The 279,584-nt window shown below is 40.6% G+C and overlaps 2 protein-coding genes across 2 annotated transcripts; one reads left to right on the forward strand and one right to left on the reverse strand.

The window, feature by feature from the left end:
* Window positions 1-9,602: 9,602 nt before the first annotated feature.
* Window positions 9,603-92,324, reverse strand: SEC24D (SEC24 homolog D, COPII coat complex component). Its single transcript, XM_065405121.1, has 22 exons — window positions 92,174-92,324; window positions 87,512-87,638; window positions 81,114-81,262; window positions 77,249-77,524; window positions 76,484-76,605; window positions 72,081-72,192; window positions 68,775-68,902; window positions 43,896-44,034; window positions 41,399-41,514; window positions 30,849-30,973; window positions 25,650-25,841; window positions 24,844-24,937; window positions 21,909-22,025; window positions 20,546-20,716; window positions 19,564-19,660; window positions 18,622-18,767; window positions 15,536-15,674; window positions 15,046-15,164; window positions 13,002-13,181; window positions 11,320-11,511; window positions 10,600-10,689; window positions 9,603-9,743 (listed from the first exon to the last, which is right to left on the reverse strand). The coding sequence occupies exons 1-22, from the start codon at window positions 92,322-92,324 to the stop codon at window positions 9,603-9,605; spliced, it is 3,123 nt and encodes a 1,040-aa protein (XP_065261193.1).
* A 33,544-nt stretch (window positions 92,325-125,868) lies between these two features.
* On the forward strand, window positions 125,869-242,512 carry SYNPO2 (synaptopodin 2). Its single transcript, XM_065405358.1, has 5 exons — window positions 125,869-125,973; window positions 208,211-208,362; window positions 214,448-215,259; window positions 218,618-220,812; window positions 241,940-242,512. The coding sequence occupies exons 1-5, from the start codon at window positions 125,869-125,871 to the stop codon at window positions 242,510-242,512; spliced, it is 3,837 nt and encodes a 1,278-aa protein (XP_065261430.1).
* The last annotated feature ends 37,072 nt before the right edge of the window (window positions 242,513-279,584 follow it).

The following is a 279,584-nucleotide window of genomic DNA, read 5'->3' on the forward strand; positions in this document are numbered from 1 at the left end:
AGAGATTAGTAAGGCTGGGACTTTTCAGCTTGGAAAAGAGACGACTAAGGGGGGATATGATAGAGGTCTATAAAATCGTGACTGGTGTGGAGGAAGTAAATAAGGAAGTGTTATTTATGCCTCGTAACACAAGAACTAGGGGTCACTAAATTAAATTAATAGGCAGCAGGTTTAAAACAAACAAAAGAAAGTATTTTTTCACACAACGCAAAGTCAACCAGTGGAACTCCTTGCCAGAGGATGTTGTGAAGGCCAAGACTATAACAGGGTTAAAAAAAGAACTAAAGTTCATAGAGGATAGATCCATCAATGGCTGTTAGCCAGGATGGACAGGGATGGTGTCCCTAGCCTCTGTTCGCCAGAAGCTGGGAATGAGCGACGGGATGGATCACTTGATGATTACCTGTTCTGTTCATTCCCTCTGGGGCACCTGGCATTGGCCCCTCTTAGAAGCCAGGATACTGGGCTAGATGGACCTTTGATCTGACCCAGTATGGCCATTCTTATGTATGTAAGGGACTGCGTGGGCAAGGGCTGTTCTATGCGATATCCTAGACTTTTCTTCAGCTCTGGACAGGTTCATTAGGAGGTAAAAACAAGAGCTCCTTAGCATTTAGATTTATGCCACTTCAATCACCAGGGACCTTACTAAATGGGCTATCTATCCGTAATTCATACAGTGGGTATGCAGAGGCCACTTAAAATCTTATTTTTGACTTCAGCTGTCTTGGGTTGCTGATCTGACCATTAACTACAGTCTCTTTAGGGGTGGGGTTTTGTTCACCCCAGTAGTCTATCCCAGCTCAACACTGCTTTGCTTTCTTCATCCACTTTGCCTGAGAAGACTAGTGTTCTAGTTGACGTGACTCAGGTTCTTTCTACAGTGGAAGCTGTACTGTGCAAGATACAGGTGAGTTAAAAGCATAGGTGTGACTTGGAAGGTTCTAGCGCTTTGAAAACCACTTTGGACCTGCTGATAAAGCCATGGTATAGTAGACTAATGTTTGTTATAGGGGTTGGTCCATAGCATCTTTTGTTCACAACTTACGGGGTTTTGCTTTTTTCTTACCCAGGAGAAAAATCCACATCTTAGCAAAATAGATCTTCTGTCAAAGGTTTCTTCCATGTTTTGTTTCACATTAAAACTGCATTTGTCTTTAGTGGTTGTATGCTTGCTTGGCAGAAGAATGTTTTGACCATTAAGTTTAAAGGTAAGTAAATCTTATACTTATCTGCTACTATGTCAACATTATATAATAGGCTTCTTTTGTAATTATTAGGATAGGGGAAGTGTTATATACAAAAGAAAACTTCTTCCCAGTAATTCAGTTCCTCCACAGCCATCTTTTTCATTCTACCTTCTTGTCCACTTCCCTGAGTTATGGCGTGCATAAATGTTTGCTCTGAAAATGTTTGCGCTGGTGAGAAGGTTCATAAAAATTTGGCTGATGGAAAGTGTCTGGCTAGCACAGCATATGTAATAAGATGAGGTACAGTTTTTAATAGGAAGAGTCTATTCTCCATCATTCCTTACATTGTCAACAAGTCTTTCCCATGATGGGTGTGGAGGACGGGAGACAAGTATAGACATGTATGCTCTATGATGAAACATGAAATGTTTTTTCTTGTACATTCTTTAATGAAAGGCTTGAATACCCATATAATGCTGTCACTTCCGATTGAGAGAATTCCACTTGAATTCTGAGTAATGCTTCGCATTAACAAAATACTTTACAAAGATTAATTGAATTGATACTGCAGGCACAGAAAACAAGGTATTCAGAATGTTTTGGGCAGTATTTAGCATACTCAAGCTTCATTTCCTGAGGAGTATTATAACCAGTACACTGGCTGCTTTTATGAACACCAAATTGTGGCATAGACAAGTTTAGCTACAGCATGTGTGTGTCTTTCTTTGGGCTTGAATCTGCAGGATGCTGAGCAATCAGCCACGTGCTTAACCTGAAGTACATGAACAGTCCCATTGACTTCAATGGAATTATGCATGTGGTTAAGTGCTTTGCTGGATCAGGGCCAGAGTGCTGAATATCTTGCCAGATCAAGTCCTGTATCAGCATCACATCCTTGTTCTTTTACTGTGCAAGATAGTGATGAGAGGTGTATTACTGGTCCAATGAGAGCCCCGCCCTATTTTGAAATATATTAGGATTTTATGAGACATATTGTGAAACGTTGCTTTCATATGGAGAAAGTATGATCTCATGTCTCCTACGCTGGGAACAGTCCCTGTCCTCGTCCACCACACGTGCCCTTTCTCCTCCTTCACAGCTTCTCTTCAAGCAATCCCACCTCCCTCTTCTACTTATAATCCCACACCTTCACTTCTATGAGCTGTTAACCAGTCTTGTTTTGTTTAGATTCTAAACTTATTTGGGGATCAGAACATGTCTTACTCTATTTGTAAAGGGGTGTGTAGACTTAGTGCTATGTAAATTATTTTAAACTTAGGCCTGGTCTATACAGTTTTTGTACCAGTATTAACTGTTGGGTGTGGGTTTTTTTTTTTACCTGATATAGTTATGTATCCACCATAGAGGTTGAAGTCGTAAAAAGGTACATTGATATATCGCCTTATTCCCCTTCCCCTGTGAAAATCAGCTATACAGATATAAGCACTTTTAAATCAATACAACTGTGTCCACTCTAGGAGGTATTGTATTACTTTACCTATACTGGTGCAGTTAAAGCAGTACAACTTCTGTCTGTAGACAAGGGCTGAGAGGTGACTGAGGCCTGATCTACACTACACAGTTAGGTTGACGTAAGGCAGCTTACATCAACCTAATTGTCAGTGTCTACAGTACAGCCTTGCTCCTGCCGATGTAAGTGCCTTACTACTAGACCTCCACGAGAGGCGTAGGGCTTATGTTGGTGTAGTTAGGATGACACAGTGTCTATGTAGACACTGCGCTACTTGGGCTGTTGGCTGTCTTGTCAATCTCACAGCAGGAGCTGTGAGATTGACAAGAAAGCCTAGCAGCTAGAGCCCAGCTGCCCCCCACTTCCCTGAAGAGCTGGGCAGCTGGACCCTGCTCCTGGCTGGGAGCAGGGAGGAGAAGCCCAGGCAGCTTCTCTCCCCTTCACTCTCCTGCTCCCAGCTGGGAACCTTGGCTGTCTTGTCAATTTTATGACTCTGTCTTGAAGCTGTGAAACTGACAAGGCTGCATGGCTCCTGGCAGGGATCAGGCAGGAGAGCCCGCTGGGAGCCTGTGGGGAGCCAGGGCTCTCAGCTCCCCATACTGTCCCTTTTAGGTTAGTGGCAGTGCTCCTAGTGAGGATGCGCACCACTGATCCAAGGACAGTGTGTGGACATGCACCACTGCAGCAATTACTGTGGTGGCTGTAAGTTGACCTACTATAGGTTGACTTATGTTTCTAGTATAGACATGCCCTACATAAGTACTGTTCAAAAAAGAGTGGAATTAATAACTGGGGCATGTAATGCAATGACATGTAAACACGCCCCTCCCCCCCTTAAAGATCGCTTCCTATTTAAAATGTATTTCTGCTTGTCTTTCCTATTTTGCTCTGTCAAATCTTAAGTCATTCTTAGATGATTTGTCTGTTCTCTCTTTACTTACCAAACGAGCCAGAACCCAGCTCCCACATAGAAATGATAGACTCTCATGGGCAAAAAAGTTTGTGCACATAAATCAGACAAATGCTGGATCCAATTCTGCTTCTCTTGAACTCACTTGCAAACCTCCCACTGCCTTTCAATAAGAGAAGCAGGCTATGGCTATGGCTATGACTACAGCTACTTTTGCCTATGCAAATATTTTATTTTACAAATGATTGTTGCACAAGTGCAAACTACAATGGCCATATAGCCCCTAATGTCAAGTAAAAAGTTCTGTAGAGTTTGCTTTTATTAGACAATAATTGAGGCTCCTTCATGCATTGAACTGAAGAATATTGGCCTTGTAGCTGCTGTTGTGGTGGTGATGGTGGCAGGCCAGACAGATACACCCACTGAACTGCCATTTCAGACTAATTCACAGAAGCCGGTGGCTTTATCTATATAAAACCTAAACAATTTATGTATTAGCCATCTGAAATATCCTTGGTGCAAATGAGCTCCCAATATTGAATTTTTTAAAAAAAAATCAAGATTTAACTTGGGGAAAACGTGAAGGTTTGTCTAAGTAAGTAGTTAGTGTACTGAAAGCAATTGCATGGAACTTGTCAATGTATTAGATTAGGATAGACTAGGCTACATGCCTTTTTGTTTCATAAATAGAGAAGTGTTTGAATGAAATAGCCCAGTGTACAGCCTTTTAGTAGCTTTCATTAAGGTAAAACAAACCAAATGTCTTGTCTAGAGAGCAATTCTGTATAAAGTAATAAAACCTATAATTGAAACGTGATTCTTGAAATGGTAAGGCAGCTAAGGAAACTGTTTCTCTTTTTTTATCTTGTGAGCTTTGCACAGTAGATTAGGCAGTAACACCACCTAGTGGAATAGAAGTGAAACTTCAGTTACACTTTATCACTTTTGAGTTGTCCTCACCTTTACAGATAACTTTGGTGCATTAAGTGGCACCAAATGGTCAAAATAAGATTGGGAGCACATTATGCTAGATGCTGTAAACAGCTCCTGTGTCAAAGTTTATTCAATCTTCATAGACAAAACAAAAGGTAGGAAGGGCTGAGGCAAAGGTGTGGTGACTTTCCCAATGTCACATAACAAAGCGAGTATTAGAACGTCACTGTTCTGTTCCACATGTGTGATACTGATATTGTATATGCACAGCATGAGGATTTACTACCTTAGTCTAGTTACAGGGACTATAAATGAGAGCACTTTATAAATGAAGGTTACGTTTCAAAGCTGCCTCTCTCTCAAGGCCTTTTGGCAGAGACAAATCATCCCTAATGATACCATATGAAGATCTGAGCCCATTTAACAGTATGTGTTAGTGAATTTAGTCTAGGGTCCTGTCCATTAGCCATTGCTCTGTCTCAGTTCAGTTGATTGACTAGTTATAGCTAAAACCGGAACCCACAGAACTTGACTCTATATTTCTGGTAGTGTCTATGACTAAGGATAAACACTTTTTGGGGATGTGGGGTTATCAATCTTAACATAGGACAGAGGGATTCTCAAACTTGTTTTCATATGGTGAACCATCCTAAAAGATAGGAATTGGGCTTGTACTCTTTTATATAAAAAACTAAACAAATTTGCTGGTCTTCTTTAAACTCAGGTCTTGTTCAGTCTGAAATACTCTATGGGGACTACAGAACTAGTGAAATGATATCACAAGAGAATGAAAGTTAAGCAAATGAGATGGGAAGAGGGTAATCAATGTTTACATTGGTTAGCTCCAGTTTTTGAATTAAATAGATGTTCTCTGTCTGTACACAGCATCTAATGACCACTTTGGATAAAGGACTCATTCAGTATCCCAGCACCTTCAGTTAAAGTGAGATCTCACAATACACCGAAACTGACCTGCAGCAAAGTCTGGAAAGACTAGACTTGATATGTCCAAGGTAAGTGTGTGGGTTCTCCCCCTCTCGCTTTAAAATATCTTCAGGCTGCCTTTACACAAAGGAATTTTTTAAAAAGTCTACAACACTAACTCTTCAAAAAAATCCTTGTGGGTCCTCTTTGATAGAGAACTGTGTGGCCCAGCTCCCCTATCCTGCCTGATCACATAGTATGCCTGAGCTACCAGCAGCAATTGTTTATTAGGGAAAAGAACACGAGGAAAATAATGCATTTTTAGGTGCCTTCATGCAGTTTATCAGCTAAGAATAAGGAGACTCAGCAGTCCACCATCAACTGGTCTGCAACTGCCTATGTTAATATACTATATTGTGAATTCATGGCAGAGCTGAGGGACTTGTTCACCACTCTAGGTGACTTCAGTAAAATGAACTTTTTACAAGCAAGATGGTATTGAAGATGCTACTTCTAATACAATGTGACTGATCTGTTCCAAATGCGTTATTGATATTGTGTATGCACAGCGTCTGGATTTACTACCTCAGACTAGTTAGAGACTATAAATAACTTTCTCCATTTATAAAGTGCTCTTTCATCTCAAAGCTTCCCCCCCCCTCCCCCACGCCATCCCTAATGATATTATATGAACATCTTAGCACTTTTGGCAGTAGTTTTTTCTTCCTCTGTCTGCAGACAGCCTGAAATCATGGACCTGAGGAGTGAACCAGCATAGTCTATGTAAGTATATGGCTCTTGTTGCTGTAGGATCTGAGTCTCCCAATACATCTGCTGAAATGGGAAAGATTTTTATTCACTTGACAGAGGAGGGAAACTTGATGTGTAATAGAGTAAGTGACACAGGTCACAAAGAAGTCTGTGGCTGAGCCAGGAATTGAACCCAGCTCTTTGACTCTTTCTCCAATGCCATAGCCACTAAACTGTGCCCCCTACATCCTTTATAGTGGCAAATTCATCTTAATGGATATTAACCCAAATATGAAGCCAACAATTTAAATGTCAGTATTAACTTTCACTGAGCGTTTGCAGAAACATTCCACAGTCAAACTGCTGCTCTCCTGGGTTCCCAGCTGCCAGATTCTCCAGCTTCCCTACCCAGAAAACTTGATGCACATACATCTTCAATATGCCAAACTGTTAATGTAACACTTAAATTTAGTACCAAAAGAGAAGCATTACTGTTATGATTGTATTTTTTTTTTTTTTTTTTTTTTTTTTTTTTAGAACTCCCTGAAGTTCCCACAAGACTTCCAGTGTGCTGCAGAAGACTGCCCCAGAATCCAGGGACTTAAATCCAGCTTGCTGCAGAGTACACCACGGCTGCTTTTGTTTACTTACATGCAAAATTCAGGTACTTGCAGTGGGTCTCCTTGTTATGACAAAAAGGATCTGCTACACTTTGGTGCTGCTAGAAATAAAGTTCAAATTCTGCCCAGTGTAAGCATTTGCAAAGTCAGGAAACTACTGTTGCCAGAGTATGTGAGAAGGCAATAAAATAAGTGTGTATCAGGAAAACCCCTAACATTTGGAACGATTTATTAGAACCAAAACATTAAGTCTGTCTTTACTGACTTTAATGGGAACAGTATTAGACCATGGCTTGAGTGCCTTTGCAATTTCTGCAATGCAGTATAAATACCTAGATAGTGCTATACAGCAACATGAATGGAGGCCGCCAGCAGCTGACAGTAATTTTCAGTCACTGCTTCCCTAGAACTAGACTGAAACTGGTACCAGAGATGAAAGACTCATCACAACCAAATTTCCGGTGTCTTTACAAAACTCTTCCATACTTGAAACTAATAACCAGTGACAGTGAGCCCAGTTTAGTTCCCTCTCCCATCACACCTAAAGTCCAGTTCAGGTACTGGCATACAAAAACTTCCACACCTCCAGTCCCTTGTACTGTCAATAGCTGTATGAGACGGTTTGCACACTACCAGTGGAACAAAGCCCCTTAATTGTGTTTTCAGCCCACATGCTGAACCAAATCCTTAACTGAGCATATGACAAAGAATGAACATTAACACACAGATAGTAATGATATTTAATAAACATTTGTTTACATTTTTAAAAAAGTTGCTGGTGTAATTCATAATGTACACTGAATTGGAATGGCAACTAATTGTTCTCATATAAATTCCCATCTAGCTCTGTGAAGAAATATCAGATCTAGTTCCCAGTTGAATTTAGTCTAGGAGTGTCCTTTTTGTAGTACCCCCACTTGATCAAGGGAGCTTTCAACTCTTTGCAACCACTTTAAACAACAACATTACGTGATCTTCAAATTCACGTGACATGCTAAAACATTTCTTAAAAGGCACATAATTTTTTGCAGGTTTCTGAAGTTTCTCCTCTACACTTTGAGGACTAGTTGCTTTCCTTTCACAGTGTTTGGGAAGAGAGAGTTCCAAAATTCTCCTAAATTGTCAGGATAAGCTCTGCAGGTGAGATTTATCATCATGTTCTCATCTTGTGTGACTGCATTAACAATCTAATCAACAGAACACTTAAAGCAAATTGCCTTTTAATCTTCCAAACGCTGCCTTTAATATCAATCGGTGATCTAGCTTTTTTAAAGCAATAACTGTCTTAATATATTTGAGTTAGATGGTCACAGAAATACACAACTAATATGTAAATAAATAATGTTGCTTCCAGCATCATATGTGACCTTTGATTAAAAACAGTCCTTGGAGTTTCAAAAAGATAAATACTCAGACCACAGTTGTGTTGCAAATTTTTCTTAAGTTAAAAGTTATGAATATTCCAGTTGGTAAATAAGGATTGTAATATTCAGACTATACTGAATTTGATTTCTGATTAATATAGTTAAGGTTTCAGAATTAGAAACTTTTTTTTATAGTAAGTAGACCAAATTTTCTATTGTATTGAAGACACACTAGTAAATATAAAGTGAGTCATTTACTAAAGAAAAGACTGACAGTAGCAGCCACATCCAGGGTAATTTTTGTTGTACTTATTACTACTCTTCCCTTCTTTCACTGTAGTTTCTATGGGCCAAATTCTGTCACCTAGATCTCCTGATCATGATGGAAAGCCAAAGAGATGGGACCAGTTGTAGATAGACTTCTGTATCCTTGATTAGCCACACATGGATGTAAGTCAATGGAGGCAGACCATTGCACTCTGCCTCACTTACATACAGAGCCAGTTCATCTCCACAAACTATCAAGACTTCAGTAGTGACCCTGTGTAATTGCTGAAGCCTTCCCCTCCTCACCCCAATCATGTGCAAAGTTAGCCTAGCTCACCATTACTATTGCACTCCCATGGTAAACATTTTAGTGAAGTGTCTTAAGAGGGCTGCAGTCTTGCATATAGGCTGTTCGAGATCAGGACTGGCATGTGTACACATGCTTATAGCTCTGCAGCTGGTTAAACAGAAGTAGTTCAGCATGTAACACTTCTTTTCTTTAACAGTGCCATGATGTGTGAGATAGGGATGAATGCATTTCATCATGGGCACTTTTCCAGAGATGGACCAGCTGCCTGTACAACATGCTTCATTGTGGTACAGGTAGAAGGTGAGCCAACATTAGCCCTAGATAGTTTGCCTCTGCAGCAGTAGATATTCAGATTTACACAAGGGACCATATAATGATCCCAACTGCTCGACACAACATATGGTGACAACCAGAAAAGGAACAGGCCCCCACGCAAGCCCACTTGAACAATGTTATTGCAAACTGGATATTTACTTGCAAATTTTTCGATGTTTAATGGAGTTGATTAAACATCACAATGTAAAACTAGTTTTTTCCTCCGTTATAGTATACTTTACATGAATAGCAAAAAGAATAGATTAGATAATTGAGAACATTGGAATGTTCTGTGAATTTTATATTTAAGAAATGTAACCCATATGTCAATTAGAAACAGGCACTCTTTAAAGCCCCTCCCAAAAGATTTATACCTGAGTGCAGAATTTCCTACATATTACTAGGTAAACTAGATACTCTGAAAGTGAGCGCTAATATGTGAAGTTAGAAACTGTACACAAATAGCATAGGAAAAGCTTAGTTAAACACTATGTGGAGTTAGTCACCAAATGGAAGGAATATCTGATGAAGTATATGTCAAGCTTCCTTTAGTTGAGCAACTGACAGATCTCTTTATGGACACAGCATAGGAAATCAACATAAGAAGCTCCTCCATAAAGACTTTTGTCTTCCACCAGGTATTGTCGGAAAAGCATTTCTGCTTGTTCTCGTTGCTTTGCTATTAGCAGCTGGAATGAGAAATACTGATTATTCAGGATACAGCAAGGCTTTGTTGATAAAACTATTTCTCTGAAAATACAGTATGTGCTTTAGCTGAGCACTGCCACGTATACTACTTCACTTCAGCAGTGTCTGTAACTCATGGAGATCTAGCTAGCAGCAGCACAAGCACATATGTACACTGGGAAGTCAGGCTGCCATGGTGCAGCCCATACTGCTATTTTAAGTGAGCTAACTAGATCAGTTAGCATGGGTATGTCTACATGAGCTTCAGTTTGGATGTAACTAACAAAGAACCCTCATAGTGACTGGGTATGACAGTACTGCAGACACTCTGGGTGCATGTGTAAATATTTTGGAACAGCTTAAGCCCTTGTCTTTGAAAATCTTGCCCTAAATAACCAGCATCTATGTTCAATTCAAAAGCAAGCCCATAATCAAACATCACCCTGATTTAATTTCTGTAAGGGAACTGTGCTACGTACCTTGAAGCTTTCACTACTTTATGGTGGTATAAAATAAGTGTGCAGTATTTGCCTTACTCTGCTCCTATTTAAATCAATAGCCAGGGACTTCTGTGGAAGCAGAGTTAAGCCTGCCCTTTGGGAGATGGCTACACTTTCTTATCCAGCAAGAAAAAATAAATTGAACATATCTGGGCCCTGATTCGACAAAGGGATCTGCTTGGCTAGGCCTTTCCACTGATACAGAGCCTGCTGAAGTCAAAAGCCCATGCAGCAATAAAGGTTTCTGAACAGGTTATACGTTTCCAATCAAAGCCAGCATTGCACAAATATTTTTTATGGACAAGAGGAATCTGACTTAATGAATTAGTTTTTCCAAGTAACTCATCTTCTCTCCTACCTTCATGGAGTAAGGTCTGTTGCTCTGGAAGTAATCCATTATTGATCTGAGCTTCTTAGAATAGGGATTGTCCACTTCAGGGAGTAGTGTCTAATAACAGAATTAAGAGGTGATGAAATGGTTACATGGCTATACATGATTCTATACACATCTATCATTAGTAGAGTCAATGCTAACATTAGTGACTAAACATTAAGAGGGCTGTGTATATTTTGTGTAGGAGAGGCTTTCCAAGACCCCACAAAATTATACTGGCAGATTGTGAAAGGCATAACCAGTTCCCATTTCAAACAGGAAGATGTACCAGTGGCCAGAGATAAACAGATGAATAACTGTATGCCTGCAATGAAGTATCAGTTTTCCAATGGGAAAAACCAACAGGTGCCCATAAGACAAAGCAACTGAATTAGAGCCTTACTCACTATTTGGTTAGAAATCAATTTTATCAAATGTATTCATAAGTATTTGCTCATTTTCAGCCCTTTGTTTGAACTCTCCAGTGGCTGCTGGTCACCTAAAATCCTAAAAGAAAACCATAGTATTCTTTCTGTGCCCTCAGTGGGTGACCAGCACAGAGAGAGAGAGAATCTTAAACTACCTACGCTCTTCTTTCAATCCAAAGTTGTGGCCTCAGTTGTGTAACTGTTTGGAATGGCTTCCCACTTATATAGAAATCAAGTTTTCTGCAGCCCAGTCCCCTCTCGCCCACAATATACTCACAGCCTCGGTGCTGAGATGTGCAAAGGATGGCACATTAAAGATCCCTTGAATAAGCTCTGGTGGGGCACTGACTCCCAGCCACAAGAACATATTTAGCCCGTTTGCCAAGAAGAATACCCCTCCTTCAGACAGACGTTCCTCTGAGCAACGGACCGCAGTGGGGAAAGCATCACTCTTTACATCCATAGTGTGCTGCATGACAAGGGGAAAAAAGAGTAGTAAATTCAGTTACACTAAAGAAAAAAAAAATGTCTTAAGGAAGCTTCAAGGTCTATTGCTAATGAGGAGTTACACTCTGAAAAAGTGTAAAAAGGGCATTTTAGGGTCATAACACATTTATTACATCTCAATTACTCCTTTCCAAATTTGCTCAATTCATAAGTTTTTGAAGTCAGGCTGTGTTCTTTCTAGCTCACACATCACCTCCCCTAAGATTCTGCATGCCAGAGGGTTTGCTAAATTATACCTGTACTACATTGATGCGCATTAGTGTAACTGACTGTCTAACCAGACACAATTGGGTTAACAATCCTGTGAATGATTTGCAAGCAAGAAGAGTACCCAGCTCACTCTCTCATAGTTGTACTGCCTCTGCAGGGCTGACAGTGGTAAAAACTTATTGTCGTCACTGATGCAAGCAGGCACTACTTTGAATGCACATAGTAAGCAAATCTTGCTGGGTAAGAAGTCACCTTTTCTAATGCAACAGACCTGCATCTGAAGAAGTGAGGTTCTTACCCACGAAAGCTTATGCTCCCAATACTTCTGTTAGTCTTAAAGGTGCCACAGGACCCTCTGTTGCTTTTTACAGATTCAGACTAACACGGCTACCCCTCTGATACTTTTCTAATGCAGTCACTTTTCAGAGTAGAGCTGCCCCTTACATAAAAATAATCTAGTCAATTTCAGCTTAGGCAGGGGTAGGTAGTACAGCTTCTATTCTTATGGTTTTGAAATGCATCTTTAAAGAGAGATTCTCTCCTCTTGCTGTTTCAGGGACACAATAGGGGGACACTGACTGAGTTTCTATTAAGATGACTACACAAAGTGCTTTCAAATTCAAAGTGAAAAGAGAGAGAAAACTTCTTATAAATTGTTACTATAATTATTTTCTATTAAGCCACTGAGCTACCCTTACTAATAATTAATTCTTTCTGAAAGACAACTACCTGTCCTGTGCATAAGTGGAATGATAGTCATCTTTCACTGCCTCTAATTCAGGATTTTTTTAAAATTCCAATTAAGCTGTTAATCAACCATGACATTTAGAAGAAATAAATAGCATGAAGGAAACAATCTATTGAGCAGAGTAAGAGCATCTACTCTATCTAAACATTTGGGCCAAAGTGATTGTATCTGTGCATATACAGATAGCTATAAACTCCAGTCTCACTTCCTCAGTGCTATGTAGTTATTTCTTCTGGTCAGTAACTTTCTCAAGACATTTTCATCTGACTGACTGAAATTTCAATCTGCTTGATCAGCTGAAGACTAGACAAAGGCAAGAAAGTACCTCTACAACATGGGATCACTCAATATATAAAGAACCCTCTGCATGTGTGCACATATGCATGGTCAGACAATTTAATTCAGCATGTCTGAGCCACTTATCACTTCTACTGAAAAACCTGTAAAAATAGTGTTTCCCCACTAGAAAAGACTCACTTCAAATGTATACTTACAATTGGCAGAAGCTGTGGATAGAAAAACAACTGGGTGTCTGCAACATCCATAGACATGACCAACTGCCTATGATAAGCTCTTTCATCTGTTGGAATTTCTGGTCTGCCAACTAGCACGCAACTTTTTAATAAACAGTTAATATAAACTGGTAGCACCTTCATCGCATCGGGAAGGATAAGCTGAAAGACAAATCTTGTTATTTAATATACTCAATCTACTATTGGATTTATAAGCTTCTTCTACATATACTATCTTTTACCATTTATTTTTTAAGATGTCATTTATGAAATATAATTTTTGTGCTATTCTAGCTGACTTAGGACTATTTGAAGCAGCTGCTTGCAAAGAAGTATTTGGGATCGGTAAATAAGCACTAACAAAATGCAGAAGTAGTTACTTCAGCTTCCTCCCCCCCCCATAATTTTGTAAGTGAAGGATGTAGAACAGTATTACATTAATCAAACAGGCCAGAAGGTGAGTGGGTAATATGAGCAGGATGTTATTCTAATGTGCACTTGGTCACAGAATGCAGTATTCGGTATACTTGTATGAAAATGTGATGCTCAGAATAAAACATCAGCCTGTTGTAAATCAGTTTAAAAAATTTAAAATGCCAGTATGGTTACAAACACTCTTAATGTATAAATGGGCACTGAGTTACCTAACCTGAATAAATGCTTTAAATAAACCAACAATTATAATCTTATTACTGAGTGTAATCAGCAGTCAGTTAAATTGCTAGGTTCCACCTCAAGGAAGGAAACAAATATATGTTAATTATGTAACCCTGAGATGAAGTATAATATAATACCCAGTTTTAGATGGGAAAACTGAGGCACAGACCTATTAAGTGACTTGTCTTACACACACACACACACACACACACAGCATGAAGGGGTGGGAGTTGTCTTACCAACTCTGAGAGGCCAATTAAGTAAGAGGAAAAAAAACTTTTGAAGTGATAATCAAGATAGCTCAGTACAGACAGTTTGATAAGAAGTGTGAGAATACTTACAAGGGGAGATAGATTCAATGTTTGTAATGGCTCAGCCATTCCCAGTCCTTATTCAATCCTAACTGTCAGAGTGGTTAAGCACTGGAATAACTTGCCTAGGGAGACTGTGGAATTGGCATCATTGGGGAATTTTAAGAGCAAGTTGGTCAAACACCTGTCAGGGATGGTCTAGATAATACTTAGTCCTGCCATGAGTGCAGGGGACTAGACTAGACCTCTGGAGGTCCCTTCCAATCCTATGATTCTACTTTACTTTCAGAGTAGAACACCACACAGTATTGTGAAAAGTATGACCCTTCTCTTTACAAGTTAAAGTAGCTTTTCATTTAACCTGGATTGAACTCCAGAGTGTGGTTGGTTACTGCACTGGTACTAAAATCCTGCTGGCAACTATAAACAAGCAGTGTGTTATCAGTGTTTTATTGGTATAAGGTGTTGGGGAAAACCTTTTTTAGACTAGCTTCTCTTTGGCTGGCAACACTGAAGAACTCCCAAGCTAGGGAATGCACTTCCCTTCTCATCTATATATTGCTCTGTGGTTAGCATTACCATTTGCTAAATACATGACGACATGGTAAGAGAGAGGCTTTTGAGCTACATGGAGCTGTTCTTCAGGTCTGGGGAAGGTACTTACAAGGTCAAACAGTTAGTTTTGCATAAGCAGTTAGCACATATTCTAAGGAACCATTCAAGGTGAAGTGGCCTGTTAACACCTCTTAGTCATAGGACAAAAAGAGGGGTTAGTGGGTTACATATTGTTGTAATAAGTTATAAATATCTGATATGAGAAATACCATGCACGGTCAGAACTCTTATTTAAAGCCCATCACTTTCAAATGTAACCAATCACTGCTTTTCTTTATAAAAAAAAAAAAAAAAGTAAAGAGAAAAAACTCCCTATGGAGAATGAAAGGAAATTAAACCTTGCTCTGAAATTTTCATTTGTGGCATCACTGCTTTTGCAATGCTAGTTATTTATCTTAGGTACAAACTCCAATATGGAGCATTTCCCTTGGGATGGATCTTACCTGGCTTACTGCAGATGGACTGGCACAATTCTTTCTGTAACATGCCAACATACGAGCAGTCTGACTCACCAGGATCTCTCTGATTGTCTTTAAGGGCTGGCTTAGAATGGCTTTGAAAGCTACAATTACAGAATAAAGAAAAGATCATCCTAAAGTTAATTAGACATAAAAAACTTTGTTTCAGAGACCCATATTTAACCTGCATATAATATTAAAGAAAATAAACTTATTTCTGAAGCTATTTTAAGTCAGTATCTGTTTCAGCTGCCTGACTTACAAATAATTCAGCAATATTTAAGAACTTTGTCTAGGTATATTCAAGATACAAACAGCTGTGTCTGCTGCTTAGAAAATATATGGTCCTGAACCTCTTCTCTGTTTTACACTGGTGTAACTCCAGATTTGCACCAGTGTAAGTTAGAGGAGAATCATGCTCTGTATGTATATATATTTTTCTAAAACAAAAATAAGTGGCAGTTCATAAATTTACCTGATTTAGCAAAGAAGTTTATAAGTGCATCAGTTTCACAACTCTTGTAGAGATCTGCTAACTGGGAACTACAGTTTAAACCAATATTGTGTACGCGGAGTCGTCTTTGCCCACTTATCGAAGTGTAAAGTACAGCACACTGCAATGATAAGAGAAGTTCTTGTTTTCACCACAGTTAACTTTATTTTAATATAAAACAAAAAAACCCACCACCGACTGGTCTTTGGCACTTTCAACATACGACAGCAATAATAGATGCTTTATGCGAGGCTGGACTAGCAACACTCATCAAATGTTAATGAGCTATAGAAGCAATTTCCTCAGCATTCATAATGTAAATACACTGATGTGTAAACCCATCATAGAAGCAACTAATCTTAAAATTTACACAACAACAACATGAGTGATTAAAAAGCTTGCTGCTCTCATGGCGCCACAGACAGATGACATCATTGGAAAACAGGAAGAACTGGCAGCAACTTTGTTTTAGAAAGTCACAAGGTTTTAACTGTTTAATTTTTGAAAAACTTTATTAAAGAAAACATTTCAGCAAGTAACTGTAAATGAATACATGTGTTGAATAGTTGTCAGATAGCTTCTGCCTATTTCGTGGCATCACATTATTGCTGTCATCACATGATAAAAGGGGATGAAGGAAAAGAATATGAGGAAAAGATTAAGAAGACAGTCTCAGAAAGTTAAGCTGTTCTCTAACACTTGAGAGATTTTTATCATTCTGATTTACTGCACTGGAATCTGATTCTGTTTTGTTTAAATATGGTATTTAGGGGAACTGGTATGGAATAAGAAAGGAACTGAGAACAGGATTTTTTTTTTTGGCAAACACGTTTCCTGCATCATATTAATCAGGATATTGTACCTTGTAATGCTTTTCACAATGCACCAATATGAATGAAATTCTCACCGTTTTGTTCTTTATGGGCCTGATCCAAAGCTTCAGTGTGCTTGGATCAGACCCTTTATGAACAGCTCCCATTTGAAATGGAGATGTAAAATTAAAGTCTACAAGGAATGTACATCCAATGTCAATATTGTACCATAGCCCTAGGAAATTACTTCACACAAGGCCTGTTATGTTTTATGGAACTGTATTTACCCAAAGATTAACTACTGAGTCATACATTATATTTCTAGGAGCATGACAAAAGGAAAACCGCAAAAAAAACAGTTTAGGTAATTTTGTGGTTTAGCTTTGAAGATCATAAGTGATCACATTTTCTGGGGGTTAAAAAAGAGAAGTCACGAATAAGCAGCTATAATAATTGGTGACAGTTTCTCATTGATAACACTGGGGGATACATCCATCTAAGGAACGTAACTATCACAGGCATCGCCAATAAGTTTAAAGGCAGAAAATTCTGAAACCCAATCAGCTTTTAAATCTAAACTTCCAAGAATACCCCCATTGATAGATTATTGGGAACAGATACTAACTTTAGTGCTAAAGCGTATGCAGCGATGGCATCAGCCTTGGGTAGCAGAGCACTCACAACTATTTAATTTCACATGCGTTAGATGTGCATCCATTGGCTCCTGACAGGGATCCCCATCCTCCTCCACTTCCATGAATGCCTGCAGATCCAGGCAGGGAGGAAGTCCTACATCTCCAGAACATGCTTCCCAATTACCCCCAATCTGACAGCCCTTCTGTCATGGGAGGCTCCACAGGGCTCCTCTGAGACTAGGTCAGGCAGGGTCTTGCAAGGGGATGGAATTGAACAGGAGGGCTAGACTACACACACAGAGACACAACAAAAAAAACCCAACCCAACTTGCAATATAACCTTGTACAACTTCCACCACTGTGCTGTAGAACCACTCTGTGAGCAGGAGAGGGGGCACTATATGCAATTTCATGGTGGGCAGAGTCCCTGGTAAACATGGTTACCACAGGAGTTGCGATGCAGGCAGTTGGAAGCTTGGGCAAAAGGTTTCCACGTGGATGCCCGATGCTTGTGGCTACTGGGGGATCCCAGGCATTGGAGAGACGCTCTAAGCTTCTTCTCTAGGGAAAAGGTACCCTTGCCAATGGAGAAATAACAAAGAAAATCAGTTTCTTGAGTGAAGTTGACCCAATGTTTGTGTGTGTTTACAAATAGTTCCTGATTTTTAATAATGTTTCCACATAATTTATTTTAAATCGAGTTTGGGAGATGATACTCTCCTAGTCCAAGTGTAGTTTATTTCTGTAACGGTTTCTTTAAGGATGAGAAATATTTAAAAAAATCTGGAAGTTATTTTATAATTAAAAACAATTTTTAAATAATGTTTATAATTGTTTTTATAATTAAAAACCAAGCTTTTAAACAAAGTAATCTGAATCTATGAAAAAGTTTACCTCTTAATATTAAAATGAGAAACAAATGTAGAAGTGAGTACGGTGTTGGCACAGTAATGGGTTCATATGCTAAGATTCACCTTTGGAGTCAAACACAGGCTGAAGTCAAACATGAAATGGATTTTAGAAGTTTCAGCTGAGTCCCCATTCGTGCCCACCACAACTACTAGGCAAGTTGACATGTTGGGAAGTGTTTGCTAAGAGTCCATGGATGGTGCACTGGCAGAAGTTTATGGGGAACTTAATTCCCTGGCCTCATGTGAGGAAATGACTTGACAGATGGCTGCAAGAACTTTGAGCTTTATGGGCCAGCCAATTATGGTGTCCTGCAACAAGATGCCAGGTGGCTGTGAGTCTGACTGAAAGACCGTAGTTTCCTAATAGGGGGTCATACTTACATGCAGATGATGGCTACAGCAGAGGTCTAGGACTCAGATGTGGGTTTGCCATAGACTACTTGCATGACCTTAGGCCAATCACTTACAGCCAGATTCTACCTTCTCTACTTAAGGTGTATAGGAATAGCATTACTACTACTTTGTTGTTCATTAAAACATGCCTCTGAACCTTAATTGGCAGCAAGTCACTGGCAAGACTGCGCTGAGTTTGTATAAATTATGCCTGGCTCAGGTCATATTCCACCCCATGAGTGGGAGGTATTTTATTATTACTGAAAAATAAATCTTGCACATTATTTAATGAATGACGCAGATCTAACGTTTGTCACCTGAATTAAGGCTCCACTGTCTTCATTCAGTTTGTCATCATGCTTGAACTCCACTGTTATTGCTTTGTCACAGTCTACTGCTGCCATCTCTACATCTGTGGTGTTGTTCATGTAAATGGCACCAAAGAAGTCAGTGGCCCTGAAACCTGGAGGCAGATAACAAATCAAAGTAAATTATTTTTTTATTTGTAATTTTTTTTTTTTTTTTTAAAGTGACCCATTTTTATTGATGTTCAATATGCTTTGCAGGATGAGAGTGGAACTAGAGTGACCTCAATATCTGGGAGGCCCCAGGTACTCTGGTAGCCAGGCATTTCTGGTTTCACTGCCAAAAAGAGGCATGGTAACAGAAGACTCTCTCCCCATCTGGCAGCTGAGCCAGAGTAAAGGAAGGACTGTTGCAGAGTTGGTGCTGGGCTGCAATATCCACAGAAGAGTTGGTGCCCCTCGGAGCACCTGCTCTATTTAAAGCTGGTCCTGGAATACCTACAGTTGTAGGTAGAATAGTTGTCTGAAAAAAACAAGTTTTCACTACAACAGAGGATTTTACAAAACCTGGGAACAAGTGGGTGCACAACAGTTGATAGAAGTGGTTTACATAAAAACCTAGCTCCTAAGGTGTGTGTAATATGAGCAGAATCTGCGTTTGTATATGCAGATTAATTTCATGCACAAGCAGAACTCTGCATATTCAAATGTAAAGGCATGTACATTTTTTGCAGGTAGACCTCAACCTCTACTTTCTAGCAAAGTGCCCCGAAGGTGTAAAATAATATGAGGCATCAGAGAAACAACATGTACAAAATTTCCAACATGTAATTATTTAAAATAATATGATTTGTTAGTGCTCAACAATTCTCTTCTCCAGGAAACTATGAATATGGTGACATAAAACTGAAACGTGCACTCAAGTTAATTCTCATTCCAAAAGGGTACTGTTACCTGTACTTGTGCGAACCCTCATGATTGCATCAAATCCTGTTCTTTTTTCTATATCCTTCCTGAGGTCACTCAGGAATTGGGGACCGTCAGAATGTACCTAAAAACACAAATCAAAACCAAAGCTGACATCCACCACTGGAAGGCAGCAAACAGCAAAAAATGCCACAGTTTGTTTTTAAATGGATGTGTATATAAAACATCATCCTCTTTACTTGTAGTCTTTAAACATGAGCCATCTGCAGTGTTCTGCATGTCCCTTTGAACAGAAACAAGGATGTGCAAGCATAATCCAGTTCAACAGTAAACATTCCTACAATCTCGGACATTTAGAATTCCTCTACTCCCAAAAGGGATACCCTGATTCACAGGGTACATTCCATTGACTACTACTGAGTTGCTGCACTGACATTCCCTGCCTGGAGGATGGATTTTAAGGCCCCAGCCAGGACTGTGTACATTGTGTGTGTTTCTTGCTTGGTCAGCAAGAAAATGCATGTGCAGATCAGTTTTGAGCAGAGAGGTTCTCAAATATGAGTCCCCTCTACACTGGGATGAATTTCACCCTATAAACTGCTTTACTTGAAGGACATGAATCCTGAGCACGTTGGTCTTGTCATGGCTGGGAAACACCCACAACTTTTTGAGTAAATGATTAGATTCTCGTTTTTCTCCAAAGGATGTTCATTTCCTTTTGGATATAAGCATTTTTATTTGTGATGTTCAACAATAATTGCTGTACCTTCTCAGAAGTCAATGAATTCAAATGTCTTAATGTATTTAAGTGAGACTGAAGATGTTTTTGAAAGTCTTTAAACTTGAGCTTGACTTGTCATTTCCAAGTTTTGCGAGACACACAAACTCTCCGTAGCTTCACTCATTTTTTATGCTAGACTAGACTAGACTAGACATTGCTTTATAATGGAAAGAAAACAGTAAATTCCTAGCAACTAATCTGACAGATAGGGAATTTGTTAGCACTTACCTGAAAATTGTTGTATTTGTAAAGAGTTCCTCCAGTGTACATTGTGACAAGACCCATGGAGGCTACATCCACATACTGGTTTGGGAAGAGGAACAGATTCACACAGCAGCCATTAGCCACACAATCTCTGGCCAGAGACTCATAAATATTCACCTGCGGCTGGAAAAGTATCTGCAGAGAATTAAAAAAAAAGTCATGGTAGTTTCTCTTTGGACATCACCTAAGATACTGTTGATAATGTGTCAAAATTCAACCATCTACTTGAAAAATTAAAAATGACACAGCTAATACAATTAAACTAACTGCTTGAAAGCCACTGAAGTCAGTGGCAGCTGCATGCATGTAGCAGAGCAGAATTTGGTCCTCCATTTTTAGCTAAGTGTAGGCCCTGCTCACAAATGGAGTGAGAGAGGGATGATCCATACTAACCAGCATAGGAGCATTTTTGCAACAGTATCTGGTGCCACAACCAAAACTTGTGTGGAGACCAGGGTTTGTTGGAAGGTGTGGAAGTGTGAGAGAGTTGGATGGGGTGGGAGTGGAAAGGATACGCAGTTGGGTGTAGGTGCATATATCACTGTGAAAGGGGAGCATGACTGTGGTCTGGTCATAGGAGGGTGCAAGAAGCAGGCAAGGTGTCCGAGTTCCAGCTTCATTCCTCCGCTTCTTGATGCCCTCTTTTTGCAGCCAAGAAGACTGAAACAATGCCCCTTCCTTGCCTGTCTCAAATGACAGGGGCCTAATACTGAGCACATTCCTTTTGTGTTGCTGGGAAGCCTGGCTCACAATGGAGGGTGGAACCCTTTGAATCCCAGAGCCTACCAAATTGTGGAAGCTAGGACTTGTGGTGCCTCAGACCCCAGTGCGCACACAGCCATTTAGAAAGGAGGTGTCACGCAGGGGCCCAGGACAGGTACAGACAGCACCGAAGTTCAACTTTTAAGGTAGAGAACTAGGCCAGGGATCCTAAAACCTATGCCAATCACTATCTGGTCATCTTTGCTCTAGAAACAGCCTCAGAATGCTGTGATTCCACATAAGTTTTTGGGGAACAAAAGCACTGAGCTAACAGTAACCAAAATTCCTTGTTAAGTGAATGGCTTTTTTACTTGTGCAGGCTTCATTTATGGTGGAGAGGGGTGATTTAGGGCAGTATCACTTTGTTGTTGATTTAGGATTGACATTGTGTGTTAACTAGATAAATAGTGCTCATGCACCAGGATGATGGAAACATAATACATTTTATCAAAGTAAGTAAGTAATATGCAGCTATTGAAATTTACTCCATTCTTTGAAGAAACCTAACAACAAAAATCATCGCAATTTTCTTCTCAATTCATTGTAAGTTCTAAATAGAAAATACCTTCTCTTTATCCGTATTGATCAGTTTTTTGTCATCTCTATTTTTCAGCTTCCCTGGTGCTTCAGCAGTCGGCAATGAAGAATGGAAGATAAACAACTTTCCAGCACATTCTGCTGCCTGTCACAAAGAGACCATAACAACCTTTTATTCTGCTGCTGGTATAAACAAATGAACCTAATTTTCAAGCATTTGTGTAAACAAAAGTGTAAACTTTTCCTAAATCCTCGTAAGCTAAATTGTCCATTTCTTTCAAGACTTAACTCTTCATGGCACCGAAATCCCAAAAGAATATCACTGGGAATTTAATATCCATAAATAGCTTAATCTAACATAGACATGTCTGGTCATATGTGGGGTTACAGTAATTTCTACATAGGAATCTAGTCTTGACGGACAAAATTAACAATACATATCCCAGACTGCTGTCAATTTAATTTTTTTTAATGCCCATGAGTTAAATAGAAAGTGCTACTGCAATATAAATGTTAAATAACGATGCAATAAAGGATAAACAGACAGTGAATTCTGTATTTCTTATGCACGAGTGAGTCCCACTGCAGTCAGAGTTGTGTGTGAACAAGGACAGAAGAAGCTGGCCCCCTCTCAATTCTTTTTTCTCCACTTGAATAATATCAATTAAAGTTATGCATATGTATCTGGAGATTTTTTTTTTTTTTAAATAATTAACTTCAAATTTAAATCATGTTGCAGGGAATGAGAGACTTTTTTCTTCTTGGATCACTGGGGGTATATGAATACAGGCTGAAGTCAAGGAATCTTTAAAGGGTGTGAAGACAATAGACTAACTTTGCTCATGGGATACCTTAATATATGAGCAAAACTTAACAGTTAGGCTAAAAGAAGGGTTGCTATGGTGTTCCAGATTTTTAAAGATTCTTTGTATTCATCCTGTAAATTTATATACCTTGCTAGCCAGAAAAAACCTTGTGCTGTCCAGGCATCACACAAAGCTATCACCCTGACGGAAGTCTCAGCAGAGAATACAAAGACTGAATGGATGCTGAAATTGAAAAAAACAAAAACCTTTTTAGGTGGTCCTTCCAACTCAGGCCAGATGCACATAGGTTGTAGGGAAGTCAATATGGGCTGTCTGTGTACACAGAAGAAATTGTGCCAGATCCTTGGCTGGTGAAAGATAGCAAAGCTATGCTGAGTTCAGTGGAGCTATGCTGATTTACACCAGCTGAGGATCTGGCCCTCTTTCGCTAAGTCCATTAATTCAGCATCTAGCATAGGTGGTACATTTTAAGAAAATGACCTCATACCATACTGAGGAATTTAGGAGTTTTCTATATTCTTCAACTAACTCACCACCAGCACCACCATAAATCTTCTGCCAAAATTTTACCTAAGCTTCCATTTCACCTGTTTATGAAGATAGTCAGTATGATCATTTTAATAATTGCTAACAGCTGGCAGGACAACAGCAGTTAGATTCTAATAGGAATGTTCTGCACTGAAGTGAACAGAATGTCAAAAGTGTGGGATGTTACAGATATAGGAACACAAAGAAAAACAGTCTACATGGCTAATAGGATGACTTGCTGAATAAATGTACACAAGAAGTTTCCAGATGGGTCCAGATTGATCTCTGTTATAAAGTGAATTCATTACTAGGTTTCTAATTCTTGTGCCTGTACCTAGTTTATTTTTGTTTATTTCTTTCACTTGTGACATCCCTCGGCCCGTGCCTCTTCCTGCCGCCCCATTGGCCTCAAGCGGCGAACCGCGGCCAGTGGGAGCTGCGATCAGCCGAACCTGCGGACGCGGCAGGTAAACAAACTGGCCCGACCCTCTAGGGGGCTTACCCTGGCGAGCCGCGTGCCAGAGATTGCTGACCCCTGGTATAGTGGCTTGAATGTGCTGCTAGAATACCGCTTTTAGCAGGGGGAGGTCTTTACACTGGCCAGCAGGGAATGAGAGAAGTTCAACACACGTGTGGTAGGGAAGGAGGCAGGGGCTGCTGCCTCCCTCAAGCCCCACTTTGGTTCTCTGCTAAGCCAGTGGCTGGGCAAAAGAGGCAAGGCCAGCTGACTGGCTGCTATGTTCCCTGCAACCACCTATTTAAGCTAAGCCTGGCTTTTCTAAAGCCTCTTATTCAAAACTCTCCAGTTAGCTGCCCAGCCCTCCCTCCCTCCCTCCCCTTATAGCTGTGCCGCTTATGATGCTGCGGGGATCTGACTGACCCCTTGTTTTTAGGGGCCAGGAAGGAATTTTTTCCATTGGGCCAAACTGGCTTGTAGTCCAGTGGGTTGTTTTTGTTCACTTTTCTGGCAGCCTCCTGGAGGTACATCTGGGTTAGAAACAGTGGGATACAAGGTTCATATCACACTGTTATGACTATTGACTCATCACAACTTGCAGCCGTTGTCCAATGTGAGTAAAGGCTAACAGGGCCAGCGCCCAGAGGTAAATGAGCCTTGAGAATGCACAATTGGACCTAGTGCTCAGAGTGGAGGAGTCGTCTGAAGATTTTGTGGACAGAGGTTCCCCCACCCAGCCCTGTGGGTTACTCCACCACCCTTATGTGGGAGGTGTGATGGGCGGAAGAGTTTCACAACTGAGCCGAGTTCCTGAGATAGACTGGGGAGGGTCTACCTGGTTTGTGGTAAAAGCCCAGTAATTCTTACTGGACTCAATTAAATACCTGGTACATGAGAACCAGGGGTGGGCAATGTAGTGCCCGTCCCCAAGATATAATTAATAAAGCTGTGCTGAAACCCATCCCAGGTGTCTGTCAATCATTCACCTGCTTGTCCTGGTCAATGGAATCTAAGTTCTGGAAACTATCCGTGGTTTCTTTTGATTTCCCACTGCAATTTGTGGGAGAATTTGGCAAAGTCATTAGCAAAGTGAATTTTTGTAGCTTATCCTAATAAAGACTTTGTTCTCACACATGGAGGAACATTCTAACCTTTAGTGCTTCCATGCCAGCCTGGATAACAGGAGCAAAGACAGTCTCACTCTCATTAGTGTCTGCAAACATCTCTGGAATCTGGTCCAACAAGCTATGAAAGGGAAAAAGGATCAGTGTTTCAGCTAGTTAGAATACTTGTGTTAATACCTAAAAATCTGTAACATATCAAGCCTTTTTACACAATAACTTGCTTTCCATTAAAATAAAATTCAAAGAAATTTTTAAAAGAACGAGGAGTACTTGTCCAGCCACTATAAAACTCTCTGGATTTTAAATTTTACAAAATGTACACTTTTAAATTTAATTATAAAATAATGTCAAGTCACACATGATACTGAAATATTAAAAAACTGAGTAGCTTAAATTTGGGGAGTAACTGTACTAGGACGACTTCAGGAATTTAAGATCATGGTTAGCTTGTAGCATGCATATCAGTGGAGTGAAATACATGCAGTATACTACACAATGCTCCAACCCCTTTTCCAGTGTTCTGTAAGCAATGTCCAGTACATTGTGTTCTCTCTCACACATGGGGTAAATTTTGCCTTCTATCTCAGCTTTGAAAAGGCCAGCTTTTTTCTGTGTTTCAGAACTGGAAAATTAGGGTACAAGCTTTCTAAATGCTTGCTTGCCTCTAAGACTTTCAGATAAAAACAAATACAGAATAATCCAGTTTATTTCAAGGTAGTGATCTCTCCAGTGATTTCTGGCTGACTTTTTGGAAGGATCATTATTTGTTTTAAGCCATAATGAAGAAAATTCATATTCAATTCATAATCAAATATAAAACATTATTTCTTTACTTGTTCACAACAGATCGTGATTCCTGAAAGTTGACAAGGAAACCATCCAGCAAAGGAACAAAGACTTCTCCAACGTCCGATACTACCATCATCTGAGGCTGAGCTAGGTTGCTCTTTACATTAAAGAAATGAAGAACTTTGTTATAGGTGACAAAGCCAACTCGAATAGCTGAGGTCTCTTCTTGGTCCTCTCTGTGAGAAAAATATAAAACGGAACAACTGGAAATAATTTTGAAATATTTACTTTGCAATAAGAAGAGTTCTTTGAAATGCCAGGGTGCTGGCAGATAACGTCTGTGTGGTAGAACAAACAACATCAAGATGAAATGTCCCAATCATAGTGTTAGTGCTAGTTAATATAATCTAATTAAATTAATTGATATAAACTTTCTTTTTGGTTGGTTTTTTAAATCTATCCTATCAAATGTGCCTCCTGTCCAAAGGGCAAGTCGCGAATATGGAATCAATTAAGGAAAAATCACATATAATTTAAAAAGGAGACCCAGTTAGTTGAAAAATCTGCTTTATCGGAAACAGATTAAAGTTCAATGATACTTACTGCTAATGACTGATGACTAATGGAACAGTAATTACTCTTATTGGGAACATCTTCTGGTGATCTAATGGTACTTCGAGACTTGTGAGAGTCAATCTCATGTTACTTCTTTCTCTTTAACAGCCACTTTCATTCTCTCCATAGTTGTGTTATGTACCGTATAAGTTGTTCAATCAATACTGTTTGTTTCTGACTATATGTTTGCTCCTATCAGGTCAACAATGGATATGGGGCTGCCATACTGCGTATCTCACAGCTGTCCCTCTTGCAGGAATTTTGCAAACAGCAGATTCAGCCCTTATTCTTATGAAGATAGTGCCTCTACAGCTCCCTGGGCAGCAACATTACTACTAGTGCTAGTCAGAACATTCATCTGATTCTTTCCCCCCATTAAAACACAACAACATTGCTTAAAAAAAGAAAAAGAAAAAACAAAACGTGGGCTATCCAGGTTCAATTCCTGATTCTGTCATCCACTTCCTGTGTCACCTTGGACAAATCATTTAATCTCTCTGTGCCTCAGTTCCTGTAAACTGGGGATAACAACATTTCCCCACCTCACAGGGCTGTACGACTATATATTCTTTAGCGGTCACAAGACACTCAGAAGCTGCAGTGACAGGACTCAGATGTATTTAGATTGATTTTCCTGTTTCCCTTAATCTACAACAGAAGTCATTCAGAGTGAAAGTGTATGATTGCTGTTTGTTCATGGAACAAAATAACATGATAGAAAGTCACTAATCCACAAACCAGATACTATAATTCTCACAAACAAACTCTCAGAGGTTTCACTCATATGCTCCGCAAAAATTTAATAGCCCAATGCTGCGCAAAGTCTCATGTTACAAGGAACTTAAGTGTATAAAATATATTACAGTACGTATACCAGTATGCTAAAAAGTTCTATCATACGATGTAACAGTTTTGCAAAATTGTTTTTAAAAAATCTACCAGCGTAGGAACAACATCATTACCCACCCTTTCCTATGATAAGAATGATGATAAAAACCACAGGTATTTTATTCACCCACCCAAATAAATTACTTATCTCAGAAGAGAAGAACTCTGTCAGCTAGTCATAAAATTAAAATGCATTTGTTAAGGTAAATGAAGATTGCCCTGGGTTTACCCTTCAAATATTAGGTGTTAGCTGGACACCATCTTTGTCCAGAAAAGACTGGCCACATTCTCTCTGTGGCAGTCTGCAATAGTTTATGAGTTGATCTGTGATGTACTGAGGCCCCTCAAAAGCACATTGATAGGATGGAAACCACCATCACGAGGACCCGAGTGATGAACTGGCTTTGTGCTGCTCCTCTATACCAGGGTAAAATTTACTCTCTGTGACCTAGTGGAAATCACAAACAACCAATGTGCCACTCTCTAGAAAATCAGGTCTCAGCTTTCTCCACCCAAACATTACAACAGAAAAAAAGGTTTTGGAAAAGGAGACCTCTAGACCTGTTCACAATGCCCAGATAGAGAACCCATGCTCTGAAAAATGTGTGTCCTTCAATGACAGTAAAATCCTGTACCCAATTAAGTCAATGGCAAAACTCCCCTTGACTTCAGAGGAGTCAGGATTTGGTCCTGATTGTTTGCAGTTGAATATTTTTAAAAACGCTGAGGAAATATTTCTTCCGTTGTTTAAAATAGATCAGATTTTTATTTTATTTCTACCGTAGCACAGTTGTGGACACAATCCTGCCCATGGACATGTATATGCTCCCACTAATTGGCCCTGTATGTTTTGTTCTCTTGGTCCCTGCTGTATATACAGTCATAAAATAACAACAGTGTAAATTAACACTAAGTGGAACAACAACTATAAAGATAACAGTGTTTAAATAAAAAGCCCTCTTATCTTACTACAGAAATATTTTCTCTACAAATCAGCCGCTAGTCAAAGTGTATCATTATGCATTTTTGAGGCCAACTTTTCTGCTTGCATAACTCCACTGATTTCAGTGGTGTCATCCCAGCAGAGATTCTAACCTGGAGTCTCAAAGTCCCAGCCCGTGGGCCATCTGCGGCCCGAGAACTTCCCCACTGCGGCCCACGGAGGAGAGACGCATGCAGACACGTTGCCAGCAATGTCTGCTGCAGGCACTGCCCCCCGCAGCTCCCATTAGCTGAGGGAGAGGGACAGAGATACCATCACTAGTCCCTGGGCAGAGTCAGCCATGGAGGCAGCGTCACTTTTTTCCACAATGAATATAAACAAGTCAAAATACTGAACACAACTGTCTGATGCCCACCTTGCTGCAATCCTGAAGGTTTCAACTGCTCAGTCACTGAGGCCAAATATCAACAAACTGACAGAACTGAAGCGTTGCCAGGTGCCTGGCAAACACTAAAAACTGTCTGGCAGGCGAAGAATTGTATAAAGTTGTATGACAGTTTTATTATTTCTAAGAAATTTGAAATAAAAAATACAATATAAACATTTTCTTTTCTGAACACCATCTTCAGTGACATTATTGGCCTGCTAGGAGGATTTGAGGACTGGCACTGGCCCTAAGGTAAATTGAGTTTGAGACCCCTACTCTAGCCCATGATCTGGCCTTTGGATGAGCCCATGGTTATGCTCTGGACATCCAGTACGCACAAGCAGTGGGAGAAGGTGAAATAAACACAGTGTTTTATTACAATTCCTACTTTGTTGAGGGTCAAGCAATAAAGAGAAAATATTACATGAAAGAATCCTGACATGGTATTTCCTATCAGATCTAGCTGTTTTCAAGATATGTTAAAAATGAATTGCCTATGACGATTCACAAAGTTAATTTAAAATGTAAAAATTCTCATTTTTCTTTTCTCCAATCTGTAATTCTTATGTCAGTGTAGAATGTTAATCTGCCATTCTTGGCTCATGGGAACACAGCCTGATCATAAAAGGATTACTTTGATCAAAAATGAATCAATGGTCTATACTTCCTGGGCTACATTATGACATATTTGAAATAACTTCGCAAACTGCACCTAGATAGATGAATCATTTCTGAAGGGAAGGTTCTAATTCTCCCCTGCCACTCAGACACTGTTACTGGGTTACTGATGTAACCACCAAGAAGGCTATTCCAACGTACAGTATCTTGACAAAGCCAAAGGATTAATAATACTCTGCACTTATATATTCCTTTATTGTGTGGAAAAGAGGTGCACACATTAGCTAGTTAACCAAAACACCCTTAAGCAACATGCATCTGGGCAGTTCTGTAAGAGGATACTCTTCACGTATCACCTCAATAGTGAATTTTGCAGTTTCCTCTCTCACGAGTCTAAAGATTAGTCATGGATGTGGAAGCAGACAGCATTAACTAACATGGCTCAAACACATCACAGTTCTCTTTAGAGCCTTCCTGATAGGGGTTTAACTCCTAATATTCAGAGCCTGATTTTTAGAGGTGCTGAGCACCCACAAGTTCCAGAGACTTCAGTGCCTAAATATATATTTGGGGGACTGGTTTTAAGCACCCGAATTTGAACATTTTAACCTTACAGTTTTAAGCAAGTATGGGAAAAACAGAGGCCCTGATAAGGCGATAGAAAACTCTAATCCCTTTTAACTTGGTATGGGAGTTGCCTTTCCTGAGACTCTTGGGGTAACCTAGCCCCAGACCCTTCCAGTCAGTTAGGTGCCTAAATACTTTTGAGGATCTGGGTTTACTCCTTACCCACTTCACTTGCCCTTTCTCCTGCCTATCAGTGATCCATTTCCATAGAACTGCCTGGCATAAACCCTTAGCTCCAATTGCCCTGAGCAGATATACTTCCTTATTACTATAAGCCTTGCCCCCATGGGATACGGTTGCCAGAGGCATGGGCACGGAGTAAATTGCCTGTCTGCTGGACCCAGCTTAGGCCATTCACACGTCATCACAGGATAACAGCAATTCATTCTCCTTACAATAAAGACAAAGAGCAATACCTTTAGCATCTCAGAAATGCGTATAATAATAAAAATAATTTTAACAAAAGGGGGTGATATCTATTGTAATTTCATCTCATCTTCTTGCAAAAGATTTTATCTACAGCAGCCGAGTGCAAAGATACATTGAAATCTCTGCCATGGCATGTGGGGGAAAAAAAAATCAGCAAATTTTGTTAGACTGCCTTATATGGATAATGTTAATACTATTTCCCTTAAAGGAATTAAAAACTATATGAAAGCAAAAAAACAATTCTTGAAGAAAATGTGGGTTTTTTTAAATCTAATTACAGTATTTAGGATCTGATCCTGCACTGAGATTAGCTAAGACAGGCCTTTATACCTATTCAGAATCCTGTTAGCAATAGGAATTGTGTGTTTTCTCTTTGTACTCTACATGTACTTTATATTAATGTTTTCAAGATAGATCATTTTTCTTAACTGTCTTTATTCAAGTTTCTAAAACCATAAAAACCAACCAAATCTTCAACTTCCATAACTGCTCTTTACCTTTCACAAGTTAAGCAAGTCTCGATGCCAGTCAAACTATTTTAGAACTGTCAACCATCTAGTATGATCTGTCAATTATTGTCCTAAAATTCTTTTATCATAATTTTGATATTTTCTGAAGCTTTTTTTGTTTTCTCTGTTCAGCAAGTGAGTTGTTGAGATGTGGAAAATTGTATAAAACACACTGTGATCTCTTTACCTTGGAAGTTTATCCAGCACAGTCTTCAGCTCATTACATATGAGTTTAACAAGGCCACTCTTTATGTTACTATATGACACGTCGATCATGAAGATATAGGCTGGTGAGTTTGGAGGCTTGTTGTTCTACAGAAAAGAAACAATCATCATCCACATACACAAAGCAAAACTAGGAAGAGTGACACATTAAGGCCAACAAAAATCTACAGACTGCTCAATCAGGCAATCCAAATAATTATTTGATGGTTGACACCTATACTAAATAAATAAATAATAATTAAAATGATGATCTAATCTTTGAAAAGCACCATCTCTGGAATAAAAGATTACAGGATAATAGTTTCCTGCTAGTCTAAAACATCAAGGTGAAGGTGTTTATTGGGAGTGGACAAATATTACAGGAAGTTTTCTGTAAACTTTCAAATGTTTAAATAACATCTCTTTGGCTCTTTGCACACCTTTTATTTTTCCTTTCCATGTACATTTGTATAATAGCATTTCACTAGCATAAATTCTTCAATTCAATTTTCATCAGCATTTGCACCAAAACACTGATAAGCTATAGGAGACCAATCAAAATTAAACAAAACAACTCAGTCACTTTAGGATCTGAGATTAGCTACGACAGGCCTTTATGCCTATTCAGAGTCCTGTTGTCGATAGGAATTGTGTGTGTTTTCTTTGTACTCGACATGTACTTTATATTAATGTTTTCATGATAGATCATCTTTCTTAACTGTCTTTATTCAAGTCTCCTCAGGATGCCTGCTGTGTTAAGTGCTTTTTATTCTGACATGCATGCTCTTCAACATTTTCAGGGCCAAGACCAGGCCTGATAAAAAGCTTTCACCAGAAGCATTACAACTGATACCAAACTTTTCTGTCTACAATATTCTTTTTAACAACATATAAAATCTTTTTCTTTTTGCAGCCTGGGAGAAGGTTTTCTCCTCAGAAGTGCAACTCCTGCACTTTGACTGGCTATGAATAAGTATGTTTTGTGCTCCAGCAAATCTTGACAACAGCTGAATTTCGAACCACTGAAAGGTCCCCTGTACTTTGAGAAAAAGCTGATTTTATACAAGATAAATAAAGCATGAGCTCATATCATTTATATGTAAACAGAGCTAGCACCCAGCAACATATTGGGTTGGTACTGATTCTTCTGGGTAAAACTTCTTGCATGTTATTTCTTGTTCGTACTGTAAGTAATGTATAAATGATGAACATACTGTACTAAGCTACACCAAGTTTCTATGTATAATGTTTATTTATAAAGTTGTTAAAAAGTGGGTGAGGTAATTTCTTTTATTGAGCCAACTTCTGATGGTGAGAGAGACAAGCTTTCAAGCTTACACAGAGCTTTTCTTCAGGTCTGGGAAACATACTCAGACTCAAGGCTTGTCTACACAGGCAATTTACAGCGCTGCAACTTTCTCGCTCAGAGGTGTGAAAAAAACACCCCCCTGAGCACAGCAAGTTTCAGCGCTGCAAAGCGCCAGTGTAGACAGTGCACCAGCACTGGGAGCTACGCCCCTCATGGAGGTGGTTTTTAGTAGGGAAACTAAAGACTGACTAGTTAAAGACTGACTGTGCTGTGACCACACAAGGCATGTTAAAGCGCTGCCACAGCAGCGCTTTAGCGTTGCCAGTGTAGACTAACCCTCAGAGTAGAACAGATTGTTTAGCACAGGGGTCGGCAACCTTTCAGAAGTGGTGTGCCGAGTTCTTCATTTATTCACTTTAATTTAAGGTTTCGTGTGCCGGTAATAAATTTTAATGTTTTTTAGAAGGTCTCTCTCTACAAGTCTATATATTATATAACTAAACTATTGTTGTATTGTAAAATAAACAAGGTTTTCAAAATGTTTAAGAAGCTTCATTTAAAATTTAATCTTGGGCCGCCGGCCCACTCAGCCCGCTGCTGGTCTGGGGTTCTGTTCACCTAGGCCGGCAGCGGGCTGAGCGGGGCCTGCGGCTGGGACCCCGGCTGGCAAGGGTCCGGCAGCCAGAACCCCAGACCGGCAGTGGGCTGTGCGGGGCAGGCGGCCAGGACCCCAGACCGGCAGTGGCGTGGGCTGAGCAGCTCAGGCCACTGCCGCTCAGGGGTTCCATTAGGGTTACCATATTTCCACAATCAAAAAAGAGGACACTGGGGGGGAAGTCCCGCTCTAGCCCCGCCCCCATCCACTCCCTCCCACTTCCCACCCCCTGACTGCCCCCCTCAGAACCGCCAACCCCCCCACACTCCTTGTCCCCTGACTGCCCCCTCCTGGGACCTCCACCCCCTATCTAAGCCTCCCTGCTTCTTGTCCCCTGACTGCCCCCTCCTGAGAACCCCCCACCCTAACTGCCCCCCTAGGACCCTACCTGTCCCCTGACTGCCCCGACCCTTAACCACACCCCTGCCTCATATTCACACCCCCAGACAGACCCCCGGGACTCCCACGCCCTATCCAACCGCTCCCCGCCCCCTGAGAGGACCCCCAGAACTCCCGACCCATCCAACCCCCTCTGCTCCTTGCCTGCCTCGACCCCTCTCCACACCCCTACCCCATATCCACACCCCCTCCCCCAGACAGACCCCCGGGACTCCCACGCCCTATCCAACCACTCCCCGCCCCCTGACAGGACCTCCAGAACCCCTGACCCATCCAACCGTCCCCCTCTCTGTCCCTTGACTGCCCCCTCCAGAAACCCCCTGCCCCGTCTCCAGCCCCCTGGCCCCCTTACCCTGCCAGGGGGCTGGAGCCCAACACGTGGCTGCGCTCCCCAGCGCAACACACAACCCGGTCCCTGCCCCTGCACAGTGCTGCCGGAGCGAGGGAGCAGGGGAGAAGGAGAAGTGGGGGGAGGAGGAGCTGCCGAGGCCCGATGCGAACGGCCCGGCCGGCCGGCGATCCAAGAATGGGGGGCGGGGGGAGAGTAGCTCCACAGCTGCTGGAGTCCAGCCCGGCCAATGATCTGAAGCTGTGGGGGAAGGGCTCTGGCTGCCAGAGCCCCATGCGAGCGGCTGAATTTCCTGCAGCCCTCCCAGCCGCGCCTCGCTCTGCATGGGGGGGAAATCCCGGACATTTTTAGCTATTTACAAATTTTCCCCCGGACGCTATTTTTAACACAAAAAGCCGGACATGTCCGGGAAAATCTGGACGAATGGTAACCCTAATGCCATCCACCGGCTCCTGGCAGCTGGGATCCTGGCTGCCAGACCCGCTCAGCCTGCTGCCGGTCTGGGGTCCCGGCCCGGCCCACATACAGTGGGTACCTACCTTCTCTCTGGTTCTGGCCCATTCTCTTCCTCTCTCTGCACTGAACTGAGGGTGGGAGTGCACTGAGCACAGGGCTGGGGGTGAAGGAGCAGGCTGGGGGTTGGGGTGTAGAGTCTGGCCAGGAGCTAGAATGAGGGAGGGTTGGGGCAGGAGGTTTGGGTGTGGGGCACTTACCTGGGCAGCTCCCATTTGGTGCGAGGGGTGCAGGTGGGAAAGTGGGGGGCGGGGTGCAGGAGCTCCCGTTTGGTGCTCAGGGTGGGGGTGAGGATGTGGGCGGTGCATGGGGTGTGGGGGGGCTGGGTATGTGGGGGGGTGCAAGAGTCAGAGCAGAGGGCTGGGGGCATGTGAGGGGGGTGCAGGTGTCAGGGCATGGGGTGAGGGAGGCTGGGTATGTGTGGGGGAGGGGGTGAAGGAGTCAAGCAGAGGTCTGGGTGTGTATAAGGGGGGTACAGGGCTCAGGGCAGGGGCCTGGGGGGGGTGTTGGGCACGGGCCTGGGGGGTGTGCAGGGCTGCGGAGCTCAAGGCAGAGGGCTGGGTGTGTGTGTGGGGGGAGGCAAGGCTCAGGGCAGGGGTCTGGGGTGTGTGCGGGGCTCAGGGCTGGGTGTGTGTGGGGGGGTCAGGGCAGAGGGCTGGGAGGTATGTGGGGGGGTCAGGGCTGGGGGGGGATATGCCCCTATTCCACCCCCCCTTCCCCAAAGCCCTGCCCCTGCTTCTTCTCTGCCTCCGCCGGGAGCAGCGAGCACGATGACTCTGCTCCTTCCTGACCCCCTCCCTCGCAAGGGCCATCAGCTGATCGGCTGGCACGGGGAGAGAGAGATGGAGAGAAGGAAGAGGGGCAGGAACCCAGCACACTACAGGAAAAGGCAGGGGAGCCGGCAGGACCAAGCTTCTGCCCCCTGCCCCCGCGGGAGGGGGCGGCGGGGGGGGGGGCGGAGAAGGGCGGGCCAGGCAGCATTTTTAATGGCACGCTGCTGCCTGCCGGGACTCCGGCAGGCAGCAGCATGCCATTAAAAATCAGCTCACGTGCCGTCTTTGACACTTGTGCCATAGGTTGCCGACCCGATTTAGCACAAGTAGTTAACACCTATTTCAAGGAACCATTTGAAGTGAAGTGGCCCATTAACACCCCTTCTGTCATAGGGAAAGGAAGGGATAAAAGAAAAAAAAAGGGCAGTTGGGGAGGGGGGCAGGTTTGTTAGTGGGTTATAGACTGTTGTCATAAGCCGTAAATCCAGTGTCTCTATTCAGTCCATGATTTTTAATGTCTAGCAAAGTTAGGAATTTAAACTCCTAGGGTCATCTTTTGAAGGTGTGCAGGTTTCCTTTTGAGGATGAAGACTGTGAGGTCAGGTATGGAGTGATCATTTTGTGAAAAGTGCTCACCCAGAGGTGATATAGTGTTTGTCTTATTTTTTCTGTGAGAGAGTTCATTCAAGAGCGTAGTGATTGGTTTCGCCCATTTAGTTATTACTAGGGCCTTTAGTGGGGATACCACATGTTGTGATAAGCATACTTAGGAGCCACGAAGATATGTCTTCGCAGAGAAGTGGGTTGTTGATCATTGTAGCAGTGGAGAAATGTCTGCAGGTTTTGTATCCGTTGTTGTGTCAGGGTCTGCTGCAGCTTTGAGTGCAGGTGTGTCCTGCTCTGTGGGGAGCTTGCTTCTGATGATGAGCCTGAAGACGCTGGGGGGCTGTTTGAAGGTCAGAAGAAGGGGTTCAAGAAAGATTTCTTTAAGAATGTGGTTGTAACTGTTTAATGATACCACTCCACACTGCAACCTATACAGGGTAAGTAACAACTAAGGGTGCACAGTCAGAAGGAGTTTTATTGCCAGATTGAAGCAGGTTCTCAGGGTATTTGGGTGGCCCATTCCATGATGCAATCTACTTCTCTGGTGGAGTGTCCTTTTTTGGTGAAGGGGTTTTGAGCAACCAGGACACTGAAGTCCTTTATTCACAACACAAAACAAATACAGCATGGGCAGCAGCAATGCAATCTTCTCTAACCCTTTACCTATACTACAAATACTATAGCTGGTTCAGCTATACTAGCAGAGCTCCTTAGTGTAGAGACAACATATGCCAACAGGACAAGTTTCTTATCAGTGGAGCTAAACCACTTCCCCAAACAAATTAGCTAAGCTGATAGAAGCACTCTTCTGCCAGAATAATTGTGTCTACACAGGGTCTTCTCCAGCATACTATGTTGGCTGGGGGGTATGGTTTTTTCATACCACTGACATAGCTACAATCAAAGAAACAAACCTTTGTAGTGTAGACCTGGCCTAAAATGTTTCACAAAATGTTCCTTGGCTTTGTTCTGAAGGCACTGCTGGGGGTGACAGTAGTTCAGTTTCCATGACTGTTCAGTTTCCATGAAAAGAACGGGAGTACTTGTGGCACCTTAGAGACTAACAAATTTATTTGAGCATAAGCTTTCGTGGGCTACAGCCTACTTCATCGGATGCATGTAGTGGAAAATACAGTAGGAAGATATATATATACACACACACAGAACATGAAACAATGGGTGTTACTATACACACTATAAGGAGAGTGATCAGTTAAGGTGAGCTTTTATCAGCAGGAGAGAAAAAAAACTGTTTGTAGTGGTAATGAAAATGGCCCATTTCCAGCAATTGACAAGGAGATATGAGGAACTGGGGGGGGGGGGGGAGGGGAGAATAAGCATGGAGAAATAGTTTTACTTTGTGTAATGGCCCATCCACTCCCAATCTTTGTTCAAGCCTAATTTAATGGTGTCCAATTTGCAAATTAATTCCAATTCAGCAGTCTCTTGTTGGAGTCTGTTTTTGAAGTTTTTTTGTTGTAATATTGCGACTTTTAGGTCTGTAATCGAATGGCCAGGGAGACTGAAGTGTTCTCCAACTGGTTTTTGAATGTTATAATTCTTGACGTCTGATTTGTGTCCATTTATTCTTTTACGTAGAGACTGTCCGGTTTGGCCAATGTACATGGCAGAGGGGCATTGCTGGCACATGATGGCATATATCACATTGGTAGATGTGCAGGTGAACGAGCCTCTGATAGTGTGCTGATATGATTAGGTCCTATGATGGTATCCCCTGAATAGATATGTGGACAGAGTTGGTAATGGGCTTTGTTGCAAGGATAGGTTCCCGGGTTAGTGTTTTTGTTGTGTGGTGTGTGGTTGCTGGTGAGTATTTGCTTCAGGTTTGGGGTCTGTCTGTAAGCAAGGACTGGCCTGTCTCCCAAGATCTGTGAGAGTGATGGATTGTCCTTCAGAATAGGTTGTAGATCCTTGATGATGCGCTGGAGAGGTTTTAGTTGTGGGCTGACTGAAGGTGATGGCTAGTGGCGTTCTGTTACTTTCTTTGTTGGGCCTGTCCTGTAGTAGGTGACTTCTGGGTACTCATCTGGCTCTGTCAATCTGTTTTTTCACTTCAGCAAGTGGGTATTGTAGTTGTAAGAACGCTTGATAGAGATCCTGTAGGTGTTTGTCTCGGTCTGAGGGGTTGGAGCAAATGCGATTGTATCGTAGAGCTTGGCTGTAGACAATGGATCGTGTGATGTGGTCTGTATGAAAGCTGGAGGCATGTAGGTAAGTATAGCGGTCAGTAGGTTTCCGGTATAGGGTGGTGTTTATGTGGCCATCGTTTATTATTAGTACTGTAGTGTCCAGCAAGTGGATCTCGTGTGGACTGGTCCAGGCTGAGGTTGATGGTGGGATGGAAATTGTTGAAATCATGATGGAATTCCTCATGATGGAATTTCCATGTTTCCATGACTGTTCAGTCTTTAGCTGCCCTACTAAAACTAGCAATGATCATTATTTAAGGTCTCATGCAATGGCGTTTTTGCTTGTTTGTTTTTATGAGGTGGACACCCATCCACTAGGAAATGGTCCAAAGCCAATCACGTAGGCTGTTCCACAGCCATCAAATAAATAGTCCCAGTCACTTACTGAGTCATATTTGAAACACAAACCTATAAATGATAAGCTCCACTTCCTCATTACCTATCCCCTTAATTATAACATTCCCATCCCCCAGACATTTACCCTAAACTTAAAACTATGGCCCTCATTCTCCCTTCACTTGCACCATTGTAAGGAAGGAGTTCTACTGATCTGGGAGGAAAAGCAGGCCATGTTTTTACAAGCTGTTTTGATTTCAGTATTTGGACCCTACTTTAAAAAAAAAAAATCAAATGTACTTTTGTAAATCCCACAGCAGTTTGTAAAACGATCTTGGCTAATTTCTGACATATATATGATAGAAATGAGATGTTGTGCTTTTGCCACATCCGCCTAACAGAAGAGCAATAAAATAATACAAAACAGCTGTTATTTGTTAACATTTTCTGTAGCTGTTCATCCTCATTGTTTGATAAGCACAAAGGAAGTGATCCTTCAGTTTTGGTCTGAGATTTGGAAAAGAAATAAACTTTATTGACTCAGACCAAAGGAAAAAAAATATCAAATAACTCTGTCAGAGTCCCAACAGGCAATAGCTTAACACTTCCAAAGAGGCTTTATATTTCTAACGGGTTTATTTAAAAAATAAATAAATCTTGAAACAAATCCACATGAAAATCCACTTTTGTGACAAGATTATAAGAGCATGCTCCTTGACAAAAAGCTACTTCTCAGAGCTCCTGAATGAATTAAGCTTTATGACAAAAGCTTTGGATATAAAACTATTACCTGAATCAAAAGAATCAAATTCTAGAACAAACAACAAGTATCTTGAAGATATTTTAATGGACACACCCGATAGACAAATTAATTTTCAAAAGTTATTGGGCAGCTTCAGCTGCCATAAAAATCAGCACCGATGGAGCTACGTCCATTTACTGTAGCTATGGTTCCTGTACTATATTCCTATTCCTCCCCCTCCCTACATATCTATATAGTGCAGGAACCTCAGCTACAGTAAATGGAATGAATATATATATATATATATATATATATATATATTCATTCCATTTACTGTAGCTGAGGTTCCTGCACTATATATTTATTTATTTTTTCCTACTTGAGCTCATTTCAGATCTCAGACCTGATCCAGATCCCAGTGAAGTCAATGAAAAGGTTCCCAATCATTTCAATGATCTTTGAATCAGGCCCCCAGTGAACTATGGGGTCAGCTAATCAGCTTGCTGAGTTCCTCAAGTTTACTAACAACATAAATACATGCTTACTAAAAACTTAGCAATAAATTGATGTTCTGAAGCCAAATCCCTGACTTCAATGGAAGTTAAGGGCATTCAAGACCATGCAGCCACAGAACAAATTCTTAAGCTTATCATGACTTTGATCCTCCTTCCACCGGAGCTAATAGGAGTTTTGTTGGTCTACGATGAGAACTGAATGTGGATGTGGATGGACAGAGAAGATCACACTTGACATACTGTGAATTAAGCTAAAAGTGAGCAAAGGTATGTTCAAACAAGGATTTAAATACTTCATACTTGGGAAAATACCAGCAAGTTCTCTCAAATAATTTTATGTGCGTGGCACGTATGTTCGAACAAATCTAGCACATACCCAAAATGATAAGCCATTTTTTGATTGTGCACTAGAACCACCAAGACAGATCCCTCCACCTGGACTGAGCCCTCCTGAATCCCATAGGCTCCACGTGGACACAGGGATCCAACCACACACTTCTCCTTGCAGGATTAGGGCCCTTAGGAAAAGAATTCTTTATGAAACTAATATAAATAGCCACACATGTTTTCTGTGAGTGGAAACACTCCATCACTGCTCAGGCACTAATTGTCACCAGTTTACTATTAACAGGAACCACGATCAAATACTAGCCCAATCTGTCTTCAGAGGTGTTGTCTGCTATTTAATGTTAATTTGAGAAAGCTATTTACTTTATCAGTCTCCCTGGAGGTGGTGGTGGGGAAATGCATTTCAAATATCTCTTGATTTTATAAGACTTAACATGTACCTACACTTTATTTTTATCAACACTTTTCTGGATTAAGCTTAGATTAGTTTTTGGCCAGATTTCTAACATGGATAAGGAGTTTGATCAGCTATTACTGACCTCCCCACAGAAGAAGACAGAAAAATCTAAAAGGTTACAGTAGTGCTGTACATGGTTTAAGTTAACAAAAGGCTGGATTTTAAAATCTTTTCCTCCATTTAAGGTGTTTAGATGTCTGAGCTCTAAGAACAATAATGTGCTTAGACATCTGACTGAGCTAAACTGCTTCTACAGATAAGCACAACACGTGTCTGCAATTGTTTTAAAAAAGTGAACTCCTGGTAAGGACAGGTTCACAATTTGAAGCCACCTCTGGGGTAGGAAGGCAGCCAGGCAGACATGCTGTGCACAGCAACCTGTGTGCACACAAGTAGGGATGGGAAGTGTATGTTTAGCCAAGAACATTAGGCAAACCATTACTCTTACCAAAAGTACCAGGGGATCATTCGCATCTACAAAGAACAGAGAAAACTCAGTTTATCAACCGCAGAAATGTAAAGGGCTTATGTGACCCTGCTGGGTTATGAAATGGGGGCTCCAGGTAGTCTGTTTCGAACCTCAGATCTCTAAGTCACCCACAACCATTATGATTTATTTTTACAATTAACCATGCTGAACTGTTCAAGCTCTATTGGGAATTCTCTTAATTCCCCCACTCCCCACCTACAGTTTAAGGGCCTTTCCCAAAGTACACCGGAATCACGGGAAAGACTTCCATTCACTTCAATGGGCTTTGGATCAGGCCCTCAGTGAGTTCATAATATGAAGACCAAATCATACTTCTACAGCTAACCTAGTGGTCAAACAAGCAACTTTTCATTTTTGGGAAAACTGGTAGGTCAAATTCTTAGGCTGAGATTTTCAAAGCAGAGAATGAGATTTAGCCACACATCTGCCTTTAAAATTAACAGAAGACATGTAACTAACACATGACACTGCTTTGAAAATCTCAACTGTAGCCTCTAGAACAATGCCATGTAGTTAGGACCAAATCTAGGCCCCAGGTGAAACTTAGTGGATTCACACACTTTGCTGCAATGCCTTCTAATTCTTATTTGACAGTCATATAATTCAACAATTGTTATAACAGGAACCATGAGCAACAATGTTAATGGGGGGGGAGGGAAGGTAGTTTTGGTATATCATTCTATGCTTCCAGCTACAATTTTGAAAATGTTCATAGACTTCTGAACTTCTGGTGTGAACTAGAAAAAGCCTTTATTCTGCTTTAGGTATTTAAAGGATTCCGTTTGTTTTGACATAAATTTGTAAACAATTTTCTGTGCTGGAAATACTTACTCTGCAATAATCCAATGTAGCGACATATTCATATGATCCTAGAGATAACTCTGGCCTCTCGTAGTGGTCTGTTCTTCTGCCAATGTGGTCCAGATGTTGAAAGAAGAATGGAGGGACTAAAGAAACAAAACAGTAAAACTGATTTTTCTTCTTTTAATAAACAACACGGAACCAATGCAACCTCCCATTTCATGACTTGAGGAAGGAGTGCAAATGCTTAGCAGGGCAACTAATTTTATGCAGAAACAGCACAGTTTTAAAAAGAAAAAAGTTATTTTGTGCTTATTGTCACGTGTGCTACTACTGTGTTTGAAGGACTGGATCTTTTCCCTCATGAACACTCGAATCTTCCACACTCATCCTGCACAAGCTTGAGTAGTTGGGGATGGTACAGGCTGGGGAGAAGAATCTGCCTTTCCAAGGATGCAGGGACAGCAGGACTACTCCAGGCTTGCTACTGCAAACCTGAAGCTGTCGTAGTCCCAGTGATAGATGCCAATGGATCTGCAGAATCAGAGTCAGCAGCACCACCTCTCCACCAGCCAGCCCCACTCCACCCACAAGTTCTGCCTCATAGAAGGTAGCTCTAATAGGGTTTACAAATCCTGGCCTTCTGTTCTGTTCCACTGTGTCGGGAGCATTCCGCAATCAGAGGAGAGGTGCAGGACTTCACAACTAAAAGCGAATGACAGATTACACTGCAGGATTCTTGACAACCTTAGGAAATGAGTCCTAAGAAAATTAAATAGTTGCATCTAGACTGGAGGATGGCAAAAACATTTCTTGTCTAATTTTCATAGCAAGAGAAGGCAGCAACCCTTTGCCAATTCCTTCTCGGATACCTTCACTTAAGCTTTTTACATCTCAGTTTTCCCCCCTGTAAAATGGGGATAATGCTTACCTACCTCGCCGGGGAGTTTTGAGGCTCAATTAAAAGTTGTAAAGTGCTTTAAGTCTCTTGGTTGAAAGGCACCATAAAAGTACAAAGTATGCTTTAAACTGATATTCTAATGAATACTTGACGATATTTACACTGTTTATAATGCACACAGTATGTGTTTATGAGAATTTAAATTGAACAAACAATACAACTTGCTATCTGCTATACTTTGCCCAAAAGATTGAGCTTCAAGCCAAAAAAGAGTTGGCATGAATCTTTCAAGGTTCATGTTTCAGAGTTGAAAAGATTACTGTATTAGGGAAAGCACTATACCACTGTGATCCTGCTGAGGAAATCCAACTTGATACAAACGTCTAGAAAGACTAGTTCTGGCAAAGACTTGGGATCCAGCCAAAAGCAAAAGAACGCTTACTTATGAGTCACATTCAGCACACTTGAACAAATATGGCATGGTATCTTCTGTGAAAACCAAGCCTTGTCACAGTAAGATTAATAGGTGATTTAACTATTAAATGCATGGTCACAGACATGACTATTCTTACGTTGTTCTAAGAATTTGTTCTTTGCCAGGCACTTAAGCATTTTTAAATAAATTTATTTTCATTTGAAATTCTAGCTAGCAGTTTGGAATAGAGAAAAAACATATCCTGTGTTGACAAAGCATTTAAAAAAGAAAACTTTTGATGAAGCTACAGACTGGATTTTACTGTTTTGCGCGGCTGTATTTTGTTACAGTACATTTCTTTTTAAAAGTGGATTTGACCAAAGAGTTTCTGCATATTTTCTTAGTAAACTATTTAAAAAATAATTCTTATGGAATCTTATTGGGTACATCTCACTAATAATTTTCATATGCAGGTTGAAGGCCCATCATATGAGAGAATATTGTCAAAAAATCATCTTCCAGTTGTGGTTGTATTGCCTTTGTGGAGTGGAGCAAAAATACTAGACCCAGTTATTCTTTCTACCCATTTCAGGGCCACACCATTAAAGAACGTGTGTTTTAATTGTTGCAATGTTCTGTCTCCCCAGCACCAGTTTAAGAGCTGTGATTCTCAGTTTAAAGTGATAATGAAGAAATCCAATTCCATATTTTTACCTCCATAAAAGGAAACAGAAGAGTGAAGGTGTCACCAGAACAACTCTACTGAACTTTATTTTTTGTAATGTAGTATATTCAATTACTGCTATTTCTTCAAAACTGTTCAATTATATTTCCTGAAATCTTTTCTATTGATATGAGACACAAGGGCTCAATCCTCTGCGAAAATCAGAGCAGCTTCCCTGATTTCAACAGAACCAAACTGATTTGCAAAAGCTGAGAAACTGACCGATAAATGTTTTCAAAAGTTAAATACTAATTCAGGCTGACTAGGAATAGAGAATTTGGATCATAGCGAATAATATGCCAAAAAGACTCCATAGATGAAGTACTGACTGCCCTATAGAGATGCATGGTAAAAACTCCCATTCACTTTGATGGGGCCAGGATTTTACTCCAAGTAAGTAAATCAAGAAAATAATACTACAGATGCAGTTTCCTGTTAGCATTAATGAATGAATAATATACACAAATAGTAGATAAATGTCACTTACCATCATTTATGCAGTTGCAAAATCCACATTGATACTTTCTTCCCCCTTCAATGAACTGCATGAAGGGACACATATAGGCTTTGCATCTGTTGCATCGAATTGGCCCAGTCTCCCCATGGTTGACAACATAAAGAGGTGTCTACATAGAATGGAAAATAGAGCCATAAAAAGCATCACTAAAATACTAAACCTAAAAACAGCCTGGAAAGATACTGATGCATCTGAACTCTCTTGTTAATTATTGCTTCCTGATCAGCTAATTTCTGTCCAGGATTCACCCAAATCCCAAAACTTTTAATTTTGCTAAGAGCAGGGTCTCATGCACTCCTCAGAGGGCTGGGCATTCAGGGTGAGCTACAAAAGAGGCTAGTTTTCTTCTTGCTGAAATGTTCCATGACAATAGTTGTAGTAAGTAAGTGTCTTCTCATTAGAGCTGCATGAACCCTTCCAAATTCAGTTAAAAGGGGAGAGAAATGGCCTGCACTGCAGTTACCCCCGTTTAGGGCCCAATTTTGCCATCCTTATTCACAACAAATAGCGTCTTACTAAGCATAATCAATGTAACTAATTGCATAATAAGGGATTATTCAGTATGAATAAGGAAGGCAAAATTTGGCTCTTAGAAGCCTATATCAACATTTGCATGCACTATCACAGTTATTCTATGCAGCCACAATTACATGCACAAATGAGACTTAAAAAAAAAAAAAGATTCATACCGACCCCGAATAAGAAAAGCATCTCTATTCAAGCACCTCTCTTACGCACATACTGACGTCCTTTTGAACTTCAATGGGACTTAAACACAGGGTTGAAGTTAAGCAAGTGCTTCTCCTGAATCATACCCTTAATTTACAATAGTTCAGCAATAACAAAATGGCAGATGAAATTGAATGTTGATAAATGCAAAGTAATGCACACTGGAAAGCAATCTCAGCTACACATACAAAATAATGGGGTCTAAATTAGCTGTTATCAGTCAAGAAAGATCTTGGAGTCATTGTGGCTAGTTCTCTTTCCTCAATGTGCACTGGCAATCAAAAAAGCTAACAGAATGTTAGGAACCATTAGGAAAGGGATACATAAGACGACTGATAATATGTCACTGTATAAATCCACATTACACCCATACCTTCAGAACTGTGAACAGTTCTGGTCGCTCCCTCTCAAAAAAGATACATTAGACTTGGAAAAGGTATAGAAAAGGGCAACAAAAATGATTAGGGGTATGAAACAGTTTCCATATGCAGAGAGTAAAAAGGCTGGGACTGTTCAGTCTGGGAAAGAGACAACGGTGGGGAGGTGAGAATATGATACAGGTCTATAAAATCATGAGGCGTGTGGAGAAAGTGAATAAAGGAAGCATTATTTACCCCCTTCACATAAGACAAGAACTAGGTGTCACCTGATGAAAGTACAAGGCAGGAGGTTTAAAACAAACCTAAGGAAGTACTTCATACAACGCACAGTCAACCTGTGGAACTTGTTGCAAGGGTATTGTGAAGGCCAACAGTATAACTGGGTTCAAAAAAGAATTAGATGAGTTCATGGAGGATAGGTCCATTAGTAGCTATTAGCCAAGATGGTCAGAGATTCAACCCTATGTTCTGGATGTTCCTAAGCCTCTGACTGCCAGATGCTGTGACTAGACAACAGGGGACGGATCACTAGATAACTGCCCTGTTCTGTTCATTCCCTCTGAAACATCTGGCTTTGGCCCCAGTCAGAAGCCAGGATACTAAGCTAGATGGACCATTCTTGTGTTCTCCATAGGTAATGTTTCTTGTGTGTGTTTCAGTTGGCAGGATGGATTTCATTCTCAAATTTGTTTGTCCAAACCACTACCTTTAATAACATGCTTAAAAGACACAGCAGTATTTTACCCACAAAAGCTTATGCCCAAATAAATCTGTTAATCTTTAAGGTGCCACCAAACTCCTTGTTGTTTTTGTGGATACAGACTAACATGGCCACCCCCTAATAAAAGAACTCTGAGTACAAGGATCCAACATATTTTTAAAAATAAGTTAATCTAGTATTTGTGAAGTTTACTGAATTGCCAGCTCTGATGATATACATGTCGTCCATTTGCCCACAGAGCAGGTACAGCAGGAGTTGCATCAGTGCAAGCTTCTTCACCATTCTCTGCCAATGTACTTCAATCCTGAGTTGGAGGAACCCCCTAGGGGTGAGATAACTCTGCTTTCTCTGATAACACAATCTTCCTCTTCCAGCACGGCAGGATGTACCTTTTAAACAAGGACTGTGCTAACTTGATTATTTTGCTGGTACGTCATTTCCTTGTTACTTGTCCTTCTGATTTAATTAAAGTTATTATAGTTAAATTAAAATGCTTTGGATGATTGTATCTTGGGAGACAACGGGCCCATGATGGGAATTAATCCAACCCTGAGGTTGTAGGAAGTGCTGCAGATTACACATGGGTACAGGTACAGTATAGATAATTATGAGGATGGGGGAAGTTTATTTACATGAGTGCTCCAGGCTCTCCATCCCCACCGAAAGCAGTCCCAGAACTCCCAGGGAGCTGCAAAGACATTCTGCTCTTCTGGAATCAGTCTGCTTCGCATCTAACATATATGGCTTTCTGTGATATGCACTGCCCAAGAAACCAAGGATATTTTCTCCTAGACCTGTCTCTGTTGATGTAGTATCTTGCTCTTTTGTACAGAGCGTGTCAAAACTTACATTGTGTCAGGGTCACTTGCTAGAGTGCAAGATTTAGAAACAATGTTAATATTCAGTGAAGGAAAATGCAAACAGCAAATGCAGTATCTCAGACTCTGGTCAGTTTCATTACATTGAGCAGACTTGATTACTGCCTCTGTCAAAATCAGAATTAATGGGAGACACTTTCCAGATTTCTCCCTCAGTAACAGTCGTGCAGTAATTGAAGGATTCCTGCAATTATATTTCAAGGGTTTGCAAAGGCATATTGGAAGCCCCTAAATAAATGAAACAGTGTTCTCTTCAATTATCAGTGATGGTTTATTACGCACAAACTTCATTTTACATTTTTTTCTAACCCTCAGCCCCAATTTAGTGAACCTAAACAATAAAAAAGTAAATCCAGAGGATAATATGAGGTAACTCTCCATGAGGCGAAGAATGTTAAAAGCTTTAAGTTTTCTGCTAGTAAACCCACTGGAGCTTTGCATCTAAGTTATGCTGCCTCTTCACAAAGAACGTGCATGTTCCAAAACAGCACTATCATGTACTTGTGTCTTTTATTGCAGTTCAACAGACGTGAAAAAGATACTGGTAAATAGCAACCCTTATTTTTCCTGTTAGTACCCACTGTTTACAACATCTTTTAGTGTTTGTTTATGTTTTTATGGAGACACTCATTTATTTCTCCTAACGGTTTTAACCATTTTGGCAAAGATTTTACATATATTATCAAACTTTTACTGCACGTGTCATAAATATGTCCTTCTGCTCCAATGAAGTATCATTAGTTTATTTTCTTCCCCACTCAAAAGTAGAGTCAAATACAAATTAACCAATAATGTCAGCTAGCAACAGATTTGCAAAAAATATCAAGGAAAATTTTCAGACATGGGTGCCCAAAGGGCACCACATGCATGTGCTTTAAAAATAAAATTTAAAAACTTTTGTGATTATTAATTAGTTTGCAATTTTCCAGTTGTCATTCTGTTGTACTATTCTACCACAGCATGTCAGGTTGCATCACTCACCCTGTACAACCTCAGATATATTGAATGCATGGTTAATATTACCAAACCGATTGTGTAGACAGGCCCTGATAAAAATCAGACATTGGATTTGTATTTATGCACATTAATCCAGCAATTTTTCTAACCTCAATTTTAATACATTTAGTACTGGGCGATTACTTCACAACACTACAAAGAAAAAACAAACATGTTAAGAAAATGGAAAACTGTCACAGCTGCATTTTTTAAAAAATGCCCCAAAGAAAACTAGATCTTTAAGCACAAAGCATAAATAAGAGTCCTCACTAAAATTAATGCCAGAAGAGTGCACTTTCTTTTTAAGTTCAGAGTCTGCACATGTGTCCATTGCCTTCTTCATATTTAATAAATTACTTTCTTGGAGACAGATTTCATAAACAAAAAAATCCAAACATGATCTTTCTTCTGTTCTCACATTTGGAGTATAATTTTTACTTCTTTCCTCCTAAACCCACTTAAAAAAAAAAGTAGTCACCAAAGGAGGCTGTTTTATTAATATAAGTTAGAAGACACAGCAGCCCAAGGCTCCAGTCCTGCAAAGACATATATATTTAACTGTACACACCAAGTAGTCCCCCTAAAGTCAATGGGACTATGCACAATGCATAAAGTTAAACATATGTCTAAGTCTTTGTAGGATACAGCCTAAGAATACTTATTTCTCTTAACATCCCCTGGGCCTGATTCTACTCTAATATACATTAAAGTAAATCAAGCTCAATTCCAATGAAACCACATTACAGAATCAGGCTATTTAGAAAAAATACTCTTTAAGACAACAAAAGTATATACTCTGGTAGAACCACCACTATCATGCAGGACACCCACAGTATTATAAAGTTCTCACCTAACATAATGACTGCAAATATACCTGAAAGCAGTACTGGATGCACATATTTATATCATTCCTTAAAGTTACTGAAGTTTGCATCTCATTACAATACATTTTATGCATCAATTTTATTTTAAACTACTATGTTACTAATGAAAGACATCTGATAATAGTCAAAGTGATCTGAAGGCCAAGGCCAGCATAATCAGTACTGTTAAATCAAAACTATCAAAGAACTATTTCAGAGAGAAGAGTAATGGTTTTTAAGAAAGCCTCAGCTAATAGCTACATATAGATACCCACCCGACATTGTAGCCTTGCAAATTTCTGTTTACCCACCCACCCACTCTGGATGAGCAATTTTCTTTGGATGGGGGAATAAAAAACTATACATTTTAAAAGAATTGTTATCGTCCTCTTTATCAGAGTGTGACAGTAGTTTTTGTATCTGGGTTGGAATATGTTCATGGGAATTTTGCAAGGCTTTATATTAAATGCAATTACAAATATTCACTGAAGGAAAAAAACCACTAAAGCACACACCAAAAGAACTGTAACTACCTAAAGCCAAAAAGTAATGTTGGATATGAAAACCATATTTCTATGTGCTATAACTTACTTTCTATAGGTGTCACTGTGCACCAGAAAATCATAAGAAGAGAACCTGCTCGTGTTCATATGAAATCAACTGCAAAACTGTCATCAAAATCAGTGGAGAGGGATAATGTCCAGAATTACAACAACAGGATTTAGAAATACCAGGCTAACATTATTTACCATTGATTTGGCATAGTGCAGCATTATTTGTAGTGTAATAAAAAAGTACCACCCATTACATATATAGGGCCTAATTCTCCTCTCATATAAATTTTACACTACTGTAACTTCATTGAAATCCACGGAGTTACTTCCAGTTTACATTGGTGTAAATTAGTGGAGAGTCAGTCCTATTGTTTGTTAATTCAAACAGCCCACAGTTTTCTTAATCAGATTGTGGCAGCCAGCCCCATCATACACCATCTTCCTCAATAGAACAGTAGGGGGGAAAGCCCCGCAAAGAGAATCCTCAGAGATTTCCTCCCCTCTCATGGGTAAAGTGGCCATGGGCTCTTGAGTTTGTGTATAAACAGGCTCCATATCTAGTACTGGCGGAAAGCAAGAAACTGAACAGACCAGCCTCTTCCATTTTAATCATCATGGGCATCATTTTCCAAACATTAAGCGGCAGCATTAAGGTTGACAGTGACTATTAAAAAAATAGATATGTGCAGCTCTGTAATTCGCTACCATTAGAACTGCATCTCTGGCCCCAAGAATTGAGAATCACTTCTGGCTCAACTTCATCTATCTGCCCATTTATTATATTGTCTCCATCTATCGCTTTACTTTAAGAGGTACAGAGAGAGTAGGTTGAGTTCTTTGGCCAAAAAGTATATAGACAGCAGGTATGAAAGTTAACTAGCATTGTTTTGAGTTGCAGGATTTGCTTGTATTCCCTCTGCCCTCCATTCCCCCCAATATTTACATTTTTATTCTCTAAAAGCTGAACAAAATTTAAGGAAACAAGCAAAATTTATTACTGAATAAAGCTAAATCCATAGAACAGATTGTAAACTTAGTAACAACACTAATTTCAGAGTAGCTGTGCTGGAGTCATTGGAGTTACTATGGGTTTACACTGACAGCAGAATCTGGATCATAATCTCAGGGAAAAAATTACGTATTTTTGATCATTCAGATTCTAAAACAGAACATAAGATTAACAAATTTTCCAAAGCATTTCAGTTCTCTCCTAAAGCTTTGGAGGTTTTCTAGCTTGACTGAAGTGGCTAAAATTAATGAAGATTGAGCATCTGATTCTTTGTTTTTAAACATGCCATCAGTGCCCAATGGCTTTTTACAATTTTACACTGGACATTTTTTCCCCTTCTGACAGTCTGTTTGCTCCAACTCCCTCCTGCCTTCTTCCTCAAAGTCTCTTTGCTTAAGCCTCATTCTACCTATCCCCTCTCTTATATCCCTCTTCCTTCAGTGTCTCGTCTCTTCTGCCCTTTGTCTCTCTCCTTAGCTAACCCTCTCCTAACAAAACTCCAATTATTTAAAGAAATACCAAAAAAACAAAAACAAGAACAAAAAATAATCATGGAACTGCTATGATGTTTTCAAACCATCACTCTGCTTGTGAATTACATCCCTTCCCTCCCAACCCTTGGTCTGTCTGGTCTGTTTAGATTGTACAGTAGAATCTTAGAGGGAATGGAAGTTGTTCGTAATTCTGAAATGTTTGTAACTCAGAACAAAACGTTATGGTGGTGCTTTCAAAAGTTTACAGTTGAACATTGACTTAATATAGCTTTGAGGCTTTACTATGCAGAAGAAAAATGCTGCTTTTAACCATCTTAATTTAAATGAAAAGTGCAGAAACAGTTTCCTTCCTTTGTCAAATATTTTTTTAAACTTTCTCTTTATTTATTTCAGTAGTTTACATTTAACACAGTACCGTACTATATTTGCTTTTTTTGGTCTAAACTGCTGCCTGATTGAGTACTACTAATTCCAAACGAGGTGTGTGACTGACCGGTCAGTTTGTAACTCTGAGGTTCTGCTGTCTCTCTTATTTTGTTTGTACAGAGTCTTGCACAACAGGGCCTACCTTAGTTGGTGTCCGTAGGCGCTACCAAAATAAAAATAAAAGTAATTTTATATAACTATTCTTTGTATTAAACATATGTATTTATTAGTCAGCTACAGCTCTCGGTGGCATGGAGACTGTACCATAGATGTTCTGAACACAATGGAACCCCTATCTGTTGATTCTGGGCCTCTGGATATCTCCATAATATAAATAAATATCAATAAAAATGAGCAAAGCTAGTGCTCTACAGCCTACATTTGGCTTGGATTGACCAGAGGGAGAGGCTGCTGATAGCAACAAGCAGAAACTTGTGGTCCTGTTTATGTTAAAGTGAAGGGGGATAGCCATAAGGGATAGGAACAGTGAGGCATACTATTCCCAGGAACGTAAGGGCCCCTTTGGAGTGCAAGACCTGGATCAGCTGAGCCATTAAATCTTAACTTAATCCACCACTAGTCGTAAAGTGAGTGAGTTTTATTTTGAAAATATTCCTGTTCAGACCATCTCTTAGGGCTCAATGAAATATTAAACTGGCCCTAGAGATACTGGTGGCATAACTCCAAAATCAGATTCTCTCTCACATTCTAACAAAAAGAAAGCTTCACTCCTGACATGAAGCATGTTGAATTACTGCTCTCACTATGGTTAGGCCGTTCACTACTAAATTAGGCCCTGATCCACTGTCCAGGACTCCTTGTGTCCATGCAGGTGTCACTGAAATCACGTTGCAGGATCAGGGCCCTGGTTGGTCCATTAGAAGAGTAGCACTGGCACCTTCACTGCCCCCCAGTGGAGTGGGGACTCCATGAAGAAAATGAGACATGTAGAGGGGAAAAGAGAAAAGGAGGCAGATTCTGAACGTTGAAGGAAACTGTCTCTTTGCACCATCCAATCAGCAAAACATACAGAGCATGCTACCCTGTTTTCCTTGGCAGATTTGTGTGCACAGATCTGGCTGCAGGGAAGAGTTCTATATCCATACTTTAGCCAAATGTGAATAAGAGTTCAACCTACATAAATATATAGGTCTCTGCCATCTGCCTTGTTCTGCCCATCAGGTTCTGGGAAGGCTTCCTAGCTGTTCCTTTATCATATATCATAACCTCAATCATACATAATAACCTCAATAACTATAGTGAAAAATTAGCATTAGGAGCCAGACTTTCAAAATTAGTTCAATTACATACATACATTTGGGTGCACCTAACATTCATGCACATAGATTACTAGGTACGAGTTTCCAAGCATGTGCAGTTGCTTGGCCCTCACTTTGAAAGCCTGACTGTATTTGACAGGAACACAAAATCTCTGGCAATACACGTGACCAAGAATTGCCACATATTTCTCAAAATCCTGCCTGCAAGTGTGGCAATCACAAATTACTCTACACTACTAGATCCATTATCAATGTATCAATTCATGCTATATATTACAAGCTGCCTTTTCACCAGTAAAATTGCTCAGTGGATAAACACAGGGTGACATGCCTTTCTGAAATCACCTGCTTTTGGGGAATCCGCTTTTCCAGGACATTGGCACACAGACAGTTAGATAACTGTTTCCAAAGTATGAGAACATCTCAGAACAGGTACCTCCTTACTGAGCAGAATGCAGCTAGCCCCAGGAGTGTTTTTGGGGGACCCATACTAATGTACAGCTCTTTTGAAGTCAAGTATTATTGTCACTTCAGTTTAAATGATATTCCATGTTCAACAGAACTACAGACAGCAGACAGAACATTCTAAGATTGACGTATTAATGGAAATGCCCTGATACTATGTTTATAAAGTTTCAAAAAAAGGACATGCCTGTGAACAAAGTTTACTACAGAAAACAAAAAATGTAGGTTCTCAAATCAAAATCCATAGGTAATTAGTACAATAAGAAGTTTTAAAACAGACAAGAGAATTACTTTATACAATGCACAGTTAACCCGTGGAACTCACTGCCAAGAGATGTTGAAGGCCAAATGTATAACTGGGTTTAAAAAAGAATTAGATAAGTTAATGGAGGTCAGCTCCATCGATGGCTATTAGCCAAGATGGGCAGTGACACAACCCCATGCTCTTGGTGTCCCTAAACCTCTCACTGCCAGAAGGCGGGACTGGATGACCAGGGACAGGTAACTCAAAATTGCCCTGTTCTGTTCATTCACTCTGAAGCAACTGGCATTGGCCACTGTCAGAGACAAGATACTGGCTAGATGGATCATTAGTCTGACCTAGTATGACCATCATCATGTTCTTAAGTTAAGCAGAAGTGAAACTTTATTTCAATATAATTAGTCAGAACTTTAACACACATAATTCTGTGTTCTGTTGCTTCAATTAAATACATGTTTTTGAAGTAGAGTACATATCTCACAACAGTTTTTGACATATTAATTGTAATTTATTTTTGGGAAAGATTAACCAGTTCACAAATAATCTTTGGATTTGGAGTTGGCTTTAATGGTTCACATTAAAGTGTCAAGACAAGTATTTCCCTTTGTGCTGTATCTTCCAGCTTTTTTCCCCTAGACAAAATTCCTTCTGAAGCCAGAACTGATTTGGTCTATTATTATTGTTTGTTATATGTTAAGCGCTATGAGTTCTTGGTGCCATTCCTACAAAGATTTAATTTGAGGCAATTTGGGGCCTGATCCAATCCTACAGTATCAGGGCCTGATCCAGACCTGTAATGTCTTTACCTAGACATAACTCCCACTTTCCTGATGGGGCTGCAAACATGGCCTTAAACTGGACAGACAGTATAGTGCAGATGCATAATACACTGAGTAACCAGGAAATGCAAGATCAAATCTCAAAATGTATAAAGGAGTATTGTAAAGTAACTTCTCCCTGTAAATTGTACACTGTTATAAACATTAATATGCTATTTGTATAATTACTGAGCCACCTTTTCCAGTAGAAAAGAGAATTTTCCTACTTAGATCAGCTCATTTATTTAATACAATAATATTGTACCAGCTGGACAGAACAAATCTAAAATGCTCAGTATTGACACTAAGGAAGAGCACTACATACTCTTCTGACTATGGATTCCAAACAGGGTACATTAAGCGTTAATAAGAAAGGGCTCTCCAGCTACTTTTCAGCTTTGAAGTGCTGACTGTTATTTGGATGTAGTAACATGCTGCATCTCAAGTGAAGGTCAGCAGTCAGGATTAACTGATGATATAAGTAGGAGCGTGAAATTGGAATGTGAGATGATAATCAAGAAACTATGGGGGACAAGACCTTCAAAACGTCAGCACTTTTAAACAATCAAAACTCAAGCAGGGACTGCCTTTTTCTTCTGTGTTTGTACAGAGCATAGCACTAAGGGGTCCTGGTTCATGACTTGGCCTTCTAGGAGCTACCACAATATAGAACAGTAAATAATAATAAGACAGAGAGGCAGATTCTAGGAAGCTTGTATACAGAAGTGATGAGTAATAAGTAACAGGGATGTAGTCTAGCTCTAATGGCTACAGGAATTTCACAATAAAACAGAAATCTGAGTTAGAGCGTGAGGACATTTTGGTTTGTTTCACATACAGACGGCCATTCATAAACAGCACAAAAATTGACAAATATTTGGTTTCGTGCCATTTACAGCAGTAAATGTAGTGAGAGGAGGTACTTCTCTCTTCAAAAAGGTATTTTATTTTATGCAGACCATTACATAGAATCATAGAATCATTGAAAGGGACCTCAAGAGGTCATCTAGTCCAGTCCCCTGCACTCAAGACAGGATTAAGTATTGTCTAGACCATCCCTGACAGGTGTTTGTACAACTGGCTCTTAAAAATCCCCAATGATTGAGATTCCACAACTTCCCTAGGCAATTTATTCCAGTGCTTAACCACCCTGACAGTTAGGAAGTTTTTCCTAATGTCCAACCTAAACCACCCTTGCTGCAATTTAAGCCAATTGCTTCTTGTCCTATCCTCAGAGGTTAAGAACAATAATTTTTCTCCCTCCTCCTTGTAACAACCTTGTATGTACTTGAAAACTGTTATCATGCCCCCTCTCAGTCCTCTCTTTTCCAGACTAAACAAACCCAATTTTTTCAATCTTCCCTCATAGGTCAAGTTTTCTAGACCTTTAATCATTTTTGTTGCTCTTCTCTGGACTTTCTCCAATTTGTCCACATCTTTCCTGAAATGTGGCACCCAGAACTGGACACAATACTCCAGTTGAGGCCTAATCAGCGCGGAATAGAGCGGAAGAAGTACTTCTCATGTCTTGCTTGCAATACTCCTGCTAATACATCCCAGAATGATGTTTGCTTTTTTTGCAACAGCGTTACACTATTGACTCATATTTAGCTTGTGATCCACTATGACCCCCAGATCCCTTTCCACAGTACTCCTTCCTAGGCAGTCATTTCCCATTTTGTATGTGTGCACCTGATTGTTCCTTCCTAAGTGGAGTACTTCGCATTTGTTCTTATTGAATTTCATCCCATTAACTTTAGGCCATTTCTCCAGTTTGTCCAGATCATTTTGAATTTTAATCCTATCCTCCAAAGCACTTGCAACCCCTCCTAGCTTGGTATCGTCCGCAAACTTTATAAGTGTACTCTCTATGCCATTATCCAAATCACTGATGAAGATATTGAACAGAACCAGACCCAGAACTGATCCCTGCGGGACCCCACTCGTTATGCCCTTCCAGCATTACACGTGGACCCTAAGAGCTTCTAAGAAGAATGAACAGTTCAGAGTTTGAGCTCCAAGTAATAACACTGCTGGCTCCTCACTACAAAGCTGAAGTCTCTTTTGTCTGTTCTATGCAAGTATCTGTGTCAGTTTCCCTCAGATAGAGTTATTATGTACTTGGTAATCTTGGAAAAAGGGAACACACACAATGTGAAATACAGGTTCAACCCAATACATGTGCAAACATAACGGATACACCAACATATTAATTCTATTATGAAGGTCAAAGACCATTAAACACAAACACAGCTGTTACCATTTCTAATGGGTTGTGGAATAACCCTAAAATAGCCAATCAAGCAACACTCCATGTGGTGCTTGTGGAATGTGCTCTTTTAGGTTGGAGGAACACAAATTTATGCTTGCAAATAAATCTAAGTGTAGCTTTGTGAGTTTAAGAGTACCTCTTCACCTAGACTGGATGCCACATAAGGAGAGGGCTGTACATAACAGTCATTAATGCCTTTTCAGAGGGAATGAAAAATGAACCTGGATCTCATGATGCAGTAGCCTGTTAGGCTAAGGGCATGCTATAGATGTCAGGTGTATGTTTTTCCTTCTTCTGTGGATCTCCAGGACTTTTTGAGACAGCAGTCATCCCTGATTTATGCATTATGGCATCAGAGGACTGATAAATGGAAGATTTTTTCACTCCACGTTTCCTGTTGCAAACACTGAATTGTTTCTCTTTTGGATTCGGTCTTCTCATTATGAGGGACTAGTATTGAGATTTTGGTTAGGGAAACTATATTTTATTGACTGACTATACATAGTCCCATGCCAGAGAATGTTTTATAATAGCAGTAGGATATTTCTTTATAGTGAATTGTACTTAAGACTAGAGACAGGTTTCATGGCAGTGTTTTAAACAGAGGTGGATGATTTGAAAATGTGACTTGAAGGCCAATGTTATTGGGTTCCCATTCCTAGTGGAAGAAACTGTTGGGGGTAGTGGAGCTGGGAATGAAGTGAAAATAGGCTCCACCTGCATAAGGCCAGTTACAGTAACATGGCCAATGGTGATCATTTACATCTGCCACTTAAGTATTTGGCAAGAATAAAAAGATTAAGAAAATACAGAAGAACGTATTGGTTTCCAGTATCAAAACTTTGAGCTAATGTCTTTAAAGAGATATTAATTCAAGAGTCCTTCCCATGGAAAGTAGCAGCTTAATGTTTGTGGTTTTGATATCAAAATCGGTTGTCAGCTTAAAAAGCACCATATCTAGTAAGATTAGTGACCTATAACTAAATTCTCTTTTTATTAGTACTTGTTCAAAAGTGATACTCAGAGGCCCCAAACAGGATCAAGGCCCCATCATGCCATGCGCTTTACAGACATTTGAAATGTTTCACCTGCTTTCCTTTCTGCTACACTTTACTAAGAGCTCGAGTGAGGTAAGGGGCAGTGTGCAGCTAAACCATCATCTCTGTGAAGGAACTGTTACACAGTCACAATCTTCCCTGACACCGCTTTACTCTAGGGCCAGGGGAGTAATTTGCACCGCCCTGTACCTGTGTGGATTACTTACCATGCCCTGTTGGCTTTGCTGGCCAACCATTCCCAGTCCTTCTCCAAGGAGAATAGCAGCCACAGGGCTTGCTTCCCCACTGCAACTGGAGCCAAGATGCAGCTAAAACCCTTAAGGGACTGGGGGCTTACTTCCCTGCAGGGCTGAGGTAGTGCCAGCCAAGATCTGGTCCTAAATGCAGTCTGATGTAATGTGTATCTGACAGTCAAATATAATCATGAAAGACACCTTTTCCTAGTGTAACAAATGACATATTAAACTCTTCAGAAGTGTGTGAGACCTAAAGGAAAAATCTAATAAAATGAAAACACCAGACTATAAAATCCAGGTCAGTTGCTTATTCATCAGCTTCAAAAGAAGTCAATCCCTTTTACGGAAACTCATCCTAGAGGGCTATTATAATCAAACTTATGGTGCAAGAAGTGTGCAGCAATAAATAAAAAAAATGTACACAAAATAGGTCAATATCGTTTTAGTTTTAAAAGCAAATGCTGTAAACTTTCCATCTTGATCCTAGTAAAAACTGTGTGTCAAACACTCTGCTCATAGTGTATAATGTTACCTTAGAAACTGAGTCATGTCCCTTAAGGCTTAATGTCAGAGTTTGCACAACGTTACATTGTTTAATTTATTGCTGTTGCTATGATCATCTTTGGCAAGTGAAGAAGAGGAGAAGCGTATCCCTTTTCCGGATGGTGACGTCTGCATAGAGAAATTTACATGCACAGGGACACAGAGGCTATTCCAATAGCTATTTTAAGTTACAGATCTCCTCTAAAAACAACTTTGAATAATTTTATTCTTAGTAACCTAAATTATATAAACAAACCAACATGTTGCTACTCAGTGACTATTACTCTCACATTTCCCTATTCTTTCTTTTGCACAGTTAAAGTTGCTTAGATTTGTCATGATAGGAAAAACATTCAGATCCATAGATAGGGCCTTTAATTTGTCAGGAAACAAAACTGATATTTTAGATGATGAGAAAGCTTATGATTAGAAAATGGGATTCCACTGTTTACCTATTCCAGCCAAAGCAGAAGCCTCTCTATGGCTTAGGAGAGATACTTATACCTGTTTTATACTTTAACAACAAAAAGCAGCAAGTGTTGCTCCAAAATATTCTTAAAGATATCAATTTCTTCAAAAGGGAGTTCTCCTCTGCACCCTTATCAGTCCCCAAACCAGTAAATGAGTAAATTTAACTCATTTTTCATACTCTCTATTTGACTGTTAAAATAAAATATTAGTCATCAGTCACCACAACAGCAGATAAAACTCTAGAATGATCCAGTTTGCAGACAAAAGCTTTCCTTTTTATGCTCTATTCATCTATCTTCATCCATGGTTCAACAACTCTAAGGGCCACATCCTTTGCTCACTTTGACTCTGAAAGTTTGTAGCTGATAGAGGGCACTTTTGTGGCCCAATAGACAGTATGTTCCAGAAAGTGTTTTTCCTGATCGATTAGGAAACTCAGACTCTAGTGAGTGAGGGCCACAGTTCTCACTGCTTCTACAGCAACTTCCAAACTGGGACTTGGGAGAGGGTATACCACGTAAAGGAAACCCCTGAGACCAGCACTACTCTGTTCCAGGTTTCTGCTCAGCCGCAAGGTATGCTGGGAAGATAAGGTGTATAAAGTAACTCTCATGAGAACTGCCATACTGGGCGAGACCAATGGTCTATCTAGCCCAGTACCCTGTTTCCAATAGTGGCCAGTACCAAAGCTTCAGGAGGAAAATACAGAACAAGGTAATTTTGGAAAGATCCACCCGTGTCTTCTGGCAGCCAGAAGTTTAAGGTTGCCATCTTGACTAGTAGCCATTGATGGACCTATTCTCTATGAATTTACCCAATTATTTTTTTAACCTGGTTATGCTTTTGGCCATCACAACATTCCATGGCTATGAGTTCCATAGGTTAATTGTGCATTGTGTGAAAACGTGCTTCCTTTTGTTTGTATTAAATCTGCTACCTATTAATTTCGTCCCCTGGTTTTTGGATAGTGGGAAAGGGTAAATTACATGTCTCTATTCACTTGTTCCACACCATTCATAATTTTATAGACCTCTCTCCTACCCCCACTTAATCATCTTTTTTCTAAGCTAAACAGCCCTAAGATTCTTAGTCTCTCCCATGTGGATGCTGTTCCATATGCTTGATCATCTTTGTTGCTGTTCTCTTTTCCAGTTCCACTACATTCTTTTTGAGATAGGGCAACCAGAACTGCACCCAATATTCAAAGCACTGGCGTACGATGGATTTAGATAGTGGCATTATATTTTCCATCTTTTTTTCTATCCCTTTTCTAAAAGTTCCTAACATTTTGTTTGCCTTTTTGACCGCTGCTGCACTGAAATTGAGCTGAAGTTTTCAGAGAACCATCCATAATGGCTCCAAGATCTTTCTTGAGTGGTATTGGTTAATTTAGAACCCATCATTATAGGCATGCAGTTGAGATTTTTTTTCTCTAATATGCATTACTTTGCTCCTTGTCAACACTGAATTTCGTCTGCCATTTTGTTTCACAGTTGCCCAGTTTTGTGAGATCCCTCTGTAACTCTGCAGTCAGTTTTAGACTTAACGATCTTGAAAATTTCGTATCATCTGCAAATTTTGCCACTTTTCCAGATCATTAATGAATAATTTGAACAGAACAAATCCTCGGAAGACCTGCTGTTTACCTCTTTCCATTATGAAAACTGATGATTTACTCCTACCCTTTTTTCCCTATCATTTAAACCAGTTACTGGTTCATGAGAGGATCTTCCCACTTATCCCATGACCACTTAGTTTCTTTAAGAGCCTTTGGTGAGGGACCTTGTCAAAGGATTTTTGAAAATCCAAGTTCACTATATCCACTGGATCACCCTTATCTTCTTCAGCACTAAAGAGAAGCTCTGTGATAAGGATCTTGATGTGCCAATCCCTGAGGTCAGGGATGACCTAGTCATTATTTTTGCTTAGAGAAGTTACCCCCCACTAACAGCACCTTTGTGAAGCTTGAGGGGTCAGCCATCAACCTGAAGAGGAGAATGGAACATTGGAAATGTTCACAATTTAACAAGAGTCTCAGATCCTGATTGTGGCAAGGGAAAATGGAGATGAATAGACATGTCCTCATAGGTTACATGGTCCCTGGTTCCACTGCTGTTGCCTTTGTTCTAGAACAGGGGTCGGCAACGTTTGGCACGCGGCTCGCCAGGGTAAGCACCCTGGCAGGCCGGGCCAGTTTATTTACCTGCTGACGCGGCAGGTTCGGCCGATCACGGCCCCCACTGGCTTTGGTTCGCCGTCCCGGGCCAATGGGGGCGGCGGGCAGTGGCGCGGGCAAGGGATGTGCTGGCCGCGGCTTCCCACCGCCCCCATTGGCCCGGGACGGCGAACCGCAGCCAGTGGGGGCCGCGATCGGCCGAACCTGCCGCGTCAGCAGGTAAATAAACTGGCCCGGCCCGCCAGGGTGCTTACCCTGGCGAGCCGCGTGCCAAACATTGCCGACCCCTGTTCTAGAATCTGAGTCTCAGAAGGAATCTTTAGTCAAGAGACTGGGGGGAGGGAAGTTTCTGCATGATCGATACCTTCATTTCAATTCAAGTGATGTGAAGAGATCTTGAATAACCCAGAGCTAAACTCTACTGCAGACAAATTAATTTCCTGCATATAGGAAAAGGTCAGATTCCCCTTACAACTGAGAACACACATAAGCTTTAGCATTAGACTCTCAATGAGCATGAAGAGAGGCCTCTTAATGATGTAATGCCCCAAGCACAGGCTGGAGTTAAGTCAACTGTCATATAAACCAATATGAAAAAGGGCATGACATTTTAAAATAATGTGACTGAGATAGCTAGATAGGCAACTTTCCTTCCAGTCCTTCAGAAAGATTTCTTAAGCTTATTATCTTCTGCTATGACAAAGCTTTCTAGTAGCATGGACAACTTAGTCATGTGAATTCTGTCTATTCCATCCATCTTATGCTTTATGATTTTGGCCTTCTATACAGTCTTAATAAATCCTTCAACTGTAATTCTCTGTCTGCATCATATCTGCTTGGAGGAATATTACCCATAAGAGAGCCAGTCCCTTTTGGACAGAGTTGTTCAGACCTCATTACCTGGGAAGACAATAGAATATTAGACTCTCAGAACATCTCTGTTCCTTCCACTCCCCGGTGCACAGCAGAGCCCTTGTATTCAATCTGCTGCTTATTCTAAGACAAGCCAGGGAGACTGCACCAAAACAGGTGTGATTTGGGGGGGATTCTCCTAAGTCTCCAGGCTGAAAGATGGGAATTAGCAGTGAACGAATGGATGCAGTATTGACACACCTGGCAGTGGAGTGATCCGTAACAAGCCAGCTAGCTTCACCAAAGGCAACTGATATGACACTACCCACACGCAATTTCTAAAATTAAAAATGATGCTGCTGAGGCTGAACAACAGTAACTCTGGAGCTGGGTTGCTTTCCATGCTCTTTGCAAAGATTTAGAAAAAATAGGAAGAGGAAAAGGCATCGTAGATTTACTTTGCTGTTTAAAATCAGCTACAGCAATTACAAGTTTGCTCTTGACAAAGTGATGATGTTTACAACGTATGTCTACCACTTACCTTACACCTTGTTACTACCACTCACCTTACTGGATACCTACCTTCTTCTAGCTTAACAGCACTAGACCTTTATAAGGGTACGTCTACACTTACCTCCGGGTCCGACGGCAGGCAATCGATGTTCTGGGATCGATTTATCGCGTCTTGTCTAGACGCAATAAATCGATCCCGGAAGTGCTCGCCGTCGACGCCGGTACTCCAGCTCGGCGAGAGGAGTACGCGGCATCGACGGGGGAGCCTGCCTGCAGCGTCTGGACCCGCGGTAAGTTCGGACTAAGGTACTTCGAATTCAGCTACGTTATTAACGTAGCTGAATTTGCGTACCTTAGTCCGAAGTGGGGGGGTAGTGTGGACCAGGCCTAATTAAAGCTACTGGGGATGGTGTGTCTCAAAGTTGATTTATTAATCCTTTCTATCTCCACAAACATGGCTTTTCCTTCCAGCCCAACTAGACTGAGGCCAAATTTCTCTAACTGAAAAAACTGACCAGCTTCCAGCTCAGAGACTGTTTCTTCATTTATGGGAGATAACTCCATTTCTGATTTCAGGGTTTTCCTTGGACAATGCCACTCCTGTACTACTGGTTAAAGTTCAAGTATCTGTTTCATGTACTATAGTTCTGTATGGTTATGTCATGCTAAGCTTGTCAAATACCAGAGGATTTACTGTTTTGAAAGGAAGAAAATTAAATATTTTTAAAAAAATATTTTTACCAGCTAATATTTCTGTAAATGAAGTCAAATTAAAATCAGGTAGTATTGTAAAACAGGACAAGACATATTAGTTATTAGAGAATAACTCTAAACACAAACTAAATCACCTATATTTATAAACACTGAAAACTTTGTATTTAATTTTTTTGAATTGCGGAATGTTTGCTTTTTAAAATGTAAAATACTCCTCTAAAATAATATTAATAGCAAGCAGCATTAAATGTTAAACAAAGATCACATGGTTTATCCAGGCTTTGGAAACATTCATACATCTCCAAAACAAACTTGTGTAGGGCCTGCTCTATGATGATAACTCAGAGAGTTACGTTTATTTTTACAGTCTGTTGCTAAAGCAGTGCCAGCTAAAAATAAGTCCTGTCAAACAATGATAGCGTATTCTCAAAAAACTATCACAAATACTTTTCATAGATCATCCAAACCAAGATATTGAAGATAAAGAACTGTAAGTATTTTCCTAATCCTTGTCAGTGAAGACTGAGGCAAAGCAACCATTTAGAATCTCAGCAATGTCCTTATTTTCCTTAATTACTCCCTTAAAACCCTGATGATCCAGCAGATCCACCAATTCTTTAGCAGGCCTCCTGCTTCTGATGTACTTAAGGAATTTCTTATTCATTTTACACTGTTAGCTACTTGTTCTTAGGAATCCATTTTCCCTATTACTTATTGCCTGCTATAATTTATACTCTTATTTATTGTCTTCACTAGGATCCAAATTTTGAAGGATTTCTGTTTGGCTCAAATAGTCTCTCAAACCCTGTCATTTAGCCATATAGACTTAGTCTTTGTCTTCCTGATTCCCTTCTTCTGCGGCAATACACATACCCTCTGAGGTTGTTACTGGGATTTGTTTGTTTAAGTAGCATCCATGCCACCTTTAAAGTACTTCAAATTTAAGGCCTTTGTGACTAACCTCATTTTATTGAAATCTCTTTCTAAATTTTAATGTCTCCGTGTCACTTTTTGGTGCCCTACCTGCCCCTTGGATGTTGAACCTAAATATAGTGTGGCACTATTAGTGGCTCAGCTACTGTCACTTGAAATAGCTCCTGCGTTTTACTTAAAACTAGTCAAGAACAGCCTCTCCTCTTGTGTGCTCCACAACTAGCCTTTAAGAAACTACCACTGAAGTGCTGAGAAACTATTTCCCTAAACTGTGTCTTCAGTAGTTTATATGTGGGTAGTTGAAGTCCCCATTATCATCAGTGTGTTAGATTTTGCTTCCTCTTGGAATTTTTTTTTTTTTTATAAATCTGGAGGCTGGTAGTATTGCCCTACTAATATTTACATTCTTACAGGTTGGGATTTGTATCCACATAGATGCAGCTGTGTACTCCTCTCCACTCAGAATTGTTATCTCACTAGGTTCTGTGGAATCCTTTAGATACAGCTCTTCTCCCCTACTTCTTCGACCTGGTCTGTTTTTCCTATGTAGTTTATAACCAGGTATTATAGTGTCTCATTGGCTTTTTGTCATTCTACTAAGATTCTGTAATGACTGTTCTATCAAGATCCTTGTCTATTGCAAGGCATTCTAGTTTATTTATTTTTTGCTTTTAAACTTCTTGCATTTGCATACAGGCATTTGCAGTTTTTATTCTTGACTAGGTGCCTGTTTTTATTTAACTCCTTAATCTGGCACCTTGATGATTTTACAGAATTTACCTGTCTTATCTTATCCTGTCTCTGCACTAGTTCAGTTGTAATTTGTATCCTACTCTTTGCTGGATACTCAGACACCATTGTATTACAGATGCCTTTAACAGATGTCTCTGTCCAAATTTAGTGCTCAGCTCGTGCCAGCGTTCCCTCAGCTCTTAGTTTAAATACTCCCTCAATACCTTATTTATTTTACATGCCAGCAGTCAGCTTCTGTTTTGATTAAGGAGGATCCCAAAAACCTCTGTATATGCTTTTCCTTCCCCAAAATACCCTCCAGTGCCTAATAAACTTAAATCCCTCTTCTAAATCATGCACTGAGACCCTGCAGTTCCTTCTGCTAAGCTGAACCTGCATGTGGGACGGGAAGCATTTCGGAGAAAGCTATCACTGAGACCCTGGACCCAATGCTTCTACCTCATAGTCTACATTTAGCATCCAAGATTTCTCCCCTACATCTCCATATGCCATTGGCCAAGTAAAGTGAGCCCTACACCTGAGGGCATTTCTGTTTGTCTGTATGGAACATGATAATTTTTGAACACCACCCAATTACAAAATTTCAGGGAGTGTTCTAGTCAATTTCAGGGAAATCCGAAAAGCTTAGTTTAGAGGAAAATCAAGCTATGGACTGCTGGGTGCTGCAGATAGAGAAATCTCTCTGATACCCCTTGCTGCTGCCTATACCTATCAGAGCAGCAGCTTAATCTGCTGCATTGGGAGACTGTGTAGCCAGGGATCTAACAGACATAAAAGAGACTTACAGGGCGGGGAGAAAGAAACAGGGACCACTGATGGGGGGGGGGGAGAAGTGGAGACCTGGAGGAAGCAGGGAATGAATGGGAGTGGGGTGAAGGTGAGGCAATGGTGATGAGGGAAGCAGGGACCTGAAGGATGGGGACTGGAGATCTGGAGGAGAAAGCAGGGACCATGAGGGAGAAAGATGAGCAGGGGGAGGAGTAGAGCCTGTTTATAAAGAACTCTGGGTTGATCATCTCAAGCTCTGCAAATACTGACTCTGGAAAGAGAAGGGTCCACAGGTGTGTGGCTGGACAGGTTAACAAGTAACTGGAGGGTAAAGGACAAAGCAGCTCCGAGTTCAGGGCTGAGGAGTGTCTGTAACTCCCCCCACATCATCTCCACGTCCACCCCCCCCCACACCACCAAAATGCTGCGTCCAGAGGAATCTCTCTCATGCCCCATGTCTGTCTATAAATCACAGGCAGCATACAGTATGAAGCTGCTGCTTTCTCTCATTGGGTGTACCAACTGGTCTACTGAAGAAGTGAAATGTACAACTCTCTAGTTGGTACCAACATGTACCCCAAAAGCAGGGAATCTTTCTCCAGCCAACTACAGGCTCCACACCTATGACCCCCGGACAAAATTCAGCCCTGAAGTAAGCATACACAATTCTATCAACCTCAGATTTGAATTTGTTTACAGGATGAATTTATCCATGTTTTCATTTATTCCCCAATGCTTAGGTACAGTCTGGAGTAACTGAAATGGTGCCAAAGAAAGCATAGGTGAGGGAGTACTTTATACACAACTCCCGATCAGCTGGATTGCCTAGTAACATGGCTTACTCCACAATGCAAGTAATAACTCAAATAATTAAATCAGAATCCCTACTCTAGAGAACAGACTCCAGAAGGGAAGAGCAAGCACCACTGGATGCTATCACCACAGTCTGTACGGGCACATCAACTCACTAGAAATTGACACAAGACAAGGTTTATCCTATATTTCCAGTAGTTTTATTCCTAATGGTATAGACAGAAAACAATCCACAAACTCCTTTGTCAACAATGAACATTAAGAATTCAACTTGTAATAGGTGAATTTTATATCCTGTTCTGAATTCATCCTGAAGTGTAAATGGTTCTCAAAGACCCACACTGGCTAATTAATAACAATTGATGTATTTACTATTTAAGCTGCAACCAGAGGACTATTAGTGAGCCTAACCCTTGCTCACAGCCTTTAAAATGTTATTTAAATCGGTGAGACTTGGTATACACAATATATATTCATCATGATGGACTCAGTGCAGATCATGTAGGTATTTTATAAAGTTCTTGACATCATAATGAAAAATCTATCTATATTTCCAGTATTAAAGGAAACCAAATGCCAACTGTGCCATTGACTTGGTAAACAAAATCAATTTTATAGTTCAACTGTCATTTGCAGCTCCTTTAACTGATCCAAGTCACATAAGAGAGTCTGCAGACATAGCGTATGGGCATGTTGTAGCCATGGTTCACTGAGTCCTAGTAATACATTCTGTGCTTTTTTGTGTGTGCTTTTAAAAAAAAAAAAAACATTAAATTTGTTGGTTGCTAGCACTGAGCGTTTTAGAAACGGCAAAAGAGAGGAGACATTACAGCTAATCAAATGAGAAACTATGACCAGTAAAAACCAGAGTTTCCCTTCCCTTATCAAAAAGCCATCAAATGTCAAAGTGAGCTGTAACTTATTGAAAGATGGATTCTCACTTTGCACCTAATCCTCGTGAGCCCCATCTGCAGAATGCTGCTCGATTGCATTTATGGGAGCTCCTGTGAAGTACTCAGTATTCTGAAGGCATGGGCATTTTGTACCTGCAATCATTAGCTCTAGTCAGAAAGTACTGGATGAGAGACTTGAAATATTAGTGTACACACTCTCTCACAGACATTTTAACTCTTTATAGCATACCTTGGTCAAGTCAAAAAGCTACAAAAAGCAAAAGATTTGAAACCACAGTTCACAAGGGAGAGAGGAATCTCTTTTTTAAAGAAATATATGGCTTCAGAATTAGAAAACATCAGCAATTCTAAAACAAAAAATTGATATTGATATTGTTTAATATTTGTAAGGTTTTCTCCATATGAAAGACCCTTTTTATTCACTTTGATCTTGACTTCAAAACAGAGCTACATATTTTAGCAGTAGCAGAAAAGGTCAGGAGTTATAGGATGAGGCTCAGCACCACCTACTAAGGTTGCGCAACACTTCCGATTATAAGACTCTGTTTGTCAGACTTTAACCATCCAGGCTGGAATTTTTCATGCTGGGTGTCTACCTGCTAAATCTTTCTGGAAAATTTCAGCCAAAACAGTTGAGCTGTTTCCAAGAATGAGGAAAGGAACTGAGGAGTCAGGGGCAACAGATCTGCTGTGGAGCTGGATATGGGGATAGAATTGGATGGTCAAAGACACGTGGACAAGAAGCCGGGGGGAGTAGGAGACTAAGGAGGAATATCAGGACAGAGGTAGTGGGAGTGGGGGTAACTAGAGGTCAGGGTGAGGGAAACAGACATATCCAATGAGAAGCTGGGAGGGGAAAACTGGTACTAGCTGAGACTTTAACTGGATAGGCAAGGAGACTAGGATGAGGAGCCAGGAGTGAGGAAAAGACAGAACTGGGACAGGGTCAGATTGGAGGGAACCTGTGCCCACTACAGCAAACTCCCATCCAGAGCCTGGAATGGAATTCAAGATTTCTGAGTCTCACCATTCCTTTGGTAACAGCAAACATCTGTGAAACCGAGTGGCAAAGTGTCCAGTTCATCTCTTTGCTGGTCCACATAGACGATGACATTCTATTACTGCTATCAGTTCTCCTTTAGCACAAGTGGCAGAGGTCTATGTGGTGGATCTAAAGGTTTTAAATCCTGTTGATGAACCATGTGGGTGTCACAATGCTACCACATGATAGAATTTCAGTTTTTTACTTTGCTTTTTCAAAAACTTAGGAAATTATACACAGAAAGCTACATTAAAGGAACATTATGGTTGTAAAGTCAAGCACTCAAAAGTTAGTATTTGATCAAATAATATGTGATCATGTAATCAAAGAGTGTCTCATAATGCATATGCACAGCGGAGTCAAGTTAAGACTGCAAAGACAACCTTAATTCTAGCATTTCTTAACTTGAGAGTATTAGACTTTACAACCTTAATAATGTTCTTTTAACATAGTTATTTTGGTGGGTATATAAAGGTACCATAATGAGAAAACTCATTGCTCCACTCTGCTAAAAATGTCCAAGTTTTAAAGTGACATTTGGTACTGATAAGCAGTAATTTAGTGAAAGACATTTTGTGGCTGCAATCTTTCACTGTCTACACTCACATGGAATTCCAATGGAGGTAGCAACACCGGCAGTGCTAGCGGAAACTGGAGACACAGCGGTGGTAACCTATGATGCCTAATCTTGTAGTCCTGATGACACGGTGGTAACACTAAACCCTGTCTACATTAGCATTTGCACTGTTGCTAACACCAGTGGAGTTGCACCACTGCAAGAATTGTAGATTTTCTCCCCAAAATGCTATGGTAAATACAGTCTTTTTGACCATGAAAGAACTAATCTGTCACATAAAATCATAATATGAGAAACCATGAAGTAGGTCTTTTGGATAGGTATTTATTGACCCCTTACCTCATTTGGTGGAACAGCAGCAAAAGGCTTGATAATAGCAGCCAATGGAATCTGAGCTTGTTTGGCCATATCGGAAGAGGATGGGAAGCAGTAGGCAGTACATCGAATATAACGAGGGCTGGCATTGCCTAAAAGAACATATTATGAGCTGGGTTATGTAGGGTAGATTGATTTAAATTAAAGCAATTTAAATCACCATTTTAAATCATGCTTTAAATCAACAAGCAGGAAACCTTGATTTAAATAATGAATTTTAATTGTGTTCTGAATTTGCACTTTTCAGTTATTTTCTCAAAGAAAAGTTGATTTTCATTGCTTGGTAACAATTAGAACATTTGATTTTCAACCTTTACATAATTCTGGTGCTTCTTTTTGCTAGCCAGGAGGATAAACTGTATCTATATACATTTTAGTAGATGATGAACATTTTACTTGCTATTAGTGTCAAAATAACATTTTATTTTATTAAATAAAGCTACATTAAATGTGCTGAATATGTATGAAAAAAAGTTTATCAAAACATGTTCTGCATTTAAAAATAATTTATTAAACAAAGGAAGTGTTATCCATAGTTAGTGAATGGAACTGTTCCTGGTTACCACGTCCTTCAAGATTTTAGAACTAGTAGGTCTCCCCCCTCACACCTACCTTTTATTCGTAGGTTAGAAGAGGAAAACAAGCTTTCCTGCTTTTCTCCAACTTCCAACTGATTTCTTAACTTTGAATAAACTAATCATTGAACTGAACTAGTTGAATAAATTGAAATAAAGAAAATATTTTCCCTGCACCTGGAAAAAGAGGCTACTGCTGGGTTAGCACTTCAACAAACTCTAGTTCCACGTGCTCAGCCAGTGACTTCCAGCAATGGTTTGACTTTCTTTATAACTTGGCAAACATGTTGCTTGAATTATTTTTAACTTGAATTTAAATGATTTTAACAGATTATAATAAGTTTTGATCTTAACATAGGTTTCAATTTCAAATTTAATTTTAAATAGGTTAATTTAAAAAAAAACTGTATTTAATTTAAAATTTTAAAAAATCCCATTTTTTTTATTTAAAAAAAGTCATGGATTCTTATCCACACTGGGGTTATAAGAGAAAAAAAAAAAGACAGGAATGCAAAGTGACAATTCAAATGTAAACACTGAACATAAAATAAATACACTAGCAAAAGCTTCCTCCTCTTCCCATGTGAGCTTCTGCACACTTTCCTCTCATAGGCTATCAGCCCACTACACCTCTTCTTCATAGGCTTTCCTCACTGTTTCAGCGTACTAAAGATATTTAAAGTTCATTGGGTCAGGAACCTTGTTTTCTTTCAGTACTTGTCAGTGTCTTCCACAAATATGTTGCTGTATCATTAATAATTATTCCCGGCATGAATACACTATTGATGCTCTAGTAGAAAACATTTAGTGTGGCAATCGTGGCTGGGATCTCAAAAGGAACCCTATGGAGCTGGGCTCCCAACTGCCAGTGAAAGTCAATGGGAGCTGGGCATCTCAGTCTCAGACTCCTTTTAAAAGTTCAGCCTGAAACTGTACTTAGTTATTTGGAAGAGACTTCTTTGCTTAAAAGACAGTCTCTCCCTTCCCCTCCCTCCCTGCCCTCCAAAAAGCGGAAGAATATGTAGTAATACATTTTACCCAACCAGACTTTATCCAAACACAGATAAATGAATGCTGAGCTAATGGCATCACAAATTTAATTTACATGAGGTAGAGTCTTATATTGAGTTATAACATGCACAAATTCTGCCATCACAAAATGCATGTGGAAGTTGAGATTGGCAATCACTCTACCTGGGGGACCGGCAGATTGCCAAGAAGGAAATGGCTGGAGCTACACAAACAAGAGGAAAAACTGAACCCAGCGACTGAGCTTGTACTCTGACCATGTAGTCTGAGCCTCAGGAATAGAAATGGACAGTATACTACAAGTTAAACTTGGCAAGTGTCAGTTTTTTAACCTTATATTCCAGCATGGACTCACCAGTGAGTCAGCATGATTCCTTTAATCATTACTTTCCCTGCACAGAGGGAGGTGAAGCGGATTCCTTAATTAATTAGAAAAAATCCTCACAGCTATTCCCACTATTTTATACAATTAAACTACTCAAATATTTTATTTCAAATGAGAAGATTGAATAAAATGTTATTCATATTTCATTGTTGAGGCTTATTCTTGGAACTGAAATACGCTTATTAAAAATCCCAACAGTTCTGGGGAAGGATACAGCGTATATTCCTTGACAATGTCCTGCAGCACATGGAAAGCCAGCCAGGTTACCCCTCAAATGCAGTGCTTTTAGGGTGTGCAACTCTTGCTATGAAGTTAAGGAATTCTGAACTATAACATGAGTTTAAGTGTGGATTGTAGGGCTCAGGGTTGCTATTATTCTCAGGCTTTTTTGATTATGTTATTAGGAAAAAGGGCGACTCCTGTCAGGTTAAAGGTTCTGCTTGGAGCTCACAACTATGTTTATCTTTCCACTCTAGATGCTATGTTGTTTTGTTATGAAGGAGCTGGCAGTACTAAAGGCCGGATTCTGAGAGGAGCAGAACACTCCACAATTCTCACTGCCTATACTGGAGGAGCTGTCACTCGCTCAGCCTCTGCTAGAGCAGACAGCCCTCAAATAGCACAGCAAGGCCACGATCCTGCAAACACTTTGGCATATGTATAATCTCAGTGAAGCCAAATGTTAAAGCCAATGGGAGTATTCAGGAATGTAAAACTAGGCATGTGCTTATGGTGTATGCAGGGTTGAGGTCTAAAGATCCTCAGTCAATTCTGGTACTCAATATTTCCGTGTTACAAGCTTGCATTTCTCTCTCTCTCTCAATTTTTTTATACGCAATACTGACATGGAAATACAGTAATGGTGACTGCATTGCTCTGAACTATTAACATTTAGTATTGTCATTTCTCTTCCATGCTACCTTAACTCGTAGGGTTAAAAAGAACAATTAGCAATGTTTTACAGACACAACCGAGACAATGGAAATGAAGGTGCATTAAGGATACATCGAATGGGTTTTGCCTTTTATTTATGGCACAAGCGTCTAATTAGTATATATCTTTTCAAAAGTGCTGAGCAACCCTATATTCCATTGAAATTAATGAGAGGTTCAGGAGCTCTTTGCATTTTTGAAAGTCATGCCACCACCTTTGTCTAGGTGCTTAATTATGGGTTTGGGAGCATAATTTTAAGCAACCAAATTTGAAAATTTCAGTCGATAATTGTTTTTTTAACTTCATTTCAACTAGTAAAAAACCCAAAGTGATCCCACAAATAGTTACCTTGATCTTGGATCACACAATCTGTGGTGACAAGAGGAGGAACTTGGCCTCTGATGTTTGTAGCATAGATTTGACCTCCTCTGGAAGCCTTATCATTTTCAATTACTTGAATCTGAAGAATCAGAAAAAAAGAGAAAAACATGAAATAGGATAGACTATGGATTTCCTCAATTTCATACAGAGTTTACAAGTAACGCCCCCCCCAGGTAACCCTATTAGCATTCATTATCTATACAGATGTGCATAGTAGATAAGGAGTATATTGTAGCATGTATTGTCCAAAGAGGATTAAAACAATAATATACATATATCTATGTCCATAACTGTTTTATGCACCTTCTTAGTTCCTATTTGCATAGGGTTGAACTTTGTCATAGTAGACCGGGATAATGGGCAAACCAAGAATGTCAGACAGTCAATGCTCAACTCCCTCTTCTGCAGGAAAACTCTCAGAAATGGACTAATGGGGAAGCAATCTCAGCAAAGTTCTCCACTGAAAGGAGAGCCTTTTCTCCCTGAATAACAAACAGCAGAAGAGCCAAGCTGGCAGGTCTTCTACAGCCAGCAGCTGCCTCCAAGAGGCAAATTGTCACGCTGGGTGAAATTGTAAATCTGCCCCTGGGGTGGACACACAGAAATGAATAGCCACTTGAGGCCAAAATTAGCATGACAAGTTGCTTCTTCGGCCCCATCTAGAATACAAAACTGGGACCGATTTAACTAAAGGTGTTCTGTTGAACAGATTTAGCTAAACTGGGGAGTTGTGTGTGGACATTCTTACATTTATTTAAGCCTGGTTTATAGCAGTTTAGCTTGCACCTGAAATTTAACTGCGGTTGGGAGACTCATGAAGCCTCTGTCAGACAGCAGAGATAGTGGCAAATACATCAGGATAGAGCCCACTGACTGTTATTCAAAAGCTATTCCCAATACACTGGGAAAAATCTTGGGGGCAAGTACCATTTTGAACCTTTCCCAGTGTAACTGACTCTGTCCCTTTAAATGGCTACATTTCTGTATTGCATTTTTAGCTTGCTTGACTTCCTCTCTACTCTTCAGCTTGTGTACCTATTGTTAGCTGCTTGCATAAAGGGAAAACAAACCAATTATTTACTCCAAAAAAAGTCCATTGGCTGAAGAAAGTGAACCTTTTTCAGATTGAACTCTGTAGAAAACGCATGTAAACTGTACTCTCAAGAGTTAACGGACCTAAATATATCATTATTCTTGGAACTAGTTCTTGACAAAGTACAGATGCTGCATTTCATAGATGTTTTTAGAGCACAGATGAATCTTGTAGGAAAATCTAATCAACATTGGCTATACATAAAAAAGCATTTAGCTGGCAACACTATTGTAATTTTAGAATATAAACATAACACACACACAGCGATATTTATCCCTCATTTTCAATTAGCTCTTTGCCCTTTACAGTCACTGACCCAGATCTCTTTTCTTTTAAACATGTAGTTCTGATCCTTACTGTGCTGCTAAAACAAACCATTTAACAACTTTTTTTTAACATTGCTGTCACTGTCAAGTTTGTTTATTCTCCTAGGGTAATTGAAACAAGACATCAGATTATTCCAGGGATATTTTTTTAGATAGAATTCTAACATGTTATCCTGCTTTATGGGAAATGGTGAGATGACTTACCTATTAAAGGCAACGCCTACACTTACAAGTCATAAAAACACTTATATTTTTTAAATAATAGTTTGTCACACTTAGTTACATCTGAAGTGAGCAACAGAGAATCCTTTCCCTCAAGGTTCCTTTTCTCCAGTGTCAACTGTTACACATCATCTTCATCCATGCCTGAAGACCACCCAAACAGAGTCTGAACTGATCAAGGGAGTGGCCTTAGCCTCCTGCCCCTGCAGCTATACACTATTTCATGGAGTATTAACAATATATTTCTTTAATGTAAATTCTTCCTTACATATGGTGGAAAACACACATGAGATTCCACGGATACATAGTTAATAGTGCAGCTGTCTGTCTACTTGTGGCTTTGGGGTCAGGTTTTCACAAGTGCCTAAAGCTCAGATCTTCAACGGTATTTAGGCACCTAACTTCCAGTGCGAGCTAGGCATCTAAATCCTTTGAGAATCTGGGTAAGAGTGACTTCTGAGCATAAGTCCCATTGATCTTCAAGCAGGACTTGAATTCCTAACTGACCTAGGTGCTTTTGAAATCACACCCTTTAACATTTTTGAGCTAATAGATATATGCATTTAAGGCAAAGACAAAATATTACAAATATTTCAGTGGTACAAATGTGCAAAAGAGGGAAACCTAGCAGTTCGGTCTACTTCAAATTTCTCGAAGATGTTGAGATATAAAGAACTAGAACAATGTAACAATAATACAATGCAATTATATCCAATGCAAAAAAAATATTCCTCCTTGAACTAAGTGCAAGCTATTTTTAATAAAATAGGCACAATGGCTGTTGTCAGAATGCTCATGGAATGCATTTGCAATCCTTGGAATACCGAACTCAAGTCCACAGTGGAATTTATCATTCATGCCTCAATGGTTCTTACAGTAGTGCTACAACCTCACAGTGTATGCCAGTAACAGAAACACAATTGTTTTACAGTATTAATTTATAATGGAGCCCAGGGATACTATTTGAGATTCAGAAAAAAAGTTAAATGAACTCTAATCTAATATGCAATCAAAGGTGCCAAAAGCAGCAACTTGCTATCTACGAAATCTTACTTGTCAATAGGCTTAGTGGAAAAATAATCACTGTTCATTGTGATTCGCGAGGTGTTCCGGCATATCTTCTACTGCACACAGAACAGAAAGGCTTGTTTATAAACATACTATAGACAGCCTCACTACTACAAGTGCCTAATTTAACAAGAGTGGTTTGAGTACAGGACCATGAACCAGGAAACTCCAAGTTTTAATCTTGATTCCCATATTTCTCTGCTCTTCAGCCAGTCACTTTTCTGCCTCTTCTTTCGCCATACTTTCAGAGTTGTGGTCAGCATAGGTGCCTGAGCTGGAGCCCCACTCAAACACAGGGCTGCACTCTGTCACCTAACAGCATATCCTCAGCAAAGGCTCCTCAGCTTTGGAACTTGTTTTCCCACCCCTCACTTCCCCCTCCTCTGGTCCACTATTGTCCTCAGTTTGTTGGCTTGCCCAAGCAAAGGGAGTCTAGGACAATTCTGGCGGAAGAACATAAAAGATGAGAAATGTGTTCAGTTGCTGGCTTATGAGTTACATTAATGATAGGGCAGAGGGGAGCTCCTGAAGTAGTTCATTTGCATAGCTGTATTATAAAGAAGTGTCAAAGAGCAAAGAATTGATGCTCCTTTTTTATGGAAGGACAGTAAAAACTGTAAGTACATAATATATAAAATTGGGGAACTAATAGACCAGTTAGCTGTGCAAGGTGAGACTCCACAGGGTTCTTGTCAGTAACAGTGACTAGTTAAAGAGGTCTCTGAACATAAAGCATTTCTAGATGAGTGTGAAATCTTATTAGCAATTAGTGGCTGAGTAAATAATTTATTGTAACAGGGGAGATGACCAGCCAAGAGATTAAATACAGTTCAAAACTTTTTGTACATTTTCCTTAACATGTAGGGCCTGATTCTGATCTCACTCAAACGCATGTAAATAGAGAGTAACTCCACTGCCTTCAACAGTGTAAAAGAAAGGGGGGTGGGCGGGAAATCAGGCACATAGTAGAAAAGTTTTCCCAAAGCCATTTTAATTCAACAATAGAATAGGCCTGTACATCCTACTGCTTCATTGTCCATCATGTACAAATCCCCACTGGTGCTTTGGATGATTTTTCCAATCCTCTGGGCATTTAGTTCAAATGATAGTATTTCAGATACAATTAAAGTTTTAGATCTTCCTGGAGTAACAGGAGATGGTGGTTTATTTGAAAGGTTTGCAAGTAATAATTAATCATAGAATATCAGGGTTGGAAGGGACCTCAGGAGGTCATCTAGTCCAACCTCCTGCTCAAAGCAGAATTGTGTGTATGAATCCCTGGGAACAGATCAGGTGTTGCTGAAGGGAACTATACTGTAATATTACAGAGGAGAAGTCACATTAAAAAACGCAATGAATTAGAGTAGAAAGTCTACACTAATTTTCTAACAAGATTCATGGATATTTTCCAAAAATGGCACTAAAGCTACACACGGCTGCCACTTAATCTAAAAGTGACAACATAACCCCTCTAAGTACAGAATACCACATAATTAAAGAATTATGTTACATTATGAACATATTCTATGAGCCATGTGGCACAGCACATTTTAGAAGTCTAAAAAACCCAACAACATAAAAACACAAAGTTAGCTTTGATAGTTCTTTGTAACATTCGAATATGAAAGCATTCACTAGAAACTAAATACACTATTACTTACGGGGCTTGGGATGGAGTCAGGATCAAGCTTCCTCTGCTGTGGACCAGCAAGCTGTCCTGGGCCCCCAGGAAAGGCACCAGGATAAGAGAGCTGAGAGCCTGCCATCTGAGGGCCATAGTTGGCTGCAGAATTACAAAAGCCCATTCATCAAATTTAAAGTGTTTAAACTCTGTCATGCTCTTACATTGTTCCATCCAATATCTGGGCATTTTATCTTGCCATACAAATCTTACTGAAATAAAATATAGTGTATTTCCCACTTCCCGCAAAATGTGCTTTCTCTGTGGGAGAGGATGGGGAGATGGAAAGAGAAAAATCTCCCTTAAATAGTATTTATGAATATTAAAAAAACAAAAACCCCAAAAACCCCACACTTTGCAGCTCAGTTTCTCCCCTCCCCCAAAAAGGGAGAGAAAGTAGTTTTATAATATGATATAGCCGAATTTTGCATCAGGCCTTAACCTGACTTCTATTTTTGTAGATACAATTTTACAAGTGCAATTAAAAGCACCTGCACTTTTATACCCATGATTCATTGTTTGAAGGATAAGCCTAAAATTAGGCATGACATGTACAGGTACCAAAGTCCCTCCTGCATGTGGCTGCTGTGGTGTAGTCAGCAATGCCTCCCATGACTGATTAGGCCCTACGTGTCAAAAATGAAACTGCACCTTTAGTTTCAGCTTTACTCATGAGATGGCAGCAGTTCTAACGCATAATATTTAATGCATGTTTTTTAATAAGAAACCAAACGTCCATCTTTACCATGCTGTGGATGATACCCAGGCACTGGGGGTTGTCCTGGAAGTTGCTGCAAGTTGGCATTTGGGGGTACAGATCCAGGAATCCCATCCTGCATAGCCATTGGAGGCAGTGAGGGTGGAGTACAAACGCCATTCAGATTATTTGCTGGTGCTGGAGAAATCTGAGATCCAGGTGGCAAGACCATTTGCTGCTGTGTTGGTGGTGGTGGAGGACATGGACCTTGAAAAGATGTTGGAATCCCAGAAGGCATGAGAGAACTCTGAGAAGCACCAGGACCTGTGCAAGAACATTACTGTTATACATCCAACGATCTGAAAATGATAACATACTAAATCATTTAATGTTATTAGTTGCTAATATATTTTCAGCCTATGTATGAATACTGTAATTTAAACTGACAGTGCCTCTAAAGCAGAGGTGGGCAAACTATGGCACGCGGGACCATCCTGCCCAGCCCCTCCCCCATAGCCTCAGCTCGCCGTGCCGTCAGCGCTCTGGGAGACAGGGCTGCGAGAGCCGCTGGGTGTAGTGTATTAAATTGCTCCCCGTAGGAATATGCTACTTATGGAGCACCAGGACTGGCAGCCAGAAGTAGTACACCGTAAGTAGAAGAAACAGAGCAGTGTAAAACTTATACCTTCAGTAGACTAAAGAGTATTTAAGGTCTACACTTAAATGAGAGGGAAATGGTAAAAAACTATTTTCTACACAATCATTTTCAAAGGCAAGCTATTAACAGTAACACAAATCAATGCTTTTTGACTAGTCTGAAACATCTCACAGAAGTATCGTAAAAATGCTGGACCAAATCTAGCAGGCATAATGTCACTGTGCATTTGCACTCTCAATACACCGGGGTGAATTTAATCTGTTAGACTAAGGAATGTTTTAAAAGGCACCCATCTTTGTGATTAACTGCACAAACTGAGGGCAAGATCCTCAGTTAGCATAAATTGGTTTCATTTCATTGGAGTCAGCAACTAGTAAAGACAATGGTGAACTTATGCTAGCTAGGGATCTAGTCCTGAATTTGGAAGGTTTTATCTGGTATCATACCACTTTGTAGTTGTTCTCAATCACAATTTTAATACATTCATCCTTCTAAACAATGCAGGTGACAGTCAAAAAAACAAAATAAGACACACAAACAGAGATGGGAGCCCAGTCCTGCTCTTATTCAAGTCAATGGTAAATTCCAAACTGATATGAATGAGATCAGGCCCTAAGTTTGCATTCTCTAACTTTCAGTAGGTCTACAGAACAAACCAATTGAAGTCAATGAGAGGTTTGCATACACACTACATTTAAACTCTACTATTAAAAAATAAAAAACACACAAAAACCAACAAATCTTTGCTGGAAATAGAACAAAGTACTATCAAAACAGAAAGATCCTCCTGAAGCTGGGAAACAGAAACTGTGGTTATGAACAGTGGGCAAGACATAAGCAACAGAGTCAAAGAGCACAAAAACTAATGTGAGAGTTGATATTTCAACAAGATCCCAGTGGTAGCTCCAGTACAGCTGAAAACAGGTTTAGTAACATAATCTAAAATAACTCTCATTATTATCAGCAAAAAGAACAGGAGTACTTGTGGCACCTTAGAGACTAACAAATTTATTTGAGCATAAAATAAAATAAATTAACAAATGTATTTATTTATTTATTTGTCTCTAAGGTGCCACAAGTACTCCTGTTCTTTTTGCAGATACAGACTAACAAGGCTGCTACTCTGAAACCTCTCATTATTATGTGATCCCTAATTGTATTAGCACAGTATTTCTTATATGATCCCAATATAATCCTCATTCCAGAGGAACTTTATCAACTTGAGTAGGTAAGAAAATACATGTACTTTCTTATTGTCATAGAGCCAAATTCTCCACTCCTAAATAGAGCAAAACTCCCAATGACCCAAGTTTTGCTTGATGAAAGGCCACAGAATTTGGCTCATGACCATAACATAGCATAGTTAGAAATCTTATTTGGTAACTTCTTGGATCCCTACTTCATCCAGAAAATGATTTTACAACAGATATTGCCCAAACCCCCAGAGTTCAGTCCCCAACACGGAAGGGGTGAGAGACACATTCTGGGCACTCACACAGCCTGCTTGCAAATTAAAGTCTTTCATTTGCATGCCATATTAGAAAACTGCACATCTATGTAGTTGTCTCCTTGCACAAACCCAAAATTTGCAGAACCAAATGTTTCACACAGACGTTTTGTGAAAAGGGAATAGGCACCAACATGTGAAAATGTGGACCTTAGCAACTAATTTGCTTGGATAGATTTTGTTCTACTTTGCATTCAAGTTTTGGGGGTTTTGGTTGCTATTGTAGAAATCAAATGATCAAACTTTTAAAGATATGCCTAAAAGGATATCACTCGCTCTCTTCCAGCGCAAGTAAAATGAATGCATATGGGAACCTGCCACCCAGCACAGAGCTTGGCACAATGACTCTCAGAGGTTCCCTATAAAATGGCGCTATTACTGTAAAAAGCACAAAGGGTTTAGCTCCTGATTACCTTTCTAATGTCATAAAATTCATGCCTATGTTATCTGCTTTCAGAAACAGGTCTTTTAAAAGCAGGATATAACTGAACTTCATCACTGGAAGCTAAGTCTGTGTACTGCTATGCTAGTGAATTATGCAACCCCATTATTAATTACTTGTACATCAAACTAAAGTGCGGGTCAACCCTGAAAAGTAACTGTAAAAAATGACAAAAGGAGTCCCATGATTATTGTGTCCCAGTAACTTCAGTTCAAGTTTTCTTGATTTACAAATAAAAAAAGAGTTTTTTCAAATTGGCAGCACTACAAATTCACCCTGGGATCTGAAAGTCAAGCTGGGCTCTTTCATTCTCAAACATCATTATTGGTAAAAGATTCTACAGGCCAAATTCTGATTTCATTATAACTATGCAATGTAACTGTCTTCAAATTATGCAACACCGTTGTCTTCAGCATGGGTGCACAGTTGTAAATGAGGGCACAATAAAGCCCTTAAGTAGAACTTTGTTAATAATTCTGATGATGTTATGCAAGCAAGAATAGAGTCCAGCTCACTCCTCTCATAGCTGTGTTCATTCTACAGTGTTAATGGGAGTAAAGACATAATACACTCTAAAGTGAGCAGATATGACTTTCAGTACACCCAGGGAGCACATCTGTTGAGTTACCTTTTTTTTTTTTTTTTTTTTTTTTTTTTTTTTAACAGAAACTTTCAAAGACGAATCAAACTTTAAAAAGACAAGTTTCTAAAATTAGTCTCAATATCCATTAGTGGGAATAGCAATTAAATACCAAGACATGCTGATTTAACACGCAGTATTATGGAAAATATCTAACACAAAGAATGCTTGATAAACAGTAAGGTGGAATTTTTAAAAGTTCATAGTGTTGTCCTAACTCTATTTCTACAGAAGTCAATGGGAATTTTACTATTACCTTTAATGACAGCACAGTTAAGCTAGCACTCAGCAGTTTTGAAATCTTCAGACTATATCATTGGTTTTCAAACTTTTTTCATTTGCAGACCCCCTAAAAATGTTCAAATGGAGGTGCAGTCCCCTTTGGAAATCTTAGACAATCTGTGGACCTCCTGGAGTCTGCGGACCACAGGTTGAAAATTACTGCCCTATATGGTTCTTACAAGAACATTTAAAGGTAGAAGGAGCAGGATGAGACTGACATTTAGGAACCTGAGTAAGTAACAATGCTCAACACGGTGGTCTCAAAGAGCAATCTACAGTTTACTTTTGACTTATTTAACAATATTAAAAAAAATCAAAATAGATACATTGTTGGCTCTTTCATCATATTTTACGAAAATGGATAAATGATAACGCAACCATTACCATAGTTATTTATCTGCAGGGTGCTGAGCTGATTAGCCAGTTGTGTTGTGGATGAAGAGGATGCACTATTTGGATAGGATGGCTGTGACTGAGGGCAGTACTGGGGATAGGAAGGTGCTGCATTGTTGCGAGGTGAAGGGCCTTGAAACCTGAAAAGAGAAATTAATGTATGTTTTTATATATATATATATATATAAATAAAATCATCTCAGCCAATCACAACTAGAAAGTCTAATATCTCCTCACAAATGACACTGAAAGGGCCAAAATTACAAAGGAGTCTCCTCAGATTGTCCCCACACAAAGTATATTTTTATTACAGTAGAAATGAAGAGTGCATACAGAGGAAACGGTGTGCCTATACAGAGAGCAAGTATTCATTTGCACACATAATTGCGTGTTAGAAGCAATTAAACCTGAGGGGGCCTGTATATAAGATTTTGCTGGTGCAGTTTTAGAAGTTCTTTTGAAATTCTGAACCCAAATGTCAAATCATCTGACCCCTTTTCCACCTGTGGGGGACAAGGGGACAGCCTTAGTTTTGGGTGGATGAGGAAGATTCCTACTGTATTAACAAGGGGAGAGTTTGTGTGTGTGTACCAGGCTGCGGGAGAGAGAGAGCTGAAGAATCTTTGTATGTGGAGGAAGGAGGAACAGCCTGTGTGTGGGAAGCAGTGGGTGCTGTTCTGGTCTTCTACACTGTTCTGACCATACATCACCTCCGAACGTGAAGGGACCTCTTTTTCCTTTAAGTGAAATATAACTTTGTTTTCTTGCTATTTTGTCCTGAATTACAATACCAGTTCTTTCTAATGTGAGAATATGTGCAGTACATAGGGATAGGATAAGGATATAGTACATAGCACACAGCAGATGAAGTAAAGGACTGGGAGTCAGGACTGGTGTAAGTTCTAGTTCTGGCATCACCACTGACCTGCTGTGAGACATTAGGTCAGTCACCTCGCTAGTCTGTGTCCCTGATTCCCCTCCCATCCTTTGTCTATTTACACCGCAAGCTATTCAGAGCAGGAACTGACTCTCACTAAAAGTGTTTGGGCATGGTACAATGGAGCTCCAATATGAGCTGGTGCCTCTAGATTCTACCACAATACTAACAATAACTGAAACTTCCTAATTTAGATATCTAATTAAAACACAAACAAATACATTTTTATTTAAAATAAACTATTCATAAATATATCCGGATGACAACGAAAATAGAAATGTGAAGACATTAGTAGTTTGACTCACTGATCTCTAAGACATTGCTGCTAGACAGCACCAATAAAAAACATTCAACCAAAAATAGTTACAGCTAAGAATTTAGAAACTTACCATACAGTTTTTTTTTTTTTTTGTTACTCCTTGGAAGCCATTTTATTCAAGCTATTTTCGTTTTTTTCTAAGGCAGCTACATACATATTTTTATTTATAACTATACAAACTACGAATTATGCTACTGAACCACTCTATGGTCAACTTTCTCCATCATCTTCATCTCTCTTCATTATCTTCCTCCACATTCTCCTTCTTATCCCTCCTGCCATCTTCATTTTAACCTTTCCCTATTTTATTTCACACTCTTCTTGTTCTACCCCTTCATGTAACCCTTTCTCTTCGCTCTACTTTCCCCAAACATCTACCAAAGCTCACCAAACATCAACTTTCCTCTCCAAAGTAAATCACAGAGAAGGCAGCCACCAGCCTTCAAGAATTTGAGAAAGCCTCATTATATCTTTAGGGCATCCTGTTGAGTTTTGTCTGTGATGTTGGAAGCGGGCTTAAAGAAACTGCTAAGCAGGCAAACTGAATATTGATGCACAGACATGCACAAGCTTCTACTCTCTATTAGCTGGTAACTGATGTAATGCATTCATCATTATATGACAAACCAAGAGGTTCTAGTCATAAGAAGAAAACTTGATACAGAAAGATACAGAAAATTAATGTAATTTCTATAACAGATGGTATTTCTAACACCTGTTTGTTGCCTTTGTCTCCTCCAAATAGAGGAGACAAAAAAGTGTAATAATACTAAAGCTTTTCTCAGTGCTGGTTCACTTTCTATTTTTATATTTCTAATCAGACATAGAAAAAAAGGTCAAAGGTGATTCTCTACTCAGGGAATATATCCTACATAAAGGTTGTATGAAACACATGGTCCAAATTATTCCTCAGTCTACATTAGATAGTTACTTGATCCAGGAATCCAAAGATCAGTGTTTTCCCCCAGTGAATCAGATTTACACTTCTAACCCCAATAGCCATTCCAGAGCACAACATTCATTTGAAACAGCTGGTCTGACTTGTTCCTCTGAAAAGCAGAATGCACTATTATACAATAATGAGCATGAGAAGTCTATTGGTGCCCAGCATGGACGTATTGCAAGAAAAAGGACAAAAGCCAATTGCCTTCAATCACCTAAATATACCAATAACCCAGCACCAGTAGCATATTAATGTGCACAGTGAATAAATTATTGCTATTACAATAAAGCTTTTAATTGTAATTTTTAAAATACAAATATTTTTAAACTACAATCTTGGGTTGTTTATGCAATCTATGCTTCCACATTAAAAATAGTTCCAAACAGAAGTTGGGAATAGAAGACTAGTTCCCAATTTACTTGTAAATTTACTAGGGCTGTCAAATGATTAAAAAAATTAATTGCAATTAAAAAAAATTAATTGTGATTAATCACGCTGTTAAACAATAATAGAATACCATTTATTGAAATATCTTTGGATGTTTTCTAGATTTTCAAATATGTTGATTTCAATTATAAGACAGAATACAAAGTGTACAGTGCTCACTTTATAAATTCTATTTCTATAGTCTGAGACAATATATTCATGTAATGTTTAAGAAAAGTTTTGTAAAGGAGTTCCAATAGATCATGGATTAGGGACCCAATCTTATGGGGTTCCAGGGGCTTCTGTACAGATTATTTAATCTATCTACCCAATGGGACTCAGTGCTCGGTCAGAGATGCTTAGTTTTGCAATTTTCAAACTGTGAATCTGTCTCCAGAGAGAACATGCTTGTTAACAGCAAAAATGTTTTTAAATAAATAATATATAGAGGTGAGAAATAACAGACCTCAACCCTATTGTCCCTCTGCAAATTTGTGTACACAGAGTCAATCCCTTACCTCTCTCTAAAAGTGCAAAGTTTCAAAAAGTTCAATGAATAGAAGATTGTTGGGGGCGGAATAGATCTGGACAAGGAGATGAAGTCTGAAGATAAATGTGAGAAGGGAGGGGCAGGCAGTAGAAACAACAGTGAAACTGTTTGAGCAGAATATTCCATTAGTCTTGAGGTCTTTCTGAGTGTAGCCTTCATTGATTTGAGATCTACCATACTTGTGTCTCAGTAGTAGGGAAAAACTATAATGGCAGCAGGCCGTAAAAGAGACCCAGTTTGCGAATATTTTAATGAAGTTCCTCTACCTGTGGGTAAGACAGGGATGTGTGCAAAATGCAAACAGTGCAACAAAGAAATGCAAGACCTGTTTGTCCGAATGAAACAACATCATGAGAAGCATTCCTTCTCAGAAGGAAGTTGCATTGAAGATGATGAAAGGAACATGTAGGATCTTCAGGTTGGTAAAAATTTTTATTTCATACTTCTTTTGTAAGGAATTCTTGTCATCCTTCTGGATTATTCTTGAATTCTCATGTTTGAGCAAAAAATATAGTTGTTACTCTATGGTACTATCATTTTAGATGCAGTTGTGATAAAAAATAAATAGCTGAAATAGGCAGATCGTCCTTTTACAATTTCACCTTTAAAGTAGTACTGAGTGTCAGTGAATGCAATGAGTAATACTAAATGAGCACTATGGTAATAATACTGAATTGACTTATTTTGTTTAGGAGAATCCATCCTCAACATACAGGATTCTGAAGACTATCCACCTTCAAGATCACCATCATTTTCTATAGTTTCAGAGTTATCTGCGAATGATAGTGTTTCGGTCATATCATCATCACATAGCCACAGTAAATAGCCACCTGTAGCAAAAAGGAAAAAAAAATCTCCATCATCCAAAACCAACCATAGATAAGTTTGTGATGAGAACCAGCAGATTACAAAAAGATGTAATTGATGAAAAAATTGCCTGGTTTGTTTATGCAGCAAACTCTCCTTTATGTATGATTGAGAACCCACACTTCATTAACATGGTTCAGTCATTAAGACCAGGATACAGTCCACCCAACAGAGCAGATGTTGCATGCAAATTGGTGGAAAAAGTGAATGAAAGAGAAATTGAGCAGGTGCAAAAGGTCTAGAGGGTGAAATTGTTAGCCTGAGTCTTGATGGGTGGAGCAATGTCCACAATGATCCTGTTGTATGTGTTTGTGTGACAACAGAAGAAGGGAATGTCTTCCTTACAGAAACAATTGATACGTTAGGAAATACACACACAGTAGAATACTTACAAGAAGTAGCAGTAAAAGCTATAACAAACTGTGAAAAAAAAATTCAAATGTCTCGGATGCAGCTTGGTCACAGACAATGCTGCAAATGTATCCAAGATGAGAAGAAATTTAGAAGAGAGTCCCAAGCTAATAACATACGGTTGCAGTGCTCATTTGATGCACCTCCTAGCCAAAGCCTTCAGTGTTCCAGAAATAAAGGCTAATGTGTTAGAAATTGCAAAATACTTCCGTAACAACCACTTTGCAGCAGCTGCTTTGAAAAGAGTGGGAAGAACCAAGCTAACTCTCCCACAAAACGTGTGATGGAACTCAGTAGTGGACTGTTTTGAGCACTATATCAAGAACTGGCCTAATCTGATGACAGTTTGTGAACAAAATCGTGAAAAAATAGATGGCACTGTCACAGCCAAAGTTCTGAACATTGGGCTTAAGAGAAATGTTGAACACATGCTGAGTATCCTGTAGCCTTGAACAAAAAGCAGGGAAATAGCTGTTTTATTGCTGATGCTGTTGAATTTGGAAGGAACTGAGTGAGATCTTAAAAAGAGAAATATGCAATGATAGAGTTAAATTACAAGCATTAAAAAAACTGAATGGGACAAGCACTATCTCCAGCTCATTTTCTTGCAAATATTGTCAATACTCAGTACCAGGGTCAAACCTTAACTGCTGAAGAAGAGGAGTTGCCTATGACATAGACATCCAGCAATCATCCCTCCATAATGCCAACTATAATAAACTTCAGAGCTAAGGGTGAAGCATTCAAGAAATATATGTTTGCTGATGATGTTTTAAAGAAAGTCACACCAGTGAACTGGTGGAAGTCACATAAGCACTTGGATTCAGAGACTGCTAAAGTAACAATCTCATTTTTAACAGCAGTAGCTTCTTCTGCCAGTGTAGAAAGAATATTTTCTTCCTTTGGATTAATTAATTCCAAACTGAGAAATCGTTTGGGACCTGAAAAGGCAGGAAAGCTTGTTTTTCTTTTCCAGATTATGAACAAACAGAAAAATGAAGGTGAAGACAACTGAGTTAGCTGCAAAAGCCAATATTTTAAGTTTCTCATGTTGACCTGGCTAACATGGTCGATTTAATTTTTGTGTGTTTTTTTTTTTTTTAATTTCATTTAACTATTTTAGTTAAAAACAATTTTAACAAAAACAAACCTGATTTTAAAAAACTTGAATGTTTAACTAAATTCAAAAATTCACATGCTTGTTTTGTTAAAATATTATGTTTGCTGTTGAAGAAAACAATCCAGAACACATAGCGTTGTTGTTTTAGTTAAATAAAACAATTTAAAATGTCTGTCTGGTGATGTTCTCCTCCTAATACAGCTTGGCAAGAAAATCTTCCAAATATTAATGCTTAACCTGTTGAACTGGAGATAGTTCACCTCCCAATGACTTCATCAATATCTGCTTCAATTACCTTTGTTAAATGAAATAACTAAACAATCATTCATTTTCTGATATAACTGTAAAACTTATTTTGAAAAGTTTTCAAAATAAATTACTTAAAAAATGTATAGGGTGTACCTTCTCAAAATGAAACCTACATCTATCTCTGAGTTGTGAAGAATATGTATTAAGGTTATTATAACCAACAAGAATGCACTTTTATGTAGAAATCCATGATTAAATCGAGTCTTCCTGACTAGTGATTTAAATCAAATCCTCCCATGAGTTAACTGTGATTAATCAACAGCCCTAAAATTTACCTACTCCTTCTTGGACCCTTTCTCCTTTTTCCTATCCCCAGAAGACTGGCTGACCATTTCAAAGCAACTTGTGACCCAAAATTTACTTTCAACCCACTTAAAAGCTAAACCTGGAAACTGAACAGTCCCCAAGCTAGATGGGTCAGAAATGGCTGAATACCTATGGATCGGCTACGAAAAAAATATATAAAGAAAAAGTTAGATCTGATCCATGCTATTTCTTGAAAATCACCTGTGTGGCTGATGTCCAGTTGAACGGGGGCCATTCTGGAGGTTAGTCTGGCTATACTGATGGGTGCCAGGAGGTGGAGATCCAACAGGAGCAGAGGACCCAAAAGGCACATTAGATTTCAACATACCTAAAATAAGTCACATTTAAATACATTTATAATAGATATAAAAATGCATGAAATCCATTAAATGGGGACTCACTGGAACACAACAATCAGGAGATGTAAGAATTACGGTTTCAATATCAATAGCCAAGACTGGATGAATTCAGAGCCAGGCACAGAAATTAATTAAAGAAATCCATCAACAATACTCACCATTTATTACTTCCTTCTCACCTTCCTCTCTTTTTCAACATTTCCCATTCCTTTATTGCTTTCAAGGATGCTAGTTTATGTACACTAACAAGCACAGATTATAAACAGTGACCCAGGCCTCAGCTAGGCTATGGCAACGACCTTAAATTTTAAACTTTATAAAGGGGTAAATCCAGAAATTTGACAGGAACAATAATATAAACAATAAAATTACATAAATAATATAAGGTAACATCAAATACTTGCTTAGGAAAATAAACTAAGTTACCATCACAATAAAAAGTTTTTTCAACAACACGTTGTGTCACCCCAAGAGGGAATCAACAACTCGTCACCCTGGCTTCAAAGTCCAGCTTCGTCTCCAGCTGCCCCGCCTTCTCCTCTCTCCGGCTTGTGATGCTCCTTTGCTTTGGCACTGTGATGACCACAACTCTTTCCAACAGGTTCACCCACAAACGACAGCTCCTCAAGCCGGAGGATCACCCCAACTTCTCAAACTGTAACCCCATCAGTGTCCCAATGGTCAACCTCACCAGGAATACCATCTACGTCCCTTGCAGCCAGGCTCCTTGCATGCTGCCCTTCAAGGTCCAGCTTCCTCTAATACAGCTTGCTCAGCAAATCCCCTTTTTACATTAGTGACGCCTCTTTCCGCCTCCTTCTTCTAAATACCTCCTCTCCAGCAGATCCCAAGCCCCCCCCCCCCCCCCCACTCAAGCTGCCCTCTCATTGGCCGTCTCTCCCCAGGACAGCACTCTATGTTGCTGAATCTCAGCTGCAGGCCCTCACATTACCCCTCTTGGTTGGCAGCAGGTGCTCGTCCCAAAGTTACTACAATGGAACAAAGGGGGAAAATGTGGAGAAGAGGAGAAGGAGAAACAGAAGAAAAGAGATTGTGTAGGAAAGGAAAGAAAAAAAAACAGAGTAGGAAGGTGAAAAGGATCCTGAAGTGAGAAAGGTAGGGAAGGGAAAGATGAGAAAACAAATTAAGAGCTAGGAAAGAGAGCCTCCGAACTAGTGCAGGAAAGTACCTGTGCACTTTTATACTGAAAGCTTATTTGGGAATTCCTAGCCTCCTCATTAAGCTTTTTAGTAAGAAGAAACACCGACGGTTAAGTTTTCCTCAGTAAGACACCGCTTTTCAGAAAACTGAAAGAGCTTGACAACACAGGCTTATTCTAAGAATGCCAGCTCACCTATACCCAGTATCCCTTCAGTAGGAGTGTTTCTTAAACATTGAGAAATCCACACTGCTGACCAACTGTACGGAGATTACAATTTATAAAGAACAATAATATAATGCAGTTAATGTTCCAATGAGTGTTTCTTGGATTATTTTTCTTTTAGGTTAACTTTCCTTAAAGTTAAAGTTTGGATGGATACCAACTTTGGTACTCTCCTTTCTGAATATTCCAAATAAAAAAAACTTCTCATTTCTAGAGGTTCTTCTATTTCATTTGGCCAAACTCAGTCTTGGTATAAAGGTTGCATTGCATTTGATAAAGAGTCCTGGCTCCTCACTCTAGGCTGAATTTGTTCCTGTCACTCATTTCATGAGAACAAGAAAAGTAGACAGGCTATTCAACAAACTACATATACAATCTTGCGCAATATGAAGAAATCAGCCTTCTAATTAGCTGTTGATCCTGCTTAATATCTGAAAAATGTAAATCCTAATCTAAGTTTTCATCTTCTTATAGTCCTCTCTTATCTACCTTCTATAAATGACTTGAAGAACATCTCAAATATCTTTTCTATTTTAATATGTGCTCTCCCTGCCTCTCTGATGTTCTGATCCCCAGGGATCTGTACTGGACCCAGTCCTATTTAACATACTCATAAACGATCTGGAAAAAGGGGTAAACAGTGAGGTGGCAAAATTTGCAGATGATACAAAACTACTCAAGATAGTTAAGTCCCAAGCAAACTGCAAAGAGCTACAAAAAGGATCTCATAAAACTGGGTGACTGGGCAACAAAATGGCAGATGAAATTTAATGTTGATAAATGCAAAGTAATGCACATTGGAAAACATAATCCTAACTATGCATATACAATGACGGGATCAAAATTAGCTGTTACCACTCAAGAAAGATCTTGGAGTCATTGTGGACAGTTCTCTGAAAACATCTACTCAAAGTGCAGCAGCAGTCAAAAAAGCAAACAGAATGTTGGGAATCATCAAGAAAGGGATAGATAATAAGACCGAAAATATCATATTGCCTCTATATAAATCCATGGTACGCCCACAACTTGAATACTGCGTGCAGATGTGGTCGCCCCATCTCAAAAAAGATATATTGGAATTGTAAAAGCTTCAGAAAAAGGCAACAAAAATGATTAGGGGTATAGAACGGCTTCCGTACGAGGAGAGAGGAATAAGACCGGGACTTTTCAGTTTGGAAAAGAGGCAACTAAGGAGGGATATGATAGAGGTCTATAAAATCATGAGTGGTATAGAGAAAGTAAATAAGGAAGTGTTATTTACTCCTTCTCATAATACTAGAATAAGGGGCCACCAAATGAAATTAATAGGTAGCAGCATAGGTGCCAACTTTCCCCAGCACCGGTGGGTGCTCGTGCCCTCCATCCCAGGCCCCGCCCTGACTTCACCCTTTCCCTGCCCCTGCCCCCATTCCAACCCCTTCCCCAAAGTCCCTGCCCCAACTCCGCCCCCTCCCTGCCCCTATTGGACCCCTTCCCCAAATCCCCGCCCCGGCCCTGCCTCTTCCCCAAGCGCGCCGCGTTCTCCCTCCTCCCCCCTCCCTCCCAGCCGCGCAAAACAGCTGTTTCGTGGTGCAAGCGCTGGGAGCTAGGGGGAAAAAGCGGGCACGTGGCATGCTCAAGGGAGGAGGCGGAGCGTAAGCAGAGGTGAGCTGGGCGGGAGGCAGTGAGCTGCCGGTGGGTGCTGAGCCCCCACCGATTTTTCCCTGTGGGTGCTCCAGCCCGGAGCACCCACGGAGTCAGCGCCTATGGGTAGCAGGTTTAAAACAAACACAAGAAAGTATTTTTTCACGCAACGCACTGTCAACCTCTGGCCAGAGGGTGTTGTGAAGGCCAATACTATAACGGGGTTCAAAAAAGGGAACTAGATAGATTCATGGATGATAGGTCCATCAATGGCTATTAGCCAGGATGGGCAGGAATGGTGTCCCTAGCCTCCGTTTGCCAGAAGCTGGGATTGGGTGACAGGGCATGGATCACTTGATGATAACCTGTCTGTTCATTCCCTTTGGGGCACCTGCCATTGGCCACTGTCAGGGGTCAAGATACTAGCCTTGATGGACCTTTGGTCTGACCCAGTATGGCCGTTCTTATGTTGGCCAAAACTTGTATGTCATTTCCCTTTGCAGACTCAGTAACTTGCCCATCAATATTGTTAAGTTTTCCTCCCCCCCTTTTTAAGCCTTACTCTTTGGTTAAAGGCTACTGCCCTGATTTTTCTCTCCAGTATATACTCCTTTAACTTCATTGAAATTACACCTGATTTACACAGGTCAGTGAGTAGAGAATCAGGTCTTATATAGGTTGCCATTATAAATCTTTGGTCATTTTCTTGCATCAACCCTATGTAAGTTCAATCACATACTCTACTTTCTAAAAAAATCTGGAGCCCCAGTTTGGCAATCTTTTTTTGAGTTTTGTATCCTGACGTGTGTACGTACAAATATTGACTGCAGCTGTATGTTTGTCCTGCTTTGCTTTATCTGATGTCTGTCAATTACCGTGTATTAATCAGTAGACATATCATACTGAGATATAATGAGCAACTTTCCTCCCAGCCTATAAAAACTTGTCAGGTTATTTTCCCTATTAGAAGCCAATTGGCTTATATATGATCAGATAGCTGGCCTATGTTTTCCTCTTTTTAACCAACCCCACCACAGAAAAAACAAACTCAATGAGTACAATACTGAGTAAAGTGCCAACTGGATGTTCACAGTCTAGATCCCGGTTAGGATCTCATTAATCTTTTTAATCAATTATTGGCCCTACAGCAGAAAACAGCTCATTTCTGAAGTGGCCACCTCCCATCAAAGAGGTTAGCTTAGAACATACCTCTCTTTGTTTTCAGAAAAGGTTTTTAACTCTTTCCTTCTCTCTGCATATATTAGGCATTTCTTATCACTGTGGTACCCAAACACAAATACTACTTACTGTTCCCTGCAAAGCAAAATTCACATGCCATGTAAGTATACATGAAAGGCCTCTTTGTTGCTCTGCATATTGTCTTATCATTTGCACCAGATCAAGATGGAGCATTTTGCACTGGTGTAAATGATTAGATGAGATGCAAGACAATTAAGAATCAGGCCCTGAACATACAGTATGCTAGTATTGCCTTACCTGACTGAGGTGCCGAGTATGATAGGTTTGGGTCGCCATAATGCCCATAAAGAGGTGAGGAAGTAGGTGGTCCAAAGCCTGTAGAAAAACCTCCAATACCCGGTTGGGATTGGGAATATGGAGGTGTTGCAACATAACCTTGTTGGCTCATTCCGATACTATTCTCATTCCAAATGGGAATCTTCCTTACGAGTCTGTAAAGGAAAGTTTTCCATCAACACTTACTCCATAGCATCCTACGCAACTCACATTTTTGTTACTAAAAGGGATGCAATGAAAACCTTAAGGCAACACAAACTCCGAGTCAAGAAGAGAACAATTTTGTTCCCATCTCTTCCACAGCCTTACTGTGTGAACTTGAACAAATCACTAAATTTATCTGGACATAGTCACTCCATCCCAGGTGAAAAGATTACAGAGTTGGGGTTTGGTTTTTTGGGGGGTGATCTCTGTGGAAGAAAACTCCTTACACTGTTCTATTAGGAGGGGGAGAGAATGGGCTGCATTTGCCCCCAAAGAATAGACTGTGGGTCCGCTTCCCAAACACCACACATCCCACAGGATACAGAGGAAGTGCAAGAAAAGCAGAATCAGGATGGGGTAGGACCACTCCAGCAACTACTCGTCCTACCCCAATACACCCCTTGCACCAGGGTGTCTTGCAGAAGAGGAGAGAGGCACAGAGCCAGTTGTGCATTGAGCCTCCTGAACCGGGCATATTCCCAGTAGTGAGGGACGATTCAAGGTCCTTTCATGCTGGTTTAGCTGGAGCAAAGGGCCTACAGTGCACGGATGAATTCATCTCTATAACTGCAAAACCAGAATGTCTCACCCATCTGCATTAGCACCACAGCTCAGGCGTTGGACCCCTTTCAGATTTAAGCAGAACAAAAAGTTATTCGCTTTCTTTGTCCTAGTAATTTTTATTACTCCAAGAGAAGCCGGCAAGTATGTCAACACCAGCTACTTCAGTTATCAGTGCCTCCCTAACCCCATTGCTCAGCCTGACTCCCTGCTACCCAGCTCTGCTCCTTACAGACCTCCCCACCTCTGGTCACAGGGAGGCAGGCTGGACAATGGGGCATGGGAGGCTCAGTAAACACAACAGGGTACAGGAGACCTGCTTCCTAACCAATCCCAGGTTCATATTCACAGCTGATGGCTGGCTGGGCAGGCTCCCTCCAGTTAGCCTTTACAGATCCCAGCCAGCCAACCAGCTAGCTACCTAACCCCTGCTTTCCTTTATTTTTCTGCTTTTTACTTTGACAGACCCAATCTTCTTTTCCATTGATCGCCCAGACAAACTTGCTCATCATCATCAGAACATGGATCCTTCTAGCAAATGCATAAAAGTGTTTCAACAGACAAGAAGTTGCTACCCCCTTCCCACAGGGCAACTTCAGCTGCCACTCTCCCCTTCTTCCACCCCCACTGTTTTATTAGCATTTGATTTAAAGAGAAACAAAAACCAACACCCACATGTGACTTTAGACCTTCTGACGCCAGGAATTTCGTTTCATTCTGTTTGAAACCTTGATCTCACCTGTAATAACACTTTGGGCATTTGTTTGTTACAGGAAGGTCTTGTTTACAAGTATACCTACCAGTGCTTTTCCCTGGGTAGGTTCAAAAATTAAGATGAATATTATAAACTCTGAAGCATAGTGCATTGAGCTAGACTACCACATTTCATAACACTACTTTGCATTTACATAGCACCTTTCATTAGGGGATGTGAAAATGTTTTACGAATATTAAAATTATTTACTTACCCAGCCCTGTTAGGTAATTATCATTATCCCTTTTTTACAGAGTGAAGAAACCAAACCAGAGAATCCCCTGAATCAAAATTTGAAAAAATAAAATCCACTGATTTTTGGTAACCAACATGAGACTGATTGTTCGGCGATACTGAGCATCCAAAACCCCAAATGAAGTCAAGAAGAGCTGAGAGTACTCAGCACCCAAGGGGCCTTAAGTTGTGCACACACATACACACACACACACACAAAATAAGGCACCCCAAATTAATGGGCACTCCTGGAAAATGTTGCCTAAGCGTCCTTCCCAGGTTAGACAGGAAATTAGCGGCTAAGCCGGGAACAAGTCCCAGATCTCCTTACATCCAGTCCCGTGGTGAATGCTCACAATTCTCCTATACACAAGATTCCCCAATTGTTTAAGATATTTTTGTTAAGATATTTTGTTTAAGATATTCAGCAGTTCCAAACAGATAAGATGACAGAGCTGTCATTTGTTCCTTAGCTACTAAGGTAAAGCTTGAAAAAAGAGAAAGCCTAGAGGGTGCTTTGTTGCCAGAAGTACTTTTTTTTTTTCCCCAGCAGAGAGAGACGTGGCAACATGAGCTTTGGTCACTCTAGAACAGATTTACCTAACAGTCAGCACTAAATGTAGGAAGAGAGAAACCTTCACTCTAAGAAGGTTTCAGCAGCCAACACCTTTCTTAGCCCTGACAGTATCCAAGGGAAACGACTTCCTCCACTACTCAGTCACCAAAAAAAACCCCAAAAACAAAAAACCCAAAAACAAAAACAAAAACTTGCCACGTCAAACTTTCCACACATTTAAAAAAAAACCAAAGAGATATTGTGTAAGAAGGAGAAGGACTCTCAAACATAAACATAATGCCAATTTACTAATCTGACTCATCTCATACTGTATTTCATATGCATCAGAAATAACCCCCCTCATACACAGATATACATATATACAGAACACACAGTGAAACCTGCTCCAAAACACTACCCAAGATACCAGCATCAAATGATCCACTAGTTAAAGATGGACTTTAATTAGAGATGTACAAAACTGTACAGGAAACTACACAGGAAATTTTAAGATCGCCTCTTAAACCAGGGGTCTTCTATTGCATGTGGTGTCCTTTTCACAAGTTTCTCTATTGATATACCTACATATAAATATAAATAGAAAAAAGTTTTATTTTCTCTGTTCTCTTATTATTATGTCTTTCCCAAAACCCTCCCTAACACTTCACTAATTCAAATGACATCAGTAGTCAGCTAGGTTGCAATCCTGCAGCTGTGTCCATTCAGGATAATTGCTGTGCCCATGCAGAGTTCCACTGAAATCAATGTGGCTCTGGAAAAGCACATAGGCCCATCCACACAGGTGCCACTATAAGATCAGGGACTTATACCTATAATATAAAAACACTCTCACCCCAATGCAAGGGAGTTGGTTGTTATTTTTATTATTTAAGTGCTAGTGTGTTTGGTGTTGCACAATACATAAAGGGAGCCAGGGTCCCTGCCCCTAGCACCTTACAAACTTAGACAATTAGTACAATTTTTGCATACTATACACTAGAAAGCCAGACAACAATCCAAGCTGAAAGCAGTGACGACTGAGCTGAGGGGTGAAAACATTTTTACTGTACTGTGCATCTTCCCCTTAATAATGCTGTGTATGAGAGACATTCCTCCACTGGTCCCCCACCTGGGTTACTCATGTAGGATATACATTTTCACCTGGGCTCCCCCTTAGTTCTGTGCATGTAGGGTGCATGCTCCCCTGATCGCACTGTTACCTAGTATATGGGATACACCCCATCCCATTGCTCTCCAGTGCGGGATGCATACCTCTCACCTTGGGATGTGTGTATAATGCACTCCACTCTGCTGCTCCCCAATACTGTGCATACAGGATTCAAGTCCCTCACAATACTCCAACTCTGTGTTTAGAGCAAACCCCGACGCTGTATATATATGATGCACTCTTCCCCCAGGTCTCCAGTTCTGTATATGCACCCCCCATGTACTCCCAATGCTGTGTATATAGATAGTATCCACTCCTCCAAGTTTCCAGTGCTGCTCATATAAGACGCACCCCACGCTGTACTCCAAGTTATGTGTATATAGGCTGCACCACCAAGCCCCGGCTGGTGTGTATTAAGGGTGCACCCTCATGCCGCACCCCCCAAGCTGTACACATAGGATGTGCACCACCCTGCAAGCCCCCCAATGCTGTGTATATAGGACGCAGCCCCTGCTGCTCCTTAACAGGGAGTATATAGGATGCACCCCCTTGCTGTGTGCATATAACGCACCCTGCTCCCCACGACTGCCCCAGGTTTCCATTACCTGTGCACTGTGTGCAGCCCCCCTCCCCCGTGTCTCTGTGGCTCGCACGCTCGGGCCGGTCACACAGCAGCTGTCTCCGGCGCGGGGCTCCCGGCTCCTCTCCGCTCGCGGCCGCCTAGTGAACTGCCACGTCTAACAGCGCGCGCCGGGAGCCGCCGCGGGCACGCGCCGCCGCACACAGCCCGGCTCGAAACACGCTCCCTCACTCAGGCGCATGCCCGAGAGAGGAGACCGAGCAGGCGCAGTGACAACCCTGAAGCCGCCGCCCTCTCCTGCCTGCAGAATCGGCTCCCTAAGCAGAGCGGTGCGAGGACTGGAGAAGGAAGGGCAGAGGAGCCGCGGTGGGGCCGGGATGCGGACAGTGGTGCAGCAGGGGGGCTGCCGTGTGCTTTCCCTGCAGTGGGGCAGTACAGCTGTCAGGAGGGAAAAAATTAACCCAGAGAGAGAGGGGAAAAGCGGCAGGGTTGTGCTATTTGGTGTTTCCTTAAAGCCCCAGTTCCTGGAGTCCAGAGACTCTCCACTTATGCTTAAAGAGGATGTCACTGAATCTGGCTGGGGGTCGTGGAGGGAAGCTGGAAAATATGACTCCCAGCTGGCTCAAAACCCGAAGGCAGATAGAAGGACTCTCTGCTTTTTAAAAGCTCATTTTAAAACCAACCTTATGATTTTTTGAGGTTTTGCTCATGACTTTAGAACACTTGGGGATGGCAATATTGTGAGGGACACTTTAACATTTGGGAGATGTAGTCCCTGATCCTGCAGAAAGCACAGCGATGATAGGCTATATGTGGGCACAGAGGTGCGGTTTGCTTGGTAGGAGTAGGGTTTAGCATTACTGTGCAATCAGTGGGTGATGGTAGAAAATCAACTGAACGTGAGATCCCTGGGCAGTGTTGTCACTAAGAGAGCAAATGTGATTCTTGAGAGTATAAGTAAGGAAACAGCAATAGCAAGTAAGAGTAGGGAGGTGATATTATCACTGGTGAAACCATTAGTGAAATACTGTATCCAGTGCTGTTATCCACAAAAGAGGTTGAAAAATAAGAAAGGGTTCAGAAAATAGCTACAAGAATGATTCAAGTGGGAGACTAAAGCAGCTCAATCTATTTAGCTTATTAAAGAGAAGATTAAACGGTGACTTGATCACTGTCTAAGACCCTGGATGGGGGAAAGAATCATAGAATCATAGAATATCAGGGTTGGAAGGGACCTCAGGAGGTCATCTAGTCCAACCCCCTGCTCAAAGCAGGACTAATCCCCAACTAAATCATCCCAGACAGGGCTTTGTGAAGCCTGACCTTAAAAGCCTCTAAGGAAGGAGATTCCACCACCTTCCTAGGTAACCCATTCCAGAACTTCACCACCCTCCTAGTGAAAAAGTTTTTCCTAATATCCAACCTAAACCTCCCCCACTGCAACTTGAGACCATTACTCCTTGTTCTGTCATCTGCTACCACTGAGAATAGTCTAGATCCATCCTCTTTGGAACCCCCTTTCAGGTAGTTGAAAGCAGCTATCAAATCCCCCCTTCTCTTCTGCAGACTAAATAATCCCAGTTCCCTCAGCCTCTCCTCATAAGTCTTGTGCTCTAGCCCCCTAATCATTTTTGTTGCCCTCCGCTGGACTCTCCAATTTTTCCACATCCTTCTTGTAGTGTGGGGCCCAAAACTGGACAGATGAGGCCTCACCAATGCTGAATAGAGGGAATGATCACGTCCCTTGATCTGCTGGCAGTGCTCCTACTTATACAGCCCAAAATGCCGTTAGCCTTCTTGGAAACAAGGGCACACTGTTGACTCATATCCAGCTTCTCATCCACTGTAACCCCTAGGTCCTTTTCTGCAAAACTGCTCCCTACCCGCTCAGTCCCTAGTCTGTAGCAGTGCATGGGATTCTTCCGTCCTAAGTGTAGGACTCTGCACTTGTCCTTGTTGAACCTCATCAGATTTCTTTTGGCCCAATCCTCCAATTTGTTAAGGTCCCTCTGTATCCAGCATATCTACCACTCCTCCCAGTTTAGTGTCATTGCAAACTTGCTGAGGGTGCAGTCCACGCCATCCTCCAGATCATTAATGAAGATATTGAACAAAACAGGCCCCAGGACCGACCCTTGGGGCACTCCGCTTGATACCGGCTGCCAACTAGACATGGAGCCATTGATCACTACCTGTTGAGCCCGATGATCTAGCCAGCTTTCTATAGTCTAGTCCAGTGTTTTTCAACCACTGTTCCGCGGCACACTAGTGTGCCGCGAGATGTTGCCTGGTGTGCCGTGGGAAAAAAATATTAAACCATGCTTGAATGTCGGAACTGGTTACTAAAATTTTTGAATCCCACCACTGATGTTAAGGACTATAAATAGCTCCGGTGTCACTGTTACACTAACAGGAGGAGGACAGGAGGAGACATCGCAGTAGATCGCCGATGAGCAGAAGAGCGCCAATGGATCTGGATTTGGAGGAAACATGAGCAGAAGAGCGCTGACTGATGGATCTGGATGGAGACATGCGCAGAAGAGTGCTGAGTGTGACGGACAGCGGCTATCTGGAGGAGACAAGCGCAGTAAGTACTGAGTGACAGTGAGATACTGCAGTGATGGACAAGTTTTTGAAAAGGAAAGAACTGGACTCTGAACAAAATTTGGAGCCAGATGAGAGCCCAAGTATGAGTGGGGATCAAAAGAAAGCAAAGATGGTTAGCTCAAGCAAATTCTCTGGCACAAGGCAATATAGCGAAAGCTATATTTCATTTGGATTTACTTTCACCGGAGATGCAAACAAACCAACTCCACTGTGCGTGGTGTGTGGTGAAAAGCTAGCTAACAGTGCTATGGTCCCAAGCAAACTTAAACGCCATCTCCAAACGAAACACCCTTCGCTTCAAAACAAGAATGCGGACTATTTTGTTCGCCTGCGTGAAAACACGGAGAAACAGGCAACTTTCATGAGAAAAACCACAAAGGTAAATGAAAGAGCTCTTAAAGCTAGCTATCAAGTTGCTGAACTTATAGCCAAGTCAAAAAAGTCGCACACTGTGGCAGAGACATTAATACTTCCCGCCTGCAAAGCTATTGTAGAGGAGATGCTCGGACCTGAAGCAGCTAAGAAAATAGCCAAAGTCCCTCTCTCAGACAACACAATTTCCAGACGTATTAATGACATGTCTGCAGACATCGAAAGTGTGGTTTTGGAAAAGATCCGTATCAGTGAGAAATTTGCATTGCAACTTGACGAGTCTACTGATATCAGTGGACATGCTCAACTCTTGGCCAATGTGCGTTTTGTTGATGGTGATGCAATTAGAGAAAACTTCTTTTTTTGCAAGGCATTGCCAGAAAAAACAACAGGAGAAGAAATTTTTCGGGTCACATCAGAATACCTTGAACAAGGAGGACTTAAGTGGGAAAACTGCACAAGTGTCTGCACCGATGGAGCTGCAGCCATGGTCGGGCGCACCAAAGGCTTTGTAAGCAGAGTGAAGGAAAGAAATCCAGATATGATTGTTACGCATTGTTTTTTACACCGTGAGGCCCTCGTAGCCAAGACTTTACCAGCAGACCTAGTTCATGTGTTGGATGATGTTGTGCGCATGGTAAACTTTGTAAAGTCACGACCCGTGAAAAGTCGCATATTTGCAGCTTTGTGTGAGGAGATGGGAGCGAAGCATAAAACCTTGCTGTTTCATACGGAGGTCCGGTGGTTGTCGCGTGGCAAGGTCTTGGTTCGTGTGTATGAGCTGCGGGAGGAACTTAAAGTATTTCTGACAAATGAGAAGTCAGATTACGCAAAGCTGCTTGCAAGTGATGAGTGGTGTGCAAGGCTGGCATACCTGGCAGATATATTTCATCATCTGAATGAACTGAACACACGAATGCAAGGCCGAAATGAAAACCTGCTTACAAGTACAGATAAAATAAATGGATTCCGTTCAAAGGTGCAACTCTGGCATCAACACGTGGAAAGTGGCAATCTTGAAATGTTCACACTCACCAAGCAATGGCAAGGTGTTCACACTGCTGCACTGTGTGAGATAATAGTTAAACATTTAAAAACTCTCGAGGAGAAGTTGTCATTTTATTTCTCTTCAGTCTCCACTGAATGCCTTGACTGGGTTAGGGACCCTTATAGCTCAGCATCAGTTGGTGGAAAGGACATGACTTTACAGGAGCAGGAGGAACTAACTGAACTGAGACAAAATCGTGGTTTCAAGCTAAGATTTGCTGATCTACCTTTGGACAGTTTTTGGTTGGATACTGCCAAGGAGTTCCCCCTTCTGGCAAACAAAGCTATTTTGACATTGCTCCCATTTTCCACTACATATCTGTGTGAGATGAGCTTTTCAAGCATGATTGCTATAAAAACTAAATACAGAGAGAGACTGAGAGCTGTTGACGAAGAGCTACGTGTGTGTCTTTCTTCGATTCCAGCCAGAATATCAGCTTTGTGTTCAGCCAAACAGGCCCAGGTTGCGCACTGAATAAAGTATTTTATAATTTTTCATATTTCTGTTTACTTACTATTTCATAATAAAGTAATTATAAAATACTTTCTTTGTGTTTATTTGATTCCTATTCAAGAGAATTACTTTATATATAGTCAATATAGGCACAGAGTTAAATTTTTTAACATTTTCTAATGGTGGTGTGCCTCGTGATTTTTTTCATGAAACAAGTGTGCCTTTGCCCAAAAAAAGGTTGAAAAACACTGGTCTAGTCATCCAGCCCATACTTCTTTAACTTGCTGGCAAGAATACTGTGGGACACCGTATCAAAAGCTTCACTAAAAATTTCTGATGGTGGAGGGCTCGAGTGTAGACATGGCCTAAATTTCTCAGGGGTGTGGATTTTTCACACTGCTGAGTGACATAGCTGGGTCAATTTAACTTTTTAGTGTAGATCTGGCCTTATTCTGGTCTCAGTCTCACCCTGTTTCTTGCCTGCAACCCAGCATGTCTTTTTCACACATATCTACCTGGTCAGAATAATACCCTGAGGAACCCTCCACCTAGTTTCTGGGCAGACTATTAGGCTTTGTTTTAGATGCGGCCCTTTAACTGTCTCTTCCAGCTATTTTAAGCAAAGGGCACGTTCACTCACCAGGTTCAATATGGTTTTAACTCAACCCATAACAAGGTTTAACCCAGCTCATAAGAATACTTAAAATACCCAAATATTTTTTTAAAGTGACAGAAGCCATAACCACTGAGGGGAAAAAACAAGGCTTGATTTGGAGTCCCTGAGGTATATGCACTTTTTCATATCGTTAGGGCCCTACCAATTTCATGGCCATGAAAAATGTGTCTCAGACTGTAAAATAAGCCCTTCCCCATGAAATCTGATCTCTCCCTTGCTGCTGGGAGTGCCCCAGCTGGGGGATCTCCTCTCTGCAAGTCCCCGCTGGTCTGGGGAGGGACAGGCCTTGTCCATCCCCTGCACGTCCGCTCTCCGGGGGGGGGGGGGGGAGAGATCAGACCCACCTCGGAGTGCCTCCCCCTGCTGCAGGAAGCTCCGGTGCTGGGCAGCAGCACTGGAAGTTCCTTCAGCTGGAAGAGGCTTGTGAAGGTGGGTCCGATCTCCCGCTGCTGCCGGGAGCACCCCAGCCAGGGGGCTCCTAGCTGCGAGGCCCTGCTGGGCTGGGGAAGAACAGGACCCACCTCTGGGTACCTTTGGGGTTGGGACCCCATGGTTACAACATCATGAAATTTCAGATGTAAACCCTCTGGCCATGAAATTGATCAAAATGGACCGTGAATTTGGTAGGGCCCTACATATCATGAACAGAGATCCTTAATATAGGGATGATCTCATGGGCCACTTGCCAATTTGATACCACCCTTACCAGCAGCAAACAGACCTTAGTTCAATGAAAAAGTGTAATTTTAGGACAATATTAAAGAGAATCCAGATTAAAAAGTCCAAACAGACCCAGTGAAACAATTTAAATTGATCAAAAAGGGCTCTGGAGATTGAGGGAATCATAAATCAGGTTGCACCTTGCAGAAAGGATTACCGTTTGAAGACTAATAGATGCTTCACTGCTCCAAGTGGGACTCCCATTGTTTGGTATAGGGAGAGGTCTGTTTCCTTTAATCTTTTGCAAGACATACATTGCAGAGTTTCCACAGTGATATACTTACTTGCAGTACATTATTTCGCCAGTAGATGTCTATGTAAATTGTATAGAGTTCCAGGCAGGGGTGGTCCATGATGAAAAAAAGAGACAAAGCTGATATTGAAGCTGTGCAGAAGCTTGCCTGTTCATGTCTATAGTAAAGTTTGTAGTTCTATTTAATGAAAGCTTCCTATAAGACAGACTGATTTCATATCTCAAAGCATATAGTACACAGCCTTAAAGCAGGGCAGGGGAGAGGAAAGAGGACCTCTACCTTGGCCAATGATTTGTTTGTAAGGGGAGCTTTCCCTTCCAAGCTCTTTGATCCCTGGCTCCAAATGTTTACTGAATCCTCAGGCTGGGACATTATTTTCCCTATTATTATAAACGATCTTATATTTTCATTTTTATTTGCAAATTACATCATAGTATGCTATTTAACTTATTGTGCGACTTTTAGACCGTTATGTATCTTCCCTTCTGCCCCTCAGGAATAAACCACTGGGAAGGGCAGTCTCTCCCTTGATCACTTGTCACTTGAATAACTAGTCCAAAGAGCTAGAACTCCAGGGTAACTAGCTAGATGGGACCGGTTGTTTTGATTGCCACAGTTATGGGTCCTGGCACAGAACCATCATATATGACTAGGCTTCTGTTAATAAATATAAATTGTGGAGGTAGCTGAGCTCTAAGTCCAGGTCATATTCAAGGAGCTTTAAGAAAGAACTAGACTTGAGGCCTGATTAATGCCCAACCCAAATAATTAGTACCAGTTCTTTACAGGAGGCTGGGTCCTCTCAGGATATTGGGGTCCTTTTATTTATATTGTTATCTCCTCCCTTTTCCCAGTTTGGTGACTCTGCTTCAGTGCCTTGTTCTGTTGAAGTGCCTCTTCTGCTACTCCATCAGAGACACTTTAAAATTACTACCGCCCTCTTTTTTTACGGTTCCCTCTGTTGGAGCCTAGGACTTGGTCAAACTCCTCTCTGACTACGTGCTCACATTCTCAGAACACCTTGATGGATTAACCCACTGTTCTTGGAGAGATTTGTAGGCTGAGGATCATACAGTTTCAGGCCACTCCTTTTGTCATTTGCAGTAGACCTAATTGACTTGCTTCACCCACAAATAGCTGAGTAGAGCTGTGATACCAGCCCCCACTGAGCAGACTTAATGGATAATGATTTCATATTTATATAGCACTGTTCAACTCAAAGGATCACAAAAAGCTTTACAAGCTGTTATAGAAGTTATATAAGGCAATCACTTCATCACTAAAATGGCGCCACTTCTGAAGTGAAAGGTGGCACCTTTTTAACAATGAATAGCAACACTAAACAATAATTTAAAAGGCAGGAGGTGAAACATGCCATATCCATTTGAAAATGCAAGGTGAACTTAGATAAGCAGAAAGTAATTTACCCAAGGTGGAATTTTGCCAGCACAGAGAGTTTAATACCCTACATTGGGAACGTTCCTTAGACTTTTTAATGACTACTGGTGGTTTAGGATCTTGTTTATTCATCTTATTTAAAAAGTCACCACTCTCCATAACATAGTCCGTGCTGAGGTATTGAGTCCTTGCTGAGTCAGAGAGAGAATTGCTACTCCCTAAATCACTTTCTACAATATCTGGGTGTTCCTTGTTCATCTCTCATCCTGAGCACAGAGCTGGCATGATGCTATTTAGTTTATGAGAGCAGATGGGAACCCAGCATAAAGCAGTATAGCTGCAGGCCACTTTTTTTACACCTGTACCCAATGACTAATTTGGAGACCTTCCCCTGTGTCTATATGGAAACGATTCATTTTGTGATAGAAGTATTTTTCCAAATAAGTAAATAAAGAAGAAACATTTTATTCCTCAATTCTAATGATTTCTGTAGTATGTGTATATAAAACCTGGAGGTTTTCCAGTTTTAGAAAAATCTCAAGACAATAGAGGATTGTGGTTCAACATATAAATGCTGCAGAATTTGCAAACATTTTATCTTAACTGTAATTGAATATCACAACACCCAGGAGACAGGGAAAAAAACATTGCTCTTATTTTACAGGTGGGTAAACTGGAGCATGGAGGGGTGAAGACTAACATTTTCAAAAGTGTCCACTAATTTTGAATACCTTAGTTTTTGAGTTCCCAATCTGAGACACCCCAGAGTTGCTGAGCACCCATAACTCCCATTGACTTCAATGGGAGTTTTGCTTGAGTAGAGAACACTGAATATGACCCTTTAGTCCTGATTTTGCAAAGACACATGCTTAGCTTTATGTACACAGGTAGTCCTTCTGAAGTCATTGGGACCTCTCATGTGCATAAAGTTAAGCACATATGTAAGTCTTTGAATGATCGAGACCTTAATATGTATCAAGATAACCTTTCTATTCATTAGCTTGTACTTGAGATGTTGCTAATAAACAAAGGCATAAATAGCCTAATTTGGCAGATGGTTTATGAACTCCATTCTTCCCAGAAAAATCATAACAAAAACTAAGAAGTGGTGTCAGTTTGTATAAAGAAAATCCTTTAAAAGCCAAGTGCAGCATCTCTCCACTACACATGTGGGAGGTGCAACATTATTTTCAAGACTGAACTCATTAAGTGTGAAACATGATGCAGCTATTTTATCCACCAGGCTACTCTATCTTCAGTGATCATGCATGGGAGTTTACAAGATTATTTTGGTCACTGGAGGGCTTCCATATTTTTCTAATTAATTCAGTAGAATCATGTGGAGCAATACAACGGGGAAAAAGTACTATTAAAATGAATGTAGTGGTTATTCCCAGGCAATCCCCTCTCAAAAAAAAACTTAACCTGAAGCTAACGCTAGGAAAAAGCAATCCAGGTACTGAATGAAGCAGGGAACTTGCCTAAAAACATAGCATATCATTTAAGTTAAAAAGTAGTATCATCAGGCATATGCACAAGGGGCCAAAATTAAAGTTGCATAACATTTTCTACCTTTTGAGTGCTTGATTTTCAACCTTAATAGAGTTCTTTTAATGTAGGGTTTTTAATGTAATTTGTATATGCATATATGCATGCTTTGTCAAGTAGAATTGCAAAGTAATGGATACATAAGAAAAATTGTCCAAAAACATTACTACATAAAAATTACTAATACAATCAGAAATAAAAAAAAAAATCACACCACCCATTATAATTGAAAAATAGAAATGTCTCATTGAACAGCTACAAGGTTAGCAGTTTCTAAATGTGTTACTGGAGACATATGATATATAATGGAAAAAAATGAATCAAAGTTTTCAGATAACTCACATCACTATAATTAGGATGGAGAATTGGGGCTAGGGGATGGAGTATTTAGGTAATTGTGCTTTTCGCTAGAGCATTCCCAGTGGCTGCATAATGTGCAAGGTACAGAAACAGTTGTCTTTCCTCAGTGTGACTGCTGTTGTTTGAGCTGTGCCTGTTCTCTTATAAAAAATACTCATGATTACAAAAAAGTGTGTTTATCTGAAGCAATATAAATTCTTTCTGAAATACAGCACTACTAAGGAGAGGATAGCTATTGTTTAAGCGACCTATATAATAAAAGTTTTGAAGTTGGATATTTTGTACAAAGATAATGGACTTGGCCCCTTTGGTCCTCCTGTTTGCCAGTGCCTCGAGTCTGGCTATTAAACATTATGCAGCTGTGGATAATTCAGCACATATGAACCCTGCACTGAGTTTTGCCATTGAATACTATCACATTTCTTCCTCTTGAAGTTAGCTCCACTAAAATTGGCATGATGAGAAGGAAAAAAAAAAAAAAGATAGCTAAAAAAATCCCTGGGTAATTTTTACTCCCTTTCATTTTGGGCCCATCTTTCAGTGTACTATAGCCTCCTTTGAAGTTCTGGGTAGCCTCATTTTCCATTGATTTCACAGAATTTGAGGGCACTGAGAATCTTCAGAAGAAGCACTCAGCACTCTGCAAGATTTGACCAAGTTTCTAAGAACTATGCCAGATACTATAGTATTTATCTGATGCTATAACTCCTAGGCATTCAAACATATGTGTCTTCAATGTTAGACATGTGAGAACACCATTAAAGAATAAAGTGTAATTCCGCTCTGGAAAGCAACGCGGTAAAAATGGCATTGTGAGGTTTCCTGATTATTGTCCCTCAGTAACTCCAGATGAAATTTGCTCACATTGTGAATAAAAAGATGTTTATGTAACAGCCAGTCCCACAATCTTATTCTAGGGTCTGAGAATCAAACTGGGTTCTTTCTTTCTTATGCACCATCATCAGTACTGGATATCCTGCAGGCTAAATTATGTTCTGTTTGACACTTGTGTAACCAGATTATATCCTAAATTATACATGTGCAATACTACTGAAAGCTAATGATATTACACACATTTAATTTACAACATAACTTGGAGACAGTGTGGTTGCCTGAAACTAAGAGGAGAATTTGGGCTTTGATTCTAAATTTGTATACTATTGCATCTAGTATGGAACTGAAAACTAGGAGTAAAAGAGGGGGTTTGTTGTCATTGTCTTTAGGATATTTTCAGATCTGTAAGAGAGAAAAACAACAGTCCTCTTTCCTCTGATTTTTCTTTAGTTCTGTACAAGATTTCAGATCCAATCTTGGGTGACAGAGCAAGACTTTGAGGATTTTTCCTGTTCATTTTTGATCATTTAGGCCTGATCCATTGAAGTAATTGTAGCGACGCCATGAGGGAGTAACAATACAGGACTGAGGACTTGCATATCAAAATGGATTGCCTTAAGGAAATGTGAGATTTAAGGGAAATATTCCCTCTATAATTTTCATCAGTGGTGTCCTTAAAATAGCCCTTTGCATAGGGTTCTAATATGTTTGCATAGGGTGTCAGGCCAGCCTGTTGCTCCATTAGTGATAATCTGAAAGCTAGTGAAATCTAATTCTCACGATACTGTCAGTTCTACATCCCCCCCAGCTATTTTCTGGTAGCAAATTACAATGGGAATGCAAATAAATTGCATAATTGTTTAATGCACAAGATGTGTGAATTCCACAGGTACTCAGCACATTTAGTTGAACTCCACAGGAGTATCAGGAGTTTTGTTTAGAATTAAACACATCAGTTGTTTTGAGGTGTTTTTGCATTTGCTTTTCTTTAAACAACAACATGTATACAGTAGTTACTGCTTACATCACTGTTTTTGTTACACTTATTGACGTGTCATACAGACCTAAGTGTGCTGCCTTGTAAATATTTGCTGTCATGTGATTTGTTTGTATATGATGATGGCCAACAATTTTTTCCCCATTATTTTATATTTCTACGGGCTCCAGGTAAACAAATTTATCACTATCATTTATTATTTGTCTGGTGGTAGCACACAGGAGCCTCAGTCAGGGACCAGGACCCCATTGTGCTAGCAGCTGTACAAAACAAATGCAGAAAAGATGGCCCTTGTCCCCAAAGAGATTACAGTCTAAGTAAATGTGGATGTCTTTGACCCTCTTGACTAATTTTATACTCTGTCCATCTCTATATTTATGCCATGGTCATCACAATACTATGTAACATCATCTGACAACAGGGTCTGAAAGTTCAATTCAAAGTTGAACATTATTGGGTTCATATTCCATTTAGAGACTGAGAAAAGAGAAGAGACTAGAGAAAAGAGACTTCTGGGGAGGGGGGAATAGGGGAGGGGGCAAATGGAGCAGAATGAAACCAAATTAAGAGAGGCTGGGAGGGGAGGGAGTATGGAGGGGGAAGAGAAAAATGCTGATGTGGGCCTGAGGGTCATATATCTATCTTCTGGTAATATTTAAAGTTTAAAAACTGTGATAGATAAGACGAATGCAGAATGTGCAGAATCTAATTTAGGGATTACTAGTACATCCGCTGTGTTTTTAACAGCCCTTCATTCTATTAACGTTTATGATGTGCATGCTAGCATGATATGGAGCATATCTGTAAGAGGACAATACCTGCAATAAGTTCAGCATTGCATGGTTTGTATCAAATTATACTGTAAAACAGCTTGAAATTCAAACCACGCTGGTGGGGAAGAGGAGGGTAACACTATGCATGTGATTTTTTAAAAAAGGCTGCTTTATCATATGGAGTAGTTAATAAAACCCCAACAGTTTCTAAATTTAGAAAAGAAAACAAACTCCACACTTTTCTGTTATTAGCAAATCTCCTGGATTTCAGCTTGATTCCTTTTGCTAGTACAGTAAACAAAGTTATGTCATGTAGACATAACAAAAGCTTCACACGACATTAGAGGGGTCCCTAAGAGATGTTTACCAAAAGAAGGTACATGTCTGCTCATCTTGCTGGGAATGCCATTTCCAGAAAATTTTGTTAATGTTTTGTCCATGGTATAATGCAGTTCCGTGGAGGATAGGCATAAACAGTTTACTTTAAAAGCAACATAGAAGTGAATAATTAAAAAAATTGAAATTGTTTAAAATGAAATCAAACACAGGCCTTCTTTTAAAAAAGTAACCAAATATCCAAGAGATAATATTTTATGAAAAATTATAGAGGAGCAATGAGGTCAGTTAAAAAAAAATTGCCCATTTATTTAAAAATATAAATACAATGTTTCAGTAACTACAGTGCTCCAGAAAAGGATAAAGTACATTTGTGAATGCCACGTCTCAGCAAGCATTGACAAAAGCACTCTCCGTATGCTTACAACAAATGCTAATATGGATAACATTCTGCATTAGTCTTATCTATCACAGTTTTTAAACTTTAAATATTACCAGAAGATAGATATATGCAGTGCCTTTATTAATAACCAAGGGTAACAAAGAGTTTACAGACTGAATAAACTGCCATTATTCAGAAAATTTCATAACAGAATTTTTAACTCCTAGGTATACATTAATTAGTATACATTAACTAATTGCTTTACTTAAGAGAAATACTTTCCAATTTAAATAACCCAATATATTGTACTATATCTTTAGTGTGGATGCAAGTTGCATACAGTAGCTACCCTTCTAGCATATGCCCTGATTCAGGAAAGCATCTCTGTTCAGGAAAGTACTTATGCACATCCATAAGTGCTCTTCCGAATCAGAATCAAGGACATGTTGAGGGAAGAATTGGATCTTTATCACTTCATTGCAGCAAGCACTTATGCAGGTCAACAGTCACAGCACCATGGGCTGCAGTACAGTCAGATCTTGCAAACTAACCTAGACTGGCCATCATTCGTCCCAGAATTTGGATGGGATGAGGACTGCAGGACATTGTGTTAGTAACTCTGCAGGTCTCATTCTTCCTTCTTGCCAAATACTGACCCAATGCCCCCAAATGAAGTTAGGGACACTCTACTATTTGGCACTGTTAGGACGATGACACATGTAACAGAGGTCATGACCAGTTGCACTCATTAAAGTTTCCACAGCCTTTTTTTTGTAAGAGGAGGAGTGTAAACCCTGGTGCCTTGGCCAAATTCCAACCGAGTTATATTGTATTCTGTCTATCTAAATTCCCCTGCAGTTTCAGTTGGACAGTGTATTCTTTATTTCCTGTTCTAAATTGTTGTGTAATGCTGTTGCCTGGTGTTAAACAGCAGCTCTATTCCACCATAGGAGTGGCTGCATTTTGGCTGTAGGTAAACTGACACTGGGGGTTTAATGATATGTGCTGTTTAATGATATAATATTTGTAATGCCTTTTACGATAGCTGAAGAAAAGATGCTATAGAAGCACAAAATATTATTATTTCCTATGAGGCCACATGGGCCCATGGCTAGGGCCTTAGACTGGGAATCAGGAGTCTTGGTTTCTATTTCAGGTCTGCTGTCTGACCTTGGGAAAGTTGCTTCACCTCTATAAATCTAAGTTTCCCCATCTTCCATTGTAAAGTACTTTGAGTTCTATGGATGAAAGTGAAATACAAGAGATGTGTCATCATGAAATGGAATGTGTTTTACAAAACATATACCTATTTTATTTTAAAAGGTTCATATGGATCTCCTGGTAAATCATAAGAACATAAGAATGGCCATACTGGGTCAGACCAAGGGTCCATCCAGCCCAGCATCCTGTCTGCCGACAGTGGCCAATGCCAGGTGCCCCAGAGGGAGTGAACCTAACAGGCAATGATCAAGTGATCTCTCTCCTGCCATCCATCTCCACCCTCTGACAAACAGAGGCTAGGGACACCATTCCTTACCCATCCTGGCTAATAGCTATTAATGGACTTAATCACAGAATGCATCCAGATAGCTAAATATCAGAAAGTTTCAAGGCTCTGACTACTCACACTGGCTGCCGCTACTCTGTTGTACTAATGAAATGAGCATTCTGGCAAGCTGATCTGGAACATTTGGATCCAGTGTTCTGAGAATACTGCTATGATGTTTCAGCTAAGGAATTTTAATCCTTTTTTTAATTAACAGTGATTGTCTAGCTATTTGAGAGCTGAAGACAGGAGCATTAGTATTTTCTTTAAAAATAAAATAACTTCACTACCAGGTTATATATTTATGTGAAATAAAACTGTGCCATACAGACTATACATGGGCATCACTCACAAACTCCTAAAGAATTGTGCATGAAGTGTGATGCATTAAATAGACATGAAACCATCAGTGACCTCCAAACCAAGGACAGTACAGAGAGTTATGCAACACTTTTGATGTTTGTTTGGTGAACTGTGTGCTGGCATTTCTCAAATGCTTTGATATTTTTCACCCTTTCATCCAGAGGCATTTAAAGTAGCTTCACTTTTTAAAGTTTATGTGTATGTGTTTATGAAATGCTAAATGAAAACCAAATTTGTTGGTTTTCATTTAGCATTTCATAAATACATACAAAAATCTTTGCTGAATATTTTAAATTCTTGTTATGCATAAAGAGCTCAGATAAGTGTATTGTTATAGGTAAATTCAGAGATTTTACCTATAAAACAAGAGATAGGCAAACTATTTACAGCAAACTAGTTATTCAGTTAATTTTACTCTTTTTTCTATTGTCAAGCCTGTTATTTCCAGTTATCCAGTGAATCGTTTGAGTACCAAATTTCAGCCAACGGATAGTTTGTAAAATGCTCACCATGAGTAAGTCACTGTAAGTCACATGGTATTTTTTCTTCTCCCTGATTGGATGACCAAACTTTATAAGCAGGATGAGCTCTTTTCCTATTTATCCATGAACATTCATAACAGTTGCATGAAACTATTGCATGATAAAAAGAGCTTTTGAAATGGTCACGACAGCTCTTCAGATGAGAATACTTAAGTGTGAATATTTATTCACACTGGTGCTTACCAGGTTTTCGCTTTCCATAAACATTCTTGTGGGGAAAAAATCCTCTTCCTGAATATTTACAAATAAAAGAGGTTGCAAATACCAGCAAAGTAAGTTGATGGGTGTTATTGGCCAGAATATTTGTTTTAATTGCCAGAATATTTATTTTCAAGAATACTGTTTTTCTGTGTTTACCCAACTCAAATTTCAGCTAAACATCCTCCCAATCTCCATCAATAAAGTTTTTTTTTTAATGGCGCTAAAAACAATCACATTATATATGACAGATCTAGTGAATAGTTGGGAATGCAGGCTGTAGGACAGTGAAAATAAAAGGAACAAGGGAAGGAAAGTTGTAATGGAGTGGGCTGGTCCTCCAGTGGAGGCAACACTTTCAGGCTGATCCATTCCAGTGCCCCTTTTTAACCTGCCAGTTTCCCAGCAGGAAGTATATAACCTGCTGCTCCAGTGAGGAAGGGACTGAAAGGCTACAGAAACGAGCCGGCAAGCAAGGATATAAGAGTCAGTATGGATTTGTCAAGAACAAATCATGTCAAACCAACCTGATAGCTTTCTTTGACAGGGTAACAAGCCTTGTGGATGGGGGGAAGCGATAGACATGGTACATCTTGACTTTAGTAAAGTTTTTGATACTGTCTCACTTGCCCTTCTCATAAACAAACTAGGGAAATGCAACCTAGATGGAGCTACGGTAAGATGGGTGCAAAACTGGTTGAAAAACCTTTCCCAGAGAGTAGTTATCAGTGCTTCACAGTCATGCTGGAAGGGCATAACAAGTGGGGTCCCGCAGGGATCAATTCTGGGTCTGATTCTGTTCAATATCTTCATCAATGATTTAGATAATGGCATAGAGAGTACACTTACAAAGCTGGGAGGGGTTGCAAGTGCTTTGGAGGATAGGATTAAAATTCAAAATGATCTGGACAAACTGGAGAAATGGTCTGAAGTAAATGGGATGAAATTCAATGAGGACAAATGCAAAAGTACTCCACTTAGGAAGGAACAATCGGTTACACACATACAAAATGGGAAATGACAGCCTAGGAAAGAGTACTGCGGAAAGGGATCTGGGGGTCATAGTGGACCACAAGCTAAATATGAGTCAACAGTTAAGTGTAACACTGTTGCAAAAAAAGCTAACATCATTCTTGGATGTATTAGCAGGAGTGTTGTAAGCAAGAGACAGGAAGTAATTCTTCTGCTCTACTCCGCGCTGATTAGGCCTCAACTGGAGTATTGTATCCAGTTCTGAGCGCCACATTTCAGGAAAGATGTGGACAAATTGGAGAAAGTCCAGAGAAGAGCAACAAAAATGATTAAAGGTCTAGAAAACATGACCTATGAGGGAAGATTGAAAAAATTGGGTTTGTTTAGTCTGGAAAAGAGAGGACTGAGAGGGGACATGATAAGAGTGTTCAAGTACATACAAAGTTGTTACAAGGAGGAGGGAGAAAAATTGTTTTTCTTAACCTCTGAGGATAGGACCAGAAGCAAGGGAGGTTTAGGTTGGACATTAGGAAAAACTTCCTAACTGTCAGGGTGGTTAAGCACTGGAATAAATTGCCTAGGGAGGTTGTGGAATCTCCATCATTGGAGATTTTTAAGAGCAGGTTAGACAAACACCTGTCAGGGATGGTCTAGATAATACGTTGTCCTGTCATAAGTGCAGGGGACTGGACTAGATGACCTCTCAAGGTCCCTTCTAGTCCTATGATTCTATGATTTCTATGATGATGGTAGCCCAGATAATTAGAGATGGAGGTTTCTGGATTGCTTGTTTCTTTTTGCTTTTTTTGCTGCAGTTTTTTTTACTGTAAAATATGCATTTGGCCTGGGACTTTAGGAAGAGAATTAATTGGTGTGTCTTATTTGATGCTGTTGTGGTTCTATTAAGTGCCTAAATAAAGACAGCAAACAGTCTTCACATCTTTCTTGATAACTAGGTTCTGAGATATCCATCTTATACTGGAGAAGGCTTGGCTTGGCTTAAACTTTTATGATAGGGAAAAAAATCAGACTGACAGTCAGAAAGAATGGAGGGGAGAGCAGTGGCACCTCCTTCCTTGTCCTCTCCCATACTTCCCAACATTTCAGGTGGTAAAGCAGGATGGGTTTTGCCCCCAGGGGCAGGAGACATGGATGGGGGGGATGAGAAGGGGAAAGATTTGCAAAGCAAGCCCAACCTGTACGCACCCTGCAGCAGTGGCTTCTGCTCTGTGAGACTGGCTGGGCTCAGTTCCCCACTCTGGGCGTTGCAACCTGGTGCCTGGGGTCACACAGCTGCTCAGGTTTGGCCGGGCCCCCTTGACAGGAACAGACCAAATTTGAGTTAGTGGCGTTGTGACCTGGTGTGTGTCACTCATTTTTAGCTCAGCTGTGCCCTCCTCTCCCTGTCAGGGGTGCTGGGCCAAAAGTGAACAGCCACTTCAACAAGGACAAGGGCTTTGGTGGGTCAAAACGGGAGAGTCTCGGGAAACCTGGGACTGTACTCCAGCCATCCAGTTTAATTGCTCTCTTTATCCTTTCTTCCCCTCTTACAATTATTATGATAGGCTCTGAAGCTCCAACCAGTATCAGGTGCCTATTGTGCTAGGCAAATATGCAGTAAGAGACAGCCCTTGCCCTGAAGAGCTTACAGTTTAAACTGATAAGACAGAAAAAGAGATGGGAGAAAAGGATACAACTTACAAGCAGAAAACTGAGAACTGAGGCACAGAGAGATTAAGCAGCTTGACCAAGATCACTCAGAGTTTGCAGCAGAGTCACAAATTCTGGTCTCCTGAGTCCTAATCCGGGGCCTTTACCTCATAGATGACCGAAGTTAGGCATCTAGCTTTGGTCATCCAAATTTGATTTTTTCACCCTAAAAATAAATGTCCCAAAATTGTATATAGGTGAGTAGGTAGGAATTTAGTTTGAGATAAACAATGAGATAATCAGTGGATTGTATCCTGAGGTACTTAAAAAGTAAAGACAATGACAGAGGAAAAGACAAAAGGAAAAATGGATACAGTCCAATGAGCTATTTTGTGTCATAGTCTTTTTTGTTCTGTGTTTTTACAGCACCTAGTACAATGGGGTTCTGGCCCATGACTAGACTCCTAAGTGCTACAGTAATGCAAATAAAAGAATACCAACCACCATAAAGACAGGTTCTCTGTGGGAGGGAGAAGTCTAAGAGGACTAAATACAATCCCGAGCATGCCACACATACCTTGAAAGTTACAGAAATGATAGCCATATGCAGCTAAAGAGTGATAAATGTATGATGAAGAAACTGGAGTTCATGGGCGATATCCAGTCCTGCATAAGCAAGCTCAGCTACAACTTATTGTTATTGTATTACAGTAACAATAGCATCTAGAGCTTCCAACAGAGATCAAAGTCTACTGTTCTAGGTGCTGTACATATACATAGCAACAGATAGTTCCCTGTCTTGAATTTATAACTAAATTTATAAATAGGCAAAAATTCAGGGAGAGGTTATTGTCCCCATTTTATAGACAGTGAACTGTGGTACTTACCCAACGTCACACAGTAAATGTCTTGCAATGCCAGGAGTTGAACCCAGGTTTCCTGAGGCCCAGTCCTTCCATTTCTGATTTCTTCAGGGAGAATTGCACCTAGGTTTGACCAGTGATGAATTTAATCCTATGAGACTTTCATGTAAAAAAGCTTGTAAAAAAAGGCAAAACAAAATTGCCTGCCAACTTTTATACTTGATAGTGACCCTTTGTGTAATCACTCACTCTGCTTTATTAGAGCTATATTCAGTGAATGGATCACATTGGTACTAACTGGTTTTATATGCAAATGTCCTGTAATACTCTGTTCCTACAAAAACAAAAAATATAGTTGGGTAAATGAAAACTAGAGAGGAACTTTAGATCTAGTATATAAATGTCAGGCTAGTATTAAACCTTCAGTTCAACAGCGTCAGCTACAGTTTAATAGACCATTCTGGGCCAAATTCTGCACTAACATATGCCATTTAAAATTTAGAGTTGTTCTGCTAAAGGTGAGGGTTATTCTGGGTTTACACAAGTGTCACTGGGGGCAGAGTTTAGCTTAGTACATTAACTAGTCATGAAATGTTTGCACGGAGTTCTTTCAGTAAGAAGAAGATGGATTATAAAAGCAGGTTACCTAAGCTGAATAGATAGATGAAGGGGTCTTGTGCTAAGCTTCACCTTCTTATGGTAACTGAAAGGTCAGTGCAGAGTACTATGTAAATGCAGAACAGTGTTTATATACCTTGTTCAGTTCAAGATCCAAAAGCTTTTGTAAAGAAGCTGTAGTTGTGGTCTTTATTAAAATGGAATCTTAGGTGACTCTTCCATGTAAAATGAAAGGAAAACACCACACACACAAAAAATGGATCCCTGTTTTCTGGATAGTTTCAGCAGAAATTCACGCAACTAATGGAACTGAAATGTAGCCATTTCTGCATATTCTTCTGCAGAGAGTCAAAATGAAATTAATCTTGAGTTGCTAAAGCCAAGCACTAGGGATGGTCAAAACTACCAGCGTAATGACACTTGACACCAGGGAGATTGAGGTCCAGGTTCATGAAATTTGCCCAGGTTCACAAACTTTTTGGTGAGTTCATTTATCTGAGTTTTACTCTCTCTCCTACAAGCAGTCCCTGAGACCTTCTCCTTTAACTTAACCTTTTGTGGGTGTTCTATACATTATTTCTCCCCCACATCCCAGCTCCAGTGCCTATGAGGGCAGAGGGTTGACCCTTCCTGCAGCCTTTGGAGAGCTGGTAAATAGGCCTTCTACTTCTTCATTCACCCAGGAGCTCAGAAGAATATCTCCTGGTGAATGAAGCTTGTTCTAGCTAGTGATGGGCAAACCGGACAAGGAACTAAATGTGGGATCTGTTCAAATAGTCATCCAAACTTGTGGATATTTATCTGAATTACCCGTACTTTCCTCTCTCCTTCTGCAGTGCAACACTCTATCTCCAATTTCCCAGTAGCCCCCATCCCCTAATGTATCATGAGGCCTTTCCCTTCCAGCAACCACTCTTCTCAACAGGCTGCAGCTTTCCCCTAAATGGTTCAGGCCCTGTGGCCTGCTGCCTCTGGAAATGTCAGTCTCTTTTTCAGTGTGGTCATTTCGCCATTGATAAGGTGCCAGTAGGTGATACTGAAGAATATATAGCATAGTTCCTGGGTTTTGTAGGACCAATAAAACTCCTTGCTGTTGTGCACTGGAAATGGCTTCCTTTCTATAGCTCTTCACACATAGTAAACCCATTAAGGCCACATGGGATGGCATAATATAGAGTCCAATCCCTGAGAAGGGAAGGGCCTACTTGGGCCTGGCGTGGAAAATTTTTGGTTTCCAATTGAACTCAGTTGACTTGTGTTGTTTTACTCCCACACTGAGGAGGCCATTTAGGTTAAGTCTACACTGCAATTAAACACCCATGGTTGGCCTGTGTCAGCTAACTCAGGTTCACGGGACTCAGGCGATGGGTCTGTTTAATTGCAATGTAGATATTTGGGCTCGGGCTGGAGCCTGGGCTCTGGGACCATTCCCACTCACGAGGTCCCAGAGCTAAGCACAGCTCATTGCCCATGGCAGGCTGTAAAGTTAATCTCTTTAAAACTTGGTAGCACAGCCCTATGTATTTTAGTTCAGAGAAAACAATTTAATTTTTGAACACATTATCAACATTGCTTTAGGAACTCAGATTCTCATAATTCTATCACCATGATATCTGAGGAAGAGAATCTCTAAGAGCTGTAGATCAGTAGATCCAGATCCTTTCTCTGATTTTCCTAGTATATATTTGAAATTTGGGGCAGGAACAATCCTGAAATCCATGACTTGTACCACACCACACAAATGAAAACCACATTATACACCAGATTTTAATGCCTTTATCCATTGGTAAGCAGTTTGTCATACTACTCATGTGAGTAATGACTTCATAATTTATCTTTTTGTAGGTGTATTTTTGTAGGTATGTGGGTCAGTTTCCTTGACATTGTCTGACAATATAACATACTGTCGTTATTTTCTTTTTTTGTACAAAGCGCTTGGTCTTACTCTTTTAATAATGGTGTCACTCTGCCAGTATTTGCCTTCAGTTAGCAGGCCTTCTTTTGTTTTGAGTACTTTGCTAAGTCTTTCATGTAATCACAACATCTGGATTCTATTCTTTTCTGGTGCAGGATGAGAGAAATTAGAGGAGAAAAGATGAAGTGCAATCAACTTTAATGAGTGTTATCTGACTTGAGCTGTGGACTTGAAGTTTTCCTCAACATGTTTTCAGTTGCCGCTTATTATGTACGATTTGTGAAAATTGAATTATTTAACTGTGGCTCTGTTCCTTTTTACTTCTTATTGGTGGGAAAATGTTAGATTTTTTTTCTTCAAAAATACAGGATGACAGAAAACTTGTTAACATTCTAGGGAAGGAATTAAGCAGAAACATATCTGTTTACTTACATTAGGTTTGGGATAAATTGCATTAATCTATGATTTTATAATTTGCTTGCCTTTGCTGTAGCTGTTAGAATAGATTTTATTCAACATGATTTAGCTTGAGATCCTACACAAGGCTGGGACTTCTACTGTTAGATTTGCATGAGCAAGATATTTTATCAGGAAGAGAATATTTTAGGAGGTCACTTTTGTTTTGTGTAGATGAGATTGTAATTTATGCTATCCTGAATAATCATCCTTCTTTTCCATTTAACTGGCCATTTAAAGGTGTTTTCCTTGTAACTTTAAAAAATGAAAGGCATTGGCAAAAATACTCTTGGCTTTTTGCTGCTGATTTTCCTGACCAGATCCTTAAAAAGTCCCATTCTACTGCTGATCACAAGAAGTTCTGTTTTTAAAATTATTTTATAGCAGATATAGTTAGACTCTACTGTAGCAGAGGTTGATATGTTGTTGTAAAACTAAGATAGGCATATATAACTGTTTTACCCAGACTTCCTATCTGTAATGAAAACCTTATAAATCTAACATCTATGAATTCAAACAAAACATCTACATATATCTGCTGCAGAAGGAAACTGACATACATATTAAAGAGGACATTACTTCTATTTATTTACCTATCTATATACTTATGTATGGCCCTCTTCACCATAGTCTCTGAACGCCTTCTGTAAATTTGATGATGATAATCTCTCCCCTCTCTTGCTCATTCACTCTCTCTCCTTGCTACCAAGAAGCAAGCTCAAGAGTTTTGGGTGTTGTTTTTTTTAAATGAATCCATGACAGCAAGGGTATTATTGGAGGAAAGCCTGTGAAGAGAACGGTTTTCAGCTAGCTCTGACTGAGGTAAGGATGGTGGACATTCTTATTTCTTCTGGCAACGAGGTCCATATTCTTGGTCTGGCTCCTATTAAGAGCTACCCAACTGAAAGCTGATTTTATTCAAATCCACTGATAGTGAAGGTGTTCAGTATCACTTGGGTAATATTGTAATGATCAATAACCTATATAAAGAGCTGGTAGTTGAAACTGTGATGACATGTCAAGACCAATCCACATCTTAGGTACTTCAAAAGCAGGCAGGCAGAGCTTGACACAGCATCTCCATTTTGCCATTTTTCATACAGGGAATTTATTTTTGTCTCAGATCAGATCCAGGCCAAGTTTTACCAACGGGGAGGGGGGGGAAATAGATCTGTGTCAGCAGGGACAATCAACATTTTTTCTGTTTAAGTTTTGCCATATATAATTCACTGTGGTGCTGGGGCCAATGGAGACGCTTTGGCCAAATAAAAATCTTATCAGTAAGTGTTTTTGTTATTTTAGGGTGTGGGGACAGGAAGAGACAATTGAGAAAATTGTTGCAGGATAAAACTTTTGTTTTATTCCTTTCAGTCCGAATTACATCAGCCTCCATTTTATCTTGCACAAATGTCACAAACATGGATTACTCCGCCTTTATCAGGATTCTTGTCAGATTTCTGACCAGTGGAGCAGAAATCCCGAAGGATGCAGAGAATGTGGAAAAAAAGATAAGAATAGCATTAAAAAGCAAGATACTCTGATGCATAAACATTTAAGAAAATCATAGGGCAAATGGGTTTTTCTTTAGTACTCATTGAAGAGAATTTCCTAGGGATTAGGAAGCTTTTGACCTCTCCATTATGGGTATGTGGGAGTCACAGACTTCAGTTGTGTTTTTGTCACTGGGTTATATGCAACAAGCATGGTCCTAAGAAAATAGAAGTCACTTGAACTGAATACAACTGTATTAACATACAAAAAATGTGAAAAGAGGAATTATACTTTGCTTTTGGTATCCTGGCAGGACCATGATATTGGCTTTCAGTCCTAGCATCACAGAATAGTGTATGCTCCAGGTTAGAAGCAAGCCAACAGCTGCTGTCATCACTTCAGAGTTTTCCCTACCATCCATCAAACCAGCTCCTTCTTCCCCTGGAAAATGTTTCCTCTGCTTCTATCATATCAAGGGAATAATATGTTATAACACCACTTAGATTTCAAAAGGTATAATCCAATAGCACACATAGTAATACTGTAATACTATGGTCTAATTTTGGTTGCTGGATTTAGTGTGCAGGTGCGGGGTGGTGTTGGTGGCCTATGATAGACAGGATGTCAAACTAGATAATCTGGTGGTCCCATCTGGCTTTATACTCTATGACTACATACTAAAGCATTCTACAGTAATAGCCCCCAAACTGTCACACTACTATTGCATTGCTGCACTACTGTAGAAAACCAATTTTTTTCTAAACTCAGAGAAATGTCAGTAACACTGTACAGGTATGCAGATTCAACTTATTCCCATTATTGTGGCCACCTTTGTCTTTATATGTTTAGATTCAGAATGTTCCTCCTTGCCTTATTGCCTAAAAGAACAGAAATAGAGTTGGAGGAAACAGCTTTTAGGCATGCCTGAAAGGGCAGCCCAGATGCCAAGGGTTCAGGTAGGCTATATGGAGGCAGTTCTCATATGGTATGCACTAGACTAGAGTCAACCAGTTCCTGACTTTTACTCAGTGCTAGAATCCTCTCTGTTGATGAGTGATGACCTAACCTTTGTTTGTGTTTGTTTGTTTCCGGTCACAGTTTTTACACAGTTCTCTTATGTGGTAAAAAAAGGTAGAACTCTCTCTCCATGTACAAATTCCAAAAACAAATATGTGACCACCCAAAGACAGGTGCATGTAATTATGGTTCTCTTTCATGTAAAACTGCACTCATCCTGCTGTGCAGAAGATCAGATATGGGAAGATAAATGTTATCTTTTCCTTTTGACTTAATGATTTTAAAAAGCCTAAAAACAAGCTTCAGGTGTCCTGATAATAGTGTACAAATAATTCCACTATTTGATCATAGAAGTTCTTAAAGTTGAAGGTCAGATGGATTATGAGAGTCACTTTCTACTACAGCACCACAGGGCAGCAATATGAAAATGCTGTCATTTTAGATGGGAGGGTTGCTGTCTCTTGTCCTTTGTATCGAGCTGTAAAAATATTTTGCCGTAGAGGTAGTAAAAAGTTGAAGGCTGAGAAAAATATTTTTCTATCTACTTTATCAAGTCATCATTGCCCTTTGTAAATTGAGGAAGACAGAGCACAGTGGTGGCAGGAAAGAGATGACTAGCTTGTCCAGAGTCAGATAGCAAGTAGGGCTGTCAAGCGATTAAAAAAACTAATCGTGATTAATCGCACTGTTAAACAATAATAGAATACCATTTATTTAAATATTTTGGATGTTTTCTACATTTTCAAATATATTGGTTTCAATTACAACACAGAATACAAAGTGTACAGTGCTCACTTTATATTTATTTTTGATTACAAATATTTGTGCTGTAAAAAACAAAAGAAATAGTATTTTTCAATTCACCTCAATCAAGTACTGTAGTGCAATCTCTTTATCATGAAAGTTGAACTTACAGATGTAGAATTAGGTACAAAAAATAACTGCATTAAAAAATAAAACAATGTAAAACTTTAGAGCCTTCAAGCTCACTCAGTCCTATTTCTTGTTCAGCCAGTCGCTCAGACAAACAAGTTTGTTTACATTTGCAGGAGATAATGCTGCTCGCTTCTTGTTTACAGTGTCACCTGAAAGTGCAAACAGGTGTTCACATGGCACTGTGCTAGATGCGCTAAAGATTCACGTCCCTTCATGCTTCAACCACCATTCCAGAGGACATGCGTCCATGCTGATGATGTGCCAAGACTACTTCTCCCCCTGCTTTCCTGCCCTACCAGCTTGGGAATTCAGTGTCCTGCCTGGTCTGAGCCAGACCTGCTAGCCTGCTGCAAACCCAGACCCAGGTCTGGACCACGTCCCATAACAGCTGTAGGCTTAATTGAAAGCAGCTTAAGAAGTGTTCCTGTCTTTAACACTCAGATGCCCAACTCCCAATGGGGTCCAAACCCCAAATAAATCCGTTTTACCCTGTGTAAAGCTTATACGGGGTAAACTCATAAATTGTTCGCCCTCTATAACAGTGATAGATATGCACAGCTGTTTGCCCCCTCCCCCACAGATATTAATGCATACTCTGGGTTAATTAATAAGTAAAAAGTGATTTTATTAAATACAGAAAGTAGGATTTAAGTGGTTCCAAGTAGTAACAGACAGAACAAAGTGAATTACTAAGCAAAATAAAACAGAACACACAAGTCTATATCTAATACAGTAAGAAAACTGAATGCAGATAAAAACCTCACCCTCAGAGGAATTCCAGTAAGCTTCCTTTTACAGACTAGTCTTCTTCTAGTCTGGGTCCAGCAATCACTCACACTCCCTGTAGTTACTGTCCTTTGTTCCAGTTTCTTTCAGGTATCCTTGGTGGGGTGGAGAGGCTATCTCTTGAGCCAGCTGAAGACAAAATGGAGGGGTTTTCCAGGCGTTTAAATAGACTTTCTCTTGTGGGTGGAGACCCCCTCCTCTCTCCTATGCAAAGTCCAGCTCCAAGATGGAGTTTTGGAGTCACATGGGCAAGTCACATGTCCATGCATGACTCAGTTTTTACAGGCAGCAGCCATTGTTTACATGCTACCCTGAACGTCCTCAGGTAGACTTCTTATGTGGATTGGAGCCTTCCAAGATTCATTGTCCTTTAAGTGTTTCTTGATTGGGCACTTAATTTGCACATTCCTTTCTCAAGAAGCTGACCAAATGCTTTACTAAGGCTACTTAGAAATCAAGCAAGTACACAGCCAATATTCATAACTTCGAATACAACAATGACACATGCAGTCAAATAGGATGAATAGATTCAGTAGATTATAACCTTTACAGAGATATGTTACATGGCATATGTAGCATACAACATATTCCAGTTATGTCATATATACATTCATAAGCATATTTCCATAAAGCCTCATGGGGTACACTGTCACAGGTACCTTCTTTGCGTTTTGTCAAATCTGCAGTGAAAGTGTTCTTAAAACAAACAACATGTGCTGGGTCATCATCCGAGACTGCTATAACATGAACTATTTGGCAGAATGCGGGTAAAACAGAGCAGGAGACATACTATTCTTCCCAAAGAGTTCAGTCAAAATTTAATTAAAATGTTTTTTTTTAACGAGCATCATCAGCATGGAAGCATGTCCCCCGGAAGGGTGGCCAAAGCATGAAGGGGCATACGAATGTTTAGCACATCTGGCACATAAATACCTTGTAATGCTGGCTACAAAAGTGCCATGCGAATGCCTGTTTTCAATTTCAGGTGACATTGTAAATAAGAAGTGGGCAGCATTATCTTCCGTAAATGTAAACAAACTTGTTTGTCTTAGCGATTGGCTGAATAAGAAGTAGGACTGAGTGGACTTGTAGGCGCTAAAGTTTTACATTGTTTTGTTTTTGAGTGCAGTTATGTAACAAAAAAAATCTATATTTATAAGTTGCACTTTCATGATAAAGAGATTGCATTATGGTACTTGTATGAGGTGAATTGAAGAATACTATTTCTTTTGTTTATCATTTTTACAGTGCAAATATTTGTAATAAAAATTATAATATAAAGTGAGCACTGTACACTTTGTATTCTGTGTTGTAATATAAATCAATATATTTGAAAATGTAGAAAAAATCCAAAATATTTAATAAATTTCAATTGGTATTCTATTGTTTAACAGTGCAATTAAAACGGCGATCAATCGTGAATAATTTTTTTTATTGCGATTAATTTTTTTTTAGTTAATTGCGTGAGTTAACTGCGATTAATTGACAGCCCTAATATCAAGCACAGCTTCTTCAGTCTGAGGTATTTGATTGGTATCCTCTTTCAGAGAGTAGTTCTAAATTCATTGTGATCATCTGCCAGGATTTTCCCAAAAGTAATCTATGAATATACCAAAGTATGATAGTGTTTCTTCTCCAGTGCCATAAATCTGCATAACACTTTGCAGTCATAAGAAAATATAGTCCATTCCAAGAAGGCTTTGCAATTTAGGGGCCAATTTTTCCTACTTTTTATCTAAGGTACTTATATAACCTCCCATCACTGAACACTTTACAATCTTTAATGTATTTATCCTCTCCCCTGAGAGGTAATGATGTGCTATTATGCTCTTTTTACAGATGGCGATCTAAGGCACAGAGAGACTACAAGGTTGTCTACAGGACCAAGACTGTGGCAAGCTAGGGTGTGAATCTAGATCGCACAAGCCTGCTGCAGTCTCGCTGCCTGTGTGGGGCCTGCTGACGCATGTCAACAGTTTATTAGAGCACTTTGAGCTAGTGTTATTTGAGTACTAGATCAAAGCACATTAACTAACTGTTAAGTCCCAGTCTAGCTCACTCCCTATTGGGTCATCTTTCCTCTTCTATAATATGGCCTGCTCTGGTGGATGAATTCCAACCATCTGTGGATAGTGTCAGTAAAGCCAGTTGCTACACCTCATGTCTAGTCCCCCCTTCTCAAGTGGTGGGTATGCTGGGGGCAAGTCTGAGAGGAAGGAGACGTGGCTGAAGTGCTACCATGCTTCAGTGATGCTCTGGGGGCATACTGGTGCCTTGAGACCTAAGTTCCCTCTAAGCTGCATGGCCACGCAGCTGCCTATTAAGTGCTGTGCAGGCGCTCAGGGCTGCAGGGTGGGAGAGATGCCCCTCCCCCGGCCCCAACCCAGCCCCGCCCCGAACTTGCCATGGCTGGGGGACAGGCGCTCCTTGTCCGGTCTTAAACCTGCCACGGCTGAGGGACAGGCATCCCTCCCCTGGCCCCGACCCAGCCCACACCCTCAGCTAGAGCTCTTACCCCTCTGCACCCCAACCCTCTGCCCCAGCCCCGAGCCCCTCATACCTGGCCCCACCCCAGAGCCCACACCGCCAGCCGGAGCCTTCACCCCCCCTACACCCCAACCCTCTGCCCCAGCCCTGAGCCCCCTCCCACACTCCGAACCCCTCAGACCCACCCCGCCACATGAATTTTGTTATGTGCACCAATATGGAGGTGATGTATCACACACCACCTCCATATTGGTGCACATAACAAAATTCATTCCGCACATGGGTAGGAAAAATTAGAGGGAACACTGCTTGGGACCATAAACTGGCTGGCACAATTTAGAAAAGCCTGAAGGCTGCATGAGGACTGGGCCAGCATAGAACCAGTTCCAGAATCAGAAAGTCACAACTGCCTCTTTTACCTACTCCCAAAGCTGCAGCGAGTGCATAGTGGGTAGTGGTAGGAATCTCAGAATATTATTTATTCAGATAATCTTAATGGAGTTTCTCATATTCTCTATTCCCTCCTTTGTTTGGAGTGTGAGATCAAGAAATACAGAGATTAAAGTTTAACAAGCCTGGTACCATGTACAAAATATAAACGTGGTCTTAAATCATCACTGGGAAATTTACACTACTTGCTCTGGTGTTTTGATGTAGCTGTCAAAGGCAGAGGCTCTTGTGGTTAAATATAGCCTTTTTAGCCTCATGGCTCAGTCTCTTTTGTGTGTGGTTTCTCAGCATTATTTTACTTTACTCTGAAGGTGGGCTGAGCATAGGAGAGTCTGACGAAACAGTGGGCTGGGCCCTTGATCTGTGAGAGCTCCTGCATTCTTGTGAATGACTACATTATACAGAGCAGTACGCAGCAGCAGCAACAGAGTGGTGCTCTGCTCCTCCAGCTCTGCCTGGCAGGCAAGCCTCAAGTTCAGTGAACATCTACAAAAGCTAGAGAACTTTTCATCTTCCTCTGCAGATGAATTCTGCCTAACTGCACCAGGAAAATGGGCACAGGGGATTATATCTGCATTTCCATGAGTGGAGGGGCACCTTGGGGCTTTAGACTGCAAGGTGGCAAGGAGCAAAAGCAGCCTTTGCAAATCGCTAAGGTAGGACAATGAGAGAGATGTTATAAGTGTGTTACGACAAGGAGGGAAAGAAAGAAAGAAGCTTGTTGTGATCTATATAGCTTCCAGTCAGAAGCCTTGAGGCAAGTTTTATTGTGGGGCTGGCTATGTTTGTTGGAAATGTATTTGGGGAGCTGCTTCCACAGGTGCAGATAGTGATTTTTTTTTTAAATGATAGGTAATTCTTACCTTTTGATTACCTACAAGTACCACAGCTGTTTTCTTGCATGGGAAGGGCAGAATCTTATGAGATGATGAGTGCCTTCTGTGCCTACTGAATTCATTGGGTGTGGTGGAAGTCACTCAGCACCACACAGGATTGGGTCCCCGGTTAGCAAACCCAATTTTGACTATTGATCTGTGACACTTTCTCTAGTCTTGGCATGGAATAAATAAATGATTTGGCACAAGAAAGTGTTCCTACTATTTTGGGACTCCTGGAAAGCATTACCCAGAGAGTCATCACTTCATATTAATGAAAAGTATATTATCTGGAAATAGCTTTAATAGTTGCCAAACATGCCCTGATATGTATTTCATGGATTATAACCTGAAAATTGTTGAGCATATCACAGTTTATATTTATATATGAAGTGAAAGTACACAACAAAAAGTCTAAAACAACTTGAAATGGTCTCAAACCATGACATTTTGGAACAATTTTTTTTAAGTAGTTTGATATAAAATAAATATTCATTTTATTACAGACTATGGTTTTTCATGGTTATTAGGAATTGTAGAATGATAGCCGTGTTGCCACATTATGTCATCTTAGACAAGGGGCCATTCTGTCCCCAGCTATGGTATAAGCACAAATTCAATACTGCGAGAGCAGATTTTGGACTAGTGAATATAATAATATAATAAATCCTGTCAGATTAATTTGAAGTCCAGAGATTAACTTGTATTTTATACCAATAAAATAAAAAAGGAAACAAGAAAAAAAGGGGTATATACATTATCTCATAGTACTCAGTACTAGGTAGGTTGATAAATTTTTAGGAATTTGATTTTGGGGCATTATTAAGCTAGTTCTTTAATCTTGTACTTCTTTTAGCTGGTAATATACATACTAATTACAGTTGCATTAAACTAATTGGGTTAGTTAGTTTTTCCAATTAGCAGAAATATTAGATATGGGAGAAAAGGATTTTACTTGTTTAAAACCAAGGGCTTGTGTCCGTTCTTTTGCTAGGAAAATAACATCTTTCATTCTGTTTTCTCTGAATTACTTCTAGCCATAAAATTAATCTTATTCAATAGTCAAGCTGCAGTTTATTGAACGTATTTTTCTCTTATCACTTGTAAGTATCATTGTCTCTTAACGTTTATTTTTAAATATTTCACAGTACTCTAACAGTGTTTTTTGTTTAAAAAAATCAAAACCTGTTTGCACGCAACTCTTTCTTTGCAAGTAACTTCATCAATAGTAGGTGATGGTGGAATCCTGCCACCTAGTGAAAACATCAAGGAATGCAAAAGTCATAGCAGATGGGTAGAACTGGGGTAGCTTTTGTTTGTCAAAGCAAAGCAAAGCAAAACTATGGTAGTTTTGACACAAGGTTCAGGTATGGCCCATCTCTGTTACAGACAAAGATGGGTAAAGTCAGGGGTTTTACAAAAAACCAAAAACCCAAAGATAGTTTGGATGTGTCCTAAGACTAATGCACCAAAACCACTAAACCACTTGAACCCTGAGGTTGGGAGAACTAGCCAAGTGATTACAGTTGTGACTCATCTCTAAAAGCAGGAACCAATAGTTTTTAGAAAGGATCATTAAGGAAAGTATGTGTTTTACTTGTAATTAAAACCAATCAAATGGCCAAGTAATGCAAAAACTTTAGAACAAGCTTTATAAAAACAAAATGATATATATTTGTAAGGTACTGTTGGTAAACTAATGTCTCATGAAGTTGATTATGGGTACCAGAGTTTTAATTCCTCAGCTGCTCGTTATGATATGGCCCAGATCACCTGTCATTTTTGACTGGCCCAAGACTGCTCCTTCACAAGGCCAAGAACTTTTTTGGAAACCCAACTTGTCAATACCTTTCCCACAACATGCCTTTTCCTATCATGACCAACCATGGAGAGTACTGTTAAAATCCAGCCAGGGCTCAATAGGGGCCTGCTATCTGACTCCCCACAAGATGTTCTGAATTGGCAGATCTCCAGGTCAGCCAGCCGTGTCTACTGGATGGGTTGCACTGACAGGTTCTGGGTGCCCAGGCAGATTAGGGTTTACTTGGTGCCCTGCATATCAACAAACACAGGCTCTGTCAGACCAGCAAGAGAAGTGAATTTCAGAGTAAGGGTTTGTCTAGACTGGGAAAACAAGTTATGTTTGGGAATGTATTAGCTAACACACTTTAATTAATGTGCACCTGCGGCATGTTGTGTTTAAAAAACATCAGCTGTTTGAGGATAACCCTAGTCTGCCCCCTATGGTTGACCATGACCAACTAACTCAACATGAATTGCCCAAAATAGTGTTTAAAGCTGTTAGTTAAAATGGAGAGCGACAAGGTGGATAAGGTAAGATTTTTTATTGGACCAACTTATTTTGGTGAGAGAGAGACAAGATTTGAGCTTACACAGAGCTTTTCTTTAGGTCCCTTTTTATATATAACTCATTTTCTAACATGACTTATTTTTGCTGTCTAGACAAGCCCTAAAAGGCCCCTTGCTGAACATATCCTGCTGTCAGTCTTCAGATACCAGGCCCTTCAGCTGCTTTTAATTTTGGGGTCACAATACAGGGAGAGAGTCAATCTCTAACATGGCTAGGACCCAACCCCTATATGGCTTATAAAACACTAATGAATTGTACCCGAGCATGAACTTTTCTCAGTATTGTTTCAGGTTGTTTCAAACCGTTTGCGTTTCACTTTCGGTTTCAGGTTCCTTTTGAACAAAATATGGTGAAATTAAATCCATATTGAAACCCCTCCGCATCTACTTGTTGCAGAAGTTCCTGAGTCTAACATAATTATGTAACCAACTGCCATATGGTTCATTACTGAACCTGAGGTAAAACAGTCTAAAAAAAAAATATCCAGAGACAGCAAAACGTTTTGTTGAGTGTTATGGCAAAACGTTTATGAGCACTAAAAATGTTTGTATGGAACCTAGTTGGTTTTGTTTGATTTGAACTCTAAACTAGCCAAATATCTCATGGCTTCAGGTAGGGCTGTGAATAATAGTTACAACAGAACATGAAAACCTAAAAAGTAAAGGTTTTCACTTTCAGTTTCATGTTTTGAGTAAAGAAAAAAAATGCCTTTTGTGTGAAAGCAAAACTTCTTGGGTGCAAAGTCACTGGATAAAGAATTGCAAAATGGTTCCTCTTTCCCCCCAACGCCAACCCCAACCCCAAATACACAGCTTTTGACATTTCAGTGCAATAGGATTGTAGTTATGCACTTGTAGCTTGGTATGGTTTAAAACAAAGGAAGGGAAATTTGCAGTGGATTTTATTCCATTTTATAAAGACTATTCTGAAGCCTATAACGAATTCAGTTGTGCTAAAAAAAGCATGTAAAGTCTCTAATATTGTTTTTTTCAAAAAAGGCCCAGTCCTTCTACCAATTGAGATATAGGTTGTTCTGCCATGATATCAATGAGAGAAGGCTCAGACCCAAAGTTTGTGCTGACAGAGATAAAATATGGTAGTGTGACACCTTCGGAGAGGAATCTTTTTATTGGCATAATCTTTTTTTACCAGTGTATTCTCAGAGCTGATCAGAAATCAATAAGCAGTGTGGCACACTTCTCAATAGTGTTAATTTTCCCACAACCTCACAGGGAATTAGAGACTGTTCTTCTTTACCTTTAGTGGTAAATCTTTTTTCTTTTAGGGGGAGAAAGGATTAAATGTCCTTTGAAGCGTCATGGGGTTTGAGTATTGGAAGTTATGTTGCTTGAATAGTTCTACTCTGCAAAGTCTTCTAACTTTAGTTAACAAGATTTTGACATAGCTACACGTGAACTCATTTGCTTACATATTTGTTACACATAATGGATCAAATTAATCCATGGTATAACTCCATTAACTCACCTGATGTCAATAGAACTACAAGAGGAATTAATCTAGCCCATTATATATATAATGGATGTTAAGTGTTTACTACGAAAACTCACATAACAAGGTGGGAAAGTCATGTTTTTCTTTGAAGTGGTTTTCTGGATATTATTTTTTCTTTAATTTAGTTTTTATATTTTATAAAATTAAAAACTTTAAAAAAATCCAGGTCCTTCACTTATGTTATGGTGGACAGAGAAGGCACATGAACATAAAGATAAAAAATGCCATCTTAATTTCATGCAGCCTGGCTTTTTAGACAGTTTCATTGTTATTTCAGAACCATTCCCCTGATTCAGGAAAGCATGTAAGCATATTTTGCCCTGAATAGGGATGCATATGTGAATCGGGGCCTTAGTACATGTATTATACACTGGTCTCAACCATTCTGTACTCTTTATTACTCTGAATAGCTAAGTATTTATTTTTTAAAACAAAACATTCATTCTAATAGATGAAAATCAGTAAAGCCACTTCATTCTCTTTGAGCAATACTATGAATATAAACATTTTGTCACTGAAAAGAATAGCTCTAGTTTACTGCATCCATAGAATGCTCAAACTCTTTTTTTTTAATTAAGTAAAACTCTGTTAAATATTTACAGAATTATTAGCCATAAGTATTAATGCTATGTTTGGAATCATACCTAGAGGATGAGGTTTTCTGTTTGATTATTCCTAGCAAAAATAATCCTGAGAAAATTCTTAAACTTCCAGGGGGGAAAAGCTCTACCTCTCCATCAGCTCTTAGATAAAGCCATTTTGCTGAACACAGAAAAAATAATTGATTTCAGGGGGGTTGTGTGGGGCTTTTTGTGTTGTTGTTGTCTTTGAGAGTGCGCCCGCCGCCATGGATTATCTTATTTCCCTCGCTGTTCCACACCCCCTCATCCTGTGTTCTGCATCACATCAGAGCTACTATTCGCTGGCTGTAGAGGCCTGGCTGAGTTTCCCTCCAGAACACATCAGTTCTGCACAGTACACGTACTGCACCAGGCACCAATGAGAGCAAAATCTGTGCAGCTTTTCCAGCTCCTGCTGGCTCAGGAAGCCAGAAATAAACAATTAGGCCCACTGACTTCAATCAAACTATTCTGACGGTCACCAGTTGAGGATCTGGCCCTTACTTTTTTTTAACATTGTTGGCTCCTTGAGCCTTATAGGAAAATATATGCACATGCATTAGCTGAGTAATCAAAAATATATACCTTGAAAGTTTAGGGGGGAATCCTCCTGATTTTATTTTTTAAAGCATTATTGATTTTAGTGAAGGGTATGAGGCTGACAGTGTTAAAGGCTAAAGATGACTGTCCATAGAATGAACCCCCTAGCAGAGGAAAGTCTCATTAGGGTAGACTGGCAAGTAAGGCATATTTACACACAGTCTTTTGCCTGAGGAGTTGTTTGGAGGGGCTGTGTTTCTTTTCTGAAGAAGTTTTTATTAAGTCCTGTAACTGATACTGACCCAATTTAATAACCAATAAAATTTTGCCTGTGCACATAGGACTTGATCCAACGCCTATTTCAGTCAATGGCAAACTTCCATTCACTTCAGTGGGGCAGCAGGAGGCCGTTATAGAGATTTGATTAAAAATCATTTTGAAAATTGAAAAACAATAAATTTAGTTTGCCAAAATCAAGTGGAAACTGCCTAGTTTTGAACTCTGATGCTGAAATACTATGTTTGTCTTTCTGGCACTGAGTAGATAATGAAAAAGAAATTCTTTCTAATATACCTTTACCACAGGTGGGGTTATCTGGGCTTCCAAAGTGTAGGGCTGTGAGTTTTTAAGTCATTTCACTGCAGAGGGAAGGAAGGAAAGCTTTGTACTCCAGCAGCAATGCCAATGGAAGTGTTTAGTACTAAGGCACTAGTGTAGTACTGCACAGCAGAACTGACACAACTGTATACCCTGTTTGGATATGCAGCCTCCATACCAAACTGTTTTTGGCATACTTTCCAAAAGCATTTATGCAAATACAATATGGTCTGGATATATGGCAAATATTCATTTGTGTTTGTTTCTAATAGATAAACTTCAAAACTTTATGCCAAGAGAGTTTTCAGTGGGAGAGAGTACATATTGGCTCAATATAAATAACTTAAGAAAGTAAAGTCTGTATCTAAATACTAAACTTACATTAGCTCCTTTGTGTAGCGCTTTGCTTCATTGTTTGAATTCTTTGCTGGAAACATTTAAAGTGTATTGTATGACATTATATTTTATTGTTTTGTATTTCCTGCCATTCTATTCTTATTAACTTAATAGTAAGTTTTCTTGGCTAAATTTGCAGCAAAACAGCATGACAGAAAATGATGTTTATAATATCCTTTAGGATTGTGTCAGGTCATTAGAAAGGATAACTCCAGTACTTGTGTGTATCACAGAAGGGGGCTCTTGCATGCAGTGTGGAACCTGGGTTGCTTTACACTTACCTTCTCAAGCAGAAATTATTGAAGGGGCCCATTATTCAGGGGATTAATGCTCAGAGTTTATCATGCTATAAAATGGCTTTTATTTTAAGAGATTGCTTCTAGTTTTGGAGGAACAATTTTGTCCCTGCAATTAATTGTGGACAACAATGAGAGCATTTAGACAGTGAGCTACCTGATTGAACCCAGAATTCATTTCTACCACTATTGCTGGCAGGAACAAAAATGACACCACAAAATTGGAGGGCATGTTGAGGGGCTTAAAAATTGGGACCAATAAAAACATGTTATATAAGGAATGATGTTTTCCCCATTTTCTTCAGGTAGTTAGCTTTTCTCATCAGACCCTGCAGCCCTTGTGAGTGCACCAGTCACATTGGACGATAATGGAAGGACTGCAGGATCAGGCTCCAAGTTGAGGATGGACAAAGCAGCAAGACTTGAGCATGCACCAGTGCTAGTCTACACTGGGAAATTATATCAGCATAGCTACATCCCTTGGGGTGTTAAAAATCCACATCCCTAAGAGATGTGACTATGCTAACCTAACCCCCGGTGTAGATAGCCTCTTGGGAGGTGGATGACCTACACTCATGGGAGAACCCCTCCCATCGGCATAGGTGGTGCCTACAGCGGCTACACCATAGCGTTTTATTTGCTGCTCACACTCCAGTGTAGTATAATGTTGAGTATGAGGACCAAAATTTTAAAAAGAGCTGAGCACCCAACTCCCATTGAGAACAATGGGAGATGGAGGTACGCTGAGCACATTTGAAATTTGGCACTTGGTGGGTGCCTAAACACCTAAAATGGAGTTGAGCTTTTCTGAAAAAAATAAAAATAATAATAATAAAAAAAAATCTAGCCCTGAGCTCTCTCATGTTGACTGGAACTCTGACCTTCAAACGTAAGCCCCCTGGGTAATATGCCATCTATTGCAGTTCTGACTGGGGCACATGAGTGGATCCTTTCCTCCTGATTTATAGACAACCTCCATCCCGTTTCTCTGATTGCCTCCATAGATATACATTTCAGTTCTAGATCCACTACTACTGCCTTTGCTGGGTCCTTCTCCCATTCTTCCTGATCAGGACAGGGGTATCATACACAGGAAGCCAGTTCTTCAGCTTCCATGGAATTATGCCAGTTTGAACCAGATAAGGATATTGGCTTGATCTTTTTGAACCTTGCAGTTGTGGGGGCAAGGCTTGCTTGAGTGATCCCATCAGCTCTTTGAGAGTGTATCTGAGTATAATGGCCACACTCAAAGCTCTGTATGTGTTAAATGTCATAAGCATGACAGCACTAGAAACTAGAGGACTTTGCTTACTGATGTGTTGTCTACACAGCAAAGTTAGACATGCATTGGGTAAGATGAGAATTTAAACCACTATAATAACGCTTGTATGACTACCTATATGGTTATTGTTATACTCATACAAGATGCCCTTTTCTGGTTTAGCATATGTTACTTTGGAAGCTGTATAAAAGAAAGCACCCCAAAAGCCACTCATTCTGGAATAAGAGTATCTACACGGGGAGTTATACCTGCATAATCACAGTGGTTTAAGTACACAGACAAATATACTTGGTGAAGCTTTCCCTCATAGACAAACCCTCATACAATAAAGGGGGCACACGCTGGAGCTGTACAAACTCCCTCACGATACCCCACCAATGTTCTTCAGCTATCACGTCAAGGAACCACATCTAGTTAGTCTTCCATGCCCATTCAAATCCTTGGCTTCTCTCTGCCACCAAGGGTGACAAGTTAGGTTTGAAAATCCCAGTAGGCTCCTATCTGCATCTTAGGTGCCCAAATAACTTTGAAAATGTGTCCACAATTCAGCAGAGAATATAAGCATGTGATTAAGTCGCATTTACTGAATGTGGGTGGACTTAGGCACATGCTTAAATGCTTTGCTGAATATGGATGGACTGCTGAATCCAGACCCCAGTAGGGAGCTAGCCTGGTCACCTTTTACTGAGTTCTGCAGAGTGGGGCCCTTTACACAGAAGTGACCTGCTTTTTCCATTTGGCAAGGGAGGAAAAGACAGGTAGATATTTCTGCCTTGTCTGGGATCAGCAGAAATCTGCTGGGGTTTTGATGCATCTTGCCAGAAGTGACCGTAACTATTTATCTTATTTGAGTATTTTTGTTTGCTGAGCTTTTCTGCTAATTTGGTGTTTTGCTTTTTTCACCCTGGGGTAGTGAATAGAACCCTTTTATTTAACTGGATTCTAAGCACACCATTCCCCCCTCCCCACCCCACTTCCGCTGAAAGCTGCCTGATGAGCTGTATGTTTTGCCCACACTTTCCTTCCCTTACTCTATGAACTATTATTGCTATTTGCTCTTTGACTGAATGCCACCTATAAGAAACAGAATTCTTTTGGAATCTCTAAAAGGTTCTGAAAACGTTCTGCGTAGAACAAACTATCGCTTGACATAGAAGTGCAGAAGCTAGTAGGGCGCAGCTAATATAGCTGCTGTGTACCATTCAGTAGGTTGTTCTGCAAGTTATATTTTGGATTTCATATCAAACACCTGCTGACAAATTTAATTGAGTTAGTTACAAAAAAGGATGTAGAAATTATCTAAGAGGGAGGAATAATTTCCTACATTGTGAGGGTGTAGCAAAAAGTTTTTGCTAAATAAGTAAACATTGCATAGCCATTTCCCTGAACAGTCATGAAAATAATATTCCAGAATAGTTGTGGAAGACTTATACACATGATTCTTCCAATTAGAAGGAACTATTACTATATAAGGTTGTCTATTTTAAGGAAGCTGGAACACATAAAATTACTTAATGTGCTGGAAGGTACGTTTTGTGCAGGGAGGTACATGTTTGACATTATTCATTGCAATACTAAAATGAAAAACAAAATTTGCAAAATGCTAGGCTTGCAGGGCGACCTGATGCCTTGATAATCAGCACGGTTTCATTCAAGTTCTCAGTGATTCAAGTCTATATATGTTATTGACCAGTACAAAGGAACTATTCTTCAACTTGAAGTATAGGGTTGAGTTACAGAAAGTGCACAACATTTTTTTATGTAATTGATTATTGAACATATGGTACCTTAAGCAATGTTTACTTTATGTATTATTTCAGTGGACAAATTAATTAGATAATGGGATCTGGGCTGACTTTAGCTCCCAGATGTGTACTACCTGTCAGAGATTATATGGGGTGCTTCTGGTAATTTAAGTGATCACAATTATAATAATCCAAAAATCCCATCATCAACATGTAGATATGCCTGAGCTGAGTAAACATCTGATCATAATGCAGTCACATTATTGAGAATTGCCAGATGTTGCTATTTCATGCAGCCTTACAAGTTCTGCTTAACTGAATGTGGAGGCAGTTACATCGTTGAGAAATACCAGTGTTAGTTGTGGTGCTTTTTCTTAGTGGAAGCTGTGGCATATCATGCAGCAAAGTTTGTTACTGCTTTTGTCTTTCTGATGAAATCATTTCTTACAGAACTACTTACTTCCTACAGGATATCTATACATGTAAATCAGAACAAGAAGTACATAGAATCAAAAACATTACAACTGTCTACCCCTCCCCCCCCCCCCCAATTCCACACCTTGCTATCTGTTACTTCCACTCCTTATATCATGTCTGAATTTAGACTGTAATCTCTTCAGGGCAGTCACCATGTGTGTCTATATATCTGTAAAGTACCAAGCAGATTGTGGATGCTCTTAAAATAATTAATTATGACGTGGGATACACTTAAACTACCTTTTCTTGCCTAAATTAACCTTCCTAGGAATTCTGTCACCAGTGGGAAACTTTGTACATTAAGAAAGGTTTCAGAGTAGCAGCCGTGTTAATCTGTATCCGCAAAAAGAACAGGAGTACTTGTGGCACTTTAGAGACTAACAAATTTATTTGAGCATAAGCTTTCGTGGGCTACGGCCCACTTCATCAGATGACTAGAATGGAACATATAGTAAGAAATATATATACATACAGAGAACATGAAAAGGTGGAAGTAGCCATACCAACTGTAAGAAGCTAATTAATTAATTACAGTTGGTATGGCTAATTCCATCTTTTCATGTTCTCTGTATGTATATATATTTCTTACTATATGGTCCATTCTATGCATCTGATGAAGTGGGCCGTAGTGCACGAAAGCTTATGCTCAAATAAATTTGTTAGTCTCTAAGGTGCCACAAGTACTCCTGTTCTTTTTGTACATTAAGGGTTCCAAGAGTGCGTCACAGTGGGGGAAAGCTGTAATAAACTGCAGGGGTGGGGAAAGGCTGCCACTGTGAAATCTCCAGCCAGGTTTGAAAGAAAGACGTTTGGTGCTTATCTGAACCAAATCCACAGTCTGAACTAGAGATGGCCCCAACCCAAAAATCTGCCTAGAAATACCTCTGAAAGATGGGCAAGTAACCCAATCTATTTAGGTTTTAGATAGTGCCTATCACTACAGTTTCTAAACTAGACCCAGATCAGAATAGAAACAAAAATCCTGGAATGAATGCCCCAACATTTTTTTTTTTTTTAAATTATCTGAATTTTACAGTTTGGACCTGTTTCTGCTTGGAACATCTTGAATGTTTCCATTGACTTCAGTGAAGATAGGATCAGGCCCTAGATTGTGACAATGTTATCAGAGTCTTCTATTTTTCAGGGTCATCAGACTAACTTTACCAGAAGCTTTCTGAGTTCATGGGATCATTTGTGACTCAAACAATGATGTGATTTACAAATTTGTATTATCTAGTGGGGGGGGGGGGAAGAGGGGGGAGTTTCAGACCCTCACAGTTAGGGGTTTCCTCTAGTAAACTGTACAGCAATTGTGAAAAGCAACCTAGTGAATCTAAATTAAACTAATATGAGGGGACACTGGGTGCCTTTTATACTACACTGGAGAGAACAAGGCATAGGAGTTAATAATTAGATCTGGGAAGATCATCTTTGTGGCCTGTCTTTTTTTTTTTTTTATGTCATTACATGACTAAATGAAGCATTCAAATGCATTCACTGAAATAATGGTGGCATACTGTGTACAACTCTTGTGTGTCACTCAGTTGTTGTTTTCTTCAACTGACGATTAGCATAGCTGTTCTGGAAAAAGTTGCATAGATCAGAATTAACAGACTCACCCTTGGTGTTATTGATTGAAATTAAAATTAGAGCCGCAGCGAATTGTTCAAATCAGACTTAAACTTGGGCCCTTTGGATTCCTCCTTAATCAGTTCTGAAGAACAATTAAGAGCAAGCATGGCTCATCAGCTTCTGGGCCATGCAATGAAAATGCAGTTGAGCCACATGAACAGACTTCTTTGAGATTTCTGGTCCTACTAGCTTCAGAAATGCTTTTGTGCAATGTTGCTGTTTGGGTAAGAGAGGGAACAGTTTGCTACACAATTAGCTCCCTCTGCTATTTGATATGAAGTAGCTTTATAGCCTCACTTCAGGTTGCTCTGCACCCAGTCGAAAGGGCAGACAGTGAGAAACGATTGGGGGGGAGGGGGAGAAAAGAGGCCAAGGTACATGAAGAGTGTCACCAGGTAAATACATGTAGATCCACTAAAAAGCATCAGTCACTAAAAGCCAAATTCTGTCCTTGGATATGTCCAAGGAATTTCCATTGACTCCTACCAGAGTTGTACAATGTGTATCCAAGATCTAAGTATGGTCTTTAACCAGGAGGTGTGGAAACTGATGATATCTGAAAAAGGGTAGGTAAAACTGAAAGCCTAGTGTGGACACAATCATACCAGTACAAAGGTGCTTTATACTAGTATAGATGTTTTTTCACAAGTATCTTTACAATAGTATGCCCAGTGTGAGTTTTCCAGCCAGCCCCCCTTCTACCCCCCCCCCCCCCATGGCTTTGCAAGGTAGCATGGTGACTTTGCCTCAGTTTTCCTACCCCACCACTCATCTAGCTCTGTGCCAGATGGCTTCTCCTTATGACTCTAGCTGGTTTGTTGATAGTCTCACCCCTTTCAGGGCAATAAACAAACAGTCCAATACACCAGAAGTCCTATGTACGCAGGAATGGGTCAATAATCCCAGCCCCCAGCAGAGTCCTGATCTCTTTGCTGGGGATGGTAGGAGAACTCAGACCCTCCCATCCACTCATGCTTCTGGGTGCCAGCCCAGGAACCCTGTATTAAGCAGCTAGGACCCGTTCCTCCCAGTCCCTTGCTCCTGCCTACTTCCCCTCTCTTATAGGCTTTTTCCAGATGCAACTTCTCCTCTCAGTAGTCTTTCTAGGAACCATCCTCTCCTTTGAGCTGCAGCCTTCTTATCCCCCAGCTGTTGCTGGACCAGCAATTAGCTGCAGCTGAGGAAATAGCAAGCCTACCTGTTAACCCCTTAGTGGCTGTGGAAGAAGGGGGTCTATACATGGTATAACTGTGTCCACACTAGCAGACTGTTCTGCTTTAACTAAAGTGGTTTCAGATTGATACAGGTAAAGCAGTACATACACTGTGTGCAGACCAGCTCTCAGAACAAGTTCATAGTAAAGATCCTGCTGTAAAAGCCTTTAGGAGCATCACTGATCAGAAGTGAGACCCATTTGTATGCATGTCTTGCTAAAGGTTAGACCACTCTAGGGAATGTCCAAGGTGAAATCCACTTGCCAGTACACAGCCTGTGTAAATGAGCTGTGTGAGAGAGAGAGGATGGACTCTCCCCTCTCCCATCCAGGCTACTTCACTACTGTGTCCTCTTTTACCCCTGTGGCAGCACTATCATAGGTCCATGCCCCCATACCTTAAAATGCCTTTGCAATAGGTCTTGGAAGATCAGTAGTATAATGGAGGTGCAGACTCCCTGTAGTTACTTCCTGCAGCCAACTGCCTATTTAACAGAAACATGCTGGTCCCACTGGGTTCAGAATCTTTCACACCTTCAGAGGGGTCAGAAGTAGGGATTATTCCCTATGCTGATTCCTGGGTTCCTGAATGGAAAAATGGAACAAGAAAAATAGATTTGAAAAGCAACATAATTTCCCTTTGATTCAGTGACACAGATGCACTTCCCAAAAGGCTGGTCCTAGGGTAGACCCCCAGGCGCCAGCTTCCAGGGAGCACCAGACTGTTATACTGCTCTGCTGATTGGTCAGCCATTTTGGAGCGGGTGAGAGGTTGCTAAAGTGGGGAAGGGAGGGAAACCGAAAACATTTTCCACCCAGGGCTGCTCCTGACTTCCCATGTGTGCTTGAAGGGATGTTTCTTGTATGGGTTTGTGCTTTAAGTCATACTCAAACTGAAATATTATGAGTCACATTAATTCTGCAGAGCATCTACAAGTAGACTGTTTAGTAAGGATCAGAGAACTGAGGTCAAAGAGGGCTGAATATAAGTGGGAGACACAAACAGTAGAGAAGAATTCCTTAGTTACACACAGCTACTTTATTAATGAATGTATCCAGGTTTTTAGTAGAAAGATAAGTTTCAGGGTAAAATAACAGAGAAAGGGAAACTGAGCTCTGACTTTTCATTTTAATTTATTTTTGTGTATAAAGGCAATGATCTGTGACTTGTTTAAAGGCTATCCAGTTCTTAACATGAGTGATTCCTAGAGAAACTTGAGAGGGTACTCACAGTTGCTATAACACAAAATGTCAAAATGGCCCTTCCTCCCAGAATTAGATCAGTTAAAGTGCGGCCAGCAAAGTCATAGCCATTATCTTAGACAACGTGAGTCAGATAATCTTTGTTTTAGGGGAAGAAAAGCAGCACATTACATTACATTCCTGTTCTGTTGCTCAGAGTGCTCTCAGTCACAAAATGACTTCTTTATTATTATGATCAGTGACACCAATTCTTTAAACGAGAACTTACCATAATGGAATTTTGAGCTGAGTAGGACAAATAGCTGTGTCTTTAAAAAGATAACCTTAAATAGGGCCAAAAAAGCACATGCAATAACCATTGACTTCAAGTGGTATGGATCACATGCATCCTGGGGCAGAATTTGACCAATATTTTCATGAACTAATCCAAAACTGGTCCACGTGAGTATTTTTGTATTTGTTGGTTTTGCTCCTGTGGGTGATTTCCTGTTCTTAATCTTAATTCACTCCCTTCAAAAGATACCTAGTGCTGGGACCCACTATGTCACAGATCACAGCAGACACTCATTCTGATACTATCCTCCATGACTAATGTGCTATCAATGTCGGACACTTCCTCTGGATTATTTTTCTTTTCACTAAGAGCTTCTGAAAAAGGCATAGTGTATGTGAGTGAAGGAATAGACGGAGAGAATTCCATTTCCTGTTCTATTTGTATCTCATCTCTTTGAGCTTGTATTTGACCTTACTCTGGGAGTGGGGGCATCCTCCATAACTCAGATCTAGTGGGAAATATTACACTGAGGATTTTTGTTTTTATAGCTGCCACTTCCTGAATCTCCATGAGCACAAGTATTTGTAAATTGCTCCTTTTAACTCGGTAGAAACTAAAATGTTCTGGTTTCTTATGTAGGCAAGCTATGCTTACTCTTAAAATAAACTGTGAGGATCTAGCACTATTTTGGAAACTGTCCGTAGTGAAGTTTCTTTAACTCAATGGCTGCAACAATAGTGGAAGAGTCTACAAAATAAACAAAAGCAATAATAGAAACACCAAATGAAAAGGAAAGTCCATCTCTTATATTAATATAACTAAATATCAGGGGTGGCCAAACTGTGGCTTGCAAGCTGAATGCGGTTCTTTTACAGTTAAAGTAGGGCTCGTGGAGCCCCCCAGACCTCCAACATTCTCCACCTACCAGACTGGGGGGAGCTCGGGACCTCTGCCTCACAGTGGGGTGGTGGGGTAGGGGTTTCTGCCAAGTGGGGTGAGGGGGTCTCAGGGCTTCAGCCCTCTAAGGCACACCTGCTGGGGCTTGGGGCTTCAGCAGGAGCAGGCTGAACCCCAAGCCCCAGCCGGCGCCTCCCACGGAGCTGAAGCCCCGAACCCCGGCAAGTATGCCCCGGCTCTTCAACGTCTGAAGATTGTCATATGCAGCTCAGAGAGTCAGTAAGTTTGTCCACCCCTGCTATATATGCCAAAAGCTTGCTACAGGGGTGAAGTATTTTGAATGGCAAGTAGGTATTTTAGCAGGATAAGCTAATCTGTTTGAACCATATGAGTTATTAAATTAAATCTGTAAAATGGTTGTTCTTTCATGTCATCTTATATATTCCAGATGTTTGTCATCATCATGTTCAATTTTTTGCTTTTGTTAATTTTAAAAAATGCTTTAAGACTAGTTATCACTTCAGCAGCTGGAATATAACTTGAACAATATACAAATGTATTCCCTGTAGCATTTCTACATGTTCTTCCTTCCTCTATTTCTATTGCTCCCTTTTCTTTCATACCAAAATTATGAACACAAGTTGAACATTTAAAATTCCAGTATTTATTTATTAATTATAGTAAGACTAGATGCAATGGGGCATCTCTCTCCCCCGTGCAACGCCCCTGAAGTCAATGGAACTTCACCAGAAGAGTTTTTTGGCATATTTTCTCCAGCTAGAAAAATATATGTATCATAGGAACAAAGTAAGGTTACTGGATGTTTTGGTTATGATACAACAATGAAACCTGAGCCAACTATGAATAGCATATTATCCTTCAGAGATGTAGTTATCTTTATGGATGTCAAATATTTGAAATCTGCTAAAATATATAAAAGTCAGTGATGATTCCATAACAGCAACAATTCAGAGGAATTTAGGAAATTAGGCACCTAACTACCTTGGAGGATCTGGCCCTAAATGGCTCACAAAACTTTGTCCCACTACTAGCCTGCATTATCCAATTACCCACCCAAGAGCCTAATCCTGTAAGGAAGGCATGATTTAGTCATGACTTTGGAAGGCCCTGTGGAGTCTGACTTTTAAGAGGGACTGACTGCTTCTTTATCTTCCATGTTTTCCTAAGTGTTGTAAAAAAAAAAAAAAATCACACCACATGGAGTAGTATTATCTTTTTCTTTTTTAAATGAGGTCCTTTGTACATGCTCAAGTACCATTATAGCACCTGTGGGAAAGTAACTTTCACATTACCTCCAAAGTACTCTGGCAAACCACCTCTTCTCTGAGAAGGAGAGATTACGGGGTAGCTAAGTCTGGGCATTTGTTAGCTGTGACAACACTGTTGGTATAATGGTGGAGACATCTTTTGTATGCATCACAAGTTGATATCTGGATTGATGCAGCAGTTAGAGCACTGAACAACAAGGGCAGCAAGGTGCTGCAGTCCACACTCTCCAATCTTTTCATTGTGCATTCCTACACCATGTTTGACCGTCTGCATTGCTGCTCCACAGTTACACTCTGAAGATTGGACTAAGACAAATTTCTGTATTGTGGCAGCACTCTGGTCATTCCTGACAGCAACCTGTTAAGCCTAGTCCAGAAGCTGCCTTCCAGACTGCAAACAGGTGGATGTAAATTAGGGCTTCTGAACTTCATCAGCGTGCCTGTCTCTGCACCTCAGAGTTGCTGTGACTCTGCGAGGATGTGGCAGTAGACACAGTAGGGATGACAGATTTCTCGTGGCATCCCCTGTGAGTAGCGCAAGCAAAATGAAAGTAGACACAGGTTTTCATTCTAAGCAACAATCAGCCCAAATGAAGGCCCATGGTTGCCTGCTATGCTCTATTGTTTGTCCCATCCATCCCATTGTTGTAGTATCTATAGGGATGTGCTATTGTGCATAGGGATACAATGAGGGATACTCATTTCATTTAGTAGTGTGTTTTCATAAAGATGCATTGTGTTATACTCCTAAAACTGGCAACTGTGCAACTACCTTAAACCATATCACTTTGTGATCTCCTAAGCATTGCAAGGTCTCTCTGCCATGGGAAAGCTGACGTGCTGCAGAAATTAATGTTATTCATTCAGTAGGTGGCACTGTTTCTGCTGAGTTAATACTGACCCAGTGTCCCCACGTGGTGCCAGGAAGAACTGTGCTGCTGGAGGTGCTATATTTCAGGTGAAATATAAAACTGATGTCCTGACTATTCTTGGTCATTTGCTTTTATTTATTTATTTTTGCAATGGTTGGGCTATTAAGCTTAGTGTCCCAGCCAAATTCCAACTTTGCAACTACATTAAATCCTCCCTATAGTTTAAGCTTATCTCCTACAAGCCATGTTTTACAGACAGCGCTGCTATTAGAGTGGCTGCATTTCAGTAGTGTGTGAAGTGGTGGCTACATATAGGGGCTGTAGGTACTCCAGCACAGCACGATGAAATCCAGGACCAAATCTGGCCCAGTCAGTAAAGCACTTTGGAATCATTCAGGAGTAATGGAACCATATAACTGTATGGAAATTATTATTGGAGGAAGGTAATTAAATAAAACCCTGTCAAGTTACTAATAGAAAAAAATACTTCAGATTCTCACATTCTGGAACTAATGTAAGAGTTGTTACAAATGGCTAAACTAAATTTTTTTTGGCCCTTTCCCAAAATGACATAGCTCCCTGCATTTGCTTATAAATTCAACGTTTAAACTTTGTGACTAGTGTAACCCTTGTAATTCAACATCATTCCCCCTGATGTTTTGATTAATGTACTTTAATGATATAGAACTCTACTGTAGCTCCTTTGTTAATATAAATCCATGTTACAAAGAATTGTGTTCCCTCGACCTCTCAATTAAACAATAGTGCCAGTGGTTTGTTGCTAGACTGGTGGGAATATTACTTGAACAATCCATCTCTAGTTCTGTGGTCTTAAAGAGCCACCAGTTCATGTTTAATTAAATCTTTAGTAAGTCTGTAACAGCATTTCTTACATCAATCCTTATTACAGATCATCTTTAAATAGAATGTACAATAACATATTGAAACATATATACATAAATGCCTCCATTATAGGATTAAAATTAATATCAAGATAAAATCCTGTTTTTCACTACAAGAATCGGGTCTTAAGAAAGCATGAATGTAGCATTGTAATATTGACAACTCGTGCAGTTTTATCGTGAATATTGTGATATTTGCAGTTTTCTTTAAAGCCACAACTACTGGAATCAGGTTATCTTCAAATTGCAGCTCTCATTAAAAAAAAACACAGTAAATTTCTAGTCCTCCTAGTAGCCGAGAAAAACTTGAAACTCTAAGTGATGCTATATGAGGAGGCAAAGAAAAAGAATCCAAAATTTATTCATTTTTAAATATCATTTTAAAGCCAGTTTCATGACTTTTGGGAGCCCAGTCCATGGTTTTCGAATGCTTAGGGTTGGCAATACTGTTATTGTACTCTTCACCATCACTGTGGGCAGACAAGAGAACAAAACTTCCAATATTATCAGTTTTCTATAGACTACAGTTTTTTGACTTTATAGGTCTGTGAGGAAAATCCCTACTCTACTGGGAAATCCATGTCTGATTCACAATCTGTGGCATTCAGTGATCACTCAGTTCTTAAGATGCTGCAAGAGCTCTGCTTTATTGTGTGTCTGTCTCCAGCTGGCTGTGCATAATAAAAGCTTCACAGCACTCTACTCAGATTCACTGTCCTTCATGTCTATATGCATCCGAAGAAGTGGGTTGTAGCCCACGAAAGCTTATGCTCTAATAAATTTGTTAGTCTCTAAGGTGCCACAAGTACTCCTGTTATTTTTACTGTCCTTAAAGGCACAAGCCCCAACACCAGTGCCATGCTGCCTGTCCACATTTTCTCACCTCCTTGGACAGGACAGCCAAACAGATAGATGAGAGGGAAACGGGGAGGAGGGAGAGGGTATACGGGCCAACACATTTTTTTCCACAGGAGGGAAGGGAAAGTAGATCCAACCCTGAGCTACTAGCACTTTCTGCTCCCTTCTCTCCAACCTCTGCTCCTGGGAAAAGGCTATTGGCTCATCTTACTGTCCCTTCCTCCTACCCTGGAATTATAGTTAGCTGCTTAGACGAGCGGGGAAGGAAGGAGTGGAGCAGAACTAAGCAGAAATATTTCCTACAGAAATAGAGGGAGTAGAAAGAGCCCAACAACTCATAGCTGATTCTCCTCCTTCTACCCACTCCAGTCCTGTGAAAAGCCCATCATCCCAACTGTTTCCTCCCCTAAGAAAACCCACAGTCAACAACGCACTGGGCACTTGAGGAAGATCGTGCCTGGGATGCTCTGGCAGGCTTTGTGGAGGGGGTCCATGCCCTGGCTTCTAAGGTTTTGGAGCTAACCCCACAACAACATCAGGCCAGCGGGTGGGAGGGAGGGTCAAGAGACCCCCAACAGAGCTGCCCCCTCCAAGGCTGGGATAATGCGATATTGATGCCACCAGCCTTTTCCATTCCTGGCCTGGGAAAGTATGTGAGGAGGCTTTCAGGAGAAGAGGAGGGCAGGGGAATTAAAATAAGCTGAGGGGCTCTGGTGAGAAATGTGTGCATGGGAGGGGTAGAAACTGAATTAACAGGTGAGAGCAAATCCAAATTAACTGGTCTGTGTGTGATGGGGCCAAAAAGTAATTGGGAGGGGGGTATAAAATGAAGTGGCTGGCATGTAGTGTGGGAGGGCAGAATTTATTGGCTTGTATGTGGTGAGGCAGTACTAATAGATAAGCCTAGTAGGCAGGATACTAATTGGTCAGTGTGTGGTGGGAGCAGCATTTTTTGGTCACTGAATGGTAGAACTCACCACAAGATGGTTCCCGCCCCCCCCGCAAAAACTTAGAATAAAATGAAACAAGAGGCTTGTCTCCACAAATAGGTCGTTCACAGCACACTGGGGTCTGAATATCTTTCACAAGCCACAGACTAACTAACTATGTGAACCCTGTTGATGCACATTAACAGTTTGCTAATGTGTTTTGATCTATTTTTGAAACTGGACTGGATCAAACACATTAATGAACTGTTCATGCACATGAGCAGGGTCCACATGGATAGTCGGTCCATGGAAGGAGAGTGAAGGGTAGATGCAAATCCCAGCTTGGCATGAACTAAGTGTTTAGACAAACCCAAAGTTCATTTTCTCTGAAAAAATATGACTTTTTAATATAAAAAGTTTTTGGCTAAAAACCAGAAATATTTCAGGGTTTTCTTTTTTCTTTTTCAGCAAAGAAGTTGAAACTCTTCATGGAAAGCAGATGCATTTTGTGAAAAAAATTGTTTAGTTAAAAACCCAATTTTCCCTGGAAACATTTGACAGAAAATGTTCAACCAGTCCTAGTGCATGGTGTTGAGAATAGGATTATTTTTTCTAAATTTGTGGGAGGAAACATTGTTTTGGGGCAAGGAAGGATGCAGGAGTGGGGGAAGGATGGAAAGATGTGCAAAGCAGTCTCTTCTTCTTGCCCCTCACTGCCTTAATCACTTACCTAAAATCCACTGTCCTCCAAATCCATTCCCTTTCCTTGTCCAGACTCTCACTATGTTTCCACATGCCTCAGCCATTTTTCTACCCCATAATATGAAAGTGGGTAAGATCAATGAGGATTAAGGGGCGGTGGTGTAGAGAGATACATACAACCTCACCCCATGCAGGAAAGGAGCCAATGAGCTTTGCAACACCTGCTCTTCTCTTTAGGGGAAGAGGAGCCAGGGTAGCCTTTAATTCCCATTTGCACCCAGAGGGCGAGGTACCAGGGTGTCCTAATCTCATCTGGAGCCTCTAGGCATTCCTGGAATATAATTCCATTAAAAATAATTGCAAGAAGGAAAAGATAATCTTGTTGCTAAACCCAGTCCTGTGCTATCAGGAGTTCTATTGCACAATAAGGCATTTTAATCTTCTGCCCCTCAATTCCCCCATCTGAAAATGGGGAAAATAGTTTTGTACTTCTCAGATTCATTAATGTTGCAGAGCACTCAGCTCCTGCAATGGATTTCCTATAAGAAAGCCACGTATTTTTAATGGTTAAGTCCACCCCTATATGGTATTGCTTAGACAAAGTTAGGAAAGCAAAATATTATTTACTAATAGCAAAGTTATAAGTACAGTAGAACCTCAGAGTTAAAAACACCAGACTTATGAACTGACCAGTCAACCATATTCCTCATTTGGAACCAGAAGTATGCAATCAGGCAGCAGCAGAGACACAAACACCGCCCCCCCAAAACAAAAACAAAAAAAATGCAAATAAAGTACAGTACTTTGTTAAATGTAAACAACTAAAAAAAAAAAAGGGAAAGCAGCATTTTTCTACTGCATAGTAAAGTTTCAAAGCTGTATTAAGTCAATGTTCAGTTGTAAATTTTTGAAAGAACAACCATAATGTTTTATTCAGAGTTATGAACATTTCAGAGTTACGAACAATCTCCATTCCCGAGGTGTTCGTAACTCTGAGGTTCTACTGTAACAGTTTGAAATAATTGCAGTTAGCGATGAACATGGAGAGGCACATTAACCCAACTAAATACATACTACACTTATATGGTGAGAAGTTAAATCGCATCTATTGTGATGCAAAGTGGTCTCCATCACAATGATAACTGTCAGAAAGTTACCACACAGTGGTATGAAATAACACAGTAATTTCCCTCTATGCCAAGGACAGGCAAATGCTGAGGTATCGGAGATACTATGGTGTGACAACTGTTGCCAGAAGTTAATTCTTTAATAGCCACTGCTGCGGTGCTTTAACTGGTGGCCACATATTATTAAACAATTTTCACTACACTATACAAATTGCTTTAAACATTTGTTTAAAACACTGAATAAAATAAAATTAAACAAAATTTCCAAGCTGTGGCCTTAAAAAATGCACTAAACAAGGTGTTCTCTTGAAATTTCACATGTGTAACTTGTACAGTATCTATGCGTGTATGTACATATACTTTAAAGCAACATATTAAACAAAGAACTATAGTTATGCATGTTTTTGTAATCCAAATAAAGTAGGTAGTGTTTTTATAACTATCAAGCCTTGGGTTATGGAGAATGTCTTCAAATAGAAATGGAAAGAGTTTTATCACTACAAACAGGTCTGATTCCCATAAAAGGAAGTTGTTTCTTTTTTCTTCTGCTTCTCTGGAGAACTGGCTACAAAGTGGGAATTGTTATGGTATGACTCATTTGCAGAGCACAGCTACAGAATAGAGAGTTCAGATAGGATTTTAATAAGATAGAGCCAGATTAGATTCTGTATTGAGCATGAGGGTGGTAAATTTTAAAGAGGAAAACCTCAAACTTTATAAATTATCATTTTTCTCTAAGACAAAATTGATCTAACTTTAACTCTAGTCTTAGTTTTACTTACCAAAAATTCTATTCTCACAGGCAGGGGTGCTGGGCAGCTGGAACAATTTGTATTGTGGGGGTGCTGAGAGTCAGTGAACCAAACTGTAAACCCTGCATATGATGGAAACCACCTCAAGTCAGGGGGTGCTGCTGCTGTACCCCCAGGACTCCTAGTTCCAGCACCTGTGCTCACAGGCAAATTCTCATTGCATTGCTCTGCTCTAGAGTTAGTGTTGGGATTCTATAGCTGTCAGTGCAAAGCATCTTCCAACAGAGAAGAAAAAAATACAAATACAATATATTCAGGAACAATATAGCTCACTCAGCTCTGCCTAGATATTGCAACATGTTTTCTGTACTTCATACACTTTAGCTTCCTTGGAACCCCTACAAAACCTAAATAGAATGGGTCAAATTCCAAACTTTTCTTTTTCTACATAAACAAAAGTAATTTCATTCTAAATTACATAAGCCATACAAACCAGCATGCTGTATCAAACAGCAATCACAAGTGCTACATTAAAATACATTTGTCATTTTCTCCCCAGCTGATTTCTCACCTGCTGTAATGACCAGGGCATAGGCAGTCAAGCCAGTAGTGTTTGCTGGGCTGGGGTCAAAGGGAGGAGTTGGGATTAGTTACCAAGCTGAGTCAGGAAACCGTTACCAACATCAAGCTGCGCCAGGGTTAAAGGCAGATCAAAAGACAAGGTCTATATCAGTAACAAGCCAGAGTCTGCATTGTTGCTCTGAGGCCTTGTGGGCCCCACTTTCTGGATTAAATAGTTGGTGTGGACCAATCAGGCAGCTGCAATATTCTGTCATTCTGGCCGCTTCAGGCAGCACTTCCTACAATGTATAACCCTCCAGTAATTGTCAGATAGTACTGTGGCTGGCTCCCCAGGAGTTGTGTGGAGACATCAGTTCTAGACCTGTGGATCCTTACACCCGCTGGCTAATTGACATGGTGGTAAAATTAATCAGAAGTCACCAGAACTTTATCTCCAGTGGGGCTTCCTCGGGCATCATCAGTGCAGCTGTAATGGTAGAAGCCTTGGTGGGATTTTTTTCCTAAAATTCTCTAATGTAAACAAAGCCTATATGACCAAGTCTCCCAAATGGCATCACATTGCTTCCCCATTTTTGTTGTCAGGCCATTGGCCTATCAGGGTCAGCTGGGACAGTGGCACAGGGCAGAACTTCTTAACTCTTCAATACAGCTCAGTATTATACTATGGAAACTGCTGGCATAGCATAGTGTGACCCTAAAGAGACATTAACATATTTTTCAGCTTACTTCAGTGTGTCATTCAAGATGAGAGTCTGATCAGGAAGAGGACAAGTGACGAAAAGGGAACAGGGTTCCTTGGCTTTTACAGACACTATATTAGATTTTACAGGGACTGAATTTTGTGTCTGAACTCAGGTCAGAACACATACATTCAGAGACAAATTCTAATTTACATTAGTGCAACCCCAGTAATACTCCAATTCTTCAGTGGGAAAAGGGAGAATTTGGCCCTAAGGATCATGAGATTGAGTCCTAATAGGACTTATGATTATCCCTATTAGGAATGCATATAGGAAGTGTGTGGTAATATTTTTTTTGGACCAACCTCTGTTGAGCAAGAGACAAGCTTTCAAGTTTGTTTCTTTCACCAACAGAAGTTGGTCCAATAAAATATATTACCTCACCCACCTTGTCTCTCTATTTTCAAGGTGCAATACCTAGAATTTGGAGGGAGCATGTTGACTTGTATCTGAAGTACACCATGCCCGCCAGTTGAGAAGTGGAATTTATCTAACTTTGACATTAGCTGTTTGCTTATTTCCATTCAACCAAGAGGCGTTTGTGTACAGTACATTGAATCTGAACTGCAATGGTCTTTTACATATTCCTCTCTTAAAATACCTGAATGTTCAGATAATACATGCATGCAGTAGGCCAGGATATTGTATTTATTGTGATAATGAGCCCAGTTATAGATCTGCTAAACGGTTTGTAAAAACTCTTGGACAAAAATATCTATTTAAAGTGAGAGATTAGAGGGGCAACAATCCTAATCTTGGAGTGTGTCTGCCAAGACTCTGTAGAAGCCATCTGGAAAGAAGTACAATACACTGAAAAAAAACATTTTGTATTAAAGTTAAAGAACCTCCTAAGGAAGTAAAAACTGATGGCATAAGTCTGTTGGGTCATAACTGGTCAGTTTCTCACTGTACAATCCAAAAAAATCTCTACTCAGTAAACATTTTGCAATTACTTTGCTTTAAACAAAGTTCATAATTTTAAATGTTCCTGCTCAGTCCCACACACAAAGATATGTATGTCGTTTACGTTTTTAATTGCTTTTTCACAGTGCGTATATATTGTGGAGAAGTTCACTATATTTATCACATCTAAAGACATACTTATTTATATCATTAAATATTCAGCAGCGGCAATGTCTTAATTTTGTTGTGAACATATGTATCTAATATTGGCCATGTGGATCAGTTAATGTCTCCTAAAGCATCAGTGGGATGATTTACAAAAAATAGTTTTTCTTTGATTTAGCATTAAGGAATTTTCCCCTCCAGTGTTCCCTCTGGGCTTGATCCAATTTACCCTGAAGTCAGTAGAAAGGACCCTACTGATTTCAATGGAAGTTGGATCAAGCCTGCTCTGTGCACATTTAGAAAGCGAGAATGAACAATATTCTGTCAAAATCGTCCCTGTGCCCAGTTTCCCACTCCTACAAAGATTATAGGAAAATGTTGGACATTTTGAATTTTCATTATTTTAATCACACTGGAATCATTCTGAGGGCATTTGCAATATGATGCAGTTGTATTTATCATTAAGGCTAAATTTGAATAACAAAATTCCTCCACATACCAGGTTTGATATACTCAGAATGTTCCAAACAAACAAATCTCATGTATGTCTGTATCAAGCTCAGAAATATTCTAATTTTTGGGAGCCTAGGGATCTAACAAAGTCAAGATTGTAATTTCTACAATATATCTGACAGAGGTCTAGAGCATGAACTCTTGATCATTTTTGGGTCCAGGATCCACACAATGCCCCAAGAGTTCCATCCATGACCTATGACATCCCACAGTCTTTTATGGATGCATAGAATTGAGGGATTTGAGTCCTGGGATAATTTTTGTTGTCCATTTTGTGGGTTGCAGTTCAAAAATATGTGGAGGGTGGGGAATGGCTTTAAGAGAGGAGACTGGTGCTGCTGCTGAAGGAAGAGCTTATGTGGTTGAGGGACTGGTGTCTGGGGGTTGGGATGGAGCGGTGCTGTTGGGGACAGTAGGGTTGTGAGGTGTGGGGAGCTTCTCCTACCTTGCCTGCTCAGTGTCCAGCTCCATAGCAGTAGAAGTGCTATTCCAAAGGGTTGTAAAGGTGAATCTGCAGTCCCTGGAAGGCCTGTGCCAGAGCTGACAGCTGAGGAGTGGGGAGAAGAGAGGAGGTAGTTAATTTCAATTCAATGAGACTTCATTGACATAACAAGCTAGACATGGGTTGCCAAACTGTAAGAGAGAGACAAATTCTCAGGTCTGTCAGAGGTGGGTAGGAACCACCCAGGATAGGGCTACACTCTATGTTTGGGTCTGATCCCCTGTGTCCATTTGTCATTACTGTCCATTCCTCATCCAGTGGAAGACTGCCACATAGCAAACAGCCATCTCTGCTGAGAGAGATGGAGGAAGGAGTAGCAGGAGGAGGAAGAAGATGAAGCCAGCTATTTGTTCCCTCCTCTGCTGTGGACTCCTGCTGGGTCCTTGTAGCTACAAGGTTTGCTGCTCTCTTCCAGAGGGTGAGACCTCACAGCTTGATTTTGGGATGCACCCAATGGTAAGAACTATTGTTCTAGAAGATAGTCTGCTGGTTTAACAAAATTCATGGTCTAAAACTCCTCTTAGATAGCTAGTTTCACTGGAGCTGAATTTGGCCCCACAAACTTACCCCAACTGTCTCACATTCAAAAATCAATGCTGGCTGAGTTGCAAGTGTGTGAAGGTGATTTTTGAAGTATTTGTTTTATTTAATTAGAGATCTTTCCCCATTTAAATGGAAGCATCTTGAAATGATTAGTTGTCCTGTCACTAATCTGCAAAGGAATAGTTTATGCATTCCTCAGTCAACAAATACTTGATTGAAATGTATAACCACCATTGCAATTTATCCCATTTAATAAATAGATATCTATACAATTGAGTGCAGTCCAAGAGGTACAGTATTGCATTTCAGGTCAGTGGCTGTGGTATATATAAAGCACACATATATACATACTATCCATACCTCTTTTGTATCACAGTGGAACTTGTAAGCAGGTATGTAACCAACTATATTATCCCCCACCCTGAGTCACCCCAGAAGCCACTCAGACTCCCTTCTTTTAGTGACCACCTCATATGTTATTCAAGTCCCCTCCACCAACAATTTGCAATACAACAATTCTAATACCTATGACCCTATTGCTTGCAGCCCCCATTCATCCTGGCTGGCTGGCCGGTCCTTCCTTGCTTCCTTATGATCACTTTCAGTCTAGGCACTGCTAGTCCTATCCTCCCTCTTCTAACATTTCCTTCCTACTTTTTGTCAACTTAGTCAGCTGATGAGCCAATCAGCTCCTTAACTCTTCCAGCCTCCCCATCTGATTTGCTAATTCCCCCCAATTTCCTCAATCAGCCATTGTTAGGGAAACTAATTGAGGCCACAGTGATCAGAGTGCTGACCCATCTGTTAGGGCCTTGTCTACACTACGAGAGTACTTCGATTTTAGTTAATTCGACTATGTGGAATCGATATTACTAAGTCGAACGTGTGTGTCCACACTAAGGACAGTAATTCGACTTTGTGAGACTTTGTGAGTCCACACTAACGGGGCAAGCGTCGACATTGGAAGCGGTGCACTGTGGGCAGCTATCCCACAGTTCCCGCAGTCCCCCCCTGCCCATTGGAATTCTGGGTCGAGCCCCAAATGCCTTCTGGGTAAAAAAATGTGTCGAGGGTGCTTTTGGGCGCCTGTCGTCATCCGTCCGTCACTCAAGCCCTCCCTCCCTCCCTCCCTGAAAGCGCCGGCGGGAAATCAGTTCGCGCGCTTTTCTGATTACTGACAGCGCGGACGCCACAGCAGTGCGAGCATGGATCCCGCTGCGACCATCGCTGCAGTTGTGGCAGTTCTCAACGCCTCGCAGCTTCTCCTCCACCTGTACCAGAGGCAGCTGCAGATCAATCATGAGAGGAGGCTACGGCACTACCGTGACGGCATGAAGTCGGACACTAGCTCCGACCTCTCTGAGAACATGAGACCCAGCGCCCAGGACATCTCGCTGTCACTGGGTCTTGTTGATACTGTTGAACGGCGATTCTGGGCCCGTGAAACCAGCACGGAATGGTGGGACCGCATAGTGCTGCAGGTCTGGGATGAATCCCAGTGGCTGCGCAACTTTCGCATGCGGAAGGGGACTTTCCTCGAACTGTGTGAGTTGCTGTCCCCTGCCCTGAAGCGAAAGGACACCCGGATGCGGGCAGCCCTGACTGTCCAGAAGCGAGTGGCCATAGCCCTCTGGAAGCTCGCAACGCCAGACAGCTACCGGTCCGTCGCTAACCAGTTTGGCGTGGGCAAGTCTACCGTGGGGGTTGCTGTTATGCAAGTAGCCAGGGCAATCGTCAAGCTACTGCTATCTAAGGTAGTGACCCTGGGAAACGTGGAGCTCATCAGAGATGGCTTTGCCGAGATGGGATTCCCAAACTGCGGTGGGGCTATAGATGGGACTCACATCCCTATCCTGGGACCGGACCACCAGGCTAGCCAGTACATCAACCGGAAGGGCTACTTTTCCATGGTGCTGCAAGCACTGGTGGACCATCGGGGACGTTTTACCAATATCTACGTTGGATGGCCTGGCAAGGTTCATGACGCTAGGGTGTTCAGGAACTCTGGTCTGTGTAGACGGCTGCAGGAAGGTATTTACTTCCCGGACCACAAAGTAACTGTTGGGGATGTGGAGATGCCTACAGTCATCCTCGGGGACCCTGCATACCCGCTAATGCCCTGGCTCATGAAGCCCTACACTGGCGCACTGGACTCAGGGAAAGAACTATTCAACTACCGGCTCAGCAAGTGCAGAATGGTGGTGGAGTGTGCTTTTGGCCGTCTCAAGGGCAGATGGAGAAGCCTACTCACTCGCTGTGATCTCAGCGAGACCAATATCCCCATTGTGATAGCTGCTTGCTGTGTGCTCCACAATTTGTGTGAGAGCAAGGGGGAGACCTATATGTCGGGGTGGGAGGTTGAGGCAAATAGCCTGGCTTCTGATTACGTCCAGCCAGACAGCAGGGCGATTAGAAGATCACAGCGGGACGCACTGTGCATCAGGGAGGCTTTGAAAGCCAGGTTCCTGACTGAACAGGGTCTCCAGTGACTTTTTACTTTGTGGACAGAGATGCTGAACCTGCCCCCGTTTCTTTACCCAGTTACTGTTGACTATCCTTCCAAGTTACATACCCCCTTCCCCACCTTCCCAACAAATAAAATCTGTTCTGTTCTGTTAATGAAGAAGGTTCTCTTTTTTACTGTTTTCGCGGGAATGTTTTAAACTGGGGACGCAGACTGTGGCGGGGGGCGGGCTTACTGTTTTGATGCAAATGATGCTTCTAAAGTCCGGGAATGACAGGCTCCGCAGTGCTGCATTGGTTGTTTCAACGCAGCCTGCCAGCAGTCCTGGGCGGGACTGGATGTATGTGTCGGCCAAGTGACTTTCTGGCAGGGGGCGGAGGGTAACAGATCCCCTGCTGCGTGGCTCTGTGATCCAGGATAAGGACCGCGGCATAGGATCTCTAACTGCCCTCCCCCGACACAAAGTCACAGATCAATCCCCCTCGCACCCCAGAACAAGAAAACCGCCTCCCAGACTGACCAGGGTAACTGGTGACTGTGCTGTGTATGTGTCCTGATGCTGGACCTGCCCCCGCCTCTGTAGCCTGCTACAGGTGACTGTCCTGTCCAAGTAACAAACCCCTTCCCCCCCTTCAGACAGAATCCCCTCCAAAAGACACTCTCGGAAACAGTACTTAACAGAAACCGATGTTTTATTACGAACCGCACATGAAAAGGGGGGGGGGGGGAAGGAAACTTGGACATGGGCTAGTGTGAGATGGGTAGGAAAGGACTTTTCAAACTTTGTGGAACGAGAGCCTTCCAGTGCTGCAGCAGTGTGCAGGGGCCGACTGAAAGTTTTAACGGCCCTTGCCGCCCCTCCTTCTTTGTACTTTTGGTGAGGGGGGTGTGGGACTTGGTGGCGGGGGAGGGCGGTTAGAGATAGACAGCAGCAGTGCTCTGTCCTCCTGCCTCCGGTCTTGCAGAACATCCACTAGGCGCCGGAGCGTCTCCGTTTGCTCCCTCATTAGTCCAAGCAGGGTTTGAGTAGCCTGCTGGTCCTCCTGGCGCCACCTCTCCTCCCGTTCCATGACTGCTCTGTGCATTTGTGACAAGTTCTCCCTCCACTGTGTCGTCTGGGCTGCCTGCTCTCGTGAGCACTCCATAAGTTCATAAAACATGTCTTCACGAGTTTTTCTCTTCCTTCTTCTAATCTGCGCTAGCCTCTGGGAGTGTGATGCCAGGCTGGGTTGGGAGACAGTCGCAGATGTGTCTGTTGGAATGGGAAAGAGGGAGTAAATTCCTGAGACAGATAAATGAAGTTGCTAACAAAGAGCATAGTCTTTCTCTGTGAACAACACCATGCACTGCACCTTTCACATGCGCACTCAGGACAAGGTCGAATTTTCGGCCCTCGCCTTATGTGTCTGGGGTCCTGCAGTTGCGATCAGAGAAGCGTTGCAAGACACCTCTACTTCTGCTGTGGGAAAACATGGTAAGCCATAGACTTGTGGCAGCTTAAACATGTAATAGTAGCACTGGGCTCCTTTCGCACTGAATGCAAGGCCACTCTCTGCTGGCAGCAATCAGGGAAGCATGAGCTCTGCCCCTGTCCCACCACCTCGCGGCTGTCCCCGGGAAAGATCCCTGTATGCTGCCCCTCTGCCGCCTCCACCGCGTGGCTGTAAAGCAGTCCAAATACTAACATTCCCCTCCCTAATTTAAAGCAGGGCGTCATGTGTGACATAACCCTCATGAGGATCTCGGAGACCGAGAGGGGAAGGATGCTGCGTGAATGCATGCAGAGGCCTGGGCCATATGCCGCCATGCTGTGCCGCGCACTGATCCCCGACTACCTCATGGACTCATGGCGTGGGAACGTGTGCTACCACGGGGGACCAAACAAGATTGCCCTGCCGTTGAACCTCGTGCGCATGCTGGAGCGGTACCTCCAGGAGAGCTATGCGGAGCTATCACAGGAGGACTGTCTGTCCATTCCCGGGCACATTGACCGCCTTTTCCTTTAAGTTGAGCATAACGGACTACAGAGTGGAGGGGCCGTGTTGTGGACTAATCATGAATATCCGGACAGTACTTGATTTTCTATACATAGTTAGTAGAAAAAAGTTTACTAAGCCAACTAAATCATGAACAACAAATTACTGATATAGTTATTATTCCTGTTTTGTTATTAATAAAAGTTTCTATGTTTAACTGAGTGACTGAAAAGCCCATTCTTAACAATATAAATATTCCACTTATGTTAAAATGAAATGTTTAGATGTTTAAAGCACTCACTGCTTGATCCTTCCCCTGATTCGGTGTCCGGGGTAAGGGCTGTGGACGGTTGGTAGGGGATCTCGGTAAGGGTGATGAAGAGCTCCTGGCTGTCGTTGAAATCAGCGGTGCAAGCGCTGTCGACTGCCTCGTCCTCCTCATCTCCTTCCTCATCTTCCCCGTCACCTAACATTTCCGAGGAGGAACCGGCCGTGGACAATATCCCATCCTCGGAGTCCACGGTCAGTGGTGGGGTAGTGGTGGCGGCCGCACCTAGGATGGAATGCAGTGCCTCGTAGAAACGTGATGTGTGGGGCTGGGATCCGGAGCGTCGGTTTGCCTCTTTGGTTTTTTGGTAGCCTTGTCTCAGCTCCTTGATTTTCACGCGGCACTGCGTTGCATCCCGGCTGTATCCTCTCTCTGCCATGGCTTTAGAGATCTTCTCATAGATCTTTGCATTCCTTCTTTTGGAGCGCAGCTCTGAAAGCACGGACTCATCGCCCCACACAGCGATGAGATCCAAGACCTCCCGATCAGTCCATGCTGGGGCCCTCTTTCTATTAGATTGCACGGCCAACTCTGCTGGAGAGCTCTGCATCGTTGCTAGTGCTGCTGAGCTCTCCACGCTGTCCAAACAGAAAATGAGATTCAAAGTGGCCAGACAGGAAAAGGAATTCAAATTTTCCCGGGGCTTTTCCTGTGTGGCTGGTCAGAGCATCCGAGCTCAGACTGCTGTCCAGAGCGTCAACAGAGTGGTGCACTGTGGGATAGCTCCCGGAGCTATTACCGTCGATTTCCATCCACACCTAGCCTAATTCGATATTGCCATTTCGAATTTAGCGCTACTCCTCTCGTTTTCGAGGATTACAGAAGTCGAATTTAAAAGAGCTCTATTTCGAACTAAGTAGCTTCCTGGTGTGGACGGGTGCAGGGTTAATTCGATGTAACGGCGCTAAATTCGATATAAGCTCCTAGTGTAGACCAGGCCTAGGCCTCAGCACTATGTCACAAAGTATCATTTGAGAGACATAAAATGTATTGATAATGAAAACAGAAGAAAGTGGCATATACTGAAATGATTCGCAGCTCATTTTGACTAATCGAGGACCCAATATAATGTTCCATAGAAAAAATCCTAGCACCCATTACTGTTTCTTGAAAAGTATCCTGATATGCTGGTACTGTGGTTCCCTCAAATGAGTGCTGAGGAAATACCTTCAGATCCTAAACTAACCACTTTGTCACTTACAAACATAAGACCAAACAAATCGTTTTCATAAAAAGGTATATGAAGGGAGTACAAAATTATTCCCAGGGAAAAATATGCCAATGAAAGTGCAATAGAAAATATACCAATGGAAGTTTAAATAGAAATATTTCCTCAGAAAAAATGTTTTGGAATGTGTACATATATTTCCCTTCCTTTCAGAAAATTTCCAGAAGGCAAGTGTCTGTAGAACAGAGTTCTCAAAGATTTTCATAGCGAGGCAATATTCTTTCTAATTTTTTTCCATGAGCAGAACAAATGCCTGTGAGAGGTCAAGTTTAAAATCGAGGAGTTCAGTCTCTCCCATTCCTATTCCCTTCCCCTCTTAGTGCTCCTTCTTACAAGGTTAGAAGACACAAATATTTGAGGATACATCTGCTAACTCAAAGCAATATGTTCCTGGACAGCTTCCATCCTCATATGTGTCTGTATTCATTTCTAAACAACAAGGATTCTGCCCCTGAACTCAGCGCTTAAAAATAGTGATCAGAGGGATAACTTGTAAAAGAATTATTCCCACTATTTAAAATGGTTTTTCCTTTACGTTTGGCCACCAGAAATAAAAAAAAAAAAGTGCTTACAAGATTTTTTTTTAATGCTTTTTTTGGATAGCAGACCAGTGCAGCTGGCAATTAGTCAGTCTTGCCAACAGCAAAAATACCAAGTGGCAGTTTAGTCCATCTCTGATAAAACAAACCCACGATATGGCCAAGTCTGCAAAATATCACTTTTAATACGTTCCTTAAAAGGCAACCAAAATCCAAATGTTCAAAAGACACACCATGGTTAGTTTCAGACAAGTTGGATAACTGCAATAATGACTTCTGATACAAAACAGCATGGTACACAGAGCGTGTGTGACAACAGGGTCTAGCAATCAGTTTGCCTGGTCAGTTGTGTGCTCCCTCAGAATTAAAGATGGGGCCCAAACCAAAATGCTAGAACGAGGGATTCAGAATCCCAATCCTGATCCAGTTCAGGATGCTGCATCTGGCTCCTTTCTCTGCAATGCCCCAGTCAAATCTCTGGATATAAACACTCCTGGATTTTGGAGGATTTGAAATCCTGATCCAAATTTTGCAGCTCTGGCCTGCTATATTCAGTCAGACTCTTCTTAGGAACCTATGGGCAGATTTTCTGCTGGTGTAAATCAGAATGGCTGAATGACTTCAACAGAGCTATGCCAATTGATACCACCAGTGAAGGACCTGGCCCCAAATGTATGCTTGTCATGGCAGATTGAAGAGGCTGAAGGGGGTTTTAATGGAGTTAAGACACCATGTGAAGCAGCCTCATACTAGAATAACTGCAATATTGTAACCTAAAATCTAAACTTAATAGTCAGACACAGCCTTTTGGTAAATATTTTTGATACTGGACTCGCCTCCTATTCCTCTACCTCCTGTGACTGCAAACCTGTCTTTCATCACCTTTGAAATAGTGCCTGAGTACATCACTTCCTGAACTCTACCTCTGTTCAGATCCTCATCTATTCCTTCACCTTTTCTTATGTTTAACTCCCTCCTCTCCAAATAGCATCTCTGCAGACTCCAACACATGGAAGATGCTGCTCCTACCTTCTCACATATAAAAAGGAACAAAAACATATCATCCTTGTCCTTAAGCAATTCCACTGGATTTCATAATAATATCAGGACTCAGTTCAAAAGAGCCCTGTCTTTTTTCAAGCGCCCTGCATCTACTTGCCCCAGTCTACCTCCCACTCTTGGTCTTTCTTTGCTTTTCTACACTGTGCACAGAGCAGGCAAATGTATTGCAACACGTGTCTTTTTTTCTCTTGCCTTTCTAATTTCTCTCTTCCTCATCCATTAGTTGCTTAAAGTGTTTGAGAGACTGTTTATATTAAAGAAACAATGTCAAATAAAGCTAATCTGTACTCATATTGCATGATCTGGAACTAAATTTCTATGTGAGAGTCTGAGGCTTATCAAACTGGTAAGAACACTAACTTAAATGTAACAATCACTTTCCTATAGATTCTGTGTGCACAAGATGATATAAACAATAACGACAGTAGATATACCTGTTTCATAGAACTGTACAGCTACTCAGCATGACATTCTTTTCATTTATGCAGCTGAATAAGTTTACTCCAGCCAGGGGGTGGAAGTGTGGGGAGAACTATTTTGATTCCATGACAAGGGCATGTCTGTATATTTGAGATAGCTTTGAAGAAATGCTGAATTTTGTTTTTATAAACTTTAGGCTTTTCTAAAATGTCTTTATCATATTTTTCTAAAAAAGAAGGGCTTCTGAAATAACTATCATGTAGCCATTTTTATGGCCCAGTACATTGTGTTAACAGTTTTATCATTGAATAATGCTGTAAACTACTTTAGATAATGGGATGGCATTAGTGTGTGTATTAGTCATCCATTCACCCATCCTCCCACTCACCCACCAGCCAAACACCTGCCTTTTTAAAAATGTTTATGCAAAATATACATGTTCTACATGTGAAAACAGTAGTAACAGCTTGGAAAAATTGTGCTGCATTTTATAATGCTGGGAGAAAAGTTTGAACTGATCCTATATGTTGTTAAGGTTGAAGTGCAATGTATCCCTTGATGTCCTTAACAGTGCTAGATGTGTGTTGTGCTTATATTCAAAACATAGCAGCATTGTCTTCCAGATCGGAATATGAAAAAAAGAATTCAAGTTTGCCAATATTCAGGAGAAATTACATACAAATTTGCAAATAAAAATATCCAATTATGATATGTTGCCATATTTAATTAGGGTTGGCACAGAGAAGTGAAAAAATATTTATTCACATCCTGGCACTGTACAGTGCATTGAGTGGTGCAGCCATCTTCTCCTAGTTAGGAAATTTTGCTTAGATTGCTTTGTTTGGATTTGAAATCATAACGTAACCACAATCTGATCCAAAATGACAGTGTCTTATTCTAACTGGAGAATCAGAATGCAGTCAAACTCCACTTTGCTGTTTGTCCGTAGAAAGCACTGTAAAACTATTATGGGCCAGGCATTGCAAGCCCTCTGGATGCAGAACTGTACACATGCAGAGCTTGCTGGATTAGACCCTGATTTATTTAATCTGTATGCAAAATATTAAAAGAAATCATAGAATCATAGACATGTAGGACTGGAAGGACCCTCAAGAGGCAGGACTAAGTATTATTCTAGACCATCCGTGACCGGTGTTTGTCTAACCTGCTCTTAAAACCCTTCAATGACAGAGATTCCACAACCTACATAGGCAATTTATTCCAGTGCTTACCTGCCCTGACAGGAAGCTTTTCCTAATGTCTGACCTAAAAACTCCCTTGCTGCAATTTAAGCCCATTGCTTCTTATCTTGTCATCAGAGGTTAATGAGAACAAGTTTTCTCCCTCCTCCTTGTAACAACATCTTATGTACTTGGAAACTGTTATATCCCCCTCAGTCTTCTCTTCTCCAAACTAAACAAACCCAATTTTTCAATCTTTTCTCTTATGTCATGTTCTAAACCTTTAATCATTTTTGTTACTCTTCTCTGGACTTTCTCCAGTTTGTCCACATCTTTCCTGAAATGTGGTGCCCAGAACTGGACACAATACTTCAGCTGAGGCCTAGTCAGCATGGAATAGAGTGCAAGAATTCTCGGGTCTTGCTTACAAATGAGACAATTTCAAGTTCCTGCACAATATGCATGTTCTATATGTGCAAACAGTAGTGACAGCTTGAAAATATTGTGCTGCATTTTATAATGCTGGGAGAAAAGGTTGAACTGATCCCATTTGTTGTTAAGGTTGAAGTGCAATGTACCCCTTGATGTCCTTAACAGTGTTAGATGTGTGTTGTGCTTATATTCAAAACATAGCAGCATTGTCTTCCAGATCAGAATATGGTTGGGGTAGGGATGCAGATGGCCTGATTTTCAAAAATATTGCCTATTCACAAATTGGAATGAAGTGAAAATCAAGTTCTGATGGCTGGGCTGGTCAGCCTTGGGGATGTCCTGTTATGCACTAACCAAAGTCATCCACAACTGGGACATCATCACTCAAACCAGACAGTAAAATCCTTCCACCACTCTATGAAATGAATATGATAAATAGATATACAGGAAAGATTTTTTTCCATCTTCCCTCTATTTCCTTTCCACCCCAAACTAAATATTATGGAGTTGGGATTTTCATCTTAAAATAGTACAGATTTTGGCAGCAAATATAGCCAAAGCCTGCACTTTCATTGCAGTCTGAATCCTCTGCTGGACCCTCTTCTTTTCCTTCTTTCCTTCTCCTTCCTCTCCCTGCTTCCCCTCCTCCCCCTCTCTCTTTCCTCCACTCCTAACTTTTGCACCTTAGGAAGCTGAATTGGGAGTCACACCATAGATCCTATTTCAATTTAAAACCTAAATTTTAACCTCTTGAGAGCTGCAGCTTGTCTGGGAGGGGAAGTGGACGTTTCCCTGTGGGGACCACAGTTAGTTGTTCTCTTGCTGAGGAGGCTTGGAGGGAAACCATTGCACTCCTCTGAGCACAGTCATCATCCTTAAAAGGTACCCAGACAGTTTATAGCTTATCAGAGAGCGGGGTTATGCTCTCTGTACTACAATGCTTATGAAATATGGGGCTGTGTTAGGATGTGTTAAAAGTCTTCCCTCAGAATTTTCTTCCTTTTATTAGTTATCTTTCAACTTGTACATGATTTTGATGTATTTTCTTGCATATGATCTATTATCTATCTGTGAGACTGCACTCTGGAAGGCTGATTTCTCCTTTTCCAGATGATGAAAGCCATCTTCGTGGCACGCTGGAGATTGTAACAGCCAAACAGAGGATCTACACAGAACACACATGCACAACACTGCCATTATGGCAAGCTCCTTCATTATTTATGAGACCGTTATTCTCTCCACTGAACAGCAACTGACTGGCCAAATACATCACCACAGATAAGAAGGCGGCTATATTGTGTACAATATAACAGCACAGTGATGTAACCAACACAATACATGTGACAACAGAAGCCAATTTAAACTTCGGTAATCTATATGTTAGGTCAAGCCCCAATTCTGATCTATAATACACGTAGAGTAGTGTTTTTTCCTTTGAAAATACTTGATCATCATGATTATTGTTATTTTATTTTGCTCGTGATATTGTTGATATATTTGTTTGTTTAGACAAAATTGTTATTTTTTTATGGAAATTTCATTTTTTTAAGTAATACACTAACATCATTGAACTTGATAGACATTTTCTTCCATTGATCAAAAACTGTTTTCAGTCAATGAAAAAAGTTTTATTTTATCAAAAAAATTGGTTTGGGGTAAACAAAAATATTGATAGTGTTTTGAGAAAATAAATTATGAAAAAAATGCTAAAATGGAAAATGAGTCCATTTTGAACACTTTGAAAAGAAAACAAGATTGAAATTTTGATATTTTTTTTTGTGAAACTAGTTTTTCATTTCTCAGCCAGCTCTAGTCTCCAACCAGAACCTTTAGTCAAAACAGCCCCCAGACTTTGGAACATCTGAAATCTGAACAAGGATCTAGGGTTGAATTTTGCAAATGCCCCCACTCTAGCCTTACAGTGGGCCAAAGTCCCAGATGCTAAACCCCCTAAATTTAGTACTGATATCTAGATCCAAATTTTGCACCTTCTTGTGTTTTTTTTCTTTATACATATTGGTCCTGATTCTCTTACACAAAGCTATTGTACACTGTTAAATTACATTTACACCCACTTCGAGGCCTCTCTATATTACCAATGTGGTATAAAATTGCCTTAGTGTAAATGAGAATGAGGCCCAATGTGCCTCTGTTTATACTGCAAAACACATCAGGCAGTTCATTTCCATGTGACTGTGACAGATCTGATTAAAGATTGTCCTAAACAAGCACCAGCAGTGCAGTCACATGGGGCATTTTTTTGATCGCTGAAGTACTGGGATATTGGCAGCAGAAAAAAAAATTGTTCCCTTTAAATAGCAAGAAGATGGAAAATGTGAGAATACAAAAGGGGATGCAGAGGTGAAAGTAAGCTGGTATGGTCCGGTACGGCATATGGGCAAGAGCCGGTACGCCGTGCCAGACTGGATCGGCTTCTCGGGTGGTGATTTAAAGGGCCCAGGGCTCTAGCCACTGCGGGGAGCCCTGGGCCCTTTAAATCACCGCTGAAGCTCCGGCAGCAGGGCTTGGGTGGGGACTTAAAGGACCCGGAACTCCGCGGTGGCCGGAGTTCCGGGCCCTTTAATTCGCCCCTGAGCCCCGGGGCTCCCAGCCGCCTCTGCAGCTGGGAGCTCCGTGGTGTTTTAAAGGCCCTGGGGCTCCCAGTCACAGCCAGAGCCATACCTCTTCCAGTTGAGGCCACGCCCCCGCTCAGGACTCTGGTGTACCGCTAAGTCCTTTAAGTTACTTTCACCCCTGAGGGGATGGGTTGAGCATGTTTCTAGTTCTGATCCTGCTTCCATTTAAGTCTTTGGGACCGTTGCCATTGATTTCAATAGAAGGAGGATTGGGTCCAATATTTTTTTTTCATTTTACATATTTTTCTATGCTGATGTGCACCACTGAGACTCAGCAGTAGGACCAGCTAAATAATAACACTTGTCACTGGCATAGGGGACTGAGACTGATGACATTTTAGAAACTTCAGTGCTACTTTCAGTAGCAACTATATAAGATCTATTTAATAACAAATTTCAGAGTAGCAGCCGTGTTAGTCTGTATCCGCAAAAATAACAGGAGTACTTGTGGCACCTTAGAGACTAACAAATTTATTAGAGCATAAGCTTTCGTGGGCTACAACCCACTTCTTCGGATGCATCCGAAGAAGTGGGTTGTAGCCCACGAAAGCTTATGCTCTAATAAATTTGTTAGTCTCTAAGGTGCCACAAGTACTCCTGTTATTTAATAACAAAGTGATGCCATGGAAATGCTGAGAACAATGAGGCATGGATCACTTTCTGGCCTTGATCCTGAAAACATTGATTTCAATGGGACTACTCCTGTGCTTAAAGTTAAGGACATGCCTCAGTGTTTACAGAACTGGGGCCTCTGTGTTTAAAATTCTCTTAACATCCCACTTTACTAGGCCTTAGTAGTACGACCCCCTGAAAAAGCAAATCAGGTACTCCACACAATCTGATGAGATGGCAGAGCAGTGCTGGAAAAACAGCACAAAATTCCAGTTAAATGTACAAAGTCATGTGGCCATTCTTCAAGATGACTGTATGATTTGTGTCGCTTTTCCTCTCAAACTACAAACCGTCTCATATAATGATCGTATAGAGGTGAATTGATGTAAATAAGTATTTATAAGGAATAAAATAAAAATAAAATAAACTTTGTTGTTAAACGGCTGTGTTTTGGTGCTGATGAGCTCAATAGGTAACAGTTATCTCTGCTCTGTCATAATTGCATTGTGCTTTGGCTTTCTCATATGATTTTTTTAAGAGGAAACCAAGAGCAAAGTTCTGGATCCAAACACCATGATTCTTAGGGAACAGATTTTGTGTCTATCTCTTATTTCCATAATGAGCTGAACCAAAATCTCAATACAAGCAGCACCACCATCACTACCACAAAGTGCTGGAAAGCTGACATTTACATCCCAACTTTGTCTCAGATGCCTCCCTTTTATTAAAAGTGGTTTTATTACTTATCAAATGAATATTTTATTTTAATTACTTTTATCTCATTCTCAATCCTTGTATCTCATGGCTTGAGCTATACAGGTCAGACTAAATGATCTCAGTGGTCCCTTCTGGCCTTGGAATCTAACCTACAAATTCAAGATTAGAATAATTTAAATTGAACAAAAACAAGTTCTCCATAACCTATCAGTCAGCTACAATCTGTTACACATCCAAATTGGAAAAATAATTTGCAGTATACGTGTTTGAAAAATGAGCTTGGGTCAGGTTATTATTATTTTCTTTTGTGGGGCTAGTAATAAGACATGCTATGAAATGCCACAACCTCCCTCTTCAAAGCATCATACTATCAATTTTTTTTTTATTTTTTTTTTGCTGTTATGCCTGGTTTCCAGCAAAACATAACTTCACAGACACATTCATGTCAGCAGCAGCCCTATTCTTATTTGAAACAGAAATTCCTCTCAAGGTGCCTAGCAGGGTGGTGACCCTTAATTCCAGACATCCCAGCTTTGATTAAAACCACATGAAACAAGTTCATGATTATAAACCCTGCATTAGTCTCCACTTTCCTCCCCCCTGCCCCAAATCTTTATTAATAGGCAAAAACACTAATAACTGGCTCATCTTTGTACAGTATTTGTAACATTTATGTAATTACAGCCTATTACCATAAAAACACCAAACCATGAATTTGTGAAACATATACTGAAATTAGAAATATATGAAAATATATCAATGTCATATTTGTATATTTATGGAAGAATACACTCACGGAGAGCTTTTGGTCTCTCTATAGTTAAGTTTGTGATTATCTTTCTACTTTTTAACATAAGAAAATTCTTAGACTCTCAAATTCACGCTGAGAGTCTGAGGAGTGTCAGAAATAGGTGAACAAGGTCAATTTTGCTTTTACATCTTTTCTGGTTTTATTCATTTAAGTTCATAAAACAGAACACAGAGCACAGGAGATGACAAGGAAAATATTAGGAGTTCTGCCTGAGTAAGGACTTGCGGATTGGGCTAAAAGGCCCCCTTTACTGTTGTTGCATCTGTAAAAATAGAGGTCTCCCTCTCTTCTCTCCCAGTGTAGCAAATTTATATGCTGATGATGACAGGCACAATTGTTAGAATCACACACATTCCTACTGAACCAAGACCAGACCCTTTTCCCTTTAAGTCTGAAACGAAAGGCATCTAGCCCTTGAATTGAGACATCCCAGTCTCGGCTCCCTTTTATTATCAGAAGCTGATGGTCCTTTATCTTATCTGTGGCCATAAGAAGATGAAATCACACACACTCAAAACCAGTACATTATATCAGCCCCTCCCAAAGCAGCTGGCTAGAGAAAGCAAGACCAAAAGAATGTAAAAGAAAACCTGCCAGGCTCTTTGGGGGAAGTTGGAGAACTGGTATTATAAAAATCTCTCGGTGTACAACTCTGCCATTACTAGCAACAGTAACAAACTCATTAAGAAGGGACATTCTGGATTTCTTCTTCATTTTTAGACAGGAACAAAGAACAAAATATGGAACTGCATAATACAAGGCAAGTAACAACTCTAGCGACACTGATCCTGTGTTGTTATGCAATAAAAAGCTACATAATTGGTTCTAATCATACAGAATGCTCCTTGTATCCTCTTTTTCCATCCCCAGGCATTACTTTTGTCTTTTTTGTCTCAGAAATTGGATATTAGAGGACGAGTTTGCATCTTTGATTCCCACCCCCAACCCTAAGGCTCTCTCTTGCAGTTTTAAAAAAGCCACTAAGACCTTTAATGGTCATCATTTTATGATTCTGGTATAAATCTCCAATCCCTTCCCTTTTTTTCCCTAGAGCAGCTGTTCTGACTGAATACAGGCATTGCATTAATTACATGTTCTGCACTCCCACTGATGATGAATCAGTCAAAGGGGAACCTTAATCAAGTTGATTAATAATGTTGGTTTCATTTCTAATGTTCATATTTAGTTTTTTATCTACCCCCTTCCCAAAATCCCATTGTTGGTACTTTTGTTTTTAGCAGATAAAGAAATGAAGCATTTAAAAAGTTTTAATGTTCAGAAAATACCAAGTTCTAGTACAGAATTTTCAGAATAGAATGTGTGTTATTTTTAACAAGCAAGCAAAGCTAGTACAAAATGCTTGAAATAATGAACAAGTGATCCTCCAACAGGCTCATGAAGTCTAATCTATTGCAGTTGTTGTTTCTGGCATTTTAGGTAAGTGAATAATGCTGAATGCTATTTTCTTACTTCATATCCCCAGATAGCACCATTAAGTGCATTACTGACTTTAAATGTAGACTTCAATGGATGATCAGGGTCAGGTGCATATATAACCTGTACCTATTAAGATCTAGATTTATTAAAATAGGTAGAGTGAAATCTCTTGGTCCTAGCATACTAACAACAGCCACATGAGTAACTTCCATGAAGGGTAATTATTAGACAAGAAGCTACAGGCAGTAGATTATTTTTATACTATTGAAGCACTCACCAGATTTGAAATGTTTGATTTACTGGTTCAAGTATGTGTGTGTGTTGTTAGGTCACAATTCTGTGAGGCGCTGAGCACCCTCAATTCCTAAAATCAGTACCTTGAAGGATTAGGCCCTTGAAGGATAATTTAACCATTATTATTATTGTATAATGTATAAATTTAAATCAGAAAAGCCACTAATAGTTCATCTTAATGCTGCTAAAACACTTCCTTGGATTGAATTAGGGTGCAGGTACCCATTATAAGCTTCAAAAGGCAATGTGATCTTGTTTATTTTCCTCTGTTTTTCTGCATTTTTTTTGTGCTCCATCTCAAAATGGAGAAACAATTTAAAAACAGAAAAGCATTTTAATTTAATTCTAACATGTGGTTCTGAACTTCATAATCTGGATGTAGACTCAACTGGAGCAGAGCAATATCTTTACAAGGAAATCCAAAGCAATAGTAGCCTGATTTTCAAGTATTAATTACAGCCTTGAAACTCAGACCAGGCCCACCCTTTGAGGTCTTGTCTATATGGGGAAACTGCGTAGGGGAACAGAGTAATTATACTGGAATAAAGTCACTTTTTTGTCCAGAATAAAGTGTCTACATGAGGAGTTACACCAGCATATACTTCTGCTGTTCAGTTTCCCCATTTAGACAAGTCTTAGCAAACCTGAGCTCAGTTTCATAAAAATGTGGGCTTGCAACAAAATCATGCGATGTTTGTTGTCGTTGCTTTCGTTTTTATGTGAAAACAGGTGAAGTGTGGCAATTTTAACTATGTTTTGCATTGAGATTTTTTTCAGTTCAAACTCAAAACTAAATGTGAATCTCAAGGTGTGTGAATTTCTGTGCATTGACACCAAGTACACTGTACACACATACACACACACACTCCTGAAGCAAAACCATTGAGATTTCACAGCTCTACTGGTAACAATGTTTTATTCAATTTTAAGATGTCAAAACTGAGTGTTTAAAGTTTATATATATTTTTTAGAAATAAATACTTCTAAAATACTTGCCTTTCCTTTTCTGAATAGGTGCACTAATGTTTTTGTAATAGGTATGATATCTGAACCCACATTAGCACAGAGTTGAATCTATAATACAAAAGAACATTTATACAGGCTAATCATCACCATTTATGGAATGTGCAACTAAAATCAGAGGAAAGGTACAACTGAAAAAATGTGCATGCAGAATCTATGAGAATCACAGTATGCACTAAGCATTCAAAAGACCAGTGACTGCCTGTGGGGATGTGTGTACATATAAGAAAAAAAGCACAGAGCATTTTTCTCAAAAACAGTTGCAGTTAAATCAACATTTTGGGTCTGATTCTGCAACTCGTACACTGTAGTCACCATCTACTTCCTCAGCTGTAACTAGTGTCTGAGCTACTGTGTGATTCACCAAGGAATGTAAGCATATGCTTAATTTTAAGCATGTGATTACTCCCATTGACTTCAATGGAAATACATGCTTAAAGTTAGACACATGCTTAAGTACATGGCTGAATTGAGGCCTATAAAACTGTCAGCAGTTATATAATTAAGTTTTTGTAAAAAAAAAATAACAATGAAAAAAGTCAACAAAAGCCAAGATCTCTTTCTAAGGGATCTGTTGCCCCCAGCTGAGCAATTTCACATAACCATATGAGGGTATCAGAGAGTTGGTGGAATTTATTATATCAGCCAGCACATCAACTCAGTATTTAAAACATAAGGCTCATCCTCTTTTATTTAAAGAGCCAATCACAGCTTCCAAATTTAACTTGGAAGTTTGTTGCACTTTCCAAGGAATTTGCTAAATAGGTTTCATGTGTTAGACTTTTGTGGACATTAAAAGGACAATAGAGAATAAAAAAGAAGAATAGTGTTACTGTTTTGTATTGGCATGAAATACAAGTCTTTCCCTCCATCCTCTGTCTGACTTGTGGGTGGCTAATCCCAAGAGTTTCCATTTATCCTTACATCAAAACCAGTGTTACAACTCAACCTGATTACTACTTGGTTAAGCATAGATGCAGAAATCATGTAACTATATAGTAGGTGGAGTTTGAGTTTCCCTTAAAGAATTACTTTCATATACCTTTTATTTAATTGGTTTTTTTTTTCTATTATTGCAGATAATATTCTCTTAGAAGCTTGAAAATAATTTTCTTATCTGTTATGGCCTTATCTATCTGACAGTGTTCCCTTTGCCCCTTTGTTTCTTATGAAACATAAGACAACATTACTCAGCTTTGTTTGCTTCCTGTTCATGCACCAACATAATCTATGATGTCTATAGCACAGCTCAGGGGATAAGATATGTTAAATTGTGCTCTCTTTGTGGATGGGTCTGCAGCAACAAAAATCATTTTTGGAGTGAACAAACTTAAGGCAAAAGAAAATAAGAAAACAATAATGAGGCAGAAGAAAATAGTAACCAAACTTATCCATTGCAAACCTCTCCTTAGGTTTTGGAAAGCCACTTTTCCACCCTATAGCATGGGAAAGTAGAGAGCAGCCCTTCTCAATTCCAAAGACACCAACCAACTGTATAGCTAGAATTCTAAAAATTGTGGACCTGTTAAAGTCAATGGAATTTTGGCCATTGACTTCAGTGAGGCCAGGATTTCACCTCCAAGAGTTTATTGATAGATGTGGAGAGAACCAATGTAGTGTATAATAAGCCCCAAATGGCAAAGTGAAACAATATTCTTTCTTATTGCATTTCCCCCCAAAATTTTTTACTGTAGTGCGAAGATTCAACAGGCCAGATTTGATCATGCTGACTATTTCATGTTGTGTTTTCTTGATAGCGGGGGGGGGGGGGGAAGGGGGCTATGAACTCTCACCAGAGTTTAATTATAGGTACAAATCCCCGTGCATCTAGATGAGAATATGTCCCTTTAACCAGAGATACTCTGCAAGTTAAAATAACTTCAGTGAACAGCTTCTCCCTCCTAATACTGTCAATGTGCAACTTCTTTGAGAGTTGTCATAAACCTTCCAAGGATCCCATTCAAAGAGCCATGTTTCCTGAAAACCTCCTCTCCTAATAGCAAACTCTGGAGAGCTTATGCCATTGTTAGAGTAACCCTCGGTTAGAGTAACCCTCGGTGTCATGTGGACTTTCTTCTCCAGCCCACAAAGTGAATTTAACATCTAATATAACAATATCATTCATGTTTTCTGCCAACAATTTACTCAGCCTTTCCTCCTGCTCCCGATCCTAAGTCTTAATCTATCACTTTTGACAAGGCAGAGATGTTATTTTTTCATGTCACACACAATATGTTATTCTAGCTTGTCGTTTACACCGTTGTATATATACACGGAGAACTTGTTCCCTCACAGCACTGACAATCTGCACATGTAAGCACAGAGCAAAAAATCACTGAGTCCTGCTTTGATGTGTGCCATTGTGTAACTGCCAGCTTGCTGTTCTCGAGTAGCAGGATTAAGGGAATGAATGATGGTGATAGCTCTTAAGTCCAGATATCCACAATCACCTATTCTTTGCCCAATCCTTGCCCCTGTTTTCTTCCCTATGCACTCATGAGTGAAGGAGCTGATTGCACAGGGGATTTAAGACTTACTACTGCTCAATGTGTAACACTGCGTCTAGTGCTTAATCTTATTCAGCAAGTAAAATATGTAGTTTTTATTACAGTCTGTTGTGTCATTTCTTACACTTTGTGTGTGATAACTTACAGTACTGCTGGTGAAAAGTGATGTAATGTCAGCCCTGAAGACTAAAATCATCTCTGTAAGCTTCCTTACACCTCCCAGACAACCTGCCTCACCCTGTTTTGGAGGGATCTCCTTTAGGGGTGAGATGGGTTGGTAACCTTCATAGTGAGCCAGCCAGCTAGGGTGCAGTTCTGATGTAGATAACTCTGCACTGAAAACTCAGTGGAAAAACTCTTTTCACGAAGACTACAGAACAGCCATTAGACAGTAACAACTTTCAGCCATTTACCTTGGCTAGAATGAACCAGCGATCTAGAGTAGCTATATTCTGATATTTGTCCACTGAGCTGCCCTCTTCTCTATCTCTTAGATTGTGTTAAAAAAGCACAAGATTGTTTTCTTTTTGTTTCTAGGAGAGATGGATTATTGTTTAAGGAGAATGAGATCACTTAAAGTATCCTACTGTTGAGTAGGGGGTAAATTCCTTACACACACATACCACACAAAAAATGAAAATGGACAAAGAAGGAAAGGAGGAAAATAGGAATTAGTGAAGGATTTCCCCAGCAGCAGAATTTAGACTTTAGTAAATAACGGGATAGGAAATAAAGAAAACTAATTACAATTGTAATTCTAAACTTGTCACAATGATGTCCATGTTCCAGAATGGGAGTCACAGAAATTGGATCATTTTAAATATTTGGAATTGAAATATAGTAATAGAAGATTAAAAATAATGGTCCTGATCTTGCAGTCCTTTTACAGGTGAAATTTCTGTAGACTTCAGTGAATGAGGTTTTGTCTCAGTGAGGACTAGGATCAGTACATATATCTGGCAGCATCAAGTCTAGCAGATTCTTAGATACTTGTGAATACACAATAGAGCTACACATACAAAGTTATAATATTGTACACATTTTGCTTCACAGATCACATGTTTGTACATATTATAAATAGTAGTGATGGAACCTCTGAAAGTCTGGTATTTCAACTGAGGGCTTTGAAGTCCATATGCTTATCCAAACTATCTAGCTTTAAGCTGAAATGAACATTTCATGAAAACTTGTATTCATTTGGCACTTCCACTTCTGGCTCCAGTAAAAATTAAGAAGGGTAGAGGCTCTTTAGTTGTTGCCTTAACTTTCATACTTATTTTAGCTACTTATTTATTTGATCCTCAAAAACAGTGTGATCAGAGTTTTGGGCAAAGATTTGGAAGAGGGGAGTTCTCATTTTATCCACACTTGCTTGCCATTGTGTGTGGCCCTTTTTGAAATTGTTGTGCCTGATTCTGCTCTCACTGTAGTTAGTGGAAGATTTGCCCTTGACTGTGATGAAGTAGGATCAGACTGTGCATTTATATCTCATTTAACTGAAAACTATCAAAGTCGATGGAAAACATGAAGGACTTTTGTACACATATGATACAGAAGTTCCCCAACTTACTCCGCTCCTTAGACCTTGACATGATTTTATTCATTTATATCCTGTTGTTATTTTTATTGTACCCAGAGGGACAATGTTTCCAAATAGGGACATATTTAGACAGCAACTTCCTGATTTCTCTCTTTCCCTGGCTGAATTTCCAATATCAGTAAACAGTGCCTAAGTACTTGTGAGATACATGCAGTGCAGTCCAATGTACCAATCGAAAAGCTATGTTCCTTTAATTGGTTTGAACTGCAATGTTTTACCTTATTCTGTGGCCTGTTTAAAAACTGATAAACAAAGAGTCATATTCTCCCACTGCAGAATATGAGTACTTATTGCTGAAGTCAATAGGTGTGGTTTATATCGTGTTAGGGAAGAATCAGTGGTGAATCAGGTCCAAATGTAGGAGTATTTGTTTAGATCACATTCTTGTTCTCAGAATGTATATGATGAAACATTTATATACCTTTTATTTTAAAAAAAAGAGAGAAATGTTATAGTATTGGCCCCACTGCAGCGAACAATATTAATATTACATAATGCCACCAGCTAGCAAGATATTATAGTTGAATGCTGAAAAGTTTTATAGAGTCTTTTTACAGAAGAATGCTATACTGGAAAAAAGAAGATATCTGGGGACAGATTCTGACTTGAACTGCACTGGTGTAAATTCAGATTAACAAAGAGCAAAATCTAACCCTTTTATTGCAAACAGAATAGATTGCATAGGCTATTTAAATGAGACACTATTCCATTTTGTTTGTTTGTTTGTTTGTTTGTTTGTGAAGGGGTGAAGGGATGTGCCTCTCTCATGACATTTCACTATTCTATAACTGGAGACCACATTGTATTGAAGATAGCTATTCTATATTAATGTCAAACCAGGTGGAAAATTCAAGCCATGAGTCATATAGGGTTGGAATGACTGTCAAGTAAAATAAACTGATATTTTGGGATACTGCTCTCCAAAAGCTTGTGGAGCATTTCCTTGCTTGGCTTTTGTACAGTGTGCGGTGAGATTTCAGGGTGACCTTTGGCTCTTGGAAATGCTGTACACTGTGTCTGTAGAACAAGCCTGCACATTCCAGCTAAACACAAAAAGCAAAACCAGCAAGAGATGGTTGGTTCATTAGTTCTCAGCAAAGGGAATGCTGCTGATTCAGCAAAATATTGCCAACAATATTTAAACTGGACAATAAGGGACACGGGTCTGGTCTTGCAAGCAAAGCCTGAGTAAAAAGGGCTTTGCCTGTAGGTGGACTATGGCTGCTCCTGTAAGATGTTAGGAGGACTAGATGAGACTTGAGATCAGCTATGAATGGGTGGAATCCTCCCTTCACTAAAGTAAATGGGAGTTTTGCCACTGATTTCTGTGGGGCCAGGATTTCACCCTATATTTCTGCTGTGTGGGGGAGATACAGGAAAGTCAATGCATGGAAACTGCACTTATTATTTATTAGTATTACCACCAGCATAATAAATAAAAATGTTTTAATCAAACCAACATGTACAAGGCAATGGGTGGCACCCTACTAGGTCAGAGGGTGGCACCCTGATACATCAGGGGCAATATGTCATTTGTTTGTATCTATGTATAAAGATGTATCTCAGAGGGAGTGTCTTTGGCAAGCCTAGGAAGCCTTGGAATGTCCCGCCACTAACTGAGCTGCGTCCATTGTCACGGGCATACATGTCTTTAGTATCCTTGTAGAGTCTGCCAGGTGCTATTACCGTGCTTCGTTGACAATAAACCTGGCTGGACACCTGTGCTACTAAACCAAGTCTTGTGGTCTTATTGGGCAGTTTGATTGGAGCCTGCTGTATGGGTTGTCTGGCCAGAGCCAGTGCAGCACACAAAAAGAACAAATGCACGCAGCCGAACATCTAACGACAGTACCCAAGGCCCTAATCATAGTTTGACCCCACGGTGCTGGGTGTGGTACAAACATATAGAATTACCCAGTTACTGTCTACACATTTTTCCATCTCTGCCCCCACTTTGAGGCTTGCATATCTGCATGCAGGACTGTAGGGTTTACTCCCATGTTCTATTCAATATTAATCAAATCCAAGTTTCCTCTGAGGAAACAAATAGTTTTTCAGTGCAAAAAGTTGGTCTGTTTCCCTCTGAAGTTGCAATACCCCTTCCCTTCTTCTTCTTCTTCTTCTTCTTCTTCTTCAGCTCTCACAGTTCCATTTAAAACTTCACTAAAATCGGAAAAATGTCTTTTTTCTAATTAATCACAAAACCAACAACTAGAACTGAGCCCAGGCCAATGATTGTTCAGATCTGCTTCCCCAAGTAGACTATGGCTTTGAGGACTTTCTTTCTGGAAAATCCAACCACTGTACTGCTTATTCTGGTACCAGGCTCAGAACAGGGGTTTTCAAAAGAAATCAGAGAGTGATTTGTTTATGTTAAGATATAGTTCTGCACTAAAATGTCTGTCTGCTGGTTCCCTGTTTTCTCCCTCAATTTAGATTATCCAGATCCAGATGCTTCCTATTCTGAGTGATTAATTCTAAGAAAACATTTTTTTAATGTCTGTGTTTCTCATATTTCTTGCAAATCCCATTTGAGTTTGCTATTTGCTACAGTGTGAGAACTGGGGTCAGAGAGCAAACTCTCTTTTGCAGAAAGAAAATAATGGGAATGCTTTTCTGATTTTCCAATTTGGTAACCTGAAGAACTCATTCCCAGCTCTTATAGGAACAACAGTACAGAATGGCTGAAACTGGCCTGACATTTCTGCATGCTCTTTGGTCAGTCTCAAGAGTCATTATGTTACAATTTAATTAAGTTTTAATTAAAGACCCCTCTGTACATATGAATGGAGGGGATGCTCAGTCTACAGATTTTACCCCTCCTGTGTGGAAGGAATGGATTGGTCAACTACCTTCATGGCACCATTACCACTCCCTGACACCTTTGGAGTGCTCTCTACAGAGACAGGACTCATACAAAGGGAGGGGCAGGCCAATGGTGGGTGGGAGATGTGAGATGTGCATTGTTCACCCCCAACTCTTCCCTGCAGAAATTAGGGAGCAAAGCTAATATGACTTCTGTTAACTTCCCCATGGTCCCCCTCTACAGTGGAGAATCCGCTCTCAGGGGAGTGCCAGGGGCAGCTGTGCTAGGAACTGAAGTGTTGGGACACACACAGGCACTCTCTATATAAATAGCATTTGCTTCCTGTGATCCATGTGTGGAATCCTGGCCCCACTGAAGTCAATGGCAAAACTCCCATTGATGTTAGAGTGACCTGACCAGGCTCTCATCCGATGTGTCTGGGGACTAGACTTAGGTTTCATACTGCAGCGGGCCCAAGGCTACACTCCTGACTGAACAATGAGGGAGAAACTCTTAGAGGTAAAAACTTGAGGATTTTTACCATAAGAGTGAGTGATCTGACCCTAAATTTGGGGTAGTAGTGTATTAACATGCACTCCCCCCCCCCGCCCACCTTGGTAGAAGTGGGTCTTAAAGAGGGATCTGCAGGAGAGAGTAGTGGCCTTTCATTCCGTATATATGGGACAGTATGGCAGAAAGCATGGAAACTTTTGTAGAAGAAACAGACACATGAGTGGTGGGGTCAAGGCTGTCATTGCAGGGTTGGAGGGGATGTGGGAAACAATAAATGATAATTAGGGAGGGAAGAGCTCTAAAGGCCCTTGAAAGTGAGGCCAAGAAACTTGAACATAATGGGAAACTTTAACAAGTGCCAGTCAGAATTAGCCCCTCCCCCCACCCCCCACTATTTAGCTGGCTAACTACTGTACCACATTTAGGTCCTTCTTAGTAAATGATTCATTCACCTCAGATTTGATGTTACTTCAGCCATGAGTTCAGTGAATGGTGGGAGCAGCTGTTTCAAGGAGGCAGGATAATCTAAACTATAACATAGCATGTTTCCAAATGTTACCAGTTGTAGCTTTAAACTTTAAGGAGAAGGTAGATTTCAGGATGATCAAAGAACAAGGGGTTGCTGAGAAACCATCACTGAGCAAGGTTCGCTATAGGTAATTAGGGTCCTGTGAAGGACATCTGAAATGCTTAGGCTGTTACCATGCTCAGTGGAGGGGAGCAGTATGGCCTCAAAAGGCAGAGAGGTGGCTACACATCATGTTTCAAACAACTACCTGGCAGAGTTAACTCAGTCCTTTAACCTTCCAAGATAGACAAGGTGAGTTCCATTCACTTTACTACATAGGATTTCAGATGACACCTTAATAATCAATATCCTATCTGCTATCAATGGATGTTAAAGCTTCTGTGGTGGTATTTTTAAGAGCTTGCCTTTGGCAAATATTTCCCTTCCCTCTGCTATTGTGCACTATGTTGATTTTATCTACAATATATTTTATTTTATTTCCCTAACAGGAGTCTAATTAAAGCCTGAGTGAGGGGTGGAGAAGGGAGAGGGGGTAGGGAGTAAATATCTGAGTTAGTTACAGCCAACTGTGGGGGGAAGATTTTTTTCACTCTCTTCATAGTCCAGGTGTGTATGTGTGTATTAATGGGAGGAGGGTGGTGACATACCAGCACTTTTTCTTCAACTTGATCTCAAGAGTTAATATTTCTGTTCATAGATACATCACAAAGAAAGAGGTGTATTAACTCCTCTTAGAACGTACTTTGAAAAGCATTTATATTCCAGAAATGGCTAGAATTTTGGTAATCAATGGCTGACCAAGAGACTAAGGGCCAGATTCACAGACCAATCTTGATCTGAACTAGCTGAGAATCTGGACCCGAGCCAGATGCAGAACTTGCCATAATCATCCATGTTTAGATGACCACAGTGCACTCTATCTGGTGTTAATGTCTCAAGAACCTTCCTCTTGTGCAGAATATAGCTTCCTGCCTTTGAGTAGAGCAGAATGGTGAGAGCACGTTATATGTGTGCCCTGCCCGCTGCATTAGCTGCCAATGAACTTCTAGCTGAAAAGCAAGGCTCTGGTCATTATAAAGCTCTGAACAGTCCACACTTTGGTTATGTCACACTCTGTCCCTCTAGGCCACCCTCATCCCTCCATTTCCAATCATTTATGTGTAGCAGGGGTGTTCTGACTGCCTTTCCCAAGGGTGCATTTTATACACACTCACTCCCTCATGAATATGTCTGAGACCAAACCTACCCATATTTAGAATACAATCCAAGAGGTTTTTTTTGTTTTATTTTTAATAGCAGGCCATCCTAATATCTTGCACTAACTACAGCTCTCTGTAATTCCCTGTCACTGAGCCTACTGGCTGGGTTTTCCCCCTATAAAGTTACCCAGTTTAGTGCTGCAGCTGATCAAAGAGTATATGCTCGTTTTTTTGGAATATACAGTTTGCTAGTACATCTAAACCTTGTAAAGTGTATCCAGATATGGCAGGAATGGGTGGCTCATAAATGCTTGTACGGATAGGTAATAATCATTAGCTGTTTTCTACAAGCTCATCATTTTTAACAGTCTTTTGATTAAAGCCAGAATCTTTCAGTTCCTACACCCTTACTAAACAATGGTGTCCTTCCTCTAAGAGAAAACAAGCACTTGCAGAAGATTCAATTAATTATAACTCAGTCACTTTTTTAGCATGTAGCAGATCTTTTTCTTTTGTTTCTTCTTCACAGTGAGGTTTGGAGCATGTCTTCTGATTAAGGCCCTACCAAATTCACAGCCATGAAAAACATGTCACAGACCGTGAAATCTGGTCTTTTGTGTGCTTTTACCCTATACTATACTGATTTCATGGGGAGACCAGAGTTTCTCAAATTGGGGGTCCTGACCCAGAAAAGAATTGCAGGGGGGTCACAAGGTTATTTTAGGGAGGATCGTGGTATTGCCACGCTTACTTCTGCATTGCCTTCAGAGCTGATCGTGGTATTGCCACACTTACTTCTGCATTGCCTTCAGAGCTGGGCGGCTGGAGAGCGGTGGCTCTTGGTCGGGTGCCAGGCTCTGAAGGCAGCGCCCCGCCAGCAGCAGCACAGAAGTAAGCAGGGCCGGCTCTAACTTTTTTGCTGCCCCAAGCAGCAAAAAAAAGCGCCGCCCCCCGAGCCCCCCCGCTGAGTGCCGCGCCGCCGGAAACCCCCCCTGAGCGCCGAGCCCCGCGCCGCCCCCCCGCCGAGCGCCGCGCCGCCGGAGCCCGCCCCCCCCGCCGAGCGCCGCGCCGCCGGAGCGCCCGCCCCCCCGCGAAATGCCGTGCCGTGCTCCCCCCGCCGCCCCTTACCAGGTGCCGCCCCAAGCATGTGCTTGGTTGCCTGGTGCCTGGAGCCGGCCCTGGAAGTAAGGGTGGCAATACCATACCATGCCACCCTTATTTCTGCGCTGCTGCCTTCAGAGCTGGGCAGCCGGAGAGTGGCAGCTGCTGACTGAGGGCCCAGCTCTTCAGGCAGTAGTGCAGAAGTAAGGGTGGCAATACCAGACCATGCCCTCCTTACTTCTGCGCTGCTGCTGGTGGTGGCTCTGCCTTCAGAGCTGGGCTCCCAGCCAGCATCCACCACTCTCCAGCTGCCCAGCTCTGAAGGCAGCACCACCGCCTGCAGCAGCGCAGAAGTAAGGGTAGCAGTAACACAACCTCCCTAGAATAACGTTGTGACCCTACCACCCACAACTCCTTTTTGGGTCAGGATCCCTACAATTACAACACCATGGAATTTCAGATTTAAATAGCTGAAATAATGAAATTTACTATTTTTAAAATCCTATGACCATGACATTGACCAAAATGGACTGAATTTGGTAGAGCCCTACTTATGATACCACATCAAACAACATGTGAGAAGTAAGATGTAGAAACACAGAAATGGCTATACCAGAATGAACTGGTTGGCCAATACTAAACAAGTGGGATGCATTTCTCTCTGGTCTCAGATGGATCAGTTTACGCCCTGGTGGATAAGGATTATTCAACTTTGTAATTTTTATGCTTACCTAGTTTAAAGGGATTCTGTAAATTTAAAGATCATGTTTTAACAACTATCATTGCTTGCCTTAGTAGCAAGATCTTCAATTTTTAATACTCCGTGTTTTAGAATTCTGATTTATTTTTTGTTATTATTAATAATTATTGCAGTGATGCTCCAAACAGGGCTGTTTGAAAATTTCCTATTAAATTGCTTTTCTTCAGAAAACTATTTTCAACAAAACAAAAATTTCTGCAGACAGTGTCTGCTTTCCTTGAAAACTTGCAGTTTTTTTGTCAGAAAACCAAAAACTGGAAATTTTGGGCTGAAAATGTATTGGTATTCAGTTTTTAGCCTAAATGTTTTCAGGTTTTCACTGAAAAGTCACTATTTTCCATGGGGGGGAAAACCCATTTTCTGAACTCTACATCCAAACGCATGGAATTTTGTCTTTTTCTTCACTATTGTCTATCTCCATTTTTGTGTTTTTTGTTTCTGCCTGTGGTCTGTCTGATTGTCTCTCTCTCTCTCCACCTCAATCCCTCTCTGCTTCCTTCTCACTCACTCCTAAAATACCTACTCTCTCTCCCTCTGCAGCATATCAAGGAAATAAACTCTGCAGCATAATTTATTTTTGTGCATCACATAGTATAATCTGACAATTCTGGTACACACTGGGCTTGATTCCCAAGGAAGTTATTTCAATAAGAGCAGGATTGGGCCCCCAAACTAAAACAATTTTGTTTAATTTATTACATCACAGAATTAAAAATGTCCTTCATACATATGAACTGTGGCATAGATTTCTGATGGGGAATGACCAGGAAATGTGGTTGTAAAGAAATATGATATTTCTCCCCGGTTGGTCGTAAATTTTTCTCCCCCTCAGCAGTGGCTTCACTGCCCTCTACTGTCCTAGCTGAGAACAATGATACAGAATCTGTTGATTTCAGGCAAAACCATTACTACCAACTTAAGGGAACATTTTGTTTTGCTGACATGCCAGATGAAACTTTACCTGACTTGGAAACATTGGACCAATGAAATAGCTAAAAATCTGAACTATTTTTTGTGAAGAGCAAGACCTTCTACTAATAGCAGAGCTTTCCTTTAAAATAACATAGAATTTCACCAAAGGTCTTTGGAATTGTTTTATGAAAGTGAGATATATTTAGTAAATTACTCTGTATCACAAAAAGACTTAGGGTAAAATTTTCATATATATCCAAATGAGAGCAGTTTCTAACTCTTATTTTTAAAAGTGACAGATGCTAAGGGGTCTAAGTCTCACTGAAAGTCAGTGGGACTTCTGTTGATAAGAGCCTCAGTCACTTTTGAAAATTGAACGTAGGCGCCTAAGTCACTTAGACCTTGCAACACTAAGTGGAGCAATGTCTAAATAGCTTTGAAAATTTGGGTCTTTTGAAACTGTTACCTACAATGACAGAAAAGAAAAACAAAACCATGAGTCCCGTAGATCTGGGCTTTAGGGTAAAAAAGGGTGGGAATCTGTGATTGGTATAATGCCATGCTAGTTCATGTTTAATATGACAGGACCACCATGGCCACTTCTATAGCTTCACTACTACAATGCCATATTATAGGTATTTAGATCCTAATTCATAAATCTGCTGAGCACTTCTTCTCAGTGTGCATTCAAACAATGCTGAAATAATTATTTGAGCAATGATCATTGCGATTCAGAATGACTGACCAAGATGAATAGCTGGCCAAGAGATCACTAAAACCAGCCAATTAATAATCCCCAGGAAATGCCTTGTGCTGAGGTTTGTGTATACATGAGTTGTACATTCACTGAAAATTATTATCATATGGTATATTTCAGAAATGTCTGTTTTGTGTAGAGCTTGGCCTTAAGCTGCAAAATTTGGATCTGCATCTGAAAACCTCTCTCAATCCAAAGTGCAAGAATGCTACCTTTAAGTGGTTAATGCGCTTCCCTCCCTCCCCACATACCACTTTCATTATCTTGGCAGAACACACAGCATCTTCCCAAACCACCACTGTGCATCAGTGGTACTGGTGAGTGAGGCACTCATTAGTTTTCTGCCACGTCACTCCCCATACGTCATCATCTTTTTTCACACACACACACATATAATATAATATATTATATTATTATTTTATTATTAAAGTAGCACCCTGGTCTGTTGAGAGAAATTTGGGGCCCAGGTGCATCATGTTCATTGCCCCCCCACTCCCCATTTCATCCCAGTTACAGATGTTTTGGGGCCCTCCTTGAGCTTGGGGCCCCAGTACAATTGTCTCCCATTTCCCCACACTCTCATCAGCCCCGGTAGCACTCAAAGGCACCTGTCAGGATCAGGGTTCTGTTGTGTTGGGTACTGTATGAACGAAGTTGAAGAGACAATCCCTGTCTCAGAGAGCTAACAGTATACATGCCTGGTCTCCAAACTAACATCTTTGTACAGTGCACAGGGCTTGCACAGTCCTGGCAGTATTAATTTACATACTGATTGACATTTAGTTATCAATAGAAGACCATTTAGGCACTATCCACACTGTGGCTGACACCATTTTAGCACCGACCATGTTTAAACACAGCAGTTGCTAATATGGTGTTCCCTAACTGATATGGAGAGGGATTTTTTTTTTCAGAGAACTTTGCCAGTCAAATTACACAATGGCCTATCACCATAGTCCGTACTCTGTTGCATGGTTTTATAACATGAGTCTCAATAGGAAAAGTTCCACTCCACACTGGTAAGAAGAAGTGTGATGTCCTTTTCAAACACATTTGTTACTAGCATGGGTCAGCTCTAATATGGACTGTTAAACAGAAATCTCAACATCGTGCTAAACTGGAAATATAAATCTTCCTTAAAAGGAATATAACTGTCATACATCACAGGGTAAAGGAGAGTTACACACAGAGAACAGAACACAGATACACAATAGAGTGCATTATGAATCATGATGTTAACGTTTTTTTATACGGTCACAATTCTTATTCTATATTTCCTGGATACACTTTTGCAGCTGTTCCCATTTTTAACATTATAGAACTTGTTTGATGTTTACATGAACATCAAACACATTACACTTACTTACTTTCCCCCAACTCTGAATATAGTGTGTGCATATAGTTCAAGGAATACAGAACAGGAAGACATTTAAATACAGAAGAGAATCATTCTGTACTTTCCAGACAATAACCTGAAAATTCCAAAGGACATGCAAGAAGTTCTCATTGAAAAGTTCAGACTTAGATAGCATGATACAAGAAATTTGAAAGAAATGTGGCCATTTTATCAAGTTTGAGAGAAATGTTACTTAGAATTCTGTCTTGTGAAAGAGGCTGGGGAATTTAGATTTGGACAACCTAAATTATAAGAGATATTAGGGAAACAGAGAGGACTATGAAACATTTTAGTGCCAGGACTATTTCTCATTAAAATACATAAATCATATGAGCCCCCCACCCCTGCACTGAGCCTGGCATCAGAAAAAAGAGAAGAATTGCTTGAGTGTCCCTCTAGACTAGACCTGGAAAAAGGGCAACAAACTTGTAGTTTATAGAGGAAAACAGTAGACTTGGTAGGTCTGCAGTGGTCCAGGAGTTGGGGATGAATCTGGCTGTGGGCCCAGCTAATTTAGCAGAGGGCCAGTGGAGAGTTCTCTGAACTTTTCTCTTTTCCATGGGCACCAGTGCCAGTCTTACACAATTTAGAAGATATGCACAAATTGCTTTGTGGGGGAAGTACCTGTTTCTTCAGCCCCCCTTCCACTCCCCATCACTATAGTCACCTCTTTCCACATGCTGCTCCCACTACTCTCATCTCTTATTTAAAACCAAAACATTTACTGGATTGCTGCTGCTCCCAGATGCACAATTCTGGTGCCATGAAGGAACCTTGGGCAAGGGTTCTCCACAGGCAACCACCATTCTTGTTTGTTCCTTGGACCACTCCTTAAGAAAATGCAATAGAATTCAGTAGAGAACCAGCAGCTTTCTATGATTTTTTAAACATACAAGAGAGAAATCTTGGCCTCGCTGAAGTCAATGGCAGAATTCCCTGGGGCCAGGATTTTACCCATAGAATTCCAGAGCAGGGATATAAATTCTGTTTATCGATCTATCTATCTATTTGCACACACACACACACACACACACAAAATGCTCATTTACATTTCATAGGTTTTTAGAATAATTTCTGTATTACCGTACTGGTTTCATGGCTATTAAAAATCCTACCTTTCCTTAAGCACACTCTCTGTGGAGCAGGGCTCCTTCTGCTTTTTCATTCCTTGCTTATGTTTGTCTTGCTTCCCCTTCTCTTTCAGCTTGTTTTGGCTGGGGTAGGGTAAGAGCGGGCAGTAGGCTCTTAGAACATGTTTTTCATCTGTGAACATTCCTTGTGTGCTGACTGGTGAGGACTGTATCCCCTCAATAAGCTTTGCTCATTACTGCTTCTTGCAGGATCAAGGTGCACCCTAAAAGAAAAAAACGGGGGGTTAAAGTGCTTGACTAGTCTTTCTGTAAAGATAACCTGAAAGAATTCTATTCAGAATATCAAATGGCTGCAATTATCTCTCAGGGTTTTTGCAACGTGCTCAATTTAAAAATAAAATATGTTGCCACCAGCTGCAGGCTGTCTTAGGGCCTCTGTTAGTGGCTAGTGTTAGTATTCAGTCCAGTTCCTTTTGGAACTGGTTATGTTCCTATAACCATCAAAATGGGCAGAAGTTGGAAACCTTTTCAGGAATGAATCAAAGGACTCAGACCAGAACTCCCCAAAAGATAGCCCCTCTCTGGGTCAGGTTGTGTCATATTGTGAGGTGGAACAGACAAGCAAGTAAAACTTCACTGACTGAAAAGAAGGTGTGTTCTCAGCTTTTGTTACAATAGCAGTGAAGACATGGCAACTTGGTTTTGACTCTGTTTAGCAGCTCGAGTTATACCCTGGGGAATTGGGGTTAAATTTGAGCTATTTACCCAAGTTAAAAGCCAAGTTGCTGTGTCCTCATAGCTATTTTAACCAGAGCTAGCTAACCCAAGCTCAGGACACACTTGTTTTTTTTTGGCGATGAAGACCCTTTAATGTGTGACCAAGCCGCCATATAGTGGCTGGTCACAACATCAATAACAGACTGCTCTTTACTTAAAGCTAATGGAGTTATTCCTTCAGCTGGAGTGGTAGGGGCACACATTTTTAATCTTAAAGATTTTAGGTTCAGTTCTCTCCATAGCCCGTGCTGTCTGCATATATGTGATGTGACAACAGTTGTCACACTTGTATATTGCCACTGCCTGTGCTGATTCAAATTCCATTTTCCACAAGTATTAAATTAACTTTAAAAAACGTTTTACCAGTTTGCTTTGGTTTAGTATAAGATTCCCTTTAACCCAGTTTATTTCACTTGTTGATCTGGGATATTATGAATATACTTGCCATAGCATATATTCCGTAGCAGTTACATCAAATGACTCCATGTAAATTGAAAACAAAAACAATAAAGTAATGACCAAAGCATTTATAAACATATTTCTAATCTTGGTCTTTAATTAAATGCAGGTTTTTGTATAAAAAGATGCAGCTGTTTTCAGTAACTTTGTGTGCTTTTTGCTTTGCTGATTTAACCTCTGTCTATTCAATCAGAAAAGGTCTGATGAAATCATTGTAGAACCAGATGACTTACAAAATGGTGTTCTTTGTTTATAATGTAGTGCTATTAGTTAATCTTATTTGTCTATTATAGATGCCTGACCAAGATTTCAGTAACAAGTTATTGTATTTTTCAGAATGTCTTGAACAAAGAGAAGAAAGGCTTAGGTATTTTTCCCCACTCATATCCTTCAGTCATATATATTGTTTAATATCATTAAATGAATTGTCTAACAGAGATGTCAACGATAGCGTGCAGTGGAAACAAAAGGCTCTTCTCTTGTAAAGTCCCCCCTCCTCCTGAGGGGAGAAGGGATCTGAAGAGGTGGCAGATCCCTGCTAAGTGACTGCTCTAACCATGAGGCTATAGAGTCATTCAAACTCTTTCTCTGGCCCAATTAATATATAATTTTTCAATTACTTAGTTAAGTGGAACAAATTCAGTAGGAGAGATTGAGGGTGCCCACATCAGGATGTCCCATAGCCTAGTGGTTAGGGCAGTAGCTGATCTCAGTTCCCATCTCTTCTCCCCCTCAAGAGGAGGGGGACTTGACCCAGAGGGTCTCCTTCATCCTGGGTGAGTAACCTATCCACTAGGCCAGGGGTCGGCAACCTTTCAGAAGTGATGTGCCGAGTCTTCATTTATTCACTCTAATTTAAGGTTTTGCGTGCCAGTAATACATTTTAACATTTTTAGAAGGTCTCTTTCTATAAGTCTATAATATATAACTAAACTATTGTTGTATGTAAAGTAAATAAGGTTTTTAAAATGTTTAAGGAGCTTCATTTAAAATTAAATTAAAATGCAGAGCCCCCCGGACCGGTGACCAGGACCTGGGCAGTGTGAGTGCCACTGAAAATCAGCTCGCGTGTCGCCTTCGCCACGCTTGCCATAGGTTGCCTACCCCTGCACTAGACTAAAGGTACTAAGGGAGGTCATACTCCATTTTCTGTGAACTTGCCTCAGAAGTCTGATTCAGTAGGCAGCCTCTGATCATAACAAGAGCTTCACAGTACCCTGGCCAGACGCTTTCTAGGAAACTCAGTCCTTAAAGGTACATCCCCCTAATATCACATCGTCCCTTCCAAGCTGTAAGTAACAATAACACACAATTATTAATACTTATAACCAACCTAATTAGTAAATTTACTAACAGTGTTCAATTGATCTTTGAGTGCCCCGTCCTGAATCAATAGTGCTGCTCTCAAGAGCCGACAAGTCCACTTGTCCTGGTTGTATGTCCTGGGGATCCATTGTCTCAATCTGCTATGGCTGTTGCTTTTGGAGCCCCTCTCTGGCAAAACAGTTGACTCAGCTCCTGTTAACTCACTTCCGCTTCTGGGATTTGGGAACGATGTCGCTTATTCTTCCATAGTGTGCATCTGTCTGGGGGCATTGGACTCATATGACCACAGGGCAACCTCTTGTGACAGCACTGCTGTTTGTGACCATTGTTTCCCATTGCAGATACTCACAGCATAATTTTCATGAAGTAGTGGCGACATTCTCTTACTGAACAGTGCTAAATACAGATTAGAGTCTGACTTCGCAACCTTTTTCAGTAGGTGCTTTATTATTTTGACACCATTTTTCACCAACCCGTTGGATTGGGGATAATAGGAACTAGCAGTTATATGACTACCCTCAAACTTCACTGCAAACTGCTTAAACTCATGCCCACTAAACTGTGGTCCATTGTCAGACATTACTGTGCCCCATTGTCAGACATTATTGTGCCAAGTATACCACATCTGTGCATATCAAATCTATTTTAGCTAATCTCCTATTTATAGTACAGCATCTTCTAGTAAGGGATGTGAGCATAGTAGTTTATGACGAGTACATAAATTTGTTTAATGTTGGCCGGAAAATACTGTCCCTATTTTGCTCCAACAGGCCAGTTTTTCCTATGCCATCTACATGGGCTCTTTTGCTTGACTTGGCCTATATTTTTGGTATATGCGACAAGTCTCAACAGCTTCCTCATGTCACTGTTCATTTCAGGTCTATATAAAATATCTCTGGCCCTTCCTTTAGATTTTTCAATCCCTAATTGACCTTCATGTATCCTTTTAACATATTTTTCTACAACGCCTTAGGAATCACCATCCCGGTGCATTTAAAGAAAATAGCGTCTAACACTGAGAGCTCCCCATTCAATTGGCAACAGGGGCTGGGAATATGCTGCCCCCACCATCTTGTGCTAATAGCCTTAATTACTTTCTGTAGAGGCTCATCCTGAAGAGTAGCTCTGGCAATTGCAGTCCATATTCTGTCTGAGGCAGGACAGATTTTTTTAATCAGATTGATATATACACAATCTAGCTCTTGAATTTCCTCCACTGCACTTTTGTCAAATGCTCTTGAGAAGGTATCTGCAGCCACCAAATCCCACCCAGGTTTATATTCAATTTGCAGATCGTACATTTGTAACTGAAAAAATAATCTCTATATTATTAAGAAAGGGAATTGCCAGGCCCCTTTTGGCAATGGCAATAAGTGGTTTATGGTCAGTTTCAGTTTAAGATAGGGCTTCTATAAATAAAGACATGAAACTTTTTTCACTCATGGACTAAAGCCAAAGTTTCCTTCTCTTTTCCCTGGTACTATTACAAATCATATCTTTTCCAATTTGATATTTACATATACATTTAGGTCACCTACTCCCTTAGTGGGGATAAGATCACCACTGTAAGTCCCGAATTTCCCCCATTTTCCTTTTACTGCCTGTGACTTTTCTTTCAGTGCTAATAGCTCTCTTAGTGGCACCACATTTGTGGTTCTGCTGAGAGGCAGGAGATTCAGGTTCAAATCCTCATGCAGCAGGATAGTTGAATCAGGGTCTCCCACTTCTCAGGTGATTGCTCTAACCATTTGGCTACAAGTTACAATTTAGGCACCATGACCTCCTCTGTCCAGGTTTTGCATGGGGCCTAATCTGGTAGACATGCTCTGAGCTTCCTACTGGATGAGGACTTACAATGAGTTCTGTTAAGCAAAGGAACATCTGTTATCGCTTGGCTTGTGGATCGCACTGGGGCTTAGGTGGCTGAATGCCTAGAACGAGGCAGCAGTGTGCATGTCCAGAGGCAGAAATTTAGGTGCCTAGAGAATTTTACTTTGAAAACTTAAGTGCCTAAACCCCAGATTTAGATGCCAAAGTTCCTGTTTTAGGTGCCCTAAAATCCACAAAACCCCTGCCCAGCTGCCACCTAACCCTGTAGGTGTCTAAACTCACTTGACGCTTAAGTCCCTTTGTTGATCTGGGCCTTGGTGCTTACAAGAACTCTGCTTTACCCTGAGTCTGAGTCCAGCTCAGGTGCATAACAAGAGCTTCACAGAGCCCCATCCAGATTCAGTCTAGAAAGCTCAGCCCTTAAAGCCACAGCTCCCAATACCACAGTGTATATAGTTCTGTGTATTTTCCTTTTCATTATAAACGCACGCAAATGCACAGTCCACAAAGATATGAATTAACCTTTACAGTTCCTTGGTGGGTGAGAGTAGGGAGCTGCGATTAAGGGGTGTAGAAGGCCAGTCCCATAGTGGAACTGGTTCAGGGATTGGGGAGAGGCAGATTAGGAATCCTGTCTGAGATTGACATCTGGGAAGTGGATCAAATGGGGAATTCATGTCTTTTGTGTGCGTCATGAAGAAGCCAGTGGTGAGAGGGGGCATTCGAGAAGAAGAAGAGAATTGCAGTGAGGAGGAGGGTTTTTTGGGTGCTTTCTGGGTGTACTAGATGAATAAGAGACCCGGGAGGGTGTAAAACGTCTTGTAGAAAGGATGGGGAGAGTGGGATGAGCAGTTTAGAAGAGAATTAGAAGCTTTAAGGATGGAATGGGAGGGATGAGTAGCTGATATTTTCTTAGTACTCTAGAGTGAATGCTGTATTGCACTGGAACTCCTACTAAATTTCTTACTATAGTATGGCTGTATGACTAGTTCTCTGACATTCAACATGATTAATTGCTGTAATTACCTGCCAATTAAGATAGTGTTTTGGATTATAACTAATTAACAACAAAGGTGCTGGTTATACTCCTTTGTTTGGATTTTGGCATGGTCTAGAACTTTGCCAGTAGGGGGCAGCATTGTTTTATTTTAAAAGCCTTGAATAGTTTAACTCGTCTAACCTCTTTCTACCCTTTCTTAGGTCATGTTGAACAGTCCCTACAATTACATGGAAAATGTCCTGTGTCACCATAATGTTGTCAGGCTGTTCTGTTTAAATCTCTTCTATAATATTCAAAAATGATGCAGCTATTTTAAAAGATGAGTTATATAGTTTGAAGAAAGCAAGAGTTTTGTAAACCAGAGCGGGAGCACCTTGCCATGCATGAACTGCTTGCCATAAAGACTGGCACTTTATTTCTGCTAAAAATCATTTGATTTAGTAGGTCTGCAATGAAATGATCCAGACTGTGCAGGGCTTTTCCTTGTGAGTTTCAAATGTCACAAAGAAGCAGAGAATGCCCTTGTGTTGCTGCTCAGCATGTTTGGTGGGTGGGAGAAGGTCTTGATCATGACTATTCAGCAATTATTGCCCAGACTTCTGCTCTGCCACCAGGCCAGGCCTGCCTTGTCCTGTTCTGCAGCATGCCACTGACTGCTGCCTTGCCTTATGCTATTGGAATGTGAACACTGATTCCAGTTGCTCTGTCTTATCCTCAGAGTCTCATATAATTTGTGTGTTGTGGTTACTTAGTCCAGCGTGAGACAGCCTGACTCTTTATACTTTTAATTACTTGAAGAAAAACAGGTTAGATCAGGACTGAAGTCAGAGAAGTTACATACAACAGTGTAAAGCCAATGTAAAGAAGACTAGAATCAATCCAGTGCTGCCTTTACTTATCCTGATGCTTAAATTCGATAGCAGAAATGGACTCAGTGGTAATTTAGCTCTGATAGCTCATTTAGTCCTCACTGTTGCATATCCAGTGCAATTAATAGAATTATAGCTGAAAACAAATTACTATCAAATCTAAATACCGCTATAGTAGGTATCAAGTATCTTATCCAGTGATTTCTTCATGGAGCAGGAGTAGAAACTTCAGTGGGTTTTCCCTGTTAGTCTATTACTAGTTTCCTAGTCTATTGTTAGCTTACTATGCAAAGAGATCTCATTTCCATGTACTTTGAACATCCATGTTCCCCTGCATCATTGGTTTAATCGTGAACCCTCTCTCATATTTTTAAAGATTAGAACATTATCTTTAAGATGTTATGCTTTGGGGGAAAAGGAGAATATGTGTCTCTACTATTCAAAACCAAAATACTGGCCTTGGTTCTGATCTCATACTTCTTTTTTTAAACCACTGACTTCACTGGAATTCCTCCTGATTTACACACCAGTGTAAATGAGAGCAGAATCAGGCCCTTTTTCTCCCCCAGTGAATAATGGGCATTCTGATCTGTTATACAAAAGCAATGATCTCCCCAGCACAACCTTATATAGCTGGTTCAGTGGAGCACCACTCTAAAAATAGAATTCTCTTTGACACTGAGGTGCCAGGCAATATGAAAACTGTTATATTTCAAGCTGGAGTTTTGTAAGGTGCGCCCTGTGCTTCCTTTGTAAGTGTTCCACAAATGTGAAAAATGCATGATCTGGACTGTTGTGTACTCTGATGACAGGAGATTTCATTAGCATCCAACAAGCAACCACATTTTAAAAAATGAATAATAAAAAAGAATGAATGCTTTGGCAAGAGGTGCTGGATTTACAGCCCTGGAGACTATAGTTCTCCCTTTTCCACAGAGCAGGTACAGCACTGCCAGCCTCAGTGCAGGCTTCTCCAGATGGCCTTGCCACTGTGAAATATCCCTGAACTGGAGGAACCCCTACTTGGTTTGAGAGGAGATGGATGAGCAAATATATAATAAGCAAACAGAAGTTCTGTCATGTTACACTGGAACTGTATTCCCTGATTCGGCCACAGACATTTAAGTGCCCTATAGGAATGCAGAAAAAGAGAGCTCTGAATGATAAAGCAATGGTGGGATGATCTCTGTAAAGTCCCTGCCTGGCCAACAGGACATAAAGCTGTATGGTGTGGTCGCTGGAAACTAGTCAGCGGTGTGGGAAGTAGCCAAGGGGCCTGAACTTGCCAGTAGCTGTAATTTTCACTCTGTTAGGGGTGAGGAGCTGAGAAGGAGAGTGTGTGCAGGAAGAGAGCACTTGGGAGAAATCATCTAATTTCCTTATGTTAGCTTAAATGGCATCTTTCGTTTGACCTTCTCAGTGTGCTTATTTGAGTGGGCACTGGGGGTGGGCTGGGGGTGGGGAAGTATTATTGGAAAATAAAGCTGGTGGAAGAAAAAGAAAATTGTTTCCACCAAAGCTTTTTCAAACTTGTTTCCTCTTTTTAATTTTGAAATTTGAAAAATGTGGACCAGCTTTGCTAAGGAAAAATACATGTACTGGAAAAGGGACTGTGCCATAGAACAGGAGCAAAGGGAAAAGGGAACACAGCGGCCTTTATGGCCTGATTTTCTGAGACACTGAATGCCCACAGCTCCTACTGAAGTCAGTGATAGCTTATTGTTAATGACAAAGACAATTGTCAACAACAAATGACAAAGCCTGAAGTCAATGACAGCTGCTTTGAAAAGAAACCTAAGGGTAGGCCTAATCCTGCAGCGCACCAAGCCTTGAAATCCATGGGAGCTATGGTGTCAGTACCACTCTGGATCAGCCCTGTTCAGGCATCCGTGTGCTTTGGGGATTGCTCACAAGTAGACAGTTCATAGCTGAGGGCTAAAAGTCAGGAAAGGAAGATATCATTTCTCACAACCAAGTAACGTTCGTTAAAACATCATGCTGCAAGATTATTCTCTTTTATCGCTGCTCATATAATTTTGTGCATTTCATGCTATTTTAAGAATTATGTTATTTCTAAACAACAAGTCAAATGCAAATGGTTCCCAGTGCCTTAAACCCTTATACGAAGAGCTGGGCCATGATTTGGACCCATCGCTACATGAGAGGTCCTTTCAGTCTCCATTGATTCCAATGCAGATTTCATATCTGAACCCTTTATTCCTGGGATAGACAGAGCTAAGCCTCTGATTGGAATTCTATAGTAAAACTTTCTGTAGCACCTTTTATTTAAGGAGACTAAAAAGCAATTCCTGAACACTTACTAATCCTCACAACAGCTCTGTGAAGGATGTATTATTGTACAGGGGCTTGTCAACACGAGAAAGTTGCCGCAATTTCACTTACGGTCTGATTTTTAAACCAGCAATCTAACTAAATCAGGTTAAAACCTAATTTAAATTGAACCTGTGCAACCTCTGAGTTTAGACAAGACCTGAAAGAGGCTAAGGGCCCAATATTCAGGAATACCCCCTTCAGTTTGGATGCCTTAATTTTTTGGTGACAGGTCTGAGGCAATTAGCTGTCTCAATTTGGGCAATCAAAGTTAGAGGCCACTATTAAAAATTTTGGTCAAAGGGATTTGCCCAAGGTAATAGATCAAGCCAGTGGTGGAGTCAGCGGCAGAAGTAGGACTAGAATCCAGAAGTTCTGTCTCAGTTTAAATCACTGGACAAACTGCTTCCCCAGTGAGTTCTTGAAGGGACATATCCCTTTGAAAAAATGAGATTTTTTGTTTCCAAATCTCCACCAATCATTTATTCTATTATCGGTCCCTTCAACATGGGGATTACTGCTGCGCCCCCTGCACCCCTTGTTCCAGCAGTGCTGCATGAGGCTTGCTCAGCCTTAAAACCTTATTATTTAAGCTTGGAAACCCAAACAAAACAAACTCAGGATACTAGGTTTATTGGCCTCCCATTGTGGGCATATATGTGCTGTGGGTGCACGCATGAACTTTCAGTCTTCATCCCTCTGCTGCCCTGTTAGTTGTTGTTTTGAATCAGCAGGAGTCTGAAACTGATGAACCTCAGAATCCCCTGCTGACTCACAAGAAAAATGCTGTCAGGGAGAGCAAAGGGATGGCAGGGCAAGATGCATGTATGTGCACATTTCACATGCACATCTCCACACAGAAATCAAAACCTATTCCACATGTCTGCTTGGTGGAGTTTTCAGAGCTAAGTTGCTAAGCATGTTGCAGTCCTCAGTGTGGATAACAGTGATCAGGAAGTTATTCTGAAACAGAATAGGTGGGGATGGAGGGAAAATTGTCAAGCAAGTTAGGAGCTTGCTAACTGGATTTGCGTGTAACTTTTGTAACACCACCTGAAAAAAAAAAAACTTGCCTGGCTTCCTTGTTCATGACAAGCCTTAAACTTGGGCCAGGTCCACTGAGGAATTCAGCAAGATTCTCTAACATTGGCCACTTTTCAACCGAACATGGGGAAACTGTGTGAAACTTCTGTAACTTTTGCCTGGTTTGAAATGAAACCAATCAAAGAATGGTGGAGCTTGGTAGAATTTCACCTTGAAAAGTGAAACCAAAGGGAAGGAGCTGCAGAATCACTCAAACGGAAACAGGTTGGGACCTTTAAATATGTTTGATAATCAGATCATTTGATTGACTGGATATTCCACTTAGAAATGGGCCCAAATCACTGGGTTTGGAACCAACTTTCAACTTTGTGCTCTCAGCTGAGCAGGTTTGGATCCAGGGGACTTTCAGGCCTGTGGTTTTGTTTTTAAGGGCCATCTATACTGGGACTGGTATTATTCTCAAAAGAACCTATGGTGTATGTTAGTACAGGAAGATTATTCTTTTAACGGTTTTATTCCTTTAACAGCTACTCACTTTTTTTATTCCATTGTATTATTGCATGATTTGACTATTTATTTTTATTACATTAGTACAGGGGTAGGCAACCTATAGCATGCATGCCGAAGGCGGCACACGAGCTGATTTTCAGTGGCACTCACACTGCCCGGGTCCTGGCCACCAGTCTGGGGGGCTCTGCATTTTAATTTAATTTTAAATGAAGCTTCTTAAACATTTTAAAAACCTTATTTACTTTACATACAACAATAGTTTAGTTATATATTATAGACTTATAGAAAGAGACCTTCTAAAAATGTTAAAATGTATTACTGGCACGCAAAACCTTAAATTAGAGTGAATAAATGAAGACTCGGCACATCACTTCTGAAAGGTTGCCGAACCCTGCATTAGTACCTAGAGGTCCTAGCTGAGATCCAGGCCCAACTGTGCTAGGCATTGTACATACACATATTAAAAGGCAGTCCCTGCATTTAATAACGTAATGCCATTGCTTTCTCAGCAGAAGTGAGACAGAACCACTCCTTTTCATCTCACGGCCCTTTTGGTGTTGACTGAATTGCTGCGCAAGCAGTGAGACAAGTGGCAAAAAATACATCATATGGTACACATTTCAGTATAACACAGTGACATCATTGACAGGGATAGCTGTGGTACTTAGTGAAAAAGAAACCTATAAAAACGCACTTGTGTCTCATTATGCTTCCTCTGCTATTCCTTTCAAGCAGATGGACACATGCCTTGCTTGTATATTTGCAAACTCATGATATAATGTTAGGAGATTGTCATAAACTAGACCATTTCAGGAAGATAGAATCAAGATTTAACTGTAGCTCCTGTTGGACTAGTTTTGCATTAAGGATCAAGCGTGTTATCTCTTATCTGACTTTGTAAGAGAAACCTCCCATGTCAACAGAATTAAGGCAGATGACTGATAGAGTGAAAATGGGCTTGGATAGGCACATAGGAGTGAGTAATTGATACAGGATATGGAGATAGGAGTATATGTATGTAAGTGCATATTGGTAGCTGAGTGGCTCCTTTGCCTGCTAGTAGGGTGAATTTATGTGTGCACATCATTAATTAGGAATGAGCTAGTCAGGAAAATCAGGGCAGGGGGATCGGATGCAGATGGCAGGAGAAACCACTGGATTCACAAACATATTCTTGAGGTGAAGCTAAGTGGAGAACAAAGATTTCCAGCAAACACCCACCCCCTCTATCCCTCGAAAAAACAAAACCAAAAAAATCCCAACAACCAGATTTCTTGCACTTTTCTAGGCACCATTCTTTTCAGAATACTGTGGAACAAAAAATAATCCTGCACGGCTGTGAATTCTCTAGTGTAGCCGAGCCCCTAGTCATACACACTTCAAGTCAAAGGGAGCATTAGTAGAGGAAGTGGTGTGATCCTTTGCTATATTAAACAGGTAACTTCAAAATGCCAACCAAAAGCGTGCAATGTAACACCAAACATCATATTGTATTAATAAAAATAATAACTGGAGAAAACCATCCCTCATCCAGCATGATGTCTGTCAGTATAATGCAGAGCCTTAAAGTAATGCCCAGGGCTCACTGTTGGGAAATTTGCTGTGTCGTCAGCATACCAGATCAATATTTTGGAGGTCATTACCTCATCCCTTCTTCAGTTGCTAGCCTTGGATTTCTGCCAGAGCAAAAGGCAAGATTATACTGTTAGTACACGTAGGAATAGCTTTTGAAAACTCGGGCAAGCTTTTCCATCCACTGCTCTCTGGCTCTGGGTAACACAAATACTCCACAGTTCATACACAGTGGAGCCTGCTTCTTTATTTCACTGTAGCAGCATGTGTGTAATTTTTTATTACAACCATCACTTGATTGATTTGCACTACAAAAATTTGAACTTCTGCATTATGTCTAATAGTTAGGGTACACTTCTTTTCATGAGGGGAGGGAGCAGGTACTGCACATAGACTTCTCTGAGTTAAGACAATACAAAATGGAATTCCTCATTTATAGAGCAATCGGAAGAAAACCAGAGTGTTAAACAATGTGATGTAACGTTAAGTAGTTAAACCAATAAATATGATTAGAATGTACACAGTAAAAATACTGCATTCTCTAGCCAGGGGATGAGCACTGAACCTTTGTTGAAGTAGTACAATCACATGATTCACTGAGATTTAAGTTTTGTAAATGTATTAGTGTTTTTTGCAAGTAAACCCAAACCCTCAGCTGACATCTATTTCCCACAGCCTAGTACAATGTGTGGCCGATACACCACTGTTCTGCCCTTACACCAATGTCAGGTCATTTAGGGTCTAATCCTGCCCTTGTTATAGTCAATGGCAACACTCCCCTTGACTCAGATGGGTGTAGGATGAGGCCTTCTGTCACGTGGAGGGAAAAGCCATGATTTAGCTTGGATCTAGCAAGTGCAAAAGGATTACATCTGAAACTGAATATAGATGTGGGCAACAGAAAAATGTGTGCGCATGTAAACACACAACTTCTTTTCTCCTACATCTCCCTGGTGCTGTACTCTCGTGTTGTTATTTATGCCCCAATAAAGAGATTACCCTACAGTAGAGAGAAACACTTTAAATGTAAATTTATCTGATATGAAAAACCAACTTTACATTCATGGGTGAATCATGGAGTTCTCCCTCTCCAGCCTGCACTTTTCTGCTTCTAGCGCAGGGATAGGCAACCTATGGCATGCGTGCCGAAGGCGGCACATGAGCTGATTTTCAGTGGCACTCACACTGCCCGGGTCCTGGCCACCAGTCCGGGGGGGCTCTGCATTTTAATTTAATTTTAAATGAAGCTTCTTAAACATTTTAAAAACCTTATTTACTTTATATACAACAATAGTTTAGTTATATATTATAGACTTCTAGAAAGAGATCTTCTAAAAACGTTAAAATGTATTACTGGCACGCAAAACCTTAAATTAGAATGAATAAATGAAGACTCAGCACATCACTTCTGAAAGGTTGCCGACCCCTGTTCTAGCCTATATTTCCAGACTTGTAATGCAAATATGTTGGATTTGGAAAGAGATCAAAGACAAGGGCGCTTGCTGGGATTACACTATATAAATCGAAAATATTCCTAGGGGAATGTCAGAGGGAGTGGGCTGGGGAGCTGAACAATAAAAGTTCTGGAGCTGATTAAACACTCTGGGCCAGATCTCCAGCTGGTGTAAATTGGTACAGTTCCACTGATTTCAATGGAGCCATGCCAATTTATACGAGCTGAGAACATGGCCCTCCAGTGACAGCATTTGAGGTCCCCTGGAAACTGGAACTTCTTAGGCTCCCTACAGATTTGAAGAGTTCTGTTTTGGCCATAACAGCGCTTTTCAGGTAAATCAGCATTCTACAGTCAATATATGGCTATGCTCAGGGTTTTCCATTCTTCTGCTTACCAATTATTGTATGTAACCGTGCACCCAGCTATTGTTAAGTCTAGATACTAAATCAGTACAAAAACTAACTTGATTCTGTTATGGCCTATGGTATCATCAGATGATTTCTCTGCCTTCTCTCTTCAGTCTGTCTCACCATTTTTAAATATAAGGCCTGCCTATGCAACCGATTAGCAAGTCACTGTTAGCTCCCCTCCACACCCTGGGTCCAAACCTCTACTGGTCTAATTCCATTGACTTCCATGGAGTTTATGCCAGCACAGTATTCGACCTGGTCTGTGCAATGAATCAGGGCATAGGGAGAGATTGATACCGGGTGTCACTGCTTCCAGAGGTGTTGATTTGTAGCATAACAGGAGACTGGTAGTTTGAAGGCTGCTGGCAACAAAGGGAGGACAGACCAAACATAGGCATTTACCTCTGTGAATACTATTTTAAATAGTGACAAGATTACAGATGAAGGGGAGGAGGAGAGCAAAAGGGATAAAAGAAGGACAAAGGATTGGAAAAGTCATTGATTTGGCCATGTGACTGGCTGGACTCTCCCCCCCCCTCCCCCGAATACGTATGTGTAACTAACATTATAAAAGTACATTCTGTAATGTACGAGCAATTACAGCGTATGCTCACAAATGTAACATGCAAGTTTAGGGCTCCGGGAGCACAAAGACATTACAAGTAGAATGCAGCTGCCTGCTCTAGAACCCACAGAAGGAGCAAGCATCTGGCTCAATGTAGGAGATAGAGCATTCAGCACTTTACTATAATTTGTGTTCTGGTAGCACCCAAGTGTTAGAAAGTGCCCATATGCCCATGGGAATTTACAATCTGTGGTCCTGAAGAGCAAACAATTTTCTGGTTTCAATCCAGCAAACACTTTGTGTAACTTTACTCACGTGAGTAGTTCCTTCTTCTCACGAGTATCCTATTGTGGGACTACTCATGTGAGGAAATTTATGCATGCATATGTGTTTGCAAGTTCAAGACAAACAACATATAATGGGTGGGGGAAAAGGGCTGCGATCAAAATAGGAAGTTTTCTATTCATTGACAATGAAAATCACCAAAAGCAGCAAGCACAAGGCCTGGTTCTCCACTGTCTTACATTTTCTTTAGAAAGTTTCACCTGTGCAAAATGAGTGTAAAGTGCCACTGCTACTACAAATGAGTAGAGAATTCTGATTTGGTAGCATGTTTGTACTCACTTTGAGCGGGTGTAAATAATTACATAAAGCGAAAGCAACGGAGAATCAAGCCCATTTTGCTCAGAAGAGACCAGCATTGTTTTATGTTTCTGTACCTTCATTTATACCCAGACCGTGATGTTATAAATGTATAATGTATGGCAGTCTAGATCATTTAATGGTAAATGTATTTCTGCTTGAAGATATAAAACTTGGGAACAGGGGAAGTAAATGACACAACAGGAAATGTGAATGCTGTGGTATTAGAAGATGTGCCTTAAATAGGGTTGCCGCCACCTCTGAGACACATTAAAACCAGTCAATGGCCGCCTAACCCAGTGCCCACTATAGCAAATTATTACTAAAATATTTTAGATAACCATTTTACAAAACAAACAAAAACAAAAATACCCCTAACACAATATGTGTATGTTTATGTTCTTTTATCACTTTTTTTAAACCTTATCCTAACACGGTGCCACAGTCTGGACTAGGGGAGTGTGAATTGTTGAGCATGCTAACATGTTCTGACTTCAAGAGTAGGCTAGATAAGTTTATGGAGGGAATGGTTTGATGGGTTAACGTGATTTTAGTCAGCAGATTTTAGTCAATTAGGCATTAACGAGCCATCGCTGGTAAAATCAGGGTCCGGCTGTAGAATCTTGCCTGTATGCTCGGGGTTCTACTGATCGCCATATTTGGGGTCGGGAAGGAATTTTCCTCCAGGGTAGATTGGCAGAGGCCCTGGAGGTTTTTCGCCTTCCTCCGCAGCATAGGGCAGGGGTCGCAGGCTGGAGGATTCTCAGCGACTTAATTTAAAGACTTCAAGGGAAAGTGGGTGGGTCAGCTTTTGTGGCCTGCATCATGCGGGAGGTCAGACTAGATGACCATATTGGTCCCTTCTGACCTTAAAGTCTATGAGTCTATGAGTCTATGTCCCAAATTAAGAAAAAATGGCACATTAAATCTTTTAACTGGCAAAGCAGTACAAAAACCAGCCAGGCTGATTAAAAACTGGCCAGGAGGCAAGGCAACCCTAGCTTTAAAGGCTGTGCTTCCCAGACAGTCAGGGTGGGGCACTCTGAAGCTCTTATTACACACAGTCAGTTGACACCTGACAGAATACAGCAGAGCTCTTGCAAGCAGTTTAAGTGCTGAGTAATCACTGAGCGCTACTGGAGGCCTGAGCTCAATGTGTTTACATGATAAGGGCAGTGAATTTGGTGGTCTCAGTGGCCATAGGTGCACAAAACCATTATGGAATTCAGGGTATCTGACAATAGCTGCTTGAGAAGACTCAGAACAGGAATAGTAGCAGTGTTGAAAACTGAGGAAGATTAACGTATGTTGATGTGGACTAAGCCAGAGCTAACATCTCTCTCATGATTTTGGCATCAATTAGATGATTTGTGTGATCAGGGAAGGACTCCTGTGTAAGGGGCTGCAAAATTAGGGTTTAGGGTCTGTAGTTTATGATAAGCTAAATTCAGGTTAAGTTCATTTTCAGTCACAATATTTTTAATTCTCTGATTTAATAATAAATAAAAAGCACTAATATCCTTTAATAGTTTGTACCATTCGATACTTCTATTTCCTGCCCATAATCTCACATACTGTACTGTACACTGCTAATTCTATTTAACTGACAGATAATTTGTTAATACATTTAAATAGGTTTGCAATTCTGTGTATTTGCTGTAGGGTTTATAAACAGAGAGGAAATGAAATTTCATACTTTTTTTTTTTAGCATAAATAAAAAAGAAAGACTCTTGGAAAAGAGATCATAAACTTTGTGACCAAGGGCAAATAAATTAATGAAAATGATGATTACTAGAAAAAAATGAAACACTTCTTACAGTAAATTTAATGTCTAATTATATTAAATTAAATTTATGATTATATTAAGCTATCTTTACACTGAGCAGTCTCTGAAGCATATTTGAATATATCTAGTTAACATTTTTATTTGATTACTGCAGCAACTAGCAGTAATCCTATGATTATCAGTACTGTCATTATCAATATGGATTTGGCAAGTTTGCCACCTAAATAAAAAGATTTTCAGCAAGCATCATCTGATCTTTAAAATGCTTTGGTTGATTTTGAAATAGTTAACAAATACCAGTATAGCTCTTATAGTCCCCTATGCTTTCTTAGTGCTGAGTCCTGCTTCTAGTCAAGTCAATTGGCTTCAGTAGGAGCAGGATTGGATCATTAAGCAGTTCTGTAGCATGAACAATAGTTTGGCTGGGATTTTCAAAATAGCCTGTGTGAGTTAGGCACCCAAGTCCTATTGAAATTTGCCAAATTGTCAAAATAATCCAGAGCCATTCTTCAAGTCCTGTAATCAAACTGCCAAGAAGGCGATGATCTGAAAACTTGAACATTATAGCAAGTAATAGTTAGACATGCTGTACCAAATTAAAATAAATCAGCATAATCTCCCAGTTTACTATCAGCAGATATTTACATAGTGCTGAATAAACTTCAATAGATTATTGGTTTTGCTTATATTCAATAATGTAATAAAGATAGTTTTATTTTCCAAAAACTGTATTTTTTCCACTGGTCAACTATTTGGGACAATGAACTGGCAATGTTACAAAAATGCAGAAGAACCTAACGAACATGCATAGTATTGGCAGTTACAACATGGTGTTGCTGTCCTGCCAATGTGACAAACATAAGAGTTCCCTTAAATCCTTCAGAATTCAGAATAAATATTTATGTTGACATTTCACTGTTTGATAATGTTAATTTTGTATTGTGAAGAAATAATGGAGTAGTCAGCAGTTCTAAACAGCAGGTGGTATATAACTGGAATGATCAAAAAAAGGAGTCCCACATTCAGGGACGGAGCTTTCATCACTAGCAACACATTCTGCATCAGAGGGAAGGAAGTAAAGCACTAGAACATTCCAGCAGAGCAGCTGGTGTCTAGACAGGTTCAGCACAAGTGGTGGAAAGCTGCAGCAGTGATGATTGTACGACAAAATTAATTATGAACACTGAGAAGCTATTGGAATTTTACAGAAGTTTCCCTAGTAATGACAACCTACTTAGTAGTTTTAGAGTAAGGAAATTTTTGATTCCTTTAGAAACACTAGCCCAAAGAAGGTAGAAGCAGATAGTGACTAAAAAAGCCCAGGTTGAGCCATGAGGCTTCACTGATTTTATACTAGTGACACTCTTCTGTCTTTGGTGGAGTCTCCTGTGGAGAGTCTTGCCGCTGAATTCCCCACAACTGAAGAATGGTTCCTCAGTTTCCACTGTGTAATCAAATTACATGGTTGTCAGCAGAAAAAACAGCTCTCAGTTTTCTCTAGGAGTGGTAAAGAGTTTTCTGTTGAGACTTTGTAATGGAGAATAGGGTTTTCAAGTAAATAATTTGTTATGCAGAAAGGGTCTGCTTTCCTTGAACATTTTTGATCTTTTGTCAGAAAACCAGAAACCTAAAAACAGAAAAAATTCAGTTTTTTGTTTATTCAATTAAATGTCAAAATTTTCCATTGAAAATTTTGATGAAAACCATTTATTTCCCAGTCTGTGGAAATATTCAGTGGGGTTAACTACCATCCCCAATTTTCTGACCACCACTAGATTCTCCCCCTGCGTTATGGGTAAACTACAGTGCCTGATAATATCTTGAGATTAGGCCAGCAGCAAGCCAACGTGGTTTTTCTGCACTCAGAGCACAGCAGTATCTCCTTGTCCAACAGCTACTATCAGTTAGCTGGCTTCTAGTTCCTTCTTCAGTTCTCTCTGCCCCTTGACTTCAGCAGAAACCTCTCACTGAACACGGGCGGGGGGGGGGAGTGCAGATTGTAGCTAGCTGCTGGCTGGCTGGCCTATGCTGGGAAAGGGGCTTCTGAACAGGAGAGGAGCTTGCACACCATATGGGTAAAGAGAAGAGGTCAATTTTGGAGTGGAGGGAAAGGAGAGAAGGAGGGAAGCCAGAAGAGCAGAGGTGTGAATGGAGAGCTGGAGAAGAAGGGGAATTATTAAAAATAAAAGACTTATTTTTTTGTTAAATATTTTTAAAATTCTCCATTAACAAATAAAGGAACTATAGTACATCAGTGTGACAGAAAAATCACGTTAAGGGTTTGACTTATACTGGTAAATCAGGAAATTCAGAGTAACACTTCCTGGTCGCTAACAACATAAGAATTGAAGTGCTGACAGAAGAGCTGTGTATGTTTAGCCTGGCTCTGAAAATGAATATTTTTTATTTATGCCCAGTCCCACAAGGTGAAGAACATCACTTTTGAGGCTCTGAGTGTCCCTCAGCTCCCAGAGCTGCAGGTTTTCAGCACTTTTCAAGAAGCTCAAGAAAGTGCTCAGCACCTCACAGGTTTGGGGCCTCACTGAAAAGTTTGGGTAGTAGCATAGGAAGGGCAGTGGAATGTACCTGAGCCCTAATCTGAAAGGATCACGTCTAAGGATAGGAGAGTGAAAATTGCTGCCCATTTAGTTCTGATGCTGCCAATAAGACTAGTTAAAAATTGATGCCACATATTACTGGTCAGTCTAGTCATGTAGACATCTTGCCACTGGACAATGAATGGAGATCCCTAATTTATTTCACATAAATCACCAAACAGCTATGAAATGGGTAACAATTGCTGACCTGAGCCAGATTCAAATTGGCAACCTACCGTAGAAGTAAAAGGACAGAAACAGGCGATTTCCCTTAACATCGTAGGAATTCCTTATTTCTATAGTGAAAATCACAGGAATTATTTATTTTCCATTTACACTCTTTCAGAGTTCATATATTTTTATTTTTAATGTTTCTGCATTTTAAAAACTGGTGTAAATTTAATTTGTTTCTAACATGATTACTAAATATTTACTTTAAGGGTTATATTGCATTATAAACATTTTAATGGAAATGTCATTCACGTTTAAAAAACAAAATGAATCCAACCTCATTTATGCAGAGAAACATACTAAAGACTATCTAAGCCATCATTGCTTCCCAAAGTGCAAGGATGTTTATAGTCCTGCTAGAAAAGGATAAACACAGCATACCACTCCATATTTGTAAATGTTAGCTGCTCTGCAAGGTGGCGACTGGCTGCCGTATGCACTGGATTATTGTTTCTCCATTGTCCAGAAGGCCATATTGTGACACATGGGTGTTTATAAATTTTAACAGCCAAGATGAATGGCCAGCAGCAGCAAAAAGGATTATAGTCCCACTGTTATTTTCAAATAGCATTATGAGTCCAGGAATTGCCTCCAGAAATGGGTTGCCTTACAGAACTGCCTCCAGAAATGGGATCCTATACAGAAGCTCAGCTACTAATGGCCCCAGTGCAAACTGGGAATAACTCCATTGGAAACAATGGGCCGACACCACGCCAATGAGTGTGGTATAAATACCAAGATGCACGTTAGCAAATAATGGTTTTGAGGACTATACATATTTACATTACTGTACCCAGGCCTGTGATAATATTAAATAAAATAGCTAAGAAGATTATCTATGATTATGTGTATCTGTGTTTTTATGTCTTTGTCATAACCTATGTACACAATATTAAGGCTGAAGTATTCATACATGCCCAAAAGATAGAAAATTCAGAGTTCAGATTCCATGACAACCCCTTTGTGTATATGTATTGTTTTATAATACAGTTTTGCACGCTTCCTGGTTAATATAACAACATTTGCCAAATATGTATTTTATAAATAGCAGTTAACTGGATGGCATTTCTTGAGTGGTGTTGAAGATGTCTATGGTTTGTTATAAAGCAGGGGTTCTCAAACTGGGGGTTCGGACCCCTCAGGGGGGTCGCGAGGTTATTACATGGGGGGTCACAAGCTGTCAGCCTCCACCCCAAACCCCGCTTTGCCTCCAGCATCTATAATGGTGTTAAATATATTTAAAAGTGTTTTTAATTTATAAGGGGGATCACACTCAGAGGCTTGCTATGTGTACAAAACTTTGAGAATCACTGTTATAAAGGAACTATGATGGGTCACAATGTTGTACTGGCAATGGAAAGAGGACTGGAGCAGTAAAAACTGATCAGTTCAGATAGATTCTTTAATGAGAATCTTGGCAGGCTGTGCTATTGACAGATCTGGTTATGCTCTTGAACAGAGGAGCTTAAAACAATAATGGGGCTCTCCCATCAGTATACTCCTAGGCTTAAGGAGCTGAGAAGACAGAATAAAACCCTTTGGGACAACAAAGAAGAATTAAAGAAGCTTTCTTTGTGTGTGTACCACCTCGAAAGATCTAGCAAGACCACAGCACAAGTTAGCAAATGTTAGATTGGGTTAGCACTTGGTTGGGAAACCTAGATGCTGTATTGTGTAATCCCAACAGGTAACATTCTTTTCTCTGCACCAGTACTAGTTTAATACCCCAGCATCGGTTATGAGGCATTGGAAGGTAGGAGGTGTTCTTCCATGGATGTGATGTAAATCCTACCCACTTTTGGTTATTAAAGTTCCCACTGCACTTTTTGCAAAAGTAGAATTGTTAACCCTGCAGTTATAGCCACATTCCACATTGGGTAATTACATTCTTCTGGCTGCTGAACTTCTCCCTTCATTTGCAGCAGGATATACAGCATCTCTCTTCACTTCTTGTCCTAAACTGTTTTGATGTGTTGCTGTGCACTCTTGAACAGCTGTCGCCTTCCACCACAAAGCTACATGCACTTTATTATTTAGCAAAGCGATCCCTATATGTTCCTTACCAACTGTACTCCCCAGCAGTGTTGTGAGGCTTGACTAATGAATATATAGTGCTTTAAGGTCCCTGGGAGGAATACACAGATGCATGAGGGAATCTTAGGCACCTAAATGGTTGGTGACAATCATTTTAGAGTATTCCTCCTTGTGGTTTTACAGCTTCAGTTAACACTAAGAAGAGGTACACTCTATTTATTAAAAGGAATGAATGAGGAGTGTCTTCAACAAGTAGTTTCTAGTTCCAATAATTTAAGACATTGTTTTGGACCCATAATGCATTAAATGGGTTGGGGGCTAGATGCCTTAGAGATCATTGCTCTCCCCATGTGATACTGCAACAGCTGAGATAGTCCAGGTCATGACACCTGGAGATGACATCTTTCCAATTTAATCACAAAGGTGTTGGAGATGGGGCATTGTTGGAGAGAAATCCCCAATGACAGGGTTTGTTTTCTGCCTTTGTTTGGAAGAACCTGGATCTATTGACCCCATTTATTCTTCCTGACTTTTTCTAGCATGACTAGAGGCAAAAGTTTTTTTGGGGGGAAGGTGGTGATGGAGAAAGAGTTTGAGGGTTAGCTAGTGGGATTTAGAGAGGGGTTGGTGGGTTTTTTGGACTTTCTGTGAATGGTTATTTGATCATGTAATGTTCATAAGGGCATCAAGAGAGTGTGCATTCTTTAGAAATCAAAACAAATAAATCTGAAAATCCTTCACTGACCTTTTAATATGCTATTCCCCCTTACAGCAGTGATTACTTAAATGGGCCCAAATCTATGAAGTCTGTGTAGGATTTCTTCTCATGATACTTATCTGATTTATCATGACGACTTGTTTCCTTCCTAACAGTGATTCATTGCAACAGGCTATATACTCTTTTAATTGCCCATTTACAGTTTAGCCCATTTATTTTCTCCTTCTCTCTGTATCGAAGATAAATATGCACATTATATTAACTCATCTGTATAGCTGAACTGTTGTTCAAGAGCAAGAAAATGTTGTGGCAGGTGTATGTATTTGTGTACAAAAATTAGGGCCAAAACCAAGGGTACCTAAAGTTAGGCTGCTAAATCCATACAAGGGCACCTAAATAGCTGCCCTGATTATCAAAGGTGTTGAGCCTCCAATGGCACCCATTGTCTTCAGCACTTTTGAAAATCAGGGCACTTAATTAAGATGACTAAATCTGAATTGAGGACAGTTTTTTCCAGAGTGAGGTGCCTATAGTTAGTCACCTAAATAAAAGTGTTTGTTCCATTGTCTGCGGTGCTGAGCAGCCGTAGCTCCCATTGAAGTCAAATGGCACGCAAATATGAAAATCTTGGCCTCGAGGAGCCTTACTTTAGGGACTCATTTTTGAAAACTTGGCCTAGGTTTCTAAGAGGATGTCAGCTCCTCATTTTACTGAGCTATCTACACAAACTCCTGGTAGTCTCTCATTAGCCAGCTGAGTGGTGAGCTAAATCTTTTGCTTTTCTGCTGAACTCTGTTCTTTGTACTGTTACCTCATCCTTCCATGCCATCGCCACCCCGTTGGTCTGTTTCATCTGCCTTTTGCATTCTGTTTGATACCTAGATTGTAAGCTCGCTGGGGCAGATTGTCTTTTGTTATTTGCCACTACAATACCTAGCTTAATAGGGCTTGATCCTTGATTTGCATTCCCCAGTATTACTGTACTATAAATAAGTATATACATGAACCCATGTTTTTCTACTGAGCATGTGGGGTTGGAGTTGCTGTTTTCTAATTATACAATTCTCAATTTAATTTACTTTTAACTCATCTCAGGTTCGCAGCAAGAGCAAAGCATCCAAGGCTGGGCTGTGTGAGGGGGATGAGGTGGTGTCTATCAATGGCAAGTCCTGTGCAGACTTAACCTATTCTGAAGTTATCACTCTTATGGAAGGTCTGACTGATGCCCTCCAGCTGCTTATCAAGAGGTAAAGGAATGTTCAGAATGCTTTGGCATACATTCTGCTCCCTAAACTTACTGGCAAAACATGGTGTTGCATGCATGTCCATTTTATAGACATGTACTGTGAATTTCCAATATATAGTAATATTATTATTTATGTATTTATCACCAGCACCTTGCCACTGTACAAATGTAAAGGAAGACATAGTTCCTGGCCACAAAACGCCCACTTGATAGTTCAGACAGCACAGTTCAGATACATATGCTGCATCGATTCAGGGTACTACCTCCTTATGGTACAGTTTTATCTATCTATGCTACTTATATGCCCCCTGTCACCATAGCATCCGAGTGCCTCAGAATCTTTAATGGGTTTATCTTCACAGGAGTGTTGACCTCTGTGAGGTATGGAAGTACTATTACTCCCATTTCGCAGACAAGGTATTGAGGCACAGAGTGACTAAGTGACTTGCCTAAGATGTGTGGCAGAACAGGGAATTGCACCCATCTGTCCCATCTCCCAGGCAGGTGCCCTAACCACTGGACCAACCTTCCTCTCCATTTAAAGACTGCAGCTCTCTGGTTCATGCATTATGGCTTACCAGTGACAGTCTTAGCAAAAGTAATGTGTTTTCAGGAGGGATGTCACAAGGATGATCCGGTACATAAGGGTGAGAGGGAAAGGAAGGAATATGAGCGTGCAGGAGTGATACAAGAGAGGCATTTTGAATGAGGTGTAAGCAGAGCAAAGATTGTATACATGACAAGGGAACGGTGTATAGATGACATGACAAGGAGTTTCCTGAGAGAGAGTGGTCAGAACAGGGACCAGAAGTCAGGAGACATGACTTCCATTTCTGTTTCTGACTCACTATGTGACCTTTAGCAAGTTGCTTAACCTCTCTATGACTCCGTTTCTCCATCTGTAGATTGGTGATCGAGATATTTATTCTCCTTTATAAAACACTCTGAGTCTTGCATTCAGTGTTGCTACCCCTCTAATATATAGTATAAATTCTATGTGGGTAAGAAAAGGAGACGACCCAAGGACCCTTCCTCCTATGCAGAGGCCAGCCACAATAGGGGCAGGGAACATTGCCAGTGCTCTCAACTAGTGTCCTCTCCAATTTTAGCGCTCCTAAAGGGGACCAGAAGGGCGAGGATGGTTATGTCCAGGCTCCCTGAATACTAACAGAGCAGCATCCTGAGAAAGGCTGGAGAGTTCCTGTTTCAGCATGTACACCCCTGTAGTTCCCACGGGACTTCTGAATGAGTAAGATAGAGTTCCTCTGGGGACTTCCACAGCTGTACAGTACGACGGTTCCAATGTGTCTAGTGGGGTAAAAGTGTGATCTGCTCTGAGAGGGAGACAGTCACTGAGTGGTTTTCATATAATATATAATAGGAGTTGGGTTTGAATGCTTTATGTTTGCTTGTTTCTGTGGGCTGACTAATTTTCTCAGCTTGATGAAGTCACTGGAATAGTGACAGCTGAGGACTCCAGCTCACCTACTGTGGTGTAGCTCTTATTCCGAACTAAGATAAATAAATATATCTAGGCACTGCAGAATTTGATTTTATTATTTTAAATGTCAATAGATAATATAGATGTTTATTTTTAAGCTTTTTTATTTTTATAGATTTCAATTTTCACATTTATGGGTTTTTCCCACAAATTATGGGTTTTAAGCATTTTTTTACTTTTGAATTTTGCAGTTGTGGGAAATTTTGCAGTTGCAGTATGGGGAGGGTCAGATAATAATTATTTAATGGTAGTAGACTGTGAGATTCAAAAAGTTAAAGCTTTATAACCATTAAAACATTAATTGTCTACATCACATGTACAAAATATACAAAGTAAATATCCTTAAATCAAACTCTAATAAGGTCTCAAGCAGCATTTTTTCTTTCTTTGCCTATCTGTAAATTTTGATTATTATTGATGAAAATATTTTTTGTCTGTGTGCATATGTTGAAAGTGAAGTTTAGTGACACTTACAGTTAAAAATCTAATCCTTCATTTGAGAGTCCCCTGTGTGATATCAGCATTGTTATTCTTTTACTTCATGAAGATGACTGGTAAAACTAGACTTTCAGAAATAACCTCTATCGCTGACTTTCTGCACTTTTTGCAGCTGCACAAATAACTTCAGATATTTCCAGTCATAGCTGTTGCTGGTAATTGATATTTTAAATGCACCGGGGGCCACATTTTTGGCCCCACTGAAGACAATAGCAAAACTTCCATTCTACTTTGTTGGCCCTGTCTGAATGCATAAAACAGATTAAAAATCAAAACCAAAAAATAATTTGGGAGTATTACATTGTTTAGTGGGATGAAACCCCAGGACTTCCAGGGATCATGAGGCGCTGACAGTTTTCCAGCAACAGACCTTCCTTTAAGAATTGCACAGAATATTCAGAGGAAATTCAATTACTGGTGCAATCTCTGAACTTCGTGTCCTCAGCCATTCAGCCACCCTCTCGTCCATTTAAAAGTCTCCCTCCTTGTACTGTTCACTGTTGGTATTTTCATGGGTAGGGGAGAAGAAACTGATGAACTCCTCTCTCCCCTGCCACCTCCTCCGTAATTCCCAGTCTGCTGCCACCTCCTTTGTGGTTCCCTTTTGGCAATCTTTGGAGATGCTGGCTGACTGGCCCTTCAAGGGTCTTCTGAAACTACCAAGATGTGACCCAACATCATCATAGAGCAATGGAGAAGCAAACCCTTCATCTTCTGCTGCAGACAGCTCTTAACTAAGCATTAAGAGAAGAGTATACATTTTAATAAAAGAATGGTGCCTAATTTATTAGTTATTAATATTATTATTTGTATTACCATCGCCGCTAGGAGCCCAAGTCATGGACCAGGACCCCATTATACAAGGTGCTGTACAATCACAGAACAAAAAGACAGTCCCTTCCCTACAGAGCTTACAATCCAAGTAGAAGGCAAGAAAGAACGGATGGATACAGACAGATGGAGCAGTACAAGGAAACAATGAGACAATATTGCTCAGCATGAAAAGCAGTGGTCACAGTGCACCAGTGACCTAACTGCACTCAAGTTTTTTGTAGGCACCATGGCGGAGTTTTGAGGTGGGATTTGAAGGTGGATAATGAGGCAGCTTTGGGGATGCTTACAGGGAGCTCCACCCAAATGGGATGGGCAGCATGGGAGAAAGCACAATGGTGCTTGTTTGAAAATTTAACAAATGGATAATAGAGGCTGGCATCATGGGCCAAGTGGAGGCAGGAGTTGAAATTTCAATAGTGAATGAGAGATGATAGGTATGGTGGGGTTAGGTTTGAAGGGCCGTGATATATTCCTTGGATGATCTTTGCATCTCAGCATCATTAACCCTTTACTTTTGCAAGTATGCGTAGGGAAGCCTCACTTCCTATTGTGCACTTGCTAGGAAGCCTTTGACTGTTTCCTGGCTGCTACAATCAGAGTGGGATTTCCAAAGCATTCAGTATTAGCCTAATTCAGCTTCTACTGAAGTAGTGAGAGGTTTTTCCATTGACTTTAATGGGAGCAGAGTTAGTCCAACACTTAGAGTTTTTAAAAAGCCCACCCTAAGTCTTGAAATGCTCCTGGTTCTTTGCTGGTTAGATGGAAGGTTAGAGGAAGGTTTTTTGCTGCTCTCTGCATTGGAGTCAGGCTACCTCCCAGTGCTCCCCTGCAAAATCCTTGGGATTGGTTGCAAGGGAGAGGGAAAGGCCCTGCTTGGTAGCTACCCTAATGAGACCATATGGAGGGAATGTCTTACAGGCTTTCTGGAAAGCCTCTAGAGGGAACATAAGAACATAAGAACATAAGAAAGGCCGTACTGGGTCAGACCAAAGGTCCATCTAGCCCAGTATCTGTCTACCGACAGTGGCCAATGCCAGGTGCCCCAGAGGGAGTGAACCTAACAGGCAATGATCAAGTGATCTCTCTCCTGCCATCCATCTCCATCCTCTGACGAACAGAGGCTAGGGACACCATTCTTACCCATCAAGAACCAGGTATCAAGGAAGCAGTGGGAGTGGGAAGAGAGCCACTAGCCTCCCCTGAAGCACTCAAGGATGAGTAGAAAGCTCCCAGTGGATGTTGAGAATGTGAGGACCTGGGGACTAGGGAGAGGGTTCCTGGGGGGAGGGGGGAGCATGAAATATTTCCATGAAAGTAAAAAGATTGGCTCATGCTCAGTACATAGCAAACTGAACTGTGACATTCAGTCTGTAAACACCATTTTGGACCAAATCCCGTTGCGTCCCCTCCACGCAGCTCTACTTCCTTCCTGCAATTATACCACAAGTGTCTGGGTACACAGAGATTTTGCAAATCATCCAGTGAACTGAGCAGACCTAAAAAAATGAATCTGACAAATAGAATGAAAAATAAAACAAAAAAGACCAGATACAGTACCTTACCACTGGACACACATCAATGTCTGTAAACAGTATAAGTATATCCATAAGTAGTGAGGGCCTTTTAAGGTGGAAATCTCTCTCTCTCTCTCTCTCTCTCTCTCTCTCTCTCTCTCATACACACACACACATTCAGCTACCAATAAAGGCTAAAAGTTAGTTGGCCCACACCCAGTCTTATATCCTACAAGGAAATGTTTATGGATTCATACAATTTTTTCTGCAGTCAGCAGCCGCACAACTGATTGTCCAAATAGCAAAACATGATGGAATCCAGGTAGAGACACAGGGCTTCCTAAATGAAAATCTGTCTGACCCTTATGTAGCCCCATATGTGGTTTAATAGATGTTATACATTGTTTCCTATTTGAGGCAAATCCAGTTTGATGCCATCAGTATGCTGAGAGGCTATAAATGTGAGTTATATTGAGGCATCTTCATTACAGTGACAGATTTACCTAGTCATTTTCTGTTGCTATTTCTGGCCTTTATTTGCAGTGTGATCCAATAGTTTTAGAATACCAGGAGCCTGCTTTTGATTTCAAACTCCTCTTATAGTACTTGATGCTTTGTAGTTTATTGAGGGCACCTAATGTGTCTATTAATTACCGAAAAGTTTTGCTACATTACAGCCAAATGTAAAAATGAATAATATGTCACTGTGTCAGACTGCACTGAAATAGTTTCAGTGGAAACTAATAGTATGCCACTGAGGCATACAGCACTGAAAGGGGGAACTGGAGGTTACAGTAAAGTTCATAATACTTTTAAGGGAACCTATAAAACAGAGGGGGGAGAGGGAAGAGAGGAATAAATAGAAAAATGAAGCTATAGTCTGACATGTAGGGTTAAATGAGCTAAAGCAAGATTCACCAATCAGAAAACTCCCATTTTAAAATATACAGACTGATCCAGTGATGTACTGAGCACCCTCAGCTTGCACTGACTTCAGTGGGAGTTAAAGGCACTGAGCACTTCACAGGGAATACATCACAGGATTGGGCCCTTAAAGTATAACCATTTAATGACACAGAGGGATGATGATACTTTTAAACAAGGAATTCCCTTTAAAACAAGTATTTTAAGTATTTATCACTCTCTCCCTGCCCTTTATATGTGACTTGCCTTCTTGGATAGTAAATTTGTTGGGGCAGGGACATGTGTGAGAGGACAGCACCTAGCACATTTTGGACACTGCCAGAATACAAATAAGAGCAATAATAATCATTGAGGTAAAATGGATTAAAAGTTCTCCTTTTAGTGCAAAGCCATTGTTTTACATTCAAACATAAAATAGGAAGTATAAACCCTAGAAGTCTGAGATGATTCAAGTGTTTGTCTGGAAACATTACATGTTTTTGTAAAGCAGTGTATACAGTTTAGAAATGGCATAGGTCAAGGATTTAAGAATAACTCTATCAGAATCATAGTCAGAATAAAATCTTACTACAGTAATATAGCTGCTCTTATGTCCTAATGCTACTGCAGGAGGTTAGAAGAGGTACAAAGACCTTTGTATTTAAAATGTTTGGGAAATTCTGTTACCTAAATGTACCTACTAGCAAATAATTTTTAGGGGGAAAACACAATATGTACTTCCATTTAAGCATGAAAAATCTCTTTTGCAGTTGTATTTACAACGGCTTATGTTCTTGAATTATTATTTTTGTGTGTGTATGTGTATATATGTGCAGATCATCCAATGGACTACATGAAAGCTTGAGTCCGGAAACAGAAACCAGAAACCATGATAAAATAAAAAATGAGGAGTATAGGGAGAGTACCACACTGCAAATCAGAACAGCCACGGAAATGCCCCAGAGGGAATTCTACATCACAGAGATACACAATGAAGCTCCCCATGGAGCAGAGGAAAGTGACTTAAACTTTTCTGGGACAAAACAAGAAAAGGAGACAATACAATGCCACAAAATTATTCCTAGAGTGATAGAAACCTCTAGAGTACTCTTGACAGATGAGGCTGCTTTCAAAGAGAAGACAAAAGAAAGAAGGCCAGACACTGTGGTTGAGCTGCAGTTGTCCCTCTCACATGACAGACACAAGGGCACCAGTGTTCCTGCTGTTAGTCTCCTGGGAGCTGAAAAATGTACCCCTTCAGAAGCTGGACCCAGTGTGCAAGAAGATGGGACTAGCCCGATAACTGCAGTCCCCCTGGGTGAAAAAGAGGCCACTGTCCAGTGGTCAAGCAAAACATTCCAGATTGCTAGTGGCAAAGAGGTCAAGGTGATCCAAGGAGCAGAGGCAGGCAATCCATCTCTCCCCATAGTGGAAGTGATCCTAGATTGCTCTGACAGGGAGAAGGAAGTGTCCAGGTCTCTAGCTGAAAAGGGGTGTGTTGATTCTCAAGTGGAAGGAGGGCAGTCAGAAGCACCTCCTTCTGTAGTCTCCTTTGGAATCTCATCAGAAGGCACAGAGCAGGGAGAAGACGACCAGCACTCAGAAAGAGATCACAGCAGACCTCACAAGCACAGGGCAAGGCACGCAAGTATGTCACATCTAAATCATTTGCATTGACTTGAGGGTAAATTTTGTAATTTGAAACAGCTTTTCAGAACAGTGCCTGCATTTGTAAATATTTTAAAGAGATTCTTCTCAAGTGTTCGAACCTCTCTCTCTCTCTCTCTCTCTTTGTTTTTAAATTGATATTTCTATTCAAAATTCATGTGTCTTTTTAAAACAACAAAATTGCAAAGGTGACAGGCCAGGTATTTAACCATGCTTTCACAGTACCGTACAACATTGATGTAGTAGACTACTTTACTTTATTTTAAAGACTACTTATTTTAAAATGTGACACTTCACTTTGGAAATTCAAGTACTTTTAGTTGCACAAAGAGGTAAATTGTGCTAGGCTTCTAACTTACATTACAAGGACGATTTGTAGAATGTTAACCAAATAAGCAAGGTCATCTCTTGAACGTAGTTGGGTGTTCTGTATTTCTCCATTTATAGCAAAAACTGTGTCTCTTCAACTGCATCTTTAAAAATCAAAGCTATGCCACTGCTGTTAAAAGTAGATATGAATAAAGAAGGCTAGTAGGAAAGCTTGATGATGCCTGCAGAAGTCAGTTTGACAGACACCAGCATGTGTATTACTGGCTAGTTATATGATCCTTTGAGTTTTGTAAGTCTTCTCTGGACTGTAAAGTGAACTTACTATTTCTTCTGCCTTCCATACCCAGAGGTGAGACTCAAAATCTATCTAAGGAGTTTAACTGAAAACAAACTGAAAATGTGATTGAATCCAGTGCTGCTTTAAAAATATTTATATATATATCTACATATTTATTTATTTAGGTCATTTCTAATGCTTGTTTGTTCTTTTCCAACAATGTCAAGCATCCTGTTCAGGGATTTAATCACAGTATGGCAAAGGTGCTTGAATGTGTGCAATGATATACTGTAGCAATGAATTATTTTATATGCAGTGTTGGAATAAGTCTCCTAACCCATTGCTAATTCCTCTGTAAGCATATTTTTAGAATGATAACCATTTGCATCCTTATTGGCATGTGGGTTAAGCCGTTACTTACGCTTTAAGTATCTGTATGTAATCCACATATTTATGGCATATTAAATGGAGTATTAAAGAAGAGTGCACATGCATTACATTTTGGCAGTGACGCTAGCAGCAACTGTAGAACAGTGTCTGTCAGTCCTGTAATGCACTGGCTGTCTAATAAGATAGTGGTAAGTTTGAGGCAAATCCTATTTAATATAGAATGAATTATCATGTGCAACAAAATGTACTTACCTTAAATTTGTTCTGTTTAGGACAAATATTTTTTTGCCTTTTTTCCCCCTTCCCATATAATATCTGAATTATTATCAATTGGCAGGACTTTATATTTTAAGTCAACTGTACCTGAAGAATAAACATTAGTTATACATAGGTAGATATTGACTGAATGATAAAAACATTTTAAAGAGGTTATCTAAGGCTCTAGGTACCGTTGACATATATAGATACACAAGTTATTTGCTTGAAGCAGCAACTATGGTGCATATAAAACATGTTTGTTTTGTGAAGCAAAAAGCCATTATATGGTGTTTAAGATTCTAAACTAGAAGAGATAAAGCATTGTGACGTTTTGATCTCTTTAAGAGGGATATTTCCCTGCAAATAGCAATCTGATTAAATTTAATCGAGCAGGCAATTTTTCTTCATTTAAACCTTCTTTTGAATCTATTGGTTAAACCAGATGTAAACAAGCTGTAAAAATATTTGCTCAGAGAATATTTTAAATTATTCCTTGCCACAAAATCATAGGTGCAAATCCTTTCCCACAAGTGTAGTTTGAGCTGATGAGAGTAGCCTATTTGAAGCTTGCATGAGCAAGGATTACTCGTGAGTTAGATTTGCAGAATCAGGTCCATACTGTTTAGATACTATAGCAACTACCCTAATCTTCAAAAAATGGTTCTGGTTCTACACCCCCTCCTCTGACAATTTCCCCTGGTAACTTCACTAAAAGTTTTGCCTGACTAAGAATTGAGCATAGGATTTCAGGATTTAGCTCTGTGGAAGTTTTGCTGGATTGGACCCATGTTCTATCATCTTTTATAGTTTTTAGTGAAAACCATGGGTCTGGTCATGCTCTCACCTAATATAATGGCAAAACTACATTTGTCTTCAACAAGGATCAGGTTCCATTTTTTTTTCTGACATGACTGAAAGGATCATTAATTATAAAATGCTTTACATACATTTATTTAATGAGGTTATTACGTGTACATAAAAAACGCTTCAGATGTAAAAAATTTTACTATTCTACTTCCCTACCATGAATAATACACCAGAAATCCATTTTGTTCCCTTTGAAGTTAATTGGAATTTGATCATTAATTTTAAAAGGAGCAGGATCGCACACTCGTTTAAAAAATAAGGAAAGAATGTAGTGAGGCCAACTGCAGTCCATATAAAGTATTAAGACCATTAATTTATGCATTAACAGATACATGGAACTATAATATACTATTGAATACTCTTTAGGAGTTAGTTATGCCTTCCTGAACTAGTTCCAGAACAGCATTTATTGTAGGAAGTTGCTATCCTTGCTACATGTTTTAAAGAAATATTCTGGAAATGTTATATCCTACACAATTAACCCTGTTAATGTATTTTAAATACATTTTTACTATAAACATTCTATTCTTTTTTCAGTCCATTTTCTATTATTTATTAATATGAATTACTTTTTAGGAAACCACTTCTTCTTTTTAAAGGCTTAAATCTGTTTGCATGGAACACAATGGCCAAACTACCACTGACTTCAATGGCAACAGAACTGAATTCATATCCATAGTTTATATGTATTTTTATGTGAGTTTGTAATATTATACATAGAAATGTATTATATATAATATATATAGTGCACATAGGACAGATTTTATATGCATAATAATAGAATATAATGTGTGTGTTTAATGATAGAAATACATATGTGACACATAAAGGTTCTTGTAAGTTGAACTAGGAAAGTTCTATAGAAAACTGTGTTGTCTTTAAACTTTGAGGCATGTCTCACAAAGAAGAATTATTGCTATGGAATTTGTGCCACAGTAGTTACTGTGGGAAAAGATTTTAATTTTAATGCCTTCCCTATAGATTTATATATATTATATTACAAACACACATAGAAATACATGTAAACTATGGATATGAACTCTGTCTTGCTGTCAGGTAGGATCCCAGTATTAAAGAAAAGAAAGATTATGTTCTGGAGAGGAGCACATTTAGGAAGTGGTATTCCAGATAGATGTTGCATTGCTTGTAGTCAGACACCTTCACATATTTCTGTGGAGTGTATTTCTTTAATTATATCTTTTGATCCTTCCCACAGGGCTCCGGCGGAGCGAGAGTCTGTCAGAGAAGCAGGTGAAAGAAGCCAAATCTAAATGTAAAAGCATTGCCCTGCTGCTGACGGCAGCTCCCAATCCCAATTCCAAGGGGGTGTTGATGTTCAAGAAGCGTCGCCAAAGAGCGAGGAAATACACTTTAGTCAGCTACGGCACCGGGGAACTAGAACGTGAAGAAGACGAGGGTGAAGAAGGGGAAGGTGAAGAAGGTGACAAAGAAAACACTTTTGAGGTAACTTTATTTGGAACAAGTGAGTCAGAAATAGATGAAGATTTCTTCTCTGACATTGACCACGAAGGCCAGATTGTAACATTTGATTGGGACACTGGTCTGCTTGAGATTGAAAAGAAACTAAAAGGTGGAGACGAGATGCAGATGCTGCCAGAGAGCAAGGGCAAGGGGGCCCTCATGTTTGCCAAGAGACGGCAGAGAATGGATGAGATCACAGCTGAGCAAGAAGAGGTGAAGTCACACGGAATGCATGCAGAGGAACAAAGAGAAGCCAACCCAAAAGAGAGCTTCAGACAAGTGAGCTCCTCGTCCTATCAGGCAAAAGAGGAAGAAACGTCAAAAATGCAGAGCTGTGTGAGCAAAAGCTACATAGAAGTGAGCCACAGTCATGGCAAAATGGTACAACAAAATGGCATTGGGGGAGCATCAGAGACAAACATCTCCTTTCAGTCTTCTGATGCCCATAAATCAACACCTTTAAACAGAACAGCTAAACCTTTTCCTGGTATACCGAATCGAGCAGCAGCACCATTTTCACCAACGAGAAATGTGACTAGCCCTCTCTCAGATTTACCAGCACCACCTTTCTATTCCTCAATTAGCCCACCGCCTCAAGCCTCATATAGAGCAGTATCGAGTCCAGTGGCCAGCAGAGCTCAGCCAGCTATTTGGTCACCAACAGAGCAGATAGCATCCAGAGATGAAAGAATTGCAGTGCCGGCCAAAAGAACTGGGATACTACAAGAAGCAAAGAAAAGAAGCACTGCAAAGCCTATGTTTACTTTCAAAGAACCTCCAAAAGTGAGTCCTAACCCTGCCCTATTGTCCCTTGTACAGAATACAGAAGGCAAACGAGGTACTGGAACTGGCTTTGAATCAGGACCTGAAGAAGACTACCTTAGTTTGGGAGCAGAGGCTTGTAATTTCATGCAGATCCAAGCATCAAAACAAAAGACCCCTCCTCCTGTTGCTCCAAAGCCCTCAGTCAAAGTCTCTCCTACTGCTGCCACTCCCATTTCACCAGTCTGGTCACCTCCAGCTATGGCTTCTACCCAGCCTCCGGCCTTCCCAACTCCAAACTCACCCCAAGCTGCAGTTCCTGCACCAATCAAAGTAAGACAGCCTGCTCCTCATCTCTTACCTCCAAGTACTCTTAACATAGCTGGTCCTTTTAAAGGGCCTCAAGCAGCAGTATCAAATCAAAATTATACACCCAAAACAACACCTACCACACCAATAGGAAATGTTGCATTTGCTGGAGGAATAGGGCCAGCCTTTGAGATGCCACCAGCTTTTAGTGGAAAAGGAGCACAGTTATTTGCCAAAAGGCAATCTCGAATGGAGAAGTATGTGGTAGACTCAGAAACTGTGCAGGCACACATGGCACGGGCCTCATCTCCAACTCCATCTTTACCAGCTTCTTGGAAGTATTCATCTAATGTTCGAGCACCTCCACCCGTTGCTTACAATCCCATCCAGTCCCCCTCTTATCCTCTTGCTGCTACTAAACCCCAATCTAAATCACCTGCAGTTACCAAAAGTACCAAAAGAAAACCTAAGAAAGTTCTCAGTGCTTTGGATGTTATGAAGCATCAGCCATATCAACTTAATGCATCTTTATTTACTTTTCAACCTCCTTCTGCTACTAAGGAAAGCCTAGCTACTAAGCAGTCTACAAAGTTCGACTCAGTGTCTGCCTCAAAACATGCTCTGCCTTCAAGACCACTCAGTGCTGGTTCTTCTGCTAATGTCCAAGCATCTTCAGTGTACTCCGTACCAGCCTACAGTTCACAACCGTGGTTCCAGTCGAATGCATCCACTCCAATAAATGAGTCCTACGAGCCTAGTGGTTACCCCTCATTTTCTAAGCAAGAATCAATCACATCCTCTTTGTTTACTGCTCCAAGGCCAAAGTTTTCAGCAAAGAAAGTTGGAGTCACAGCCCAGGTGTGGAAGCCATCAATCATTGAAGAGTAAATCTTGTAGTTGCAACTCAGTGTCCACTTTGCTTGCAATGAATTGTTTGCAGTGGTGATCTGGCACACCAAGAGTGCCTATAGCAGTCCTTAGCTTACTTAATAACTTCAGATGTATCCCCTCAACTCTGAGTCCAAACTATTTAAAAATTTAAAATGAATCAAAATGGTTATAAAATTAGGATGATAAACACTTATGAATATTATCACACACTTATACATATAACATCCTGAAATGGACACATACTATTGTATTAAGTAAGCCGGATGCTAGGTTTTATGCTTTAAGATGAAAACAAATATGACAGTGAGCAGTGACCCCTGTATTTCAAACAATTAGAAATAGCCTTCATACTATTTTTCTGAACTGTGCTCTTGTGGCCCAAGGGTTTGAGTAAAATTAAACAACATGCATTGATTTTAGATTTATTTTTAAAAGTGCCTTATAATAATATCTATTACTAATGTAGCATACAAAATAGATACAGTTTTAGGCCCTGATCTCCAGTTGGATCTTTACGGACGGACCCTTGTGCCCACACAGAGCCCCGATGGCTTCAGTGGAAGATGGTGCATTGGCACAAGGATTCTCCCACAGGTTTCTGATTGCAGGATCAGGGCCTTAGTGTGTAAGTTATGTGGATCAGCTCTGATCCAAAATCATGAATTGCTTCTCTGATTTCACAGAGAATGTGCCATAAGGAATGTTGGAATGTTTTGAAAAAGACTGACTTAGAGGAAATAGGAAAGTGGCTGGAAAATATGTTAAGGTTTTTCCATTTTCAGGAAATTTTAAACTGAAGTTTACACTCCCAGTGCAGGCATATTTTTAATAACCATTTGCCTTGACTCCAACAAATGACTCATTATAGAAGCCAGCAAATTAGGATTGTTGAACAGTTAAGATGGGTGAGCTGGGTTATGCAGTTGTGATGTGATGCAATACTTTCTCATGAAAGCACAGTGACTAAGAATTGAAGGGATACATAATAAGAGTACTGATTTTTGCAACCACACTAGAACATGCCATATAAATCAGCGTATAATGATGTCATAATTATTACCTCACCTTACTACTGGTATCTCTCAGACATTTTCCTGTTTGCATTTTGGGCTTTACGGTGCTTTTTCTGCTGTTATTCTTTTTACTCTGTTCTTGCACTTTCACCCTTTACTTCATGTATTGTGGACCAGGAGGATCAAGGCACTGCTACCATGCAAAACTCTACTCAGAGAAGGCCAGATTCTGCCATTTATAATCATGCTGAGTTATACCCTACTCCAGGTCAGATAGGCCAGTTGAAATCAAAGGGACAGATTCTGACACCCTTACTCATGCTGAGTAGCACTTTACTCCTTAAGTCGTTCCATTGAAATCAGTGGGACCACTTCTGAAGCAAAGTGCTATTCACCATATGTGTCAGAATCTTGCCCAAGAGAATACTCGTACTACTCAGTATGGGTAAAGGTGGCAGAGTCTAGTGTAGATATATTTGTTCGAGCCACCTTCCAACTGGCTATGGGCCAGATTATGGAGCGGTGATAGAGTGATAAGTATTTACTAACTCAAGTAATCCGATTGGTTGCAGTGTGGGACTACTTGCATGAGCGAGTGCTCAGTGAGTGAAACCTCCATAATTTATCCCCATAATATTAAATTAATTGCTAATAAGTTTGAAAACAAACTTTATTGTACATGTGAAAATCAAGTGTTCCCTGACAATGTAGTTCACCAGGGGTTGGATTCAAAGACCACTGAAGTCATTGGAAAGATTTCCACTGGCTTCAGTGGGTTTTGGATTATGACCCTGATGGGGAACAATCAGGGACCACAGCCTGGGTGAATCAACTCACATTAGGAATCAAGGATAACTGCTGGAAACTGCAGGAAAACCAATCAGTTCTGCATGAAAAAGTAAAGAGAGAACTCTATTGCAAATACAACTTGCCCAAGAGTATATGGTACCAATATTTTAATCCTCTTGTGATCTCCTTATTTCCATTCATTTTCCACTGTCAGTCTGCTGTATTTTTCCTCCATCATTAAACTTGTCCTTTCTTCTTTACCTGTTTGATTTTTTTTTCATATACATGGATACATTGACTATTTTCTATGCATTTCAATTACTATCTAGACTGATTATCTTTTCTTTCTTTCTTATATAATGTCATAATATTATTAAATACCTTAATTAGCTAAAGTTACATAAATTCCTGAGTAAGCTACAAATCAAAAAAGAGAATATCTACACAGGAGAACGTAATCTACTGTTACCAGAGATAAGAGTAGTGGGGTATCACACTTTTTTCAGGAGCAGATAGCTAGCTATCTAGACAGATAAAAATTGCCAAATAAATCCAGTCACTTTTAGACTAGGATATTATAGTATTCCCCTATAAAAGCCATTCTCTGAACAGTATGACACCTGTATATTGTAATCACGCTAAAAAATGAACTTCCTCTGGTGAAAGACTTAACTATTTTATATTTTTAATAGGGCTATTGATTAATCGAAGTTAACTCATGCGATTAACTCAAAAAAATTAACTGTGATTAAAAGAATTAATCACAGTCAATTGCACTGTTAAACAATAGAATACCAAGTGAAATGTATTAAATATTTTTGGACGTTTTTCTATATTTTCAAATATATTGATTTCTATTACAACGTAGAATACAAAGTGTACAGTGCTCACTTTATATTATTTTTATTACAAATATTTGCACTGTAAAAATGATAAACAAAAGAAATAGTATTTTTCAATTTACCTCATACAAGTACCGTAGTGCAATCTCTTTATCATGAAAGTGTAACTTACAAATGTAGATTTTTGTTACATAACTGCACTCAAAAACAAAACAAATGTAAAACTTTAGAGCCTACAAGTCCACTCAGTCCTACTTCTTGTTCCGCCAATTGCTAAGGCAAACAAGTTTGTTTACATTTACAGGAGATAATGCTGACTGCTTCTTATTTACAATGTCACCTGAAAGTGAGAACAGACGTTCCCATGGCACTTTTGTAGCCAGTATTGCAAGGTATTTACGTGCCAGATATGCTAAACATTCATATGCCCCTTCATGCTTCGGCCACCATTCCAGAGGACATGCTTCTATGCTGATGATGCTCGTTAAAAAAATAATGCGTTACTTAAATTTGTGACTCAACTCCTTGGGGGGGAATTGTATGTCTCCTGTTCTGTTTTACCCACATTCTGCCATATATTTTATGTTATAGCAGTCTCAGATGATGACTCAGCACATGTTTGTTTTAAGAACACTGTCACAGCAGATTTGACAAAACGCAAAGAAGGTACCAATGTGAGATTTCTAAGGATAGATACAGCACTTGACCCAAGGTTTAAGAATCTAAAGTGCCTTCCAAAATCGGAGAGGGACAAGGTGTGGAACATGGTTTCAGAAATCTTAAAAGAGCAACACTCCAATGCAGAAACTACAGAATCCGGACCACCAAAAAAGAAAATCAGCCTTCTGCTGGTGGCATCTGACTCAGATGATGAAAATGAACATGCATCAGTCCGCTCTGCTTTGGATCGTTATTGAGCAGAACCCATCATCAGCATGGACGCATGTCTTCTGGAATGGTGGTTGAAGCATGAAGGGACATATGAATCTTTAGTGCATCTGGCATGTAAGTATCTTGCGATGCCGGCTACAACAGTGCCATGTGAATGCCTGTTTTCACTTTCAGGTGACATTGTAAACAAGACATGGGCAGCATTATCTCTTGCAAATTGTAACCAAACTTGTTTGTCTGAGCGATTGGCTAAAGTAGGACTGAGTGGACTTGTAGGTTCTAAAGTTTTGCATAGTTTTATTTTTGAATGCAGTTTTTTTAGTACATAATTCTACATTTGTAAGTTCACCTTTCATGATAAAAGAGATTGCACTAAGGTACTTGTATGAGGTGAATTGAAAAATACTATTTCTTATGCGTTTTTTATAGTGCAAATACTTGTAATCAAAAATAAATATAAAGTGAACTCTGTACACGTATTTTGTGTTGTAATTTAAATCAATATATTTGAAAATGTAGAAAACATCCAGAAATATTTAAATAAATGGCATTCTATTATTGTTTAACAGAGTGATTAATTGCGATTAATTTTTTTAATCACACAATTAATCGTGATTAATTTTTTTTAATCGCTTGACAGCCCTAATTTTTAACTCAAGCGGGTATGGACAGTGCCTGGACTCTAGTAATAAGATACAGTGCCTTTCACCTCTTGATCACCAGTTCAACTGTGGCCTAGGTTACCAGTTACTGAAAGTCATGACCAGCTGCTGAGTGGCCTATGTGAAATGAATGGATGATCTCAGTCCAGCTCCTAGCATCTAGAGGTCTGCATCACCAAACCACCCCACCCATCCATTCAAAACTGGAACTGGCACTCTTGTTGGAAGTATCTGCATAGGGTACAAAGATGTGAATGTGACGTGAATGTGAAGATTGGGCTACACTCTCATCCCCAGAGGTGCTCACCTCCCAATGAGGAATGAGCCACATTGGCAGGGCAATGTGAGAAAGCTGTGGGTATAAAGAGAGGTCTTCAGTTTCCTGGGCCATGAAGCCAACAGCTTCCACTAGCACTAAATTCACTTTTAAAATTTGAACAGAAAAATGCATTGCATGCAGTTATACAGACAAGCTGAAAATGCATTTAGGCAATCAGTTAAAATCCTGCACGTATATACAGAAATGAGTGAAAAGTGAGCTTCTGTAGCTGCAGTCTTAGAATATAACTTTTAGCTAAGCATCTCTGTACTTCATCCAAAAGAGAGAGAGGAGTTCAAGTTGCAAATTTGGATTTGTGTCTGGATTTTGAATTTCCAACGCTGTTCAATTCCAGACTTTTGGTTTGACCCATGGCAGTGATATAGGAGGAGCTAGACCTCAAGAATTGGGTTTTCAAAAGCAGCTAATTAAGTCAGAAATACAAACCCTAATGATTTTCAGTGGGACTAATGCACCTGACGTACTTATGCTTTTTTGAAAATCCCATCTAGGTCTGAATCGAGTTTCAGATTCTGAAACACTGCCGTCCCCAACTACACACACACACACACACACACACACACACACACACACACACACAGCACATGCATTTTGTGAGTATTTGGATCTCGGGTTTGCTTCAAGCCCATCTCTAATAGTAAGGTAAGTCAACAGTTCTTAATAGCATTTCAGGATAAGACTTGGCTATTTAAATTAACTATTTCACCTGTAATGTCATCTCCTGAGAAGTAGACCTTAGAGGACAGCTGAGTATTGTCATTCAGGTTTAAATTAGAGGCCATAGATGATATCACGCAGAACTGAAGAAAACAAATAGTTTATATGTAAATGAGCCATTTGATTTATTTTTAATATATTCTGATGAGGATACACTGGCTTGGGCACAATGAATGAGCACATTTGACTATGAAAGTCAAAGTCAGACCATAGCAGACATACTTCCAATATGTTCATGATCTGGTTCAAAAATTCCTTAAGATCTTCTTAGTGTTTTCAGTATATTTAATTATTACCACATAAAATTATGCTGCATACTTCAGGGTGCTACAGGAGCTTAAATTCTGTAGAGGTTTCTATGAAATCAGCTACTTCAATCCAGGACTCATAAATTTACCAAGAAAATTATCTCTGTCTTGTGAGTCCCTTTATTTTTGAGGCTGGCAGATATCCTTTTAACTTCTGGTAGTCGTCTCTAGTTGATGTGGGGGCATATGAGAATAAAGGGGTCTCTCTTAGTGGTGTAGTGGTTCAAAAGGACACAGATAGTTGATCGATCTCCAGCCTTTAGATTTGATATGCCTGGCATTTTTTTATTCTTAGTTACGTCCATCACCAGCCATGATTTTTCTCATGTACTGTACATATAGCCTTCAAATGTATGGGAATCACAACGTTCTTTCCTAGCATGAATCAGTAGAGAAAGATGTGAGGGTTTTTTTTTTTTTTTTTTTTAAAAACAGACTCCCGCAGTAGGGTGATACTGTGCCTGGAAATGCAGATATATATAAAAATGTGTTGTCAGGTACAGCCCCTGCACAAAATTCTTCTTAAAGATACAAAGGTGAGCCATTACAAAGGGAGTGTACAAGGGGGTTCAGGAGCACTGGGAAGCAAAGTGTAAGGGGAACCTTATAATAGAGAACCTGACCATGTAGGCGCACAGTGTACAGAGTATCCAGGACCTCCTCTCAGCAAGCCATCAGCCTTACAGGGATGCTCAGCTGCTCCAGCCTCTCTTAGGAAAGTTCATTGCACATTCTGAGATGGGGAAAATACCAATGAAGCAATGGCATTGATTCCCATAAGAACTTTGGAAGATTTTCCCCTATACTGTTTCATGACTTTTATTGATATTACATGACTTTGCATGGTATTTATTTTTTTTAAATTGATTCATTATGGAAAAACAGATTGCTCCAACATTGCCCTATAACTGGACATGATGCAACTGGCTTCGCTTACAGTCACACACCCGAGACTCTACTGATCACTTTTATAGTTAGATCTGACAAGTGTAAGACTTCACTATTACAGCATGTTATCTTATAATGACTCTATTCAGCTCAAAATCGGAATTTTTATACAAAGCAGCAAACAGACAATAAGATCATCAAAAACAGTGGATTCAAAAGCTATGAATATATTCATTGCAAGCAGTTTTCTTGGGAAGATATATGACTGTTCTAACTTCATAGTCCGCAAGCACCACCTACTCCCTTGACAAAGTAAAAGGAAAGAGTTCCAGCCACTCAAGAGGTATGTTTGACAAATGCTATCCAGCTGGGCACGTATTGCAGGAAGCATTTTTTTTTCCCCAGCAAAAGAATTAAAACTCACACAAGCCCCCCAAAGCTCAGTGAAATGTTATGTTGGAGAGAACTTTTCTAGCAGCAAACCCCCAGACCCCTACCTACTTCACTGGAGCAGTGCTAATACTCACCAAATGGTGGTGCTATCGTGATTCTAGGCAGATTCCCTGAGCAGCAAGGACAAGCCCCATACCAGTCAAGCCTTGTGTTTGTCTTCACTGTTCCTGGGGAAAAAATCCCTTCTCTGCCCACACCAATGTTCATAATTCAGTTTGAACTTCAGAGTGGGCAGAACCTAGGGATAATCATAGTGATCTTCACAGCCTTATAATGCATTAGTAAGAACTGTGCATTGCCTTAGGCTGAGGAGGCTCTACCCACGGGAGAAAATACCTCTCTTAACCTGTGTTTGGGGATTTATTTTCTGGCACAAGGCTGATGGTTTAAGACAATCAAATTAATATAGTAGCAGTAACTATATTAAAGCTTGAGTTCTTGATTCCTGTAATATGGCTTGATATATTAAGGGCAGGTCTACACTAACCCCCCAATTCGAACTAAGGTACGTAACTTCAGCTACGTGAATAACGTAGCTGAAGTTCGAAGTACCTTAGTTCGAACTTACCTCCGTCCAGACGCAGCAGGCAGGCTCCCCCGTCGACTTCGCGTACTCCTCTCGCCGAGCTGGAGTACCGCAGTCGACGGCGAGCACTTCCGGGTTCGACTTATCGCGTCCAGACAAGACGCGATAAGTCGAACCCAGAAGTTCGATTTGCTTGCCGCCGAACTACCGGGTAAGTGTAGACCTACCCAAAGAATCTTAAAAAGGAAGAGATCCTTCGCATTGCTGGGTATACAAGGTAAATAAATTATAGGGCTGCTAGGTAATTACAGTACAGATGTAAATGAGCAAGCTGTGGAAGAGAATTATTATTAATCTTCCTATCTACATAGCAGTCTGAAAAAGGTGGTACTGTAGGGGTCCCATGGAAAAAATGGTATGTGATCTTGTAATTAAAGACTATCCTAGTGCATATGCACAAAGGACCAAATTAAAGTTAAAACATAAGAACAGTCATACTGGGTCAGACCAATGGTCCATCTAGCCCAGTATCCTGTCTTCCCTTGCCAGATGCTTCAGTGAATGATCAGAACAGGTAATCATCACGTGATCCATCTCCTGTTGCCCTATCCAAGCTTCTGACAAACAAAGGCTAAGTACACTTCAGAGCATCGTTTTGCATCCCTGCCCATCCTGGCTAATAAGCCATTGATGGACCTATCCTCCATGAATTTATCTAGTTCTTTTTTGAACCCTGTTATAGTCTTGGCCTTCGCAACAACCTCTGGCAAAGAGTTCCACAGGTTGACTGTGCGTTGTGAGAAGAAATACTTCCTTTTGTTAGTTTTAAACCTGCTGTCTATTAATTTCATTGGGTGACCCCTAGTTCTTGTGTTATGAGAAGGAGTAAATATCACTTCCTTATTTACTTTCTCCATGCCAGTCATGATTTTATAGATCTCTATCAGATCCTCCATTAGTCATTTCTTTTCCAAGCTGAAAAGTCCCAGTCTTATTAATCACTTCTAACATGGAAGCTGTTTCATACTCCTAATCATTTTTGTTGCCTTTTTCTGTACCTTATCCAATTCCACAGTATCTTTTTTGAGATGGGGCAACCAGATATGCACGCAGTATTCAAGATGTGGGCATACCATGGATTTATATAGAGGCAATATGATATTTTCTGTCTTATCTGTCCCTTTCCTAATGATTCCCAATATTCTGTGAATGCTGCTCCACATTGAGTGGATGTTTTCAGAGAACTATCCATAATGACTCCAAGATCTCTTTCTTGAGTGGCAACAGCTAATTTAAACCCCATAAGGTATATGTATAGTTGGAATTAGGTTTTCCAATGTGCATTACTTTGCATTTATCCACATTGAATTTCATCAGCCATGTTGTTGCCCATTCACCCAGTTTTATGAGATCCCTTTGTAACATTTTGCAGTCTGCTTTGGACTTAACTATCTTGAATAGTTTTGTATCATTTGCAAATTTTGCCCCTCACTCTTTACCCCTTTTTCCAGATCATTTATGAATATGTTGAGCAGTACTGGTCCCAGTAGACACGCCTCAGGCACACCACTATTTACCTCTCTCCATTCTGAAACCATTTATTCCTAATTTTTGTTTCCTATCCAGGAACCTTCCCTCTTATCCCATGACAGCTTACTTTGCTTAAGAGCCTTTAGTGCAGAATCTTGTCAAAGGCTCTCTCAAAATCTAAGAACCTTTTATCCACTGGATCACCCTTGTCCACGTTTGTTGATCCGGTTGAAAAATTTTAGTAGATTGGTGAGAAATTATTTCCCTTTGCTAAAACCATGTTGACTCTTCCCCAACAAATTGCATTCATCACAAGGGAACCTCCATTCTGACATTTCCTAATTTTTGCGTGCTCAACTTTATGACCTTAATAATGTTCTTTTAACACAGATTTTTGTGTGTGTAATTTTCTAGATTTAAAAAAAAAAAAGCAAACTGAAAAAACAGGAAAATTCCATCACGTGGCATTATATTGACACCCACATGAGTCATCATCATGGTTGGAACATTAGATCCACCACTCAGACCTCTGCCACTTGAGCTAATGGAGTAACTGACAGCAGTAGTAGAGTGTCATTCTCTATGTGGGCCAGCAATAGAGGGGAAGGAGACTCTTTTCCAGTGGGTTTCACAGTAGAGGAATGGTGAGACTCAGACATCATGGGTTCCATTCCAGGTCTGAAAGGGACTGTGTTCCGGTGGCACAGACTCTTTTGCCCTCTCTCCACCAAGTGTGACTCCTGTCCCAGTCTTTTCTTTTTCCCATGCCTGGTTCATCATCCCAGTCCCATTCTCCCCACCTCGCTAGTCCCAGTCTCCCCCTCACAGTCCCAATTTCCCCCTTCAGAGCTCAGTCTCCTTCCACCCTACTGGCTCTGCCCCATTCGCGTTTCCCTCCGTGGCTCGCAATCTCCTTACCCAGCCAGTCCCAGTCTCTCTCCATCTCCTTCTCCCAGTCCCAGTGTCCCTCTTCCCCAAGGCACCTTGTCTCAACTTCTTTCCTCAACCCCTGTTGGTCCAGCTCTTGTCCCGTCTTCATTTGAATCAGGCAACTTCCACCTCCCCACTGCCTTGACCCAGGTCATTGAGAGCACAGGGAGAGAATCTCCCCGCTCTTTAGAGCTGGACCTAGCATGACACGCAGCAGCCCAGAGTTGCCCAGCAGCCCAGTTGCAGGGAAAACTCTGCTCTGCCCCAGATCAACTCTTCAGGAAATGTAGCTGCTAAAATCCAGGAAGGAGGTACTGAAAATGTGCGATCTACAATTTTTCAAAGGCTTATATCTTGGCCAAATCTGAACATATTTTCAAGGGTATGGCAAAATGCACATCCATGACACGAAGGCCACCCCCTGCCACGTTTCAAATTCCTGCTCCAAAGCATGGGGGCATTAGAGCTTTTTAAATAACAGATCACCAGAAAATTTTATAATGAGCAAAACAATGTCTTTTCCCCAAAGCTCATTCTCTAAAACAGCTGAACTATTTTGACTAAAAACTTTCAAAAGAAATCAGCCTGAGGCAGACACCACACATGAAAATTTTCAGCTAAAATGGTTAAATATTGGCAAAGTTATAAGCAACTGAAAACAAGGTCTTTATAGTGGAAAGTGCTGGGCAACATTATAATAGATGGAACTACCAGCCCTGCCTAGAATATACTGTGTGTTTTATATTTATGTTTTGCAATTTGTGACAGAGTCATTTACTCAGCACCTTTATTTCTGTATTCATTTAAGATTTGTTCATTGTCCATACAGTATACAGGAGACTGCAACTACTATTTTAGATCCAGGTTTGCTTTAAAAATACATAGGCACTATGGGGGAGATGGGGGCAATCCTACTTCACTTTCCATGGCAGGATAGAGAATGTGTGTGTATGTGGGGGGAGGTAGTGGTTCATAGCAGGTGATCAGAGAAGGATCACAGCTGTATGCATCTGTAGCCTAGACAAATTTCTATGGTGTATGCACACTCCTGACTTTTCCCCTGTGCACCCCAACTTTGTACCCTGGAGTGTAAGGACAATATGTAGATGTGGTATGAACTGAGTGCAAGGATGGCACCGGGCAGACCTCTTTACCCCCAGAATCCAGCCACAACAGCCATTTGGAGCAAAAATAATGACTCTTGTTCAGTCACAAGAGTAACCAGAGATAAGTACCTGGGACAGCTGGTGGTTAGCCTTCTGCCAGACACAGCTGTCTATTTTTGGTCAGTACAGGATTTGGCCTTTAAGTGGAGCTCACACAGCTAAAATCATTAATAGTTTTCTAGCCAGAACATAAACCAGCCAGACTCAAACTGCACCTACTTTCAAATGCTCTTTGGTTTCTTATCCTAGTTAACCATAACTTATACATGCACACAGCTACTGTTAAGCTCCAGAAGGTGGCAGCAAATGCTCTTTCCTCTGGGAAATATGCTATGTCCACTCCTCTTGTTTAATTGAAAATAGGGATTTCTATGAGCCAAAAGGATCTCCAGTTCCTTGCATATTACACATAAAACTTTATTGTGTTTTTACAATCAGATCTGATGTGAAAGTTATGGGACAAACTAAAGCAACCGTTTTCCTTTGCTTAAATTAAACAGAAGTATACTGAGCTAAGTCAATATCTAACTTATCTGTGGTTAGCAGTAGAGCTGTGCAGAGAAAGGGAATTCCATTTTGCAGAGGATTTTGATATTTTGAAACTTGGTTTCCTTTGGATTTGGAATGAAAATCAAAAATTTTGAAATTCTTTATAAATGGGAATGCCCTGGTTCCATTGCAGTCTGTCTGGTGGGAGCTTCTCTAGAACCATGGAAACCTTTTTATTATTGTGTAATGTAAAATGCCCCTGAAATGGGTGACACCACTTTGGGCCTTTAAAAGCTGGAACAGCAGCACAACCTTCTTTGCAGTGGCACAACTGCCCCCTTTCCTCCCTCCTTCATTTCTCCTTCTTCTACAATACTGGTACTCTGCATATATTCCATCTGGAGGCCAATGTTAGTTCAGGATTGACCATGCCTTTGACATGGAATTATGGACCAGGGCAAAATGTTCAAAATCCCAAAGTGACATAGAAACCTAAAACTCCCTTTTCAAAAGTGACTTAAGCAGTTAGGAGTCCACGTCCCATTGACTTTCTCTGGGAACGACTTAGGTTCTTAAGGCCTAGATTCACAAAAGGATTTAGACACCTAACTGCCTCTTTAGGTGCCTAAATCCAGCAACATTGACAAAACCACAAAACTGCCACCTAACCCTATAAGCACATCAGTTTCCACTGGTGAGCTTGACCAAGCTGCCTAAATCCTGATGTCACTGAGCTGCTTGGTATCCTAGGTCACGCCTCACCGCCAGTGGGATTCTCAAACCAGACAATCGCATGCCTATCTTGCCTGCAGGGCCCAATTCAGTAGGCATGCTCTGAGTACACCTAACTCAAACAAAACAAAGGACAGCCAGGGGCGAGCATGGGCACCCCAGATTATAGCCAATAGCCCACTTGTTAAGGACATGGTCTTATTTGGAGGAGGGCCTTGAACCCAGGTCTCCCAGGAGAGGTTCCTAAACACCCAGGCTATGGGGTATTCTGGGATAGGGCTCTCTCAGTCTCTCCTGTTGAAGTGGTTCCACTTTGTATAAATAATTAACTCCCCATTAAAGCAGGGATTTGACCCTGACTCTCCCACATCTCAGCTGAATGCCCTAACCACTGGGCTATTGGGTCAATCTCTTGCTTTTTCCTCGGTCTCTGGCATAATGAATATTTAATTATTTATACAATGTGGAACAACTTCAACAGGAGACATAACGGGGGGGAGAAGAGAGAGAGAGTGTAAGAGCACTTTCCTGACATGTGGGAGAACCTGGATTCAAGTCTCTGAATTTCAACTCCAAATCAGGCAGAGCAGGGATTTGGAAACAAGTCTCCCACATCTCAGGACAGTGCTAAGCACTGAGCTATTAGCTATAATGGGTGGAGATCTCCCTCTGATTCTCGGGAGAAAGGGCTGATCTGTCTTAGGTGCCTGACTCCAGGAGAGGGTTTATGGGAGAGAATCCCAAGTGGAGATAGACTCCTCCCTGCCTGGCTTGCTGGCTTCTGAGAATCCCTTACTTAGGCAACTTGTTCCCCCCCTACACTAAAATGGGAACTCGGATGCCTAATTCATACCTAATAAATAATGCTTAGCTCCAGATTATAGTGTTTCCTAATTACTTATGTATCTATTTCACAAATCATATAGACAGACACGAACATTTTCTATACACACGCGTGTGCATTGATTCACCTCTATATACTTAATTCAGTAAATTACTTTTGGGAATAATGCTACATTTGCTTTAGTGTATATGAATATACACATCAAATATATTAAAGATATGTATATGGTAAAATAAATGTTTGCTTTATTGAACATTTTATAAATACTTTGCATTTTTAAAAACATTAATGTAACAAGCCTTTCAACTGTTCTCATGTATGTTGGAGAAGCCAACTGCAGCTATAAGGATTCCCTATGATTCTGGCAGACAATTTATTTGTCTTTCATCCTCTTCTTATCTAAAAACTGTTGCCTCCATTCAGTAACTATTCTAGGCCAATGATATTCTTTCCTGAAGAGCTTCAAACAGAGTAATGGGAAAGCACAAACTAATCACAGAGTAGCATTTTGACTTGTCATGATGTTGCAACATCACATACATCATCTTCCTGCGATGAAAGAATATCATAATGAAAACATTGCAACAGGATGTCCCCAAGGTATTGTGATTATTTTGTAGCTTTCTGCTGCTTCATTTGATGCCATATCTCTTCTCTTTCCATGCTCCCTTTCTGGCTGGTGGGAGGGAAGGGAAAAAGGGAGATTTCCTCTCTCTCCCTTCTTCTAAATGTATTTATTTAATGCTTCAGGGAGAGGAAGAGATTGCTAATTCCTCTCTGTTTGCCTGTCACTTTCCCCACTGCTTCATGTGTGATCTGTGTTTTGTATATTCTACTTAAGGCCAGCTACATTCCAAGCCATGACACAATAAAAACTTCTTGATGAACCTTAAGAACAGAATATGGATTGAGAACAAGAGGTTGAGTATCACTGTGCTCAGTTAACACTGTCTGGCAAATGAATTGTGAGTGAATTCTAGTGACTAGAGATTGGCCTGAGCCATGAGATCCTGTGGTTAAGACCAGAGTTCTGAATAGCCTATTACTGATAGGAGTCAGTCATGCATTTAAAATCTGGATTTTGATCCAATTTCAGGAATGTTTAGGTCCAGTGTTTTGGTTCAGGCCCATCTCTACTAGTGAAAAAGTAGTAATTCTAATGACAACAATATAAAATTAATGTATCATCTCCTATTCTTTACCTGTGAAAAAATAGGAGATAGGCTTGTGTTTTTAGCATAAATTACATGTTCCTGAAAATCCTTAAAGGTTTGTTTTCTGAAGTGTGCAAGCAGATGGAGCATCTTTCTTCAATGAAGCCTAGGGAGTATGCAATTCCAGAACAGTGTGGAAGCAGACAAAATAGATCTATTCTTACTCAAACTGAGAAAGTGACTGCAAAATTATTACCGGAGTTTATGTAATTATGTATATATTATACACACATACATACACACACACACACACACACACACACAGGTGTGCAAGTTGCTAGTGGATAACGGTCTTCATTACAACAGCCATCACCATAATTGGCACCAATTGGAAGACTTGTTGGAAGTCTCAGCTGGGAGGCCCAGGACTAAGTGGGTATGTGAACTTGAGGTAAGGATTGAGGCATATTGGCAGGGCACAGTGGATAATCTTGTACTGTTACTGCCTGTGCTGTATTACTTCTATGGCTAAAGAGAGGAATTCGGGGCCTGATTCTACTGTTACACCAGTGAAAATTGAATCAATGGGGTTACACTGATATAAAGTTCACATGACAGAGAAGAATCAGGCCCTCAGCACCTTGTCAGCTCAGCAAACAATATATTCATTTAAAACTCCATAGTAAAACAAAGTTGAAAACTTGTTAAAAAGAGACTTTTTTCCTTCCCTAGTACAGTAGTGACATCAAACACCCCCCCCCCAAAAGACAAATGGAAAAATCCTCGTTGACTTCAATGGGTTTCTGACTTGGCCCCAAGAAGAAAATAACTATTTTATTTTGTTTTATGGTTTTCTCTGTAAAACTGCAAAAACTTGCACGAATATTATTGCAAGTCCAGTCCATGAAGTTAAATTTCTTATCAGAGACATGAAGAATAAGATAAAATACTGTATGGCATATCATTGACTTAGTACAGTATAGCTAATACAACTTTAGACCCTAACCCTGCAAAGACCTAGGCACATGTTTAACTTTACAGAATGCGAGTAGTCCCATTGAATTCAATGCTTAATTGAATTCAATGGGACTACTCACTGTGCATGAAATTAAGCATGTTTATAAGTCTTTTCATGGTTAGGACCCTAGAGCCAAGTTGTGTTCTCCTACATCAGTGAAAATGTACAGTATCTCCACTGAAATCATTGGAGGTACTAGGAGTAACAGCCTAAAATGGAATTTGTGTGTAATTATTCATTACACCTTTATGAATAGCTAAACCAGTCACTGCATGATACATTTAGTTCAGATAACAATGTACACCAAAGTAGTAAAACAGGTTTTGCCACGTATTGTAAATTGTTGTCAGGTACACAAATTAACTTCCTATTTAAATGTCTGTACATTTTGAATTATGATGAATTGCATTGGAGTTGACAATTTTCCTCTTAGGGTCAAATCTTGAGATCCTGTCTCAGGTTTTACTCAATCCTTATTCAGTTCAGTTCTAATCTCACTGAAACTATGCTTTGTTTGGATAAGGAGAGTAAAAACCATGTACTGACTTCATGCTTTGGCCTCCAGTATTTATTTTTGGCCTGATTTCTCTCAGTTACACCTATTTTATACAAACTGACTTCAATAGAGCTATTCCTGATTTGCATCAGTATAAGAGAGCACACAATCAGGCCCATTAATTTTTAAAAGCCCAAGAAATTAAAAAAATTAGTAGCAAGAACAGAGGGAATGAAACAGAATTATTTTCTGTTTTTACTAGAAGGTGGCTGCTATTTCTGTTCAGAAAAATCTCTGGTCCAGAATAACTGAGGTATCCTGTAGTCAAAGATATTTTCCTCTTCTGGGATCAGATTGTCTCTCAAATTTCTGCTCTACCTAACTTCAGCATAATCACCACCAATCTCTCTCTGAACACCATATTCAGTCAGCAACTTCTGTCAGAGCCTCTCTCCGCAACAACTATAGGCACATTACTTGAAGATTGCAGTTAGTCCAAGACACAAGGTAATGCTGGTAATGCCTTCCTCCCCACTGGAGAAGCAGACAGGCAAATCCAAGGTTCAGGAGTGTGGTGAAGTGCGTTCTGAGGCAAGTACCCAACCTAGAAAGTGGCAGGATCATTTCTAACCTCCTAAGCTATGTCCCAAAATTGTGGAATTCCTTAAGCCTCTCACCAAGAAAGGCAAATTTGTTCTTGCTTACTTCAGCCTCTTTCCAAAGAATACGTCCTGGAAAAATCCTTCCCCTCAGGATCCAGAAAGGCATCTTTCCTTTAAAAAGATTTAAACTTACATGGAAATGACCCTTGGGGGAAAAGAGCCTTGGCTCCTCCTCCAAGGAATGAGAGGTTACTTCATCCTTCTCCTGAGAAGATGAAGAGGAATGCCATTCTCACATACATTTGAATCTTGAGGAGCCAAATGACTTCATCAGGAAGTTGTCTAAACTTAAGTAATTAATAATGTTAGCTTAGGGAAGGTATGAAGAATTCAAGCAGCCCAAGAAACCCAAACTGGCCTGAATATGCTACTAAAACTGCATTCTTTGTGTGTGCATCAGCTAGAGTTGGGAAAGTCGTTGTGTTGTGTTTAGTCTTGTGACAGTTATTCTGGGTTTGATCTTGGACTGGGAATTTCCTTCTCTATGAGGCGAAGTGATTTGTCTCTCACCATCATGAGAGAATTAATCATTGAATAGTCTCAGTAATGCAGATCTTGGATAGATCATGTACCTGAGATCCAGGATAACACTCTCAACAGGAGATTTCTGGTATTGCATTGGGACAAATATTCTAGATGATGGATTCCCCAGTGAGAACCAATCATGGACCTTTTCATCTCCCAGGAGATTCACTGGATGATCCCTTACTCCAGTAGATACAAGGACAGAAAAGCTTATGTAGTTGATATGTTCTCCCTTTCAGAGTTAAGGATGACATTACCTGCATTCCTACCCAGTCATTTTATCCCCCAAAGTCTCACAAAAAGTATAGGAAAAAAAAGAACTAAGTTCAAGCAATCTTAGTATCACTAACTTTGCAAAGGATGATCAGACGTATCATTCTTGAGGCACAATGGATAAACCCATCCTTTCTTCCCATTTACCGATCTGGACCTCTTCCCCAATGTCTAATATTACTCCCAAATCCAAAGACACTCTTCCAAAAGGCTTGTCTTCTGAAGGGCAGAACTGCAGGATTGCAAGACAATATGATTAATATGCTCATTTGTGAGCAAAATCCTCCATGTCCAAGGCATATTAAATTACTTGGAATATTTTTTAAAATGGTGCAAGCCAAAGGATGTCATTCCATCCCAGTTCTCAGTAGCATAGATTCTCCTTTTTCTGTAACAACTCTTAAAAAGATAAATTTATGCTTTGGAAGCCATTAGAGGGCCTGTGGTTGTAATGAATTTTGGTTACTACTCCTTGATCACGAGGTTCTTCTTAGTTACGAACAAATTAAGCCCTTGATAAAGCATTCTTTTTCTGGGGCCTGAATCTGGTTGTCAAAGCCATGTGCTATTCTCCTTTTGAGCTCCTATCTACAATATCCCTAGAAATTCTCTTCTACAAGGTTACTTTCAGCTCTCTTCTATCAGTTCCCCTTCCTCACCCTATACCATGATAAAGCAGTCCTCAGAAGGGTTTTCAGTATCCTGAGGTAATGTTTGATTTTCCAACAACAATTTTTACTTCCTAGTCTGACACTCCCCCTCTTAAATAAAGAAAAGAAATTTACCCTAATCCAGTGGTTCTCAAACTTGTTCCGCCGCTTGTGCAGGGAAAGCCCCTGGCGGGCCGGGCCGTTTACCTACCGCGTCCGCAGGTTTGGGCCGAGGGATGTGCTGACTGCCTTTACTACAGCCCCCATTGGCCAGTGGGAGCCGCGATCCGCCAAACCGGCGTACGTGGCAGGTAAACAAACCTGCCTGGCCCTCCAGGGGCTTTCCCTGCACAAACGGCGGAACAAGTTTGGGAACCACTGCCCTAATCCAAACATGCTCTAGGCCATTAAATTTTATCTACTCTACATTTCTGAAGGCCTCATCTTCAGGTCATGGAATGGGGACATTTGTTAGATGGATTATGAAATGTATTTCATTGGCCTATCAATTTCTATTGGATAGGATTATTATTATTATTATTTTTTTAGATTAAGTCCCATTCTACCAGGGCTGGGCAGAACGAGAAGGTACCTCTGCAGTCAAAACCACCACAGCAGCAACTTGGAAGTCTCTAGAGACCTTCTCCAAACATGACAGACAAGCATAGCAGCTTCAGCTGATACTGCCTTTGGATGTCAGATCCTTATGACAGCTGTTCTCTAAACAGTATACTTCCCATCCCCTACTTATCTCTGGGATCCTACATCCTACAGTTTAGAACTCTTCTGTCTAAACTGAAAGCTCCATTGAACAGAAAGGGAAATTTTCCTTACCTGTAAAAAGGTTTTCTGTTCAGCAGACACAACTATCTGGAACCCTCTGATGACCTGCTAATTCAGATGGGGACTTCCCCCGCAACCTTTACAATCTTATCTTGTAAACAGTGTCACTGTTCAGGTTATCAGAGTAATTTATTTAATAGAAATTGTGTCTCAGATTGCACAGAATTCTTTATAAGTTCACAACATTTAAAAATTTCTTTTCTTGCCAACTGGTTAAATGAAGCATATGAACTTTACTTGCCAAGAAAGCGATTGACTGTGCTGCCAACTGAGAAGAGCATTTGTAGTAGCTAGAAGAGGGGGAAAAAATCCTTAATTCTGATTGGAGGACACACTTGGGCCAATCTTTGGCCACAGAGAACACCCATCTACCTGGATTGTGATCGCTACTGAACAGAAAACTGTTTACAGATACTACCCTTTCATGATATGAAGATCTGGAAGAACTCCAACCCACTGTTAATGGTATGATCATTTCATCCATAGGCAAAAGAATATATTCCCCTGTGCCTTTGTAGGGTAAAAAAGAATAATTTTTCCTTTTCTATTTAAAGTGTACATTTTGAGTGCTGAGCTGAGCCCTATCCAGGTAAAAGTGAGTTTGTTTGGTGACTCATACATCAATGTGCACCCTCATAGGTTAAAAATTAATTGAAGTCAAGTGTACAAAGTACAGTTCTTTTCTCAGGATGGAAATTTGCCATTTGTTGGGGGTGGTTAATATGTGTAGGGCATTTCTTTCTGATGTTGGGGATAGCTGGTAATTAGCTCAAATGGGCAAGGAGGAAGATTGTCTTGTTGTAAAACAGAGGCGGAGTCTGCCAAAAACTCACTATGAAACCTTGGCTATGTCACTGATGGCCTGTTTTAATAGGTACTGACTGACCAAACCTATTGTAATCAATAAAAGCTGCAGATGCTCAGGAACTTTGAAAATTGAGCCATTCATTTCTCCCTGTCTCAGTTTCCACATCTCTGAAATGGGGCTAATAATATGTACCTCAAAGTGGTGTATGAGATATAGGTCATTAAATTTTGCTGAGTGCATAGAGATCCTCTGATGGAAGGGCCTAGAAAAAAAGTGAAGTATGACATTAACAATATTGAATACTAAACAAAATCATTAATGGATAAATCTTCACTTTGCACAATTCAGGCTCCTGTTGACTTCAGTAGGCTTAGTTTAGATTAATCCCATGGTCTTTGAAAGTTATATAGGAAAGGTAATTCAGGCTACTGTTTTCAGGATAGAGACTTAGCAAACCCCTTGGCCACTTAGGATCCTAAATATTTTTGAGGATCTGGCTCTAATTCCCATTGAAATCAATGGAAGTTATGCTCCTAAATACCTTTGAGGATCTGGACCTTAATGCCTGATTTCAAACAAAGTATGGGAATTAAAGGCTGTTCCCAGACTTCAGGATATGAATCAGAGGACATAGTCAGTTAAGTAGTCTCTGTCCATATTGTTCTTCCTAATTTAGGAACCATGTGATTTGTCGGATGCAGAGTGTATATTTGGCATGTGTGCAAAAATGGGGTACTTGTACTGTATATTGCTGAATGAAGACTGCCGAGAACAAAAGCCTTCTCATGAACAGAGTTTTTTGTTTAAAAGTGCTGCATTACTAAGACGATTAGGATTTGTGGAATATGAATGGATTTCTCCTAAAAATGGGTCAGAGTGTTCAGAAATTTTTAGGGCACTGTCATTTAAAAGGAACAAGGTTAAGTAATGTCCTATAATGGTATTAGGAAAATTATTGCATCAGCATTTTTAGTTATTTCATTCATTTTTGTCCCCTTTCCACCCATGATAAATTTAATAATTTCAGTGGAAAAGAGCTCCTTAATAAAGATGGATAAAATACACTCTTGGCTAGATCTATTGGACAAAGCCAATTACTACATAAGTAAGTTTATGCCTGCATCCTGTAGATATAGTCAGACTGGTAAGAGCAGTTTTCCTCCCATCCCCCTTTTCACCTATTACGAAGGACAGGGCATGTTAGCAGGGTAGAGGAGGTGGAAGGGAGCTTTCGGTGTTGCTATTCATACTGTACCTGTTCAGTAATAGAAGACTCCTTCAGGTCTGTCAATCTGGTGTCTTTCCCAAACACTTGAATTCTCTCCCTCTTTTTTACACACACACGCACACACAAAGGGTGACATGTTCTTAGAGATCTGTTGTTCCTCATACTGCCAGCAAGTTCTTGTACTCTCTCATATACTAACATGCTAAACAGTATGCCAATAGCCCAACAATAATTCGCTTCAGTTGGGGAAAAGGGAAAGGCCTTCTGTCATTGATATTCAATTATTGTGGTTATATTTGAGGTTTTGTTGTTCCTAGGAAAGAGGCAGCGGCTGCTCATTATCACTTCCTGTGAGGCCTTCTTCACTCACCTATCGAGCCATATCCCCTGCTTCACCTCTGATGTCCCAACCTGGCCCTGGTTACTTCAGCAAACCAGCAGCAGCAGCCAACAAGCCTGGCAAGAGATTGACTCCCTGGGAAGCAGCAGCCAAGTCCCCTCTTGGCCTAGTGGATGATGCTTTTGGCCCCCAAAACATTCAAGAATCCGTTGTTGCTAATGTAGTATCAGCTGCTCGCAGAAAAACACTCCCTGAGCCACCGGATGATTGGAAACAAAGGGTTTCCTGTGTGCCTCCATCGCCAGGTGTTCATGCTAGCCCTGCATCATTTGGAAGGAGGCAGTCTGGTATCACATCCCCACCAAAGAGCAGCATGTCAGCCCCCAGCTCCACTTTTCAGTGTGGCTCTCGGCTTCAATATGCATATTATGGTCAGCGATCCCGAACAGATCCTGACATGATGTCCATGGATTCCAGATCCGACTACTGCCTGTCAATGGCCAACTCAAACTACAACCCACATCCAAGGGGATGGAGGCGTCAAACATGAAAGTCAGAAGAACCTGGCATATTTCCCTCCTGCCAGCTTCACCAGCCTTAGATCCCAGTTGGAGGAGTAAAGTGACCAGTCTGAATAGCTTCTTGCTGGCTGACAGTTTCTGAACTGAAAGAATGAGGAAGTTTTGTAGAATGGTGCAGTTTTTGTGATATTTCAGGGCTTTCAGTTCTAGACTAAATTCAATTTTATTCCCAGGCTACAGTTTTGTTTTGTTTTTTAAAAAGGTCAAATTTGTGTAGGTGGGATAATCAATGTGCTTATTACAAAGCACATGTAGAAAAAGCTTTAATTGGACAGAGTACAAAGACATTTACAGAGGAGTTAATGAAATATACAAAGAATGAAATAAAGCTTTTTAAAATGAAATTTTCTGGTGGGATCTGTAGGATTTCTGGGTATATTTGATATCTGATTTTTAGGACACGGACATAGCCAGACTTCAGAGAGGGTTATTTTTCCAATGGAATTCCAAACTTTGGAAAGGTTTACTCAGCATATTGATCATACAATTTCTCTGTAGCATTTTTAAAAAAAGGGATTCTAGCAAAGTAAATCTTATAGTTTTACTATGATAAACATACAATACTTCTATAGTCATTTTACCTGAAGCTCTGGTACACATTAACATATGTTAATATCATGTAATCATGCAGTTCAGAGGGATTTCAAGGAAGTTTGGGGTGTAACTCTCCATTGTAAGTTTTGGCTGTTGTAATTACCCACCCTAGTTTGAAAACAGCAGGAAAGAAAGTGATGTTATGATGAACTACTGATATGATACTTGGATAACAAATGAATATAGTTAGCTTATATTTAAATTGGGTTGCAAGTGACTGTTGTAATAAACAATCAAACAAATACATGTCAGTCTTGTAGAGGTGTTGGATGACAACTACATTTATTTCTTTGTGAAATGTTTAACTTGCTGAACATTTAGTGCAGCAGATTCTGCTACTAGTAGTTGAATACTTGAAAGGCTTTTGATTTGTAGTCTCATTTTGGAAGACCAAAATAGGTTATATAACAAGGACAATTCGTGTTACGTGCAGGAAGTATGTGGAATATGGTTTATGATAAGTGTTACATGGTCTGAGTCTAGATAAGGCAACACTAAGGAGAACTAAGGAGAGTTCTTAGAGTGTTAAATATGTCTTGATGGCGTTGGAGAGATGGTAAATAATTTTGTTACTGCTGGTACATATCTTACATTTACAGTTCATTTAGTTAATAGCAACGTATGTGGCTAAGCCATATACTACAAGCTTACTGGGTAGTTTAGATAGTGTTAGGTGTTCAATGAATACCCAATTTTACAGAGTGCACTGCACCATCCTCAGTTGTTGGATATTCTTCAAATATCTATCAAGCATGGCCACTTGAAAAATATTGCTGAAATATAGTTGAATATCTGTGCTTAAACCATATTATAAGTGTAAGCAGAGCAATTTGAAAAGAAAATTAAAATTCACATGCATAATAAGAAAGCGTACACAGAAACCAGGTTATAAACCAATGTAATTTTTTTCCACAAGAGGCTGGTTTCTGTTTTGAGTTGTATCCTTCATGTTGTTATACTGGGAACAGAATTAAGCAATGTTCAGAAAATAATAATTTGGCCAAATGCAACTTTAGGGGAAAAAAGCATTTCACTTCTCAGAATCTGGAAAATAGCTTTGTATTTCCTTTGAAAATAATATCATGCATCCTAATGAAGTGTGGAAATACGTAGTTAGAAATAAAACACCCACACCTAAAAAGGATTTCCAAAAATGCCCATATTTTAAAATGTTACAAATATCATGTTATGAAACAAAAGTATACTAAATGAGGGTCCAGTGCTGCAAACATTTACTGCAAACTCACTTGCTGTAAACTTACTCATGTGCCTAAGTGTTTGCAGGATCGAACCCTAAAAATGTAACAATCTCTATATATAAGGCCCAGAATATTTCCAGATGGATGTTATTAGGTAGGTTAGAAGCATACCTACAACTTTTCATCACTATCCTATTCAGGGCTGGGCTTTTACACTTAAACTGATTCATCTCCCACTAAAGTCAGTAGAAAGACTCCCATTGACTCAAGCAAGAGCTGGATCAGGTATTTAGTAGCACCAATTCTGTGGCCATAACTCAGGAAAATGTCCATGGAATCAATGTCAAATGTAATGAGCCTGAGTAAAGGCTGCAGGATGAGCTGCAGTACTGCCCTCCACACATTACCCTGTATAGGCAGGTAGCTGTGTGTTACCGTAGCTGTTTCTTTGGCAGCTTTAAACTAGGGGTAAGTCAACTCCACCTAAATGAAACCTAGAGGGTAGCCATAAGCATTAGGATTTTGAAGGGGGGGGAAGAGACCAGTTTGTAAATACACCAAGCCTAAAGAGAACGTAGATCACTTTTCTTATACAGACAAATAGGAATGCTCTTTTCCAGAGGATAACTGAGGTTCACACACTGCTCTTATTCATTTCAATGGAGTTTTTGTCATTAACTTCAATAGGCGCAGTATCAGGCCTCAGATACTAATATTACAATGCATACAGAGTTTTCTGAAGCATCACTCTGCACCTTTCATTCTTCTTTCTCGCCCTCATCCCATCTCTGGCAAAAATATTTTTCAGTCAAAATCATGTGATTGTGTTGTGTGTCAGCTCTGAATATTCATTTAAAGTGTTTCTTACATTTTATTGTTTGTGAATGCACAGATCTACTCAGTTAGCATGAGGAAAATAGCCCTCTCCTGCCCCCCAATATATTAGATGCCTATTATTTACATTAGAACTGACTTCTAAACTTCAGAGTTATCTTTGTTAATATGCAAATAATTTGAATATGCAAATGTAACCAAGAGTTTAGTTTCTGTAGTTATACTAGAATATAGATGTTCACATTTTCTTGTTCTTAATTAGTTTTCATTTTAGTTAGCTGTATTGCAATTAAATATCTATTCACATGACATTTTTGCATTGTAGGAAAGTCTATGCTATCCTTATAAATGGATTTTCACTTCTACATACTGTTTGTTCACTGCAAAGGACACTTTATTTGAAGAGAGCATGCCAGAGATGTAAATTGTATCATTTAATAAAGTGATTTCACCAATCAGATGAAAGGCAGTGTTGCTTTCTCCCTATTCATGTTAGTTTTGAAATAATCTGAATCCAAACAAAGTTTAATCGCTCATTCTGCACCATTTTTAGAATCACTGAATTTAGCAGTCCGTAACCCCACAGCTGTCTGAGCTTCTAGAAGCTTAAGTCATTATCAGATCAATGGCAACATGTCAAAATCAGTAGAATTTCATCTTCACACTGAGTAAGTGGAGGAAATAAACACATGTAAAATGACTCTCAGGGCAGTTTGCAACATTTTAATTAGTTCCCTCTCAGCATGGTTCCCCTTTGAAGCTTGACACTGACATCTGCCTCCCTCCAGAATTATTGGTCTATCACCATTGCATGTAAACATCTGTTAGTTACTATGCGGTTCTTCAGAAGAGCTGGATTATTGGGGTTTTATTTTTTTAAAGGGAAAGTTGCTGTTTTCACAATCTGTCCCTCTGTAGCTATTTCTTTTGAACTCACTGCTAACGGTCACACATCTCAGGTCAGTAACTGCTCAGGAATGTGAAGAAAGTGTTTACAGTCTGGCCCATAAAAAGCCAAATCCTGCTTCCTCCATTTATGTGACTAGTCCCAATGAAGTCAATAGCACCTTTTACATTATGGAGGCAGGCAGGATTCATCTGAAATATAAAGATGAGAAAAGTGAGCATGTAGCTAAAATTTGGAAACCTGTAAAACTTGACAATGGCACTTTGTAAGTCTTTGGTATAATTATATATGAAGGGGAAGCTGTATTTATGCTATTCAGATATATTTTAATTCTAGAGTGCTTAAATATGTTATAAATAAAGAAACTAGTTGAGTGAAATGAATGTTCAGTGTAATGAACAATACTTGGAGTAAAGAGAAAAGTTGCATGAGTTTAGCTATTATCAAAGCTGTTATTTTGCTCAAGATGAAAGTTATCAGCTGTTTGTTATTTCATGATAAACTCATTTAGAACACCTTAACCCCATGTAGAGATGCACTTAAACTGCAAAGTCCAGATCTAGATTTGGTCTCAAACTCACCTAAATTCCACTCCTCCTCAGACAAAGTTCCTCCTGGCCTCCCTAACAGTGAAGGGGGAGGAGAGCCTCTTAGTCTCTGGTAGCTCCTCTGGGTGTAGTGGCGGCATGCTAGACACCCAGATCAGTCTCTCCCCTCTGGCGGGGTCTCTTCCCCCAAACCTCTGGGGCCCAGAAGGTCTCTCTCCTGGCGTTTGTCAGTAACTGCACCGTCTGGCTCACCAGTAGTACACTTGCTCCCCACAGCTCCTATTGTGCATGCCTATCTTACTGGAGGGGAGGCTTTTAACGGTTCTGGCAGGCCCTTGATTGGCCCCAGGTGTCCTAATTAACCTGGAGTAACCCCTGTTCAATTACCAGGGGGAAAGGGACATGCTTATCCTGGGGCTGTAACGATCATTAAAGAAGCTACTTAAAAAAAAAAAAAAAACAACAACAAAAACAAACAAAAAAAGAAAAACAAAAAAAACCTCTCTCCTAAACCTCCAGCGTTCAGCTGGCCCCGTTCTCGGACCACCATTTGGTGGCCACGATGGCCCCTCTTACTCCAGAGAGGCTGGGGCCGGCCTACTAGCGTTTTAACAATAGCCTGCTGGAGGATGTGGGCTTCATGGTGTCCTTCCGGGAGTTTTGGCTGGCTTGGCGAGGGCAAAGGTGTGCTTTTCCCTCAGTGCAGTAGTGGTGGGACCTGGGGAAGGTTCGTGCCTGGCTCTTCTGCTATAGCTACACCCGGGGGGGGGGGTCAGTCGGCGGAGGGATGTTGTGATAGAGCAGTTGGAGTGGTAGGTCTTAGAGTTGGAGAGGCGTCTGGCTGCCAGCCCTGGGGATCCATCTCTATGCGGAGTGTGCCAGGAGAAGCAGAAGGAGCTCCGGACCCTTGATGACCTTCGGGCCCGGGGTGCCTTTGTTTGATCCCGCATCCATCTCCTGCGGGAGATGGATCATGGCTCCCGCTTTTTCTATGCCCTGGAGAAAAGAAGGGGGGGCTAAAAAGCACATCACCTGCCTTTTGGCAGAGGATGGTGCCCTTCTCATGGATCCAGTGGAGATGCATGAGAGGGCCAGGGCCTTCTACACTGGCCTTTTCTCCCCGGATCTGATGAACACTGCTGCCTGCAGAGTACTTGGGACAAACTCCCGGTGGTCAGCGTGGGCAACCGGGACTGGCTAGAGCTGCCTCTCACTCTGGCTGAATTCTCAGAAGCCCTCTGCCTCATGCCTACCAATAAATCCCTGGGCCTGGAAGGGCTAACCGTGGAGTTCTACTGCGTATTCTGTAATGCCCTTGGCCCAGACCTTGTCACCATCTGGGCCAAGTCCTTGGGGAGCAGGGTCCTCCCTCTGTCATGCAGGCGAGCGGTGCTCACCTTGCTGCCCAAGAAGGAGGATCTCTGCAATCTTCAGAAATGGCATCCCATAGTCCATGCTGAGAAGTGAGATAAGGTCATGGCAAAGGCCATCTCGCTGCGGCTGGGGTCCGTGCTGGCAGACGTGGTCCATCCAGATCAGACCTACACTGTCCCAGGCTGTACCATCTTCGATAACCTTTACTAGGTCCAGGATCTCCTTGAGCTGGGGTGTAGGGATGGTCTGTCATTCGCCCTCCCATCTCTAGATCAGGAGAAGGCGTTCAACCGGATGGACCATGCGTATCTCCTGGGCACTCTGCGGGCATTCAGCTTCAGACCCAGTTTGTGGGTTTTCTCCAGGTGCTGTACGCCTCTGCCGAGTGTCTGGTCAGGCTCAACTGGACCCTGACCGAACTGGTCAGCTTCGGGCATGGGGTGTATCAGGGGTGTCCACTGTCAGGCCAGCTGTATACTCTGGCTATTGAGCCCTTCCTCTGTCTCCTCTGTAGGAGGTTGACAGGGATGGTGCTCCATGAGCCAGAGATGCAGCTGGTTCTGTCGGTGTACGCCAATGACGTGCTCCTCATGGTCCAGGATCTGGGTGACCTGGTCCAGGTGGAGGCCTGTCAAGCCTACTCGGTGGTCTCCTCCACCTGGGTCAACTGGGTCAAGAGCTCTGGCCTGATGGTCGGGGATGGGGGGGTGAGCAAGCTCCCTCCCACCCGCACTTCAGGCCATCCAGTGGAGCGCGGGTCCACTGCTCTATCTTGGCGTTTAGCTCTCAGCCATGCATCCGTCTCTGCCAGAGAACTAGCAAGGTTTAGAGGGCAGGGTGGCTGAGTGGCCGCAGAGGTGGTCAGGACTGCTCTTGTGCCTCTCCCTAATGGGGAGGGCACTGGTGCTTAACCAACTGGTCCTGTCCATGCTCTAGCACCGACTCAACACCCTGTGCCTGGCCCCACATTCCTGGCCTCATCTCCAGAAGCTGGTCCTGGAGTTTTTTTGACAAGGACTGCACTGGGTCTCTCTGGGGGCTCTACATCTCCTCCTGGAGGAGTGGAGAGAGGGCCTGCAGTGCTTGCGCACTCGGGTCCATGTCTTCCGCCTCCAAGCCCTGTAGAGACTCCTTTATAGTGCAGGTAGCTCAGCGTGGAGCACGCTGGTGCATGCCACCCTCCACCACCTCCGATGTGACCAGCAACTATTATATCTCCATCCAAGAGATCTTCTGCGAGTCCTCTCTGAGCTGCTAGTCTTCTACCAGGACTTCTTCCGGACCTGGGGGCTGGTTTCAGTGACTAGGTCCATGGTGGTCACTGAGGGGGTAGATCTCTTAGTGGAGCCCCTGCTGCACCGTCTTCAGTTTCATATGTAGGTGGTGGAGTCCCCCTTGATGCCAGAGGTTGGTCCTGGCAGAATCCACCAGGATTGGAGACCTCCTGGACTACGACCGAGGGGACTGGGTGGATCCCCTGGCAGTAGGTTGGCACATGGGGCTCTCCACCCTTCGGATCCCCCAGTGCGTACTTCAGGAGGTAGAGGCCGCCTTACTGCCCACTTCTTGGGTCTACCTCAAGTGGGTCCTGCGAGAGGGCGCTCCCCACCCACCCTCACCCCAGGCCCTCCAGACCTTTTCATAGGGCTCCTACCCCGCGAGCCCTCCCAACCCCTCCTCCTCGTACCTAAGCAGGCTGCATGCTCTGCCGCCAGTTCATTTCGGAACCACACTGAGAGAACAACTGTACACGCTTGTGCTTCACATGCTTTATTTCCCCACCCTCGCGTCCCACCCAGACACCAAGTGGCAGGACCTATTACCAGCTGTGGAGGGTGGGGAACCCTGGTGGGCCAGCTTGTATCCTACCCAGTTCCACGGCACGCCAGGGATATCAGCTCATCCCTATCCCCAAAGCCTGCCCTTTGTATGGTGTGAGGGAGACCCTGGTGCACGTGTATTTTCAATGCATTGCAGCCCCTCTTCCAGCTCCTCCAGAACCTCTTATTGAGGTTCTGGCTGCACTTTTCCCCGCACCTGTTTATTTATGCATACCCTATTCGTGGCCCCATGAAGTTGAGGGACCTCCTCATCAACCTCCTCCTAGCTATGGCCAAGGTGGCCATTTATAACACCAGGGAGAGGAGGTTGGCTGAGGGAGGGCTCTGCGACTGTGGGGCCTGTTTTCGTTCTTTTATCCGTTCACGTCTCCGGGCAGAGTTCCTCTGGGCCGCGTCCGCTGGCTCCTTGGATACCTTTGAGGAGCAGTGGGTGCTGTCCGGGGTTCTCTGCTCAGTGTCCCTTCATGTTCCCTAGTTTTGGCCCTTTGACCCTCATGCCTGTTCCTGTTTTTTTCCTTTGTTGTCCCCCGAATTTAGTTGAGTTCTGGGCTCAGTAGTTCCTCCCCAGGCTTGGGGAGGGACTTTTAGCTGTGGGCAGGCTTACGCCCACCCACTTTCCAGCACCCAATAGGATCACTCTCCTATAGCCATCTGGCCTGACCCCGTCACAGTAGGTAGATTATAAGAAAGCATGCATTGTAAGGCAGTGGAGGTGAACTTGTGTATAAGGACATTGGACCATAAGCATAAGTGAGCTGTTCAGAAAAATTCCAATAAAATTTTTGTCTGAATTTGCCAGTTTATTGAGTTTGAAACATTTTGCAGAGACAGTTTGATTTCAGTGATGTTCTGACAGTCCATGTCAGTATGAAAATAAATTACAAAGTCTTGAAATTGTCTGTGAAATGGAATGATCATTCCTGCCCAGTTCAGACTGTAAGTGTCCATTCCCATGACTTGTTAAGGGTTAGAGGGACTGTGTGAGTATGTGCCCACAGGCCTATAGCTCTTCTGGCTGGTCAGTTGATCTCCACTGTGCAAGGCACTTTACACACACACAAAAATATCCCTGACCCAAGGAGCTTAGGTGGACACAGACAGATACAGAACACAAGGAAACAGATACTAGTCAGCATGATGGGCAGTAACCTCAGCATGCCAGCTGCCTAACTTAGAATCAGACTCATAGACTTTAAGGTCAGAAGGGACCATTGTGATCATCTAGTCTGACCTCTTGTGCATTGCTGGCCACAGAACCTCACCCACTACTGACCTCTGGCTGAGTTACTGAAGTCCTCAAATCATGGTTTAAAGACCACAAGTTACAGAGAATCCACCATTTACACTAGTTTAAACCTGAAACTGCCTCATGCTGCAGAGGAAGGCAAAAAACTCCCAGGGTCTCTGCCAATCTGACTTGGGGTCAGGAAGGAATTTCCCCCCAGATTTGGTGATCAGTTACACTCAGAGCATGCAGGCAATACCTGGCAAACAATTCTCTGTAGTAACTCAGAGCCCTCCCCATCTAGTGTCCCATATCCAGCAGTTGGGGATTTTTGCTACTGGCAGTTGCCAATGGGCCACATGCCACTGTAGGCATCATACATCCCCTCCATAAATTTATCAAGCTCAGTCTTGAAGCCAGTTAGATTTTTTGCCCCCACTGCTCCCTTGGAAGGCTGGATTTGTGACATCCTCTCCCTTTAAATGTTTGAGAACTCTAGAGCAAAGCCTCACTTTTGTGTTAGTTTCAGTTTTGCTGCAAGAACAATAAAGGGTACCACAACAGACAAGTTTTTCTATCAGCTGCCTGTGTCCATCTCCTTTTCTGCTGGTTCCAAATGCAACATACCTCTTCCCTGACCTCTTGTAGGTCATTGGTCACTGGCGACACTAACCCAATCAGAAAAATCAGAAAATAAAATCAGAGGAAAATAAGTTACTTTCTTCCCACATCTATACAACATGCACAACTGTTAATTCAATAGAATAGCTTTTTCAGGGAACAGATTCATCTTCAATAAGAGCTTGATTCTGCAAGGAGTTGAGCACTTGAGGGGGTGTGCAACACCAGAACTGTGCACATAATTTGCAAACAAAGAAATTAGTCAGTGAATTTAATCTCTCCTCAGATTCTCCATCAGCCTTTTGTCACTTTGCCGTATGTATTCATTTTAAAAACTTATTTATAGAATTTTTTTGGATTATTCAAACTTTGAATTGTTGCTTAGCAGTAATTGGCCAGAGAAGTCACAGGGTGTTGTTTTTGTTCACTGATTGGATGAGTGCACAAATGCTTCTGGAACAGTTATTCAAGCTGGTGTATTTGCAATATTCAGTTTTCATGAACACACTCATGCCAACAAAATTCACACTACTCTAATATTTGTGGAAAGAGAAGATGAAAAGGCATGAGCACAGACAAAGCAAATGTATTTTTAAAAAAAGTCAAATTAAATTAAAAAAAAAAAGTTTGCCCTATTCTTTGAAAGATCCAAATCACAAAACAGCAAGACGAACACAAATTCTTAAATCTGATTCTGTCCAGTAGAGGGTAGTGGTATGCAATGCACACAAGCCAATAGGTTACATATTCTTCCCAGATAAAGCTAGAGAGCATATGGAGGTCATAGGAGTGCTACCCAGCAGCCAGATGCTAATCTGTAATGATCGATGTCTGCATACTTGTACAGACTGCACAATTGCCAGCTAAACCACATAGATGTTTCCAAAAAAAATACAGCTTTACAGCTTGAGCTAAAGTAAAATAAATAGTAGGCATTTACATAGAGCTCTTTATATTTTCAAAAGCACTGTACAAACATTAGCTAATTATTCCTGACCTCAATTCTATGAAGTAGGTAGGTATCATTATCCCATTAAAATGATGTAGAAGCTATGACACAGAAAGATCAAATGACTTGCTCAAGGCCATACACAGTGAGTCAGTGGCAGAGATGTGCTTAGAACTCAGGCATTCCTGGCACACACACATCTATGCACAATCAATTAGCTGCTAGTAGCAGTAGAGTTTTACACAACAACCAGGGCATTACACTCCCACAGATCTAAGAAAACCACACTGGAGCCACAAGTCTTTGAAGTCACAATCCAAGCCATGAACCTGTACATGAAGCAAAATCCTTCTACCTCAGCTATGGAGAGCATAAGAGCTTAGACTAGGTTATGAGAATGGCCATATTTAAAAAAGGCTGAGAAGTGATTCAACTCAAAAGACAGTAAAATGCAATATTTATGTAAAATCTGCCCTTCTCCCATGGAAACATGCCCCATCCCATGTGGATTTTCACAATTACAATGCCACTATGCAAACTTCCATAGAATCTATAATAAAGCAAAGAAATTCTACCCAAATAATCAAAGTCTAAGAGTTTCCTTCTTGAGTTCATGTACAAAATGTTCACTAGCCACAATCTCCTCAGCCATACACAAATACCAGTCCTTGATGGTTTGGACCAACGTATCTTGACTGCACAGGAGCAGTCACTTCTTGCAAGGAAGGGCAACTGTAATCTGTATTTTTAAGTGTCTTAGTCATATTTAATTTAATAATTTAAAATGTATAGCTCCTGCTGCCAAGAAGATAAACTGTATTGTTAAAAGTTACTGCCATTTACCCAGGTATCAGAAGAAGGCAATTGGCCACCAAAGCGAAAGAGTTTTAATTCAGTCGTTTCTTCCATTAACATGGAGGGGAATAATAGACCTAATATGCAGTTGCTATAGAAGGCGTAAGGATCTCTACCGCAATTCCCTGAATACCGCTGTAATTAGAAGTTAGGGTTATTTTCAGCAATAACTTTCCACTTTATCAAAGGGGCTCGCTACCGCTGTTCCTAGATAGGTGGAATAATAAAGAAAGTCTATCTCCCAACAGAATATTTTTATAAACAAAAAATTTAAGGTAGATCAGTGCTGGCCTACTAGTGCTGCCAACTCCTAGTAAATATAAATGCTCCTAGCAAGAAGAGGCAAAAGGAGTGGGAAGACACACAACACACCCATTAATCATGAGTATTTCTTAAAAGTAACACAGAATTCTACAGCCAGAGCTATAGTAAGTACATGCATACAGCTCCCATCATCTGCAGACACAAAAACAAATAGGTCAGCCATTTCCTCTACTGATATTAAGACCATGTGAGAAAGAAAAGGTATGTCAGTGAAGGGGATAATGAAAAGGAAGTTGGCACAATTAAAAGGGGCTACATGGAGCACCATAAATCATGGCAGACTTAGGTGTGCTTATCTGCTACCATGCATATAAGTCAGCATCATTACCTTCCATATCCAGTTGTGATAATAAACAACTATCTAATTGTTTACATTTAACTTCCAATTTCAAGGTTTATATAAAGAAAAAAAAATACCAAGACAAGGTATATACAGCCCTGAATATACATCACTAATGCATTATATTTTTCTTCTCCATTACCAAAGACCGCTATCTAAAATTAATCAAATATAAAGGTAGGTTTGTGTATGCATGTCAGTATCAAGCATCTGCATAGTCCTGGTTTGCTGATGGTATCTGCTCCACCTTGGAGAGTGTAGGTTCATTGTTTTTAGTGAGTGTGGGTATATTGCCTCCTCTCCTAAATTAAGCTGAGTGTGAATGGATGAATCTTGCGCTCTGAAAGTTCTTCTATGGCAAAGTTCCACAACTGGGTGTCCTTCACCAAGAATGCCTCTTGACTGCTCTGATGAACTTTGTGCTGGGTGCCAACAGCTGCTCACGCCTGCCTGGTAATCACAGTATTTTAGAGCTGATGCAGGAGAGGCAGTCCTTCACCTCATCAGGCTCTAGCCTATTGAGGCATGGAAGGACTAGGAGTCGGACCTTGAATTAGAACCAATACTTACTGGGAGCCAGTGTAATGAGTGGCAGTGTAATATTCTCTTGTGTTGAAGATGGTTGCTGCATCCTGGACCAGCTGCAGTAACTGCGTGATACCCAGGTAAAAAGGATAACAAACGCTTGAATTGCTGTGCTCAGGCTTCCATGTTTCAGAGTGGGCATGGATGTCTTATCAACAGAAAGTAGAACAAGAGACATTTCTCACTATTGCTACCAATTGGGCATCCAAGGGTAGCACAAAATTGAATACCATTCCCAGAGTACATCCCAGTGATGTATAGGTGCCCTAGACACAAGGAATGGGCATGGATTCTGAAAGATCTTGAGAATGTATACCCTTGCTAATTGGTGTTTGAGCCAAGCAGCATTGAAAGCAATGTGACTAAAAGTCATTGGGTGATATTTCTTCTCCATTCCTCTCCCTAGTAAAAAAATTGCAGTTTGCTTTTATGAGTAAAAGCAACATTGAAGAAGGGTGCCTTGCCCTTGGACTGGGCAGTGGCAAGATATGAGGTGGTCATTAGGTTCTAAGTGAGTGAGCACAACAATCTTGGATGGCTCCAAAGAAATCCCCATCTCCTGCACACAGGAGGTTTACCCGTGCAGTGCACTGTCCCTGAGGACTGGAGCTGGTAGAGGCTGGTTGAAACACTGGAGTTTCAGGTGACAAGCTTTATTGCTTTTGTGCTTAATAGTTCCTTGTTTTATTTAGTTGAATTCACTATCCTAAGCAACAGAGGAATTCAGTAAAGTAAATATTCTGCAAGAGCTAGCAGTTTCTATTTGATTTTACAGATAAGCTTTATATGTATTAAGGTGTGTACAGTGTCTGTAAAGTGAGTGTTATTCAACTGGGCATAGTGCCCATAATTAGACTGGCCAGGTGATGTAGGAATACTAAGTCAAATACAGCTTTATATGCATGATTCCAGCATAATTCATGGGGTGAATTATTCCATATTTGTAGGAAGTCAGGGCTGAGAATGGAAAGTATCTCTGGTATGGTTGGATTGCTGTACAATGGAAAGTATTTGCTAGTAGGAGTTTTGTTTTCTGTTAATCATCCAGTGAGAAAATACCTATTAATAATTAAGTGTTTCTAAACTAAGAAGGTCTGTAAAGCTAAAAGAAACAAATGGAACGCAACAAAATGAAAGGAACCCCCCCTCCCAAAATAAAACCCCAACATGTTCCAAAAGCTATCATACCAAGAAAAATCAAAATAACGTGTTATGACATCAACCTTGCAAAACAAATGGGCAGAGTCAGGAAGGGGCAGGGAGTAAACTGTTCATTCCTTAAAGGGGAAAAAATATCCATTCAGAGTAAAGGAGTGGAGATGACATAACTACTCATTTCATAGGTTTTTCCTTGCTCAAAAATAGAAGTGACAATAGTGACGATTTAATATTTGGATCTTTCATTCTTCATCCTTTAGAGTTATATACTCAGCATGTCAGACTTATTTAAGATACATTTTATTGAATGTAATGTTGGTGAAAGTAAACCAGGTATTCTGGCCAGAGAAATGCAAGTGTCACTGAAAGAACATTATCAACGCTCAACAAATAATACATAACACCACAATCCACCCTCAAAAAAAGAAATACTCTGAAATAGTAATTTACAATGATCTACACACCCCAGCAATCCCCAGCAAAACCCTTCCAACAACAACTACAAAAATGGAAATCTAATCACGAGGATTATTCATAACACTTAGAAATTATCCAGAGGTACACTATCCAGTAACACTAAGAACAACTACTGTACAGTGTCTTTGCACTCCAAAGGGGTTAAATTGTATGACAGTACAACATCTTAGTACCTTTCCAGGCAGCCATATTATGCTCTAGTGTCTAAGATGCCTTTAAACAAAACAAACAAACAACCCAAAGTCTCTAAGTATTATGGTTGTGGGAGGAAAAAAACCCTTGAAAATGTGAACCAAATGGAATTTATGCAGTGACTCTGCCTGAGTCAGCCTGAAACTTCTCCATTCCTCTCAGTGAGGTGTTAATTCAGATGCCCAATGCTGATATGCTGAAATGTCAGATATTGCACTGCTCAAAATCTGGGAAGAATGAAGAGGGATGATCACATACTCAAGATCTGCCCAATCTACTAAGAGTGATGGCTCATGAATGGGTAGCACTTTGGAGTATACCACTATGTATTTTCCCCATATAGGAAGGAGTCAAACCCAAGGAGCCTAACAGAGCACAATGGGACATCTAAGCCCCACCAAGGGAGAGTCAAGCCCAGAAGTGCATATAATCACCACTGAAGGGAAGACAAGCTTTAGGAGCTCAGCAAAGCCCATGGGTGTGTTTGAACCTCACTAAGGGGAAGCCAAGCCAGAAGAATCCATTGGAGCCCTGCAGGGCACCCATGGTCATAGTTTGACTATACATACAGTCTACAGTAAGAGGCACTACTCAGTTTTGTGTCTCAAATGGGCATACTTTTTTTCTTTTTTCTTTTTTGCTTCCAAGTGGACTTCTGCTCCAAAGATATTATAGCTCTGATTCCCTGGATAAGTATTGCTTCATGTATTGATGTTGGGTATTAAATAGCAGAGCCCTACCAGGTTAGTTGGGAATGATGTTAGCAGTGTTGAAAGAAAAGCTCCTGGCATGTCTTGATGCCACTGCAACCTATGAAATGGTACATCTAATACATTCCTTTTGTGACACCATTACTAGGAAACGCCTGCCTATGTGCTAAATTCTAAATAGTAAGTAGTTCAGCTAATTTACAAACTAGTCAAATTAGAAGGGAATATCCAGACTCTGGTGCTAGCAGCAAAGCAGCAGCAACATCCATTCACCTACACCATTTTGGGAAGATTCATTGAAATCAATAGAGTTACTCAAGATTTACTCCAATGTACCAAAAAGGGAGAATTTAGCTCACTGAGGCTAAAGAGTAAAAATCTGAGTCTAGAAAGCTGTTCAAGAAACACCAATGACAGAATTGAAGCCATATTCAAGTCTGACCTGACTCAGGTTCAAAGGATAGAATCTCCCTCTTGTAAAGAGGACGTTGTGTGGAGGGATGAGGCAAAGTCTCTTTTCTTAAGAAAATTTATTATGACCAACCCGAAGTTGGAGAACTTCTTCCTTAATGAAAAGTCCAAATGGAAAGCTAGTTCAACCAAAACCTTACTCAAACAATACACTCTACACACCATTTTTGAATATTTAGAATAAGATACTTACTTCTGCTCTAGATGCTTCACCAGATGTAATTACGAAAAGATCTAGGGATAGCTTTTCTAAAATATCATAGGTAGAACGCTGTGGAGTAAGCGTGTGACTTTGATGATGTCACCACCTGCAATAGATGTCCTTCCTGTTACTGTGTTAGAGAAATAATCTCTCTTGACAGCTTTTTAAATACATCCAGATGTGCCTACTTCAGGAGTCTCAATGTTACTTGACACTTAATATCATCAACAATCTCACCAGGTATAAAAAGGTTTTTAAATGGGATATCAAGCATTGTTGCTTTGGCCATGTGAGCGTCAGCTGATGGTGACCAGAGTTTACTTAGATGATCTCTTAACTTCTGCCATGTCCACCAGGCAAGTCCCCCACTACAAACAGCAGGAGGCCAGCAGAGTTTTAATTTGCAACTGTAGTATCCTTACTATCTGAATGAAGTGTATGTTCTGCACCACTTTCCCTATGACTTTGCAGAGTATGTATTTATTTTTAAGACATATAAAATGCCCCATATAAACTTAGAAATATACAAATCTACTTCTTTTCAGAAGTAGAATAAAAGGCTTGTCTTCCCCAAACAACAGTCACCTTCCCTGTGCACCTGAATGTATGTCTACACTGCAACCATGAGCTGGGATGGCAGCTTACGTTAACAAACTCACACTAGCTTTATCTAGCTCAGGTACCACAGCAATGAAGCTACAGCAGTAAAGGCTTCAGTGCGGACTAGCCACATGAGCTATTACCCATTGTTCCGGGCAGGTTTATGCAGCCTGTTCTGCCCTGGCTGTATAAACCTGCTCTGGTACCAAAGCTAGCCAGGTAAAAGCTAGCCCACGTAGACATACCGAAGGTAGTTCTCAATGGATGGGTCCCACCTCTGGAGTTCACATCCCCAGCCCAGCCAACATCTCCTGGGGAAAGCTGCACTATGCCCTGAAAGCTAACAAACATGGGATCTATTGGAAGGACTGGGGAAGTGAATTCCAGCAACCTACCTCCTGAGAACCACCAGTCTCTAGCCCTTTCACCCTTAAATCTAGAGGCTTTTATCTCAGTCTCTGTGTCACAGAGCAAACTCACTGCCAAAGCACCCCCTCATGCCAGCACCAGGGGCGGCTCCAGGCACCAGCGCACCAAGCGTATGACTGGGGCGGCAAGCCACGGGGGGTGGCCTGCCGGTCGCTGTGCGGGTGGCAGTCAGGGAGCCTTCGGCGGCATGCCTGCAGGAGGTCCGCCGGTCCCGCGGATTCGGCGGCAAGTAAGCCGAAGCCGCGGGATTGGCGGACCTCCCGCAGGCATGCTACTGAATCCACGTTACCGGCGGACCTCCCGCAGGCGCGCCGCCGAAAGCCGCCTGACTGCCGTGCTTGGGGCAGCAAAATACATAGAGCCGCCCCTGGCCAGCACATGGCATTGCAGGGGTTCTTCTGCTCTGTGTCGCCTGTCAGCTATGCTGTGGCAGTCTGCAGCTTACATGGCCTGCCCTCCAGTCAAGTCAGCTTTCAGTTCAGTCCCCTACTGGACTAACAGAAAAGTCCAAACAGAAAAAAAAAAAAGTCTAATGGATGTCATGCCAGGACTTTGGCCCCCATCTGGGACTCAGTCTTTGCCTCTGAGGCTTGTATTTCCCCTCTTACTGGGAGAGGGGAACCCAGGTGCACCCTCTCCTCTGGGTTCCAACTCAGGACCCCTGTGTTAGGCAGTCAAGTGCAACTCCTTACAATCCCTCACTGCTTGCCTGGGCTGCTCCTACCTTTTCCCTGTTTGTTAACATCTTGCATAGGGCCATGGACTCCACTCCTCCTGTCTTGGAATTCTGTCTCCTCATATGGCTTCTTTCCAGTCAGCTACTGTGGTGTTTCCTCAAGGCTACTCTCTGCAGCATTCTATGACAGCTGTTGCTAATTGGCTCCTAAGTCACAGCTGGAGGGGTACTGGGTCCATCTATTAACCCTTTCCTGGATGTCCCAGTGGGGAGTCAATGCAACCTATTACATTCCCCAAGTGGTCTCACTTGCTGTGGTGTATCACAGGGAGACAGGCAGTCACTCAGATAATTCAGGCCTAACCTTGTGGTTTCATAATCAGAAACTGCTGCTCCAAAAGTCCATTTGCCCAGCATCAAATTATAAAGTACAAGAGACACATTGCCCCAAATTTTCAAACTTGGGTGCCTAGAGTTAGGTACCTAAATCCATATTTAGGCATCTAAATAAAAATGACCTACTTTTCAGAAGTGCTGAATCCCTGAAATTAAAAGATACTGCGGGTGCACTTCTTAAAATCAGGCCACTTCTATTTAGGTGCCTACAAATGACATTAGATGCCTAATGGTAAAACTTGCAAGTTTGGAAATGTTGGCCCCAGTGTTTTCCAAAAAATACCAAAATAAAACAAGTGGCACTAGTAACAAGCACAGGGATCGAGTCTCTTTGCCAGTCATATCCCTGCCTGCTAGAAACCACTACTTATCCAGTCTAACTTTTTTTCCAGAAGTAAAAATAAAAGGATAAGCCTGCAGGACTTCACATTACCTTTTCTCAGTTGTGGATCTGGTCTCCCTTCAGTGTACACATGCAGTTCCCATTGACATTAAGGGGAGTTGAGCACATGTGTCAAAGGGGGAATGGATCACCTAAAATGTTCTTTGGCAGTTGACACTACCACACAGCATTGCAAGCCAGTGGAGTGCAGAGATACATCATGACTTCATTCTTCTGCAGCAGCACAGCCCCCATTCCCATTTGCTGACTGTTCTCTCCCTGAACCAATCATAGTATTTATTTGTTTTCTTTAAAATGTTTTCACACCTGGGAAGGGCTGCATAGGGCAAACTAATTACATAGAAAATGGGGAGCAGCTATTATGATTAATGGGAACGTAATTTAGAAAAACATAACAATTCTAAAAGGAGAAAGAAATGTGCTGCATGCTGGTATGAAGTGTGTTTAATAGAACATCCTGTATGTTTCTGAAAGTGGACCTGATCTCACTCCCATTGAAGTGAACAGGAGCTCTGCCAATAAGGTTAAAGGGAGCAGAACTCTGCTGTATAGATGCTTCCAATGACAGATCTATCTCCATTTTTGTTACAATGTACTTCAGAATATATATATGTTCCAATTTACGGTAAATTGGGTCTATCAATATATTCCCAGGAAAAACAATTAAAAGACCACACAGGACCACATTTAACTTGACGTAATGTCCAGAGCACTAGAAGAACTCCCTCCCACAACCCTCACCATATAGGGAATAGCGCAGTCAGCATGCTGTACCTAGGCTTAAAACCAGACTGAAAGGGATCAAGGAAATCTAAGGACCTTTGAGCCTCCCCAGAGCTGCCTTGCCCAAACCTTCTCAGTAACCTTGCTCTGCAAAGGTTAGGTGAAGAGCAATTATTGCTGAGATTGCTTGCATCAAGAGATGGTGTTCTGACTATGGGCCTAATAATCACTTTGTGCACATTTACAACCTGTGTTACATGCCCTTGCATGGACTCAGGGTATGTCTGCATTGCAATCTGAGGTGTGATTGCAGCGCATGTAGATATACCCATATTATCGTTAATCTACTTAGCATGGCTACAGATAGCAGTATAGATGTACAAGCCTGCCTGGGACTCTGTAAGTACTTGTGTTGTTAGCCCGTGCTGCCACGTCTTCACTGCTATTTTTAGCTGTAATAGCTAGATTAAAGCTAGCATGGATACACCTACCTGTGCTGCAATCACACCTTCTATTACAATGTAGACCTACCCTTACTACCCTGCTACATGGGCTACTTATATTGGAGGTTGTAACTAGGACGGACAGCAGTCTCTACTGGACTGCTACTCCCTCTCCTGTGCTGAGTGAGTGAGTGAGTGAGTGAGTGAGTGGTCAGGAAGTAGGTGAAACAATGACTCCACACCCCCAGTGCATATGAGCTGGCCAGTGCAGATGAGCTGGTGCAGAGGGGAGGTAATCTGTGCCAGCTATATCCAGTAGCAGGTTACTTCCCTACTGGAACAAGCGGGGCGAGAGGAGGACAGAGATTTGATCTCTTCCTGGAGTAGCGCAACAACACTCTGCCCCTTACTCAGGGCTTTTGGAAAAATGACAAACTCATCCTGATTTAGGAGATGCTGGCACTTTGCTCTCCTGGGGAGATGTATTGAAAAGCTCCATCAATAGATGCCCAATAGATCAGTTACCCAGGCAGAATTTCACCAACCAAGGAAAAGTGGGTCCAAGTTGTAAGTCACAGACTGAAGTAGCTCTAGAAACTCTTAATAAATAATTTTCCTTAAGTTATATACTCTCATCAAAACAAAGATAAGCGTATAGTGATTAGAGATGGAAGAGATCTTTTAGATCACTGAGTATAACCACCAGAAAAGGCAGGATATGATCTCCTGACAGTAGATGTAACTGATGTTAAACTGATATTACATTGACCCTAAACTTGAAACAACACTAAAGAATGTATGAAATATAAAATTGATACAGTACTTCACTTAATCACTTGGTCCTACTACAGCTGATCATAGCCTAACAGTGAAAAATAACCAAAATTTGATGAAAAAATAGCTAAACATATGAATAATTTTAAATTAGTTGCTACATAAAACATTTTATGTCCTCCTGAAAAAAACTTCACAACATAAGTCACACTGGGGACATGATTATATTTAAACAAATTATTAGCGATGTGGGGTATCTCGGGCCATGAAGTTGGGAGACTGTACTCTTTGTTCATGTCTCAGTATTCCTACCATTGTAAGGAACTCTGTTGGAGGTTCATCATAAAGCAGAGAAAAGAGATGTTTTTCTTTGTTGCAGAAAAGAACTCGTTACTTCCCTTAAGGGAAAACCAGCCAAATGTCTTTCAGTTAATGGTAATAATGAAGTGGGTGTTGGTACATTGTGGGACGCTGTAAAAGTAGTAATTAGAAGTCATGTTAGATCGTATTCCTCATACAGATAAAGGAATCCATCTAGAAAATGAAAAAACTAGAAAAGGAAAATTCTAGGTAGAAAATGGATCTCAGGGGAAAAGATCATAACTACGAAATCAGAATTAAATGTTCTGCTTCCATGAAGGATTGAACTGGTCCTTAAAATTCTATGAGAAAATGAGATACATCCAATAAGCTTACCAGTTAGGGGAAAGAATCAAAGGGCAAATGCTAACTGAAACTGAGATCCTAGTGGTAAGTTTACTATAAAAATCAAACAAACTGGAATTAAGATGATTTACGAATTATATTGAGGTCCCAGTCAAGATCAGGGCCTTATTAGACTAGGCACTGAACAAGTACAAAGGGAAGATACTGTAACAAGGCCCAACACATTTGGTTGCTGTAGAGCAGTAAATAATAATTAATAAAGGAGTGTAGGATTAAAGACATTTGGCAACTGCTCTCTGCTATTAATTCAATTCTGTTCAAATAATAAAATAATATTTGAGCTTCTTTCAGCAGTAGATTGGATGAGATGGTTTTAGAATATTGCTTGCTTTTGTTTGTGTCATTTTATAGGAAATGAAAAAGTTATTGCTTTACATGTTAGTTAGAGGAAAAAGTGGTTGGAATCACTGATTCAGATCATCACTACAACAGTTACTGTGTTAACTTTCTGTACTGTATTTCTTGCCTGTTTGACTGTGGTCACCATAAAATATTAGTATCAACAAAAAAGAAATGTTTTCACAGCACGACTGCCTCTGGCTGCCAGCCAGGCTGCCTATTTTTTGAAGCAAGTGAAAATGCTGATGACTGTTTTCTTTCTTAAGGAAAGAAAAGTAAGCAAAGAAAAGTAAGCTGGTCAGTTTATTTGTACAGAACTCTTACATAAGGCTATTTTCCTTCCAAACATTTTCTTTAGGAAAACAGATAACCACCTGATTCCCGCCTATTTCTAACCACCCTAATCCTTGTAAGCATATGCCCTGACACTTCCCAGTCACCCAGCATTCCAATTTAATTTCTATGCATGCTGAATTCAGGTGGGATTTTCAGAGGGACAGGTTTTATGTTTAGTTTTAAATTCCTTTAGATCGAACAACTATTTCAACCATACTTGATAAGCACATACTTGAGGTTCTCTCATGCCTGGTCTAGGTAGTGTTGGTCATGGGTGACAGAAAACTCAAATGCCCATATTTTCTGTTAAAATTCATTTCCAATTCTAGCCAACTAATTCTGTCAACTAAGAGAACTCTGTTGAGATATCTGAAAATTCATTCTTTAATTACTAAAGTCCTGATCTGGCAAACACTTATGTGCTTAATTTTACTCACAGACATTATCTCACTGATGTCATGAGTAAAACTGAGCAGGTGTATGTTTGTAAGATCTGGCTTTATCTTTGTTTTTTAAATCAGAAACCTATTTTCACTACCAATTTTTCTCTCTCCATTTTACATTCACAGTGGCTTATTATTGTAGAGTTGCTTTTGAGATTTGAGCTTTCTTATTCTGAAAGGAAAAAATAACATGAATTATAAAACAGCTATAGGAACAAATCCCACTTACCTTATTCACATGAACAGTCCCATTGACTTCATTGGACTACCCTAAAAAAAGACTAAAAGGATTGGTCCCAAAATGTAAGGAAAAGGGACAGTCGCATTAGGTCAATGTGTTTCATCCAGACTGTTTACATCTGGTGACAGAGTCAAGTATTAGTTGCTGAGAGCAGTTTTTAAAGTTCTTTGCATCTCAGATTTCTCAAGTCCAGACTGAACCTCAGTAGTTGCAGAGCTGGTGAAATAAATGGAGTTACTCTGCAATTAGACTGGTATAACTGAAGGCAAAATTAGGCCCAGAATCTCCTCGACGGGAGTCTGAGCCAGTGTCACGCACTGAGGTTCTGGTGTTGCAGGTCGACATTTGGCTCCAGTGAGCAGAGAGCAAAAAGCCCAGTTCTCCTCACATGGACACGAGATGACTTTATGGGTGATACTCCCCATTTATACCTATATAAATGAGGGGAGAATCAGATCCAAAGTTTTCATCCCAGTTGCTGTTGAACAGGTATCCACATAAAAAAAATATTGCCATCACCATTAACATTAATTATCAACCTTCTTAGCAGTCTCACTAGAGAGAGCAAGAGTTAAATGGATATGGGAAACAAACACAAAACCCTCTTGCAAGAGTAAAAATAATGTGGGCAGAAGTCCAGGAGCATAGTGGGGGCTATCCAGTTTATTGCACTGAATGCAGCATTTATGATTACCCGTTTTGTGGCCAGGTGGCATGTGTGTTTGGTGCAAGCAGCTCATGGCCTTCAGAGACATAGTACAGGTTCTTGTGACCAGAATGACTGATCTGTAGGAGCTAAGGGAGACAGAGAGGCAAGTAGATGAGACTTTCTGAACTGCTTGGTAATAGAGACAATAATGTAATTAAATTGAACATTCTTGTGGGGCAGGGGAAATACCAAAGAAACCCACCACAATAGCATTTATCTTCAAAAATGGGAACTACACAAAAATGAGGAAGCTAGTTAAATAGAAATTAAAAGGAACAGTCACAAGAGTGAAATGTCTGCAAGCTGCATGGAAACTTTTTAAAAGCACCATAACAGAGGCTCAAATTATTTGTATACCCCAAATAAAAAATCCAAAACAGCAGTCAGAGGATGAAAAAAAAAATCTCACCATGGCTAAACAACAGAGTAAAAGAGGTGATTAGAGACAAAAAGACATCTTTTAAAAATTGGAAGGCAAATCCTACTGAGGAAAATAGAAAGGAACATAAACTCTGGAAGTCAAGTATAAAAGTATAGTTAGGCAGGCCAAAAAAGAATTTCAAGAGCTACTACCAAAAGACACAAAATCTAATAGCAAAAAAGTTTAAGTACATCCGAAGCAGGAAGCCTGGCAAACAATCAGTAGTTGCACAGGATGATCAAGGTGCTAAAGGAGCAATCAAGGAAGACAAGGCTGTTGCAGAGAAGCTAAATGAAATCTTTGCATTGGTCTTTACTGCAATGAATGTGACATGTCTTTTTAGGTGACAAATCTGAGGAACTGTCCCAGATTGAGGTGTCAGTAGAGGAGGTTTTGGAACAATTGATAAATTAGACAGTAATAAGTCACCAGGAACTCAAGGGTATTCACCCAAGAGTTCTGAAGGAATTCAAATATAAAATTGCAGAACTACTGACTGTGGTATATAACCTATCACTTAAATCAGCCTCTGTACCAGATGACTGGAGGACAGCTAATGTAATGCTGATTTTTTAAAAAGGCTCCAGAGGCGATCCTGGCAATTACAGGCTGGTAAGCTTAACTTCTGAAGCAGGAAAATAGGTTGAAACTATACTAAAGAACAAAATTATCAGACACATAGAAGAACACAGTATGTTGGGGAAGAGTCAACATAGCTTTTGTAAAGGGAAATCATGTCTCACCATTCTATTAAAATTCTTTGAGGAGGTCAACAAAGGTGGACTAGGGTGATCCAGTTGGTATAGTGTACTTGGACTTTTAGAAAGTCTTTGACAAGGTACCTCATCAAAGGCTCTTAAGCAAAGAAGTCAGTCATGGGATAAGTGGGAAGGTCCTTTCATGGATCAGTAACTGGATAAAAGATAGGAAACAAACGTTAGGAATAAATGGTTCGTTTTCAGAATGGAGAGAAGGAAATAGAGGGGTCCACCAAGGTCCACCTGTAGAGGAACTGTGTTGTTCAACATATTCATAAATGATCTGGAAAAAACAGTAAAGTAGCAAAGTTTGCAGATGATTCAAAGTTACTCAAGATAGTTAAGTCCAAAGCTGATTGCAAAGAGTTACAAAGGGATCTCACAAAATGGGTGACTGGGCAACAAAATGGCAAATGAAATTCAATGTTGATAACTGCAAAGTAATGCACATTGGAAAACATAATCCCAACTATACATACAAAATAATGGGGTCTAAATTAGCTGTTACCACTTGGTAAAGAGATTGTGGTGTTATTGTGGATAGTTCTCTGAAAACATCTACTCAATCTACAGTGGTAGTCAAAAATGCTAACAGAATGTTAGGAACCATTAGGAAAGGGATAGATAATGAGACAGAAAATATCATAATGCCACTATATAAACCCATGGTACACCCAAACCTTAAATACTGCATGCAGTTCTGATCACCCATCTCAAAAAAGATATATTGGAATTGGAAAAAATGCCAAGAAGAGCAACAAAAATGATTAGGGATATGGAACAGCTTCCATATGAGGAATCATTAAAAAGACTGCTTAGAAAAGAGATCACTAAGGGGAGATATGATAGAGGTCTATAAAATCATGAATGGTGGGAAAGAAAGTGAATAAGGAAGTGTCATTTACCCCTTCATATAACACAAGAAATTAATAGGCAGCAGATTTAAAACATAAGGAAGCATTTCTTCCCACAACACACTGTCAACCTGTGGAACTTGTTGCCAGGGGATGTTGTGAAGGCCAAAATTATAACTGGGTTCAAAAAAAGAATGAGCTAAATTCATGGAAGATAAATCCATCAATGACATTAGCCAAGATGCTCAGGAACGCAACTGCATGCTCTGGGTGTCTCTAAACCTCTGACTGCCAGAAGCAGGGACTAGATAACAATGGATGGATCACTCAATAAATTGTCCTGTTCTGTTCATTCCCTCTGGAGCATTTGGCACCAGTCACTGTCAGAAGACTGGATACTGGGCTAGATCGAACACTGGTCTGACCCAGTATGGCCATTCTTATGGCAACTAAACTATCCTCTTAACTACAGATTAGGCTTGAGCAGGGGTGCAACCCGAATTTTACTATGGAGGGAACTCAGGTTGAGTGTTCCTATGGGTTCACAGACGCCACAGAAGTCACTTCAGTCCCTCCGGGTCCCACTCCTGCTTCCGCCCCCCATGCGTGCCTGCAGTTTACAGGGAATGATGCGTGGGGGCACAAATATAGCTCGTCACCCCACAATATTTCCATTGTGGGGCAACAGCACTCGCCCTCCACCCAGTTCCACTGCCCCTGGAAGCAGTGTCCCATCGGCAGGTCTGAACCTGGTTTAGAGCAGGGAGAGGGCCCACGCACTGGGATGTGAAGCAGGGGGTCTTCCCCAGGGCCCCAAACCCAGCTATAGCCACTGTGGGACCTGCCAGCCCCCACCTGTGCAGCCAGGGCCTAAGCCACCCAGCTTCAGGAATCACGGCTCTGGGGCTTCCTCTCCCCTGCTCTCAAGAGCTCTTGGGGAAGGGAAGCCCTGGGGCCATGATTCCTGGAGCTGGGCAGCTCGGGCTCTGGCTGCCTGGGTAAGACAGTGGATGATGGGCCTCACAGCAGCTGCAGCTGGACTCAGGGCCCTGGGGTAGACCCCCTGTCCCATACCCCAGTGGCAAGGCCCACTCCCTGTGCACTGCTGGGCTTGGATATGCTGAGGGGCTGCCACTTCCAGCTGATACCTCTGCCATCTATGGCCAAGGTGTGTGTCTGTTTGGTGGGGAGGCCTGGGGTTGAGCCACACTGGCAAGGCAGCAGTGTTGCCAATTCTCATGATTTATCTTGAGTCTCATTATATTTATTTTTTTCTTTAAGTCCCAGCTCCTGGATTCAAGAGAATCTCAGCTTTCAATAAAGAAATAGTAAGTTTCTAGCCCTCATGGTTGCCGAGAAAAGCTTGAGAACATGACCCAAGCACACCCGAACAATAAAAAAACCAGAAAAAAACACCCAAACGAATACTTTTTAAAATTTATTTTAATTCAATCATGATTTGTAAGCCAGTCTCATGATTTTTGGGGACGTGACTCATCATGACTGTTCAGTGCTTGGGTTTGACAATGCGGGGGCTGTGTGCAATCGGTGGAACTAATCAGATGTGGAAAGTGGCACGTGCTTAAATGCTTTACTTATCAGGGTCTAGTGAGGAGGCAGTGCTTTCATTAAATATTTCAGAATTACAAACATCAGAAAGAGATTAATTATTAAATAAAATCAGCATTAAGTACTGTATTACTTTGTATGTGCTGAAGAAATAAACTGACAACTCTCTATTCCAGCTTATTTAGTCAAACTTTTTGCATGCCATAAATGTGCTATTTTCCCTTAATCTCCTGAATACCAGAAAACAATTTAAGAATGCACCACATTCTGCCTTTGAAGTATGTCTCTCACAATCACGTCCTGTGACCTTTTGCCTTGGCGATATTTCAGTCTAACATTCCCTCCCATCCCGGCCAGTTTTGCCAAGTTTAGTAATCTGGCTGTTCTGACCAAAGAGAAGAAGTTTAAAGCCTTAGCAGAACTCTAAGAACTTTAGAAACTTTTCTCTGAACTTATTTTTCCTTGGGGAGAGGAAGGGAGTAATACGATACCACTAACATGCAGCTGAAATTGTTGTTTTTAAAAAAAGCCACAGCACACTTACATCAAAAACTAACAAAAATTAAACAGTAGCAGGTATCTGACTCCTTGAAAGCTGATCTTTTCTTGCAGGCATCTAGCTGACCTGTTCACTGGATAAAGGGAAAGGAAATGAGAGTTCAATACGATACTAAAAGGACCCATTTCCAAGCGGATGCAGCACTGCCAGGAAAACACTTTACTTTTCATGAAAAGTTTAAGAGCTGGGGCTTCGCTCTTTAGGTGCTTATCCTTCAGGCACATGCAAGCTGTTTATGAGACTGTGACACGTAACAGTGTCATAAACATGGCTTGCCATATTTTTGACTAATGTTCAAAAGCAAATAAGGTAAAAAAAACCTCTCACAACCCTTATGACCACCAGCAGCAATGTTTGACTTTTCAACTAATGATCATCTCAAACAGCAGCTACATGTACAAAACTCAAGGTTCCTGGCAAGCAGCAGAATAAGGGCCAGATTAAGTCATAGGCACTGTAGACCTGTGCCTAGCGCCTCAGCTCCTGAAGTCATGTAATTACATCAGAATCTCAACTTTCATTTTTTTAAAGTGGTAAATTTATTACCCTCCTGGATATGAAGAAAATCTTACAAGTATGACAAGTATGAGTAAGTGATGCCGTGATGTCTATCTGAATCTGCAGAGAACCTGAAACACTAGCTCTGAGAAGCATCCACCACAGGGATTAATTCCATCCCTGTAGCTTTCTTCAGTCTGCCTTTCAGAGATTAGGAACTCCCTGCCTCCTCTCTCATGGGTCCTTTCTAACTGAGCTTTCCTTGTTTTCTAGTTTTTCTAGACCCTTTCACAGCTGGGGTAACTATTTATAATTAAGTTGCCAGATCAGGACAGCTAAGGTATAGCTGCTATGTCACAGGCAAGGATGAGCCTGTTTCCCCTTAAACGGTAATCAGCCCCACGACCAGCCTCAGTGCAGGGGGATGGAATAGATAACCTCTTGAGGTGCCTTCCAGCCCTACATTTCTCCAAAACCCACAGCACTGAGTGAGGGGCCCCACCAAAACCACCCCAACCACAGGACTCTGTGTGTTAGGCAGAAAACTGCAGTACTCCCAGCGTACCCACTGAAGCAGATACAGCAGATAAGTACTAGCAAGGCTCTTGCTGCCACCTCAGCCTCAAGGAGTGGGAAGTCTTGCTGACACTCCTGGGAGAAGAAGAAGGCCCCGTGGCACTGCCCCAGCCTCCCTGGGAGGAGAGAGGCCCCCTTCCACCAGTACTCTGCATAGGGCAGTGGTTCCCAAACTTTAATAACTTGTGAACCCCTTTCAATAAAATGTCAAGTCTCGTGAACCCCCTCCTAAAAATGAATATTTCCAGGGATTTTCTCCTTTACCTGAGTATAAATTATAAAAGCAGTGATCTTGGAAATATAAAATGTGTTTTTATGACATGCTTATTACACACTATTAAGTATTAATTATTATTTATCATTACAGAATTTGTATTACATTATGAAAATGGCAACACTCTTCCAAGATCTCACTTTCGTAGCTTGTATCACTTTGAATAAGCCTCTCATAAGACAAGACTCCTATGTTTCATCAAGGAGTATCAGATGTGAAACAGCATGAAGGTATTTAAGAAGACAACTCAAAGAGTTCCTCCTACACAAGCATTCAGGTCTTGAGCAGTCCAGGCAAACAACGCATGTTACAACAAAGCTTAAACTTTTTCTTCATAATAATTTTAAAAACCATACTAGCTGCCTATTTAATTTTAAAAACAGCAAAAAATATCCACCTCCCTTTCCATTTCTTATAAGGAATCTTGATGTTTAAATCTCCTCAGTGTGATAGAAATGCTTGCTTTGATCTTCTTAGCTCTTGGACGTTCAGGGGCTTCGGGCAGCTGGCCCTGTGCTGCCTGGGGTCCCTAGGGACAGCTCTGTCCGCCATTAGAGAGTTTTTTCCCCGAGAACCCCCTGTAACATTTCGTGAACCCCCAGGGGTTCATGAACCCCAGTTTGGGAACCACTGGCATAGGGAAAAGTCCCATGACATGGGGGTGAGGCTGCGGGAGCAGAGATATGGGCTTGCCTAGTGCCCAGGATTGCTTTAATCCAGCCACATGCTAACACAGACTGTAAGGAGTAACGGTCACTTTCCGTTTCTGCAAGATTTTATAGATAGGACACCTTAAGAGATGAGGTGTTGTTTTCTTAGTGCTCTCTAAAATGTTAGTGGAATTGGCAGGACAGAGGTATAAAGCCTCCAAAATAACCCTTCTCCCCAAACAAAGGTATCACACGAGGCCACTAACTCACAGAAGGCATTGGTACCAATCCCAGAAAAGAATCGGAAAAGTATGTGTGTTGAAAAGAAAGTTCTGAAGAAGGTGCTAGTGGCACTTTGGCTCTGTCTACACTTATGCTGGTGTGTAGAGTACAAGTACTACACGAGTATGTACATGCTGTATTGAAAAGCTCCAGCAGCAGGAAGGCAGCAAAAATAGCAATGTAGACATGGGAGGCACTGCTTGGACATATAGAGAGCTGTGTAGAGTATATACCCTGGGAATGCAGATGTGTAGGGCACTCTTCTCGACTCATCTAAGCTGTGCCTGACCGTCTACACGGCTATTTATACCCATGCTAACTGGGAGTGCAGTGTCTGTACTCTAAATGCCTCCGCGAGTGTAGCTGTACCTTTAAAAAAAGAGAAGCATACATACAAAGATGGAAAGTTAAAGGGGATACAAATTTCTTTATCTCTCTATCTACTTGTCCAAGTCATCATAGTTACAGAGCATGCATGGTACAGTACAGTACCACATCACATCATCTAAGTGCTAATTTCCACCCTTATGCCTTAATAACACCTTAGTTATTAAAACTGATAGAATTTTTTTAAATAACTAATTTTTCAACTTTTAAGTGGAGCTGGTTGAAAAAAAATCATTGAAACTTTTTGTTTTTGAATAAAACTGGCTTTTGGACTAAAAACAAACTTCAGATTTTCATCCAAAATGTTGGCGTTTTTGTGAACACCCATAACCAAAATATTTTCAGTTTTCAGCAACCAAAAAAATGAAATTATTCAGTGTTAAAACTGAAATCTTTTTGGTTTTCAGTAAGCAAAACTGGAAATTGGGGTTTAACCTGAAAAACCTGAAACATTTTGAGGAGAAATATTGATGAAAATGGAAAATTGTTGTTTTTGTTGACATTTTTTGTGAAGAAAAAAAGTGTCTTCCCAACCAGTTCTACGTTTAAGTTTTCTTTTATTCCACTCAACTTGGACACTGAAATAGACAGGTCAGTCTTGCTTTCTCTTTATTGTACCGATCCTGTCTTTAAATCAACACAGGTGGAACCCTGCACTCAAGCAGAATCCTTTTGACTTCACTGGGACTCTGCATGGATTCAGGAATCCTCCCATATGGATGTGATGGGAGGATCAGAGCCTTCGGTTCACTAGGGCTTCTAGTGCTGTTGTATTTGGGTTGCATTCATTGTTGGAAAAGATTTCAACTGAAAGAAAAAACGAACTCTTTCCCCTTTTTAAAATTAGGTCATGCTAAATTTGTGTGAGACAAGCATGCAGATTTTCTTGCAGGTGAGATAACTGTCACAGAAAATGCTTCAATGTATTAGAGGAAAAATAAACATTGGCAAGAGCTGTGAAGGAAAATGTGATAAAGTCTCTGGATAAGACACTGGAATTATATAATCAAATACAGGGGGGAAAAGTAGGCTTGCTTTGGCAATTTGTTTCTTGACATATGGAACAGTAGCTCTTTCCATGTATCCACCTCTATTTACTTTAGTTTCGCTCCTTATTATTGATACGTCACGTGACTTTGGCACAACAATAGCCTATGTGTTAGAGGGTGAATTGTCAGTGGAGGGGTGAGTCTGGACACCAAACGTTTGAGTTTTCCATTTGTGGTTAAAAATTTAACAGTTGCATTGCTGGCACAGGTGGGAGAAAGCATTGAAAAAGAAGACGGAGTTTTGGAGTCAAGTCCACACACCGCTTATGCTTATGATGCCTTTCTGATCTCTCACTTCTTACTTTCCTTTTTACCGTATCTTTTCTTTTTCTTTTTTGGACAATACTTCTTACCTTAGACTATAAGACTGAAGAGAGCTTTAAAAAATTAACTCAAAACTGACAGGTAAACTGCAAAATCAAGGAACAGTAAAAAAATAAAACAAGTAAGTTTGAGTATGTCTGTCTATCTATCTATGATTTGCAGTTCACCTTTCAAGTTGCATGAGAGTGTAATTTACTTAATTTACCCTCTGGGTTCTGCCAAGTAGTCCACAGTCACCACCATAACTTTCAATAAATATCTGAATTTAAGGAGTTTATACAAAAACAAACCCAAAGTTGAGTATTGAATTTACCATTGACTATATTCTTGGTAATCTGGTATACAATCCCTCTCTTTCTTTTTCTCCTTCTGTAAGAACTGTTCTGTTTATTGGAAAGTGAATACTACAAAAAAGAAAGAAAGAGATAGAGGGAGACATTCCTCACAGGGGGAAAAAAAAAAAAAGTATACCTGGGACTTAACCCTGCAAATCTCATTCAGGCACTGAACAGAATCCTGATCCTGGAGACACTTACACACATGCTTAATTTTATGTCATTGCTAGGAGTTCAATTTAATGGGACTACTCAAGGTAGTGAAGTTAAGCCTGTGCATAAATGTTTGAAGAATCAGGGCCTAGAATTGAATGTAAGCACATGTGTAAAGTTAAGCACATACTTAAGTGCTTTGCTGAAGTGAATAGAAGCCTCAGGCAAAACTCCCATTGACCTCAGTTTGAGTTTTGCCTGAACAGATTCCCTGGTGTGTATAAGAACGAAAAACTGAAATACAGAAGAGAAATGGTTGTAGGTAATCTTCCCCCCCTCCTCCCCCCCACTTTTAAGTCTGCACTTCCTTTCTGGTAAATTATGCTCTCTGGAGAAAACAGCATGGTAAGAAAAATCCCACGAGGAGCTACAAAGGACAATACTAAAAGGAAAAGTCTGACTGAGTTAAATAAAAATGCCCTAGAGGAAAAAGACAGGTAATTGTTGTCCTTTTTCATAGGGTGGCTAAAGCATTCCAGTTCACCACTAGCTTAATCATATTTCCTCTCATTGAAATGCATGATTTGCTTTGGTTTTGGTATGCTGTATCACGATGCTGTATGCTATAAGTCTTTAACCTTCTTTAACCTTTATTCCTTATTATGGACATTATGAGAGTCACGTATACACACAGTGGGTTTAGTAACTCATGGCCTGATATTTTCAGATACTGAACACCCTGAACTCTTCTGACTACTATGGGAATTGGGGGCACTCAGGGTATATCTACACTGCGATAAAAAAAACTGGTACCAAGTCTCAGAGCTCAGGTCAGCTGACTTGGGGCTCCGACGGTGGGGCTAAAAATAGCAGTGCATATGTTTGGGCTCGGGCTGAAGCCCGGGCTCTGAGACGCTCCCCCCTCACAGGTTCTCAGAGCCTGGGCTCCAGCCTAAGCCCAAATATCTACACTGTATTTTTATAGCCCCATGAGCCTGAGTCAGCTGACCTGTCCAGACAGGGACATGCTGCAGGTCTTTTATTGCAGCATAGAGATACCCATAGTAAACTGCAGGATCAGATTCTCTGTTTGCAACTGTTACAGTTAAAGTTTACTGGTCCCATCGATTCCCCAGATGAAACTCATTATATGACCAATCCTGTTCCTATTTAAATTAATGGGAAAACTCCCATTGGCTTCAATGGGCGTTGGATTGGGCCCTTGAATAATCTTCACAAAGAGGCTGTTTAATGTTCAACTTTCAAATCATAAAGTTCACAGTTAAATGTTCTGTACATAAAGTTTCAGGTTGTGATTTGATACCATCCTTTTCTTCTCGGAGTAAGATATGACACTGAAGCCAGAGAGATAAACAAATGGGAAAGGAGCAAACAGAATGTAGCCCCCAGTTCAACAAAGTACTAAAGTATGTGATTAAAATTAGCCATGTTTTTAAGTGCTTTAAGAACATAAGACCTGCCATATTGGGTCAGACCAGGGTCCATCTTGCCCAGTATCCTGTCTCCAACATTGGCCATTACCAGACTTCAGGGGAAGCATACAGAACAGGACAATTATGGAGTGATCCACTCCTGTCTTCAGGTAGTCAGAGGTTTAAGGTAGCCCCAAACCTGGGGTTGCATCACTGACAATCTTGGCTAACAGCCATGATGGACATATTCTGCATGAACTTATCCAGCTCTTTTTTGAACCCAGTTATACTTTTGGCCATCACAACATCCCATGGCAATGAGTTCCAGAGGTTACTTGTCCATTGTGTGAACTGAACAGCTCTAATCGTTTTAGTCTCTCCTCATATGGAAGATGTTCTATACCCTTGATCATCTTTGTTGCCCTTCTCTGAACCTTTTTGAGATGGAAAAACCAGAACTGGACACAGTAAACGAGGTGTGGGTGCATCATGGATTTATATAGTGGCACTATGATATTTTCCATCTTATTTTCTATCCCTTTCCTAATAGTTCCTAACATACTGTTAGCCTTTTTTGACCACTGTTGCGCATTAAGCAGAAGTTTTCAAAGGACTATCCACAGTGACTCCAAGATCTCTTCCTTAGGTGGTAATAGCTAATTTAGACCCATCATTATATATGTATAGTTGGGATTATTTTTTCCAATGGGCATTACTTTGCATTTATCAATGTTGAATTTCATCTCCCATTTTGTTACCCCCGTCACCCAGTATTGTGAGATCCCTCTGTAACTCCTCACAGTCTGCTTTGGACACAACAGCCTTGAATAATTTTGTATCATCTACAAACTTGCCACTTCACCCCCTTTTCCAGATCATTGATGAATATGTTGAACAGCACTGCTTCCAGTAAGATCCTTGGGAGACCCTGCTTTTCCCCTCTCTTCACTGTGAGACTTGACCATCTTTCAACCTGTTATTGACCCATGATGGAAACTTTTGTCTTATTCCATGGCTATTTAGTTTCTTTAAGAGCCTTTGGTGATGGATGTTGTCAAAGGCTTTCTGAAAATTCAAGTACACTGTATCAACTGGATCAACCTTATCCACATGCTTGTTGACTCCCTCAGAGAATTCTAATAGATTGGTGAGGCATGATTTCCCTTTACAAAAGTTCTGTTGATTCTTCACCAACAAATTGTGTTTATCTATGTGTCTGATAATTCTTTTCTTTACTATAATTTCTACAAATTTGCCTGGTTCTGAAGTTAGGTTTACTGGCCGGTAATTGCCATGACCTCCTCTGAAGCCCTTTTTATAAATTGACTTTACATTAGCTACTTCCCAGTCATCTGCTTACCTGAACTGGGCCCATAAAAATTTGGACTTGTGTACAAAATCCATAGCTACCTGTTTTAAGACAAAAATAGCTGGGGGTAAATTTAAATAAAATGAAATATCTCCATATTTGTGTTACTTACTTTTGCTTTATAGTGCTGAAAGAATGTGAGACCTGATCTCCTCATGGCATTGCCACTAATCAGGTACTGAAATGTCATAAATATCAGCCCCAGAAATGGCTCCTGGATGCATTTTTAAAGCAAAAGCCTCAGATGAACATAAATACAAACAAAACACACAGCTCCAGTTGAAATCAGTGGGACTTCTACCTGTACAAGGGCTGAACGAAACTGAGCAAGACTTCAGGATTTGCACTAAATACTGAAAAAACAAATACAAAAATAAATACCAGACCCAATACTTAACCCCCATAAGAACAAAACACTGATCAAAGTGATCAAAATAACTTTTGGATTGTTAGAAACAATTACTCTTTTGAATTTTTGTTTTTGTTGTTTTGTATCTTCTTTCCTAGCATCTGTTTCTACTTTTGAAGCAAGAAGACAAAACAATTGTAAGGGGGAAATTCTTATGTTCCCTTTGTCTATACACAGAGCAAAATCTGTAAATTACCTGCTGTGGAGGCATAGCTCTGGATTTTTATCACTGAGACATCTGTCCAAATTCTGGCTTCTCACGGAAAAACATTGACTGTCTGCTCCATATACACTATGTGTAGTCAGGAAATGAGAAAAAACAAGTGCTGTAGTCAGAGTTAAAGGAGGTATATGATGACCCAAGCTATGCTCCACGCACCCTGTCTCACCTCCTTCACAGTCTCTCTTCTTCACCCTCATTCCACCTGCTTTCCTAGCTCCCCTGCTTCCCCACCTTCTTCTTTTGTGATGTATAAAGATGGTTTTATAGGGTTTTTAAAGTGTATATGGTTTTTTCTTTGTTTTGTTTTGTGGAGAGGTTGCTGTTGGTTTTGTGGTTTGTTTTTTACCCTGGAAATCTCAGGTTTATCAAGTCTGGTCTTCCCGGCTTTTGCTGGAGGACTTGCTAAAGGTCTCAGAGAAACAGGGAGCTCTCTGGGTCTTTTACTGAATGGGTGAAAAGTATTGAATCTTTAACAAACAATTTTTTCTCGAGTGTTTGTTAAGGCATCCTTTTTATCAGATGCTCAAACCATGCATGAAAGAGCAGTGGAATTACTGTCAAGTATACTAGTAAGCCGTTTCTGTTGACTCTTAGCAAGGATGAAAAATGAGCCTCGCTCATGGGCAGGGGGAACTATGGTCTGCAACAGAGAGGTTTTACAGGGGTGAGTTTAGGAAAAGCCAAACTTGAGGAGAAAGCTTAGGCCGAGGTTTATGTTTATGAGTATGTTTGTTTGAATTTTATACAGTGTGTATATATATATTTTTAGAAAGAGGGGGCCTCTTGCTTACAAGGTATTAACAATTATATATCTGTTTTAAAGAACCTGGATAAAACTCACATCCAAACTCAATTATCCAGGTTTCACTTCTTTTGTACTGTGATGTCACAATCCTACCAGTCCTCTGCTGAGTCTTCCAGGGAGGCAAGAACTCAATTTCTGATGTGGAAAAAAAAGCAGAAAACAGAACTTCTTTAGAACAAAAACCCAACAAAACCAAAACCAGAAAAACAGCCTCCTCATCTCCTTCTCCTCTACCATTCGGGTACCTTTTATACATAAAAGGGAGGGGGGCACAACCTCAGTGTTTTCTTTGGCAGGTGGACAAGGTAGCTACTGTCCTGGGATACCTGGGATCGTACATATAACAAGTTTCTAGCATAAAGTGATACAGCATATTGGGTATTAATGGATTCTAAATTATTGCAGTTTTCTGAAATCAATTTTAAAAAATCATTATGAGACAAATTCTTGTACTATTTCTTGAGACAAACTGTAGCCTATTGTAAAAGTGTTGTCTTAACTCAAATAACACTGCAGGTTTCTGATTTCTTTTTAAGAGTAGGCTTTGTACATCAGCCGTCTGCCACTAACTTTAGTCATCAGCTACTATAAAGGCACGGTTTTATCTTTCATTGAAGGATTAGCCCATTCCATTCCCATCATATAGTCTTCCTCATCATATATTTATCACCTTATTTTTAAATGTCTTTCCCCTGGTTATAACATGGAGATTATTCTTCTTCAAGGTGATGATGGGATGATCTGAACAAGTATGACGAGAGCATTCCATGAAATCTCCCAATAAGCTCTGGAAGAGATACACTCTCTTTGTGGTGGGTACAGCTGAATCCTTTCTGTTCTCTTCTTTCGCCAGGAAGATATGACTAGCTGAAGTGTTTGGTTCTATATATAGCTGGCTGATGTCAGCTGGATGCCAGTCTCTTTGGAGAGGGTCAGCCCCCTGTTTGTCTTTGTACTAGGTACCATGCAGACCCAACCAGAAGGATAGAAACCATCCAGGACCAGGCAGGTCATCCCCATTCATAACAAACTCCAGAAACTTCACCAAAAGGGGTTGGGATTGCTTTTTTCTGCACAACAAAGCCTAACAATAGGGTAAGTGTATTGTTTCCTGAAATATTTTGACATTGTTTGTCCTACAATCTGTTGCATAGAAGACATTTAAGTAACATCTTATCTCAGGAATAAAACAAGATGTATATTTTTATCTAGGTGGGGAATCCACTTTCTTTGCTTATTTAAAGATGCTTTAGCAAGCTCATCAACCTTTTTGCTGTCACTTTAAGCAGTTTGCCAGAATTTTTCCTATTTTTGAGACTGTAGATCAAGGGTTAACAAAAGACAGCATTTGAAATAAATCACAGATTTGCAATTTTTTTTTAAACATAGTGTGTGGAAATGAGAAGGCCCAGACCACTGCCACTGATCTTGCTACAGAATTTGTGTAGCCAAAGGACAGTATGTCACTC

The sequence above is a fragment of the Emys orbicularis genome, chromosome 5, assembly GCF_028017835.1.
Source record: "Emys orbicularis isolate rEmyOrb1 chromosome 5, rEmyOrb1.hap1, whole genome shotgun sequence".
NCBI classification, from domain to species: Eukaryota; Metazoa; Chordata; order Testudines; family Emydidae; genus Emys; species Emys orbicularis.

Bases quoted from the DNA above. Each gene is read 5' to 3' on its own strand.
- SEC24D (XM_065405121.1), bottom strand. From the start codon at position 92,324: ATGAGCCAACAAGGTTATGTTGCAACACCTCCATATTCCCAATCCCAA. The intron at 22,026-24,843 runs GTTAGAATGTTC...TCTTTGTGACAG, and splicing joins CTGGCATGGAAGCACTAAAG to GCAGCAGAATGTGCTGGAAA. The intron at 20,717-21,908 runs GTATTTTCTATT...AATTCTCTGCAG, and splicing joins TCAATACGGATAAAGAGAAG to ATACTTTTCCAGCCGCAGGT.
- SYNPO2 (XM_065405358.1), top strand. From the start codon at position 125,869: ATGGGCACAGGGGATTATATCTGCATTTCCATGAGTGGAGGGGCACCT. The intron at 125,974-208,210 runs GTAGGACAATGA...AACTCATCTCAG, and splicing joins AGCCTTTGCAAATCGCTAAG to GTTCGCAGCAAGAGCAAAGC. The intron at 208,363-214,447 runs GTAAAGGAATGT...ATATATGTGCAG, and splicing joins CTCCAGCTGCTTATCAAGAG to ATCATCCAATGGACTACATG.